The sequence below is a fragment of the Mytilus californianus genome, unplaced genomic scaffold (genome assembly GCF_021869535.1).
Source record: "Mytilus californianus isolate M0D057914Y unplaced genomic scaffold, xbMytCali1.0.p SCAF_6, whole genome shotgun sequence".
Classification (NCBI taxonomy): domain Eukaryota; kingdom Metazoa; phylum Mollusca; class Bivalvia; order Mytilida; family Mytilidae; genus Mytilus; species Mytilus californianus.
In genome coordinates, this window is record NW_026262712.1 from 97,635,896 (window position 1) to 97,924,253 (window position 288,358).

General features: G+C 32.8%; 6 protein-coding genes and 1 long non-coding RNA gene across 8 annotated transcripts; 2 read left to right on the top strand and 5 right to left on the bottom strand.

The window, feature by feature from the left end:
- Positions 1–37,972: 37,972 nt before the first annotated feature.
- On the bottom strand, positions 37,973–48,798 carry LOC127705386 (uncharacterized). The gene is made up of 7 exons (XM_052209693.1): positions 48,651–48,798; positions 47,326–47,448; positions 45,376–45,495; positions 44,998–45,117; positions 42,642–42,761; positions 40,043–40,150; positions 37,973–39,332 (listed from the first exon to the last, which is right to left on the bottom strand). The coding sequence occupies exon 7, from the start codon at positions 39,104–39,106 to the stop codon at positions 38,144–38,146; it is 963 nt and encodes a 320-aa protein (XP_052065653.1). The 5' UTR covers positions 39,107–39,332; positions 40,043–40,150; positions 42,642–42,761; positions 44,998–45,117; positions 45,376–45,495; positions 47,326–47,448; positions 48,651–48,798; the 3' UTR covers positions 37,973–38,143.
- Positions 48,799–77,633: 28,835 nt separating this feature from the next.
- LOC127705387 (IgGFc-binding protein-like) lies at positions 77,634–97,184 on the top strand. The gene is made up of 3 exons (XM_052209694.1): positions 77,634–77,858; positions 80,304–80,423; positions 94,653–97,184. Exon 3 carries the CDS (start codon positions 94,943–94,945, stop codon positions 95,876–95,878), a length of 936 nt encoding a protein of 311 aa, XP_052065654.1. The 5' UTR covers positions 77,634–77,858; positions 80,304–80,423; positions 94,653–94,942; the 3' UTR covers positions 95,879–97,184.
- A 10,842-nt stretch (positions 97,185–108,026) lies between these two features.
- LOC127705381 (uncharacterized) lies at positions 108,027–117,538 on the bottom strand. The gene is made up of 6 exons (XM_052209689.1): positions 117,434–117,538; positions 115,013–115,072; positions 113,142–113,480; positions 111,753–112,208; positions 111,082–111,172; positions 108,027–109,530 (listed from the first exon to the last, which is right to left on the bottom strand). Exons 1-6 carry the CDS (start codon positions 117,516–117,518, stop codon positions 109,038–109,040), a joined length of 1,524 nt encoding a protein of 507 aa, XP_052065649.1. The 5' UTR covers positions 117,519–117,538; the 3' UTR covers positions 108,027–109,037.
- Positions 117,539–127,397: 9,859 nt separating this feature from the next.
- LOC127705395 (uncharacterized) lies at positions 127,398–127,777 on the top strand. Its single transcript, XR_007983864.1, has 3 exons — positions 127,398–127,461; positions 127,571–127,621; positions 127,673–127,777. It is a non-coding gene; the product is annotated as an uncharacterized LOC127705395 (long non-coding RNA).
- Positions 127,778–128,141: 364 nt separating this feature from the next.
- LOC127705375 (peroxidase-like protein) lies at positions 128,142–216,545 on the bottom strand. Of its 2 annotated transcripts, XM_052209678.1 has the most exons (14): positions 216,400–216,545; positions 160,186–160,280; positions 154,833–155,011; positions 151,442–151,607; positions 148,097–148,299; positions 146,350–146,538; positions 141,896–141,947; positions 140,648–140,748; positions 139,037–139,138; positions 137,238–137,324; positions 134,940–135,657; positions 132,718–132,887; positions 131,521–131,623; positions 128,142–128,500 (listed from the first exon to the last, which is right to left on the bottom strand). In XM_052209678.1, the coding sequence occupies exons 2-14, from the start codon at positions 160,203–160,205 to the stop codon at positions 128,419–128,421; spliced, it is 2,172 nt and encodes a 723-aa protein (XP_052065638.1). In that variant the 5' UTR covers positions 160,206–160,280; positions 216,400–216,545; the 3' UTR covers positions 128,142–128,418. The 2 variants fall into 2 exon arrangements, with proteins under 2 accessions (XP_052065638.1, XP_052065639.1); XM_052209679.1 differs by lacking the exon at positions 160,186–160,280 and having other exon boundaries at positions 216,400–216,543.
- Positions 216,546–252,159: 35,614 nt separating this feature from the next.
- On the bottom strand, positions 252,160–256,275 carry LOC127705385 (uncharacterized). Its single transcript, XM_052209692.1, has 2 exons — positions 256,060–256,275; positions 252,160–255,275 (listed from the first exon to the last, which is right to left on the bottom strand). The coding sequence occupies exons 1-2, from the start codon at positions 256,261–256,263 to the stop codon at positions 254,100–254,102; spliced, it is 1,380 nt and encodes a 459-aa protein (XP_052065652.1). The 5' UTR covers positions 256,264–256,275; the 3' UTR covers positions 252,160–254,099.
- A 9,094-nt stretch (positions 256,276–265,369) lies between these two features.
- LOC127706683 (uncharacterized) lies at positions 265,370–267,765 on the bottom strand. The gene is made up of 2 exons (XM_052211342.1): positions 267,580–267,765; positions 265,370–266,542 (listed from the first exon to the last, which is right to left on the bottom strand). The coding sequence occupies exons 1-2, from the start codon at positions 267,763–267,765 to the stop codon at positions 265,370–265,372; spliced, it is 1,359 nt and encodes a 452-aa protein (XP_052067302.1).
- Between the last annotated feature and the right edge of the window lie 20,593 nt (positions 267,766–288,358).

A 288,358-nucleotide genomic window follows, 5' to 3' on the forward strand; every position in this document is an offset into this window, starting at 1 on the left:
TGGGGGGAAGAGAAGGATATCTTAACATCTGATTGGCTATTATTGAGTTGTATGCATTATATGTCAACGCGTCCGTAAGTGGGGTCGGATAAAAATCATGATAGTAGGTCATCGGTAGAAACTATAATGAAGTGTCCAATTGCTATCATAATTTAAGCCAAATTTAGTTCACGAAGCCCTGTCAATTTGAGCAAATAATATCATTCAGTGAGGATGAAATGTATGTTATCTTGAAATTTTGTTGCAATTTTGGTACACAGGTGTATATTTATGGATTATTAATGTTCTTTCGAAAACAAAACAATAATACATCTAATCTTTACTTTATAATGCGTATTGAAACATATTTTGCTATATTTCTTCATAAACTATAATTTTAAATAGTAAATACACAAAACGTGTGCTCTATGAATAAAAATATTATCCTCATATTTTTCATTGCTTGAACATATTGATTAGAAAATATTCAAATCACGGAATTTACCGTATTGATACGAAGATGTCCTTTCGTTTCCCGCGCATTCACCGCTTCATTGATTTCTGATGTAAACAAAACAGACAATTGCCGATAAACAGCTGATTAGAAAAACAGAAAACAAACAAGGTGAGTAATATGGTTGCGTGTGTGCAAGGGAGCAAACACCAATCATCACGATTTAGTTATGGGCAAGGGTTTCAGTGCACTATAGTTTGTTAAATGACCCCTCTAGCTGGACGTCTACGACTATAGATGAAATTATCTGAGACTCAATAAGTTAACACAATTTGAATTAACATGATCGCATCTTATTTCCTGAAAACCCAAGATACTTGCAACACAGCGAGGTCCCAAGCGAGGTCCCAAATGATATTCGCATGTGGGGTAGACAGTTTAATGTACTCGTACATAATGATTTATTCTTTGGAGTCATTGTGCACCACGGGCGGATCATAAGGGGGCTGGGGGCCGCCCCTCCCCTTGGTCGATTATATAGCCACCCCTTTATGAAAAGTTCTGGATCCGCCACTGTACACAGTGGCGCTCAGCAGTCATTGTTAATTGATATATCAACAGCACTGAGAACTGCATTTGATATAGATAAATCCAATTCTAATTTGTTCACATTACAATGTATCAGGTCTTACAATAAGTATATTTCGTCGTGATGATAATTACTACTTGTTTGATTCACATGCTCAAGATAATCAAGGTTTTCCATTTTCAGATGGTGCTGGTATTTTGCTAACATTTTCAAATCTGAATGAGCTAATACTATATGTATAATCATCAATATATAATATAATGGTGCTGAGTTTAATCTGTCGGCTGTATTTGTATAAGTATTTGTAATATGTGATATTGGCAGATGGAACTGACTATGTAAAGGCTCTAGTTTATGACTTGAATGTGTTAACAATGATGGTGGTTGATAAGGAAATCCAGATCCAGGATGTTATTCCCAAACCGAACAGGTATTTTATGTATATATATTAGAATTCATCCTCCTGAACATAGTACCCATATATAATTACCATACACCTAATCGCTTAATGGAATTCTGTCCCAGCTGAGAATCTCTCGCTTCAACCATTGACATGATACAACAATCACTTTTCCATTGTGGCGTCAGATATTTTGTATTATGACATCAACATTTTACGTGAACCTTTGTGATGGCCAGTAATGGCAGACAAATAGCAATAAGTAGGATTCAAAGCACTCTTTGATAAATCAACTCTAATGAAAATTCTTATATATATAGATGATCACATGACATCATGAACATAGACGTCCCTTAACAAGTGCCGAAAATAAATTTTTCAAATGCATCTATTGAAAATAAATTATTGCATGCGTTTCATAAGTTCTGCTTTGGACATAACTGAATAACAATGCCGAATATAATGGAAGCATGCATTAAGTTAAATTTCTTTATTTTTCACATAGCATCTGACAGCATTGAATGATACGATAAAGGGTAGTTTAGCTTATATGAATCAGCAGATTTATCGTTGTTTTAGAAGTTCAACGAGCAGTTATATAATTTACTTAGTTGGGTGGATAACATAACATTTACAAATGTATCTTGTCATTATACATATAAAAAAAATGTGGTATGATTGCTAATGAGACCAAATCTCCAAACAAGACCTAAATGACACAGAAATAAACAACTATAGGGCACCTTACAGCCTTCAACAATGAGCAAAGCCCATACCGCATAGTCAGCTATAAAAGGCCCCGAAAAAACAATACAAAACAATTCCAACGAGAAAACCAACGGCGTTATCTGTTTGCTCAGCATTCATCATTAAAACGATCACATTAAAAATCATTTTATGAAAGCACTGTAAGCAGACATTTCAGGAGGCAACAAGTCTGTCATTGTCTGTAGGCTGACTGTTTATTATCTGAACAAGTTCATTTCTTGTCAACTTCATAATTATTTCAAACATTTTAATAGATGTCACCCAAATTTGGTCTATTTCTATTAGCTTAATATTCTTGCTTCTTCAAAGTCATGTTCATTTATTTTTCAACCGCGCCCAGAAATATGCGGTTACCTTTAATTTCAGAAACGGATTTAAGGAAAGGCGACCTGGGTCCCTCTTTAAAAACCTACATTTAATGTTAATGCAGACATTTTACTTTTTCCACACCAAACCTTGCCCAAACTTGACAAGGTTTGGTGTGGAACAAGTAAAATGTCTGCATTAACATTAAACTTGTTCCACACCAAACTTGACAAGGTTTGGTGTGGAACAAGTTTAATGTTAATGCAGACATTTTACTTGTTCCACACCAAACCTTGTCAAGTTTGGGCACCCCTTCTTTCCATAATTCATCCTACATCTACTTTTGAATGTGTTCCTTATTTGTTCTTTGGTCTATGAATATCTTTCTATATATTGACAATGAAACCACATCTTCATGGTCCAACAAAAATGTTGATAATGTGTACATTTAATTTTTTTCTAGCTCCTCTCATATGATAGCAGTACCTTTTTGGTCACTATTCTGTGTTGCGTCTAAATATTAATTGTAACACTTTATAGTGACTGAACAGGTAAAACAAATACTTCTCAAGAAACAGAAAAAGAAGACTACTTGGAACAGCACCAGACTATGTATGAATAAACACTTAGATCGGAATAGCATGGATGATATATTTATACATCCTTGTGAATAAGCAAGGAAAGCTATTAATAATAGTGCATTTTTTAAACGTTTATTGGGTTTTTCATTTATATTCTGTTCGAAGTTTCACACAATCTGTCGAAAAGGCAAAACTAACTTTACTGAAACTTTCAAACAATATGAAAAGTGTTTCATTCACCAAAACACTCTTGCAATTCTGCAAAAAAAATCATGCATGATTTTGTGAATGCAAGGGAAAAAAAGATCCTAAAACAGCGCACCCTTGCATGTCAATTGCAAACTGACCCAATAATTTATATATTATGACCAGTTAACTGATACTGACATTATCAGAGAGTGTACACATCAAAGGAAAAATGCACAAATTACCGATAAATTGTTATATATGATATTATAGAATTAAATATGTTTTATTACAAAAAATAAGTGTTCTCAATCTTGTCGATAGATATAACAGAATGTCATATCAGTACCAAAGACAACTCTCCATCCAAGTCACAATTTGTCACAGTAAACCATTATAGGACGAAGTACGGTCTTCAACATGAAGCCTTGGTTCACACCAAACAGCAAGCTATAAAGTCCATTTCAATCATGACAATAAACATAAACAAATAAACTAACAACTTTCGCTTACTAATAATCCTGACTATATGTATTACATGAACTGGTTACCATCAGAAATGAAAATATAAATATTCCAACTAACAAAAGCATATGCTTACACATGCAACCAAATATAAAGCACTAAATGCTAATACCAATATGAAGCTCTCATCTATAGAATTTACAAAAAAATGTCAAGATTACAAACCACAACAAAATATTAAAAAATATAAGAAGCCATCAGACAACATGTACATGTTCTAGAAAATTATTTGCAATTAATATTTCATTCCAAATCCATTACCACAAAACATCTTCTTACAGTAATACTACATCTGGAAATTAGAAATGGGGGGGGGGGGGGGGGGGGGGGTCTCAATATACATATCAGTCAACCGGCAAAAATATTTGTACGGCCATTTATAGTAGTCAGAGCCTGATTTAGAGAGTTTTTCAGGGACCCCCCCCCCCCCCTTTTGTGGGAAAACTTTGGTTGATCATATACATAACCCGCAAAAGTAAATAATACTATTTTCTTATCAACTTGATTAGACCCTTGCAAACTATTACATAACTGTCAAGACACAGTATGCATGTTAAAACTACTTGCATTGTCATAAAGAGTAAACAATCATATTCCACAAAACAAAGAAAAAAGTGATTGTATAGTTACTCTAGCTATAACAAACCATATATATATATATATATTATCATATGTGACTATAAAGCCTCCTTTCATAACCCTGGTCCACCAGTACTACTACAAAAATCAAAAACCAGGAGAAAAAAGACACTATATATTCATAGTGCTTGGAGTGCAAGATTCCAATAAAAAAACCTATACCCACAAACCACCGATCTCAATATAAGCAGCTAGAAAAGCTATTACTTGTTTGTATTATACAGTGAAACCTGTCCAAACCGAACACCCTCGGGACTTTGTTATTTGTTCGGTTTTCACAGGTTTTCGAGTTGTAGAGTTAAACGGAAGTTGACAGTTTTAAATCGTTTTGGAACTGACTGACAAGGGACAACAGGTCACACAACAGACGACAATATATATTCATGTTGATTTAGATGTTAATGTTAAAAAAGTTAAAATATCAGTAGATATAGGAAGATGTAGTTACATTTTGTTTTAAATAAAACGGCGTTTCGTCAATCTCGCTCCTCATTGTAAAGATATAAAAATAAAAATCGTTAAATGATGTCTGACGTGGAGCGAGTTTGCTTTTCATAATGATGTTGTCATCCGTAAATTCACAGACCAATTTAGATTCCCAATCACTGTCAGACGATTCCATAGTTGAATCGAGATCAACATCGTCTGTTTCATTTATCTATACACACGAGTTCTCGGACTTTATCGTAGCTAAATGGCTAACGGAACGTCATCACACGGGTCTTCAGAAGCATTTGAATTTGATAGGTCCTCTAAAGGGAATCCGGCATCCGTAAACATAATTCAAAAGTCATTGACTTTGTTTTGTTCCACGACTTCCTATTCCAGTGAATGGCTTTAAAGCGATAATCTATTTAAACAATTAAGTTCCAGAATGGCAGAATTTGTGGCCGTAAATATTTGAGTTACGTGCATTTAATTGATTTAAGGGAAAGTTCCTTTCTTGTCCTTTTCGGCGAAGGGGGCAGCTGATCAATTTTACGTTTCTTTACAGAAATTTTCATTTTATCACTAAATACATGGACACTAGCAAGCTAATTAGTTTGCAATAACAACTCACCAGTAAATTCAACTTCAAATACCCTCGGAGATACTCTGTCATCCTGCGTTTGTTTAATTACTCATGCAAATCATTAAAAATACCTTTTGTTTTGATTGCTATCGATCGATTTTGACAGGTAATTTTCAAATACACATTCACTAACGAGCCTTCAAAAAGCGTTCGGAATTCGGTATTGTCAGGGTTCCTATTTTCAGGTTAGATTAACATTAATTGATAGTGAAATTTTGTGGGACTTTGAAAATTGTTTGGTTTAAACTGAAATTCGGTTTTATCAGGGTTCGGTTTACCCAAGTATCACTGTATAAGATAGTTATAAATAAAATAGCTCTTCTTCTTGTTCAATCCTATATTATTAACAATCAATAATTTATAGCAACGTAACATAGCAACTAGTCAATTGAATGTCTTTTAATCAGATAGCATTGGTAATTATTGAATGACATGTGTTAAAATACATTAACGTAATAATCGTTCAATAAGAATAGTTGAACAAATTATTTCTTTTTAAGATATTGCTTTAATGGAAGTGCTACATTCTTTTCAATTACCTTCCCGATCAAACCTCTTGAAACCACCTACGTTACCATCGACACAAATACGATCGTAAAACAACTTCTATTATCCTATACTGTCTAATGAACATCTAACGATGGTATTTAATCAATTTAGAATACATTTTGAAATTGGAATTCATTGGCTTTTATTCAAATTTCATACTGAAATTTCATATTGTTCATTAGAAAGGGAAACGAATAGTACACTTTAAAGCAAAAAATATATATAAATAGCAAAAGTCGTATACGCCTTCGGTTCTACAATAAAGACTGTTTTGTATTAGTTACATGTAGTAAAACAGATTTAGGAACATTACTATATTTACAATGGACTTTTTGGTGGGTAAGTTTGAAATGTAATGTCGAAAAACGCAATGTTACAAGCATGTTGAAAGCAATTGGAACACTTTTTACGTAAAACAAAACTAGTAACTAAAAATGTTGAAGAAAACATTGATTTGATTGTCGCTAAACTCCGCTAAAGACCGGCCACCACTTGATCGATATCGTTGATTAGTTTATATTTCAAAATTTTTGCAGGGTTAAAAAGTCCTGTTGTTTTGTTTTAATATGCACTTGTTTTCCATTGGCGTTTTTTCATTATTTAAAAAAAAATAATATGGAATATAATAATCAGGAAGACTGGTATGATTCCAAAAGAGACACATATCCATCAATAACCAAAGGCCAAATATGTAAACAATTGTAGGTCACCTTATATACAGCCTCCAACAATGAGCAAATATCATACCATATGGTAGGCTAAAAATGTCTGGGATGATAAAACAAACAAATAAAATATGATTAACAATTACTAAACCAAAAGTTCCAAGTAGTGAAGTAGGAATCATTCCTTCGAAAAGTTTACGAACGCTATCACGAGTTGGTTGACCGATATGGAATATCTGATTCACAGTTGACGATTGATATGTCCCAACTGTCGTACATTGTAACCATATTCCCATTCTCTTTTCTTTAATATAACCTACCAAAAAAGCTCTATCGCCGGATTTGTTCTTACATGAGCAACACGAAGGGTGTCACGTGTGGTGCTGCTCAATCTTTAGTTTTTTTATGTCCCTTTTGGATCTTTCGCCTCTCTTTTAAAAGAGAAACCCAAATGAGAAATAATTGAGTCGACATCACATTTTTAGTTGATCAATGCAGTAAATATAAATCTAATTTTACAAATATTACTGCTTTAATAGAATACAATTTGAACCGTTTTATTTGTTTTTATTTTTATTTTCGTTGAAATGATATCTGATTAACATATTCACTATTTATCTCGGTTTATTCGTACGTGCCGAATTTGTAATATTTCGTATACGCTGAGCAAACAAAAAAAACAAGCAATTAATAAAATTTTACATAATTGTATTGTCCTTTAATAAATTTTGAAGTTATAAGAAACTAAGTTTTTAACTCCCTCAGGCAAATGTGACCTTAGATGGATTTGGCTATTTTTTAAGGACCTATTTGATCATATAGCTCATCAACTGTTTCAGGTCTTATATATCACTGGCTTTTAAATATTCGACTTTGAGCATTCCTTATGAAGGTCAATCCAGAAAAGCGCTTCGCACGCATGAAATTCATAACGTGTTGTTTTCATTTTTTCTTTCTTCAAAAAATGATATAAGTCTAAACGTATACTTAACCTGCTGATATGACATTATATCGGTGGTTGCACTTCAAATTGAAAACTCCTATAGCAATGTCATACCTGGCAACATACATCATTTTTGCGCCTGTCCCAAGTCAGGAGCCTCTGGCCTTTGTTAGTCTTGTATCATTTTTAATTTTAGTTTCTTGTGTATAAATTGGAGTTTAGTATCACGTCCATTATCACTGAACTAGTATACATATTTGTTTAGGGGCCAGCTGAAGGACGCCTCCGGGTGCTGGAGTTTCTCGCTGCATTGAAGACCCATTGGTTGCCTTCGGCTGTTGTCTGCTCTATGGTCGGGTTGTTGTCTCTTTGACACATTCCCCATTTCCATTCTCAATTTTTTCATGTTGCATATGCACAAATTATTTTAAAAAAAATATGATTACACAAATGTATTAATGAGATAATAAAATGCAAGGTACAAAATAAATCTTAAAGATATTACATAAAACATAATATCACTTCTTTCCGTGTTGAAAGATTTTTTGGTAGGATTAACCATTTTTAAACTAGGCATTAAATACAGAAAGGATCTTTCCCTAGATTCAGACAAATAATGTATTCTGTTTATGAAAACATAAATGTAAATGAATATGTTTATCATTGTATTGTTTATCATTTAGTTTGTAAGCCCACATTAAATTCCTTGAAGTAAAAATGTATTTACTCGACTAATGTCTACTAAAAGTTAGGATAGTTATCCTCAATGTTAAATTTTCTATGTAATATTTTGTAGACATATCGTATCCTTTTATTTTTTACATTCTTGTCACTCTGGTTTTGATGAGTAGTTGTCTCATTATCAATCATACAACATCTCCTGAATAACTCACATCGTCATCTAAGGGCAATAACTTCTTATTCTGCCACTCAACGTCTCCTGAATAACTCACATCGTCATCTAAGGGCAATAACTTCTTATTCTGCCACTCAACATCTCCTGAATAACTCACATCGTCATCTAAGGACAATAACTTCTTATTCTTCCACTCAACATCTCCTGCGAGATAATGAATAATGTGCAAGTTTGATAATTGTCTCACCTCTGCTAATTCATGTACCTGCAATTAACATTTAGATTCATTTGTGAGACCACCGACACTATTTATATTTAGTTCTATCAGAGACATATAATACATGTATTATATGTCTCTGGTCCTATAACATATGACTTCACATTCTTTTTCAATTTTTAACGTTTTTATACTGAAATTTTCATTTTTCTTAATTTTTTGGTGGCACATTGCTAGTAAAAAAATAATACCCCGAGGTCATATGTTATAGACTATATTTATATTAACTCAAAGATAGAGGTTCTCCATTACTGGGAACGTTATATCTGATCCGATCAATTTATTGGTTCAATTCCTCTATTACAAGTATCTGTATCTGTATATTTCTTCACCTCCTTTATAGGAGATCATTGATTTCTCACTAAAAGTATAAATCATGTTTTCATCCACCATAAAGTTAAAAAATAATCCATCACCAGCTATATACATGTATAAACATCATGTACATTTGACTAAAAACACATTGTTTATATACAGCAAATAAAAGTGTCTCTTCCTTCTAGTTATTTCATCATAAATCTAAAAACTCATACATGTGATATATATAAATACTGTAAAAAAATGATATGGAGTATTTATTTGTTTTGCCTATTTAAAATTAATCAAATCTTAATTCATTTAGTTTAAATTAAAATGACATTCATTAATAAAATCTAAAATAGGGTATAATTAAAATTTAGCATTAATTAAGTTAAATAGATAGGATTTAGTATATCTAAAAGGGTAAATGCTAACTCAAAAGATTTTTTATTTTCTTAAGAGACCCTATCGTTTCCTGTTTTTCATATCAGACAGCATCCTATATCTTGCTCTATGAATGTTATAACCATATCTGCAATACTGAAATCCCAATGCAGATAACATCTTGATGTTTATTTTTCTGTTGCTATGTCCAACATTTTCCTTAAGGAGATATGAGCAGTCCAGTATAATTTTGATTTTATCATTTTCAGTAAGGTATTCCATTTCTCTACTAGTCAGATTATAATATTCATTCTAAAGATCTTCCATAGAGGCTTTTCTATTTGATTCTAATAATGTACATTTCAATAGAAAATGAGGTAAATCTTCATCTTCTTGTCCACACAGAAGGCAGGTAGCTTCAACATTATTCTGATTAAATTTAGATCTGTTTTCTTGTAGAATGTACGTTCCAGATACTAGTTTTAACTTAATAAGAAGACGGTTTATGTCTCTTGAAGATGATGTATGGATATAAATTAAAGGGTGTTGTTTTCCAGGATGGTATTCTTCAACATTTAAATATTTAATATTTCTATATAGCTTGGAGATATCTGTATAGTAATTTTTACAATATTTATCTATATTATTACATATTAAGTTTTTCCACTGATTTTTTGTATATGGAGTGTCTAAAAGAAGATATATTTCCGGAAGATCATATTTCCAAATAATTTGTTCTTTACTTCTATGAACCAACTATGACTATTTTGGTCTTTGACAGCTAATTGTCTTCTGGCTATTTGTTTTTCAGTTGATTCCTCTGATATTAAACATATACTGTAGAAGTAGCTTAAAATTTTTATATGTATTTGTCCTTCAATTGGTATCATTCCAGAGATAATGTATGGTAAACATCAGGAACATTTTGCGCTAGGGACAATTTTGTTTAAGCAGTTTTTTGAAAAACATTTCCAATTTATCAATATTTAATTTGGTTGGTATCAGTATCTCCATTCCATAAAGTAATGTTGGTAAGACATATGTTTTCATAGTATGAATACAAGTGCTTGGATCTAAACCAGTGTTTCCATGTAAACCTGCAGCCATGAGACTATATGCTGTTCTCCTTGCCTTTTGGATGTTCTTATTGATGGTATAATTTAAAGTTTCCTTTTTGGACTTAGATCTTTGAATTCCAAGGTGTGTTGCTTTTTCTACTACTGGTAGCTTTCAATTTTAGCTCTACATAGTTATGTCTTTTTTTCTTTTTTTTCTCCATCTCAATAACAACACTTGTTTGTGGTTGTAATTTGTAATGTTCATTGCAACTGTATTCGTATGCCATGTTTAAGAGTATTTGTGTTTCATTTGGGTCTGTTGTGTTTAAAGTAACATCATCCGCACAAGCTGTTGCACAACATGGTATATGGCCGATTTTGCTTCCGAATCTTTATTGTTGTAGATGGTGTAACAGTGGGTCTATGTATATTTTGTAAAGTTCCGCACTGAGAATACCGCCCTCACGCACTCCCTGTGAAATGAGAAATTCATTTGATATTTTTCCATTAAGTTTTACTACAGATGAAGCATGTTTATGGAGATTGTCGATGAGATTCCAATGCCTGTCTTGTATTCAAAGATGATATAAATTATGCATTAAATTTTTATGAACCACGACATCAAAGGCCGACGTTGCATCTAATAAAACTATTTTCAGGAGTTGTCCAAAATCTATTGATTCTCTATTAACTTCTTCTAAAATGAATGACGCATTTAATGGAGCAGAGTTCTGTGTGAAACCTCTTTGTAAAGTACATTGAAGTGGTATACTTATTGGACGAGTTCTTAATTTAAGGATAGACTCAATAATCTTGCAAAATACTGGGAGCACTGTCATACCACGATAATTCTTGATTTCCACAATTGAACCCTTGTTTTTAAATACCGGGGAAAGAAGTCCGGTTTTAAGTAAATCTGGAGTTAAACCTTTTTTGAAAATATAGACTAGAATTGATGAATAGAATCTATGAGGTTATCGCCTGCATATATAAAATTTTCAATAGTTAAGTCAAATGAGTTGGAAGCTTTCCCTTTCTTCATTGATTCCAAAGCTTTGTATATTTCACCTTTTGTTGGTTCTTTAATATCTGAGTTGTTTGTTAATTCGGTAATAATGTCCATTTCATGTTTAATGTTATCTCCATTTTTATAATTAAAGTCTTCATCTCTGGTAGGAACTGCTAAATTTGCAAAATGTTTTCTAAAGCCTTCCATAATATTGTCTTCACCAGTCAAGATTTCATCATCAACATGCAGGTCTTGAATACAACCACGTAATGATTTTCTCTGTTTATTTATGAGCATATGAAATATTTTGTTATCCTTAGTTCTAGTATTCATTATTTTCTCTTTAAGTTGTGAATTTTTCATTGCTAATTCTGTTTGATAAACCCTTCGAAAATTTTGCTTATTCTCCTTTTTCTTAGATATTGTATTGTGATTGGATGATGGTTTTCCGGCTTCATACCATTGTAAATTGGCTGTTTTCATTTTTTTATATGCTGTAGATATCTCTTGGTTCCAAATTTATAAATTTCCCATCTTTCTTTTTTTCTGCTTCGTTGGTTGACATTTACATGCACAATTATCTAAGATGTTACTAATTGTGGTAATTGATGTTTCTATATCATTGTTGTTATTCAGCGGACTTATTGTTCGCGTATTCATGTTTTCAAGCTTCTGATCGACTAGGTTCTTATATTCTTCTTTATCTATCTTGTCCCATTTGATTTTTGGTTTAGTTGTACTGATGTTTAGATTTCGTCTTTTTTGTAGATTGGTTTCACAAGACACAGCTATTGAGTAATGATCAGATACATTTGAATGTAGGCTTTTAATAATTGTCTTTTCAGAGAAATTCCTATTTGTTCCATAGCTGTACATGAAGTAATCAATTTCACTGTATTCTTGCCTATTAGGATTTATATATGTAGAACCTTTGAAACAGATTTGTAAATTAAAGTCTTTTATAAATTGCAAAAGATATTCAGTTCTTTGATTTTAGTTGGTTTTAGTCAAGTCTTCATTTGAATCACCTCCAATTAAAATATCATGACTTCTTGTGTATTTTTGCACATTCTCAAAAAGTTGATCAATACATTCTTTAAATTCATCCAAATCATGACAACCTTGTGTCGACATATATAATGAAATAATTAATAATGGCTTTGACATGTTATCTAAAAATTCTACACATCGTATACGATCGCCTCCGTCATCAATTGCTTTTACGAGATGATCACTTTCTTTTTTCCAAACAACTGCAACTCCCCCATATCCCCTGGGTACTTGGGCTGGATGTATGTTATTGTACTTATCAACTGCTTTACCTTCAAAATTTAGATTGGTACTTATTTCATTAATTAAATGTATTTGAAATTGAAACAACCAATGTTCTTGTATGAGGATTATGTCATTGTTCTCTAATAATTTATTAACTGCTGTAGTACTGGTTTTGATGTTCTTCAGTTAAATGCTACTATTTTTAGAGTAGTAGAATTATCTATGTTTGATCTAGTCGGATGTCTCCTGCGTATAAAACATGGTCAGATCTATTTTGCTGTTCTAGTTGTGTTGGTCTATTTGTCATGTTCCCTTTATTATTACTATCACCATTCCAATTTGGATTTTGATTAATGTGTCGGGTGAATGTTCTTTGATAGTTGTTAGAGTTTGTTCTTTGGGATATTGTTGGTGGCAAATTTGAACGATAGTTTCCCGCATTTCTATTGTTAATTGGAGCGTGCACTAAGTTTTGACCTGTTAAATGGTAAGATAAAGTCTCTTTATGAACAGCAACGAATTGTTTCTCAGATGGTGTATAGCTAGGTCTTGAAGTTTGATCTCTGATGTTTGGAGGAGTATTTGGTCTTGCTGGACTGTTAGTACCATAGTGATATTTTGCACTTTCAGTGTTTAAATCGGGTTGTTTATTCTCTAGTTTATTACTGTCACAAGTTGAAGTATTATTTTCCTCCATTGTACAAGATGAAGTAGTCATTGGGTTAACTTTGTCGAGCTGTTCATGTTGATTAATTCTATTTTTGTTTTCGTACTACTCATGATGAACATGGTCAATATTTTTAAACTGCATGTCGACTTGGCGCAAGATATAATTTATAACTTTCTTATGGATGTTGTCAAGTAATTCAGCATTCTCTGGATCGTTGAATGATCTACCCTTGTCGTGTACATTATTGTTGGTTTTGGGATAGGAGTGTGTATCTTCCATATTAGAAATCTTCCTTTTTAGTGTTCTGATTGTGTTCTCATAATCTTCTTTCTCACTTTCTAGTCTTTTAATATATGTTTCTAATCGTATGTATCTATCATTACTGTCAGACAAACTTTTTTCTCTTATTTTCAGGTCTTCTTCCCATTTTCTCATCTTGATTTATTTTTTGGCGAAGTTCACCCATTTTGATGTTGGTTGTTGGTATAGTCTCTTTGAGGGTTGTTTGTTTTTCAGTATCTTTTCAGTCTGTATTATTGGACCAGTTGTTGTTATAATATCCTTGTTTGTAGTGGATTGCTTGTTACTCTGAGTATTAATATCTGTGACAGTTACAAGAGCTTTGGTTTTTTTTTTTTTTTTTACAAAAGTAGGAATGTTCTCTTACGACTCTATCAGACAAATTTTGTCGCATTATGGGTTGTTCTTGTAGTTGCGTAACTGTACTAGTAATACTTGATACTTTGGTTTGTTGACTTTGTTCTTGTTCGTGATCTTCTATCCCTAAACATCTAAAAACAGGTTGGCACCTCGTTTTCATATTGTAAATTTTGTTGGTCATTAACAATATCACATAGACTGCAGGCATCTAGCTCATCTCAGCGATTGACGGTTGCTATATCTTCATCGAGCAAAGCTATAGCTAAATTAGCTAAATTAGTATTGTCAGTAGATATATAATCTCTGATAGTGTCTTGTTCTTTTATACAAACTTTGCACTGGTAATCTGAGCTTGTGTCATTTTCAATCTTTTCAATTTCTGAGGGATTAAGTTTCTCACATTTGTAGTGTATCCAATGTGATCCTGTATCACAGAAGGATGCTCTTTTTCTGCATGGTCTTTTGCATTATAAGCAGTTAATACCTTCTTCGTCTGTAACTGGCAGTTCGACTTTTGTTTCATTTGCATCAGACTAACTTCTTAGTTTTGCTAGTAGATTTACTATTTGTACAGACAGCAGTTCATTTAAGGTTTTAATGTCACTATTCTTATGATTATGTAGTGATTCATTGATATTTTATGTATGAAATTTAGTTCTTCATTGATAAATTTCTGAATGTTTTTGCCATTTACAAGCATTCCAGATGTTGTAGGGTAAAAATTTATAGTATAAGCTTTTTTCCCTGACTGTTCACAAACCCGGATGGTATTTTGTACAATGGATTTACCAGAGTTATCTGTAACATCAGTTATATGAGCTGTTTTTTTGTTTTGTTTTCGACACTCTTTGTTATATTTAATTGCAGCTATTTTTAGAAGTTCGTAGGTTGCTGCATCAGCTTCTGCAACAATACCTCCACCTGTATATTCATATTTCAGATTTTTTATTCTTCTTGCAGCTATGAGCTTTTTTTCTAATGACTTCTCAATGTTTAATTGGTAGCATCTTTTATCTTTAGTTTGTATTTGCTTGGAGTTGTTTGATCTGTGCTGTTTCTCATCTTGATTTCTCCAATATGCTGAGATATTTGGGCATTTTGTTGTATTAATACCATGTTTTCGGAAGTGAACAGGGCTTCCCTTATTCACTGATGTAATATAACAAATTCCAAAATGTACAATATAGTTTCTGTGATGTTATTTAAACAAGTATATGTATGTGATATTAGGTATTTGTTCAATCCTGCAGAGCGACTACGTATACAATGTGAAAATTACTATGATGTTTGTATTTCATGTGAACAGGGCTTCCGTTATTCACCACTATTCTGTTGATAGATTATGATTTATTACTTCTCAATGCTTTGATGCTGTATAATGTGTATATATATGATATCTATTGATAAGAGGATGATGAAGATAAATTGTTGATGATGATGATGTTAACTGGAAAGTATTTCTTTGATAAAGATGTATGAGGATTTATATAATATGTGAAATATACATGCGAATAGGGCTTCCCTTATTCACTGCTATATCAATATTTTTTCCTCTCAATAAAAACAAGACATAGATGATGGATACCTTACTGATGATATGGTATAGTGAGTACTTCTCCACAGTATTTGTAGTATGTGTGTACATAATTAATATGACCAGTTGTTGAAACTAAATAATTTGTATCAATATTGTTGAAAAAAACCACACTTGTGTGAACAGGGCTTCCCTTATTCACAATTTTTCAATTGGCGCACTTGACTTGTATCTTTTAATACCCTATGTTAAGTCAATTTATTCGATCATCAGAAGCTTCTTCTATCGTTTATACATATGAAGTCAATATGTTTATATAGAAGTATTTAACAGTTATTTCTGGACTATAATACTGATAATGAAATAACAGGAAACAAAAGGAAAAAAAATTGATAGATCTGCGTAAACTTCTTTATTTATAATCTGGGAGCAATTTAAAACATAAGGTCAAAACTAAAACTTAAAACAAACAAAAAGAAAAATTTTTCTTTAGTGGTATATAATGTAATATATCTTTCTAAATTACAAAATATGTTTTATAGTGGATACACAAAAAATAAAAATATGTATGCTTTACTTAGAAAACAGATTTATATTTTACTTTAAAAACGAGCAGCAATTCAACCAATCGGGGAATGTTAAGTTGGGACATACCTCTATTTTTGGAAGCGTGATCTTTACATCGAGGCTTGCGTTGCTTTACACCGAGGCCACAGTAGTTCGACCAATCGGGGAATGTTTATTTGGGGCATGTGACCTATTGAACTGCAGGTTTTATAATATTTTAATCGAAATTGTAGAAAAATGAAATGTTGTTAGTACATACAAAACAGAAAATGATGAATACTTTTAGTAAAAGATAAATTGGATCCGGGTTCTGTGTATTCACATCATTTGTACAACTCTCCTTACTGATGCCATTTTTTGGAATTTCTGTGACCTAAATGGTTCGCGAAAATTAATATTTTATTATATATATAGTAATAAAATGTTAGAATTTTATCACATGTGATATGAGTAATAGTTCTGACGAGACAGCTAATTCATGAAAATTTCATTGGAAAATGAAAAGTGAGTGTGAACAGGGCTTTCCTTATTCACTCACTGAACAACAATTTTGCGTATTTCATCAGACGATGAAACCATAGACGAGTAATAGGACGTTTAGGATGAATACCGTCGTACAGCAAATTAAAATTGGCTTTATATTTAGTACGTGTATGTCTCTTTTTCTTTGAAGATATGACTTGATCTTGTGAAATGTGAGGCACTCTAGAATCTCTTTTTATATAATGTAATTGCTGATTATAATAGTCGACAGAAAGTTTTAACTGTATGTCAATCTCCCGGAATCTTTAGTTTTCACTGGTTGTATACTGCTTCCCTTGAAATTGGTTCCAACGGTATATTGAAAAATTTGGACACTTAAGAAATATGATGTTAGCAGTATTATTTGCTTGTTTTGTGTGTTCTTTCACAACCCTATAATCAGCGAGTATGTGTTCTGTTACTTGATAAGGGTGTTCAATAATATTTGAAAATCTGCCAGACTTCTTCGATAGTTCACATGTGCCAAACCATATAAACACAATGGGCTTTTGAACTTGCTTTATCTTTTTGATTGCAGTTTGTACAATGTTGGAGTGAATGTTAGCTCTTTTTGAGAAAAAATATGTACATATGGGATAAGACGTCCTGGTATTATATATATATGGGTTTTATATATCTTCCTTTGCTGTCAGTTATAATATAAATGTCTGGATTCTGAGATGCCGTGTTGAGTTTAGCCTCTTCATTCAATAAATTACTGATTTTTTTTTATGTTGACGAATGACATGGATCAAGTATTTATTATAGGATGGTCCTCTATATACCACTTTTAAAGTTTATAAGTTTGTATATTTGATATAAAAGTTTATATTTGTTAAAATAAAAGCTATATTTAACTATAATTGAGCTAAATTATGAATTGTCACTGTATATATAGAATTTGTGTATAGTCAGAAATTTCTTTTTTCTTTTTTCCAATATGGCGGACTAGGGCGCCTTGCCGGCGAATCAAGAAAATGTGAAAAATTGTGTTTTTTCAGGTGATGATAAGTTGATGAAATATAACTGGATAATAATATTCGGGTGTGTGTCGGACAAATATGAGCACACTAAAATGTCTATGCAACACTAAACCATAGTAAAAGGTAAAATGTTCCGTCTCTGTACAAACGCAAACTTCCACCATTAACCACAACCGGAGGCAAGTCAAAACCAGTGATCCATTTGCAATGAACGGTGACAATCTAAAAGGTATGCAGTTGATTTTGTATGATTCCATATTTGTCGACTCACTTCTCCGGACTCACAGACACTTGTTTCTATCCATGGGAAGGTTGATAGTCGACCTTCCCATGGATAGAAACAAGTGCCTGAGTCCGGACTACTTGCAAACAGACAACAATTTAGTTCACTGATTGAGATTGGGATGAAGGATTTTTGATGGATTGGCCATTTTTTTCAAGAATTATTTTCATGTTTATACATCCTTTTATCCTATCTTATGCAAGGTTATTTATTTTCAGCTCTTACCAGGCCAGGTTATTTCTTTTTAAAATCCTCCCCCTTTTTTTCTACAAAATATCAACTGGTTGCCCATTTACAACTACTTGACCTAAAACATATTCATTTGAAAATGTGGTATCATTGTGTGACAACTCTCCACTAGAGACCAAAGACATAGAACTTAACAACTACATAATACATATAGGTCATCATATAGCCTTCAACAATGAGCTAAAACCCCGTACTGCATAGTGAACTATAAAAGGCCCCACAAAAGATACAGAACATCTGACAAGGGCAGAAATGCTCCGAATGCTGAAATCTACATACTGCCCATTTGCATCAAAACTGTCAGCTGACAAATAGGAATTGTTGCCCTTAAATGAATTTTTTTACTAATTTGAGTTCTTCATATTTGCCTTTTTATCTTGAAAACTAATATATAGAAAGAAACTGATAAATCTTATAGAAGTTCCCTTCAATGATGATTTTTACCCATTAGTTGCATATTTTGCAAAAACTTAGAAACTTTAAATCTTGGGTCTACTTCTTATAGGAGTTAGTGCCCTTCAATTATGTTTTTTGTACTGCCTGCGACAAAAGTTGCAGAATGTGAGACTTATGTATGTTTCATAACTCGTGAGAATTGGATATTGCTTGATATCAACTCGAGTTATTTAATTTCAATATAATAATAAGCGAGCCTGTGGCGAGTTTATTATTACTATTTAAATTAAATAACAAGAGTTGATATCAAGCAATATCCGTGCAGTGTGATACTAGATATATCATTTCATGCAAGAAATAGATAACAGGCCATAACCATAAGAGAAATAGGGATTATAATTGGCGGCGATGGCATAAACAATTTTATAAAGCTTACAAAAAAAATTTGATTGTAAGTAAACTGAATTGTTCATGACCCACAATCAACTTTAGTCGTAAGATTTTTTGTGAAACTGATTACTTGATGCTTTATACCTTTTATCATGTTTATGCAGATACTTGTGTTAAATGAAGTTTCCATCTGTTGTATGTCCATTATCCTTGACCTCATTTTCATGGTTAAGTGACTGCTTGAAAAAAATTAGTTTTTCTGTCAACTGAAATGCGCACTTATAATGAGCAATAGGATATCTATATTTCATACCTGTCAACCTATGAAAATGAAAATGCAGGTCATGACCTGCATTGAAGAAGAAAATCTCAGGTCATCACGTGTACAAACTTTTTTTCCAGCTGAATTTAAGTATTTATAAAGGGACATTTTTTATGCTCACATGGTTATTAACTGAAAATAATTTAAAATGTTGTTTATTATTATTTCATTGCACTTTCATTACATGTAAGCCATTGAAAGATTAATGTATTATACTTTATCATTTCAAGCCAATCCATAACCCCTCTCCTTGTTTCAATCCAATCCATAACCCCTCTCCTTGTTTCAAGCCAATCCATAACCCCTCTCCTTGTTTCAATCCAATCCATAACCCCTCTCCTTGTTTATATCCAATCCATAACCCCTCTCCTTGTTTCAAGCCAATCTATAACCCCTCACCTTGTTTCAAGCCAATCCATAACCCCTCTCCTTGTTTCAAGCCAATCCATAACCCCTCTCCTTGTTTCAAGCCAATCCATAACCCGTCTCCTTGTTTCAAGCCAATCCATAACCCCTCTCCTTGTTTCAAGCCAATCCATAACCCCTCTCCTTGTTTCAAGCCAATCCATAACCCCTCTCCTTGTTTCAATCATTGTTTTTATGCAATTCACAAGCCACATGATACACAGTATGCATCTCTCTGTACAGCTTTATATGTTATTCCATAAAGGTAGTGGATATTAGAGTATAATAATAAAACAAATAAGCATTTAAAAGAAGTAGAGTAATTTTTTTGACTGTTCTAAGGTAGAAATATAATAAAAAGTGTATTTGCATTCAATTTGTTTTAGATTTAATCTTTTTACAAAATAAAACCATAATATAAGGAGTATATTGTGAAAGGTGACAAAAAATTATTATTTGATATATATATGCAACGTCTACATGTCTGTCAGGTAGGGTTCACCTGACCTCAACCTCATTTCATGGATCAGTGATCAAGTTTAAAGTTACGTGTTCAAATCCGTATCTCAGATACTATAAGCAATAGGTCAACTATATGGGGTGTATGGAATTCTTGTAAGGTGTACATGTCACACTGGCAGGTTTCATCTTACCTTGACCTTGACCTTTATTTTATGGTTCATAGGACAATGTTAAGTTTTTGTGGTTTGGTCTATTTCTCGGATACTATAAGCAATAGGGCCACATTATTTGGTGTAAGGAATGATTGTAAGGTGTACATGCCTGACTGGCAGGTTTTATCTCACATTGATCTCATTTTCATGGTTCATTGGTCAATGATAAGTTTTCTTTGTTTGTCATTTTATCAGATACTATAAGCAATAGGTCAACTACATGTACATTTGATGCATGGAATCAAAATTTCAATCATAACTAAAGCAGGAGAGACATTTCAGCATGTGAACTCTTGTTGGTCCGGGGACACAGTTATCGTCCTTTGATTTTCATCTTCTACAAATAGAGTCCCTAGTGTGGACACTCACAGTGTATAACTTCCAAATTTATTTTTTTTTAATATTTTTTATGCATAAAATAGTAAGACGGGGGATGAAACAAATAAAATGGGGCATGACTCAGACTTCTTGTATCATGTCACCTTAGCCTAGAAATTACCAAAGAGAAACACATTTTTATTTCCTTTAGCTTCTGTATGCATTTTTAGATGTAAATTTGTGTTACAGCCTAAATTGACCCTAAATAATTTTCAGTCTCGCATGGCCTAGGACCTTGTTTTACTCATGTGGTATGCTAGTTGTAACTTTTCTTTCCATTTAAAATACAATAACTATATATTGAAAAATTATTTATAGCAAAATTACTTCACATATTTAAATTTGGTGGACAAAAATTACAATTTTATATAAGCCTCCCCCCCCCCCCCCCCCCCCCCTTCAATTAAAATTCTCTATTTTCAGGCACAGGCTCAAATAAATTTGACTTTTGAAGAATTGTAATAAATCTGAGACGGCAAATGAGTGTTCAGCTGCTTTAAATACATGCAAAATTATATATTAAAGCATTTAGAAAGCAATATATTTTATGGATAAAATAGTAAGTAAGGGGATGAAATTACATGGGGAAAAATTTGGGGCCAATTTTTTAGGTAAAGTAGTGATTTGGTATAGTTTGAAAAGGTCAAAAATTAGTATGTCTGAAGTTGTCAAACTGAATTATAGACCCCTAAACATAAAATTGTCCATATTTTGAGTTGTAGCTAATAGACTTTTCTATAGTTTTGATATATGATCTGTCCCAAAAGTAGTACAATACACTGTAAAATTCTTTTTGGGATAGAACCGGTGCAATTTTTTTAATTTGCTTTTTTGGTTTAAAAGAAATGCACAACGTAATAACTGTGTTCTCGGGCCTGTTACCTATTTCTTTGGCAAAAACTGTAATAGGTAAAAAAGGAATTAAACAGCAAAAATGATGAGCAAGACTAGATGTGTTTTAGTTGATTCCAGTCTGTGATGCATGATTTTTTATTATTAATTGTTTTGGCTTTTAACTAGCTGTCAGTAACTGCGAGTACTCTCAAATCGTACTTTCTTTTTAATTTGACCTGTTGATACTATTTGTAATGCTTTTTTTTGTTATTTAATGTTAACATGGATCTTGTGTATATACCAGCTTTGAATATTTGGAATCACTACATATTTTCACTTCTTCGTACTATGAACATCAAAATTATTTCATTTCTCCTTATAAAATACTGTTTTTGCACCTGTACAGGAAGTTTTATCTAGCACTAATTGTATAGTTTTATTGTTGATATTCACCCCATATGTACCAAGTGTTAGATTAGTTTTATTGATATTAAAGAAATTTCTTGGTATTTCCTAAACGGAAGATTTTATACACACAGAAGAAGAAGTATACTTAACAACAAAATTATTTTCATTTACCTGTGTATAATACGACGCAGGTTTTTTCAAAAGGGATGATTTTCTAAATATTGTTTAACATTTCACAGTGTTTATTTACTTTTGACCTTAATTATTTATTCCTTATAATTTTTATTAACTATATATTTGAATTCAGGTATCACAGATCAAATGTATTCGTTCATTGTGTGTTAATTTACGTTTTTTGATTAAGTTAAGCCTTCCGATTGATATTTTATAGTGTGTCTTTCTATGTTGTGATGTTATACTATTGTTTCAGAAAAGGGAGAAGGTTTGGTACCATTAAAACGTTTAATCCCGCTGCAAATGTTTGCACCTGTCCTAAGTCAGGAATCTGATGTACAGTAGTTGTCGTCTGTTTATGTAGTTCATACGTGTTTCTCGTTTCTCGTTTTTATATAGATTAGACCGTTGGTTTTCCCGTTTGAATGGTTTTACACTAGTAATTTTTGGGGTCCTTTATAGCTTGCTGTTCGGTGTGAGCCAATGCTCCGTGTTGAAGGCCGTACCTTGACCTATAATGGTTTACTTTTATAAATTGTTACTTGGATGGAGAGTTGTCTCATTGGCACTCATACCACATCTTCCTATATCTGGATCTATGAATGAGTCAACATTGTCAAAATTGTCAGTTGTCTACTCATAGTAATTATTGTCATTAAATGATAATGTTTACCCTTTTAATGTTTAGGGCAAGAACTATATATAGAAGATAAAGAAAACTATAAACAGTAGAAATAATTGGCAAAACAAGATTTACAGAAGACAACAAGGCCTAAATTGTAAAGCCACTTCTATAAAAGTTATTGCCCTTGTATGATGACTACCGGTATTATGAAATAAGAAGATTGGTATGGTAAATGCGAAAACTATCCATCAGAGTTCAATGAAGTGGATGTAAGCAATTATAGGCCAATGACGGCCTTCAATAATGAGAAAACCCATACCTTATGAGCCAGCCACTAAAGGCCCCAACATGAAAATTTAAACAATCAAAACTATAAAACTAACTGCCTAATTTGTATAAAAAAAACAATTTACAAAAAACAAATATGATAGACATGACCATTTTAATGGTGTCTTTCTATGTTGTGATGTTACACTATTGTTTCAGAAAAAGGGTGAAGGTTTGGTACCATTAAAACGTTTAAACCCGCTGCATTTGTTTGCACCTGTCCTAAGTCAGGAATCTGATGTTCAGTAGTTGTCGTTTGTTGATGTGGTTCATAAGTGTTTCTCGTTTCTCGTTTTTTATATAGATTAGACCGTTGGTTTTCCCGTTTGAATGGTTTTACACTAGTTATTTTTTGGGGCCCTTTATAGCTTACTGTTCGGTGTGAGCCAAGGCTCCGTGTTGAAGACCGTACTGTGACCTATAATGGTTTACTTCTATAAATTTTGACTTGGATGGAGAGTTGTCTCATTGGCACTCATACCACATCTTCTTATATCTATGAACCAACAACAACCACCGAAATTCAGGCTCCTGACTTGGGATAAGAACATTAAGAATATGGTGGGGTTAATATAACAATAAGAAGATGTGGCATGATTGCCAATGAGACAACTATCCACCAGAGACCAAATGACAAAGAAACAACAACTATGGTTCTCTGTACGGCCTTCAATAATGAGCAAATCCCATACCTTATAATTAGCTAAAAAAGGCCACGACATGACAAATGAAAAACAATTCAAAGGAGAAAGCCAACAGCCTGATTTATGAACAAAACAATAATCGAAAAATAAATATGATATACAGCAACAAAGGACAACAACTGAATTACAAGCACATACAAAATGTGGTGGGGTTTAACATGTTTGCTGGTGCCAATTTCCCTCCAACCCCCAACCCCCCCCCCCTCCCCCCCGCCCCTCTTACCTGGGGCAGTTGTATAATAGTACAACATAAGAACAAACTACATTGTATAAAAATCAGTCAAAAAAGGCTGCAAAGCAAAACTACGAGCTAAAAACACCAGACCGGACGTGGCAGGAAATTTATACATGTCCTTTAACAGAAAAAGACACAAAATACAGATCTGTTAGTATTCACAGTCACTGACAGCTAGTTCAAAGCCAATAACAATTAATAAAAAAAATCATGTCTGTGAGCACCCAACCATACCCTAACCTCGGACAGTGGTTTTAACAGCACAGCATAAGAACAAACTGTAAAAACTTGCAAGTGGCTCAATTAAAAATATCACTGCAAAGCACAAAAACAACTAATATTAAACCGTGGACACAAAGCACTGAAATAAGAGTACTCACAAGTATGGCATGTTATTGGTTGCAAAAATTTGATATTTTTCATTTAAATGCAATATTTCTTATTAAATTTGTATATTTCTTCATTTAAATTCAATATTTTTTTATTTGAATGGTATATTTTTTCATTTAAATGCAATATTTTTTATTCAGATGGTATAATTTTTCATTCAGATGGTATAATTTTTCATTCAAATGGTATAATTTTTCATTCAAATGGTATAATTTTCGTTCAAATGCAATATTTTTTATTTAATTGGTATAAAATGTCATTTGAATGCAATATTTTTAATTCAATTGGTATAGTAGTTTTTTATTTATATGCAATAGTTGCATTATGGGAAATTCTTTGACGTCATAAGGTCAAATTTGCAACAACGTTTGTGATTGATCGGAAATTGTTTGGATTTCTCCCCTTTCTTTCTATAAACATGGGTGACCAAGAATTAAAAAACGCGTCAGAGTACTGGCCCTCTAACTAAATCTAACGTTCGTGCAAGTCCTGCACTGGCTGTTAAAATCTTGTGGTCATAACTAGTATTTCTATTGCAAAATTTCGATGGTCAAAACGTTCGGTCCACTTTTCAAAAACCGTTTCATTGTATATGGATTTATATGCAAGTATATCGGTTTTTTTAAATAGATTAGACACCGTTGGTTTTCCCGTTTGAATGGTTTTACACTACTAATTTTTTGGGGCCCTTTATAGCTTGCTGTTCGGTTTGAGCCAAGGCTCCGTGTTGAAGACCGTACGTTGACCTTTAATGGTTTAAATTTACAAATTATGACTTGGATGGAGAGTTGTCTCATCGGCACTCATACCACATCTTCTTATATCTATATACAACGTAAACCAGACGTTTCTCAGACTGTTTTCTTTTTTTAATAAATCCTTTGCCGCGCGTTGTGTACTGATTGATAACTCAGTCTGGGAGAACAAGATTTATTTCAATACCAGTTGTAATTAGGTTTGAGCAAACTTCCAGTAATTGCAAATACTCTTATGTCGGTGCTTTGTGTCTATTGTCTTAGTGTTTGTTTTTTTGTGTGTCTCGTACCGATCTTTTGAGTTAATTTGCTGATTTGTGCAGGTTGTTATTTTATTGTACTGTTACACCACTGTCCCAGCTTCGGAATGGGTTGCTCACAAACATGTTGTTGTACTGTTACACCGCTGTCCCAGATTTAAACGGAGGATTGGGATCCCGCTAACATGATTAACCCCGCCACATTCTGTATGTATGTGCTTGTCCCAAGTCAGGAGCCTGTAATTCAGTGGTTGCCGTTTGTTGCTTTGTTATACATATTTGTGTTTCGTTCATTTTTTTGTACATTAATTCGGCCGTTAGTTTTCTCGATTGAATTGTTTTACATTTTTGATTTCGGGGCCTTTTATAGCTGACTATGCGGTGTAGGCTTTGATTATTGTCGAAGGCCTTACGGTCACTTATAGCTGTCGATTTCTGTGTCATTTGATCTCTTGTGGAGAGTTGTCTCATTTGCAATCATACCACATCTTCGTTTTTATATCCACCCTGCCATATTCTTTATTTGCCTGTCCCAGGGATGGAGCCTGTAGTTTAGTGGTTGTCGTTGGTTCCTGTCTCGACTCATATTTGATATTTTGTAAATTGTTTTGTTATGTATAATTAGGCTGTTAGTTTTTGCGTTTGAATTGTTCACACTTTTCATGTCGGGCCTTTTATAGACGACTTTACAGTATCAGGTTTTTGTCATTGTTGAAAGCCTTACGATTGTCTACAAAAAGCATTTGTCTACATGACGGCAAAAAGCTCTACAGAGCTTATGTTTGTAGTATTTCATGTAACCCGACTTAAAATAAATTTGTCTTATCTTATCTTATCTTATCTATAATTGTTTACATCCACTTCATATTTGAACTCCGGTGGATAGTTGCCTTATTAGCAATCATATTCCATCTCTTCATTTTTATATTATATAAGTGACTTCTAAACTCGTGTTTTCCTGAACAAGCATGAAATAATTTTCACTGGGCGTTAAAATTAGCAACAAACAATCAATCAATTTAAACTTGTGTTAAATAAGAGGAAAACCATTTGATATTTATTTATTTGTTGGGGTGGGGGACAGAAGGATTTCATATATGAATATGGTTGCCTGGTAAGAGCTGAAAAATAGGCATGATTAGCGACAGATTGAAATGAATAATAATGCCCTCTCTTCCCTTCCCCATCCTTCATCTATAAATTTAAACTGACCACCACGGAATAGCCCAATAGTGTTGAAAGTAGCGTTACACACCAATCAATCAAAATCCCTTCCCTAGAATATCAAATAATCGTCTCTTAATTGTTATTGTCCGTGTAGTTCTTATATTTATCCAGCTTATCGTCCTACAGGGATGTCCTACTAAGGCTGTCATACCATAAAAACGTTTATAAAACAGCTCACATTCTAATATATCTGCATTCATAAATTTATTAATTTCATTTAGACTTAACGACGCCATGTTTGTTATGTGCCTCTGCCGTCAACCTATCAAAAAAGAAGAGGTGGAAGAGAGCCAGAAGATCTTCCCAATGCAAAAAAAACAGAAACGGACTTCTTCTGGCTCACTTCCGAAGAACAAAAAAAAAAAAACGCGCCCCATTTATATGTTTTAAAAACGCCTTGCACCTACCCTTTTTTCAAAAAAAAATGGCATTATTAAATATATAAACATATATATAATCATCAAAATTAAAATGCTATTGTATTTTTATAAGACCTACTTCATTACATGACTTGGGACTAATGGCATCTATCTATAAGTCCTAGCATACATTGATTATTATAATATGAATATGTTTCTTGTTTTAATAACCAAATATGATGCTATGCATGAGTCACCATCTATCAGGACATGAATTGTGTTTACATAGAGAGGATAAGGGACGACATCAGAAAATCAATGAAGGATAAAAAACTTAATTCAAATATTGGTCAATCAATTTTTCCCAAATTAAGTTAAGAAGGGGGGGGGGGGGGGGGGGGGGGGGGTAGGGGGTCAGTGAAAAAAACTATATGAATTTAAGTTTTTTTTATCCTACATTGAGCTTTTGATGTCGTGCCTAATGTGCAAAAAAATAGATAAGGGGCGGGACCAAACCTATAGATAACATAATAAAGAAATGATGAAATATACAGAATACGTTGATTGACTTTTGGTTGCCTTATGTCCAGTGGCAAATATGTCACGCATGTTTAGGACAAATATAATAGGGATCAAAGGATAAAGAATAGAGTGAAATGGTAAAAACTAAAAGATATAGAATTATAGAAACGATCTTTGATCTGAAACCCCTACCCTCACACACACATCATAACCATTACTGCCAATACTCGCATATATACATCTCTATACAAATATCTAAATTTGAACCTACTAACCCCCCTCCCCCTCTAGACACCGAGGTTTTGGATCCGCCCCTGTTAAATGTGTCTAATTATATACATGTTGTACGGGTCTAGATAATAGCTAAACGTACAATCATATAATTTGTTGGATACCTAATTATATTATATAATGTGTCACAAAATAAACTTGTATACCCCCCTTCCCAATGCAGTATTGAAAAGTAAATCATTTAAAAGTCCTGAAGATAAAATATGTTTTGAAATATGCCCTGCATACTTATTTATGCAAAGACATATAGTAATTATTGAACTACTGTGGGGCTTGAAAAAAAATGTATTTAAGGGATTCGGAGACGAGAACAGTAAAAAAAAGCTCAACAACGAACCCTAAATGTAAAATGATTTGCAGCATAAGACATGAGAGCACATATTATAGATAGTATTAAATATGAAGTTCACACCTCATATAGTGAAGTCCTCTGTCATAGGACTATTGTTGTAACATGGGTTAGTAACTGGTTCTAATTTATCCTGAATTGTCTTTATTAAAGAATTAGTTCCGGAGTATAACAGCTTCTCTACTTGTGGGTTTCTGGTTCTGCTGTCGTAATTAGGTGATTTTTTTTCTACATGTAGTAAAAAAGAGGGGCTTAGTCCAAATAATTGTAACGTCCTCGATGCTTTTTATTCTTTTTTCATGTGTGCCTTCCTGCAACGTCTCTGAGGATCAAGAAAAGTAAAAAATGATATAGCACTAAGAACGTCCTGATTACATGTATCTGGACTTAAAAGGGGGAGGGGGGCTACCTATGTATTTTTTTTTTATTTCAATGTGTAGACTGTAGGAGAGTTTATTCAGAAAAAGTTTTCATTGGAGGTGTTTTTGCCATGCACTCAGGCATCTGTTTCTATCCATGAACAAGTTGTGTGTCAAATTAATTATTATTACTTGTCACTCGCATTTTTTGCTCGTCCTGGCCATTATTGGCATTAACAGCCAGTGCACGAACTCGCACGAACGCCAAATTTAGTTAGAGGGCGATATTCTGACGCGTTTTTTAATTCTTGGTCACTCATGTTTATAGAAAGAAAGGGGAGAAATCCAAACAATTACCGACCAATCACAAACGTTGTTGCAAATTTGACCTTATGACGTCAAAGAATTTCCCATAATGCAATTATTGCATACAAATAAAAAACTACTATACCAATTGAATAAAAAATATTGCATTCAAATGACATTTTATACCAATTGAATAAAAAATATTGCATTTGAACGAAAATTATACCATTTGAATGAAAAATTACCATTTGAATGAAAAATTATACCATCTGAATAAAAAATATTGCATTTAAATGAAAAAATATACCATTCAAATAAAAAAAATATTGCATTTAAATGAAGAAATATACCAGTTAAATAAGAAATATTGCATTTAAATGAAAAATATCAAAATTTTGCAACCAATACCATGCCATACACAAGTAAAAATATCAATGACAGTTTCTCAAAATGTTCATAAACATGATAAAATAAGCTTTTTTATTGCTGTTTTTTTCTCCATTAAAAATTTTATAACATTTTTTTTATTTTGTGTATTTATAGGTCAGACATCTTGGTTTTCATGATCATCAACAGGTCAACCCTGAAGAGGAAACTTAAAGGGGATATTTTTCTACATTATGCTTATTGGATAAATGTGAAATGGAATGTGTGCTTTCCTGCAAAAAGAAATAGGAAATTTCAACAAAATGGCTATAAACAAAATGGAGTACTATCATAGATGCACAAGAATACAATTGTGAAAATGCAACAACATAAATATTTATTGAAAGAAGGGAGAAATGTAGAACAAAATGGTATTTTGTTGTCGAAATGAACTCCTGCTTTATCCACTCATTTACATCGCTCCCCCATATCAAATATACAGAGGAAGATCTTTGAAGAACAAATTGCAAAAAAGTTTTCTCTAAGAATTGAAGGAAAATGTCTAGTAGATGGAATAATTTATGCACTGCACTCTTATATAGTGGATTGAATAATTGTACACAGCAGCTGAAACAGAAGAAAATTTAAATTAACATGAAAAGTGTTTATTTCATTTAATCTGCAAATATGAACACACTATTAAAAAAACAACAAATGGTATGATATTCAAATTAGTTGCTTATTAATGTATTGCAATGAAACAATAACAAAGAAAACAAAAAAGTTTGCTACAAAGATATTTTATGAATCAAAATTAAAGTCATATAAAGTATGTACAATACCTAGACATAAACAGTCAGACTGTGTTGTTTTTGTATTTCATGTTACTCATCAGTCAAAAATTTATTAAAATTTTAAATATCTTTTGTATCATTTATTCAGTCTAGCAAACATATTCATACTGTTTGTACTGTTCAAAAATTTCCATAGAGGAAAAATAGGGGCAAATAATTCCTTAAGGGAAATTTGATGTACAGAAATTTCCATAGAGGAAATTTGGAGATCAATAATTTCCCTTAGAGGAAATTTGCTCATCAAATTTTCCCTCAAGGAAAAATATTTGTCAAAAATTTCCTCAAAGGAAATGGTAGTCGACAAAATTTCCTCACAGGAAAAAGGATTTCCTCGAAGGAAAATTTGATGCAGCAAATTTCCTCACAGGAAATAGAATTTCCTCAAAGGAAAAATTTATGCAGCAAATTTCCTCAGGGAAATCTTTTTCCTTTGAGGAAGAAAAAATTTCCCTTGAGGAAAAATCTTTTTCTATTAGGGAAATTTGATTTTCCTTGAGGACAACAACTTTTCCTCTGGGGAAATTTGTAGAAAAAGGGGCATTACTTTTTCAACAGTGGTGCTAGAGCAAACTTTTATATAGTAAATTTTTACAAAAACTTCGTTGAAAAGAGGAGTGAAGTTGTACTACAAACCAATCAAATCACTGGAATCATCTCTTATCCCCCCTCCCAAAAAAAACCCAAAAAACTGGGAAATACACTGTGACTTCTGTAAATGCTTGCGCATTAGTACCATCTAAGATGACGACATCCATCAATCTCTTCCAGTCACGTCGCTATATTTGCGAAATACATATTTCCGTTCAAGTGACTTACTCATTACAGTTCATGACGCCACAATAAGATGACGTCTTGGATTCACCACCAACTTCACCGCCATAAATACAATCTGAAAACAACCTCTACACTTCTATGGTGCCTTATGAACATATGAAGATGGTATTCGGTAAATTTAGAATACCTTTTGATTTTCGATTGCAGGGCGAAAAAAATGTCCTTGTCAAACCTACTCCTTTGCAACGGTTTTTACATTAGATATCGGACTGATCTTTTGTCTGTTTACAATGTTATTTATAGATCTTTAATAGTTTATTAAAACGCCATACCGAACGTTGAATAAGTCTTCGGTTCTATGATAGATTTGGTCAAATACTAGTAAGTTTAACAGATTAAGGAACATAACTATTAGTTATGGACATTTTGAATGTGTAATTTTGAAATGTAATGTCGAAAAACGCAATATAACAAGCATGTTGAGAGCGATTGTAACAACAATTACGTGAAAGAAAACTAGAAACTGTAAAGAAAAGATTGATTTAATTGTCGTTAAACTCCACAAAGACCGGCACGACTTTAGAGATACCGTTGTCGCCATTGTTAAGCTTATTTTCTGCACGTTTTTGCACGGTTATCCATACACATAAATTGAAAAAATACAACGTTCTGTTTTTTTTTTCTTTAGTTCAATATGCGCTTATTTTCAATGACGTTATTTCATTATTTTGAAAGAACGTTTACGTATGTACATGTTATATAGAAATAATAATATGTGGTATGATTGCAAATAAGACAACTGTACATTAAGGATCAAAGGACAAATATGTGACCAATTATTATTGTAGGTAAACATACGTACGGCCTTCAACAAAGAACACAAATCCTACCGTACAGCAAGCTAGAAATGCTTGGGTTGACAAAACGAGAAACATTTCAATAGAGAACACCAACGAACTGATCTATACTACAACTATAAACGGAGAAAAAATATTACAAACAAATGACAAACATAAAAATAAGGAGATGAGGTATGATTGCAAATGATACAACTATCCACCGAAGTTCAAATGAAGTGGATGAAAGCAATTATTGGCAACCGTATGACCTTCAAAACCTATACCGTATAGTCGGCTATAAAAGGCTCCGACATGTACAGAAAACAATTCAATTGAGAAAACTAATCAAACCTGTTGTTTATTTGTCTCCATGACATTACTGGTATAGATCTTAATTACACTACTGTCTTGAAATTTTAAGGATGCATTTTCTTAATGATAGTTTGAAACAAGCCTGTAAATATTTATTTATTTCTATCCTGTGTTCCATGTCGTTCATTGTCGATGCTGTATACAATTTATAAATATTTGGGTAAAACTTTCTACAAATGCAATAATTCCCATCACCAACATACATACTAAAACCTCAAGACTTGACATCGTTTTTAAAGAGTCGTAAATACTAATTGCCTATTAACTAAAATATATTTTTTTTAAACTAACGATGTTTCGTGATTTTTAAGCTAAGTTCTATCATGACATACTTAGCAATGGTCCCTTCTCAAAAGTTTCTCTATATAAAAGTCTTGTATTTGCAGGTTGTTCTTTTAAATTTTCACTGCGTTTATATGCTATGGTAGGCATCTTTTTGAATACTGTTTTACAATACTAGTATTCATCTCTTTGCAAAATCTTCCAATGTTTCTTAATAGCTCTGTTAAGATTTATAATCAATGGGTTATATATGTTACCAGTGTAATTGGAATTTACCTTTTTCTAAAATTATCTGACAGAGTACAGCATCTTTTAACCTTGTGTTTCATATCTTGTATGTCTTTCGCAGTTTGTAACTTATCATAAGTTTATTCTCCAAAGTCATAAGATGTTTGTTTAAGATCAGTTTCGTTGATATTATTTCTTATGTGACGAATTGTTTCACTTGATATAATACTTTTTTAAAGTATGTCTAGGGTGAGGATCTAAACATAATTCAACATGAATATCTCCGAAAGGTGATATCTCATGGTCCTAAGTTTAGAAAACCCCAACACGTCAATTGGAATCATAACTTCAAAATAATTATGAATTCCATTGAGGACTACACCAGAGCATGGGCTCAACGAGAAGAAGTTCAAGTGGACACTTTGTCAGAATGGGCAAAACAATCAGGTCTCTGATAAAACGTCGAATTCATAAGTTGAAAAACTGTGAGAATGATCGACATAAGTTCGTTTTCAGAGACAAAGAAGCTGTGAAATGTCTATCATCTCTTCACGATAAGTATGTTGTTCCTGCGGACAAAGCTTCAAATAATATTGTCTTTGTAAATCGTACTACTAACAATGTCTTGTAAAATAATAAGGAATTAAATAGCCAAAAGGTGTTATTTTCACATTTTGTTTTAAACAAAAGATATAAGGTATGGTCACACTATTACCACTGATGTAGTCGATATAAAGCCAACCTCAATTAGCTGCCCTAGGGAAGCACTTCTTTAGGTCAGTTGGTAAAACGGTGGCCTACTGTGCCAGGACTCCTTGAGCGAATCTCGGCTGGTACATGTAAAATGGTAGTTTTTAGAAAGATAATCATACATGTATTACACACGAATGGCCTTAATACGTTGTAAACTCAATAATACGCACGAAGTACTCAAATATACACGATATTAAGAGAAACGCAACGCCTACGTTTCTTTTCCATTAAAAAAAATCCAGACTAACAGATATCTTCTTTAGACCAACGGTTGCTAGATTTTACAGTTTCCTAGAATGCAGATCATTTTCACATTTTAACAAAAATTAAATATCAGCACTGTATATGAACAGCAGCAATATCATAGGATAGTGAAGCAAATTTTACAATCATTCTAAGCATTTGGTCTGGTGAGGATACATTTTAATGCTAACCTGACATTTGTACATTCATTAGGCCGTTAGTTTTCTCGTTTGAATTGTTTTACATTTTTCATTTCGGGGCTTTTTATAGCTGGCTATGCGGTATGTGCTTTGCTAATTGTTGAAGGCCGTACGGTGACCTATAGTTGTTAATTTTTGTGTAATTTGGTCTCATGTGAAGAGTTGTCTCATTGGCAATCAAACCACATATTCTTTTTTGTATGAGTTTGCTTTCACTCCTATGAGACCTTTTTCAAGTTTCTGAAATACAAACTTTGACGTGAAACCAAATTATTTTAGAAGCCAGCAGAAATGTTCACGCAAAGCCTTCATAACTATTTCGTATTTCCATTAAAAAAACCCAAAGTGGCTTGGACTATGATTATGATATGTTGTAATACTATTGTTACTCAGTATTTACCATTCAGAAATCGAGGTTTGATTCTTTCCTTGATTATCCTGCATAAAGATTGTCATCAAACATTTGTGTGCAGGTCCGAGGTCAGCAGCTTAAGAACGGTTATAAGTCTAGCTTTAAAAACTTTTAATTTGTCCTTTTTCTAGTCAATAAAACTCGATTTCCACTTCATTTACCATCTGCTTGATTGGTTTTTGATTTCTAGTTTGATTTACCTGATAAGTTGTTGATTACTAGTCTAGCTTACCTGATTGGTTGTTGATTACTGGTCTAGTTTACCTGATAAGTTGTTGATAACTAGTCTAGCTTACCTGATTGGTTGTTGATTACTAATCTCGTTTATCTGATTGGTTGTTGATTATTAGTCTAGTTTACCTGCTTGGTTGTTGATTTCTAGTCAGGTTTACCTGATTGGTTGTTGATTTCAATTCTAGTTTACCTGATTGTTTGTTGATTACTAGTCTAGTATACCTTATTGGTTGTTGATTTCTAGTCAGGTTTACCTGATTGGTTGTTAATTTCTAGTCTAGTTTACCTGCTTGGTTGTTGATTTCAATTCTAGTTTACCTGATTGTTTGTTGATTACTAGTCTATTATACCTGATTGGTTGTTGATTTCTAGTCTAGTTTACCTGATTGGTTGTTGATTTCTAGTTTGATTTACCTGATTAATTGTTGATTTCTAGTCTAGCTTACCTGATTGGTTGTTGATTCCTAGTCCAGTTTATCTGATTGGTTGTTGATTTCTAGTCTAGTTTACCTGATTGGTCATCGATTACTAGTCTAGTTTACCTGATTAGTTGTTGATTACTAGTCTGGTCTACTTGATTGGTTCTTGTTTTCTAGTCTAGTTGACCTGATTAGATGTTGATTTCTAGTCTAGTTTACCTAATTGGTTGTTGATTACTACTCTAGTTTACCCGACTGGTTGTTGATTACCTGTCTAGTTTACATGATTGGTTGTTGATTACTAGTCTAGTTTACCTGGTTGGTTGTTGATTACTAGTCTGGTCTACTTGATTGGTTGTTGATTACTAGTCTAGTTTACCTGATTGGTTGTTGATTACTAGTCTAGTTTACCTGATTTGTTTGTTGATTTTTGTATAGTTTACCTGATTGGTTGTTCATTTCTAGTCTAGTTTACCTGATTGGTAATTGATTCCTAGTCTAGTTTACCTGATTGGTTGTTGATTACTGGTTTAGTTTACCTGATTAGTTGTTGATTTCTACTCTAGTTCACCTGATTAGTTGTTGATTATTAGTCTAGTTTACCAGATTGGATGTTGATTTCTGGTCTAGTTGACCTATTTGTTTGTTGATTACTAGTCTAGTTAACCTGATTGGATGCTGATTTCTGGTCTAGTTGACATAATTGGTTGTTGATATCTTGTCAATTTTACCTGATTGGTTGTTGATTACTAGTCTAGTTTACTCGATTGGTTGTTGATTACTAATCTAGTTTACCTGACTAGTTGTTGATTACTAGTCTGGTCTACCTTATTGGTTGTTGATTACTAGTCTAGGTTACCTGATTTGTTGTTGATTTCTAGTATAGTTTACCTAATTAGTTGTTGATTACTAGTCTAGTTCACCTGATTGGTCATTGATTCCTAGTTTAGTTTATTTGACTGGTTGTTGATTACAAGTCTAGTTTATCTGATTGGTCATTGATTTCTTTTCTAGTTTACCTGATTGGTTGTTGATTACTAGTCTAGTTTAGCTAATTGGTTGTTGATTGCTAGTCTAGTTAACCTAATTGTTCGTTGATTACAAGTCCAGTTTAACTGATTGGTTGTTGATTATTGGTCCAGTTTACCTGATTGTTTGTTGATTTTTAGTCTAGTTTATCTGATTTGTTGTTGATTACTAGTCTAGCTTACCTGATAAGTTGTTGATTACCAGTCTGGTGTACATGATTGGTTGTTGATTACTAGTCTAGTTTACCTGATTGGGTTGTTGATTTTTGTATAGTTTCCCTGATTGGTTGTTCATTTCTAGTCTAGTTTACCTGATTGGTTATTGATTCCTAGTCTAGTTTACCTGATTGGTTGTTGATTACTGGTATTGTTTATCTGATTGGTTGTTGATTCCTACTCTAGTTTACCTGATTGGTTGTTGATAACTAGTCTAGTTTATGTGATTGGATGTTGATTTCTGGTCTAGTTGACCTAATTGGTTGTTGATTACTAGTCTAGTTAACCTGAATGGATTTTGATTTCTGGTCTAGTTGACCTAATTGGTTGGTTATATCTTGTCAAGTTTACCTGATTGGTTGTTAATTGCTAGTCTATTTTACCTGAGTGGTTGTTGATTACTTGTCTGGTCTACTTGATTAGTTGTTGATTACTAGTCTAGGTTACCTGATTTGTTGTTGATTTCTAGTATAGTTTACCTTATTAGTTGTCGATTACTAGTCTAGTTCACCTGATTGGTCATTAATTCCTAGTCTAGTTTATCTGACGGGTTTTGATTACAGGTCTAGTTTATCTGATAGGTTGTTGATTTCTAGTCTAGTTTACCTGATTGGTCATTGATTCCTATTCTAGTTTACCTGATTGGTTGTTGATTACTAGTCTAGTTTAGCTAATTAGTTGTTTTGAATATACTCTTGTTTGCCCGATTGGTTGTTGATAGCTAGTTTAGTTGACCTGATTGGTTGTTGATTTCTAGTTTAGCTTACCAGATTTGTTGTTGATTACTAGTCTAGTTTACCTGATTGGTTGTTGATTACTATTCTAGTTTACCTGATTGGTTGTTGATTACTATTCTAGTTTACCTGATTGGTCATTGATTTCCAGTCTAGTTTGCCCGATTAGTTGTTGATTACTAGTCTAGTTTACCTGATTGGTTGTTGATTTCTAGTCTTGCTTACTAGATTTGTTGTTGATTACTAGTCTAGTTTATCTGATTGGTTGTTGATTTCTATTCTAGTTTACCTGATTGATTGTTGATTACTAGTTTACCTGATTGGTTGTTGATTACTAGTCTAGTTTACCTGATTGGTTGTTGATTTCTAGTCTAATTTACCTGATTGGTTGTTTTTTAGTCTAGTTTACCTGATTGGTTGTTGATTACTGGTCTAGTTCAACCTGATTGGTCGTTGATTTCTATTATTGTTTACCTGATTGGTTGTTGATTACCGTCTAGTTTACCTGATTGGTTGTTGATTACTGGTCTAGTTTACCTGATTGGTTGTTGATTACTGGTCTAGTTTATCTGATTGGTTGTTGATTACTGGTTTATTTCACCTGACTGTTGTTGTTTTTTAGTCTAGTTTACCCGATTGGTTGTTGATTACTGGTCTAGTTTATCTGATTGGTTGTAGATTACTGGTTTATTTTACCTGATTGTTGTTGTTTTTTAGTATAGTTTACCTGATTGGTTGTTGATTCCTGGTTTAGTTTACCTGATTGGTTGTTGATTACTAGTCTGATTTACCTGATTGGTTGTTGATTACTAGTCTGGTTTACCTGATTGGTTGTTGATTACTTGTCTATTTTACCTGATCGGTTGTTGATTACTGGTTTGGTTTACCTGATTGTTATTGATTTCTAGTCTAGTTCACCTGATTGGTTGTCACTTTCTTATCTATTTTTTTTTATAGATGTGCAATATTTATTAGAATAAGCAAAAATGAATTGTTACAAAGCTCTTTTCAATGAAACTAAATAAGTATTGTTGTAGGTTATAAGAAGTAATTTGTAGTTTACTACATAATATATTTAATATCACTATTTGATCAGATTATGATGGTTTTATTTTCGAAAATATTAAAAGAATTTTTGGAAAACACATAGTCTCTCGCAATAGGTTTCTGTCTTTGTGAATGCGTTTACTGTTAATAAAACGACGTAGTGAAATGTTTATATTGTCTTGAAAGCAATACCAGCGGGGTAACCATATGAATCGTAATTTGTATTTTGTCCATATACCCAGAGACCAAACCGTACCCCTCTCACGTGCTTCATGTTATGATTTCCAGCAGTTACTGGTAAACTAAAGGTACTATAGTATTCTGCTCCGTCATGAATAGTGTAAGCACTTCTGATTGTTATTAGTTCACCGTCCAGAGATAATCCATCCAACGCATCAGAGATTACGGTGACGCTGATATAACTTGTAAAATTATCTGGCACTACAAAGTTATAGTACGATAGGTACTGATTACGTCCTTGTATAGTCATCATAAAAACAGTTCCACCGGCATCAATTTCGTGTGCATAAAGCATGACCAACACATCGTTATTAGCATGCACATGTGAAACTTTTTCATGGATAAATTCAAAGTGTTCTTGTCCATGGATTACTCTATCTGTTACTTGATTTTTATTTATCACTCTCAAAGTAGTAGTTCTTGTGCAAAATATCCTCACAGAACTATTTGGTCTTGTTTCTATTGCTGGTATGATGTATGTTTGATCTAACTGGTTAATAGGTAACACAGTCTCCAATAGTTCATTACAGCCTTTACCTGCTACTATTGATGTACATGCACTGCTACTTAACATAGACACTGGTTTGAAGGTTGATACGATTGTCCCGGATAAGTCAGATGTATGTGACAGCTTAAATGAATAGTGTTTATTGATAAGTACTGTGATAGTATCATTATTTCTGTAGGAGACACCCGTGTACTTAAGTGGTTCTTTTTCCATTTTAGGATTTATCTGAATCTTAGTATTGTCATTAATCGATGAAATTGTGATTGAACTGTCCTTGTTAATCTTGAAAGAAGGAAAAATGTATCGAGTTGATAGATATTTTAACGGGATGGCAATATAACCTTCTGTATATCCCCCACTAGATCCCATCTGAAGACCATACATTACCAATGGTATTGGGCGCCATTTTGTGATATACCATTTGGCATTATAACGCTTTTAGGCACATTAATTGAATAAATATCACGTGATATTGTGTATGACTTGTTTAAGTTATTCGAAAATGTGAACTGATATAGCGATCCCTTGTTTCTAGTGTTCAATAGTAAGTACTGTGCCTTTACGTTACCAGGCTCTGTGAAGGTTATAATGAATGCTGAATCAGAGGAACCTACAAATTAAAAGAATATGAATTGTTTGAAATTTGATATGAAGAAAGCATACAAAGATACAGACAAACATGGAAGTTCAAAACAAGTTGAAATTAGACGATTTATGATTGAAATGATAATACGTGTATGTGCGTCGAAAAGATAGGTCTTTTTTGTTGGTATAATGCAATTTAAATCGGAAGCAATGTTAAACAATGTTTTCAGTAAACAACTTTGGCACACATTTAAGATGTTAGATAAATATTGTCATTATAATTCTTCTGACCTCAAACTATGGAACATATAAAGAAAGATAGTAAACATTTGACAGACACTTATCAATATTGTTCCTCATTTTATAATTCTCAAATACTTGTAATAGTTTGCATTATTATCAACGGTTAACACGCAGTAAATCATAATAAAAAAAAACAGCAACACAACAATAGGAATTCAAGAAGATCTTCATCATTGCATGATTCCATTGACCTGCTATGTACTATTATAAGCTATAACTATCACTTGGAAAAAGTCATCATCAGTCGTCGTCGTCTGTCGTCTTTAGACATTGTTAAAAACTGGGGAAAATGTGTGTTCTATATCTTTAAATATGCCAGCATAGTTTTCGAAATACTGAAACGTCTTGGCATTGAATTTTTGCTATTCATATAATGAAATTTTAAAATTAAAAAAAAAATTTCTTAGGACTTAATACAATATATATATTTACTCATTTCAGTGTATTTGAAGCAGGAAGACAGTTGGCAAAAAGCATGACAACAGTTCATTCCAATTTCGCATTCGATGTGTGAATTGCATTGACTGTATATTTGTTTTTCTGAAGAAAAAAAAGGTAAAAGTTATTACAATAACGACTTTTGTTTTACTATCACTTTAAATAAAAACAAATGAGACAGCAACCCAAATGAAAGAGACGTAAGGCATGCGTATACTTGTTCCTTATCTTTCCACTTTAAGAACAAAAGAAGAATTATGTCTGTCAGCAATTTTCAGTTTAAACTCTCAAATAGTTACCAAGTAATTGTATGGAATAGTGGTTTTATCCTAGATGTAGATAATTGACATAGGTTTTAGTTAGATCATCAAAGAACTACAATACAGTCTTCAAAACGATCAATCGTCTTACATTGGAAGAAATAAACAACAAACTATGGTATATATCGTGGCTTAACAAAATTGATAGTTCAATGTAATCATGGTTAGAAGATTGTTTGTTATTTTAACGGGGTTTAAGCTACGATCTAGACTAAAATATAGAATATGATTTTGTTTTTGTTTCAAACAAACAAGCGGAAGTATTAGGGGACGACCATTTGATATTCTGGGGGGGGGGGGGGGGGGGGGGATTTTGAAAATAAATAACTCAGCCTTGATAATCACAAAAATAAATGGTTTGTTCTGTGGTAGTTTGAAAATAAATTACCTGACTTGCAATGTATTGAAAATAAATAACTCAGCAGGTCTAATCGAAAGTATGAGATGGCACCAGATTCTTCATAAATTCATCTTTTTTCCAAAAAAAAAATCGGGAAACACTTCCCATATCTTTTAATAATAAAAGTATAAATATTATTTAAATATACTTGAAATGTCAGAAAATTGGTTTCATTTAACTTGAGGTTAATTGTCTCAGGAACACTTACCTCACTTTTATTAAATCAGGGCCGTAACTCCATTGAGACAAATGCCTAGCCCTCATGTAGGAAATTTCAAAACCAAACGCTTGTCTCCATATCAAATTGTGTTCACCGTGAGTGCCTTGCAAGAAGCAAGTTTTGTTCTCCCTCAGACGTAGCCCAAGATTTTTCGGGATCAATGTTTCTTATTTATTTGTCTTTTGTTCATTGATTGCCCTTCTGTATTCTGTTAGTGTTGCATTCATTTTGTAATTTAGTAATTTTATTATTAACTTGAACATGAGTTTAAAAAAACACAGCAGCCACAGACTTAACTATGTGAATTACATTTTTGCTTTTAATATCATGCATATTTGTCTTTTGATGTTGTTCCTAGAAACTTAAGTCTTACACTGAATCTATAACGTGATTTTGCTTTGAGACCAAAATATTGTCATAAAATTATTAAAACAGAACTTGCATTTTCAGTTTAAGAAAGGTTCTGGGGAACACCCAGAAGGCATGATTTTGCATCATGTGTTCTATAGCTTCTTGGGCCTTCAGCGGTTCAAAAACCCTTCAAAAATTTTTTGCCTCGCTCCGCTTGGCGAAACATGTTTGCCAATACTTTTAGAAGAGCCTTAGTTTCAACCAAACTTTAATACTGTGTATGTATGCAATACATGTATACAAAATGTATGCATTGGGGGGATATAAAAGATTCATTTCTGCAGAGGATAATAATTAATTCTGATTAAATGGTACATAATGACTTGACTATACATGAATTATTTATAATAAACAAATAATTTAAAAATTGTATGTTTTCGAATATTATAAATATAGTTGTGAAAATAAATAATCAGTCCCTTGCTTAAATGAAAATGAAAAATCTTGCTTCAATAGTGCAGAAAATAGATAATCTGTCCTCTTAGTTTACAAAAATAAATAACCGATCCAAAACAAATCCTCCTGCCCCCCCCCCCCCCCCCCCCCCCCCAGAATATCAAATGGTCGTCCCTTTACTTTCAGTTTGGTTCAATTTTGTCAAAATAAACTCACAATCCTCGCAAATGTATAATTGTCTTGCAAGTAAATACTTTAACTAATTTGAATCCGTATTCAAGCAGACCGTAATTAGATCCCGGATTACGCATGTGCTTACCGTGTTCAGTTATTCAAATTATTCAAAAGAAAAGAATGTCAATACAAAAAATGAATCAAAGGAGCCACCAGGAAAAACATTTCGTTGACTTATTTGTCCCACAAAAATCATTCATATACAGGTAAAACTATAATTTACATAACATGAAATCAAACAGACCTCGACAAATAGTCATAGAACAATTATTGCACATGCATGTCTGTCTGTCTATTTATATCTATATCTATGTTTGTGTCATGTCGTAATACCGTCGGTAGTCTTTGGATATCACCTCGATGGTAAATTAGATGGCGTCTGGTCTAGAATACGTACGAAATGCTGATACATTATAACGAATTTATGTATTGTTTAAAATTGTTTCTTTTTTGAACGTTTTGTTATTCAGATATAAGATTTAGTATGTTATAAATCAAATATGGTAATTTAAGTCAAATCATTGATCATGAATTTGACAGCTAATGCCTCTTTGAGAAATTATTTCATCAGCCAAACTTTGTATCATAATACTAGTATGAGTCTATACGTACTTGTGATACAGAAGGTTCCATTCCAGTAGTCGTTCTTACAACATACACATGTTTTGTTTTTACATTGGAGAGTGTCTCCACATTCATGGATCAATCTACAAGTTTCATTTTGGATTTTTCCTGTACATTGATAGAAAATGAAAATATATAGTTCTTTTATTTGAAAATCACTTCTGATTTTACGAATCGTAACTAAAATAAATAACAACATGGTTTAATTATCGATATGCATAATTAAATAAGCTTCACGGAATATGAATTAAACATGAGATCATACGTCAGACTATATATATATTTCTCTAATTCTTCGTCAATTTATCCTTTTCTGCACCCATTGTATAAAAACAATTTAATCAACGTGTGATTCGTTTGATCTCAGTTCTTCATTGGTTAAAATCCGATTATGACGTCGAATTTTCTTGCTTTCTTCTGAATTTCCTATTGTGACGGCATGAAAAAAAGGCGACCATGCCTGATGACGTCACATAGAAAGAGCACATCTTTTTGCAGATCATTCGAAAAGAAGGAATAAATTTGCCTGCGTATAGTTTGAAAATCATTAGAGAAACAGATTCCACCACCAAATATCGTGTAATACGATATTTATCCACTCTCGACAGTTAAATTTTAAATATTTAAAACGCTCGGCGAGCCTCGCGTATTAAATTTGAAAATTTAACTGTCTCGAGTGGATAAATATCGTATCACACTCGATGCAGTGGTAGAATCTATATATAAACAACGTTCAAACCTATGATTGCGTTGGATAAAAACTGCAATTTTTATACGTGTGCATGCAAAACAAATTTCTTGGTAGAGGGGTCGAAATACAGCACAATCAACATTTTCCAAAAGACCAAAAAAGTGAAAAAGTATATTTAAACAAAACGCATTTAACTAACAGGTCGAACAACGGATGTTCTTAAACTCTGCTGACTGCCATTGGCGATTGCCAAAAAAACGGATCACAAGATGTAACAAAATGGATTTTTATTATTAATTTAATACCAAACAGAAAACAATAAACTTGCGGAAAAGATGGTACACCGCAAACATGAGGTGCAAAAATTTGTACATCATATCCGAATTTCGACAATTAATGTCTCTTCAGTGATGTTAGGAATCGAAACGGTATTTGGAAGGCCATATTATTTACCTCAATTTAGGATAGAGTCTGAGACTCTTGAACTTTGAAGAGTCGAAATAGGATGAACGGATCATATAAACCCGAAGGCAAATATCATACAAGCCCAAACGAAAAATCAGATAAATAAGTCTAAATTGAAAACAACGTTCAAACCTATGATTGCGTTGGATAAAAACCGCAATTTTTATACGTGTGCATGCAAAACAAATTTCTTGGTAGAGGGGTCTAAATACAGCACAAACAACATTTTATATATAAATATATGCTAACTAGTAAATTTTGTACACTTGACTATTTAGACTGAAAATTTCAAAGATCTCATAAATAATAACATCTTTGACCTGGCCATATATATATTCTTTGTGTGTCAAGTCAGGAGGCTGTAAGCCAGTGGTTGCCCTTGTTTGGTAAGGAGGCTGTAGGCCAGTGGTTGCCCTTGTTTGGTTATCTTTTGTTGGATTTACCAATATACAAATATAGATCAGGCCGTTGGTTTTATCTTGTGAATTGTTTTGCATTTTGTTGTGCGGGGTCGTGATTATTTTATTATTTCATATCCGGTATGGGTTTTGATCATGGCCATACAGTGCTCTATAGTTTGTATCTTTGTCTTTCTGTCTTTTTGGTACATGTGTAGTTGTCTCATTGGTAATTCAATCATACCATATTTCCTTATTCATATATACTGTTTTTCACAAGTTGACTGTGTCAAACAACCATACAGAAATTTTCATAATAAAGATGCCAAGTAGATATATATTTCGATATTTTCGTTTTTCAAATTTCTTTTACGATTATTCGTGTATATCATCGGATAATAATTGATTGTTACATATTTCTATCAATTACTAATATTTTTAATATATGTAAGTCAATTACTTTTTCAATTGCGATTTTTATAAAACAGTATTTGCACAAATAGTGTGACAAAGTTGTGTTGATTAATTAGGATGGTGGAACTCATTATCCTATATTACAACGGTTACATGTACCATAGGTTGCATTATGAACACCTAAGTTACATTCGTACAAATAAAACGCAAGTGACATAATCCAATGTTTCGTTTTTAGTCAAATAAACGATCAGCACTTGTATGAACTGAACACATACTGTAAATATCACATATAGAATGGCTTCCGTTTGATGAGAGTCATCATCAAATGTATATTGAAATACCTAAATTTTCGTTAATCTTTTATTGTACATACTCAAAGCACATGATGATCCATTCCAGAAATCCGATGATGGGCATTGGCAGTATCCACGTGCACAACTAAGTGTCGGTTGACATTCAAAGTGTAGAGAGCATTTGTCATTCAACAATTTTCCTTGGAAATGAAAACACATGAAAGGTCAAGTTAGGTATTAGAGGTTAGGTATAAAATAAGCAGTAACTGTTAATTAAAACACCTCATCTTCTTATTTATTTTGAAATAGACTTCTTAGTACGGAAATCGTTTTGTCTTAGTTTTAAACTTATTTCTATTTAAGAAATTTTATCGGGTAAAATTAATTATTTTTTACGTATGTATATGCTAAAAGTAGAAGAAAATATAAAAATATCTGAGATTAAAAGTAATTTTTACTTGCAACACATGTGTCACCGTCCCAGTAGTCTTTCTCTGCACATATACATGAAGTTTCTATACACTGAAGAGATTCAATACATTCTGATGATGAGTTGCAATATTGGTTCTGTCCTTTTCCTGTTACAAAAATATTTATAATATATCACATTTCTAAATGTGAATGTTAAAAGGTAAAACTTATGAATGGTTATATACGTTTCGAATTCCATGGAAAAGAAGGTACATTACATTTTCTAGATCCTAGATAATCTGGTAACAACAATATAAGTACATTTGAATTACTCAAAATTCATGAGTCTTTTATAGACGAACCGCGCGTCTGGCGTATAAAATTTTAATCCTGGTGGAAGCAGTTGCTAGTGGAATTTTTATCCCCCGGGAGTATCACCATCCCAGAAGGCAGTCATTCTAGATCTGTGTTGACATACATTATAATTGATATGTTCATAATTTGAATTAGTTGTTTACCAAACTGAATTTTTCACATTACTAAGGATGTTCTACCCCAGAAAAAGATAACGTTTGCTCTATTTTGTAAAATCTTTCGGAAGTTTTGGTTCTCAATGCTCTGCAACTTCGTAATTTATTTGGCAAAGAATTAAAAAATAATAATAATTAGGTCAAATTTCTGTTAGACCCTCCTTCTAATATAAATTTAAAGCTATCATTCAAAGTTAACAAATATATCATGGTTTAATATTCTTTTTATTGTTTAAACGCATATTTGAAAAATAAAAATGAAAAGGGGCAAAATCTGATGTTTTTTTTCAAATTGAAACTCATTTGACAATCACTATTTCAAGGACCAAAGGATGACAAAACTAAGTTAAACAGTACATATTAGGAAACTATCTACCATAGTACGTAATGTCCATTACCTGAAATGAATTATCCATTGAAAGGGAAATGTTACCATAAGACCTATTGTCAATTATAACCGTATACCTATCATAATTATTGATCTAGTTCATCAATGTATAATGCCTTGCTTCGAGGACATACAATGCAGGAAATCCTAATTTTTCCCCTCACAAAAAAATTTGGGAAGAAAATAACATTTTATAAAATTGAGAATGGAAACGGGGAATGTGTCAAAGAGACAACAGCCCGGCCAAAGATAAAAAAACAGCCCAAAGCCACCAAAGGGTCTTCAACACAGCGAGAAAATCCCGCACCCGTAGGCGGGCTTCAGCTGGCCCCTAAACAAAAATATGTACTAGTTAAGCAAAAATGGACGTCACAGTAAACTCCGAAACATCTAAATGAACCAAAATTTAAAAAAAATATACAAAACTAACAAAGGCCAGAGGCTCCTGACTTTGGACAGGCGCATAAATGCGGCGGGGTTAAACATGTTTTGTGAGATCTCAACCCTCCCTCTATACATCTAGCCAATGTAGAATAAACATAGCAATACGCACAGTAAAACTCAGTTTAAAAGAAGTCCGAGTCCGGTGTTAGAATAGGTAACAGAAAAAACTAAGCAAAATGACAATGATACATAAATTAACAGGACTACTAGCAGTTACTGACATGCCAGCTCCAGACCTCAATAAAAAATGTTTGAAAGATTATGTCTTCATCAGATGAAAATAAAGCACAATCACACCCGTTAGGGGTTTAGTATTATAGCATCATAAAATATACGAGAAGAACATAACCCGTATCATGCCAACAACTGGTTTTAGAATAAATGTTTTTAAATGTGTTTAGTTATGAATTTCTGCTAATGCAACTTTTAAAAATAGAAATACAATGCGTATTTACATGTAGGTGCATGCATTTCTAATATCAGGGTGCGTAAGAGACGAACTTGTTCAGGACACACACGTTCGTTAAAAAAGAGAATCTTGAAGATAACACGATGCCAGAGCTACCTTTTACTGTGCTCTGAGGTACACTTTAAAACCCCACGGCCAATATTTATAAATTATATAATATACTTACTTGTAAGACAGTTTGTTCCGTTCCAGTAAAGTTCTTTGCAACATTGACATTTGAAATCGGTACATATCAACTTTCTTCCACAATCAAACGATGTCTCGCATGCTGCATAGATACCATGTCCTGCTACAAAATATACTTACAACTTACAATACTAATAACATATCACAACATTACTTTGCGGATCAATATATAAAAATAGTATTTAGTTGGGTTTTTTTGTCCTGTCATAATCAATCAAATTCCACGGCAATGATAGAAAAAACCGCGTACTCATTCGTGTTCTAGAGTTAACCCCGATTATGGTCAATCTTTAGATATTTGTGAGGTGTTCTGGGGTTGACTGTTGTTTGTCTATTGGTTCATTTTCTATTGGTTGTGTCGTTGACTGCTTTATTCGAATTAGGTTTTTAGATAATCATTTTGGTATTAGCACCCCATTTATATTAAAACAACCTTATTTGTTTTCTTGGGTAGACGTTTGGTTGAATTATCTTTTTTTACGTTCAGAAATGCTGTGACAGTTGTGATGGCTAGATATATATGATCTGCATATGATTTATCTGTTTACATATTGTGTCAAGTACATGTATAAGTAAAATACTAAAATAAATGTCACGTTAAGCACTATGAGATCGAGTTCATTAAAGTTGGACACACGTACCTTATCTTTACATTTTTATCTTTTAATCTTTCTCTTTTCTTTCTTTCTTGCTTTTTAAACCAGACTTAGTCATGTATGATAATTCTCAAGAAAATAAGTTATAAATGATATTCTTGATATAAGATAAGAAGATGTGGTATGATTTCAATAAAGACAACTCTCCATCAGAGACAAAATGACGGTAGAAGTAAACAACTATAGGTCACCTTTACAAAATCTGTTTGTCCCATAAATAATATTCAATATGAAATAAACATTTCAACCTGCCGGATCAAGCTTTCATTATTAGTCTTATCAATTATGCTGAAATGTTTATTATATTTTCCCCAAAAAATGAATTTCATAGTATTAATTTGATTAAACTGAATAATCCAATGTATTTTCTGCATTGTTAAGATAAAAGGATGACATTTTCTCTTTGAGCAAATTTTTTTTTCTCATGATCGCAAACAGAATGCGAAGTCTGAACGTGCCTCCAAATGCTTAGGGAATGCCGAACACTTTATATAAATCTAAAATTTAGTTTCTAAAATGGGTTTATATTTTAATACAAAATTGTGTTTTAATTCTGATACACACATACATACACTAGTTATATTGATTATAAGAATACAAAACATGCATTAAATATAGTATTTTCAGAAATATGATAGTACTATTTTACCTGTTTCAGTTGGGGTTGATTCATTCCTGTTGTCATCGGAAGAAAACATTGATAACGATGTACTTTCAATGTTCCCTACCATTAACGCTAACGACAATAAAAATAGGAACATCCTTCCTTATCTTTTGTAAGTTTACGTATACTTTAAAATCGATTTACAATGGTATTCATACACATTCACTTGAAGCTCCAATTAGTACTCACCATTTTAGTGCATAACTAGAGTTTATGAAGTATACGAATCCGGTGAAATCGATCAAATGTTCACATCTTGTTTTAAATAAGGAAGTGAGGAACCAATATGTACAATTATCCACCAGAGTCTAAATGACGTGTTTTAGGCAACTATATGGTGCCGCAAGACCTTTAACAATGAGCAAAACCTTTGCCGTATAGTCAGCAAAAAATACCACGACATGACAAAATGAGAAACAATTCAAACGAATAAAACTAACTGCCTGATCTATGACAAAACAATATACGAAAAACAAATATGAGATACAGATCAAACAGTAACCAACGAAAATCACTGGTTACAGTCTTCTCCTAACTTGAGATAAGTACATAAAGAATGTGGCAGGGTTAAGCATGTTTGTGAGCGTTCAACCCTCCATCTAGCCTCTGGGCATTGGTTTAACAACACAACATCAGAACAAACTATAAAAATCAGTTAGACATGGGTAGACTCATCAGATTGGCACGACGCAATTGTGTTTACAAATGGACAAATCGGATAAATTTTGGCATGCTTAACTGTTATCAATGTTTTTCAAAGGAATAGTACCTTTCCAAAATGTTAAAGATTCAAACATTTTATCTTGAACCCTGTCAAACTTCGAAGGAATGTACAATGTAAAACAATAATGACACTTTGAAACGATGCTTCACGAATTACAACGAGTCTGCAGCTGGCTGTAATCAACAACAGGTTTACTTTTACAGTTTTGTCGTTTTAACCAAAAGTTTGCTTTTATTTGATATTTATTTCATGACATAAGTTTCGAAACCCCGTCAAACTGGACATTTGACAGAGAATACTGTTGCACATACACGTTCTTTCTGCAATTAAAGTACAACAAAAAAATAGAAGATGTTGTATTATTGCCAATGATACAACTATTCATCAGTGACAAATTGACGAAGACATACAAACATGTCATTAAAGAAATTTGAAAATTTCCGTAAGCCGATTGAACAGTTTTTTGTTTAATTTTAATGAAAGCAAGAATGCAAAATATTAACATCATCTACGACTCACTCCGTACTTACTGCTCTAAATGGATAAAACGAGAAAAAGCTGACAATAAATCATTAGAATCTTTTTTTAATTCGGTAATGAACATAGTTGATATGCGTATTCAACATTTTAAAGAACATTTTACTCCCAACAACAACCATAATAGCCCTATTTCTCGTATCAAACATAAGCTAAAAGAACTCGCCAAGGATTTTGTTTTTGTCCCTGCTGATAAGGCTGCTAAAAATATCATCATTGTTTCACGTAAATTTTACATTGAGGTTCTGAAAAAGGAAATCACGAATTCACCAACATTCCAACTGACTCCATTTTCGGAAAATGACATCTGTAACAAACATAAACTTTTAGCTACCTCTTTACAAGCAGAAACTAATACAATGAAAGTTCCAACTATGTACTGGCTTCCGAAGCTGCACAAAACTCCTTACAAATATAGATTTATTTCGTCTTCACGCCATTGTTCCACTACTAAACTATCTATTCTACGTACTAGTACCCTTGGTACAACCAAAAACCTGGTAATAAATTGTTCAAATAAGGCCTTTGAAAATAGTGGAATTAATTACTTTTGGAGTGTCAAAAATTCGTTGGAAGTACTTGATAAATTGCATGCTTATATTGGTGATTTCGAATCTGTTCAAAGTTTTGATTTTTCTACCCTATATGCCACTTTGCCTCATAATCTTATTAAGAAAAAATTCACACACCTGATTAAATGGGCATTTAAAAAGTCGGAATGCGAATATATATGTTCAAACTCTTTTAGGTCATTTTTTAGTAACAACAAACAAAAGAACTATGTCAATTGGACCTGCTTTGATACTATAACTGCCCTTGAATTTTTGCTAGATAACATTTTTGTTCTCTATGGAGATTCCGTATATCGTCAGGTTATCGGAATTCCCATGGGGACTAAATGTGCACCACTGATTGCGGACCTGTTTCAGTATTGTTATGAGTTACAATTTATCACTAAAATCACCAAAGACCCATCGAAACAACATCTGATTTAAAAATTTAATAACACTTTTAGATATTTAGATGATATATTGGCTCTCAATAATGACGACTTCAGTATGTACAATAAAGAGATTTATCCTGCCGAACTGACTTTAAATAAAGCTGATACTAACAATGAACACTGCCCTTTCCTGGATCTTGATATCTATATCTTTAACGGGAAGATTAATACCAAAATTTATGATAAAAGAGATGATTTTTCATTTCCTATAGTTAATTATCCATTTTTATATTGTGACGTTCCCTTGTCACCATCATATGGTGTTTATATATCTCAACTTGTTCGATTCGCTCGTGTATGTAACAACGTATTTGATTTCAACGAAAGAACTCTCTGTATTAATGAAAAATTATTACACCAGGGTTTTCGATATCACAAACTAGTCAAAACATTTACTAAATTTTATCATCGGTACAAGGACATCATTCGTAAATATAAATCAACATGCAGACATCCTATACGTTCAGGTATTTCACATCCAATCTTTTATGGTAATATTCTTTACAAAGCACAAAAATGTCGGCATTCACCTCAAAAGCTAACCAAACCTTTAAACAGACTTATTCGGAAGGGATATAGTTACGTTACTGTTGTCAGGTCATTAAGGATTGCATATTTTGGTAATAATATTTATTCACTCATAGGGTCTTTGCATCGGAAATAAACACATTTATTCTAAAACCAATTGTTGGCATGATACGGGTTATGTTCTTCTCATATATTTTATGATGGTATGATACTAAACCCCGGGAGGTATTGTACTTGATTTTTATATGATGAAGACATAATCTTTCAATCAGTGTAATTGAGGTCTGGAGCTGGCATGTCAGTAACTGCTAGTAGTCCTTTGTTAATTTATGTATCATTGTCATTTTGCTTAGTTTCTTTTGTTACCTATTCTGACATCGGACCCTGACTTCTTTTAAATTGAGTTTTACTGTGCATGTTGCTATGTGTTTCTTTATTCTACATTGGCTAGAGGTATAGGGGGAGGGTTGAGATCTCACAAAAAATGTTGAACCCCGCCGCCTTTTTGCGCCTGTCCCAAGTCAGGAGCCTCTGGCCTTTGTTAGTCTTGTATGTTTTTTAATTTTAGTTCATTTATATGTTTTGGAGTTTAGTGTGACGTCCATTTTCACTGAACTAGTACACAATTTTATTTAGGTGCCAGCTGAGGACCACCTCCGGGTGCGGAATTTTCTCGCTGCGTTGAAGACCCATTAGTGACCTTCGGCTGTTATCTGCTCTTTGGTCGGGTTGTTGTCTCTTTGACATATTCCCCGTTTCCATTCTCAATTTTAATATTATATACTTTCTTGCACCAGAGACATAACTAATCGTTTTTTCTTCTCTATAATTTGTTTTTTTGGTGTGGGTTTAGGGGGGGGGGAGGGGGAAGGGGAGAGTCTCATAATCAACAAAATTTATATGTTTCATTTGCCTCCTTTTCTATTCTTGATTTGTAAGATCAAAATAGCTTAAAGTTTAAGCTTCAAAGGTCAATACTAGTTATTTACAGAACCTTTCATAGGGTTAAAAGTGTAAAGAATGAATATTAGTTGCAAACCTTCCGAAATACCGCCGGATTACATTACATTTCAGCAGCCGTGCAAACAAAAAATCATCAAATATACCAGAGGCTTCTAAATAAAACGAATGTCAAATATCCTATAAAAAAACCTATAAATGATCATAATGATAGACTTATTTAAAAATTTGATCTGTGTTTGTCTTTTTTCATAATTATAGTCGAGGTAACACGAAGGAACATAACCAAGTTTTTACCAGGGGTCATATCTGGACAAATTGAGCAATTTTACTGCATTTTTACAGTATCATTAAACTTTCTGTCCTTATCAAAATCGATGGTCTTCATGTTTTTTAGCATCTTCGTTTTACCGTACAACAAATCTTGTAAATATAATTTATCCAATCTCATTTTAATTATCACAATTAAAAACACCTATTGATTTCAATCACAAAAACTATATCTGCAATCATCTTTATGAAAAGTAAAGTATTACTAATCATTTTTTATATAAAATTGATGGTGATGTTTTATTGGAATAAAAACAAAAATCTAATCTTTGTCAAAATATATTTTATATCGTGCTGTTTTCAAAAATGTATTAAAAGATAATGATCACCAAGTTTAATTTCAAGCTACAGGTTGTGAAGAAATTACATGTTCAGGGAAAACGCATTTATTTCTACATGCAAATAGAGAAAGACTAAATGACAGTTTACAAATACATTATAAGAAGACATGTGAAAAGTAAAATCACAAAAATACTGAACTCCGAGGAAAATTCAAAAAGGAAAGTCCCTAATCAAATGGCAAAATCAAAAGCTCAAACACATCAAACGAATGGATAACAACTGTCATATTCCTGACTTGGTACAGGCATTTTCTTATGTAGAAAATGGTGGATTGAACCTGGTGATATGCTGTTTAGGAAATTTATAGATAAATGTGGTCACAATACTTTTGTCTTGCTATAATACAAAGTAGGAACTAAGCTACTGTACATTTATTTACTTTATTAAGTTAGATTATCTTCTTATAATGAACAGTTTTAAAAGTTGGAATCAACAATAGAAAAAATTATGCATTTGGTAAAAAAACAGTGGTTTTTTTCATTTAAAAGAGAAGTCTTACAAATGGTTCGTATTCATCCACCAAAATTTGTATTACCATTAAAAGCCTGTACCAAATGTTTTCTTGTTATTTTTTAGATCCAAGATGGCGAAAGACCCTGATACTGCCTTTTAAGTCTCTCAAATTCCTTGTAGTGACACAACTTTCTTAAATAAATTGGTCATATTTTGCAGTAATTCGAGCAAGTTGATATGCGAAATGTCAAAAACATTTGTCTGGTTTAGGTCAAGGTTAATGTTCTAGATCATCTACAGACATCTCTTGAATATGAAACTCTACAAAGGAAGCAGTGGAAATCTCGAGTTATATAAAGTAGATACAGCTATTTTTAGCATATGATATTAAATTTCGAGAAGTACTTAGTTATAAATGGAAATTGGGGATTATGAAAGTCTAAGTGTATCTTGAAATTCAAGCCCATTTGAAGTTAATAAATATAAAGTGATTTTAAAATTTGTCGTGCATGATTCATGTCCATTTGCATATTCAGTTAATTGATTTAAAACTGAAAATAGTTGTCCAATTGTTCATATAAGTCAAAATATTTCTGCATTATCTTCTGTTCACCAAATTTTATATTTATCTAAAAAAGCAATCAAGATATTCTGACTGTTTATCATATTGTTTGCAATAGTATCGCCAAAGTGTCTGAATTATTTTGAATTATATTGACCTCCTTGTATATCACTACAAACAATTAAAAGTCTGAAATGGCCTATATCTGTACTCGACTGTACTGATTTTTACTCGACCAGTCTGAATTGGTCTGAATTTTACTCGACATTACTCGACCCCAGTCTTAACCATACTCGACTGTACTGATTTGTACTTTACCCTTATCTTTGCCTTTGAAAATAGTCTGAACTATTACTCGACCAGTCTGAAACAGTCTTAACCCATTTTCGACCTGTACTCGACCTATTTTTTTCAGTCTAAACCATACTCGACCAAAGGTCTGAACAATACTCGACCAGTCTGAACCATACTTGACCAAATAACCTCTACTTTTTCTAAATTTTAACTGTTAAAATAAATTTCTTTTCAACTGACATGACAACAGCCACAATAAAATAAAGATTTATTATAAAAACAGATTTTTACATTCTTACCTGATTCTCAGATTTATCGAATAGACAATGATAGAGATAGTTAAATGAAATTATCTTATATAATTATTTTAAAGTTTTAGAGTTTTGTTAAAAAAAGATTTTCTTTTACCTAAAAACCACACCTATACTGAGGGTAATTAAACCTTATTAAGGTGTTTCTTGTTTGGCATGTGTTTTTTTTTAAATTAATTTTCCTAAATTCCTAAATAAAAACTACATAGGTTTCATGGTTACATACAAAAAATGTACAATAGTTATATAATTATCTTTTTAATGAGGTAGCAACAGCCAACAAAATCACTGAAATTGTTTAACCTTATTTTAGAAATATATCTATTATTATAATTTTGGATATATTATATACAATATATATCAAAATGGGATAAAATTAAAGAAATTAATAAAATTGATCTTCTGATTAGTGGTGAAGTATAAAGTAATACCTCCTGCTTGGGGCAAACTCATGAAAAAGATCACACCTGGTCAGAGAGTATTAAATTCTAAAAAACATTCATTCAAAATTGCAACATCCTGTGAAACTTAAATCGCAAGGCCTTTTGAATTCACTAGATAAGTAATACACGAGTTTAAGAAAAATAGGGCTTTCGTTTTACCTGTAAGACACATGTACTGAGGTAATTAAACCTTATTAAAGTGCTTCTTGTATGCCATGTCTTTAATTTTGACAAAAATTATTTATATTTAATTGAAATAAATTTTTACTGTAACTTTGGAACACATTTCCTTTTTTAAAAGTTTATCGCAGGATTACTATGGAAGTTCTATTATCATGATTATATTAAATTCTTGGATTAACAAAACACAGGTGTCATTTTTTAAATTTATTAAGTTGTTTTATATGCTATTTTATATATATTTTAATAAAAAAAATGTTCACTGCATTATTAACTAAACTCAATTGACACCACAAATCTAACGAGGCTTAAGTTAATGGAGAAAATTGTCCAGTAACCATAAAATATATCTGAAACATTCGAAAAATTTTGAATAACATTGAAAATATTAGTCACAATTCAGTTTTGAGATTATTTGATCAGCTTGTTTTATCTTTATTTTAAAGGTGATATATATGTATGTATATAAGTGTTGATGAATATGGTGATGAAATTATATTATGTTTATTGTGAAATTTTGGTTCCAATGCTATATTGAATACATTTTAAATTTCAAATTGTTGTTCAAATTTCTAGCCAGGGGAAATAGCTGTTGTTAAAAACAGTTCCTAAATTGATGAAATACAATAGATAGATACAAAAAAATAGGTCTAGGTTGGTTAAGACTTGGTCGAGTATGGTTCAGACTAAGTCGAGTATGGTTCAGACTAAGTCGAGTATGGTTCAGACTAGGTCGAGCATGGTTCAGACTAGGTCGAGCATGGTTCAGACGCGTATAAAATGGTTAAGTACTGGTCGAGTAAGGATCGAGTACAAGTTCAGACTGTTAAGTATGGTTCAGACTACAGTCGAGTATTATCAAGTAAATTTCAGACCAATTCAGACTGGTCGAGTAAAAATCAGTACAGTCGAGTACAGATATAGGCCATTTCAGACTTTTACTGGTTTGTAGTGTATATAAAAAGAAGATGTGGTATGATTGCCAAGGAGACAACTCTCCATAAGAGACCCAATTACTCAGAAATTAACAATTAATGTCACCGTACGGCCTTCAACAATGAGCAAAGCCCATACCACATAGTCAGCTATAAAAGCCTCGAAATGACAAATGTAAAACAATTCAACCGAGAAAACTAACGGCCTAATTTATGTACAAAATAATGAACGAAAAACAAATATATTACACAGCAACAAACGACAACCACTGAATAACAGGGTCCTGACTGTTTCGGTATAACATTTCGATAGTAACAATGTTATTATGAGAAAAAACCTCTCATAACCAAAAAACTTCAAACTATGGTTTTTTTCTACTATTATTTATTCAACCTTACTTATCTTTGACTCAATGGACATATTCTGACCTATAGATTACTGAAGATGTTTTAATGAATAAACTGACTTGATATATATCTAAAATGCAAATAAATCTAGTTAAACTTAAACTTTATAAGTCCCACAATGTCGGTTTTAAAATAAACACTATTGGTGGCCATAAAACAACACGAGGGAACTTAATGTGAATGAAATATTAAATTTACGACAACTTAAATAGAGGCGAAAGATACCAAAGGAAGATTCAAACTTATAAGTCGAAAATAAACTGACAACGCAATGGCAAAAAAAAACGAAGCAGACCAAACGACAGTATACAAAACACAACATGAACTAACTATTTTGATTTCGATAATAATATGAACAGAGCCAACATTGTTTGAGGTTTCTGATCTGGAACAGACGCAGTTTCATGTGGATAGCTTAAAACAAATTTGTTTCAGTATCACGTAAGTAAAATTCAAATATCGGCAATATTGAATAGAGTTGACTAATTTAGTAAACCAATGGAGCCAATACAAGGGGTTTAATTAACAATACACGACAAGAAAACAAATATATCGAAGACACCAGGCTTATCACATCTGGTTTAAAATGAGTCCAATGTAAGAATTAATTTCAAAGTGAAAATTTCCAAAAAGTTGAATTTTTATTTTTTATGTAGAAATTATAAAGTGTCTAACGTGTCTATAATGAAAATATTCATCTTATATCGGTAAAATTACTCGCCTTGCATATATGTTACGTCTTTACTTGTTGACAAAGATTAAAAGTTTTATTATTCTGTATGCTGAAAAAAAACTCTTTAAAAAGTATTTTAACGGGATGGCCATATAATCTTCTGTTTTCATGTGCCCTCTTGTTTTCATTGAGCATCGATATATATATAAAAATAAGAAGATGTGGTATGATTGCCAATGAGACAACTCTCCACAAGAGACCAAAAGACACAAAAATTAACAACTATAGGTCACTGTCCGGTCTTCATCAATGAGCAAAGCCCATACCGCATAGTCAGCTATAAAAGGCCCCGAAATGACAAATGTAAAATAATTAAAACGAGAAAACTAACGGCCATACTTTACAATATACATGTGTATGTTTCGTCGTTCTAATGTTATTGGGCAAGTGATGCGAATATAACGAGCACGTGATATTGCAATTGACTAATTTAGGTTATTGGTAGAGTGATAGATTTGAATGTCGAACAGCATAATATTAAAATATCATATTTATTAAAACTCAGCAATAAAAGTTTGAATACTGCGTACATTAAAACTTTAGATCTCATTTAAATCATCCTTTATTGAAGTCAAACAGCGTGCTCGCCTCGGCTTTGGGTGGTTGTTCATTCAATCCCCGCGCGGGTCAAACTAAAGATTGGAAAATTTGCAATGACCGCTTATCTGTCACTACTTCCGAACATTTGAACAATGCATACAATGAAAAGATATGTTCACAAATATCCTGAACAAACATGCACCGATTAAAACAAGACAACCAAGGAAACAACCATAACCATGTATGAATAGTGAACTAAAACAAGCCGTATATCGCAAACACATACTGTATACACAATTTACAAAGCATAAAGATTCAAAAGCCGTTTTCTCAAAAAAATGTCTCACTCTTGGAAACAAAAAAATGTTTTATGCGAGAACGACAAAATCATAAATAACACCAAAGATGTTTGAGAACACTTTAATACATTTTTGCAAATAAAAGATCATAATTGCGCAAACACACAATTTGATTTTCAGAAAACAGCAACAGAATAAGTAGCAAAAAAATAAACAAAATTAACATTAAAATTATAAACCTATAATCGATTCATTGTTTACAACATTAATAAATTTATCTGTAGAAACTGGTGTATTTCCTGATAGACTTAAGCAGGCTCAATTAACACCACTGCACAAAAAACACAACTTGACAAAGCCAACTATAGGTCTGTCAGTATTTTCTAAAATTAATGAAAAGGTGTTTGAAATACAACTTTTTGATTTTTTTGAAAATATATTTCATCTTTATCTGTGTGCTTTTATACGTGGTCATGGGTGTCAGACCACACTGTTAAGACTGCTAGAAGATTGGCGTGCAGCATTATATAATAACCAGTATATAGCCGTGGTTCTAATTGACCTTTCAAAGGCTTTTGATTGCCTACTACATGAAATTCTGCTTGATAAATTATCATCATGTGGTGTCTCTTCTCATTCGATTTCACTTCTTCAATCATATTTGTCAAACAGGAAACAGCATATAAAAATGAATAGTATTCTTAGCAGTTGGGCTGACATTCATCAGGGGGTTCCCCAGTGTTCTATCCTGGGCCCTACTGTTCAATGTTTTTATCAATGACATATTCTTATTTATAACAAATGGAACTCTGTATAATAATGCAGATGAAAATACTGTATCTTATTGAAATCCAGATTATGATGTTTTAAATTCTACTTTACAATCTGAATCACTTTAACTTATTGAATGGTTCAAAATTAATAAAATGCAGGCAAACCCCTGACAAATTTCAGGTTTTAGCAATTGGAAAAAAAGACATATAACAAAAATCGATGTATACGTATTCAAAGTGCTGATCTTTCGTGTGAGTCAAATGTTAAACTTCTTGGCATTGGCATTGATTATCAACAAAATTTTGATACTCATATCAGTAAAACATGTAGGGAATGCATTTCTGCAACTTGATATTTTGAAACGTTTGGGAACTTATTTGAACAAGCTAAGTAAGCTTAATATGTAATATTCCATACATTTATTTTGAGCCATTTCATTTTCTGCCCTTTGGCATGGCATTTTTGTACTGAGAAAACTTAAAAAAATTAGAAAAAGGGCAAGAAAGAGCACTAAGATTTGTGTATGAAGATCATACAAGCTCATACCAACAGTTGCTTGAAAAGGCTAAGATGCCTTCACTCCATATTAAAAAACAAAGATCAATGACAATTGAAACTTTTAATATAGTTAATAAATTATCACCTGTCTGTTTACACGACCTTTTAAATGTAAAAGATTGTAAATATACTATCAGATAGAGTAATATACTGGATGTTCCAAATATAAAATCAACACAGTTTGGTAAGAAAAGTTTAAGATTTGCAGCTGCTACTCTGTGGAACAGCCTACCCGACCATTTCAGGACTGAACATAGTTTTTTCACAATTCAAGAGCTTTATACAGTCCTGGAATGGATCGGAATGCTGTTGTTCTGCTTGTAGATAATACTTTCATATTTTATTTTTTAGTTATAGCACTAAATGTTTGCATTATGCCTTAAATTTGCATGTGTGCTTTATTTTTCATTTGTGCTTAAAATACTGTTTTTCTTACTTTTTAGTTGTGCTTCAATTTTAATTATGCTTCACTTTTGGCATGTTTAGATGTGTACTTTAGTAGTGCTTTGCATGTATTTCAATATGCCTGTGCTATATCTATGCATTGAAATATATGCTGCTTAAATATCTTATCTGCATGTTCTGTGTTTTAATGTTATGTAAATGTTATTTATATTCGGTAAAAAACTCTCAAGAGCGTATGTTTGTACTGTTATATGTGAACCGAATCAAAATAAAACTTTAGTATTCGTATTCGTATTCGTATCTACAAAAAAGGTATATAAAAAATTCTGAACTCCAAGGTAACTTCAAAAGGGGAAGCCCATGGAAACTGACCAAAGATCCCTGTTTTAAAAATAAAAAAAAGAAAGGCGAAATATACAAAAAGGACATTCAAACTCATAAGTCGAAAATAAACTGACCACGTCATGGCAAAAACAAAAACAAGACCTAAAGACAAACAACAGTATACAACACAGACAACTAAAGACTGAGCAACACGAACCCCACCAAAAAAGCGGGGGTGATCTCAAGTGCACCAGAACGATAATCAGATCTGTAAGACAATCCATGTTTACTTTATTTCATTTAAGAATGTGATTTTGTTTGAGATAGGTTTTCAATTTAACTTGATGAAAAAGATGAAAACAAATATTCAATGATGATTTATTGGGTTTTTGGATAGTGCTTCCTAAATTTAAGAAATGTTTTATGTTGGCGATTATTTGCTTCAGGAACATTGCAATATAACATCACATCTTAGCAAATTAATACTGAAGTTACTACATTTCACCTTTCAAAACTTTTTTTATATATTTTTAACAAATTATTTATTTAACATGTGACCCGCTAAACAAAAACTGAATGGCGGTCCTTGGCTTAAAGTTTTCCAGTCCACTTAAACTATTAGGTTCAGTTAATTGTACATCTCTTAGAAAATGTTGTGTAAGACATAGTAATACAACAATTTTAATTAAGAACTGTTACCGTCCAGAAAGTTGAAAGTTTAAGACTTTACTATAATATAATAGACAGTTTTAGACTTCTATTCAAGTACTTTTACTGTCACGATAACTGATTATCTGCATTTGTAATTGCATGTAGTTGTGATTTATATAAATTGACGTTATATACGCTTTCTGGGTGTTCGTGCTTACGCTTGATCAAATCCTAAAACCAGCCTTACTATTTTCATTTGAGATTACTATATTTATAACATTCTAGTTCGACACAATTCTCAACTCATGAGATTTACTTGTGTAATCAATTAACACAATACTAATGACTGATTATAAATTACTGAAATAGTCCAGAAAAATATTTGAGACAGCAAAAGGTGAACTAAGACTTACCACTTTTGGTATGTACAGGTAATAAGGGAAATTCTTTCAAAAGAAGTGTAGAAAGTAAAATAACAAAAATACCGAACTCCAATGAAAATCCAAAACGGAAAGTCCCTTTTCAAATGGCAAAATCAAAAGCTCAAACACATCAAACGCATGGAAACAACTGTCATATTTCTGACATGGTACAGGCATTTTCTTATGTAGAAAATGGTGGATTAAACCTGGTTTTATAGCTAGCTAAACCTCTCGAAACCAATATCAAATGATTGAACAAATCTAGCCTTCATTCTTCACAAGGTTTGATATGGCTACGTGATTATCTAGACATTGAAATATCACTCAAAGGCAACATCTCACTCTACGTCTGACATGTCACTTGTGATCTTATTGTGTATAACCATCCTTTCATAATACTAAGAAAAGACCCTAAAGAATTAGTTCAAACTCCTCTTATCAATAATTTCCAATTAATAGAAACCCTTTAAAACACTTTTGTTGCAAATTAATATTTTTGTGTTATGTTATTTCCTTTACTACTTATGAATGGAATTATTGTCACTCACACCCTGGTGTGAATCAGTTTATCACTGAGGACATTACTGTAATCAAACATATTCATAAGACAAACGATCATATCAGATATAAATAAATAACACCGTACATCTGATTCACTTCACCCTGTAAGTAGTACGGTGACAAGTAAGGTAAATTTAAAAATTTAATGGACCGAAATACCTCACGGTTAATTTTGGTCTTATTTTGAAGATAAATATAACACCCTTTTGATTAAGGCATGTCGTAGAGTGCCAAAGTGGTGCAGATTTTTGCAAACTGGTTACTGGTCAAAAGGGGGGATTTAAAAAAAATCACAATTTTTTGACATTTTGGACAGTTTCTCGGTAGTCCCTCGTGAAAACTGAGAAAAATTTTCTATGGAATCATGCTCTGGGAATATTCCACGAATTCAGCTAGTAATATTTATGCCTGATTGCCAGAGATGAGTGATGTATATCCCCGCTTCCAACTTGTAAGAAGATGAAAAAAAATATCTTTATCTACGAAAGTTATCGACAAAAATATTCATATTTATTATTTGGCTGTACAATAATATTTGACAACATATAAAGATATTTTTGGGAAAGTTTTGTTGAAAAAATGATGAAATTCAATATTGATTATTTCAACCAAAAAGAATGTTGGAACTATAAAAAATATTCTTGATGCATAAATCTCAGAATGCACATGATAGTACATGAAGTTTTTTTTCTGTTGATAGGTCAATCAGTACAAGAGCAATAGCATATTGAGAACTTGTGTCCCTTTTTATGAAACAAAACAAACATTGGAATATATAGCAGACTTGATTAATACCCGATATATATGTAAATTACAAACAAACACGATTCGCAGAGATATTACGCTACAAAAGAAGCTGTCTAGGTATATACATGTATTACACTAACACTAGACATCAATATGCACGTCCATTTGACCATTTCGACCGAGTCAAGGTCCGAGACCACTGGTAGGTTTGTTTGTTTGGTTTTGGTTTTGGTTTGTTTTGGTTTTTTTTAGAGAGAGGGAAAGAGAGAACTCCTCACCCACATCAAGTCGGAGGCCACTAACAGCAGAAAACATGAAATATTGGGCATTGAGATTAATAGTTCAATCATCATCCTTATCGTAGCAATCTTCTGAAACAATCTGATGATTAAGGTAGTTCCTACAATCACCAATTCCCTGACAACAACAAATGCTAGTGAACGACAAATTCTGTTCTTAGCATACGCAAGATTTGCTACAAATAGTTTTGCATTTGCATGTAAAAACAAGTTCCTGTATAAAGTCATAGGACATTTAATTCAAAATATAAGAATACTGAAACTATGGAGCTATTCCAAATATTCATATTCCAAAGGTGACCTAGGTGGTGGTTTGGCGATTTAAGCATTCATCCAGACGTACACTTAGAGTTAAAACTCGAAGAATGTGCTGTCTGAATGATTCATCAGAAGGAGGTAGTCTCACTAAGTAAGTACCCTTAGAAAGCGCCGACTTTACACGTGAGTTTATTCAGATCACTATGTACTGATTGAGCATTGCTTCTGGGTCATATATGTAGGACTCTAAAGTGCGATGGTACTCTAAAGTGCGATGGTCACGCTAAAGTGCGATGGTGAATCACGCTAAAGTACGATGGTTGTTTGTTTGCTAAATTACGATGGTATGTCACGCTAAAGTGCGATGGATAAAAAAAAGTAAAATCACAAAAATACTGAACTCCGAGGAAATTTCAAAACGGAAAGTCCCTAATCAAATGGCAAAATAAAATGATAAAACACATCAAACGAATGGACAACAACTGTCATATTCCTGACTTGGTACAGGCATTATCAATAGGATAGGGTTCGAGGGCTTTAAACATTAAAGTGCATGGATGTTAAAAAAAAAGTCTTTTTTTCAAAAGCTAGTATGCTCAGGTATAACATATGTGACAGGCTTTAATTTATAATTTACCGGTAGACTTAATTGATTGTTTCTAAATTTAAAAGTCCGACCACCTAAGGTAATTAAGGTGTCACAAATTCTTTATATAATTTACTTTTCAGTGCAACAGATGTGTCTATGTTAGAACCAGCTAGATTGACATACTTTGATGCATGCATGGGTTTTGTTTCGATGCCTTATTATTGTCTTTTTTGCCAATTCCGATTAAGAAGACGTGTCGCATCCTGTAAGAGCGTGAGCAGCTGATAGTGTGCCAGACATCAGTGGTCCAATTACTCAAACAAAAGTTGGATTTGTCGTGAACAGGCAAAATCCGTCTTGCGTCTTTGGTTGAAAAAACGCTTCCAGTCTGAAACCACAAATCATCATATTTGACATCTGAGGAAAATACCTTATTAGAAATGAAATATAAGTGTCTGGTGATTTTAATATAATGCTACCACTGGAATAACTGTTTAGCATTTGTTCATTAGCTAACAGAGACGGCAGAATAATTGTTATATCTGCCTCTTCAGTCCCTTGCAGATCCGGCACAAAATTGCTTCACAGTCTATAGATTTTGAAAAGATCCCGCTAAGAATATTTCGTCATGGTCTTGCAAATCAAAATCATTGTAGTGCGGGAGTGCTTAAACTACAAATCTTAACAACCCCTGTTTATTTTCGGGTACACAAAGAAATTTCTTACAATCTCTAATTGATCTGCCTTCAATGACTTGAAGAACATTAGATCTACCACCATTTGAAATATAACTCCTTATGCTTTCTGCTTATTTTGTAGAATGTTCCACATCATATCGATCAAACACGTCCACGACATACCAAAGTTTTCAAAACAAGCAATTAGGGTTTTAAAGGCGTCCTAGGCTTAATCTCCAAAACTGATGCACCTTTTTACAAGACTTTGTACAATACCCATACCATCTCTTATCAGGGATGTACTGGTTTTTAATGCAGGGATATCACACACTCAGCTAAAGGTATACATTTCCGTACAGTACCACATGAGAGTGCATTGTAATCATTATCCATATGAAAATAGTTTTCATCTACTAACCAGGTAAAAAAATTATCAGAGAGGTAGGAATAAAATGTAAAGCTGTTGGAATACTAAAGTTGACGGAAATAGATAGTAATAATTTGAAATTTCGAACGATCGTTAACTGTTTTTCACAATTTTGTCCGCATCATGAAGGGTCTTGAAGAAAGGAACAATAAGTATTAGCAAATTATACGACAACAAAAATGCTTTTTTTCACAAAAATATCATCATGTAGACTTTTTGTTAGATTTTGGAAAGCAACATCATGCTCCGACTGATTTAAATCATCAGAAGCAAGTAACTTTTTTTTCATTTCAGTCAGTAGTTAACCGGCAATGCCTGCTGCATGATGCAGCGCCTTGTCCTTGAAGAAATCTGAGAGTAAACTTACCACTGGATAGTCTGCCTGGTAATTTTGCGTCATTTAAAACATAATCGACACGCTCAAATGACTCGACATGCCTTAATTGCTTTTCTCATTGTATGACTTTTGTCTGCAAAATAAACATTTGGACCAGTCTAATGGAAATGCCATGGAGCGTGTTTTAACGAAATTTGATTCATCATCACACGCATTGGTTTTCCCCTAATTCAAATGCATCAAAATGTATTCACCTTGTACATGTAAAGGCTTTATAATAGAGAATTTTAAGTTTCAAACGAAACTTACGAACGTTAACGCAAGTAACTTAGACTTACAATTATAAGACATAATATGTATTGTGGTTGTCTCCCTTCGCCGGTTTCAGCATTTCAGTCGGAAACTTATAACAGCATTTTCATTCAAAAATAGCATTCATGTATCATGCATGGACCATTCAATTTTCGGGGGGAGGTTTTAAGATGAAAATATTTCTGGCCCTGATTTTGACTGAAATAAAATTTCGCCGAAAAAAGTTAGAAATAAAACAAATTTATTGACATTATATTCTAAATTTTCGGAAAAGATTCATTAACAGGAATGTATGTTAATAATTAAATTTCAGTTCTTTTTTGTTTTTGTTTTTAATAGTTCAACCTTATAGCATCTAATTCTTTGCAATATTGTATGATTTTGAAAATTTTACTCATTGTGTTGACCATTGATTCATTTACATTATATATCACCCTGTTCACACGACACACTATCGGTTTACGTTAACACAAATTCCGGATTAAATGGCAATGAATCCGGAGTCAAAACACTTGAGGTAGGTAGTTTGACATCCGAATTCAACTATTAAACATTATATTTGAGCCAATATTAATATATGTGATGATGTAAATGCGTATTCCTATCTAGAGTATCAATGCGTATGCTTTCTATTTACTATTTCTTAGGCAAAAAAAAAACCACGTGCATGCATATCATTAATATTAATTTCACTTGCGAATGTTAATTTTCGCTTTTCTTATCTAAATTCAGGACTCGGCAGTAAGAGCTTGACATGTGACTTTCAAGCATGGTCATCATTGTTCAAGGTATTTTGACCTCTAGCTGTTTCTCTTTACTTTTTTTTTGAGTGACTGTCTTATTATAAACTTTGACATTTTCGAAATGCTAAGGATTTCCTACCCCAGGAATAGATTACCTTAGACGTATTCGGCAAAACCTTTGTTTCGAAATTCTGGGTCATCAATTCTTTTCAGCTTCGTACTTTATTTCGCCTTTTTAACTTTTTATATTCGAGCGTCACTGATGAGTCTTTTGTAGACTGAACTCTCGTATGGCGTACAACATTTCAATCCTGGTATCTTTTTATATCTACATATCTTTCATATAAATTGGTTCTTTTGAGGGTATGTTCAGTTATTCATAAAACTTCTGAAAATAAGATATTCTTCTAAACCAAGTTTTCCTGTAGAATATTTGGATTGATTTAAGTAACTTCAGGAAATCCTTAAAATTTGAGATGTTTTATGCGACCAAAATAATTGCAGGATATAAGAGGTCTCAATGAAGCCCTTGTGTTACTCTTAAGAAACCTTCATACAAGTTGCATGCCAGAGGGTTTCACTTCACATGGAAATCTATACTACTAAAATAACGAGGTCCAATTTGTTAGCGGGCATAACTTAAAAACGAAGAATCAAAGAATTTAACTTTATATATAACTAAAATAGGACAATGGTGTTGATTAAAAATTACACCATTCCAGGCCCTTTTGTTTTCCACATAATTAATATTACCAATACTAAACAAGTTCCGGTTCGAATCCGATACCGATACCAATAGTACCTTTTACCTGTCACCTAAACTGTACGTTCCGCCTCTGTCAGGCGCACCACCAAACGGTGTATTTGAGATTTGCTTTTTAGAGTCGGCATAGTATACAAATAAAGACACAACACATATATACATTTATACACAGGTCATAATCACACCTGAACTTCGTCATTATACAGGGATTTCAATCATTGACAAACAAAAAATATATCTACAAGTAGTTTCCGGTTGTAATAAGAAAACCAGAAAGGATTGATTCAAACAGAACTATTTTGAAAGAAGAGAAAACTGTGCACCTTATAATCAGCATGACTCTATCAAATGACAATACGAATACTAGAAATCCAGGCTGAAAATACGGCATATGTACTTTATGTCAGTCACGGACCAGCGATATCGCGGGTGTGTTCTAGTTGGACTTAAAATTAATCTATACAACATCAACTATGAGTACAGACAGCTTCAATAACGAGTAAAATAATAATTGAAGGCATCCAGGAAACAAAATATGAAGATATGATAGATAAAATACATGTAAATGCATCCAGATTATAAAGCAAACTGAGTGCTTAAATTTATACTGCGATTGCTTTGTGCAATCTGCATTAGACATCCGGTTTGCGGAAACTTGGATTTGCAATAGGATTATGAAAAAATTATGTACACTCCCAAGTAATAAATAAAAGAGTCAAGCCATTAAAATGTAAATTCAAATAGTAACAGTATATATACACTTTTCCATTTACAACTATCCAACATTGCTTTCAATTGACTTGTGCAAGAACCTATACACAATTACATATTTTCAATAAACGTGTTTTAACATCATCATTACCTTATTCTATTCACAGTAATTATTTCAAATCAAAGCAAACAAAAATTCAGAAACAAATTGTTGGTGACCAGTCAGCAATCTCGATTTCACGTATTGCTTTTCTTATTATAGAGAAGGCAACTTGTTTTTTTTATAGTTTATTTATATGTTTCGGAGTTTAGTGTGACGTCCATATTCGCTGAACTAGTTTACAAAATTGTTTAGGGGGCCAGCTGAAGCCCGCCTCCGGTTGCGGGATTTTCTCGCTGTGTTGAAGACCAATTAGTGGCCTTGGACTGTTTCTGCTCTTTGGTCGGTTGTTGTCTCTTTGACGCATTTCCCGTTTCCGTTCTCAATTTCATCTCGTATAGATTTCAATTTCAAACGGTTTTAGAACAGGATTAGTGTCCGCCTCAAAGGAGGTAATCTTATATTCGTGTTCTAGGCGCCTCCGATTTATATCAGTTAGGGACCGACCATATAACTTGAAGGGAGCATGTTTTTTTCGGACTATAAAGGCTGTTTTTGAATTTTTATTTATTTTTTAACCACGACATCTTATTTTTTTAAACATTATTTTATATGGTAAAATTCCGCTCTAATACTTTTTTTTACACCTCCCTTGTCAAAATATATTTTTTCTCAAAACAAAAACAGCATAACATTATTCATTTATGAAAAAAACATGTGACGCCCCTCTTTTTCTACGAAGATAGGAAAAATTGTATATCATTTCAAATATACCTGTGTCCCCTGCGAACAAAGTTTGCCTTTTCGTATTTTCAAATATAAGTGAAAACTCTCTCTATCGTGGAATACGCTATTTTAAAATAGATGTGAACTAAATGGAGAAAGGGAGACAAACACAATTGTACAATGACCAAGTTTAGGTGTATGGCCCACAGTTATTTTTGTAATGCATTTAAGACAATAAATTCAAATTAAAAAAATCGCACCTGCTCTATATTAAAAAGATTTTTACAGTGTAGTGTACTACTATTTGGACAAATAATTATATCAAAATTATAGAAAAGTCTACCAGCTCTAACTCAAAATATGGACAATTCTATGTTAAAGGGGTCTAAAATTCAGTTTAGACATGCTAATTTTTTACCTTTTTTAACTGGACTAAATCACTACTTAACACACAGATTCAACACCAAATTTTTCTAACATGTAATTTCATCCCCTTACTTACATTGTAAAATTTCATGCACAAAGTATAAAGAAATAAATTTGGAAAGTGTATGAAAATAAATTGCAAGTTATGTACGCTGTCCACACTAAGGACGATAACTGTGTCCTTGGACCGTATTTCGTATGTCAAAGTATAAGATTTTTGTTTAATATACAAGTTTGATGACCAAAGGGAGATAACAATAAAGATGAATTTGAAATGTTAAGGTAAATTACGTTAAAGTACGTCAAAAACTTAAAATTCTCTAATACGACCTAAGCTACCTTACTTGTTCTTATTTAATGGAATTAGCACTGACCATCATTTTCCGGACTAATTCGGATGTGTTCCAATATGGTTTAAATTTAGTCTATTCGAAAACTCAACAAGAATAAAGACACATCAAAAGTTATTAAACTTTAACATCTGTACTTATTGAAACATCTAGGCATAAACTTTGATACAAATCTATATTCTTATTTACAAAAAATCAGAAAATGCATATTTAATTCATTGTGAAAAACACAGCAATTCATAAGTTAGGGGAAAATAGGAAAAGGGAGTGCAACATGACTAATTGATGAGAATATTGAATAGTAAAACTGCTATATGATGAGTATTATAAAAAGGCTTGTAAAAGTTGATTTGTATGTTCCATCATTCTTTGATATATTAAAACTTCTTCAGTATTGGTTGTTTCACTATTTTTTGTCAAAATTGACTACAGGTGATGTATTTAAGAAATTTAATATACTTTGACAGACGGTAAGATTGAAAAAAATGTCACATGCAATTGAAATTCTTCAAATTCACTCTATGTGTATTTTCATATGATACTTAATTTTGATATCAAAAGAAAAGCTGATACATTACTCTTTTCATATAATTGCAAATATTTGCTGATATCTCCATCAGGAATTAATTATAAGCGTTCCCGTGTTTGATAATGAAAAAGAAAAAAATCGTAAAATCACGCTTTACCGCGATTTTACAAAAAACTGCCCCGCGGGAAAACTCTACAACAGGGTTAAAATTATATTATAGTATAATGTTTACTTTATCATCATGTGGATTTTCAGCCGTGAGGTATGTTGGTCTATTAAACTCTTAAAATAAGCGACTTTTTCTTGATTTGTCGGTCAACTAAAATACATCAAAAAGAGAATTAAACAGAACTGCACGAGACCAATTCAATTTTAGTCTATACAGTGACGGACACAATCCATATTTGAATCTAGCCGAATTTTGCTCCGTAAAATTGCTTACAAAGACGAAATGCTGGTAGGCTGTTGATAAGCGGTCAGGGTGAGACTTTCCACAGTACAGGTGACACAGTATAACTAGGCTAGTGTGGAATCTTCAACGGTGTTCTAGTTTTCCGTGAGACAACTGTACATAGTCTAACCCTACGTCAAACAATAAACAAAAAGGAGCTAGTAATTAAATCTCTGAGGCTGTTAAATAGACATAGTAAAATTTCACACATTAGTGAGTGTGAGAACAATTTCACTCTAAATGTATTACACATCACTGACGAAACAAACTAGATTCTTCTAAAAGATCAGAAATTGAATATTTAAGAACAAAGGGTGTTGAAAAATGTGTTAAATGCAGAATAAAAGAGGGACGAAAGATACCAGAGGGACAGTCAAACTCATAGATCGAAAACAAACTGACAACGCCATGGCCAAAAATAAAAAGACAAACAGACAAATAATAGTACAGATGACACAACATAGAAAACCAAAAACTAAGCAACACGAACCCTACCAATAACATGCAGTTTTTGTCTGTGGACTGGGGACACCATTTATGTGGTAAATTGTTCAGAAAATGACATACAAAGCATTGATAAACAAGACTATCTCTGTAAAATGTCCTCTAGCTTGACTGCTAAATCGCAATCAAAATGTATAACATTACCATCTAGCACAGACAAAAATGGAAGATTTGCTTGAAGTATGAACAAATGCATTTGCAAAAACGTTAATATCAAAAGAATTACAATGCAATGGTTAAACTGTCAATATAAAAAAAGATTTGTCAAATGTGATGTGATGTGCCATTCCCAAATAAAATGAATGAGCTGCGTACTTTAGAGCAAAATCTAGAAATGAGCAGGAACAATTGAAAGTCAAAGGAGCAATGATAAATGAAGACATGAAAGGGAAAGCAAAGATAATTGAAAGATTGCATAAAGCTGAAACAAAACTTATCCAACAATCAACAAAACAATTTAAAACAAACTCTACAAACCAGGATTTAGCAATTACTGATGCGAACACCAATATCAAAAGTTAACCTAATACATGTTTACTGTGGTAACAATGAAGAAGACTATGTACCGCAAATACACGTATTGAAGAGACTCTTAGTATTTTAGATGCTAACATTAAAAATGTTTTAACCTGTGGACCATTTGGTAAGGAATTATAAGACAGTATTGACATTTTTCGTTTACAAGAACATTGGCTTTTTGATTGTCAATTACCACTAATAATGAAAAAGTGACACATTTACTGGAGTTGGAAAGCCGTTTTACTCATAAGAACCCATCTATCCGATACAAAGGCCCAGAGGGTAGGGTGGCACAGCAAAATTATTGAAAAAAGATTTGGACTCTATAATTTCACCATTATAATGGTAATGACAGAATACAAGGGATTGAAGTTACTGGTGAACTTATTTTATTTATGTATACATGCCATATAAATGAACTTCTAAACATTTAAATGACTTTCAAGACTGTTTTGCTGGGTTACATGAAATAGCGTGTACCTATGAACATACCCACTAATTATAAATAATCATAGGCGGAGACTTTAAAGCAGATATGGTATATGGTCCAACATCACAAAAACAAATCTTGTATTCAATACTAAATATACTGGCAGTACATTTACTCATTCAAATGTCCATGCCAATACTGTTATATATTATTTCATATATCGGAATCTATAAACACAAGCCCTAGTGATAAAAATAATGGATATAGCCTCTAACATATTAGACCATTACTCCCAATTAAACTGGCCTATAAACACCTTAGATTAATTGGGACAAAATAGACTAAACGAAATACGAAAACATCATTGCTTCTAACATTTTAAACGGTTCATCCGAAATAAAGTTAGTAGAAGATATAACTAAGGGTAACTAAGGCATTTATACATCTCAATGAATAATTGTAAAATCTACTGAAGCTGCAGTTCCAACAATTAAAATGGGCAAAAGAAGAAGAAGCTAGCTTTCTATGAAAACATACAAAACATGAACAGCGTAAAGAATTCAGATTAGGGGTAGCTAAAAGGAAAAATATGTTTACTAAAATTTTCAAAATTACATAGATCAATTAAATGTAGATGATTTGAAATATCACAATGAAGACATAATAGAAGGTTGGTGTACACATTTTCATTAACTTGCAAAAAGGAACCCATTCTAAATTATGACACAGCATAGCGAGATTAAATAGAATATAGGCATAAATAAAAGATGACATACAAACAGGTCCTTTCAAACATAGTCCAATAACAGATGATGACATTTAAAAAGCAATATCATGTTAAATGAAAGAACCCGTCCCCACATTGTCATTGGAGAAATAAAATAAGTGTAAGAAAAAAAAATTGTATCAGGAAAAAAATTTGAATCATAATTTCCTGTCAATATGCACATCTACATAGTATGTCCTTATTATCTACACAGTTTCATGAAATTCTGTTGTGTGGTTTGAGAGGAGTTGCGATGACAAAATGTTGCAGTAGTATATTGGGCAAATAAGTTCAAAGGGGCGTAACTCCTGGAAAAAAAATAGAATCGTAATTTCCTGTCGATATGCACATCTACGTAGTATATCCTTATTATCTGAAAAGGTTTCATGAAATTCTGTTGTGTGGTTTGAGAGGAGTTGCGATGACAAAAGGTTGCAGTAGTATATTGGGCAAATAAGTTCAAAGGGGCGTAACTCCTGGAAAAAAAAAATTGAATCGTAATTTCCTGTCGATATGCACATCTACGTAGTATATCCTTATTATCTGAAAAGGTTTCATGAAATACTGTTGTGTGGTTTGAGAGGAGTTGCGATGACAAAAGGTTGCAGTAGTATATTGGGCAAATAAGTTCAAAGGGGCGTAACTCCTGGAAAAAAAATTGAATCGTAATTTCCTGTCGATATGCACATCTACGTAGTATGTCCTTATTATCTGAAAAGGTTTAATGAAATTCTGTTGTGTGGTTTGAGAGGAGTTGCGATGACAAACTGTTGCAGTAGTACATTAAAGTAAATAAGTTCAAAGGGGCATAACTCCTAGAAAAAGAATTGAATCTAAATTCAAAATTGGTACACTATTCCCGATATTTTAAAACAAGATGTGCGAATACTATAGAGGAATAACAGTCACACCTATATATTCAAAAGTAATAGAATAGAATTTAGGAAATTAGGAAAAACACATGTCTTCCTGAAGAGACAGAATCAATTCATAGAAGATTTTATGAGAACACATATGTAATTTACACACAACGTGATGACCAAACTTCGATTCTATTATTTCTCTTTTTTATATCTTTTTGCAAGGGAGGTCACTATAAGATATTCATTTTGTATTTATCTCTTTTAAATCTGTTTCCAATAATTTTGTATATTCAATATTGGTGTCAATTTGATAAAACAAAATCAACAGTCAGTATAAAAGGTATGTTAACAATATATTGCCAAAAATTAATCCTCGGAAGCCCATCGTTGGTCATTTTTAGCAATATTGTTTCGCGAATCAGCGGGGTTTATTGACAAATTGCTTGAGCTAGTGGTATTCCATTTGAGAAACAGGTCGCAAATCTCATGTCCGTATTTAAAAACGTAGATACAGAAATGCATTAAGTGTGTGTACAATCAGTAATTGGACACTATATTTTAAAATGGAATACTTCATAATGTGAATAATGCAAATAGAAATTGTACCATTTGAAGTGCCTCTTTGAAATCATCTTGAGCTTAACATCCTTATGAATATGATTCTACTTAATGATACTTACAACAAGTGTTATCATGTGAAGAGGATAGAATGTCTTTTTAAACATTGCTAATTTCAGATGTCATATTAGGTAGATCATCGCCATCCCAAAATGAAACGCTTGCTTTTTATATCTATGATTTTTCAATTGATAGTATTGTGGTTACCCAGTAGTTTTTCATGTAGTAGAGAATTGATAAGAAGTAGTGGATTCGTAAACGATAATCAACGAGCGACTTTAGTCGCAAGTTGATTATCGTTTCCGAATCCACTACTTCTTATCAATTCTCTAGCTTAACCCATTTCTAGTAAAACGACTGTCTGTTTTACGTTTTGACAATGAATCAACGATATCTCATAAAAATAGTTTCGTATTTTGTCTTTTTTATTCTATAATAGCTGGAAATGATTAAATCCACACGGTTCGCATCTATATTTAGACATTTGACAAGTTAACATAAGTTTAAAATAACTTAAATGGGGTGTTAGCTCCCCTTTTTAACACCAGATTTTATTTTTGTATATGATACATATTCCATATAATGTTTAATCATTACAAATTATTTAAATTGAATAGATTTTGGTATATTTAATTTATTCAAAAAGACGTATATTAATATACAGAATTTATTTATCTTGTTTTGAAAAGTTAAAAAATTTTAATTACCAAAATTTAGAACCTTCAAAATGTATTTATATAATATTTAGCAACTTGAATTGGTATATTGGAGATTAATCACCGTGAAGCCGTTCTTAGTCAGATAAATATTACTAGCGTTGATGCCATAAACCTGCCATTTCATGATAATGCTCAAATTCATGTTGCTTTCCATAAGTATTAAAAGTATGTGCTAACGATTTAAATTGAACAATTATATTTAAATTTTGTTTAAACTGTTTCCGTTTCATTAAGTTAAGATTATTTTAACGTTATTACATTTGGCATATATCGTTCACCGGTCAATAAACTAGTTTTATCTGTGGTACGCATTCTGAATCCCCATCAGAATTGCTCTTGCTACGGACTGGCAATGAATAAGTATGTGGATTTCATTCATTTACCATCAAGCTGTTCATAGCCGTGATCGTCTAGTCGTTGGTAACGAATGTCATAACGGTGATATTAGCAGTGCAAAGTTCGAACCTAGTATCCGGAATGAAATTTTTTCATTGTAATTTTTTTCTGCACCAAAATATTGTTTTAATCCTAGAACATGTAAAAGTATTATATATATTTCATTTTCATATAATGGCGATGATTTTGTTTCTGTTTTTACTGTCAAAGAAGTAGTTTTAACCCATTTCTTAAAAAAAAAAAACATAACACACAAAATAAAAAAAAAATCAATAAACATGAACAAACCAAGATATATATATATTTCATTAGATTACAAAAGTGAATTATCAATGAGACAGACATACAGTTAAATGACATGTATTGACAATTAAGCGCTTTAAGAGTACTATTCATATAATGATTGATGTCAGCCATCGTGGTGTAGTGGTATCATGCATAGACTGAAGAGTATTGATTATAAAGAAAATACGCGCGGGTTCGAATTCTACACATGCCACTCGTTTTTGAGAGGATAAAAGATCGTAAGTTAAAAGGTTAAAGTTATAATTTAAGTTCTCTTAAGTTAATACTGTGGTCAGTGGATTCTTGAAAAATAATCTACAGTAAGAACAATAGACTGACGTCAGATAAATGGGTTAAGTGAAGGAGAACTATGTTCCAAAGTTATAACTATACCGTCACGGCTGGTAATCTACACACGCAGAACAATCGGTTCTGCAATGAAAACCGTGAGAGGATTTTCCGGAAGGTATGTACATTTCTAAATCGCAATTTTCTAATTTAACTGATCAAAATATTGAAAATCGGAGAATGCTATGCTGTGGTGAATACTTTAACGAAGAGACAAATGTATCATTTACTGTTGTGCATGGAGTAAAACTCTTACAAAATCAATCGTCCCACGAGTAATTGCCGAAAAAAGTGACATTTAAATTTTGAGATGGTTCTATTAACAGACCTACAAGTTCAAATTAAGTTTTTTTTTCTGTCAACGGGATTGAATATCGTTTTGGGTGGCGTGTACGCTGTCCGAAGTTGATACACGTCTTAATAAATCTAAAAACTGCCAATTTTCATTATTTCATGCGTGAGGGGATCGGTTCTGATTGAGGACATTGTGAATGCGTGAGGGGAAATGCAATCATATCTTTATATCGAAAAATGCAACAATCACTTCAAAGATGGGCAAGTTACTTGCATAGTTTTATTGAAGTTCATACTAAATATAAATTGACAATGGAAATGGAAATGGCTACAACGTTAAATATAAGTGGTAAACAGATTTATGATTGACATTGACTATGTTTTGTTTCTCGTGTGCATGTATAAAGACTTTAATCTATGTTATTGATGGATAGAACACGCCACCATTGTCTGCAGTGTGATAAGTCATATACTCAACGTCCAAAGCTGAACTTCCAAGTAAAGCTGGTACATGAAAACACACTAGACACAAAGTGCAGCTACTGTGACAAGACATTTTCATCTAAAGATAGTAAAAGAAGGCATGAATCTGTGGTCCACTTGGGAGCCAAGCCTTTTCATGCTGTGTAACACAAATGATTTTCAGGAGGAATTTTCAACTTTGTGCCGTCTCCGAGCGCATATAAGACAGAAGCACGCGGAAAAATTAAAATGTGACATTTGTGGAGGGGAGTTTTCCTATCAGCATACATTGGTGGAACACAAAGAAAGATGCGGCACAAGATCACCTCCAAAATTTATCTGTTGTGGAAATAGAATTTGCTCTGCATCGTTCACAACTAAACATAGATTTTAAGTCTTAATACATGCACACGAGAAAACAAAAACATAGTCAATCCTAAATCTAATCTAAATCCACTTATATTTACGTTGTAGCCATTTCCATTGTCAATTCATATTTAGTATGAACTTCAATAAAACTATGCAAGTAACTTGCCCATCTTTGAAGTGATTGTTGCATTTTTCGATATAAAGATATGATTGCACTTCCCCTCACGCATTCACGATGTCCTCAATCAGAACCGATCCCCTCACGCATGAAATAATGAAAATTGGCAGTTTTTAGATTTATTAAGACGTCTATCAACTTCGGACAGCGTACACGCCACCCAAAACGACATTCAATCCCGTTGACAGAAAAAAAATCTAAATTTGAACTTGTAGGTCTGTTAATAGAACCATCTCAAAATTTAAATGTCACTTTTTTCGGCAATTACTCGTGGGACGATTGATTTTGTAGGAGTTTTACTCCATGCACAACAGTAAATGATATATGTGTCTCTTCGTTAAAGTATTCACCACAGCATAGCATTCTCCGATTTTCAATATTTTGATCAGTTGAATTAAAAAATTGCGATTTAGAAATGTACATACCTTTCGAAGCGTTGACAATTACTCCACTCAAGCATAACCGGAAAATCCTCTCACGGTTTTCATTGCAGAACCGATTGTTCTGCGTGTGTAGATTACCAGCATTGACCGTTGGTGGATAACATGAAAGCATCGCTGAAGGCCGATATTGACGTTTCACAGATTAATAAGTATCTTAAAGCATATATAAAACAGGAGATCAATACAGAAATACGCACTATAATGAAAGATGTTATTGAAGAAATAATAGAAAACAAAACTAGCAGCTTGAAGGAAGAAAATGTATCATTGCAGCAGGGTAAGTTAAATATATATATAATTTACAGTTGTCACTACACAAAGGCAGAAATGTCTCATTATAAATTCAAAGTGATTGTATGCTTCTAAAAATAGATTAGCATCCTGTAATTATACTGAAGAGATGAGTAGATGATAATTCCTGTACAGTTGCATCCCTTGCAAGAAACAAACGATGTCTTGATTGCAAGCAAATACTGAATACCCAGACTTTTAACAGTCACTCCAATGGTACGGAATACACCATATTTTGCAATGTTAATTGCAAGACTACTAATGTTGTGTATCTTCTACAGTGTAAATGTGGTAAACAGTATGTTGGCGAGTCAGAACAGCCATTTCACAAACATATGAATGGCCATCGTAGCAACTTCCTCTCAGTCGACATTTGAGATCCCCTGGCCACACTAAGGCAGATCTCAATCGACTGACCAATACAATCATAGACCACAACACTGCTTGGTCTAGGGAAGATAGACTCACTCGGGAAAGATTTTGGATAAGAAAATAAAACACTTTGGCACCAAATGGGATCAATGAAAAGGTTCCACTTCACGCAGTGCTTTTCATTTGGGTTATATTACAGTTTTAATTACAGGGTGCTATTCATTTGGGATGTATAAATACGCAGCCACGGTGAATTACCTAACCTTTGTCAAAATTAAAAATTTTATTTGGGATGTGTAAATACGCAGCCTCTGTTGTTATTACTTTACTTCGTCAAATTTGAAATTTGAGTATTAAACCAGCTCAAATCGGTCAGTGATATTCATTTGAAATGTTTTTCTACACAGTCTTTGTTGTAATAACTCAACTTTCGTCACCTGTGCAATTTTAGAAATGTACCAGTTCATATCGCACATTACTATCTATGATAGAAGCATATCTATGCAGTCTTTGTTGTAAATACCTAACCTACGTCATATTTGAAATTTTAGAAATGTACAAGCGTTGTTCGATATATCTTTTATCCGAAATATTTATATATACTACATTTAATGTTTCCTTTTTTTAATAATGGTGTTGTTTTGTACACTTTTTAGGCATTTATATATATTATATTATATTTGCCTTCGGGTTTATATGATCCGTTCATCCTATTTCGACTCTTCCATATTCAAGAGTCTATCCTAAATTGATGTAAATTATATTGCCTTCCAAATACAACACAGGGGACAACATGATTTTAGGGGGGTGGGGTTGAACATTTAAATTACAATATTTTACTGGAAGAAATATAAGAATGAGTGTTTAATTGGCAAGGGTTGGTGCATTATATACTTTAGTTAATACTGAAACTTAAAATTTTCCAAAAAGATGGTTGAATAAAAAAATAATTGCTGGTGAAAGATAGAACATGGAAATTATACTTTTTCAGATATTGTCTCATATATTATATATAAAACGTCTAGATATAAGTCAACAATCTTTCTTACGAGGGCGCTGGATAGTCACGAGTAACGATACATGTACACAATAAATAAATTATATTAACGCCTACAGAGTGTACAAACGAACACCAATATTAAAAAAAGGAAACATTAATTGTAATTATATATAAATATTTCGGATAACAGATATCCTTCATCAGTATGATTATGATGTAAAATTTTTATTTATTATATAAATATATTATTATTAAAAAGTAAAATAACCAACAAAAAAAAACCGATCTCCAATGGAAATTCAAAACGGACAGTCCTTTATAAAATGGCAAAATCAAAAGGTCAAACACATCTAACGAATGGAAAACAACTGTCATATTCCTGACTTGGTACAGGCATTTCCTTATGTAGAAATGGTGGATTAAACCTGGTTTTATAGCTAGCTAAACCTCTTACTTTTGTGACAGTCGCATAGAATTCCATTATATTGACAACAATGTGTGAGCAAAACAAACAGACATAATAGGTAAAAACGTAAAAAAATGGGGTACAGCAGTCAACATTGTAATATACTAGTAATCTTAATCGCTACAAAAACAAATAACTGTTTCAGCAAAGAAGCACAAAATGGCATAAAGACAAAGTACATAAGCAAAAATGAAAGACAAGAACTCAAAATTGACCATAGCATAATAACACAATGGCGAAATGTATAAGTACCGATCCACAACATAAGTATATGGATATACAGTAAAGATTAAAAATATACAACGAAAAAAAAGGGGTGGACTTTAACACTTAATTAAGATGATAAACAACGTCAGTACCTAGAATCTATACTTCAAGACCATCGTGTAATATTTGTGAAGTTGATACGGAATATTTATCAACAAGGTCTTGGTATCTTCCAATGAACTTTTTTAGAAATAGGACGAGACGTTCTCTGACATGACCTTGGTTCCTGAACTTTCTGCTCAGACACTGGTTAAACTTATTTTACGGAGTTTTGAGCAATTATTATATTGACCGTAGATTATACACTTCATGATTTAAAATTATAGGAAAAAGGTTCAATGAATCCTGCTCATCAACACGAGAATGTAAAGAAACGTTAACCTGTGAAAATCGTTATTGTCAATGCAGCGGTACAGAACACTGGAATGGAATGCAATGCTTAGGAAGTAAGTAATATAGTAAATCATTTATTTACACGATATTGTAATGTCCTGACCATTAAGTATAACCGACGATTGGGTTCAAGCATGAAAGACTATCAGGTGCTGATACTTTATTCCTAAAACAATCTAACAAATGATAAAAGGCTGAAAATACAAAATGAAATACAATTTTACAATGTGTTGAATTAATGCTATAATGTATGAAATGTCAAATATAAATAATAGCACAGTCCATTGAACGCGAAATTAAGTTGCAATTATAATAGTGAAATTTCTGGTATATCACGGATAAAGAGTTCAAATAGATGATGATCGTTTGAAGGCATCAAATATAAAGTTATAAATGTAACTCACTCTGTGGTTAGCCACTAATTGTGTCCTAGATGACGTTTGTCCTTAAATGTTCTCCAGTTCTGTAATGACCTTGCAGTTCAGTTCGACATATGTGTAAGAAAGGGAACAGATAACGATGGTAACAATATTTTGAAGTTCCTATACGAATTAAAGATGAATAATCCTCCTAAATCAGGAACACATAAACAGATTAAATATTACCACCTTTGTAAAAGTACTTAGTATGACAACAAATTTTCACTTCTGTACTCGTACTGTGAACAACAAATTTATTAATTTTGTAAAAAATGTTTACTTCCGTACTCCTAACAACTAAATTATTATATTTAAATTTACCTGTGTACTTTGGTGGCAGAAACAAGTTATTTTACAATAAATCTTTAGAATTTCATGGATTTATGATTTAATTTTCTTGAAAATCATTCAAGCTTATATACAAATAAAATGTATGGTTTCGAGCAACTAAGATGTGTGCGTGCTTATGTGAATATATAAAAAACCTATAAATTTGGGTGTCTGTCCAGCATGTAGATTTTAAAATTTATAAATGCATTGCAAATACGGCAAAAAATGTGATGCTCTGATACAAGTCTAATCCTCACCTTCAGAATCCTGCTAATAGCAGACAAGAAGTTTAGGCAAAATTCAGGAGATAAATGATATTCAATGAATTAGAGCCTTGTCTGCACCTATCCTTACCATCAAAATCTCAAGATATTATTGTTTACATAAAATTGATTTTTTTCCCAACTTTGATTAGATGCCGTCAAGTGAGGAGACCACAATTTTGACTTCTGATTGGACCCATATGTGAAGGAAATCCCCAACCTGTGTATGTAACTACTTACTTATTGTCTCTAATATTGGAATATTTTTGATGCAAGTCTTGATTTTCACATAATTTACTTACTGAATCTTAGGAGACTTTTCAGTTCATGGTAGGTAGGCTGACTGACAATAGAATAGATATGAATTGTTTTCAATGTCTATGGCTTTTTTATTTGTTTGTCAAGATATATATATATGAATATGTGAAGTGAAGATGACTACTGGTTGTTCTGTTGTACAAAGAAGTAGCTCAAGACTACATCCACCAGAGTCCAAATAATGTGGCTGTTGGCAGTTATAAGTCCCTTTACAGACCTCAACAATGAACAAAACCGGTTCATTGTTTTCAGGCACCATAGGAAAAAGAGGAGTTGTGGCCTGGTGGCTTACAAGAAAATATAAGAAATATAATATTAATAATATAAATATAAAAATAAGAGAGACAAAAAAGACAGGACTGAACCACTGGACTATATATAAAGTGCTCCATTACTAATCCTTAGAGGAGCTGCTGATCTATACTTAGAAAAGAAAGATGTTGAGGACTTAGCCAGGGCAACCAGAATTTTGAGACTTAGGAACAACAGAGTAGATATGGGGACACCACATATATAGGCCAATCTGCCCTATTTGATGCCACCTATTAAAATTAATGCCTAGGATGGTAATTAAACCCATGTGCATTTAATCTGTTGTTCTCTATGTGCATGTACATATATAATATATATTAAATGCAAAAAATGCAGCTGTAATGTAAATATGGTAATTTTACATCATTATAGCCTCATTTTTTATAAGGACATAGCTAGACCTATTTCTTAGGAAAGGTGTTTCAAACAACTCTAAAAACAATACAATCCAGTGTTCTCCCTAGGATTTTTTTATAGCGCTGTGGTAAGCGCGCGATATTAGATTGATTCACCTTAAGTTTCGTGTTTGCGACTTGATGTTACATTTATCTATAACTTGATTTGGTTATATTATACTAAATAGACAAAGACCTGCATTTTTTATACATGTGCCATCTGAATAAACAGAAATGCAAATAAGTGACATTTTTATTATTAAACTTTAAAATTAAAATGCCTAGATAACTTAAATAATTTGATTTCATAACCACCCGTCCCCAAATGTAGCACAGTAGGTATATCTTTTTTTCTCACTTTTAGTTGTTTGACTTATAAACAAGTTATATATCCTTTACAGCTTCATAATTTACTGACATATATTTAAAGACGGTTTTCAATGACAAAATTGGAATGTTTTCATTAACTTTTATTTACATCTATCAAATTACAGTTTTGCAATTAAAATTGGTATATCCTTTAATATCAAAGGAAGAAATGGAATAACTCTTTCCATAAGTTCTGAAATGTTATTAAAGATGTGTTTAAAAAAGGCTAACATAGTTGATCATATTCCAAGATGAACATGATAGAAATCTTTTTTTTAAGAAGTCTTTTTTTATTATTAAAGGTGGATTATCAATAAAGAAATGTTTGCCAATTGAAAAATTACTACCGCCTTTTAAAGTTGTGTTTGGTAATTTTATGAATATTTGAATTATTGCCACCAGAAATATTTTACAAGATTTGACAATTCTGGTTTTAGCACTTTTGTCCACCAAAATTATCTCCCTTATGCAACTTCCTGTTTACACTAATGGCTTTCTTTATGAATCATTAAATGCCATTCCTAATCCAAACCATCCACTGTTAACATTGATTTAAAAATAATATTTATTCAATATTATTGAAAAGTGGATGGCAAATCTCAATATTTTATATTTATTTACAAGAATTTTTTGTTTAGTCTGGGAACAGTATATATGTTCCTAGTTTAGTTATCCACTATTCGATTTTGAAAAAAAGGATGCAAGGACAAGTAATCGAAAAATTCGGACTTGTAATGGACAACGCGAATGCTTTTCTCAAATTAATACAGGTTCAACAGTTTATTTGAAATAGAAAAAGTAATGAAATAATCGTAGATGTTTCAAAAATGGACGAGACCACGTTGTCAGAGAAAGGGTAAAACTTTCCTTAAATACTTTTGGAATGATTTATTGAGCACTGTCTACTCCTTTCATAAAGTTTCTGCATCTTTTAATTCTTTTTAAAGTGAAAAAATGTAGAAAGAAAAAAAGTCTTTTTGGCAGAAAAACTTCTGCAAAAGCCACCATTTTGTTCTTTAATTGAACGATATTTGACCTATGTCTGCAGCTATAACTTTGTAAACAAAATACATACGCACCGCGTGGATAATATTTTTTTTAATAATTTTTAAGTTCAGCTGACAAGAAAGGTTGACATTCTTTCAAGAACTATTATGTCTAGCGATTGGTTATCATTGGTATGTAAAAAGTCCAAAACCATAACAAAACGGAGCTATTTATATTCTGATTTTTTTACGGATTGTAAAGACATGCACATAAAAGCTATCGGAATTCCAATGGGAACTAACTGTGCACAACTTATTGCGGACCTTTTTTGTATTGCTATGATTTACAATTTATGACAAAAATCAGCAAAGACTAATCGAAACAACATCTGATACACAAATTTAATAATACTTTTAGATATTTGGATGATATTTTGGCTCTCAATAATGACGACTTCAGTATGTATACTAAAGAAATTTATCCTGTTGAACTTACTTTAAATAAAGCTAATACTAACAATGACCACTGCCCTTTCCTCGATCTTGATATCTATATCATTAACGGAAAGCTTAATACTAAAATATATGATAAAAGAGATGATTTTTCATTTCCTATCGTTAATTATCCATTTTTAGATGGTGACGTTCCCTTGTCACCATCTTACGGTGTTTATATATCTCAACTTGTACGATTCGCTCGTGTATGTAACAATGTTTTAGATTTTAACGAGAGAAATTTATGTATTACTGAACAATTATTACACCAGGGTTTTCGATATCACAAACTAGTCAAAACATTTACTAAATTTTATCATTGGTATAAGGACATCATTCGTAAATATAGCTCAACATGCAGACTTCTTATACGTTCAGGTATTTCACATCCAATTTTTTATGGAAATATTCTTTATAAAGCACAAAAATGTCAGTATTCACCTCTGAAGCTAACAAAACCTTTAGATAGACTTATTAAGAAGGGATATAGTTACGATTCTGTTGTCAGGTCATTAAAGATTGCATATTTTGGCGTTAATATTGATTCACTTATAGGGTCTTTGCATCGGCACTACACACATTTATTTAAAAACCCCAGTTGTTGGCATGACACGGGTTATGTTCTTCTCATATATGTTATGATGGTATGATACTAAACCCCTAACGGGAAGGATTGTGCCTGATATTCATATGATGAAGACATAATCTTTCAATCAGTTTAATTGAAGTCTGGAGCTGGCATGTCAGTTAACTGCTAGTAGTCTGTTGTTATTTATGTATTATTGTCATTTTGTTTATTTTCTTTGGTTACATCTTCTGACATCAGACTCGGACTTCTCTTGAACTGAATTTTAATGTGCGTATTGTTATGCGTTTACTTTTCTACATTGGCTAGAGGTATAGGGGGAGGGTTGAGATCTCATAAATATGTTTAACCCCGCCGCATTTTTGCGCCTGTCCCAAGTCAGGAGCCTCTAGCCTGTTAGTCTTGTATTATTTTTAATTTTAGTTTCTTGTGTACAATTTGGAGTTTAGTATGGCGTTCATTATCACTGAACTAGTATATATATTTGTTTAGGGGCCAGCTGAAGGACGCCTCCGGGTGCGGGAATTTCTCGCTGCATTGAAGACCTGTTGGTGACCTTCTGCTGTTGTCTGTTCTATGGTCGGGTTGTTGTCTCTTTGACACATTCCCCATTTCCATTCTCAATTTTATCGTATACATATGAAAAATATACCATAGGGATAGCTCAAAATACCATTTAATAACAATAAACATGTGGACAGGTTAAGAATGAAAAACTGTTTAGTACATAAGTATGTAAAATACGGAACCGAGTTCGGAAAGCGGCTTGGAAGCGGTAAATAACTTCTGGTCAACGGTATAGGAAAATTGACTGCGTCATTTTCCAAAAAAAAATGTTTATTTCCGTACTCCTAACAACTAAATTATTATATTTAAATTTACCTGTGTACTTTGATGACAGAAACCAGTTATTTTACAATAAATCTTTAGAATTTCATGGATTTATGATTTAATTTTCTTGAAAAATCATTCATGCTTATATACAAATAAAATGTATGGTTTCGAGTAACTAAGATGTTTGCGTGCTTATGTGAATATATAGAAAACCTATAAATTTGGGTGTCTGTCCAGCATGGAGATTTTGAGATTTATAAATGCATTGTAAATAAGGCAAAAAATGTGATGCTCTGATACAAATCGAATCCTCACCTTCAGAATTCTGCTAATACCAGACAAGAATTTGAGGTAAAATTCAAGAGATAAATGATATTCAATGAATTAGAGCCTTGTCCGCACCTATCCCTACCATCAAAATCTAAAGATATTTTTGTTTACATAAAACTGAATTTTTTCCCCAACTTTGATTGGATGCCGTCAAGTGAGAAGACCACAGTTTTGACTTCTGATTGGACCCATATGTGAAGGAAATCCCCAACCTGTGTATGCAACTACTTACTTATGTAATATAATAGCCTAGAATTTACATTCATTTATTTTGTTAGTCCACATGAGGTAATTATATACCTCATTGCTTAACTATAACAAAATTTCTGAGTGGGACACATGTTCTGGTACACCAAAACTGGTACCTGCCACCTTTGTTTTATTTAACACCATTTTGTCCCAGGTTAGGGTGGTCTCTTTGACAATGTTCCTACATCTTTTTTATTAATATTGTATTTATATTGTGCCATAGATCAAAATTATTCGTTCAGCGTATGTTTACTTGTTTTTGTTTAAATGTCTTTTTGATCGAGTTAAGCCATTTCAATTGATATTTTATAGTGTGTCTTTTTATGTTGTAATGTTACACTACTATCTCAGGTTAGGGTGAAGGTTAGCGCCTGCTAAAACGTTTAAACCAGCTCGCTTATATGCACCTGTCCTAAGTCAGGAGCCTGTTGTTCAGTGGTTGTCGTTTGTTTTGTTGGTGTGGTTCATAAGTGTTTCTCTTTCTCGTTTTTATATAGATTAGACCGTTGGTTTTCCTGTTTGAATTGTTTTACACTAGTCATTTTGGAGCCCTTTATAGCTTTCTGTTCGGTGTGAGCCATGGCTTCGTGTTGAAGGCTACTTCGTACTTTGACCTATAATTGTTAACTTTTTATACATTGTGACTTGGATGGAGATTTGTCTCATTGGCACTCATACCACATCTTCTTATTTACATTATAAGAATATAATCCAACGAACTATATAAATTGAGGAACGAGGTAACAGAATAATATACTAGTAGTTTTCAGTGTAAATACTTTCACAATTGAAATGAAGGCTACAACATCGCACATTATTCTTTCAATATTTTTTTCAATATGCATATCCGCCTCTCTTTTTCTGTTCAACAGTATTCTTGCTGACATCTTTCTTTCTTGTGTGTGCAATCTTTCAGTATTCTTAACAGTTTTCTCCAATTTTTACGAAAATCAAATCTGTTAGCCTTCTACAACTTTTACTGTCAGGATGCGAAACAGCACAATGGTGAACAAATGAAAATACACGCGTACGTAACTTGAACATACAATAGGGGTCGGTTATTGCAAACCAGTGATGTTTTTTTTTCAATACGTCGTCTAAGTTTGAAGTATTATGTCAAAGTTCTAAATTTTACATTAACTGTTTTGCCATTATTAGGTTATTCTATTGCGAAGAAAATTAAAAAGAGCTTGTATATTTTTGTTATCCTGTGTTCCTCAATATTCCCGCTTAAATATAAACTCCAAAGCAAATATGTATACGCAAGCAGACCTATTAATACTATAGCCCGGTTGTTCATAAGTTTCGATAGCATAACGACTGCGTTAAACTGTCGTTAACGTGTCGTTATAATTTAACGAGAATGTTAAGTGTTGTTCAAAAATAATATCGTTACATTTTGTGTTAAAATCTCGCTAAATTTAATCATTTTTTTACCCATGATTAAATACTAACGACTGCGTTAAACATTACTGCCTTTGCAACACACAATGTTCCTTACCAAGGAAGACATTTTCGCAACAAAGATGCGTTATCTTTAGATTTTACTGACGAGGAGCTAAGGGCAAGATACAGATTTGGCAGACGCAGTATTTTGGTGCTCTCAGACCTGGTTAGGGATGATTTACAGAGAGAGGGACACGGAGAAATCATGCTCTCTCTGTAGAGCAGCAAGTCTTGATAACACTGAGATTTAAATCACTGAGATTTTTGGCCAGTGGAAGTTTCCTGCAGGTTATTGGAGACACACTTGGTAAGAATTTAATTGATTATATTTTTATATTTGTATACATTTATTTGTTTTTAATGTCAATATCTATGTTGCCAAATTCTTCAAATGTCATCATGGTTTCAATAACAATTTCTTTTTAAAGGGTTGGACCAAGGCACAGTGTCAAGGGTTATGAAGGAAACCACAGCTGCATTGTGTATGAGGTGAAATTGGAGGGGTTCCCAATGTAATTGGAGCCATTGATGGTACCCATGTTAGAATACAGGCACCTACCACTGACGAAGCCTCATATGTCAACAGGAAAGGGTACCATAGCATCAATGTGCAGGCTGTGTGTGATGCAGATGGTATGTTTACAAAAGTGTGATGTCCCTTATAGCAAAAACAAAAATAATTAAAGGGAAACAAGTCAACTAATACCATTGCAAACTCGTACCTTGTCAACTCGTTCTTAACTTGAACCAATGCATACTCGTACCATTAAAAATATATGATATACGCATATACGAATGTTGGTATATTGGTAATACTTTTCCCAGGTTCAATGGAATTGGGGACAATAAATATATAGCATATTAAGTGTGACTGTCTCAGATACTAAGTAGGAGATGAACTTTTGTGTGTGTGTGTGTGTGTGTGTGTGTGTGTGTGTGTGTGTGTGTGTGGATATCAATTCAATTGGAAGAAAAACATGCCCTACATTTTGTGTTTAACTGGTTTTGCTAGTTGAGAATTCCCTGTGCTCTATTATAAATTCACTATTTTCTTTCACAGGAAAATGTAAAAAACATCAACACATCTTGGCAAGGAAATGCACATGATGCACACATCTTTAGGACTTCGCAGGTATGTTCATACATATGTTAAGTCAAATCTTACTTTTAATACTTTTTTTGTTGTCATTGGCCAATTTATCTAAAGAAATCTCCATAATCTTGATAAAAAATATTTTGGAGTATCCAATTAATTATAATGTAGACAAGAAGAATCCATATCCATGTAACAACATTACTACTCAGAATCGTTACTATAATATCCACTGCAATTTAACGGCTGAAACTGATATGACTTGCAACTCAGTTTTCAGTATGATATGTAATAGTTTGATCAAAATATATCAGCTTTTAAAATATGAGATGTTATAGATACTGTAAAAGCAACCAATACCTCAAAATCCAGTTGTTAACCATCTTTGAATGCTTATCTTATCAGGAGAATTCTTATAACAATTTGAATTACAAAAAAAGTTTCAAACCAATAATTAACAAACTAAGATGCCAAAAACCCCCCAAAAAAATAGAAAGAAGGTCATGTTATGTTATCCAAGGACAGAGCTTTTGTAACTTGGAAACAAAACCTTAGGGAACAGCTATTTAACTTTTAGGGCTGTGGAGGGGGGATGCTAATTTTTTACATTCTCTCTGATTAAAATATTTTATTCTTCAAATATCCATTTTTTACCTTCTCTCTGATTAAAATATTTTATTCTTCAAATATCCATTTTTTACCTTCTCTCTGATTAAAATATTTTATTCTTCAAATATCCATTTTTTACCTTCTCTCTGATTAAAATATTTTATTCTTCAAATATCCATGTTTTACCTTCTCTCTGATTAAAATATTTTATTTTTCAAATATCCATTTTTACCTTCTCTCTGATTAAAATATTTATTCTTCAAATATCCTTTTTATTTTTCATGATAACCCCTTCTCAGTGATTTAGGAGGCAACAATTTTATTTTTGGGGGCGGGAGGTGGGCAGGATGATTTTGAAAATGAATATCCTGTACTGGTAAGACCTGAAAATAAATAACCTTGCATAATACAGTCTAACATGTTGAAAATTAATATTCTGCCTCACAAAATTCAGGAAAGAGTAACGTTTTGTGTACAATATTTTATTATTTTTTTACAGATTTGTATGAAACCTGAAAGGGTATGCAGCATTAACATGGCTTGTGCCATTCTGCACAATATAGCATTTTGGTTGAATGATCTTGAGCCTGAAGATCAAGTAGAAAAGATGCCCAATATTAATGCAGACTGAGTGTATAATGGAGCCAATGATGGAAGAAGAATAAGGGACCACATCACTCAGATGTACTTCACACATTAAATTCTTATAATTTCTTGTATACTTCTTTTTGTCTCTCGTTATTTTTCAGGTAGAAGACCTTTTTGCTTCATAATTTGAATACAGATACCCTATGTTACGAAGTTTCAGTCTGTCTTATGACTATTGTCATTGACCTCAATTTCATGGTTCGGCAAATGCTTAAAAACTGTTTACTTTTTTTGTCATGTGAATTTCTCAATTATTATGAATAATAGGACAATGATATTTGATCTATATAATCCTTGCAAGGTCTTAATGTCGGTAAGACAGGGTGCATCTGACCTCTCCCTCATTTCGTGGATCAGTGATCAAAGTTAAAGTTACTTGCTTAGGTGCATTTCTCAGATACTATAAGCAGTAGTTCAACTATACTATATCTGGTGTATATAATGGTTACAATCCGTCTGGCATGTATCATCTGACATTGACCTCATTTTCATAGTTCATTGGTAAATGTCAAGTACTAGTTTGGTCCTTAGCTCATATAATACATGCAATAGGTCAACTATATTTGGTAGGTTTGAAATAATTGTAAGACGTACGTATAGAAATAAGGAGATGTGATATCATTGCCAATTAGACAACTATCCCCCAGATTTCAAATGTAGAAGATAAAAGTAATTTTAGTCACCGTACGGCCTTCAATAATGAGAATAAAACATATACCGTATAGTCAGCTATAAAGTTGTTGTGTTATTTGTAGTAAAATCTTTATCTAAAAGACTGTGTGATCAGGAAAGCAGGTGAGACATTTCAGTGTGAGCACTCCTGTTTATGTAATGTATTTGCAAGTGGGAAACAAATAAACCAGACAAAGAGTCAACATATAAATATGTTATAGGATAACCAAAACAAGTTTAATGAAATAACATAATGATTAATTCTGAGATTGTTTCATCTATTGTTTTATTAAATGCCCCTTACAGATGACAGAGTAATATGATTCTAAATTTGCATGTTCCCTTCATATTATTTTATTTGTGACAAAGGTTTGTCTAGTTAGAAAAGTCAAATGGAAATATAATACATGTAGCACTGTCAATTTCAGACAACAGAAAACAAATATATATCTTATTACTACACTGAAGTTGAGTACAGCAACGTTTCAAACTTCAATTCTAGAAATTGTAAAGTCTGTTGAATGACTATCAACTAACGGCACTTTCATTATTCTTCCTCATATTTTTGGTACAGCCTTATATACTTCGAAGAAAAGCGTGCACACATACCAGCTGTTATGTGATTTTTTGAATAAGAATATATATATATTTATATAAACAAGTCTAAACTGAAAACAACGTTCAAACCTATGATTGCGTTGGATAAAAATCGCATTTTTTATACGTGTGCATGCAAAACAAATTTCTTGTTAGAGGGGTCTAAATACAGCACAAACAACATTTTCCAAAAGACCAAAAAAGTGAAAAAGTATATTTTAACAAAACGCATTTGACTAACAGGTCGAACAACAAATGTTCTTAAACCCTGCTGACTGCCATTGGCGATTGCCAAATAAACGGATCACCGATGTAATATATGGATCTTAATTAAAAATTTAATACTAAACAGAAAACAATAAACTTGCGGAAAAGATGATATACCGCAAACAAAAGGTGCAAAGGTTTTTGTACACCATATCCGGATTTCGACAATTAATGTCTCTTCAGTGATGTTAGGAATCGAAACGGTATTTGGAAAGCCATACAATTTACCACAATTTAGGATAGACTCTTGAATTTTGAGGAGTCAAAATAGGATGAACGGATCATATAAACCCGAAGGTAAATATAATACAAGTCTAATTTGAAAACAACGTTCAAACCTATGATTGCGTTGGATAAAAATCGCATTTTTTATACGTGTGCATGCAAAACAAATTTCTTGTTAGAGGTGTCTAAATACAGCACAAACAACATTTTCCAAAAGACCAAAAAAGTGAAAAAGTATATTTAAAAATATATATATTTATCAATACATTGAAAAATAACGATGAACTTGTAATCAATGAAGCAGATAAAGGAAGCACCGTAGTAATTATGTAATCTTTGTAGATTATTTAAAAAAAAATCTTATCAATGCTTCAGCTATTTGATTATAATAAAAAACAAAAAAAATATAAACAAAAAAAAAAACAGATAACACAGAATCTTATAGTTTGGACAAATTTATGCCTTAAGGGTCGAATCAGCAAAGAATCTGATTACATTTCAAACGTTATGTGCAAAAAGAGTAATTTCTATGGATTGCCAAAAATTCACGCAAGTAAAGTTTTAAGTGAGGCTTGAAAGGATTCATCATCTCCTTTCATAAATATTATGTGTCCGAATGACTTAAAACTTAGACCTATTGTTGCCGGTCGAGCTTGTGGGACCCATCATTTGAGCAACTTTATTGATATATCATTGAAACCGTATTCAAAACACATAGATAGTTTTATAAGAGATGACCTAGATATGTTGAAACATTTACCAAAGTTTGTACGTGAAGACACTATATTAGTATCATTTGACGTAATTAATCTGTTTACTACTATACCGCATGACTATAGAATAGAAGCTCTTACATTTTAGCTTGATAAATGTCCAAAAGACTTCCAGAACGAATAAACAAAAATTTTATTATTGAAGGACTGAAATGTATTTTTCAGAACAACTACTTTAATTTCGATAACACTATAAACAGACAGAAGTCTATAATTGCTATGGGCACTAAAGTAGCCCCAACATATGCAAATTTAGTGATGGGACATCTAGAACCCAAAATCTATGAACAATCAATTGAAAAACTTTGACATATTTTCTACAACTATTTAATTAAAAATTTGAAAATATTTATGGATGACTGCTTTATATTACGGAATGTAGATGAAGAAAAACTTCTAATTTTCAAGACAATTATTAATAACGTAAACGCAAATATTCAGTAACAATAAATTATCATTCTTAGATATATCATAAATTAAAAACAAATTGCCGCATTGAGACAAACACATATTACAAACCAACAGATTCAAAACAATATTTATTGTTTAATTCATGTCATCCTAAAAATACCAGAACGAATATCCCTTTTAATTTAGCAAAACGAATTTGCACAATAGCATCGGATAATTTTATACAATATATCTGTTTAACCGAATTACGTCAATTACTTAAAGATAGAAATTACCCAATAATTACCCAATTACATTATTAGACAACGGAATAAAAGACCCAAAGTAATTGATATCAGTGAACTACGAACAACCAGCTTTTTATACATTGTGAATTAGATTGCACTCATACCACATCTTTTTATTTATACGAACGACCAGAACTAAAGAAAATACCATACGTTTCAACCAACTCAAGAAATAGTGAGGCATATAATATTATTTGTACAAATTTACCAACGTTAAATCGTAACTCAAGAAATAGAAAAGCCTCGGAAAATAAAAATATTATAAAAAGTAAGCGACAACCGAAATCTTTGAAAATATTATTAACCAATGTTCGTTTGCCAACCGATGATAAGATTAAACCTTCTGTTACAAAATGTAGACAAGCGTGGTCCAAACTGTATTTTTTGTAAATTAAAAGATAAACAAAAATACAATTGCTGCTTAAATATCGTGTTGCTCTATATTATTTGTACGCTTGTACAGGACAAAAAATAAAGATTTTGCATAATTGTCAAATTTTACAGAATTTACTGTCATTTTAAAGAAGTCAAAATCTTGAGTATTTGGGTATTTATTAAAGCACATACATTCAACATTTAATTCTAACAATCCGAGACAGTTTGAAATATATTTGATTTTAGGGCCAATTTGGCCCCAAATCGAACCTTGTCCTTTACCTTCCATAAGCAACATAAAGATTGTGTATTTTTTAATAACAAAATGAAATATATTTGATTTTAGGGCCAATTTGGCCCCAAATCGAACCTTGTCCTTTAACTTCCATAAGCAACATAAAGATTGTGTATTTTTGAATAACAAAATGTTTACACTTTTGGTTGACCCGACGACAACAACTCGATTTTCGAGGGTTTCGTGTTGCTCATGCTTTAGTTTTATGTGTAGCGTTTTTTTTTTTTTTTTTTTCTCTATTAGTATTAGTCTGTTTGTTTTATCACTTGACCTAGGTGTTGTTTTCCGTTCATTTTGAGACATATAGTTTTTGTGCGTTCCTTCGTTTGTACTCTTTGTTTATACAATATTCATTGTGAACCCTAGCGCTACTGTGTTTTTCGAAATGTCGAAAAGAATCAATTTTTTTTATCAATCTACAATGATTACTGTCAACTCAGCTGCTACAATTTCTTGTAAAAATATCAGTACACAAATTTCTTTATCTTGATTTTGCAAAACTTTTGTTTTAGAGACATAAATATTTCTGCAATATCATTTAATTTGATAAATATTCTATACTAAGGCAATCAATGTCTGACTAATACGATTTGCTTTACACGAAATCTAAGTATCTGAGTAAATCAACAAAGTCCAATGTATTCGTACATTTATTGTATCATATTCATTTTTAAAACAAAATCTTTTTTTATTTTCAGATTCTGAAGGTGTCCAATTTACAATTGTGTTTACAGAAAAGGGTCACATTCATGAAACCAAACTATTAGTAGCTTCGAAAAATGGTGGATGGTTATCTCGGTACACATTTTTTGATAATACTAATAAAACAACCAGATTTACCAATACTCAGTACTCATTTGATCTACCTATTGACAACATTATCATTAGCGAGGGCATTGAAAAGGTAGGCATGGAAGTGCAATCGTCCATTCCGATTTCTCTTTATTGAATACAAGATTATGATAACGGCCATGCAACAGAAGCATATATGGCAATTCCGAATAGATACTTGTCGACAAATTATCTTCTTCCGTCCTTTAAAGTATACAGCAGTAGTGCTAACAGCGCTTTGACGATTACTACAACTGAAGACAGAACTACAGTGAAAATAAACTTACGAATGGAGAAAGGACCGTTGCAGTATAAAAATGTAAATTACAACAACAATGATGTGATTTCTTTGGTGTTGAATAGGTTTCATTCGTTTAAGCTTTCCCATTCGTCAGACCTATCGGGAACGACCATACAAGCTACAAAACCAGTAAGTGTGTTGACAAGCAGTATTCACAATCAAGTCACAGGAAACGACAATCTGAATGAACTTTTAGAAATGGTCCTTCCATTGAATCAAATAGATAACTTTTACGTAATACCTGAAATAGTCACACGTCCTTCTAGTACTGTTCGTGTGTATTGCCCAAAGGAAACGACCTTGAGTCTACATGATGGCAATAATCGTCTGACACGGCATGTAGATGAACGAAAGTTTATTGATTTTACTCATAGAAAAATATCGTATATCCATGATAATCGTGATTTTCTGGTAATGATTATACCCCATGAACTTCCAAAAGGTACAGGTACTGTTTTCATGATGACGATTCATGGCGTGAACCAGTACATGTCTAACTATGATTTTGCAGTACCTGCTATCGATGATTTGAAAAGTCATATTACAGTGTGTGTAAAGTCGAGTGCTCTCGATGGATTTACACTCGATGGTCAGCTGACTACAATAGATGGTGCTTATAATATTTCTAACGGGACCGATCATTATAGTACATTTAGTTTACCAATTTCTCCTGGGCAACATTATATGAATCATACAGGTGGCACTCGATTTGGTCTTTGGGTTTACGGTGAAAACACACTACATGATGCTTATGGATACCCGGCTGGCATAGCATTTAAAACAAACAGATAACTATTTTGTATATATCACAAAATTCAAACTCCACTATACAAAAGTGATATAATTTAACCGCCGCCACGAAAAGGGGTGGGGTGCTTATACTGATTGACATACCCATCAAATAAGAAATTAAAGAGGTTAATTATGAAACGATACATATAGATGTCTTTTTTATTTCTATAAACACTTTCATTTTATTAATTATTCGATAAAATGAATTCACACAATAATAAAACATGATTAGCGATTGTAAAACTAAAAATAATCTAGGTAACAGATTTTTCAATCATTTTTGTTGATGTTACCCATTCAATCATTCGAGTGGATAATGATGACATTGCGAATAGTTAATAAGATCCAAGGCTTATTGAAAACAGATGATATTCATTGTATAGTCCACATATCACACAAGGAACTAATTGCCATTCTTCTTTTTCTACACTCTAGTAAATGTGCCGTTGGAAATACCCTTTGTGTATCGATGACACATTGTCGTAAGTTTTGCTGCTGCTGCTGCTGCTGCTGCTGCTGCTGACGATGACGATGACGAAGGATGGCTGTTTAAAGTGCATTGTCAAATTAAATTACATATCCTATACGAGAACATGATGATGATGATGGTGATGATGATGATGACGATGACGATGACGACGACGACGGATGGCTGTTTAAAGTGCAGTGACAAATTAAAATACATATCCTATACGAGAACATGTTTATGTAATGAAATTGGTGCTAAACTGAAATATAAAGGCGGATTTTTTTAACGTGCTAGTAAACAGTGCACAGAAATATCATCCTACACGGGATGTGTAATTCTGACTCTGGTCAAACCAGTCGTTTATTTCTACTCCTATTTTTTACTTTGTATTGACTGCCTCCAATACGCAGGTTATAAATCAAAACCAATCGCATCATTGTTACATAGCTTACATTTTTTTTTAAATCAAGATAAAACAATTTATAGATGATACATTAACTGACTGTAGGTATACGTTGGGACAGTTGCTTGGAACGACTCGTCGGTGTCGCTCATCCCAATGCTCAGTGGAATACTATTTCAGGTTTAAATTGTACGAGGGAAATGACTGTTCACGTATTTATACTTACTCATAAATACATCTTGCTTAGCGACGAAGCAGCAAATACCATTGTGTGTGTGTTTTTTGTTTGATCCGACTGCGGATGGAACGCACGACCTCCAGTATTCGATGCGCAAAAGCTTCCACAAATTCACGTAGGCGGTTTCATGAGGTTTGAAGCACATAATTTAAAACATTTCGATACTGTTGGGTATATATATACGCCTATGTATATATGCCTCAGGCATTTTATATATATGTCTTAGGTATTTATATAATTCAATATTACGGAATACAAATGTGTCGAGTTTTGTGATTGGATATAAACAATACAGAGGTGTCAGTTTATATTAAGGAAACTGCCGGGGTATATACGACGTTTTTTATCGCAATTGGAACTTCAACGACGTCACCATTCACGCCTAGATAGATTGAATGTTGAATGTTGCTATTTTTAGACACTATATATATATATATTAACGCCTAAAAAGTGTACAAAATAACCCCAATATCAAAAAAGGTAACATTAAATGTAAATATCTATTAATATTTCGGATGACAGATATCCTTCATCAGTATGATTATGATGTAAAATGAATTGATATCAATCTATTCTGATTTGACTATAACAATCTTTATGCTTATACAATTAAAACCGAACAACGCTTGTACAATTCTAAAATTAAAAAAATGACGTAGGAAAGGTATTTACAACAGAGACTGCATAGATATGCTTCTAACAAAAATAGTAATATGCGATATGAACTGGTACATTTCTAAAATTTCACAGGTGACGAAAGTTGAGTTATTACAACAAATACTGCGTAGAAATATATTCCCAATGAATAGCACTGACCGATTTGAGCTGGTATAATACTCAAATTTCAAAGTTGACGAAGGTAAAGTAATTACAACAGAGGCTACGTATTTACACATCCCAAATAAATAGCAGTTTGATAATTTAAAAAAAAAATAATTTTGACAAAGGTTAAGTAATTCACCGTGGCTGCGTATTTATACATCCCAAATGAATAGCACCCTGTGATTTAAACTGGTATAATTCTAGAATTTTAGAGTTGACAAAGGTAAAGGAATAGCAACAGAGACTGTGTAGTAATATTTAATATAACCCAAATGAAAAGCACTGCACGAATTGGAACTACACCTTTTCATTGATCCTATTTGGTGCCAAAGTTTTTTATTTTCTTATTCAAAATCTTTCCCGAGTGAGTCTATCCTCCGTTGACCAAACAGTGTTTCGGTCTATGATTGTTATGGTCAGTCGATTGAGATCTGCCTTAGTGTGACCAGGGGATCTCAAATGTCGACTTAGAGGAAGGTCTGGCTTGCATTCGTAGTCGCTACGATGGCCGTTCATTCGTTTGTGAAATGGCTGTTCTGACTCGCCAACATACTTTTTACCACATTTACACTGTAGACGATACACAGCATTTGTAGTCTTGCAATTAACAATATATATTTAGAATTCGTCTTAAATTTAGCCCAACAATGTTAGATCTTCAAATTTGCGTTAGCAAATTTTTGTTCTTTCCTCAACGGGATTTGAACCCTTGAGTCTGTGATATCGTGGCAAAACCGCCTGCACCGTGTCCAGCGCCCTAGCTTTCGGTGGGCGATGTAATGCCTTTCCTCGTCAGCTTTATCTAGGGTTGTAACACAGTGCATGATGTACCTAGCTTTCAGTTCAGCTATTCTGTCTGTCGTAAAGGATGATAATGTTAATTACCATGCAGCCACATCAAATTTTAATTTTATTATACACGTCTAAACATGTGACAACTTTAAGACAGACATTCTCCATCGGATAACACGGGGTTATACAGGGCTAACACCATATATATATAATTCGTCTCAAAAGCCCAACAATGTTAGATCTTCAAATTTGCGACCCCCAGGGTGACTGGGGAATAGAAATATGGTCACCATTGGTCTTCCTCCGACCGGCGGTAAAACCCTCGCTAAAGTGGGGCGTCCGTTTGGTTGTGCGGGATGTACAAGTACCCAGCCACGTCCGGTCAGAATGGGGACGTTAAATCCGATGAGAGAATGCCACGCTCTCTGCACGTTAAGAACCCTTGCAACAACTCTTTGAGGGGTCCGTAGGTGACCTGTTGCAAGGCAAAATTGCTGTCCCTATCCAATTTACCCTCATTTTCCAGTGGCAGTCTAAATTTCCCCGACCTTCTTCCCGGATAGCCTACATTACGGAACCTACCTATTGTATTTTTTTGCAAATTGTTCTCGTCCTGAATATGCATGAAATATTTGCCACTGGACGTTAAGCAACCAACAATCAATCAATCAATCAAATTTGCGTTAGAAAAGTTTTGTTCTTCCCTCAGCGGGATTCGAACCCTTGCGTCTGTTACATCGTCGCAACACTGTCTGCACAGGTTATACATTATAGGTGTACGTTCGAACAGTTGCTTGGAACGACTGGTCGTTGTCGCTTATCCCTATGTTCAATGGAATGCTGTTCCAGATTTTAATTGTACATAATATATTCTTACTCCTAAATACCTCTTTCTTAGTGACGAAGAAGAAAATATCAATTTGAAAGTTTTTGCTTTAACCTTCAGCTGTCCCTGCGATTCCACAAAATCAAGGAGCCGGTTTCACGATTATTGAAGCTCATCATATACATGTATAATCACCAATTTCCATGCAGTTGAGTGTATATATGTAAGCCTCAAATCTGTGTCCATTCCTCAAACATGTGTCCTTTTCTATATTGCGTCAATGACGTCACAAATTCATGTTCTTTCTTTTCTCAAATATGTGTGCTTTTAAACAAGTCACACTCTATCGACTATGTGTTGCCGTCAGAATTATCAAAACGTCAACAAGGAAAGATTTTTGTTGTCAAACATTAATACGACTTTTACATTCGATTTGAATTGTTATCAGTTAACAATGGTTAAGGTCATTAAATAGTTATTTGTGTTGAACTATGTGCATTGTAGCTTACAGTTTGTGAAAAACCTTTTCATCTTTCAGTCAGAAATTAGCCTTATCATCCAGATTTTATTTTTTATTATTTTTAGATAAAAGAAATATTGTATTAGTGAAAGTAGCCATTATATAAAAACTGTTTTCTCTACCAATTTACACACATAAGTCATATTTTATTAAAAGCATTTTGTGAATAAATAAGTAACGATGCCTTGAAGGTCAAATGGATAAATTGATTAGAGTACTCTAAGACCGGTATTTTATGTCTTTTGTCCTTTTGATGTTTGTTGGTTGATTTTTGGTAGTTTGTGCTGATCGTATGAGTCAAGTCCTTTCTAAATGAGTTTTACAGTGTTTTTCTGTTGAGTTGTTACACCATAGTCCAAGGTTAGGGGAGAGTTTTGCACTGTAAACGTGTCACAATATATATGTGCCTGTCCAACTCACTTCATATCACCGAAAGTCTACCTTATAAGAAGGACATGGATTTGAATAAACAAAAGGTCACATATTTGAGTGTCATGACGTCACGAGACACAAATCTGATGAAAGGACACATATTTGAGTTTGGAGAAAGGGTCACAGATCTGAGGCAAGGACACATATTTGAGGCTGGACTGTAATTTGTCACGACAGAATACATAATATATATCACTGTATCTACAAACATCCCAATCATTTTTTAAATTTACCAAAATAATGCAATATCACTCTTCTACTGCAATCATATATTTGCATTCACAGACATAGTATTGACTTAATTTTTTCAATAACTAACTTCCCAAAAATAAGCTTACCGATTCCTTATCTGATTATACATAAAAATTACAACATGAATCAGATGTTTTACGTCAGACCCTCCGCCTCCCCCTCTTTGTTTGCCTCTCTATGTCATATGTGTTAAAACAATTAAAGCACAAAATACGAACACGCTCAGAGCAGCTACCAGCATGATTATCACTTACTCAAACAAGGAAATATAAAACGGCAGATCAAAACGTGATAGCAAATAAGTATTAGATACAATACAAAGGTAACAAAGAAACAGGCCGGTAACAAGCGTTGCCGGATAGTTTTTCTGCACGAGTAGTCAGGTGAAGGTCCGAGGCGATAGCCGAGGACCTTGACCTGACTACGAGTGCAGAAAAACTATTCGGCAGTTTGTTTCCGGCCTGTTTTTTGTTACCTTTGTTTTGTATCTGACTTGTACGACGTTTCAAGAAAGAAGTAGTACATTTTGCATGTAGAAGAGGTAGCAAAATTTAACAGATTCGAAACTTAAATGGCCATATACCAGTTAATGTAAGTTACAGTAAGACAGTTTAAACAAACTTTTTTTTCACTTCCCTTCATCCTATAGTTTTTTCTAAAGAAATTCAAGAATCTAATAATTTCATAAGAAAAGAACCATGTGAAGTAAAAGATGAATGTCGTACACATTTGAGACTTTTAAAAATGCATCTTCGCAAGTAAGTAATGTATGAAAAAGATTTCAGAGGTAAGCAAGCTAACATTTGATTTTTATTTGGGGGAAAACGGAAAGGGGGGCTGGGGGTTAAAATAAATTAAAAATAAACAGGCTTGATTCTTTTTTGTTGAATACATGCCGGATGTGTCATTCCATTCCCCCATTCCGCCTTAAAAAAAATAATAAAAATCGTAAGTTTGCTCCCAAATATATAAATTCAATAACAATATAAAAAGAATGAATTTCCTATTTCATTAGTGAATGAAATGGTACGAAAAAATCGATTTTGTCTTGTTAAAATCACCAATATAGGCATATATTTTGGATTTTTTTTTTTTAAATTATGCTTATAGGTTTTTATATATGTCTCTAATAGTGTTGGTCAGGATCAAACACGTGTCACAATATGATCCAATCGCAGCTTACCGTCCAAAATTGGTGACATAAGTTGAATGATTTTCTTCAAGATTTGCTGCCTATTTGAACATGTATTACACGGACACTTTTTATTTATAGGATCAATCGTGCATTGGTGAGTTGAAAGGGATTTTATCTTTTGATTAGATTTGATTTTTTTATATATATTTCCTGTCTTTTTTATTGAAATATAAACGTCGGTATCAGCATTTCTTTACTTTCAGCATTGTCCAGAATACTATTCATGTCCATATATAGAAAAAAAAAATACATTTACGGACCGACCTTTAGCTACAAAAGGGGGGTATGTTTTTTTTTCTGAGTAAGAAAATGATTTAGTTTATCAACGCTATCACCCAAATAGTTTTTTTTCGAAATTAGCACTTTTATATACGGTATTCGGAAAATCAGGAATCAGAACATTATTTTGTCATCTGATTGACCACAATATATTTTTTTCTCATAAAATTGGGGATCAGAATATTTTTTTAGGAAAAAACATAACTCCCCTTTTGAAGTTAAATGGTCAATCCCTTAGTGTACTGATATGAATAGTAATATACTGGAATTGTTTGAAAAAAATATAGTTATTGAAGCCAACGTAAATATTTTAATGAAAAAGACAAGAAATATGTCGGTGAAACAAAAAGTTCAAATCTAATTGAAATTTATAGTGCCCATGAACTCACTGATCATGCACGAGTGATTCTATTCATAAAAAGTGTCCGTGTAACAACTAAAAAGTGTCCGTGTATCATCTAAAAAGTGTCCGTGTAACACCCGTTAATGTACTGTTTTTCTATAGCTCTGCTGGGGGCAAAGTCGTACAAGTTAGTTAAATCCTAATTATATGAAAACAAGGTGAGGTTTGTAAAATCCGTATTAAACAACACGGGTTTCAAATTAACTTCATCTATTAGGTAATAATGTTAAAACAATGTTTTTAAAACTTTAGCTTAGAATGACAAATCATATCTTACATTTCGACTCATTATGACTAAAAAAGTACTACATGAGGAAGACAATAAACACAGTCCTTCGCACATGGCATCATTTGTATTGATTTAATGTCGGTCCTGTTAAAAAAAACGTTTGCAAAGAAAGTTTATAGAAACCAATTGACAACTACACCATGGTCTGCACTTTCTGTTTTAGATATTTCAAGTGTGAATGAAATATTGCTAAAATATAACTGTTTTCAGTATACAGAATAGACACAGTTTTTTCCTGACATTAAAGGTTTGGTAAATATGTTATGCATGCAGCCGAGGAAATTAGAACCATTGAGCGACCTCTAACTCAGATCTCTACAAAAAACTAGCAAGGACATTCTATTTTTTACCCTTTACAATTTCCATTTTGACATTTCTTGCTTCTAAGTTGACATTTCTCAGGTCTGGCGCAAATACAAAATTTCAATCCTGGTATCTATGATAATTTTATTTTCAAGTTTATATTTTCTGACTTCGGTGTTGACATTTCTCACTTCCATGTTGAAATGTTTTCTCACTACCGACATTTTTTATTTTGAAGTTGACACGTCAACTTGGAACTGAAAAGGTTAAACTTAAAACTGATAAATGTCAAGTTTGAATGTGGCTATTGTGATCTACCAGTGTAGTACTATAAACAGTACTATTCATGATGTAGTTTAACGCACTGTTTAAGAAATATTTCATGGAAGCCATAGATTTGTTGGAAATTTACACATGGCCTGGGCCATGATATTCGAATTTTATCTATGGCTACCATGGATTATTTCGATTCTAACAGGACAAATACGGTAATTTAAAAAAAACTGAAACGAGGATGGGTATGTCGTGTGTATGGCCGTTCTATTTTACCACCTGTTAGATAAAGCTAAAAATTTTCAATACATCTACAGTTTGCATAAATTATTTCTTAGATAGCCGCTAGAAAAACATTGTTTAATTCTTTTAATTCTCAACCTCAACATTTGCCATTTTTAATTTACATGTTTGTTCTCGTAAGCTACCGTCAAGTCCACAGTTGATATTTCGTAACTAAGGAGCCGCCATGTTGACTTGCTGAAATTAGCCGAAATGTGCGAATAATGCAATAGAAAATACAATAAAACAACACATACCTTAAAACTCCAGTTAAATACAATATTATAAAAATTTGGAGGGCTCACGTAACGGAAAAATCTTCAGCTTTAGCGTTTTTATTCGTATGACGTCATGTTTTGAAATGACTTTAATGCGCCAAAAGCATTAATGGAATTTCTGGAATTTTATTTCATTTTGATTTTGTACATTTTTCCGAGCTATAATGCATTTATTCTTTTTGTTATGCATCAGAATAAGAAGTAAGAGTCTGTAGTTTTTTTTGTTTTACATTTGCAATTACAATTGCAATGTTTAACACAGCGAAATCGGCATAGCGTTTGCACATAGGTTACGATACATGTGTATTTACATGTACATCTCTGAGTCTGTGTAAGTATAGATTTATCGAGAATTTTATCACGGTGTTGTTTACAAAGCGTAAGAAGCACGTCATATTAGAATATTCATTAATATACTGTATAAACCAATAATATTAAAAACATGTAAATAAAACTAGACCACGAACGTACAGTATTTAAGACAATGTCAACGTAACACGGTTAAAATCTTTGCACGTCGACGTCCACAACATAACAGATGTCTGTCTGTTAGTTGTGTTGATGGGTTGCACTGTCAATGACGTTTACCTCTTACTTCATGTCCTTTCATTCATGTTGAAGCATATCTGTATATTCCCTTGTTTGACATGGTATAGAAATGTTAGCGTGTCTTCATCTTTTTAAAATATGTACATAAAGTTCATGAAACTGGATGCATATTGGAAAACTATAGGCTCACTGAGCAATGGCGCGTTCGAAAATGTAACAATGTAACAATGCAGGTCAAGGGCATAAGTGTTTATGGCTAAATTACAGACACTACCTTCTGCAACTGAACGACAATGGCCTGATTATACTTAATCTTACGATTGTAATTAATCTTCGTCATGTTTAATAATTATATTCACATTGAAATGATAAAGAGTGTTCATGTTTATGCTATTTTCATAAGTGTAATACTCCTCTTTTGTCTGATATGTTAAATATGGTAAAAACGGTCTTATATAAGGCTTGTAGTCATTTTGAGTTCGAGGTGTGTGTACTGCATAATTCTGTAAACATTTGTTTAAAGTATTTAAAAAATTCCACTTCATCATGTATGATAATTTAGTACGAACCCTTTGGTATTTTCTAGGAATGTCTCATTACCGTGAAGCACGTGTACAGATTTTATTTTTGGTTCAGATTAATGTTTAAATAAAAGAAAACTGTTATGGCTTTTTCAATTGACATTTTTTCATAATTCACAGAAAAAATATTTGTTCAGATCGGTTCCACGTAAGCAATTTATTCTTATTATTAAGTAAGTAAACGCGGACCTTGATAAAGACATCATTTTACATATTTCTTTATTTTTTATCATATTTTACTGGTGCCATAATCCTGTTTACGGCGACAAATATGCTTGCAAAGTTATCCGAAAGTAATGAATTTTATCATCGATGAATATTCCAAAATCCCGCAATCATTGACATATTAGTTAAAATCTTATCAATTGTATAAACCGTAGTCATTGTAGTAGGTTGTAACTTTTGTGTTTTACAATAATTATTGCGTGAACCCTTCACGCATATATATTGGTTGATGTTATAGTCTTTCGGAATACCAGAAGTCTCTACCGTCTTTTCGGAATACATCTATTCTTTTATATGGCCACCTACGTAATAGGTAATTAATTGATCCAATGAATATTCAGTAGCGTTTTACAGTTGCTATAGAGATAAGAATTTATCGAGACTGATTGATACACAACATCAGGCATGGGGTAATGCAAATTTGTAATTGTAATGCATGGTAATGCATTACATTTTTCCAAGTAATTGCATGTAATGTGTAATGCAGCAATTTGTGCATTACATGTAATTGTAATATAATGCATTACTTTAGCAAAAAGTTGTGTAATTTCATGCATTACATGGCATTACATGTCATTACTTTTTTCACATACCACATCTTTAACATATTGTTGGAGTTTTAACTAAACCAAATTTAATATTTCTTGATTAACTAGGAATATGTTAATCATGAGAATATATTCTTTATTTTATCTTATTTCATACATTTTCCTGCATAAAAAGATTGATATTTGAAAAGCATAACTGTATTGTTGTCATTAGATCAAAGAATATCTTGTCTTGCTTAAATAAAAGATAATTAAACTTTGTTATAAAACACTAATTAGTTTGTTTTACAATCAATATTTTCACCATTTAGACAATTGTTCATTAATTAAGGTCTATGTTTATTTTATAATTAGGGAAGTAATTCATAGTAATTAAATATTTCGTTTAAAATAAAAAAAAAACAACAAAGAGTATATTTATAAAAGTAAAGTCAACATTAAATTAAAATTGTAAAAGCTGAATTAAATAGACTTTTTACATGTATACTTATATTCAATTCATGGAACAGTTGCTGCATATGCTAGAATCTTTTGTGACTTCTAGTTGTTTTTCAAGATGTTTAATTTTTCTATTCACTTCATAAAATTTTCAAATGTAATGTGTAATTCAAGGCATTACTTTGCAAAAGTAATTGTAATATAATGCATTACTTTGATAAATGCATGTAATTGTAATTGTAATATAATGCATGGTTTGGTCAAAGTAATTGTAATATAATGCATTACATTGCAATGTTATTCGCCCCATGCCTGCACAACATCAGTAGTTAATTAATTAGAGATGCACATGTGAAGTTTTCTGAAACACAAGCTGATTTCACATAAGAGATAAGACTTCAGTAAGCTAAAAAAAAAGTGACCGGCAATGGATATTTTTTATGATTTTAAAACTTAACCATTTTAGCGAAATTGAAAAAGATCGCAGTCCGTTTAAGCATCTTTTAAAATTCTATGTCCGACATGTTCAGGAAAGATATGTTTAGAAAAAGGTTAATATTTATAGTTAAACTTCCGTGTAAATTAAGATACATAGATGGAATTACTTTTTATTTTACCTAATGAAGTAACCATAATCGTTTCAATATATTGGGGGAAAATATTCTTAACATTCATCAAAGTAGAAACAAAAACAGAATAAAGGACGGCCATGAAGGCCGTTCGTTTGCCTATAATTGCTTACAAGCACTTCTCATCATTTAAACTCTAGTACCACATCTCCTTCTCTTTTTTATTAATCTTATATAAACAATGCCCGTTAACCCTGGAAATTTAAACGAAATTTAAGGCACTTTTTGGGGGTGTAAAATCAGAGACATATAATATGGTGTTATATGTCTCTGGTTAAATGCAAAACAATATGTCATATCGAAACAGTTGATAAATAAATATGCCGCTTTTGAGTCCTTAATTATTCTATAGATATAAAACGATTCACGGGCACTGGGTATTATTCTTTGGCGTGAGGCGATGACTTTCTATGTATTCAAAACTTATGGTCATTGCAATAGAAACAAAATTAGGTTTGATATATAACTTACAAATGGCAAAGTCAATTCTTTTGGTTTTTGGTATGTGAAATCCCTCACCACATAAATCTGATTAAAAGTTAAAGTAGCATGTGTACAACTTCACTTTCCATCGATGGAAAAATCATTGCAAGATTCTGATTATTCCGTCAATTCATTTTCAAGGAATCGAGGCAATCTGTATTCATAAGCCAAGTTATAGGGTCTAGTTGACAGAGCCCTAGAGCGTGTTTGACGACAAAATAGGACGATATGTTAACAAATTAGGCGATACAAAAACTTTGCATTCATTAGCAAAAACAAAACCACAAAAAGAACTCAGCTTAGTACAAATTATTTTTTCTTAAAATCAATACCCGTATTCAACGGACAGGCGATTGCAAAAACAGCATTTTGTAGCTGCGTACTGGACATGAACTATACTGCATTGCTATAAATCCAGGTTCAATCCACCATTTTCTACATAAGAAAATGCCTGTACCAAGTCAGGAATATGACAGTTGTTGTCCATTCGTTTGATGTGTTTGTGCTTTTGATTTTGCCATTCGATTAGAGACTTTCCGTTTTGAATTTTCCTCGGAGTTCAGTATTTTTGTGATTTATCTTTGACCCTGTTATTCCTGCTTCCTTCTGTCTGTCAAACAACCATATAAAAACAACAAATCAACAACTTCATTTTATTTTGACAAATTTACAAGAGGACAAGCTAGAGAGAGATATTTTTTTGAACAAGTATTAAGTTGAGGTTTTAAACTGTTTCACTCCAAAAGCTTTGTTGTCTGTGGTATAAATAAATTGAGATCACACATATCTTGAATATGATGACCAAACAATATAAACCAGTTGGGTTGGTTTTCAAAAACGGTTTTAGTTCGGGATTATCAAATAAGAATACAGCTGAGAATTTTGAACTATTTCCAAACTGCTACAAAAACAAATAATCATGAATATTGTCATTAAATTTCTTCACGTTTGCATTTCGACTTAAGCTAGAAAACACATATAACTGTTATTTCAAAAACAACACCTCAGAATGCAACATCAAGTCGGGGGCTCCTATTTAGCATGTTGTAATGTTATCTTTCGGGAGAGAGAGTGGAGGAAGAGAAATGATTCCTTCACAAGAATATTTTGCTCCACAATGAACAGCAGTTACATTAACAATCCATGTTAGTTTCTAAATCTTATACAAAAAAAATGAGTTAAAACCATACATTACTATCATACTAAGCAGGCATTTAGGTTCACGATTGCATTTCTTTTTTTAAAAGAAAAGCAACTTAATTTTTTCAATGTTTTTTACGATATGAGCAAAAGTATTTAGGCGATTACAGAGAATATGTCAAGATATGTCAAATGATATAAAGCAAATATACGTATTTGCTAGTTACATTTGTACATATATATTTATTAATAAGTATATTATTTACATTTGATACATATTTAAAATATGCACACAGTTCAATATTATAATTGAAACTGATACTGCTCTTACATATGGTCTTTAAAAATGTTTCAGACTCTTTTTTCCATTGCAAAGTGCACTGAGTGATCCCAACTCGAATTGATCCATTTTCCTTTATTCGACGTTGAAAAAGTATATGTCGATGGTTATGATTGGTCATCAGGAAAACTGTACTTCGAATTTAAATGTTATTTTCCTAAACTCAAATTTTACTTTTTAAACATAACCTCGGCGTAATCAACCGAATCTATACTGGTAATATTTGGTTTGTCTGTAATGTTATTTGAAGGTTGATGACTGAATTCTAGTTCAGCATATTGTAATCCATTGTTTGCTGTATCAGGTGCTATTGTCTCTGGTTTTTGTGAAGTTTTAAGGGTCTTCTCTGCAGCAGTATGATCCTTCACACCACCAATAACACTGTCCGTTAATTGTTTCTTTTTTGATTTGTCAACGACGGCATATAAATTTTCAACAGGTTTAATTCTGGGAACATCCGTATGTTTAGCTGCAGATGATTTGTATTCGTCCCTTTCAGTGAATTCAGGTTTGTGTTTTGAAGATGTATCATGAGTCCCGTTTGTATAGTTAATTCCATTCCTTTGAATATTGGCAGAGGTATGGGTAACATTAACTGTGGTATATTCATTATCTTCACCATGTAAGTATGATTTTAGTTCTATGCCTTTACTTGTTAAATGTCTGAAAATAAGATATATCACAGTTTCATATATTAAAGATTGACACGTGAGTATAGATCTAAACATAAGTGTAACGCCATTTCATAACCATGTACCTCGAGGTCATATTGGCACCGATATTTATAACCGCTGAATAAATCCGTTCACCAGCAAATTCTGTATCCCATTTTGGCGAATACTTATCACATCTAACAAAACGTATGCTGTTTTGGTTAAACATTGCAACAAATGTTGTTAAACAAATCAAAGAATTTGAACTGTAATAAATGACGGATTTTATTAACAAATTGACAATTATATTAAAAGTCCAAGAAATTAGGAAAAGATGAAGAAAAGAAATGAAATGACACAATAAAGAACAGAGATGATGATGATGATGATGACGAGGAGGAGGAGGAGGTGGAGGATTGTTAGCATATTTGGATATGAACATGTCAATGAGATATAAGTTTGAACATACTACGTACTAGACCGACACGTTGAATCGGATTTGTATCGTTCTTGTTCACAAGTAACTGTTACAGTCCACATGAAGCCAACCCGTCTTTGCACTTTCTCTTACATGCTGTGTTTATGTAGAGAAGCACCAAATACAAACTTTCAAATCCGATCGATCGAACCACAACTACCAATACTGAAGGTTGGCACACTATTTGAGTTTAATAAAGGATGATTTAAACTGAGATCATTGGTTTTAATTTGCAAAGTATTCAGACTTTACTTTTAATAAAAATGGCATTTTATAATGCTGTTTGATAGAAATATTTTTCATTTTACTATTTTATATTATATTATAAAGGAGTAAAAATTTAATAAATGTTTTCTTGCTAAAATGAGTTAAAAATATGGTTTTAAAATGGGGTATGACGCTTAAACTCCTCTGTTTCGTTTAAATGATCAAACGACGCTCAAATGTCCTAAGCCGAACATTTTTAATTATCTTACAACTTTTGTTAGACAATGGCCTTAGAGCTCGATATATTTTTTAGACGATTGTCTTATGTTTGAAGCTGTTTATTGCACTCTAGATGTCATGTTTGAGTATCATTGTCGCTGGGTTGCTCTCTGATTAACGTGTAAACCGGACTACCTTTTATTTATAATAATTGTTCACCAAACAATATGTACATGTTTATGTCTGTACTGTTTGCTTTTGCTATTAATTTGGTGCGCCTTCTAATTAACTATTATATGTATTTTTACATTGTTGATTGTGTTAATAAGCGGCCGTCATGGCTTGTTTGATCGTTACGAAATGAAGAACATTGTTCGCCAAATGCGAAACAGAAACTATCAACGAAACCCATTAAAAGAGAGGCGAAAGATACCAAAGGGACATTCAAACTCATAAGTAGAAAATAAAAAGACAACGCCATGGCAAAAAAAAGAAAAAGACCAAAAGACAAACAACATTACACAAAACACAACTTAGGAAACTAAAGAGTGAGCAACACGAAGAAGACAACAACGATACAGCGACCAAACAGCCCTAAAACACAGAAAGACGTCTAGGTTTTCTAATTGTGTTAGTGGCTTTTATGTTCAAACTCACTTTTTCCAAATTTTTGCTCCAATAAGAATTATAGTAAAGATGACAAGAGCTCCACAGCCTACTCCTATACCAATATACATGTTCTTGTCATCTGTAAATATAATCATATTTTGTTCTATCACATATCACCATGACTTGACATTATTTATTGATTCAAGACTTTAAACTGGCTCCTACATTCAAGTTGGTAGAATTGGTACATAGTTGATCCTCTTTGATTTAATAAATTTAGTCTTCAAGAGAAATGGTTGTTTACTTTATGTCATAAGGACTCTGGGGGATAGTTGTCTCATTGACAATCATACCACATCTCCTTATTTGTATATAGTTTTGTAGATCAATTTTGTTTATGTAACGTGAAATGACCTGTTATGGACATCTCTGTAAATTATTTTCAAATATAAAATAAAGGACCCATCCATTTAACTTATACCTGGTTATTACACAAAAAGTTAAAATAAGAAATAATAAAAAATACGCTACAATTTTCGTGCCTTTAAAACTGTGTTCATTACACTTATTTTCAGGATATCAATATGTATAACTACACAAAAGGTACCAACCAGCAACAATTAATCATGAAAAACGATTGATATATTTATTGAACATTAAAGTTAAAGGAGAAAACGAATACCTATGTCAATGCAAAAGACACAACTATTTAAACATACCAACTGTTTGCTCATTGACTATGGTAGTGGTTGGTTCAGGAGAAACTGTGGTTTTTATTTTGGTTGTCATCCTGACGGTGGAAGGTGTAGTATCACTGTGGACATCTGTTTGTGTAGTTGATTCTTTAGTTGAGGTGTCAACAGATACGTTTGTTTCAGTGGTTTCAATAACAACTGTCGCATTTTCTGTTAAAAGTTTTTTAGTAGATGTGTGTAGATCCATATGTGATGTTGAAACTGGAGGGGTAATTGTATCCATAAGTATACTATTTGTAACAGTAACATGCTGCGATGTCAACGTTGAACTGGTCTCCTTTAACATATCTACAGTTGTAGTCTCTGCTGAATAACTTGATATCATTGTTGGGGGGTTTGTCGTTGATATACTTGTTTCATACCCTGAAGTTGTTGCTACATAATTTGAAAAGCAGGATATTTTTATTGGTTCGTCGGTGTCTAAAAAATAAAGACATTCTAAAGACATTCTTTATTGACACCAGAAGGAGAGTGATACATGCAGATCTGCATCAATTGAACAAAAAAAAAAAATAGAAAAACAAGTCAAATATACATTGAGTCAAAATGTTATAAAGAAATAAGATGTGGTATGAGTGCCAATGAGACAACTCTCCATCCAAGTCACAATGTGTAAAAAGTAAACAGTTATAGGTCAAAGTACGGCCTTCAACACGGAGCCTTGGCTCACACCAATCAGCAAGCTATAAAGGGCCCCAAAATGATTCAAACAGGAAAACCAACGGTCTAATCTATATAAAAAACGAGAAACGAGAAACACTTGTGAACCACATCAACAAACGACAATCACTGAACAATATGTTCAGTTATATAATTATCAATAAAGAAATGAAAAGATTTTCTTATGCCTTAATGACACTATATCCCTCTGGTCTTAACTTCAGAATAAAATAAATAGTCCTTTGCAGTTTCTATGTAGAGTTATTTAATTAATGCGTAATTTTTAAGATTGATGATAATAATAATAATAAATAATAATAATTCACTTTCAGAATAATGTTTTTAAAGGACTAATAAGTTTACATGGATCGTATCCAAATTTACGGGCTGTAATGACAACATCACCATAAAATAAAGATGTGATAACCTTTTTGTAATAAGGCTTATAGGTACAGCCAAACTTCTAAACCAACTCTTTGTATCAATGAAAAAACTAAATCATTTGTTGTTACTAAATCACGGACTTACTTATTTGGGTGTTTAACATAGATAACATTAATTGAAATCTAATTAAAATATCGCTACAGACACTGATAAAGCTGACGAGTAGGATTTATTAGTTAAATAATACAGAAAAGAAGCGCTTTGATGATTGGGTTATTGTAACTGTGGTTTTTAAATATTTTTGATTACCAAAATATACCAGTGCACAATATCTGGTATCTTCGGGTGCTGATTCCTTTCGTAGGCTTATCTGTATATGATTATTATCCTGGAGATCCAATGATCCTACTACTCTACACGACATATGGTTACTCTGCCCGTTGTCTTGTTTGGCGATAATCTTACTTCCACACCAGCCTCCACTCTGAATAGATGATTGAAGGAAGTTGACATTCGAGAATACAATTTTCTGTGCTTGACCTCTCTGTGCTACACATGAACAAACCTTGTCTGGGATAGTATTAGCAAAGTATCCATCTAAAACTATACGCTCCCCTTCTGCTTCGCTGTTGGTACAGAACGTTGCCACTGAAATATTGAAAAAATTATATATTTTTGTATTTTTTATATTCAAATCAAGAAAGATTTATACGCCATTGTTCGTATTTGTCTATTTGATAAGATACATGGTAGGTTTATGATTATTGTACGATACATAAGGATTAAATGATGAACAAATAATGTTGCTCTTAGAATGTATAATGCATTTCCGAAACTTTCAGCCGCCAGTATTTAAGAAAAAATTATCTAGACTCTTGTTGTCAAATCTGTATAATAATTTCTGTTTTATTATTACTAGACTATGTCTTTGCAAGCGGAAATAAATTTATGTGCGGTATGCGGAATGAATTTGAAAGACTGCGCATTAATTTTATAATGGGGATTTTGTATAAGTTGTATAACTATTGCCGTTAACCGGTTTGGCGGTCAGTATAAAAGGTAATTGCACGGGTTTTTTAGTTATCGAGGACTGGGTAGTGACCACACAATCGCACGTCATATATATAGGTAGAAGTTTGGTTTTTTTTGTATACAAAATATTTGTATTTAAGTTTTATATAGAACAGTATTTAAATGTGTTGTATTTATTTTGTAGATTATTTTGTTGCAGAACATGATATTGTCCAAGATTCTGTCAGGCAGTGTATCTTGTGTTTTTGATGGACTTTATTATTTTAGTTTGATGGACTTAACCAGATCAGATACATATTATATTAGGAAAATAAAATTTAAGGTGGTCACTGCGCCATTCAGTATCCAAACTTGTGTTTGTTCTATTGTATTTAGAAAGTAAAGGCTAATGTTGAAGTGTACATAATTGCATGTGCTCAATTATGTACACATATGTTCAAAATAGATGGAGCATTTTAGCACATAAATACTTTATGTTTGGTTAAACAACGTGCATTAAAACATAATGTAAGTTCCCCGCCATATATAACTCTACTGGGCCTGCTGTCTGCGGACTATAAGTTTCCCATTGTATAGTTTAAACAGCGGACGGTACCGCTGCCGGTGGACTCTTTTTAACATCCAGTTAGTACTGCTGTTGACAGACTGTAAATTCCTCACTATATATTATTACCACCGAGCCGGTTTTGCTGTCGACAGACTTTGAATTTCCCCACTGAATATTACTACAATTGATCAGTAGGTTCTTCTCCGGAGGCGCATTTCGACAATTCATTTTTCTTCAATATTGCTTGAGGTACAAATATTTGAAATACCAAACCTCATATAAAGGTTGATAAAAGCAACAAGAACAACCTTGAAGCTTAACCCAGACAACAAGTAAGAGCGTGAGTGAGTGAGATACATTCCTTAATAAACCCAGACAACGAGTAAGAGCGTGAGTGAGTGAGATACATTCCTTAATAAACCCAGACAACGAGTAAGAGCGTGAGTGAGTGATATACATTCCTTAATAAACCCAGACAACGAGTAAGAGCGTGAAATAGATACATTCCTTAATAAACCCAGTTCTTTAGGGCAACAGATCATATATACTTTTTTTACGATTTTATGAACAAAATAAAATATCCGATCTGTATTTAGCTTACCTGGAAGGTTCTCAGAAACTGATGCATTAGAACACTTGGTATACTCGTCGACAGCTAACACTAAAAAATAAAAAGTAAAACTTAGTCATGGGCCACTTTGTATATTGTACTTGTGGGTAGCTATTACTGGTATGTATATGTATATGTAGTATCTAATAGTATTTTTTTCTTGGAACGGTATTGCTTTGTACAAAAATAAGAAGATGTGGTACTGTATGTTTGATTGAGACAACTGTCAACCAGAGACCCCCCCACCCCACCCCATCTACTTCTTTGAGTATTATGTGCTTTATTACCAGTGTCATTAATTTTTTTTTTATGTTTTATGCATGCATCGAACTAAACCAATGAAGATTCAAAAACACTTAAATATTCGGTATGACAAAATAAAATTAGGTTTCACGTATAAAAAGTATTAAACTCACAGGGAAGTGTGTTTATACGAATAGTTTTATAATTCTTAATAATATCACTTACAAAATTCGATTGTGATATGAAATAGCTGGTGTAATGGATACTTTGAATAACAATAGGGTAACCAATCCTTAAGATTACTTTGACCGATGTCAGATTTAAAGATATATTTAGAAGTTAAAAATGATAACTCGGGGGGGAATGCATTTGAAAATATTAAAAACAACTAGTTGTTTTATATAAACAAACGTATTTTAATCTTTTAATCACTTCATGCTCAAATGGATCTTCTTTCTTTCTCTTTTTAGATGGGCATTTACTCTTAAATCGGTATTACCACAGTGCAGTTCATTTCCGGAAGTTGTGCGTTCTGAAGCGACAAAACGATAAGCTGAGGGGGTCTTTATATTACATTGAAAATATATATTATATTTGTACATACAAAACATACAAAACATGTATCGCACACGTTAAGTCATTAATGTAAATTATGAAATTCCCAAAACTCGAGCTGTAATTACTATTGAAAGGACGCACTAAATTTTACAAACCAAAAAGCACAAAACTGCCATAAAATGCTTCAATTGTAAACAAATAAATTCAAATAACAACTGGTTAACTTGTCTTTCTCCATAATATATTCAATATTCCCTTTTTGTTGAAGTTGTTATGATTGTTTTCTTCAAGAGCCATCTTTATAATTTGTTTACTGTATCGTTCCTAGATTTTTGTGTACGTAAGTTGTGCGCTTTGTTGAAACATTGTTAACGAAGGTTGGCAAAAAACACCGATGAGAATAGAATTTATGCTATCTGTGTTAAAATACCTATCTTTTACTTTTTTAACCTCGCAGGTAGTTAGTTCATCTTGGTTTGCAATTACAACTGATATTTGCACTAATGCAATAACGCTTCAAATCATGACATCCCCAAAAGAATTTGAATGTTTCAAAGTTTTTATATACAATGAAACGGTTATTTAACGAATATTGGTGCATATCGTTCCTCGAATAATTTTAATGGCGCTAAACAAACTCTGGAATAATATCCACTAATATTTGTGAAGTTCTGAATTCAAGAAATATCGTTTAGATATAGAATTTTTTTCTCAAATGCTGCACGTCAAAAATAAGTGAGTTGACAGAGCGGTGTTAATTTTCCTTCCAGTGCACGTTTGTTTACATTCCTTTAATCACGGTTTGTCCCTCGCACTTGCACTGTGCGATTTTCGAAGTTCTTACGAAAGGTCACTTGGTTAAGGTCACTGCATACGGAAAAGCTGTCGTCGAATTAAAGTACGGGGGGGGGGGGGGGGGGGGGAGGGAAGCAATAATTCAATAATAGTATATTTCCAAAGATTTTGATAAGATAAAGGAAAAGGATTTTCTTTTAAAAGAAAGTCCATGTACACATGCTTAATAGTAAAACTTGGCCATTTAAGTATATAAGATATCTTTTTTTTTTTAATTTGAAGTATCATATGATTTAACTAAATATTAGAGACTATTTGTTGTTTAAAATACATAATAGGTGTTCCTGTAATATGAATAATGTGCAATTTTTGTCAAGAACCATGTCAACCTGTGTACAATAAAGGCAATAGTAGTATACCGCTGTTCAAACGTCATAAATGTATAAATAGTCATTATATATCTACTGTTACGGGGATTTGTCTTGGACGGAAAATATGTTGACTTTGTATTTATTAATATCGCTTCGATACGCACAAACGTCCGGAACAGTACGACGGTTATACCACGTGATTTAATGAACCTTTACTGTATAAAACTGAGTTGATTAAGTCAAACAATTATGAAAGGACACGGCATACATGTAATTGCCGTCGATTTAATGGATAACACTCGTTATAATTACCGGTCAGAAAGATACAATTTACATTTAGTTTATCATTTCTTGATCATTTCTTTATACTTTTACAAGATACTACTATCTTATTTCATAAAATAATATCACGTTTTTCTGCAGTTTTTTTGTGTTTCAAACTTACCTTGAATAGGTAAGTAAAGACAAAATAGGATCGATCCTAGAGGAAATTTATCCATTATTTGACAATGGTGAAGAAGGAAGTACATTTCATACAGATGGGTGGACCATTTAATATATGTAATTTTACCCGATAAAGTAAATTGTAATTGAAGAAGACAACAATTTAATTTTGAGAACGGCTTTTCGGTTGAAATAAATAATGGGCTCATTCAGTTCATTGTAGTGAATTAAAGTGATGACCTGAAATTTTCTCTTAATTGGTTATTTGTATGTATACGTACATGTATACATGTTTATTGTTTATATGTTTTAATTGATTTGGAACATTTATTAAAGAATATTTTATCTATGCATTAAAGCTGGGACATAATATATGGACTCAGTATACTATTCCCAAATTAAAGAATATGTTAATGTGTTAAAATACCAGGGGGCATCAACAACCGTAATCAAATAAAACAGACAACACCATGGCAAAAAGAAAGAAAACAAACAGTCCATAAAACATTGATCATAAAACTAACGATTGAACAACAGTTGAAAAAAACTGGTGTAAAAGCAGGTGCTCAGGAAGGGTATACAGTTCCTGTATCATTAGTAGCACCCGTCGTGTTGCTCATTGCAAATTAGGTTAACATTCGGTGCTAAGTGGCAATTGATGGTGGTAGAATCAAGGTAATATAGGACGTGATTGTTGCCAAGCCAAGAGGTTCATGTCCGTGGCCATCTGTGACACATTTATTTTATAATGGTCAACTATTTTTTAATGACACTTTCGAATTTCGAATGAATATTTCGAAAATAGCAATATGTTAAAATAGGACAAATCATATGTCTTTTTTTATATGCATGTACATAGATGTGGAAAATACATTTTATCTTAAATAATTGCTGAAAATATGACAGTATTAGTATTTCAATCCAAGCGCCGACATGGTCACTTGCACTTTTCCAACCCGGCAGTAAACCCATGCTTAAGAGGAGCGCCTTGTATAAATACGCAGCCACTTCCGGTTAGAATGCAGATGATCAATACAATATATCTTATATTGATAGGGTCACGATCTCTCTCCGTAAAAGAATCATTTTAACAGTTCTTTGGGGGATCTAAGTTGCCTGTTGCAAGGCAGAGTATCTGTCCCTTCCTGAATATGCATGAAACATTTGCCACTGGAAGTTTAGCAAACATCAATACGTCTATTGTAAGTAATTGAACTGATTGTTTTATATTGACCACCTATAGATAAAATGTAGATACATACACTAAATATCATGACAACTGATAAAACAGTATGGTCATTTGGGTTCAAAATTTATCGAAAAATATCTTTTGATGCATTTATATCTAATATGTAAATAAGAATAAAAATAAATTTAATGTTGTAATTTTGTTTCACAATATGACAATAAATTAGCACAGAATAGTTATATTTGTGCTAAGAATACTTCTCATTACAACTTATGTTAAGGGAACCAAAATCAGCATTTTTTGAAACAGTGAATTAAATTATAAATGGTCTTTGAAATAAAAGCATGTGCACTATCAGGTTGATGTATACCGAAACAGTTTTAATAAATCGTTTTTTTTTTTTGCAATTTATAAAACTAGACCCAATCTTTTAGCTTCCGCTAAATTTGTGAATTTTTGTACTCAACTCAACAAATATTTTTGTTGTTGTAGTTAACATGTGTCTGTTTCTATTTTTACATATTTTCACATTTATATTCATTCTATCTGTATTGTTTTAACATCAACTAAATCTTTTTCATGTCACACTTGTGCCTTGTCATACTCGCACCTTTTTTTACTATTATCATAATTACATATATACCTACCTCTTACTTGAAATACATTGTCTCTATCAGAGAGCCAACACAAAGGCTACTCTTGGCTTTCACGTGTTGTCATTGAGGTCTTTACACTCGAATATAGAGTCTTTGAGTGAAACAAATTAATGGGAAAGTAGCCATATTCTCTTTCTCTTTTTATTTTTAATTCTATAGTTTGTTGTATTTTCATGCCAATTTCCCTTTCATTTTCGGTTTCATGTTTTATTAGACTTCTATTTGATGATGGTCGCCAATAAGGTGTCGACTTAAATTGAGCAAATATATTTGATTTCGAAGAGGTGAAGGAAAACAGAAGAATGGGCTTGTGACTTATAATAAATGCTAACATCTACGTCATTTGAACTCTGGTTGATAGTATACCATCTACGTCATTTGAACTCTGGTTGATAGTATACAGTTAATTGTCTCATTGGCAATCATACCACATGTACCACATCTCCCTACTTTTATATTGAGGCGTAAGTTCTCTTACATTTCTCTTTTTCCCAGCTTTCATATCTTATTGCAGTGTTTTTTTTTTTTTATCTTTTGCACACTTTTTATGTCTTCTTTTTTATTATAATATTTCTATTATTGTTATAATATACTAGTCAACAAAAGAAACGATACAAGGCAATGTATTTTCCATATATAATGAAATTAGATACACTGTACCAAGGTAAATAATTGTCCAATTGGTCTAATATTTACAGAGTGTTATTTTCTTATCAAAACCATTGATTTAAGGCAAATACGCGAATTTTTTTTTTTTTGCAATTTTTGTTATTTCAAAAATTGTGTTTTCACCCAAAAATTCAAAAATCGATATTAGAACTTAAAACTTTAAACTTAAACATGGTCTGCTTAAAATTTTGAATGCCTTTGCAGATAATTGAATACTTAATTCTCATCTTCGAAATTATGTGCCGACTTTTGTCATCATTTTCCGCAAAAATAAATTTGACCCCCGTGTTCAATAACACGGTATTTTCTCACTTTCCAATTTGGTCAGATTTTTTTAATCATATGCATTTGCTTTGCAAATGAATGTTTTTCATTGGATAACTTAAATGTTTTTCCTATTTATTATATTTTATGATAAATTGGAGTTCACACTTGTGTATCGTTACTTTTGTTGACTAGTATATGTCTCCTAAACCCCGAAAAGATCTGCCTGCGGGATATAATGAGTTAAAACATCGACTGATTCAAACAAAGAAAATAATTAATACAAAAACTTTCTATTGAGATAAAGGGTTATCAAATTTTCAATAATTTCAGATCCAAAAGTACATTTTTGTATATTTTTGTATATCGTTTTTAGTTTTTTTTAAATTTTGTAATCTACATTTCATCTTAAGATGCGTAGTCCTAAAGATTTATCATACCCAACGCGATGGGCTGCGGGGGATAGCGTTCAGATCGGTCATGCCATCAGTCTGTCCGTCATCATTTTGTTGTCGCCAGAATAGCGTCTATATGTTTTCGTCATATCCTCTTCATTACCGTATCACCATGGTGATACGGTCTGATTAGTCAGAGGCTGGACGTCTGGAATGTGGTTAATCTGTTAACGGTATCTCATTGGTTATAAATAACATTGAACGGCTGCATCTCAGCTGCTTCCGGGCTGCTTCTGGGGGAAGTGAAGCATGATATCTTAACGTCTGATTGGCTATTATTGAGTTGTATGCATTATATGTCAACGCGTCCGTAAGTGGGGTCGGATAAAAATCATGATAGTAGGTCATCGGTAGAAACTATAATGAAGTGTTCAATTGCTATCATAATTTAAGCCAAATTTAGTTCACGAAGCCCTGTCAATTTGAGCAAATAATATAATTCTGTGATGATGAAATTTATCTTATCTTGAAATTTTATAGCAATTTTGGTACAAAGGTGTGTATTTATGGATTATTAATGTTCTTTCAAAAACAAAACAATAATACATCCAATCTTCACTTTATAGTGCGTATTGAAACATATTTTGCTATATTTCTTCATGAACTATAATTTTAAATAGTAAATACACAAAACGTGTGCTCTATGATTAAAAATGTTATCCTCATATTTTTCATTGCTTGAACATATTGATTAGAAAATATTCAACTCACGGAATTTACCGTATTGATACGAAGATGTCCTTTCGTTTCCCCGCGCATTCACCGCTTCATTTAGTCCAAATAATTATGACGTCTTGAAAGGCTATTATATTTTTTTCTTTGACGCCTTACATCATCGTCGATGTAAGGCGTCAAAGAAAAAAATATAATAGCCTTTCAAGACGTCATAATTATTTGGATATTATGACGTCTTGAAAGGCTATTATATTTTTTTCTTTGACGCCTTACATCGTCGATGTAAGGCGTCAAAGAAAAAAATATAATAGCCTTCAAGACGTCATAATTATTTGGACTACGCTTCATTGATTTCTGATGTAAACAAAACAGACAATTGCCGATAAACAGCTGATTAGAATAGAAAACAAACAATGTGAGTAATATGGTTGCGTGTGTGCAAGGAAGCAAACACCAAGCATCACGGTTTAGTTATGGGCAAGGGTTTCAGTGCATTATAGTTTGTTTAATGACCCCTGTACTGGACGTCTACGACTATAGATAGATGAAATTAAAAAAGGTATAGATATGTAACCGGAGAGCATGATTCTACTTGCAAAATCGCATGTCTCCACCGGGACCTCTGTGTTACAAGGCAGCGCGTTAACCGACTGAGCTAAAGATATCTACTAAATTTCCAAGGAAGCAATCCCGTCACACTTCCCCCACCTCAAGAGTCATTTTACTCTATAATGATGATATTATCTTCATTTTAATATAATTATATATTTCCCTGGCTAGGTATTTCTTCTAACCGTGGGTTTTTATTGTTGGGCGCCAATGTAACTGGAGGCAATCATGTTTGCTGGTTACATTGGTGCCCAACGTGGGCAATTAAAAAAGGCAGCAATGAGCAATTTGAATTAATATGCCTGAAAACCCAAGATACTTGCAACACAGCAAGGTCCCAAATGATGTTCGCATGTGGGGTAGACAGTTTAATGTACTCGTACATGATGATTTATTCTTTTGAGTCGTTGTACACCCCAGGCGGATCCAAAAGAGGGGGGGGGCTGGGGCCGCCCCTCCCCTTGGTTGATTATATAGGCCCCCCCTTTATGAAAAGTTCTGGATCTGCCACTGTACACAGTGGCGCTCAGCAGTCATTGTTAATTGATATATCAACAGCACTGAGAACTGCATTTGACAAATGTTTGATATAGATAAATCCAATTCTAGTTTCACATTACAATGTACAATGTATCAGGTCTTACCATGCTTACAATAAGTATATTGCGTTGTGATGATAATTACTATTTGCTTTGATTCACATGCTCGAGATAATCAAGGTTTACCATTTTCAGATGGTGCTGCTATTTTGCTAACCTTTTCAAATCTGAATGAGCTGATACTATATGTATAATCATCAATATACAATGGTGCTGAGTTTAATCTATCGGCTGTATTTGTACAAGTATTTGTAATATGTGATATTGGCAGATCGAACTGACTATGTAAAGGCTCTAGTTTATGACTTGGATGCGTTAACAATGATGGTGGTTGATAAGGAAATCCAGATCCAGGATGTTAATCCAAAACCGAACAGGTATTTTAGGTATATACATGTATATTAGAATTCATCCTCCTGAACATAGTACCCATATATAATAACCATACACCTAATCGCTTTATGGAATTCTGTCCCAGCTGACCTGAGAATCTGCAGCTGTCCCGCTTCAACCATTGACATCATACTACAATCACTTTTCCATTGTGGCGTCAGATATTTTGTATTATGACGTCAAAATTTTACGTGAACCTTTGTGATGGCCAGTAATTGCAGACAAATAGCAATAAGTAGGATTCAAAGCAATCTTTAATAATTCAACTCAAATGAAATATTCTTATATATATAGATGATCACATGACATCATGAACATAGACGTCGCTTTACTAGTGCCGAAAATAAATTTTTCAAATGCATCTATTGAAAATAAATTATTGCATGCCTTTTATAAGTTCTGCTTTGGACATAACTGAATAACAATGCCAAATATAATGGAAGCATACATTAAGGTAAATTTCTTTATTTTTCACATAGCATCTGACAGCATTGAATGATACGATATGAATCAGCAGATTTATGGTTGTTTTAGAAGTTCAACGAGAAGTTATATATTTTACTTAGTTGGGTGGGTAACATAACATTTATCTTGTCATTATAATATAAAAAAAAGAAGATGTGGTATGATTGCCAATGAGACAACTCTCCAAAAAAGACCAAAATGACACAGAAATAAACAACTATAGGTCACCTTATGGCCTTCAACAATGAGCAAAGCCCATACTGCATAGTCAGCTATAAAAGGCCCCGAAATAACAATGTAAAACAATTCAAACGAGAAAACCAACGGCATAATCTATGTTTGCTCATCATTCATCATGAAAACAATCACATTACAAATCATTTTAGGAAAGCACTGTGTAAGCAGACATTTCAGGAAGCAACAAGTCTGTAGGCTGACTGTATATTATCTGAACAAGTTCATTTCTTGTCAACTTCATAATTATTTCAAACATTTGAATAGATGTCATCCAAGTATGGTCTATTTCTTTTAGCTTAATATTCTTGCTTTTTCAAAGTCATGTTCATTTATTTTTCAACTGCGCCCAGTTAAACCTTTAATTTCAGAAAGGATTTAGGGAAAGGCGATCTGGGTCCCCCTTTTAAAACCTACATTTAATGTTAATGCAGACATATTACTTGTTCCAAACCAAACCTTGTCAAGTTTCGGGCCCCCGGGTACCCCTTCTTTCTGTAATTCATCCTACATCTATTTTTGAATTTGTTGCTTATTTGTTATTTGGTCTATGAATATCTGTCTATATATTGACAAAAAAATCAATGAAACCACATCTTGATGGTCCCACAAAAATGTTGATAATGTGTACATTTCATTTTTTTTCTAGCTCCTCTCATATGATAGCAGTACCTTTTTGGTCACTATATTGTGTTGCATCTAAATATTAATTGTAACACTTTAAAGTGACTGAACAGGTAAAACAAATACTTCTCAAGAAACAGAAAAAGAAGACTACTTGGAACAGCACCAGACTATGTATAAAAAAAAACTCAGATCGGAATAGCATGGATGATATATTTATACATTTTGTACATCATTGTGAATAAGCAAGGAAAGCTATTAAAAATGGTGCATTTTTTTAAAGTTTATTGGGTTTTTTATTCATATTCTGTTCGAATTTTCACACAATCTGTCAAAAAGGCAAAACTAACTTTACTGAAACTTTCAAACAATATGAGAAGTGTTTCATTCACCAAAACACTCTTGCGATTCTGCAAAAAATAATCATGCAAGATTTTGTGAATGAAAGGTGAAAGAAGATCCTGACACAGCGTACCTGAGCATGTCAATTGCGAACTGACCCAATAATTTATATATCACGACCAGTCAACTGATACTGACATTATCAGATACATGTAGTACACATCAAAGGAAAAATGCACAAATTACCGATAAATTGTTAAATATGATATCATAGAATTAAATATGTTTTATTACAAAAAAATGTGTTCTCAATCTTGTCGATAGATATAACAGAATGTCATATCAGTACCAAAGACAACTCTCCATCCAAGTCACAATTTATAAAAGTAAACCATTATAGGTTGAAGTACAGTCTTCAACATGAAGCCTTGGTTCACACCAAACAGCAAGTTATATAGTCCATATCAATTATGACAATAAACATAAACAAACAAAACAACTTTCGCTTACTAATAATCCTGACTATATGTATTACATGAACTTGTTGCCATCAGAAATGAAAATATAAATATTCCAACAAACAAAAGCATATGCTTACACATGCAACCAAATATAAAGCACTAAATGATAATACCAATATGAAGCTCTCATCTATAGAACTTACAAAAAAAATGTCAAGATTACAAACCGCAACAAAATAATAAAAAATATAAGAAGCCAGCTGACAACATGTTCTAGAAAATTATTTGCAATTAATATTTCATTCCAAATCCATTACCACAAAACATCTTCTTACAGTTATACTACATCTGGAAATTAGTGATAACAACACTTAACCTGTACCTTCAAAACTAATTGCTTCTTCTAAGACAAAAGCCAGATGAGATATTCATCACTTGAAGTGCTCCAGCTAGAAATAGAAAGGGGCAGGGTGCCAGTGAAGGGCAGGGCACTTTTTTATGATAGGAAAAGGCACTTCTCATTTCTTTTGTCTACGTTTCTGTGTGTATCACGAGTTCACTTTTTTTTACTGTATATGTTGTTAATAAAGATGCATAAGTTGTTGTTTTGATTATTTACTCTATAAAATTTGCATTAGAAAAGTCATTCATACTACATGTTCATAAAACATGGCAATACACATTCATACATCAGATCACTATTAACCAAAAGAAGCGAAATAAACTTACTATTCTCCCCCCTTGGAAAAAGGCGTCCGGGAGGGGCGCAATTGAAGGCACCCAGGGCGTGGCTAATGGCACTCAGGGTGCGGCGCCCTTCTAATTTGGGCTAAAGAGACCACTGTCTTCTATACATATAAGATGTAATATTCTCATATTTGAACGGCCAACTATAGTAGTCAGAGGCGGATTGAGAGAGTTTTCAGGGGACCCCCACCCCCCTTTCGTGGGAAAACTTTGGTTGATCATATACATGTAGTGAATCACTGAAGCATGACTGGAGCTGGCCCCCTTATGAAAATTTCTAGATCTGCCACTGGTAGTCCATTTTGTCTAGCAGTAATCCTCAAAAGTAAATAATACGTTTTTCTTATCAACTTGATTATAACCTTGCTAACTATTACATAACTGTCAAGACACAGTATGCATGTTAAAACTACTTGCATTGTCATAAAGTGTAAACAATCATATTCCACAAAACAAACAAAAAGTGTTTGTATCGTTACTTTAGCTATTACAAACCATATATATATATATATATTATCATATGTGACTATCAAGCCTCCTTCAATGATAACCCTGATTCACCAATACTACAACTAAAATCAAAAGCCAGGAGAAAAAAGACACTATATATTCTAATGCTTGGAGTGCAAGATTCCAATAAAAAACCCTATACCCACAAACCACCGACCTCAATACATGTATAAGCAGCTAAAATACGGCAAGCTTTTTAGAAAAGCTATTACTTGTACTTTATAGACTCTTCAGAAAAGATTTATTCGTGCATAACAGTTGATAGAAACATATCTCAGTTGTCTTTCTTTCTATACGTAAAATTAAATAATACTGTTTAATGACACGTGTCAGTGAATGTGGCAGGTGAGATATCATGAGCATTTTCTAATATTCAATTAATAAAATAAAACGATATTAAGATATTAAGATCGGTCTTTAAAATGGTGCAAATGTAAATTAAACGTAGTCAGCGTTGGCAATTGTACATAGTCTTTATGTTTATTCTTGTCAGTATGAATGCTGCACAAAAACCTTTTACTTAAAACTTTCTGTATTGCAACACCGAAAATAATGGCTCGTATGGTTCAACTCTAATTTTAGTGTAAAATCTGTTTGTATCTGCTCAGTTCTTTGACAGTCAATCGTAAATAGTATAAGTAAAGTTTATTTGAAGTGATTGATGTGTTCAGTATATATAAACAATGATGTGTGCTATTGTCAAAGAATTGAGTATATTCGCCATAATGATTCCACAATCTCACTTCATTGTTTTATATCTAAATGAAAACTGTCCTTTATTCAATGGTTAGATTTTCTTTGGTTTAGTGTCATCATTTATTGTGCTCTCTTTGTAATATGAAGAAATTTTCATAATGTCATTTAAATTATAACAGGTCCAGGTATAAACTGATAACACTGGGAACTACGACAACAGGATATAATAGGTCCAGGTATAAACTGTTAACACCGGGAACTACGACAACAGGATATAATAGGTCCAGGTATAAACTGTTAACACTTGGAACTACGACAACAGTATATAATAGGTCCAGGTATAAACTGTTTACACTAAGAACTACATTGTACGACAACAGGATATAATAGGTCCAGGTATAAACTGTTAACACTGGGAACTACGACAACAGGATATAATAGGTCCAGGTATAAACTGTTAACACTTGGAACTACGACAACAGTATATAATAGGTCCAGGTATAAACTGTTTACACTAAGAACTACATTGTACGACAACAGGATATAATAGGTCCAGGTATAAACTGTTAACACTGGGAACTACGACAACAGGATATAATAGGTCCAGGTATAAACTGTTAACACTTGGAACTACGACAACAGTATATAATAGGTCCAGATATAAACTGTTAACACTGGGAACTGCGACAACAGGATATAATAGGTCCAGGTATAAACTGTTAACACTGGGAACTACGAGAACAGGATACAAATCTCGCGGCGCTATTCTTATATTGATTATCCACAAGGTTCTTAACTGGCCAGTCAATAAGCAGTCATATATTTAGAATTTGTCAACGATGTCTTATCTTTGTCTTTTGGTCTTTTTAACAATTGATATAGCGAAAGGTCGATTAAGAACTTATTATCTAAAGTGTGTGTTTTCTTTTTTTGTTGAAGACTGTACTTTGACTCTGGGCATCTATTTATGGGAAAAGAGTTAAGGCCAAATAGTATAAAAAATGTCTCTGGTTTTCTTTGTTTCCTGATGCTGTACCTCCAGTTACGCTATGGTACACTTATAATAGACTGCCTTAATGATTGTAATAATATGAAAGTCAATGAAAATAATAACAAAAATAAGCATTTATTTATGAGTTTAATGATTAGTTATAAACCTCTCCATCAAATTAAATATATTTGTATGAAAAACATATACTTTTAAATTGAAACAATACAACTGTGTTGTGTCTCCCCTTAATAGAAAAGGTAATTCTTTTATACAGATTTATCAAATTCATTATGTTGTCTAATTGTAAAAATTAACTTTCCGTCAGCCTCTAAAAACAAGGATTTAATCATAGAGTATATTACTAGACAGCAGCTGGACTCTCACTTTAACATGAGGTAACGTGAGTATTATTTCTTTTTATGGATAACGATTTCCCGCCAGAAATTCAAATCGAGATTTGGAAACATTTGAGGCCCGTGTCGGTGTGGTCTGAAAATGAAAAAACACGTACAACTATTAATATGTATAAACATAATGTCTGAAGATAATATTTAAAAGATAGCATATGGAATACTTAATAATCATCGTTGATAAATGAAGAAATTATTAGGAAAATAAGGTTCAAACTACCTCGGGTACAAAATAAGGCTATTCTTTTTATATCCCTTTTGATCATATTGCTCGTCTTTGTATTGGATTTGGCCATTCCAATTGTTTTGACTCGAGCGCCACTGAAAAGGTTTATGTAGACGAATCGCACTCCTGGCGTATCAAATTATAAGCCTGGTATCTTTAATGAGTTGGGTTTTTTTTTATATTCAGATTTGAGCATTCCCGTAGAAGGTTAATTTAGAAAAGTTATGAAACGTTTGAATTCTATGTTATCGTTCCCTTGTTATCCACTAGACCTACATTTAAATTCTACATTATCGGTCCCTTGTTATCTACAGGACATATGTTTGAATTTACTATATAGTTTCCTTGTTATCTACTAAACATACGTTTGAATTCTGTTATAATTTCCTCGCTTTCTACTGGATATACGTATGAATTATACGTTATCATTCCCTTTTATAAAAATTGGAGATGTGGTATGATTTCAAATGAGACAACTACAATGTATCCAACAAAGTTCAAATGAAGTGGATGTAAGTAATTATAGGCAACCATACGGCCTTCAACAACGAGAAAACCCCATACCGTATAGTCTGCTATTAAAGGCCCCGACATAAAAAAATATGAAACAATTCAATTGACAAAACTAATAGCTTTAAAAAAAAATATAAAAAAAAAATTACGAAAAACAAATATGATGGACATGAACCAACGACAACCATTGAAATATAGGCTCCTGACTTGGAGCAGGCAAAATATATATAAAGAATGTGGCGGGATTAAACACGTTTCAAGGCGACAACCCTCCCCTAACCTAGGACAGTGGTGTAACGGCACAACATAAGAAAAAACAACAAAACAATAAACGAAAAATAAATATGAGAAACAGTATTAAACGACAACCACTGAAAAACAGGCTCCTGACTTGGAAAAGGCACATATAGAATGTTAAGGGATTAAACATGTTTGCTGGCGCCAAACCATACGTTATCATTTGCTTGTTATCCACCGGACATACGTGTGAATTCCTCGTTATCGTTCCTTTGCTATCTATTATACATACGCTAGAATTCTACGTTTTTATGTCCTTGCTATCTACCGGAGATACGTATGAGTTCTACGTAATCTTCCCCTTGTTATCTACTAGATATACGCTTCAATTCTTCATAATCTTTCCCTTGTGATCTACTAAACATAACTATAACGTTCCCTCGCTACCTGGTAGACATGCGTAGGAGTTCTACGCTATCATTCCCTTGTTATCTACCGGAGATACGTAGGAGTTCTACGTAATCTTCCCCTTGTTATCTACTAGACATACGCTTCAATTCTTCATAATATTTCCCTTGTTATCTACTAAACATAACTATGAGTACTACGTTATCGTTCCCTCGCTACCTGGTAGACATGCGTATGAGTTCTACGTTATCATTCCCTTGCGATCTACCGGAGATACGTAAGATTTCTGCGTTATCGTTACCTTGCTACCCACCGGACATGTGTATGAGTTCTACGTTATCGCTCCCTTGTTCTCTACCAGACCTACGTATAAGTTCTACTTTATATCTACCAGGACATACATATGAGTCCTACCTTATCGTTTCCTTGTTATCTAAAAGAGATGCGCATGAGTTCTACGTTATTGTCCCCTTACTATCTACTAGACATACGCATGTATTCTATGTAATATTTCCTTTGTTATCTACTAGACATAAGTATGATTTCTACGTTATCATTCCCCTTTTATGTACTAGAAATACGAATTAGTTCGGCGTCATCATTCCCTTGATAACTTCTAGACATACGCAGGAATTCTTCGTAATCCTTCCCTTGTAATCTACTAGACATACGGATGAGTACTACGGTATCATTCCCTTGCTATTTTTGAGACAAACGGAGGAATATTACGTTATAATTCCCTTGATATCTTCTAGACACACATATGAATTCTACGCAATATTTCCCTTGTAATCAACTAGAAATGCGTACGAGTTCTACATTATCGTTCCTTTACTATCTGCTAGAAATACGAATGAGTTCTCCGTTGTCGTTCTCTTACTGTCTACCAGATACACTAATGAGTTTCTACGTTATCGTTCCCTTCCTGTCTACCAGACACACTAATGAATTCTCCGTTATCGTTCCCTTTTTATTTACTATTCATACGTATGAGTTCTCTTGTATCATTCCTTTGCTATCCACAAGATCCACGTATTAATGCTACTTAATCTTTCCCTTGTTATCTACTAGACGTATCAGTTATACGTTATCGTTCCCTTGATACATACTAGACATACGTATGAAGTCTACGTAACTTTTCTCTTGTTATCTATCAGATATACGTATCAATTTTACGATATTGATATATTACTATCAACTAGACATCGTTCCCCGTCCCTCTACTAGACATACGTTTGAATTCTACCTTATCGTTCCCTTGTTATCTACAAGACATATGTTTGAATTCTACCTTATCGTTCCCTTGTTATCTACTAGACATACGTTTGAATTCTATTAATGGTTATCTTACTATCTACAAGACAAGTGTCAGAGGCGGATTTAGAGGGTTTTTCAGGCCCCCCCTCCCCTTTGTAGTAAAAATTTGGTTGATTATATAGGGAATCACTGAAACATGACTGGAGCGGGCCCCCTCTTAGGCAGTCAGTGGGCCCCCACTTATGAAAATTTCTGAATCCGCCACTGAGTGTATTATTCCTTGTTATCAACTAGACATAGGTATGCATTCTATTTTATCATTCCCTTGTTTTCTACTCGAAATACGTATGAATTCTACATTATGTTATCTTATTATCGACTAGGCATACACATGAATTTTACGATATTGTTACCTTTCTGGCTACTAGACATACGTATGAATTCTACGTTATTCTTACCCAGATAATGGCGAGACAAAAGCATTGTGCTGCATACGAGACATTTGCATGTTTCTTATAAACAACGATGAGAGTGTCTGTTGTTTAATGGTGTTAAGTTGACCTATAAATGTAAAGATAAGTTGTCAAATTGTGTTATTAATAAGTTAACTTAAGATGTAATAATGAATTGTTAAATTGCGTAAATGTGACCTACAAATGTAATTATAAGTGTCAAATGGTGTTAAGTTGACCTACAAATGTTTATCCTAAATTGTCAAATTGTGTAAAGTTGACCTACAAATATAATTATAAATTGTCAAATTGGGTTACGTTGACCCACAAATGTGATTATAATTTGTCAAATTGTGTCAATGTGACCTACAAAGGCAATGACTAATCGTTTCACACCACGTGTAGGTGTAATACCACCAAATTATAGTACATCACATCCGAAAAAGGGTCGAAAAAAAATATTCCCTTGAATTTGACAGTTGTAGCATATTAATCCCACATTTCATTGCAGTAATAAAATGTCTGAGTCATAAACATATATCTTGGGTGTTTCAAAGCACCATTATTTTTTTATTGGGTGTTTCTATAGAATATTTTGGAAAATTGAGGTTACATGGTTACTAAAGCTTTTACACAGGAAAAAAGGGGTGAAATTTGATTGGTTAACTTCCAGTGATGGTTATTTTCTTATATGCTTTTATATGCAATGAAATGTTATGTGAAATTTTGTCTACAGTACTGGACAGGATAAAACTTTACTCATGCCAAGTATTTCTTTATTTCAAACAAAGATAAATTCTGCACATTTTTTTGAAAAGTGCAAATTTAACAAAGACTAATAGGGGAAAATCATTGGTGGTATTACACCTATTAGTAACATTATATGTTGATTTTTTTATTTATTTTTTTATGTACTGTATTCTTAGCTTTTTTTTTATAATGTTAGTGAAGTCAGCTCAGGGGTAAATCGAATGCCTGAATATATGTCAACCAGATCTTCTACCAATCTAATGTTTTTTTTTCAGAAATACTTTTTTTCTTTTTGTAAGTAAAACCAGTAAAACGTACTGTTTTCTTGACTTTTCATATTAATACTTTGTAATTGTTTTTATTTCAGATCATTTTTTGATTACTTATTATCATTGGGTATTTTGGTTTATATGTATGAATCATTTCAACATTCAAAAACTCTTTAAAGTTTACCTGGTGTAAATCCTGTATGTTTAAAATCATTTTCATAATAAAACCGATCTCCAACTTTGTAATTCAAAAACTGTAGACTGAATAGACACTGAAAGGTAGGTCCTAACAGTGATCCTGGCATTGGTATTTCTGATAAAGCTCCGGGGAAAATGTCAATATCATTCGGATGGCTATAATAAAAAATAAACATATGTTATTTTAAGCAAAGAAGTGCCAATTTCCCCTGTATTCGTTTCATTCAGAGTGCCAAAGTCTAAAATTCATCAAATCTTACTGAAAACGGAATATACTTTAAACATTATTACATATTTCCACAGATGGTCAAATTATGTCAAAATTGATATTTTGAGCTGTCTACATACGTTAATAATTTGGTGATCTGTTTAAAAATAGCCCATACTATTGTTACGACCTAAGAGTCCACACATGAAGCTCTGATACAATGAATTTAAATAAAGATTGAAACACTGTTTGAAGATGACTTGGAAAGACTTCCTGAAGATGACCCTGCTGTGAAAAAATACAGGGAGAATTGGCCCTGCCTCTTTTTTAAATGATCATTAAACTTTATGTAGAACACCAATATAATAATCTGTTATCACAGAGATATGTCTCGCTTTTTTGTAATTTTGATTATGCAAATGTTGAAATTAGAATGGCAATACTTAACAAGTTAGGCTAATATTCAAAGTCAATGAACCATGACTGAGGTACATAGCTAAACCATCTCCACGTTAATGAGATGCGCCAATGCTAATACAACTGCATATCAAATATCATTGACTTATTACAAGTTGTTCCCTTTAAACAAACCTAAACACAAACATTAACTTGTAAACTATGTAAAAGTTTCAAAGTCAATGAACCATGAAGAGGGGGTGGAGCTATATAATCTCCATGGAAACGATATACTTACAAATGCCAATAAATTTGCATACCAAATATCATTGACTTAACATTAGCAGTTCATCTTAAACTGATCTTATCACAAACTAATACATGTAAACTAAGCAAAAGTTTCAAAGTCAATAGGCCATGACTGAGGGGATGGGGCCAAATATTTTCCATTCAAATGAAATGTGCTAATGCTTATACAACTGAATACCAATTAACACTGGCCTACCACTAATGGTTCCCCTTGAACTGACATAATCACAAACTAATACATGCTAACTAAGCAAAATTTTCAAAGTCAATAGACCATGACTAAGGGGGCTGAGCCAAATAATCTCCATGGAAATGAGATATGCCAATGCTTATACAACTGCATACCAAATATCATTGACCTACCACTAATGGTTCCCCATAAACTGACCTAATCACAAATTAATACATGTAAAATAAGCAAAAGTTTCAAAGTCAATAGACCATGACTGAGGGGGCAGGGCCAAATAATCTCCATGGAAATGAGATGTGCCAATGCTAATACAACTGTATACCAAATATGATTGACCTACAATTTGTGGTTCACCACAAGCTAGACCTAATCACAAACTAATACATTGTTGACGCCGCCGCCGTCGTCGTCGCCGATGCCGGAAACAGCATACCTATGTCTCGCTTTTTGACTCCGTCAAGCGAGACAAAAATCAGGAGATGTGGTATGATTGCCAATGAGACGTATGATTGCCAATGAGACAACTATCCACCAAATTTCAAATGAAGTGGCTGTTACTAATTATAGGCCTTCAACAATGAGAAAAACCCATACCGTACTTACTGTATTATCACATTCTTAATACGAAATAATAATGTTGAACAAAATATGGAGATTTCTCTCAGGGTCATTCCGATTCTTATCCAAACTCTAACCTTTGTCTCCATCATTCGTTTTTAATTTGTTGGAATGTGTTATTATTTCTTAAATAAGCACTTTAAAAACCTTTATAAATATGAATATAAAAATATATATTTTTTATTATTGCTATTATTATAATTATTATGTATTTAAAATTAAAAAAAACTAATACAAATAAGTGTACATGTAGTAAATTGTTTAATACTAATACTAATAAATACAAATTATTTAGTAGAAATACACTTGCAGCATGCAGATCAAAAACAAACTCGAACCTCCAAAACCCAACAAGATCACTATTAAGAATGGATATTTCAGGAATTAAACGGAAATTAGAAATAACTTGTCATTCTTCTTGACATAACAAATTTGAAATGTTTACTACCGGTATATTTTTTATATAAATCAAATTAATAAAAATTACCTGTAAGACATTTGAAGTGCTTTAGCTGATCGTGGGTCATGGTCTATCAGACCCATTGGTGCGACCCCGAAATGAAGTGCAGGTTTAAGCCCACAAAATTCTCTCCATTTATTATATGGTGCAATACCGTGATCTCTAGCGCGTTGCATGTTTAATGCTGGTAAATCAAATCCGTTTCCGGGCTCAGTCTCGAAAAGTCTATCCTTAACTGCATGTGTAATGAAACTATCTGGCGCTCCCTGGAACATTGTACACATCCATCGTGCTATGCCATCCACACCATACATGGGATTATTTCGTATTAAACGTGTGTTGAAAAATTCTTCGACAACTGGCGTTTGACCTCCATTTGCATAATCTGGTGTCATAAAACCAACGAATGTTTCAATTTGAGTATGTCCCATTCTAAATACGGCTGCAGCAAATACATTTCTGGTTGATCCATCAACTTTTGGGTCGTAAACATTATTATATCCTTTAGCTGTACTTCTTATTCCATATTTTGTAACTATTTCCTCTCCAAGGATGGCGGGTAAGTATTCGTTGTATATTATATGTTGGTACATACCATCTAATATTTTTTTCGTTTCCTGATATATTTTTTCGTCTCCCCAATGAGGATTTATTTTTTGGAGTTCTCGGGCTATCCTGTTATGTTCTCTCAGAAATAGAACGTGAATAACATTTAATGTTGGTGCATCTGAATGCCTGTGATCTCCTGTAATTAAATATATGCATATGTATATAGCAACATGATTTCGAATTTTCGGAGCTAATTACAATACAGTTTAGACGAGAAAAAGCAAATGAGCCAATTGTTTGAAATAAATATCTTAATGTTGTTTTGAAATGCTTTTATTTTGTTAGATATTTTCTCAACAATTACTTGACAAAAACATAATAAATATTTCAGAAATATCAAATCCCCCATTTACGAATATTCCTGAACATAATATATATTTTAATTCAATCTGTCCAAATATATAATGTCTTCAATCATCGTGCAATCACTGTGAAAACGTTTTCTATGTTGAAGGAAAACCATTTGATTTACACGTAACACAAACTAGACCCCCATTGTAGTAATCAGACAAAAACGACAAAGCTTTACACATGGAAAACATTACAAAAAAATAAAGCGGCAATCTGCCTAAGAATCAGGCAGTGGTGAAAACTTGACAAACAAAAACCCGCTCAAGTTTACATTAATTTAATTTCAAAATGTATAATGGTGCATAGATTTAACATTTGTTTTCTTTTTCTGTTCTGGTATTTCGTGTATTGTGGATGAAATGACTAGTAATTAACAATTAAGGGGAGCTAACTCCGTAATTTGCTATCATTCTAATCACAAATTATCTAGAGATTTCTAGAATTATCAGACACGCAAAAACGAAAGACCTACCATTTCTAACTCAGGATGAGAGTAACTTCAAAATAGGATGGTTAGGTCGGCGGGTTTTTTTCGGCCATGTTTTGATATTCTTCTAAATTGCCTGATTCTTACCAAGACTGGCACTTAAATATGTTCAAAATAGGAAGTGCACATCACTGCGATCAAATGCGATAACTGTGCAAAGATTAAACTTGATAATGTTGAAAACAAACTGTTTGAATCACAGCTGACACAAGTTAGTTATCCTCTATATGTTTCTGGCGGACGCCCGTACGGATCATGGCGGCTATCACACAAACTTTATCCTCTAGCATGTCTAGCGTCGCGGGCAAAAAAAAACAACAAATGTAGGTTTTACTCTAGGTTTGTTTCTAGTTTGCCACCTTGAAATCTATTTTTTATCTACTACAGTATGCAAATTTTGAAAGATATATAAAAGAGATAACTGTTCATGTGTACAATGTATTGAAATTTAATACTTATTGATATCTTTAACAAGGCACATTAGACATGATTGATTTTATAATTTCATGTCAGAACGTTCCTTGTACTTATCAGACGTGTACTCGAGTATGCATGTACCATTGGTCAACATATTTAAAATGTGGAGGAATTTAAATAAGGGCCATTCTTATCAATAAAGTCAAGAATAGTGGTATTGTGTATGAATAAATAGAGTATGTATGGACGTGACAGCAATTAAACAACCCGCACACAAAATTCTAATGCGGTAACTATTTTAAAATGTACGTAGGTACCAACAACTTAGCTCTTTCCGGTCAAAAACAAAGAAGTTTGTGAGTTTAAAACGAGTGAATGAATCTATTAGATATTTCAGTTGAATAAAAGTTTTGATCAGGACTCAGGTGTGTAAAATGTCACGTGACTTCATTAGAGATTACCTGCTCTGAAACAAACTTGACCTTCAACACAATCTTGATCAGGTGGTCCATCAGGTAACAAACCTCCGGCACCTTCCTGCATTTCACCTGCAAAAAGTCCAATTTATCAATATAATCCACTTATTGGCTGGTTATGAGGTTACTAGTATGTGTGTATGTCCCTTAGATATGGACTTTATATTGAACACCATAAAATAAACTACACATATCACATGACCCCCTCCCCCCTATCCAAGGTCATATAGACTATCTTGTATTAAAATTCCATGAATAGTATTACCGATAATTAAAGTGTTTGCAACGATCATACTTGTGTTATGTTGTAGTTCGCAACAATCATACTTGTGTTATGTTGTAGTTCGCAACGATCATAAGTGTGCTATGTTATAGTTCGCAACGATCATACTTGTGTTATGTTGCAGTTCGCAACGATCATACTTGTGTTATGTTGTAGTTCGCAACGATCATACGTGTGCTATGTTATAGTTCGCAACGATCATACTTGTGTTATGTTGTAGTTCGCAACTACCATACGTGTGCTATGTTATAGTTCGCAACGATCATACTTATGTTATGTTGTAGTTCGATGTTTCAGTGTTTTATCTTATCACGCGAAAAAGTTCAAGCAACGCAAAAAGTCAATGCAATATGGAAAAGACCGTCAGATCTACATTATTTATATTTATCTTTCTTTCGAGGCATGTTTGCTTTTTAAAGATACAGACATCCCCCATCTCTCGTGATTGATTGATTAATTGTCTGATTGATTAATTATCGTTGCTGGCTTTAAGTTCATTGCCACGTATTTCTTATTAGCGCTGAGAACAAATAAAACAATAAATTTACAATACATAAAATAAGTAATTACTATAAATATGGGCCAATTAGATGGAAAGCGGGACATTTGGATTTGAAATCAGTCGCTTGTCTTCTGTTCACTGTAAGATTGATAAGCATAATAATAAGGAGTTGTCGTAAAGGACTTATTACTGAAACTTCTATAAATTTTGCTACGATCTTAGTTAGTGATTTCAAGAAGACGTACAAATAATATCTGGTTTTCTCTTCAACATGTTTATTTATGAATAAAAAAAGATCTTCATCTTGTGAAAAAAATAAAAAGGCGTTCATTTCTCTTTCTTTTGAGGAATTATTTCCTTTTCAATTCACGTTTCCATCGCAAAAGAATGCCACATCTAACACGAAAATAAAACGTGTTCTTCCTACTTGATAAGATATAGCAATGTATCAAAAGTGTGGAAAACAAACTTCAGAATCACAAAGGCTGCAGATATACTCATTAAATACGGTGAACAAAATAATATATGAGCTACCGGGCTACCAAGGAAAGGAAATGAGAAGTTACTGAAAGAGCAAACACATTAGGAAAAAAACAGTAATACAACAGCTGTTCCTATGATGTTTGTTAAGTGAGTGATTGGGTTTGATGCAAATAATTATATCACTTCTTTTCCATTTTACATGATAAATGCAGATTTGTAAAACTAAAAAAAAAGATTAGTTATATTCCAAAATATGTGTAATAGTACTAAGTATTTGGCAATCTTAGATACAAAAAAATTAATGTTTTAAAGAAAGATGCAACAAGTATTTATTGATTGATTGATTGATTGGTGTTTTACGCCCAAATCATTGCCACTGAAGGATATCAAATGTTGTATCGCAATTTTTTAACGTCACAACAGATAGCGTCTGCCGGTACAGACCAAACGTGATTGTAATTCAAAATCCTGGAACTCAAAATTTGGTGTATCATGACTAAACAAAAACTGACTCACCGCCGTGCAATGTACGTAGTTCTCTCATGGCCTTGATATTATTACCATACACCTGTGACAAATCTAAGTAAGATGTTCTCTGGTTCATCTGGTGACGAGGACCTGTATATACATATATACATTGTACATTAATACATCTTCTTTGCTGAAGTTTAATCAGAGCTTGTGTTGGATTATTTACTTCATACGGTTGTTCCAATATACATATTATAAATATTCCGAATGTTTTGTATTCAGAATACAATTTTTTATAACCAAAACGTTGTGACAAAACTATCACAACAGCCTAAATAATGATGGATATCATACCAATGGCGGAACGTTATTATACACTAAGCCAAGGGAAATAATTGTTTTATTCCACTACCGATCAAAAGTTTATTATTTATTCTATGGTAAGTTTTTTTTCTGTTTTGTTCTTAAGTCTGAAATAGTTTTGAACACGATAATGACTATACTTTCGTTATCAAAAAATGTTCAAAACGTTATGTTCATTAATAACTGCGAGTAACGTCGCTCGAGGTAGTCGAGGATGTTCAGAGAGGAATATGATACTGATACTCAGAGGGGAGTATGAAGTTTTGTTCAATGTCACTTGTTATAGTCTCAACAAATCAAAATGTTGATATTTACATACAGTGGAATAAAATGATACTACCACATTATCCTTTGAAAGTGAAACGTCATTTACATCATTTTTTTGTGTCTCAGTCTTTAACTTTCTATGTTGTGTTTTGTATACTGTTCAGTTGTTTGTCTTTTGGTCTCTTTTCGTTTTTTGCCATGGCGTTGTTATTTTATTTTCGACTTATGAGTTTTAATGTCCCTTTGTATCTTTCACCCCTCTTCATAAACTTCATAATAGTATTTTATATTACCTGTTTTATCACTGCTTTTTTAAACATCTGATTGGAGATGAATACCATTACATTTTAGTATGTGAAAAATATTTTGATATAAGAAAAAAAACTATAAAACCATTTTATTGGAAAAACCATCTTGTTATAAATTTATACAACTATTGTCTGTTCATAACATTAAAGAGCTTAACAATCTATGCTTAGTAAATACCTTTATTTAGCTGATAAGATTCGTTACTCTTAATATAATGCTCATATTTCATTATTTATATTATTTGTTGTCATTCTCCGCCGATGATTCAAACTTGTTTGTAATTGTAAAACACATGTGTAATTAATCACTGATGCTATTATATTTGTATATGTAAATTCTATAAGCTGTATTGCTTTTGAATAAAAGACTATTATTTAAGTATGTGCTTATGTGCTTATGGCTCTGGACAGCTGGCTGTGGCTTAAGATCATTACCTTAAGTTGAATATATTCATATCTATAAAAGATTGATTTTTAGCTTAGTCGAATTCAGTGCCCCAAAAAAAGTTTGCAAAATGAAAATGAATGGACGTTGATTGTCTGTGCAAGTCATGTTATACATACAAGCTAATTTGCCATGTTTGTAGATCGACAGAGTATTTGGTATTGTGCAAACTGTAAAAGACTTTGCTTTGTTTTGTATATTTCTGTTTGTCCCTATTTGATGCTTGATTATAAGCATAAACACAATGAAAACTTCCATAATGTAAATGTATACCTGGACCACAGCCTGTAGTTGGTGCTGCTTCTGAACGTACAAACTCCATACATGTATGTTTGAATTCTCCAGGAGGGGTAAAGAACGGGAAACATTCGGGTCTAAAATAAATATATAATAGATTATAAATGTTAAAAAATCTTGAGAGAGAGTAAGAGAGAGAGCAGATTTACCAAACTTTCTATTTTGTTTCGTACCACATAAATTTTCACGAGTACATTGTTAAAGATGTTGACACATGAACAAAAACAAACACAAGGAGAAGGATGTGTATATACATGCAACGTATTTTAGGAATGGTTTATTATGGTATCGCTAAGATACATTTAAGGTAGCGTGTTTTTGTTGTTGATGAAGGTGACAGTTCTTTGATAGTCTTTGATAAATTCATTCCACTGTTTTATTCACTCTAAATGTCTATATTTGACTTTCCGTTTGGTTGTTGTCTCGTTGATGTATATTTTATTCATATTAGTAGTGTTGATAATTGCTTCATCACGTTAGTAACTGTCTAATACCCGGTAGTTGACTGTTTTTTACCACTCAATCTATATAGCTTTCGGACACTTATCATGATAGATACAAACACTCTTCATTTCATGTTTTGAAGTTTTAATTGAATGTGTTTCATTTTCGATATTCTATAATCATGAAAGCTATATTGAATTATGGTTTACGGGTGTCACATGCGGGATCTAACTCCTTCCGGGAAACCTGTGATCAGCATCGTTTTTGTGGAGATGGCGTTGCATGCTTAGTCTTTAGTTTTCATGCAGTGTTTGTAGACTGCTGTTTGTCTTTTCGTCGTTTTTCGTTTATTGCCATGATTTTGTCATTCGACTCCTTTTTTAAACTTTCAAATTGCTTTAGTTGTTTTTTTTCTGGTACAATAAAAATATTTCTGCCTTTAATAGAGTTGAAGCTATCACATCTAGAGGGTTATTTCCCTTCAGGCTGATAACTTTTTATATCAACTGATTGTAAATTACTTAATCTGCAAATGTTTCATGAACATTCAAGTCGAGACAACTTTATGATTAGGGTTCCAGTTTGACCCTACAATAGCCCTTTGGGCCATTTATTCTAAGAAGATATGACATGTGTTTATATACTTCGTCGGCTTTCAGTTGTTTTACTTTGATCCAACGGGCTGTTTTCTTGATGGTGGCTAAGCCTCTGAATACATTGATATTGATGGTAAGGAACGTAGTGTTCTGCATGATTCATTTCAAAGAAAGACAATCTTACCTGTTGACAGGTTGATCACCGTTACAACATACCATCTGATCAAGACCCTCATCTGTAATAAGAAATAACTGGTTTTAAGATGCTATATTTGCAAAATTTTCTATACATTTTAATCCAAAAATATAAAATGCACTGCATAGAAATGTCCGACTTCAGAAAAAGCGGTTTCTTTGTTATGATTGATTGACTTTTCTTAATCCTCATAGTCAACTATTCAGGATTAGTTTATTCATATTCAGTATCAGTTGATACATATTCAGGATTAGTTTATACATATTCAGTTTCAGTTGATACATATTCAGGATTAGTTTATACATATTCATTATCAGTTGATACATATTCAGGTTCAGAGGATCAGTTTATTAATATTCAGGGTCAGTTTATACATATTCAGGATCAGTTTTATTCATTTTCAGGATCAGTTGATACATATTCAGGATCAGTTTATACATATTCAGGGTCAGTTTATACATATTCAGGGTCAGTTTATACATATTCAGTATCAGTTTATACATATTCAGGATCAGTTTATACATATTCAGGGTCAGTTTATACATATTCAGCATCAGTTTATACATATTCAGTATCAGTTTATTAATGTTCAAGATCAGTTTACACATATTCAGCATCAGTTTATACATATTCATTATCAGTTTTTTTCATATTCAGAATCAGTTTATATATTTTCAGGATCAGTTTAAACAGAAAAATTGTGAAAAATTGAATTTAAAGGGCAATTACTCCTTATGGGGTCAATTGACAATTTTGATGATGTAAAACTAATTTGTAGATCTTACTTTGCTGAACAATTTTGCTGTTTACAGTTTATCTCTATCTATTATAATAATCAAGATAAAAACCAAAAACTGCAAAATTTCCTTAAAATTACCAATTCAGGGGCAGCAACCCAACAACAGGTTGTCTGATGCGTCTGAAAATTTCAGGGCAGATAGATCTTGACCTGATGAACATTTTTATCTCCGTCAGATTTGCTGTTAATGTTTTAGTTTCAGAGATATAAGCCAAAAACTGCATTTGACCCCTATGTTCTATTTTAAGCCATTGCGGCCATCTTGGATGATGAGCGGGGTCATCGGGTACATTTTATAAACTAGATACCCTAATGATGATTTAGGCCAAGTTTGGTTTTATTTGGCCCAGTAGTTTCAGAGGAGAAGATTTTTATAAAAGATTACAAAAATTTAAGAAAAATAGTGAAAAAATGACTTTAAAGAGCAATAACTCCTTATGGGGTCAATTGACAATTTTGGTGATTTAACTTATTTGTAGATCTTACTTTGCTGAACAATTTTGCTGTTTACAGATTATCTCCATCTATTATAATATTCAAGATAATAACCAAAAAACTGCAAAATTTCCTTAAAATTACCAATTCAGGAGCAGCAACCCAACAACGAATTGTCTGATGCGTCTGAAAATTTCAGGGCAGATAGATCTTGACCTGATGAACATTTTAACTTAATCAGATTTGCTCTTAATGCTTTATTTTCAGAGATATAAGCCAAAAGCTACATTTTACCCCATGTTCTATTTTTAGTCATGGCGGCCATCTTGGTTGATAGGCGGGGTCATCGGATACAGTTTTTATATAAGATACCATAAGGATGATTTAGGCCAAGTTTGGTTTAATTTGGCCAAGTAGTTTCAGAGGAGAAGATTTTTGTAAAAGTTAACGGACGACGACGACGACGGACGACGGACGCCAAGTGATGAGAAAAGCTCACTTGGCCCAGGTGAGCTAAAAAGGCAGGATGAGCAACTTGGCAAAAAAAAAGCAGGATGACAATTTATTTTAAAAAAGTCAGGATAAACTAATAAAAGAAAAGGCAGGACCGAATAGATTGAAAAATAAAAAGGCAGGACAGAGATTACAACTATAAAAAATGTAGGACAAAATTGTTATCCTAGATGAAAGATTAATTGAAGCCATAAAAGTACATTTTTCATGCGTTATGTTATGTCATCAAGAGAAAGGCGTCTTTAATATAAACATGTCTGAAAAAACAACTAATCTGCCAAATACTCCATCTACATGTACCCATACATCACATGACATGTACTGTGTAACAACCTTCATCTACATGCACCCATACATCAATGACATGTACTGTGTAACAACCTAAGATGAAGCTATGAAAAACTTTATTTTTATACAGCCAAGATGGCGGAGTGTTTTTGTAGCAGAAATTGCCACAATGTAACAGAAACATGTGTTCAAATTGATTTTGCCATTTGATAAGGGACTTTCCGTTTTGAATTTTCCTTGGAGTTTGCTATTTTTGTTATCTTACTTTTTTCCCCAAGTCCCAAGGACAAAAATTTACTACCGCAAAATAACGTATTTAACATTGTTGGACTAAATTTCTGACAAAGAAAAAGATATTGATGAAAGTCGTTTTTTTTCGAGACCAATCGACTAGAAGTGAATCTTTGAAATATGAACAATAGTCGATATTATATATATATATATATTTACGATTTATTTATTTGAATTTAAAAGAAACCACTTCAATTAACAAGAAAAACTTAAATAGAAAGTATGTCTTCTTTGAGGATTGGTCATCTGTCAAATACGGCACAAAGTTCAAGTTTTATTTCTTTTCTGATTGATAATGAATAATCGCACTTTCTATTTTTAATGAAAGGACGGTTTGTAATATTTAACAGTTTACATGGTATGTGACCAAAAATAAAATAATACAAATAAAGTGTAACCAGCGTATAAAAAACCCAGACAGCATATTTGTCAAGTAAGACATGTATGATATTGAAAAGTTTGAAGGTATCACAATTTTTCTTAATTCGTAGTTCAGAAAGAAATAAATGATTTTGTTATTTGACCTTACCCGAATATACGAATAATGTTATTATTTGTAGGGTTTTTCTAAAACTAGAAGCCAAAAAGACTAATAATTAAGTTTGAAATAGTTCTATTTTGCTGGAAAAGGAATGGATACTGAGTATGGATTCTCTGACTTCATTTAAGAGCGTCTGGATTGGAGGTCTTTCGATTCTGTATTCCTTAATTTTTAGGGGCATTTTTCTTTATCTTTGAAAATAAATCTTATTCTGTTAAATTCTCATCAAAATTATATTTAACTATTTAATTTATCTGTAATTATATGATTTCTTTATTCTGTACATCGTTCAATTTTGTAATCAATATTGTATTATCTAGAAATTCGTTTTTTCTTTTACAGTCATTCTTTATATTTTTGCACCCCATTTTTCTTGATTCTTATTTTCTCCCCCTCATTTTTCTCTATTCATTAATTTGTTGGCCACTTTTCTCTATTCTGTGAACCTCATCTAAACCCACATATAAAGTTTTTATTAAAATGAATCCTTAATCAAAACAAAAGACTTCCTCGACGGAGTAATTAATTCCTCTTAGAAGTGCAGTTAGAAAAATAAGACAAAAGATTGTACCAAATACTTTATTTGTGTAAAACTTCATTGTTTTTATGCATACAATTAAAAAATTGTGTAATGATTAAACGTGAATGAAAGAACTGGTTAAGCAACAACATATTACATCAAAATAACCATAATATGTCGCTCTAGTTAATTTGCTGAAAAAAAAATCCACAAAGATAGCACAGATTATACGACCGACACGTTTTCTCTACTAAAGATTCATCAATTGTGTCGAATAAAAACAATTGAAAGGCCAAAATCAAGTAAGGACACCTGCCACTTTCGGTCTGTGTTTTTGTTAGATGTTTTTTCTGCTTTGTATCGAACTGATGAGTCAAGCCCTTTTCAACTGATTTTTATAGTTTGTTCTAATTTTGTACTGTTACACCACTGTCCAAGGTTAGGGAGATAGTTGGCGCCTTCAATCATGTCTAACCCCACCACATTCTTTATGTGCCCGTCCCTAGTCAGGAGCCCGTAGTTCAATTGTTGTCGTTGGTCCATGTCTGTCATATTTGTTTTTCGTAAATTGTTTTGTTATAAATTAGGCCGTTTTCTCATTGAATTGTTAAATACTTTTCATGTCGGGGGATTTTATAGCCGACTATACGTATTTTTTTCTCATTATTGAAGGCCATACGGTTGCCTATAATTGCTTACATCCACTTAATTTAAACGTTGGTGGATAGTTGTCATTCGCAATCATACCACATCTCCTTATTTTATAATATTTCCAGCCTTAAATTTGTAACAGTTATTTAGATATCTTACACCTCTACAGTTACTGTATATCGGTATTTCATTTTTCACCCGGAATTGTTTTCCTTTTGAAATGAATCTATAGCACAAGTAATTGTAATTATATTTTGTTATGGTCTAGTTCAGTTCTGATAAAATGAATGTTATGCTTCACATGGAACCTTTCATTAAAATGCCATTTCACATCAGCACTATTTTACCTGTTTTAAAACTATAACGGATTCTATTCCGTAGACTGTTCTTACCGTATAACTCACCTATTAAAATTGGCGTTGATATAACATCATGATCTATGAACTGACCAAAGTGTGTGAGAGCGACAGTGTACTTCTGACTTCTGGGATGATTTACACCCGAACCATGGACGTTATTACTGATAAGTCTGGGGCTCGGTAGGGGGTCACCTGTAACGCTGAGAATTCTTGGTATGTGTCCTAAGTTGTGTGCTGAAAACATAAAACTGTTTTTAACAGAAAGACATTATCACAACATAACAACAACAGGATAAGACATAATAAAATAGAGGAATGACATAGCATAATACAACATAATATAGCCATGACATAGTATAATATCACCATGACATAATATAGCATAACATAAACATAACATAACATAACATAGCTGTGACATAACATAGCATAACCATGACAAAATATAACATAACATAAACATAACATAAACATGACATGACATGACATAACATAACATAACCATGACATAACAGAACATAACTACATAACAGCATAACCATAACATAGCATAATCATGACATAGCATAACCATGACATAACACAATCATGACATAGTATACAATAGCAGTGACAAAGCATAACATAATATAGTATAACATAAACATGACAAAGTATAACATATCATAGTTTAACCTTTGACATTAGATAATATAAAATATACTCATATTTGAAATATATTTACCAAACAATAAATTAAATTTTACAACAGAATGAAATATGACAAGAAAATTAGAATAAATCAGATAGGAGTAAAATCATTTATTGTTATTGTTGACTAATTCAACATAATTAATATTGCATGAATAAATCGAGATTGCATGGTTGTCTTGAACTCGATCTGCAAAAGTCACAAGGACTCAGTTATGAGTTTTTAGTATATGGACATGAAAGTATACTGTATATTGGCAGTTAACATGTAAGTCTTGGTGTTAATGTTGATAAAAATTAATGCAACTAAACAGAAAATACGATCCGTTAACTGAGTCCCTGTGGTACAAGTTTGTTAGTGAGACATATAGATGAGTACCACATCTATCCGCTAACCGAGTCCCTGGGGTACAAGTTTGTTAATATGACATATAGATTAGTATTACATCTATCCGCTAACCGAGTCCCTGGGGTACAAGTTTGTAAAATAGACATCTATCCGCTAACCGAGTCCCTGCGTTACAAATTTGTAAAAGCGACCTATAGATGAGTACCACATCTATCCGCTAACCGAGTCCCTGGGGTACAATTGGGTTTGTAAAAGAGACGTTCATTCTTGAAGACCCTACATCAACTGTCAAGATGAAGAACAGGAATAAAAGCCCTGTTCATTTATAATTTTCTATGTTTTCTATGTATTGTGTGCGATTTTGTCCCATGTACATTTACTCCATATCCTTTCATTTTCTATATAGATGAGTATCACATCTATCCGCTAACCGAGTCCCTGGGGGTACAATTAGGTTTGTAAAAGAGACATACAGATGAGTACCTCATCTATCCGCTAACCGAGTCCCTTAGGTACAATTTTGTAAAAGAGACATCTATCCGCTAACCGAGTCCCTGGGGTACAAGTTTGTACAAGCGACTTATAGATGAGTACCACATCTATCCGCTAACCGAGTACCTGTGGTACAAGTTTGTAAAAGCGACTTATATATGAGTACCACATCTATCCGCTAACCGAGTACCTGTGGTACAAGTTTGTAAAAGCGACCTATAGATAAGTGTACTATACACCTGTTTTATCTGTAAAACTTACAATCTCCATATTTTGGTGGCAGAAATCTTGGTTGTGGTGTGATTGCTGTCCCCCATACTGGATTATGTAAGTTGTTACACGTGCCATCAGCTGTTCTGTATTTTTCTAATGGATTACAAACAATATGTCGTTTGGGACAATACGGTTCAATAAATTTGTGGAATAATGGAAGGATGTCTGTTGATGTTGCTGGTCGCTTAAATCTACAAAAAAAACCTCTTTTTTTTCAAATCATCACTGTCGTCATTATAAATTTAGCTCACTTGCAATATCTGTAAATATATCGCACGGATTTATAATATATTTGTTGCTTAACTTATTGGTCGTTCATGAAAATATATACTTAGGAAAGAAAGCATATGCCTGTTTTTATGCCCCACCTACAATAGTAGAGGGGGCATTATGTTTTCTGGTCTGTTCGTCCGTTCGTTCGTCCGTCCGTTCGTTCGTCCGTCCGTTCGTCCGTCCGTCCGTCTGTCCCGCTTCTGGTTAAAGTTTTTGGTCAAGGTAGTTTTTGATGAAGTTGAAGTCCAATCAACTTGAAAATTAGTACACATGTTACCTATGATATGATCTTTCTAATTTTAATGCCAATTTAGAGTTTTGACCCAAATTTCACGGTCCACTGAACATAGAAAATGATAATGCGAGTGGGGCATCGACACATTCTTGTTTTATATATATTCTACCTTTACTTCAATTCCTCTAAATATCGAACGTTTTAAACGAAACATAAATGACTTCATAATAAGTTTACATTCTGGCCAACATTAAAAAAGAATTCTTTTTTGTCTCCTTTCGCAAAAATGATGCCATCGATACCACTTCTTTGCATGGACAAATACAACAGGAAAGTAACCAACTTTCAATTTTTATACTTTATTTGATTTTTTTAAGTGTTTTAAAATTAGGGAGAAAAAACACCCGATTTGTTGGAATGCTGCTAAAATATTTTTGCTATCAATACTGAGAAGTTATCCAAATGTTTGTACATGTATGTAATGTAATAAAAATTGCAATGAAAATGCTCTTACTATGGAATGTATAACAGGAAAAGGACACGAATGCCACCACCAATAGTATCGAACCAAAATAGCAATAAATCGAACTTTTAAGAGTTTGCAGCACACATAAGAGCACATCAAAAACCTGGTAATTAATTACTTTTGGAGTGTCAAAAATTCGTTGGAAGTACTTGATAAATTGTAGCTTATATTGGTGATTTTGAATCTGTTCAAAGTTTAGATTTTTCTACCCTATATACCACTTTGCCTCATGCCTTATTAAGAAAAAATTCACACACCTGATTAAATGGGCATTTAAAAGTCGGAATGCGAATATATATGTTCGAACTCTTTTAGGTCATTTTTTAGTAACAACAAACAAAAGAACTATGTCAATTGGACTTGCTTTGATACTATAACTGCCCTTGAATGTTTACTAGATAACATTTTTGTTCGCTATGGAGATTCCGTATATCGTCAGGTTATCGGAATTCCCATGGGAACTAACTGTGCACCACTTTTTGCGGACCTGTTTCTGTATTATAATGAGTTACAATTTATGACTAAAATCAGCAAAGACCCATCGAAACAACATCTGATTCAAAAATTTAATAACACTTTTAGATATTTAGATGATATATTGGCTCTCAATAATGACGACTTCAGTATGTACAATAAAGAGATTTATCCTGCCGAACTGACTTTAAATAAAGCTGATACTAACAATGAACACTGCCCTTTCCTGGATCTTGATATCTATATCTTTAACGGGGAGCTTAATACCAAAATTTATGATAAAAGAGATGTTTTTTCTTTCCTATTGTTAAGTATCCATTTTTAGATGGTGACGTTCCCTTGTCACATTCTTATGGTGTTTATATATCTCAACTTGTTCGATTCGCTCGTGTATGTAACAACGTATTTGATTTCAACGAAAGAAATCTCTGTATTACTGAAAAATTATTACACCAGGGTTTTCGATATCACAAACTAGTCAAAACATTTACTAAATTTTATCATCGGTACAAGGACATCATTCGTAAATATAAATCAACATGCAGACATCTTATACGTTCAGGTATTTCACATCCAATATTTTATGGTAATACTCTTAAGCACAAAAATGTCGGCATTCACCTCAAAAGCTAACCAAACCTTTAAACAGAATTATTCGGAAGGGATATAGTTACGATACTGTTGTCAGGTCATTAAGGATTGCATATTTTGGTATTAATATTGATTCACTCATAGGGTCTTTGCATCGGAAATAAACACATTTAATCTAAAACCAGTTATAGGCATGATACGGGTTATGTTCTTCTCATACTAGTATATTTTATGATAACCCCTAACGGGAGAGATTGTACCTGATTTTCATATGATGAAGACATAATCTTTCAATCAGTTTAATTGAGGTCTGGAGCTGGCATGTCAGTAACTGCTAGTAGTCCTTTGTTAATTAATGTATCATTGTCATTTTGCTTAGTTTCTTTTGTTACCTATTCTGACATCGGAATCGGACTTCTTTTTAATTGAGTTTGACTGTGCGTATCGCTATGTGTTTCTTTATTCTACATTGGCTAGAGGTATAGGGGGAGGGTTGAGATCTCACAAAACATGTTTAACCCCGCCGCATTTTTGCGCCTGTCCCAAGTCAGGAGCCTCTGGCCTTTGTTAGTCTTGTTTGTTTTTTAATTTTAGTTCCTTTATATGTTTAGTGTGACGTCCATTTTTACTGAACCAGTACACAATTTTATTTAGGGGCCAGCTGAGGACCACCTCCGGGTGCGGGATTTTCTCGCTGCGTTGACGACCCATTGGTGGCCTTCGGCTGTTATCTGCTCTTTGGTCGGGTTGTTGTCTCTTTGACATATTCCCCATTTCCATTCACAATTTTATTAAGACAGTTAGTGATAAGATCCTGTTTGACAGCTACAACTTGTTTTTAATTAGTAAAACAAATCTGATTAATGCGCTTGCTGATTGTACCCAGAGATATACAAAAAGATAACTGATATCTGAAAATTGTATTGTTCCTCTTTTACAATGGTTCTAACTACATTTATGTTTATTGATAATAATATCATTGGAACATAATGGTCGAAAATATCACATTTCCTCCAGTGAGGCTTCTGGCAAGTAATTTGGTAATAATTGACAAAAATTTAATAACTTTTTGTAAGAGTAGGAATACATGGATATATTGATTTAAGTCAATGAGACAGCAACCCTAATGTACAAATACAAATTTTGTACAAATAACCAAAAACATCTAGATGTCAACATATACCTTATTGCACCTTGTGACTGAATACTTCATGTAGTACTATTTATCTCTCACCTTTCTTCAATTTTAGAGGTAGCTGTAATTGCAATTTCTGCAGCTTTACCGAATGCACCTTCAATCATCATATCTTCGCTTCTTCTGAGAAAAGTATACATCATATTACTTGGCGTGGATTGGTGGGTTTCTTGTCGCATAGCTTGAGGGCTCATTTTCATTTGATCTGAACAAGAAAATTTTCAGAATATCAAAGCAAAGATTTAATTTATTGTAGATGATAAAGATTTAGCACTTGATAAACTGTTAAATGTGTAATTATTTTAGTGAAGACATCATCACTACAAGTTTGGTAGATTTTGTTACATTTAGCATTTGATGAACTGTTAAATGTGTAATTATTTTAGTGAAGACATCATCACTACAAGTTTGGTAGATTTTGTTACATTTAGCACTTGATGAACTGTTAAATGTGTAATTATTTTAGTGAAGACATCATCACTACAAGTTTGGTAGATTTTGTTACATTTAGCACTTGATGAACTGTTAAATGTGTAATTATTTTAGTGAAGACATCATCACTACAAGTTTGGTAGATTTTGTTACATTTAGCACTTGATGAACTGTTAAATGTGTAATTATTTTAGTGAAGACATCATCACTACAAGTTTGGTAGATTTTGTTACATTTAAAACAAAATGAAAGAGAAGGACATTCCAAATAGAAACAAAATTATATTGGAAGAAGAAATATACTGGTCTTTAAGTAAAACTTAATTCATCTTGGATCCCAATGTTCTCTTACAAAATGCAGTTTTGTATCTAAATTGTCTTTAAACAGCAATGTTCAGTTATTAATAAAATTTAGATTTTTTAATAAATGTGAAAGTGTGCATTTTGAATTATATATTCTAGGTATATTATATAGATTATTCCGGTCCACCGACCAAGTACAATACATTGGCATAGTTGATCACTTTATAGTATAAACATGAAACTTTGAACAGTGTTTGTTATGATGCTAATGAACAATTTTAGATATGGATCCATCTAAAACAAAATCCATTATGGCCGCCAAATTCAAAATACCGCCAAGCTGTTGTTTGTTTTATTTTAAGATTTTAGTCACGTGAATGAAAACAACACAGGGACCATAGTTTGATGTCTCGATGGCTGAACATTTGCAAATTTAAAAAAGAGAGGTGAAAGATATGAAAGGGACATTTAAACTCATAAGTCGAAAATAAACTGAAAACGCCACGGCAAAAAAAAGAAAAAGACCAGCAGACAAACAACAGTACATAAAACACAACATAGAAAACTAAAGACTGAGCAACACGAACCCAACCAAAAACTGGGGATGATCTCATGTGCTCCGGAAGGATAAACAGATCATACTTATCATACCATCGGGTACTTATATATTTATTAGTATACATGAATATTATTTCTTCTGTTATGTAGAACAATGGGAAATCTAGTGACTTAAATATATTGCCCTTACAAACGCTGACAAATGGAACTCTTCAATGTTATTAATGTTGTAATAAGATATTTGAGTATTGTTTTCATTGGCACTAACATCGATTTTGTCATCAACAAATTAAAACATAACTAAATTTGTATTCTTTTCGAATGTTTTTTTTGGAATGTATATATACACATCCACGTTTATTTTCTATTTAGAAATTGTTTTATCTATATTTAACATCATACATATTTATTATAAGGTTAAATCCTAACTATCCTACTGCTGTCGTTACTTTTATTTTGGCATTGCACAAGTCATGTCTTCTTTGACTGTCCATGGCGTTAAAAGACTAAATCCCTGCCTGGGATGTGTTTTAATTGATTTTAGTCTCTGATGCATGATTTTTTATTATTAATTGTTTTTGACTTTTAACTAGCTTTCAGTAACTGCGAGTACTCTCAAATCGTACTTTCGTGTTAATTTGACCTGTTTAGCACAATTTTAAATGCATTTCTGTTATTCAATGTTTACTTATTTTCTGTTATATCTCGTATTACTATTTTTAATATGTACCACCTTTGATAAGTATTTAGTATGACGACAAATTTTAACTTCTGTACTCGTACTATAAACAACAAATTTATTTTGTAAATATGTTTCTGTACTCGTAACAACAAAATTATTATATTTAAATTTTCCTGTGTACGTTACTTTATTTAACGCCATTTTGTCCTAGGTTAAAATTGTCTTTTTGACATTGACACATCTTTTTTTATTTATATTGTGTCATAGATCAAACTCATTCGTTCAGTGTATATTTACTTGTTTTTGTGTCTTTTGATCGAGTTAAGTCATTTCAATTGATAATTTATTGTGTGTCTTTTTATGTTGTATGTTAGACCACTGTTTCAGGTTAGAGTGAAGGTTGGCGCCTGTTAAAACGTTTAAACCCGCTGAATTTTAATGTACCTGTCCTAAGTCAGGAGTCTGTTGTTCAGTGGTTGTCGTTTGTTGGTGTGGATCATAAGTGTTTCTCGTTTCTCGTTTTTTATATAGATTAGACCGTTGGTTTTCTTGTTTGAATTGTTTTACACTAGTCATTTTGGGGTTCTTTATAGCTTGCTGTTCGGTGTGATCCAAGGTTCCGTATTGAAGGCCGTACTTTGACCTTTAATTGTTTACTTTTTACACATTGTGACTTGGATGGATAATTGTCTCATTGGCACTTATACCACATCTTCCTATTTATATTGACACTTTTTCCGAAATGACGCTAATCATGTTTATGTTCGGAAGGTATCGTTCTAGTAAAACGTAATAATGAAAGCAAATTAAGATAAAGACAAAATTAGCATAAATGATGTTGTTACCATTTCCCTATTAACATGACAAATATAGCAAACGACGAGAACAGAATGTAAAACGAGTTGTCTGTAAAATCATTTTAAAACGTTGTAATTTCGTAAATTTCTAAAAACTGTTCAAGGAATGGTTAAATCTTATAACGGATAACTATTTTTGTTCCTAATAGTTCCTTTTCTTTTCTTTTTTAACATGAACAGACATAACTTTTAAATCGTTATATTCACACAGGCCGTATTTTTATATGGTAAGTTCCTTTGACAATGAGCAGACAGGTGTGCTCGAAAACTTAGTTGAGGGAAATAGAAAGTGCTAGATTAAATTCAAATTTTTCAATTTGAATTGCTTGGTTTTAAGGGAATACCTGTAACTTGTATTCAGTGTGTCTTATTTCGAGTCTTCTTGTATGGGCATTTTGTGTCTATTATAGAACACCTCGACCAAATAAACATCCTACTTTTTCAAATCGGTTATATCAAGTAAAGCAAAACTATACATATGATGATGAATGATGCTGAGACAATTAATCATTTATATATTTTCTTATGAGATTCATGAGATTCAAATATCGTCAAGTTACCCTTCAATAAATTTTGTTTACATTCTTTTTTGAACTTACTTTCCATCATTTGTCTATTTCTCTGCATATTGACCTCGGTAGCAGCCTCGTTGATGAGTTCCCTGATTGTATCTGCCAGATTGTGCACGGTTAAGACAACTGGTACATTGTTGAGTCCTGCTACATGTTGACAGTAACACATACATGTTATGACCCAAATGAGTTTCTGTAAGGTCATCCTGAAATATGTACATTATACAAATGAGTTTCTGTAAGGTCATTCTGAAATATATGTACATTATACTAATGAGTTTCTGTAAGGTCGTCCAGAAATATGTACATTATAAAAATGAGTTTCTGTAAGGTCATCCTGAAATATGTACATTATAAAAATGAGTTTCTGTAAGGTCATCCTGAAATATGTACATTATAAAAATGAGTTTCTATAAGGTCATCCTGAAATATGTACATTATAAAAATGAGTTTCTGTAAGGTTGTCCTGAAATATGTACATTATTCAAATGAGTTTCTGTAAGGTCGTCCTGAAATATGTACATTATACAAATGAGTTTCTGTAAGGTCGTCCCGAAATAAGTCAATTATACACATGTGTTTCTGTAAAGACATCCTGAAATGTGTACATTTGTACAAATGTGTTTCTAAGAAGTCATCTTTAATGTGTACATGTGTACAAAAAAAGTAAAATAACTAAAATACCGAACTCCAAGGAAAATTCAAATCGGAAAGTCCCTTATCAATTTGCAAAATCAAAAGCTCAAACACATCAAACGAATGGAAAACAACTGTCATATTCCTGACTTGGTACAGGCATTTCCTTATGTAGAAAATGGTGGATTAAACCTGGTTTTATAGCTAGCTAAACCTTTCACTTGTATGACAGTCGCTTAAAATTCCATTATATTGACAACCATGTGTGAACAAAACAAACAGACAAAAAAGATAAAAATGTCAAAAATAGGGGTACAGCAGTCAACATTGTGTTATAATCTTAACCTATAAAAACAAACAAATATGTCAACAAAGAAAAACAAAATGGCATATAGACAAAGCACATAAGCAAAAAAGAATATGTTTCAATGATCAATATAACGATATATGAAGATTGACATGGTTGCCAATGGTAACAATCCTAGTCAACAATACTTCGGTCCTGACATGCGTAATAACATACCTTCATTAAATTCTCCGTTGATGAATTGTGAAATTGGCAAATTTTTGAGTATTTATCCCAAACATGGATCAGAAAATTATTGTAGAAGTAAAGTTATATATTGTCTCTAGGGTTTAAATTAATTCATTTTGGTAAGAGATGTCCTTTTAGACGAAAAGCGCGTTTGCCGTATACATTTTTAATCCTATTATCTATGATGCTTTTATTTTCAATTTTGTATCAAATTGTCTTCAAAAGCAACATGTATCGCTAAATATGAGATGGTTTTATTAAATTTATTGGGGAATGTCTGAAGTTTACGACACTTTCAGATTCAAATTCAAGGCGAATTTCACAACTTTTAGATTTTGACCCTGTCAGTGACACAAATACAGTTTGAAATAAGTTTGTAAATAAACAGAGATCAACATAAACTTATGAATCTATAATTTCAACATTAAAAGACATTTTAATTCTAATTTTCTCTTGACAAATTACAATCTTTATTTGGCTACATTTCTAATCATTTAAAGCAATATTTAAAAAAAAAACAGAAAACGTCTTATCACTACAAAAGTCCAAAAGTCTGAAGAGATCAATTTTTGTCTTATTTTGCATGACCAATTACTCGACATTCTCCAAATGTCTGACTTGTGTCTTAATTTTTCTTGACAAATTCTGATTTATATTAAATTTGTATGAAATTTACTCGACAAATTTTCGACATTCTGAATATGGTCTTAAAATTTCTTGACATTTAAATACTTTCTAGAAATTTCTCGACAGATTCTCCACATTCTTATTTTTTCTCAGTATGGCTTGACATATTCTGAACATTTTGAATTGTGTCTTAAATTTACTTGACAATTCTGAGTTGTACAAATCATGACCAATTTACATGATATAACTTTATCTTTATTTCTCCTCATATAATATACTGTTGTTTGAAGTTACACTTATTACAACAAAAACCAAAGTTGGGCATGTAAATATAGTATAATTAAAAATTTGGGTATATAAATATTTCTATAAATACAAATATGGCTATGAAATTTAAAGTATTAATAATACAAATGTGGGTATGTTGATATAAACCAATTCAAATGTGATTTGTAAATAATTACAACTGTTGATTCCTAAATCTTACAAATAATTGCTAAATGATTAAAACCAACCATACTGTATTATACATATTTCATTCTACATGCATAATATTCAATGTTAATATGGTAAATAAACAATTTGGTTTTTGTAAATAGCAAAGTATTATTGAATCCTAATTCTTCCAAGGATTTGTATAGTCTTTCTAGACAAATCCTTTATCTAACAGAAGAAAATTTGTGTAATGTCATCCGTTGCAATATATATTAAGTATTACATGTGGACAAGATGTTCCCCAGAAAATTAAGGTATTCCAAATAAGTTATACACACCCCAGGGTACACGAGACTGTCGTATTGAAAATTACTGCTTTACCTGTAATCAGCCATGCAACTTATCAGTTAAATGACCATGCCACTACAATTTAAAAAGTTTGTCATTAGATCAAAATGAAATTTTTATTTTAATTAAAATTTTTAGAACTTAAATGGATTTTCTTCATAAAAATTATGAAGTGAAATAATTCAGAGACATATAATACAATTGTATTTTATGTCTCTGAATAATTTAACATAACAACAAATCGGATAATTTCCCAAAGATTAAAAGAAAATTATTATATACTCCGGGAATAATAGAAAACTGTATTTATAAAGGGTCCCTTCAATGATTTCTATAGAAATCATTGGTCTTCTGAAATAGATCTCACACAGACATGCATAATTAAGATTTAAACATTTTTTTTTGTTCTATGATTTCTTGAGAAAAAAATCAGGAGGGAAGTATAACAAATATTTAGTTTTGATATAAAATTAGGAAATACAACACTCAATTTTGAATAAAAAAGTGTCTGGTTGTTCTAAAAAAAATAATAAGTTTTTGAATCAAGATGGAAACAAGTTTTGTGTCCCAAACGAAAAAAATCAAGATCCCCCCTTTTTAGCCACAAAACACGCACAAGAGGAATGGTGGGGTTTAAAAGAGACACACGGTCACATTTTAAAAATGCCTCAGTGTACCCAATTTAGTAAAGCAAATTTGACTGGCAGTTTTCGACCGGCAAAAATCTCAAATGCTGTTTGTCAGTAACTTCGACATATACTCAAAGTAATAACAATTTAATTAAACGTTTAATAAAAAATAAATCAAAATTAAACTACATGGGGTCATTCGGGGTTCTCCCACTCAGGGGCACCCAAAGGGTATCTTACTATACAAATCCTTGATTCCTCTAAGTTTAGTTTAGCGATAATAAAAATGAGTATATAACAGCAAAAGAAAGTGTTTAAACAGTGCAGAATGTGTCTATACAAGATTCAGGCGAAATTTATACTGTTGAGATAGTGTCAAGACACCTTTAAGACCGTCAAGAATGTGTCGAGATATATTCAGACAGCTTTAAGACTGTCAAGACATATTCAGACATTATTAAGAATATCAAGAATATGTCAAGACTAATCGAGACAAATTTAAGACAATCAAGAATTGGTCGAGATTAATCAAGACTCTTATCAGATGATGCAGAAAGGGTTGAGAAATTTTTAGACAATGTTAATACTGTCAAGACACTTGTCAAGAAAAAGTTGATCCGTTGATAAAAATGTCAAATTCTGAATTATCAACACCTTTGGGTGTAAATCAAACTGCAAAACACATATGGTGCCGCAGCTTTTTTGATAGAAAAATGTCATTTTTTATGGGCACTCAACGGTTCCGGAATTTTCGAAATAGTATAGATGAAGAACACCCCTTGCTTAATTTGGCACAGAAAATGTTGCTCGTCACAGAGAGTATTCTCCAAATTTCTCGCTATTTCTACACCAATGGCCAACACTCATTTCTCACTATTTTAATTTTGATTTGTAATTACCAGGGCAGAAGAAAATAAATTTACTACTGCTTATTATCTTGGGTGTGAAATCTAGGTAGCGCCAGTCATCTTTAATTACTTCCTTTTAACCTATTGTTCTGAACAGATAGATTTTGTCTAGATACAAAAATCTAACTGTAACTGGTATCTTATTGATCTAATTAGAGAGATCTTGTTTAGACATCATAACCTGCACTTTACCGAAACGTATTGGTCTGTGTAGATAAATATTGTCTTAATACCATAATTTGTACCAAATCTGCCCATGAAGATATTGCCTCTGAACAAAAACTATAGTAACCTGCACATTTGAAAAGGTTTTTCATTAATATAGGTAAATGCTGTATTTCTACCTGACCTTGTACCACGACCTTGTCATTAATGAGTAAATGTTGCCTTTCCAACTAAACCTGTACCACGACCTTATCATTTATATGGGTGAATGCTGTCTTTTCACCTAAACTCCTACCACGATCTTGTCTTTTATATGGATAAATGCCGTCTTTCCAACTAAACATGTACCACGACCTTGTCATTTATATGGGTAAATGCTGTTTTTTCACCTAAATCCCTACCACGATCTTGTCATTAATATGGGTAAATTTTGCCTTTCCAGCTAAATATTTACCACGACATTGTCATTATTATGGGTAAATGCTGTCTTTTAACCTAACCCTAAACCTGTACCTCGATCTTGTCATTTATATGAGTAAATGCTGTCTTTCAACTGAAACCTTTACCACGACCTTGTCATTATATGAGTAAATTCTGCCTTTCCAACTAAACATGTAACACCAACTTGTCATTATTATGGGTAAATGCTGTCTTTTAACCTAACCCTAAACCTGTACCTCGACCTTGTCATTTATATGAGTAAATGCTGTCTTTCAACCGAAACCTTTACCACGACCTTGTCATTATATGAGTAAATGCTGCCTTTCCAACTAAACATGTAACACCAACTTGTCATTAATATGAGTAAATGCTGCCTTTCCATCTAAAGCTGTACCAAGACCTTGTCATAAATATAGGTAAGTGACGCCTTTCCACCTAAACCTTTAACCACGACCTTGTAATTATTATGGGTAAATGCTGCCTTTTAACCTGAACCTGTACCACGACTTTGTCATTATAAAGAGTAAATGCTGCCTTTCCACTTCAACCTGTACCACGACTTTGTCATTATAAGTAAATGATGCATTTCCACTTCAATCTGTACTACGACCTTGCAATGATATTAGTTAAACACAGCCTGGAAACTCAACATTTACCATGTACTTTGTCTTGTCATTATAAGGGTAAATGCAGGTCTTCTTTTTATCAAAATTCCTTCTTACTGTCTGTTATTCGTAAGTAGAATAACCATCTACAACATATAAGATGTTATGCTAAAAGAATTACACTTAAACATTATTTAGAAAGTCCATTTATATTTTAATACATGTTGTAGAAAAGACCTGATGCTTCATGCCAGACACCGATTAAACTGCATTGGCTAAAATGAACATATTTCCCAGAAAAAAATATTGTTCCTTCCAACCCAGTATATGTGGTTAGGTTGAAAATAACAAGCACTTCCTGCTAGAATGCTAAACTTTTAAAATTAAGTAGGGGACAAACCATTTACACTCTACCAGGAAATGTTAATATGAAACTTTATTATTAGGTAAAGAGCTCAAATTTGATTAGGAAAAAAGAAACTGTTTTTGAAGTTGTACAAAATTATATTTTGATATCTATTCTTATTTTTTTTTAAATGCATGCGCCCGATGCTCTTTTCTGGATTGACCTTCACCAGGAACGTTGAAAGTAGAATATTTGCAAGCCAGGGATGTATAAGAACCGAAACAGCTGAAGCGCTATATGACCAAAAGAGCCAAAATAATAACCAGATCCATCTAAGGTCAACTTGCCGGAGGGAGTTGAAACCTTAGTTCCTTAATAATTTCTAAATTTAAAACTTTGTATTTGAACTTTATTTTGTGGAACATGGTCATGAATATTTGTATTCACTGCTAAGAACACAATTTGTAATGAGTTGATCATATATTTTACAGTATAAATTACAGTTGTTGCGTGTTTCTTTACATCTTGTTAAGGGAGACGAAGTTTTTCTTGTTTCCGAAACCTATATTTCGGTTTCATATGTGTCATTTTAGCACTTTGGCGAAATAAGATAGTATGTAAACTAAAGGATAAACATTGCCTTGTTATAAACATGGTATATGTTGGCTGGCTATCTAAACCCGGTATCCAACCATGTCATCATGAAAGATACATTTATGTAAAGGTTGTTTGCTATCTAAACCTGTTCTCCTACCATGTCATTATAAAGGGTATATATTGGCTTCCGCTCTAAACCTGTCCCCCGCCAATGTCATTATTAAGAGTAAATGTTGGTTTGCTATCTCAAAAGTAAAATAACAAAAATACCGAACTCAAAGGAAAATTCAAAACGGAAAGTCCCTTCTCAAATGGCAAATTAAAAGCTCAAACACATCAAACGAATGGAAAACAACTGTCATATTCCTGACTTGGTACAGGGATTTCCTTATGTAGTTCCCCGACCATGTCATTATGAAGGATATATGTTGGCTTGCTATCTAAACCCGGTATCCGACTATGTCATTATCAAAGCGTAAATGTTGGCTTGCTATCTAAACCTGTTCCTCGACTATGCCATTATGAGGGTAAATGTTGGTTTGCTATCGAAACCCGGTATCCGACCATGTCATTATGAAGGGTATATGTTGGCTTGCTATCTATAACTGGTATTCGACCATGACATTATGAAAGGTATATGTTGGCTTGCTATCTAAACCTGTTCCCCTACCTTTTCATTCTAAAGGATAAATGTTGGCTTGCTATCTAAACCCGGTATCCGACCATGTCATTATAAAGGGTATATGTTGGCTTGCTATCTAAACCAGACTGTTCCCCGACCATGTCATTATAAAGGGTAAAGTTCGGCTTGCTATCTAGACCCGGTATCCGACCATGTCATAATAAACGGTATATGTTGGCTTGCTATCTAAACCTGCACCAGACCATGTCATTATCAATGGTAAATGTTGGTTTGCTATCTAAACCTGTTCCTGACCATGTCATTATGAAGGATATATGTTAGCTTGCTATCTTAACCCGGTATCCGACTTTGTCATTATAAAGCTTAACTGTTGGCTTGCTATCTAAACTTGTTCCCCGACCATGTCATTATAAAGGGTAAATGTTGGCTTGCTATCTAAACCCGGTATCCCACCATATCATTATAAAGGGTTTATTTTGGCTTGATATTTAAAACTGGTATTCGAACAGCGGTATACAACTGTTGCCTTTATTCGACCATGACATTATGAAGGGTTTATGTTGGCTTGCTATCTAAACCTGTTCCCCGACCATGTCATCATGAGGGTAAATGTTGGCTTGAGATCTAAATCCGTTATTTGACCTTGTCATTATGAAGGGTATATGTTGGCTTGCTATCTAAACCCGGTATCCCACCATATCATTATGAAGGGTATATGTCGGCTTGATATTTCTCAACCTGGTATCCAACCATGTCATTATGAAGGGTTTATGTTGGATTGATATCTAAACCCGGTATCCCACCATATCATTATGAAGGGTATATGTCGGCTTGATATTTCTCAACAGGGTATCCGACCATGTCATTATGAAAGGTATATGTCGGCTTGATATCTCTCAACCCGGTATCCGACCATGTCATTATGAAGGGTTTATGTTGGATTGATATCTAAACCCGGTATCCGACCATGTCATTATGAAGGGTATATGTCGGCTTGATATCTAAACCCGGTATCCGACCATGTCATTATGAAGGGTATATGTCGGCTTAATATGTAAACCCGGTATCCGACCATTTCATTATAAAGGGTATAATTATGTTGGCTTGCTATCTATAACCGGTATCCGACCTTGACATTATAAAAGGTAAATGTTGGCTTGCTATCTAAATCCCGTATCCGACCATGTCATTATAAAGGGTATAATTATGTTGGCTTGATATCTATAACCGGTCTTCGAGCTTGTCATTATGAAGGGTACATGTTGGCTTGCTATCTAAACCCGGTATCCCACCATATCATTATGAAGGGTTTATGTTGGCTTCCAATCTTTTTGATATGAAAACCCGGTAACCAACCATGTCATTATAAAAGGTATATGTTGGCTTGAGATCTAAACGGTATCCGACCTTGTCATTACATAAAGCGTCAATGTTTGCTTAATTTCTATCTCTACCTGTACCACTACCAATGTCATTATACAAGGTTAATATTGACTAGCTAATTAAACTAATTCTATACCAAGACTCTTATGTCATCTCTGAAATGTTTATCCATCTACACAAATACATTGTACTAAACCTGTCTTAAATTATAAAGAATGATACTATGCATCACTTAAAGAATACAACTGTTTTTCCATTCATTCCATTTTTCAAAGGATAGGAAATTAAAGTATACTTTGAATCAATAAAGACAAAATAACAAAAGTTCATGTGGTTTATCATTAATTGTTAGGTTTAATGTTTTTTGACGGAAAGGTGTTTAATGTCACATACAAGTTGATATTTTAAGTAAGATATAATAAACTAATCTATGTTTGTCATCAGGTACAATTATCACATATGTCAAGAAGACAACAACTATATGCAACGACATACACTGATTCTAATATCCAAATACAAGAAGACAACAACTATATGCTACGGCATACACTGATTTTAATATCCAAATACAAGAAGACAACAACTATATGCAACGTCATACACTGATTCTCATATCCAAATACAAGAAGACAACAACTATATGCTACGTCATACACTGATTTTAATATCCAAATACAAGAAGACAACAACTATATGCGACGTCATACACTGATTTTAATATCCAAATACAAGAAGACAACAACTATATGCTACGCCATACACTGATTCTCATATCCAAATAGTGTTTGATGTACTTACATATTATTTTTATTTTAGAAAGATAATTTGCCTTACCTATCGTATTTAAATAGTCATGATACAGAAAAACAAATAAGCAACATGTAATACAACTAAATAAATAAACGGAGATATTACCGTAACCTAAATAAAAAAATAATGGGGCTCGGCAGTCAACAAATAAAAAATGTACTATAAACGTAAATTGAACAGTCATATTTTGTTGTCTCGAGGTTAAAATAAATGTTACTGCTCTGTAACTCTTGTAAAACTATTTAATGTATTTTGCTATCAAGCCATTCATCTCAAACGCATCTGTTACTATGTGTTGTGTGTACAAAAATTAGTATTATACAATGATTCATGATGGTAATATCCTTATTATACGCCTGCGAATTGAAACGACGGTAGGAATATAAAAAGGAATTTCTGTTTTTTTGTCCGTCCACAAGACACTAAATATCAAGGAACTTCCACAGCATATAACCTATCTTGTTTAAGTTACAGATCGTTTTATCAATAGAAAAGGTAGACTTCTATATAAACTCATCATAGATATTTTATTTCAATGAAAATCTTAAATATTGTTGTTGGGCATCTTTCATCCGAGTAATTTGGAAAGGGGGTTACGCATAAAAACAAGGACTTTTCTGTATCTATACAAATAAGCGGGCGGGTGTATGAAATTGTGAACTGTATTTTGCTTGCTTAGTCTACATATCTTAATATGCTCGTATATACGGTATTGTTTAGGTTTTAATGGAAAAAATCATCCATATATCAATAAACAACTGCAACAGATAAGTAGTTATTATTAGGTATACAAGTTAGATATTAAACCTTAATTGTACTTTCGTTAACCAGATTTTACTCCGTGTATATACTCTATCCAGTAGAAGACAGATCATGATTTGTAAGGGACAGCAATGACTCGAAAGAATACTAATTTGCTGCAATCAAAATGTCATGGAAAAGAATTTATATTAAAATATTAGTTCCGAATGAAAGAACTATTCTGGAACATTATTTTCACGAGGATAAATATAACAACAATATTTGTTCTTAACAGGGTAGACAATATTTGTTCAAACATATATTGTGGCATTAATTATAACAAAGTTTCTAAAAACACCATATGTTAGGCAAGTCAAAAGTGTATATATTTATATGTGGCGTTTTATTACATTATTGTGAGCTAAATCTAGGATAAACCTTGCCATATGTATTTGTTTCAAATAGGCATTTAATAACTTATCATGTAAGGCTATGAACGCAGTCCATCATGTATAACCACGTGATAAATAGTATATGTAAAAGTCAAGTGCCATCGTTAGATATAACATTAAATCTTAAAAAATTGACAAACAACATTAACGGTACCAAATTTATTGCACCAGATGTTCATTTTGACAATAATTTTCCCTTCAACGATGCTCGAGGCCAAATAATTTAATAGTTTAAAATCTTATGCAAACGTTGAAAAGCTTATAAAACCAAAAAAAAGGCAAAAATTACAGCCAAATTCAGACAAGGAAATAGAGCTATGTATGGGGAAGATTTGTTCCTTTATTCAAAATTAATTCGAAAATTTATGACAGCAAATTTTAATAGAAAAATATCCGTATTTTTATGACAGCAAATTTTAATAAAAAAATATCCGTATTTGCATGCCAGTACCGAACGAAGTACTGGCTACTGGGCTGATGGCACTCTCAGAAAATAACAGTTCATCAGCAGAGTTATCGACCCATTGGTAGTAATAACATTGACGGTACTAACTGTGGTGCATCAGATGCGAACTTAAACTAGTATCTAAACAATATGTCATACGCTTTATTTTTTGTTAGCTGTCGAAAAACTTCGTAATTCATAAATGCTGTGTATCATGCTCCGCTACTCTAATTATACAATTGTATATCGATCTTATTCGCTATCTATTACTGTTTTACATGTATGTGCGTATAGTGAAATTTGGTGTATATATTGTTATATGCCTATAAGCTGTATTACTTTTGGAAATAAAGTATTATTATTATTATTATTATTAGAGTCCATAAAAATTGTGAATAAATATTAAAGAAACTACGAAAATTCTAGCATCTTCAACAAATTATCTAAGAGACAAAAACTTAAGCATGAAAGTAAAGACATCTATTATCGGTGTTGATTACTTCAGACTGAAGCATCAAAAGGTATCAGGTATTATTTAGACAGTTAGTATAGCACTTAAACTGTCAGTTACTGAAACCTCGAAAAATCGAATAACCAAATTTAACATGAAATGATTTACAAAAACTGTTCTGACTTAACTCTGTAATGATGTAGTATAACTGATAACTAAAACACAGATAAATAAAGGCAGCAGTAGTATACCGCTATTTGAAATTCATAAATCGATTGAGAAAAAAATCACAAAATACATATGTAATAATAAATCACAGAATTCCCGCGGTTACTGACAACAAGTTTCAAATACTAACAATGAGGTAACACTAAAAATGTTTAAAAAATTAAAACTGTATCAAAAATGATTAGAATAAAGCACATTGGAATAATGTTCCAGTACAACGATAATGTTACTGATTTAGCCTGCTGATCAATTGAAACTCATTATAATTTTAAAATATGTTAATAGTGCATTGACAGACTAAAAAGTCATGAAAATAAGAAAACAAAATGTAGTAATGTAATTAACAAATACAAACACATAATTATCTATTCCTCTTGCAAAACTGTCTGTAATATCACACGAGACAACAAGAAAACGCCAAATGACAAAACCGAGAATCGAACTTTGTCTACAAGTTATATTCCCGACGCTAACTCTGTACCTCAGAAACATCTAGTGTTTGTTTTTTAGAGAACTTGTTGAAGATGACAGGTCGTTGGTAGTTTCCTTTAGCTGTATTAGCACAACTTTTATGGACTCTACAATTTGATATATTGTATAGACACTTGTCTTTCTCTGAAAATCGTATTTAAGAAATAATTCATGACAGTCGTAGATTTGTTTTCATTTAACCATGGGTTGGGCCTTTATATTCGATTATTTTATTCAGAGCGATAGCCAGGGGTAAATTACGAATATAAATGCCCAACCCATGTTTAAAAGTTAGCAAATCTACGGCTTCTATGGATTATTTCCAATCTAATAGGACAAATACGACAATTTTGTCAACCGTGAAAGCCCTATACACACGATACTGTTTTTTGGCTATTCCGTTTAACCCCCATATAGTAATATTAATAATATTATATTATTCAATAATGATTAAAAATACTCACATGTTTCCTTAAAATTGTTCTTTCTATCTATTTTTATGACATTCTGAGGCGTACAAGTAGCCTGAAAACGCCCAGTGTTTATATTTGACGCCGGAAGCATACATATGACGTCATCTTGTTTAGTTGCAAAATACGATCACATCATTTCGCGGGATTTTCGTTTTATGAAATTTTACACCGCAATAATAAGTGAAATGGACTGATTTGTTTATTTTGCATTAGAATAGAGATAACCGTATTATATTAGAAGCTTGGCCTACGTAAAACGTGGGTTAAACTTTCGAAAAATGAATTTACCTAGTCGAATTAATAAGGTGGGCGTTACACGGAACAGCCAATTTTGTGTAAGAACGCGCTTGCGATAAACGTAGATATACTGGTTGACGATATATAGGTCGTCATATTAGAATTAACATTTAATAATTTCAAACACGTTCTATTTCAAACTCATTTGTTTCCAAAATATGTTAATTTTATTGATAAATGAATATAGTGATATTTTTTTGTCACTCAAGATGCAAAATGTCATTTGTGATGTCAATGGGATGTCATAAACATTGACAGATAAGGACCAATTTATTCATCGGTTATTATAGATTTAAATATAAAAGACAATCTTACCCAAAGTTATTTTTTTTTCACGTTAACATCCTTGTATAGGAAATTTTGTAGAAAAACATCCTTTTTAATTTGTAAGATTTTTCTCTCTCTAAAAAACCAAGACGTTTGCAGGCTTAAAAGCATATATTTGATACGATATTTAAAAAAAATACTCATGTTCGACAGAGATATGTCTCGGTAACATCTGAAGAATGTCTTTTTTATAAATTTATAATACTTAGTGATTTTCAAATTCAAATGGGGCCAAACAAACCTTATCATACTTCCTCCTTTAAAGATTCAATGGTTAGAATTGAACATCTGGCGTTTTCAACATCTAACCTACCGAAGTTGCAAAATATGTCATCCTTATTTGTTTCATTAAAAGCTGTGTGTTAGTTGTAAATATTTGGAGGGGAAAAAACAGTTCTGAATGTATGGAAAAAGGGCTCTTTCAAAATTTACAAACTGAAGTACTTTACAAATGTTGTTGCAAATTGTAATTCAAAGTCTATATTTTTGAAATAGTTAGGAGGCTTACATTAGCATACTCTTGACAATGATTAAGAGCCATAAATCCTCTATTATATGGTTTGTAATCACATTTGGGCTTGGCACTTATTTATCTACTAGTATCATATTAACTTAAATGACGAAAAAACTTAATGACGTAGACATAGAATATAAAACTGTAATTGAGAACTTCCACAAACTTCCATTCAATTTAAGTTTGATTTAAGCTTGTATAAAGTACCTGATGTGTCTAAAATGCTTATAATGGATAACCAATACATTATTTCTAAATGGTTCAGAATAACAGATTCGGAAGTACAACATATACAAAGGTCATTTCAATTTTAAAGTACCATTAAAGAAGAAATTATAAAATGACCGATCACAATCCATTTTTACTACCATGTAATAAAAGGTATTTCTATGAATATTTTCAAACTCAGAACATAATAGAAGTATTGTAGCTCAAAACAGAAACATTTTAACAATCTGTTATTCTACAAGAGGATGAATTAAAAATAAAGCCACCCGTATGTTTATTGTTAAAGAGTGAATATTGATATATAGATGTTTTTCTAATTTGTGTTGGGATGCTGTCTTATTAACGTTTATTCGTCATCTCCTCCCATTTCTAAATAAAAAAATTACTAACAAAAACACCGAAATCCAAGGTAAATACAAAAAGATGAAGTTCATAAAACATGACAAAATCAAACGCCCGACTATATCAACCAATGAAACGAATGGAAAACAACTGTCAACTGACTTGGACCAGGCATTTTCTGAAGAGCATTTGTGGTTTTATGGGTATATAAACCTCTTAATTGTAACACAGTTGTTTATAGTTCCGTTTTATTGACAAAATTGGGTGAGCAATCCAAAATGACAAAATTGGTTAACGTGTTAATAATTGGGATCCAGCAGCCAAATCTTTTTAAACATACATCACAGACATACAAACACAATTGACTTAAAATGCAATCAAACATACAAATAAATCTGACAATGATGGCAACACAAATAATTTTTGTACTTGATAATGAACATAATTTCATATTCACTTTCCCAACAATTGGGATTCAGCATACAAAACTGTGTAAAATTATTGAAATCTATACAAGAAGCATCACATTCTCTCTTTACCCATTAATAGTCAAGTAACATAAAAAGTAAAATAACAAAAATACCGACCTCCAAGGAAAATTCAAACGGAAAGTCCCTTATCAAATGGCAAAATCAAAAGCTCAAACACATCAAAAAAATGGAAAACAACTATCATATTCCTGACTTGGTACAAGCATTTCTTTATGTAAAAAATGGTGGATTAAACCTGGTTTTATAGCTAGCTAAACAGCTCACTTTTACGACAGTCGCATAAAATTCCATTATATTGACAACCATGTGTGAACAAAACAAACAGACATAATAGGTAAAAATGTCAAAAATAGGGGTACATCAGTCAACATTGTGTTATAATCTTAATCACTATAAAACAAACAAATATGTCAACAAAGAAAACCAAATGGCATATAGACAAAGCACATAAGCAAAAATGAAAGACAAGAATACAAAAAATGACCATAGCACAATAACACAATGACGGGATGTATAAGAACCGAGCCACGTCAAAAGGATATTACCAAAAATGGACTAAACAGTAAAGGTTAATAATTTACAAAGACAAATAAAAGAGCACTACAACACGTAATTTAGATGATAAACAACGTCAGAACCTAGAATCTTTACTTCAAGACCATTATGTATTATTTGTGAAGTTGATACGGAATATCTACCAACAGGGTCTTGGTATCTTCCAATGAACTTGTTTAGAAAAAGGTCGAGACGTTCTTTGACATAGCCCTGGTTCATCAACTTTCTGCTCAGACACTGGTGACGTTTTATAAAGTCTGAGTAGCAGCTGCAAGCTCTTGAATACCAAATCATACCATTGCTTATATATAACTGTTTTTAGGATGATGGAATGGTCATTAAACTATGATATGTTATGCAAATGACTTTGATAACTTACGCATTAAAACATTTGGGTACACAAAGAAGTCATTGGGTATTTATTGTCATTTCGTCATCTTTGCCATTCAAAGAATTTTGTACGGATATCACTTTTTGCTAGTTTATATGAAAATATTTACACCATTTTATAAACTCATTAAGACCCAGATCTTTTACCGATATTGTCGTATTCCCGATTGTGACATTTTAACTGAGTTTGAAGTAGTATGACGGGTGATGCATGCATAGTAGGAGACGCTTACCCGATCGACGCGCCTTTGGAGTTCATGTGATTCCCTTGGTTTTTGTTTACCTCCTTGATTTGTCTCTTCCAAATTGATTTACGAGATTGTAACATTGGTTAATTACTGTCACCTTAATTTATGAAGATTTTCCACATACCTCTGTCACCTTGATTTACGTTATAATGATCTAGACAAAGAGGGATAGACACAAATGGTAGATATTTGTTTTGGGAATACAACTGAAACGAATATAAGAATACATAAACAGTTATGGATGATATAGTAATATATTTGAAAACCAGCAAGAGACAAACGCTTTAAGATGATAGAATTAATAATTTATGATATAAAAAAAAAAAAATTTTAGTTGTAGAAACAGTTAAGTATGCGTATGTAATATATTCGAAAAGGATTCCAGGAGACACAATGATCTGGGTGACCTAGATTTGTCTTTGCTTTATGATTCTTTTGCCTGATGTTGACAGAGATATATCAATTAATACTTTATCCTAGTGCATATTCACATTATACGGAATTCATTAATAGGATAGTGCTCCTGACAGAAAACCTTCGCCAACAGAATTTTGAGGACCAATGAGAGAAATCGACACTAGATAAATTTTACGGTCACCCTCACGATTTGGTTGACCAATACAATGTTTAACAACATACAAGCGACATCTTTTCGCGGTCTTGGGTCTTTTGTTACGGCCATGGTCGTCTGATCTGTAAATTTACCGAAATTGACATTTTAACTGAGTGTGGATTCGCAAGACGGCTGATGCATAAATAGCATTATGTATTACATTGCAATTCTTTTGTTAGTTTCTTTATAAATTTTGTTTTGGGGGGCCGCATTGATTTATATTCCTAATGCATTTAAATATCGGTAAACTACTGTTACTTCTTATTCATAGCTCCTAATTTATAGATCTCTCTAATGTCACCTTAAAAGGGAAGGAGTCCATGAATCCCCGCAAAACAGTGTTTTAATTTCAGTTCCGGTTCAAAGTAAAATATTAATTTATATACCTGTGTTTTCTTAGCAGGTTAATAAATCACATAGCACAGAACATGCACAAACAATTTAAAACCAAAGTAAAGCGTAAGTATTTTATATTTAAATAGCATCTCATGAACCACGAGTGAGCTAACACTTGAAGAATGTAAGGGCTTTTTTAGCCAAATAGAAATATATTCCTGCCCATCTAAGGTAAACTTTTCCTGAATAAGACATAACCTTTGCTTTTGTAAAACATAATTATAAAGATTATCAATTCTGTGATAAAAAAGCTTCTATGTTGAAAAATGCATGGAAAAATTTAAAATTAAAACTGTATGATAGTACAAGTAATACTTACAGTATAGTTTAGGAATTGTAAGTCATCGAGAATGATGACTCAGGGAGAACTGTTGGATTTACTGTAGAAAGTTGATAGAGCGAAATGAATTTGACTCGAAAGGTAAGAAAATAAAGAAATGCCTGTGCCGGTTTGGGAGTGTGCTAGTTGTTTTACCATTCGTTTAATGTGTTCGGGTTTTTGATTTTGACATTTGATAAAGCATTTTCCGTTAAGAATTTTCCTTGGAGTTTGGTAATTTTGTTATTTTACTTTTTATTGCATTGAACTCGAATTCGATATAATCTTTAAGACGTGCATTCAGTTTGTCTTGAATATAATACATGAAATATTTGCTACATTTTTTGTACTAGGCGTTTACGCAAAAATCAATCGACAAATTCTTCAATGTAAATTTGACTAAACATGACCAAACATTTTCCCTTGTTTTGTTTTTCTCAAAAGAGTCTACAAGAGCAATTTAAATCATTGAAATTTTAACGTTATGCGCATATCGACATATGGGATATTAATGTTAAATTCCTTTAGCAATATTCCATTGGGTTCAATAACTTTCGGGATTAATCCCGCGACTGAGTGGACCAAATTCAGGGGAATAAGCATGCACCGTTTAATAATAAAACTTCTTGCCGAAAAATAAAATCGACATAAAATTAAATTTTTTACTTAGTTTACTTAACAGAAATGTGATAATCAATTCTTGTTAGTACGGCGGTCAAGCTGGCGGGGTATATAAGCATTTTCATTCATAATAGATTGCGAACCGTTCAAACACTGGTTTTTAAAATCAATATCAGACGAAATGGATTTGCGATGTCTTAACTTGATTTATTAGGGTTAGCAGTCTTTTGTTTTGAAATAGCGGCGATGATACCAAAGTGATATTCAAACTCATAAGTCGAAAACAAACTGCCGATGTCACGGCAAAATACAAAAAAAACCCGACTAAAAGACAAACAACAGCACACAAAGCACAACATAGAAGAATTGGAAGAATTAAAAGAATCGATAAAAAGAAGTTATCATAATAATAAGTCTTTGCTGCTGTTCGTAAATTGCAGAAAAATTAAAAGAAAATGCATGTTTTCAAACGTTTGTATTTATGAAAAATAATGTATAATTTTGGAACTAATAACTTCCCGTACTGTAACCTCCGAAAAATGTAAGTTATGTACCTTTAATGTTCCATGGAGATCTGGTATGATTATGACAACTATACACCAGAACCTTGCTCTGACATTAAATGCATGGTTTAAGAATGACTAATAGTCCATGATAATTAATTGGGCATTTACACAACAATTAGAAATGAGACAACATTCATTTATCGACCCATTTTCTAGGGGACACAAGCATTTCTATGTAATGATCATACAAATGCAGTTCAGCATAGTACATTTTGTATTAAACAATGATAAAGGAATAAATGGAGTATATGATTTAAACAGAACAAGAGGTTAAGTGTGGAATAATCTGGAATTGAAAGAAAAGAAAAGAAATGGTTCAAAGGGAGACAAACTGTCTCTTTCAAATATATATGTTCATTGCATCGATCCTGTAAAGAAATTCGAGGGGGAAAAAACTGTTCAGGGTAACAGACTGTTTAATTGGTGACACGGAAATAAAGGACTCGAAGAAAAATTTAACGAAATATATTACGTCATATTGCGCGGCTGAGGTTTTAATACTGTCTCCCGTTTTCACATTTGTTCAATAATACTAAATTTCAACATCATTAGGACTCTAGAACAGGTACGTATCCGGTTCGAAAGGACTTTTCGTTGAACCAATGAGACAATGTAACAGCAACCTAACAATACGATAAAACTATACAGACGTTTAAAGATCAACATATGGTTTTCATACCCACACTAACTACTTTTGATTGAAACTTAAGACTCAACCTCTCATATTGAACAATTTATTATAAGTGTAGTCCTTTATATTTATTCATCATAGTTAAATTTATTAGATATATATAAATCATCAATACAACTGACACAAACGATTCTATGGATATCAATAAATCATAAGTAAAACAGACGCAAATGAACTCTATAGATATATATAAATCAAAAGATATTTAAAATCGTCTCGTATCGTAACATATGGTTTTTAAAGATAAGCAACCCCAAGGGACGGCTGGGCTATAGAAATATGGTCGTCCTTGGTCTTCTATCGACCGGCAATAAAACAGTTGCTAAAGCGGGACGTTCGTTTGGCTGTGCTGAATGCAAAAATTCGCAGCCACTCCGGTTAGAAAGGGGACGTTATATCCTATGCCTCTTGAAGAAGGAGTACAATGCTCTCTGTACGTAAAAAACCCTTCCAACAACACTTTGAGGGGTCCGTATGTGGCCTGTTGCATTGCTTTATTTCTGTCCCTATCCAATTTACCCGCATTTTCTAGTGGCATTCCAAATTTCCCACCCTCCTTCCCAGTAGATCAATCCCCTATTACATGACCTACCTATTGTATACTGTTTATTTGTTCTCTTCCTGAAAATGCGTTAAGCAAACAGTAATCAATCAATGATATGCAAGTGTTATTCCTATATGCTAACTTCAAACTGATAAAACTGTAGGAAATTTTAAAAGATCATGATCGACAAACTTCTAAGTGGTCAAAATATACACAGTAAAAAAGATAACAACGAAAGAGGTGAATTAATACTGAATATTCATATCCAAGAATTCTTGCAGAGACATTTTGTCAATTATACGTTACATGCAATCCATTATTATAACTGCCGAACAGATGCTTGTTTTTTCAGGTGTTTTTTTTTCAAGTGTTCATTGTAACGCGATTTCCCGCAAATTGCGTAACACCTCATTTGGGCACAAAATGTCACGGCGGGTCACATATAATAAAAAAGATTATCATTAGGGACAAATACATGGGATCGAGTTTAAGAAATATAAGAAACTGCAAATATGAATTAATTGTATGAGTTGTTTTTTTTTAATATCTGGCTGAAATACATTTGAAATCAACAGATGGACATCATTCTAGTATATTATTTTAAAAAAGAAACTTTTTTTACAATGGAAAATAACAAAAAGTGAGATGTGTATTTTATGTAACCTAGAAAAAACTAAACAAATTGTCTAATCGTTCATATTTGATGTCATTTTGTCATCAAGTCTACGATCTCTTAAAAAGAGTTTAAATAATTTACAACACCTCATATTTGGACATAAAATCCCGCAGCAAGTAATACTTTTTGATTTGTCTATTTAGAATTTAAATTTTTTCTGATCTTTTTGCTTCGCCGATATACACGCCATCTTGAAATAATTACATAAAGATTTTGATTTGCTTTATGATTTGGCTGAGATACAGCAACAGCTATTGGCTTAAATTCGATAAAGAATTACAGACTTTTCTCGTCTCAGGATAAGACATCAAATGCCGGAAAATTAGCTATGTGTATTTCAGTTCCGATCAAGTGTTATTAATTCGTGTTCGTTTTATTATGCAAATATTGCACACTGAAATTAAATACTGAAATATCAATTTTTTAATACCTGTTTTTTGCTTTGTTAATCTGTAATATGCACGATTTGTTTAGCTAAACAATGTTCCTATACAATGTTTACAAACATGCATTATCTGTATTTTATAACTTCTGCCAATCTTGGCACACCTCGAGTTTTAAATTTCAACAAGTAAATCGAATTTTTTTTAAAAGCTTTGGTGTATAACGTACAACACTGAACCGCCAGTTTAAAATTTTAGAAAAGTTCATCTTAATATATATACAAAAATTGATATTCCAAGTCTAAGACATCCATATTACATCAATCAATATCTAAAAATACCACATTTCCAATACTAAATCAACAACCACATGCACACGTAGTACCTTAAATTAGGATAGAGCGAAGCAGTCCACGGCTTTTTAAACGGCTCAAACTTGTCTATATTCAAGTCATATCATATATATCTGAGCAGAAAACAAAAAATGTTGATGTCTACGAAAGTTGTGTAATATGATAATAGAGTAGGCACAGGGTATATAAGCCAATAATAAGTCAAGTATTATTATCAATCAAAAAGGACATTTGCAATGGCTTATTTCAATGTGTTATCATTACTTTAAAAGATGTATCTGTCAGTTTCAATCAGCTAATTATTTTTTTGTTGTAAAGAAAAATCCAACTATAAATGCAAGTTATTTCAAAAGAAACGTAAATAACAGAGACCAATTTGTACAGTGGTCTCACCATGTTCATGACGAGAACAAATTAACAATAAATACAATAGCTAGATCCTGTAATAGGGGTCGGTCGAGATCAAGGGCGAGACATTTTGACTATCTGTCAAAAGTATGGGTAAATTGGATAGAGACAGAAGATTAGCCTTGCAACAGGCCACTTACGGACCCTCAATGAGTTGTTACAAGGATTTTTAACGTGCAAAGAGCGTGGCACTCTCTCTACAACATGCATCGGATTAAAAGTATCCATTCTGATCGGACGTGACTGCAAATTTATAAATCCCGTACAACTAAAACGGACGCCCCAATTTAGAAAGGGTTTTAACTGCCGGTCGGAAGAAGACCAAGAGTAACCATATTTCTATTCTCCAGTCACATTTGGGTTAACCGTTTATGATAATAAAAGGTCTACTAGTATATGAGGATCTTTATCGACCCTGTGCCAATAAAATAAATCCACAAATCAAACGATCAGAAAATAATCAATCAAGCAAATAAAACTTTAACAAAAATACACATCTAGTGCAATCATGATTGATATAACTGTACTGAGTTAAGTTTTTATATGTCATCAATAATCATAATGTTCATGAGTAATCAGACTCTTATTAACTTTAATCATACCTTCGCTTTATAAAGTTGTCAACTGAAATTCGTAAACAAGCACTATCATTATCAGCTAAACTAGATTTATACAGTTGATTTCGCATGTGTTTGATCAAGTATGAATGAGCAGTGTAAAGATAAGATGCCAGGAAAATAAAAGTGTGCAAACAGTGTTTTGCTTTTGCGCCAATTGGCATTTCATTTGCGCCAAAAAAAATCTTTCATTTGCGCCACAAACCCTATTTCATTTGCGCTAAAATAAAATACAGGTATATAGTATAAAAGATATTTTTATTCACAAGAGACTTTTAATGATAACTTTAGAATACAGTTTTTGATTGCATAATAAAACATATTCCTCCGAAATCAGTCATCGTAACTGGCGTGTTACGTTTGCGCGAATTCATCCTACGTTTGCGCGGAAAAAATCCACGTTTCCGCGACATAACGCATTACGTTTGCGCGAAATTTACCTGTTGAAAAGTTACTACATTTGCGCGGATTTATACAAAAAGATATGAAAGATAAATCCATAACTTTTTGTAAAAAAACACAAGACTTGTAAGCAAAGGCTTGGATGTACTCGTGTACACTGGATAACATGTATACCTTCATACTGGAATTTCTTAGGAAGAAAGATAAGAAGTTAGCAATATCCTTTAACTTTACCTTCCGCTATATAGATGATATTCTCTCACTAAATCATACAAAATTTGGTGACTATGTTGAACGAATCTATCCCATCGAACTAGAGATATAGGATACTACAGATACAGTTAATTCTGCCTCATATCTTGACTTACATCTAGAAATTGACAATGAGGGTCGGTTGAAAACAAAAGTTTACGACAAAAGAGATGATCTCAGCTTCCCAATTGTGAACTTTCCATTTCTATGTAGCAACATTCCAGCAGCGCTTGTATTTCCTATCATGATTTCCTTGATAGAGGATTGCTGCTCACAAGGAAGCTATTAAACCAAGAGTTCCAAATGGTGAAGTTGAAATCATCCCTTCGTAAATTTTACGGAAGCCATCACGAGTTGGTTGACCGTTACGGAATAACCGTTTCACAGATGATATCGGATATGTTCCTTATGTCGTAACTACAATACCCTTCCCTTTTCACGAATGTGACCTACCGAATTAGACTATTTACCGGATTTGTAATAATGTAAGCAACACGACGGGTGCCACATGTGGAGCAGGATCTGCTTACCCTTCCGGAGCACATGAGATCACCCCCAGTTTTTAGTGGGGTTCGTGTTGCTTATTTTTTAGTTTTCTATGTTGTGTCATCTGTACTATAATTTGTCTGTTTGTCTTTTTATTTTTGGCCATGGCGTTGTCAGTTTGTTTTCGATCTATGAGTTTGACTGTCCCTCTGGTATCTTTCGTCCCTCTTCTATATGTGTGGTCATAAAAATTTACAGACTTATTTCCTCTATATAAAAATAAAGAGATTTGGTATGATTGCCAATGAGACAACTATCCTCCAAAATTCAAATGGAGTGGATGATAGCAATAATAGGCAACCGTTCGTCCTTCAAAAATGAGAAAAACCCATATCGGATAGTCGGCTATAAACAGCCCCGACATGAAAAATATGAAACAATCCAATTCTGAGAAAATTAACGGCCTATTTGTCTCAAAATTGACAATGTCCATCTTGACACCTCAAACATGTAAACACTATATAATTTTAAACCTAAGTGACTCTCAGTTTTATATTAGAAATGAGTATGAACTTACTTAGTTACTTAAGGGAATACTTTAAAAAAAATCTTATTCACGATGTAGCAATGAATATTTTCTGTTACATGTGACCTGTAAAATTTCGCAAATATAGTTTTTATTTTTTTGGCGCAACTGAAATATTACCTTGTGGCGCAATTGAAAGATTGGATTTTGTCAAAATTGGCGCAAATGCAATGCGCCCTGTGCAAAACCTAGAGAATAAGCCCGAAATCATAATTTAACTACAATAACAAACGTAAATAGAAAGAGTACATGTAAGCCATTTAGGTAATACACCGTTTCGTGATTATTTTTTATTATACTACAGCTACATTTTCGGACAAAACTAGAGAATTTAGATATTATTAATATAAAAATTATATATATATATGTGTATATAATGTTAATATATATATATGTATAATGTAAAATTATATCAAATAAAATACTGCAGACAATATCTCAAAACGTACTGAAAAAAATAGTGTAAACAATGTGAAACTTTTAAAAGAAAATTAACAAATTGCATTTCATAATGGTGTATATCGAGGGGAAAAAAACCGAAAAAACATCACAGAATAAAGAATAATAGCTATAATAGACCGAGGTCATGTGTCTCTCAATGTTTCTTAAAGATGGATTATACGGATTCATATTAACAACACCCATGGCTTATTCTCGATCTCATCATTGTTAATATCTTACTTAATATATTTAGAATAGAAGATGAAAACAAATTAGTTAACTATTATCTCCATTATCTGACTCTACTCAAGCTACAGTAAATGGGTCATGTCACAGATTTTCTTATCATTTTGCTTACATTTGCGGTATAATAAAATAAACAAGTAAATAATGCATTTTTCTCTTTTATTTTCAGAAATATTATTGAATGAATTCTTACAAAATAGATGTACATTTGTATAGAAAGCGTGTGAAATCGGTGAAATGTTTTCTTAAAATAGAAATCTCCAAAACCAATCTATATATTTTCTTAAAAACTGATAAGGTGTTGCTGCATATATTTCCGTTTGATTGATATGAAACTATCATTGGGTCAACGACTTCGTTGTTTTTTGTGTATTAAACAATCTGTTACCGTGTTGGTAATGAGAAGTCTAACAACAGCGTTTTATGGCTTTGATAAACATGACGACGAGAGAAGCTTACTTCGACATTGTGCTGATATTTTTCATCAAGAGCACCCCTTTGAATGATTGATACAATTTTGACAAATTTTTTGGTAGATTTTACGTACATTCTATACAAATGCTGAACTATTTAAATTTTTCATTCAATAATATTCAAACAGTTAAATGAAATATCTTTTCGATTACAGTTAAATGTGGCTATACAGGTGCCAAATTAAAAAAACCGTAACATGGCGCATTTCCTTTGATCTTAAAACATATGAAAAAATATATCATGTTGTTTCTCACAGTATATTTTGTCTCCATGCTACTTATCTGGACGCGTCAATGGCTATAATGGTCGATATTATACATTTTCTAATAATGTTTTTTGCTTAAGGTGACATAATAATTGATTAACATCAAAGAGAATAAAAAGGTATTTTGTCGTGTTGTTGGTTCAGTCAGACATATAATATAACTGTATTGTTATCCTCTCAATCACTTTGTTTTCTAAATTGCGCAGTTCTTGAATATTTGGATAGAATTGTTTTGTTTTTTAATGTAGGATTTTTTAAATTGATTTTAAACTTTTTAACTGTTAATGACAATTATTGAAATAAATATTGACACTTTGTGCATCATACAACATGTCCATCAGAATAAACAATTTCGTAAGGGGTTTTACGGAACCCTGTTGACTTAAAAAGTGAGTCCATTTATCAATAAAATACAGAATTTAAAAAACAAATTCAGAATTATTCTTTAGATGCTATTTCTTGGTCTTGAAGATTAATTTTTGTCCAAGTTTCATAACAATCCATGAAGGTTTACAAATTTACCATGTCATAAATGTTTGATTCCAGACTATCTGTAAATCTACTCTATAAAAAAAAACTAAGCCCATCTACCAGAAAATATGGAAAATAAAAAAAAAATATTTTCAAAAGTTTGCTTCATACAATATCTCTTAATCATAAAAACTGCCGAGGTTTTTTAAAATTCTACATGTATGAAGGTTTGAAAAAGTAATTGATGTGTAACATACTTTAACCTCTGACTGTATCTACTTGCTAACTGTAAAAGATCTAAGTCCATTTATCAGTAAATAACAGATAAATAAAAAAACAAATTCAAAACTTTCCTCTGGATACTGTATTTTGGTCATTAACAAGCTTCTGTCATAAAATTTCGTGAAGTTTTGACAAAATTATTGATAAATGAAAAACTTTAACCTCAGACTAAATCTGAATGTTAGCTGTAAAAATATATTAATTAAATTGAGAATGGAAACGGGGAATGTGTCAAAGAGAAAACAACCCGACCAAAGAGCAGAAAACAGCCCAAGGCCACCAATGGGTCTTCAACACAGCGAGAAAATCCCGCACCCGGAGGCAGTTCGCAGGTGGCCCCCAAGTCCATTTATTGATAAAATACGGGAAAATGAAAATAAAAATTTTCAAAATTTTGCTGTATTTTGTTCATAAATAAGCTTCTATCCAAATTTCATAAAATTCCATGAAGGTTTGACGCCGCCGACACCAATGACGGAATCTAGGATCGCTATGTCTTGCTTTCGCGACACAAATATCGCAGGCTCGACAATAAGCCACATTTAACTCGTAAATTATTTTTTTAGTATGATGAACAAAATATTCAACAAGACTTTCACATAGAAATTCTAAATGTGCCACAAGACCTACACATAGAAATCTTAAATGTGCCACAAGACCTACATATAAAAATCCTACATATGCCACAAGACCTACTCATAGAATTGATAAATATCTTATGCTACCAAATTTACACATACAAATCCTAAATATGCCACAGGGCCTACACATAGATGTCCGAAGTAGCTACAAGACCTACTGACAATGAAATCCTAAATATGCCGCAAGACTTACAAATAAAAAATCACTAATATGACTTATATAACAAGACTTACACAGGATGTCCTAAATATGCCACAGGACCTACACACTGAATCGTAAATAGGCCACAAGACCTACACAAAGATTTCTAGATAGGCCATAAGACCTACAAATAGAAGGCAAAAATGTGCTACTAAACCTGCGCATAGAATTCCTAAATATGCCACAAGACCAACTTATAGAATTCCTAAATATGCCTAAAGACCTACACATAGAATTCCTAAATATGCCACAATACCTACACATAGAATTCATAAATATGCCACAAGACCTACACATAGAATTCCTAAATATGCCACAAGACCTACACATAGAATTCCTAAATATGCAATAAGACCTACACATAGAAATCCTAAAGATGCCACAAGACGTACACATAGAACTCCTAAATATGCCATAAGACCTACACATAGAATTCCTACATATGCCACAAGACTTACACTACACATTGAATTTCTAAATATGCCACAAGACCTACACATAGAATTCCTAAATATGCAACAAGACCTACACATAGAATTCCCAAATATTCCACAAGACCTACACATAGAATTCCTAAATATGCAACAAGACCTACACATAGAATTCTCAATATGCAATAAGACCTACACATAGAATTCCTACATATGCCACAAGACCTACTCATAGAATTCCTAAGTATGCCACAAGACTTACACATAGAATTCCTAAATATGACACAAGACCTACTACACATAGAATTCCTAAACATGCCACAAGACCTACTACACATATAATTCTTAAATATGCCACAAGACCTACTACACATAGAATTCCTAAATATGCAACTAGACCTAGTTATAGAAATTTTAATATGCCACAAGACCTTCACATAGATTTCCTAAATATGCCACAAGACCTACACATAGAATTCCTAAATATGCCGCAAGACCTACACATAGAATTCCTAAATATGCCACAAGACCTACACATAGAATTCCTAAATATGCCACAAGACCTACACATAGAATTCATAAATATGCCACAAGACCTACACATAAAATTCCCAAATATGCCACAAGACCTACACATAGAATTCCCCAAGAAGCCATAAGACCTGCACATAGAATTCTAAATATGCCACAAGACCTACTCATAGAATTCATAAATATGCCACAAGACCTACACATAAAATTCCCAAATATGCCACAAGACCTACACATAGAATTCCCCAAGAAGCCATAAGACCTGCACATAGAATTCTAAATATGCCACAAGACCTACTCATAGAATTCCTAAATATGCCACAAGACCTACAACACATAGAATTCCTTAATATGCCACAAGACCTACTTATAGAAGTCTCAATAAGCTACAGGACCTACATAGAAATTATAAACGATTTTTGTAATAGAATAAAGATTAACACAAACTGACGGCGTTTACGCAAAAATCAATCGACAAATTCTTCAATGTAAATTTGACTAAACATGACCAAACATTTTCCCTTGTTTTTTTTTTCTCAAAATAGTCTACAAGAGCAATTTTAATCATTGAAATTTTAACGTTATGCGCATATCGACATATAGGATATTAGTGTTAAATTCCTTAAGCAAGATTCTACTGGGTTCAATAACTTTCGAGATTAATCCCGTGACTGAGTGGACCAAATTCAGGGTGATAAGCATGCACCGTTTAATAATAAAACTTCTTGTCGAAAAATTAAATCGACATAAAATTAATTTTTTTACTTAGTTTACTTTACAAAAACGCGGTAATCAATTCTTGTTAGTACGGCGGTCAGGCTGACGGGGAATCGGTCGGCACAAGCTTTTTCATTCATAATAGATTGCGAACCGTTCAAACACTGGTTTTTAAAATCAATATTGGACAAAATGGCGGCGATGATACCAAAGTGATATTCAAACTCAAAAGTCGAAAACAAACTGACGATGCCATGGCAAAAAACAAACAAAAAAACGACTAAAAGACAACAGCACACAAAGCACAACATAGAAGAATTGGAAGAATTAAAAAAATCGATAAAAGATGTAATCATAATAATTAGTCTTTGCTTTGTTCGTAAATTGCAGAAAAATTAAGAGAAAATGCATGTTTTCAAACGTTTGAATTTATGAAAAATAATGTTTAATTTTGGAACTTATAACTTCCCGTACTGTAATCTCCGAAAAATGTAAGTTATTGTACGGTATGAAATAATCACTGAGTGGAAGTTGTAGTACAGGCTGCCTCCTCCCCTAAACATCTTTACTATTTGTAGAACGAAAAATGTTCACAGGCAAACACATGAAACCATGCCTGAGTAGACCACACAAGCCACCAACACACCACTCCTACCACCGAAACGTATGGACTAACTGCTTTACAACATGATTCAGTTTGGTCGTTCGTTGTATTGATCCCATTTTGTAAACTTTTTAAAAAAAAAGACACTTATTGGATTAGGTTACAATGAGAATATCACCTTTGCACAGAGTATATATATAGCTATAGACATTGTACCTCATTAAAATGATAGGACTCGGTAAATATTCAAGTTCATTATTTATAAGAATACATTTGGCTTTTCTCTAGGCCTTTTACGGTTTGATCTGATCTTCAATGTTTGTATAAGAATATGGATTTTTATATATTTTGGTCAGGAGCATCACCGAAGAGAATTATTTGTGGAAATGCGCATACCAATGCAGTTCAGCATAGTACACCTTGTATTAAACAATGATAAAGGAATAAATGGAGTATATGATTTAAACAGAACAAGAGGTTAAGTGTGGAATAATCTGGAATTGAAAGAAAAGAAAAGAAATGGTTCAAAGGGAGACAAACTGTCTCTTTCAAATATATATGTTCATTGCATCGATCCTGTAAAGAAATTCGAGGGAAAAAAACATTTAAGGGTAACAGACTGTTTAATTGATGACACGGAAATAAAGGACTCGAAGAAAAATTTAACGAAATATATTACGTCATATTGCGCGGCTGAGGTTTTAATACTGTCTCCCGTTTTCACATTTGTTCAATAATACTAAATTTCAACATCATTAGGACTCTAGAACAGGTACGTATCCGGTTCGAAAGGACTTTTCGTTGAACCAATGAGACAATGTAACAGCAACCTAACAATACGATAAAACTATACAGACGTTTAAAGATCAACATATGGTTTTCATACCCACACTAACTACTTTTGATTGAAACTTAAGACTCAACCTCTCATATTGAATAATTTATTATAAGTGTAGTCCTTTATATTTATTCATAATAGTTAAATTTATTAGATATATATAAATCATCAATACAACTGACACAAACGATTCTATGGATATAAATAAATCATAAGTAAAACAGACGCAAATGAACTCTATAGATATATATAAATCAAAAGATATTTAAAATCGTCTCGTATCGTAACATATGGTTTTCAAAGATAAGCAACCCCAAGGGACGGCTGGGCTATAGAAATATGGTCGTCCTTGGTCTTCTATCGACCGGCAGTAAAACAGTTGCTAAAGCGGGACGTTCGTTTGGTTGTTCTGAATGCAAAAATTCGCAGCCACTCCGGTCAGAAAGGGGACGTTATATCCTATGCCTCTTGAAGAAGGAGTACAATGCTCTCTGTACGTAAAAAACCCTTCCAACAACACTTTGAGGGGTCCGTATGTGGCCTGTTGCATTGATTTATTTCTGTCCCTATCCAATTTATCCGCATTTTCTAGTGGCATTCCAAATTTCCCACCCTCCTTCCCAGTAGATCAATCCCCTATTACATGACCTACCTATTGTATACTGTTTATTTGTCCTCTTCCTGAAAATGCGTTTAGCAAACAGTAATCAATCAATGATATGCAAGTGTTATTCCTATATGCTAACTTCAAACTGATAAAAATGTAGGAAATTTTAAAAGATCATGATCGACAAACTTCTAAGTGGTCAAAATATACACAGTAAAAACGATAACAACGAAAGAGGTGAATTAATACTGAATATTCATATCCAAGAATTCTTGCAGAGACATTTTGTCAATTATACGTTACATGCAATCCATTATTATAACTGCCGAACAGATGCTTGTTTTTTCAGGTGTTTTTTTTCAAGTGTTCATTGTAACGCGATTTCCCACAAATTGCGTAACACCTCATTTGGGCACAAAATGTCACGGCGGGTCACGTATAATAAAAAAGATTATCATTAGGGACAAATACATGGGATCGAGTTTAAGAAATATAAGAAACTGCAAATATGAATTAATTGTATGAGTTTTTTTTTTTTTAATATCTGGCTGAAATACATTTGAAATCAACAGATGGACATCATTCTAGTATATTATTTTAAAACAGAAACTTTTTTTACAATGGAAAATAACAAAATGTAAGATGTGTATTTTATGTAACCTAGAAAAAACTAAACAAATTGTTTAATCGTTCATATTTGATGTCATTTTGTCATCAAGTCTACGATCTCTTAAAAAGAGTTTAAATAATTTACAACACCTTATATTTGGACATAAAGTCCCGCAGCAAGTAATACTTTTTGATTTGTCTATTTAGAATTTCAATTTTTTCTGATCTTTTTGCTTCGCCGATATACACGCCATCTTGAAATAATTACATAAAGATTTTGATTTGCTTTATGATTTGGCTGAGATACAGCAACAGCTATTGGCTTAAATGAGGTAAAGAATTACAGACTTTTCTCGTCTCAGGATAAGACATCAAATGCCGGAAAATTAGCTATGTGTATTTCAGTTCCGATCAAGTGTTATCAATTCGTGTTCGTTTTATTATGCAAATATTGCACACTGAAATTAAATACTGAAATATCAATTATTTAATACCTGTTTTTTGCTTTGTTAATCTGTAATATGCACGATTTGTTTAGCTAAACAATGTTCCTATACAATTTTACGAAATTTACCTGTTGAAAAGTTACTACATTTGCGCGGATTTATACAAAAAGATATGAAAGATAAATCCATAACTTTTTGTAAAAAACACAAGACTTGTAAGCAACGGCTTGGATGTACTCGTGTACACTGGATAACATATATACCTTCATACTGGAATTTCTTAGGAAGAAAGATAAGAAGTTAGCAATATCCTTAAACTTTACGTTCCGCTATATAGATGATATTCTCTCACTAAATCATACAAAATTTGGTGACTATGTTGAACGAATCTATCCCATCGAACTAGAGATATAGGATACTACAGATACAGTTAATTCTGCCTCATATCTTGACTTACATCTAGAAATTGACAATGAGGGTCGGTTGAAAACAAAAGTTTACGACAAAAGAGATGATCTCAGCTTCCCAATTGTGAACTTTCCATTTCTATGTAGCAACATTCCAGCAGCGCTTGTATTTCCTATCATGATTTCCTTGATAGAGGATTGCTGCTCACAAGGAAGCTATTAAACCAAGAGTTCCAAATGGTGAAGTTGAAATCATCCCTTCGTAAATTTTACGGAAGCCATCACGAGTTGGTTGACCGTTACGGAATAACCGTTTCACAGATGATATCGGATATGTTCCTTATGTCGTAACTACAATACCCTTCCCTTTTCACGAATGTGACCTACCGAATTAGACTATTTACCGGATTTGTAGTAATGTAAGCAACACGACGGGTGCCACATGTGGAGCAGGATCTGCTTACTGTTCCGGAGGACATGAGATCACCCCAGGTTTTTAGTGGGGTTCGTGTTGCTTATTTTTTAGTTTTCTATGTTGTGTCATCTGTACTATAATTTGTCTGTTTGTCTTTTTATTTTTGGCCATGGCGTTGTCAGTTTGTTTTCGATCTATGAGTTTGACTGTCCCTCTGGTATCTTTCGTCCCTCTTCTATATGTGTGGTCATAAAAATTTACAGACTTATTTCCTCTATATAAAAATAAGGAGATTTGGTATGATTGCCAATGAGACAACTATCCTCCAAAGTTCAAATGGAGTGGATGATAGCAATAATAGGCAACCGTGCGTCCTTCAAAAATGAGAAAAACCCATATCGTATAGTTGGCTATAAACAGCCCCGACATGAAAAATATGAAACAATCCAATTCTGAGAAAATTAACGGCCTATTTGTCTCAAAATTGACAATGTCCATCTTGACACCTCAAACATGTAAACACTATATAATTTTAAACCTAAGTGACTCTCAGTTTTATATTAGAAATGAGTATGAACTTACTTAGTTACTTAAGGGAATACTCTAAAAAAAAATCTTATTCACGATGTAGCAATGAATATTTTCTGTTACATGTGACCTGTAAAATTTCGCAAATATAGTTTTTATTTTTTTGGCGCAACTGAAATATTACCTTGTGGCGCAATTGAAAGATTGGATTTTGTCAAAATTGGCGCAAATGCAATGCGCCCTGTGCAAAACCTAGAAAATAAGCCCGAAATCATAATTTAACTACAATAACAAACGTAAATAGAAAGAGTACATGTAAGCCATTTAGGTAATACACCGTTTCGTGATTATTTTTTATTATACTTCAGCTACATTTTCGGACAAAACTAGAGAATTTAGATATTATTAATATAAAAATTATATATATATATGTATATATAATGTAAATATATATATATATGTATAAGGTAAAATTATATCAAATAAAATACTGCAGACAATATGTCAAAACGTACTGAAAAAATTGTGTAAACAATGTGAAACTTTTAAAAGAAAATTAACAAACTGCATATCATAATGGTGTATATCGAGGGAAAAAAAACCGAAAAAACATCACAGAATAAAGAATAATAGCTATAATAGACCGAGGTCATGTGTCTCTCAATGTTTCTTAAAGATGGATTATACGGATTCATATTAACAACACCCATGGCTTATTCTCGATCTCATCATTGTTAATATCTTACTTAATATATTTAGAATAGAAGATGAAAACAAATTAGTTAACTATTATCTCCATTATCTGACTCTACTCAAGCTACAGTAAATGGGTCATGTCACAGATTTTCTTATCATTTTGCTTACATTTGCGGTATAATAAAATAAACAAGAAAATAATCCATTTTTCTCTTTTATTTTCAGAAATATTATTGAATGAATTCTTACAAAATAGATGTACATTTGTATAGAAAGCGTGTGAAATCGGTGAAATGTTTTCTTAAAATAGAAATCTCCAAAACCAATCCATATATTTTCTTAAAAACTGATAAGGAGTTGCTGCATAAATTTCCGTTTGATTGATATGAAACAATCATTGGGTCAACGACTTCGTTGTTTTTTGTGTATTAAACAATCTGTTACCGTGTTGGTAATGAGAAGTCTAACAACAGCGTTTTATGGCTTTGATAAACATGACGACGAGAGAAGCTTACTTCGACATTGTGCTGATATTTTTCATCAAGAGCACCCCTTTGAATGATTGATCCAATTTTGACAAATTTTTTGGTAGATTTAAAGTACATTCTATACAAATGCTGAACTATTTAAATTTTTCATTCAATAATATTCAAACAGTTAAATGAAATATCTTTTCGATTACAGTTAAATGTGGCTATACAGGTGCCAAATTAAAAAAACCGTAACATGGCGCATTTCCTTTGATCTTAAAACATATGAAAAAATATATCATGTTGTTTCTCACAGTATATTTTGTCTCCATGCTACTTATCTGGACGCGTCAATGGCTATAATGGTCGATATTATACATTTTCTAATAATGTTTTTTGCTTAAGGTGACATAATAATTGATTAACATCAAAGAGAATAAAAAGGTATTTTGTCGTGTTGTTGGTTCAGTCAGACATATAATATAACTGTATTGTTATCCTCTCAATCACTTTGTTTTCTAAATTGCGCAGTTCTTGAATATTTGGATAGAATTGTTTTGTTTTTTAATGTAGGATTTTTAAAATTTATTTTAAACTTTTTAACTGTTAATGACAATTATTGAAATAAATATTGACACTTTTTGCATCATACAACATGTCCATCAGAATAAACAATTTCGTAAGGGGTTTTACGGAACCCTGTTGACTTAAAAAGTGAGTCCATTTATCAGTAAAATACAGAATTTAAAAAACAAATTCAGAATTAGTCTTTAGATGCTATTTCTTGGTCTTGAAGATTAATTTTTTTTCCAAGTTTCATAACAATCCATGGAGGTTTACAAATTTACCATGTCATAAATGTTTGATCCCAGACTATCTGTAAATCTAAACAATAAAAAAAAAACTAAGCCCATCTACCAGAAAATATGGAAAATAAAAAAAAAATATTTTCAAAAGTTTGCTTCATACAATATCTCTTAATCATAAAAACTGCCGAGGTTTTTTAAAATTCTACATGTATGAAGGTTTGAAAAAGTAATTGATGTGTAACATACTTTAACCTCTGACTGTATCTACTTGCTAACTGTAAAAGATCTAAGTCCATTTATCAGTAAATAACAGATAAATAAAAAAACAAATTCAAAACTTTCCTCTGGATACTGTATTTTGGTCATTAACAAGCTTCTGTCCAAATTTCATAAAATTTCGTGAAGTTTTGACAAAATTATTGATGACTGAAAAACTTTAACCTCAGACTAAATCTGAATGTTAGCTGTAAAAAAATATTAATTAAATTGAGAATGGAAACGGGGAATGTGTCAAAGAGAAAACAACCCGACCAAAGAGCAGAAAACAGCCCAAGGCCACCAATGGGTCTTCAACACAGCGAGAAAATCCCGCACCCGGAGGCAGTTCTCAGCTGGCCCCCAAGTCCATTTATTGATAAAATACGGAAAAATGAAAATAAAAATTTTCAAAATTTTGCTGTATTTTGTTCATAAATAAGCTTCTATCCAAATTTCATAAAATTCCATGAAGGTTTGACGCCGCCGACACCAATGACGGAATCTAGGATCGCTATGTCTTGCTTTCGCGACACAAATATCGCAGGCTCGACAATAAGCCACTTTTTACTCGTAAATTATTTTTTTAGTATGATGAACAAAATATTCGACAAGACTTTCACATAGAAATTCTAAATGTGCCACAAGACATACACATAGAAATCTTAAATGTGCCACAAGACCTACATATAAAAATCCTACATATGCCACAAGACCTACTCATAGAAATGATAAATATCTTATGCTACCAAATTTACACGCACAAATCCTAAATATGCCACAGGGCCTACACATAGATGTCCGAAGTAGCTACAAGACCTACTGACAATGAAATCCTAAATATGCCGCAAGACTTACAAATAAAAAATCACTAATATGACTTATATAACAAGACTTACACAGGATGTCCTAAATATGCCATTTACACTGAATCGTAAATAGGCCACAAGACCTACACAAAGATTTCTAGATAGGCCATAAGACCTACAAATAGAAGGCAAAAATGTGCTACACAACCTGCGCATAGAATTCCTAAATATTCCACAAGACCAACTTATAGAATTCCTAAATATGCCTAAAGACCTACACATAGAATTCCTAAGTATGCCACAATACCTACACATAGAATTCACAAATATGCCACAGGACCTACACATAGAATTCCAAAATATGCCACAAGACCTACACATAGAATTCCTAAATATGCAATAAGACCTACACATAGAAATCCTAAAGATGCCATAAGACGTACACATAGAACTCCTAAATATGCCATAAGACCTACACATAGAATTCCGAAATATGCCACAAGACTTACACTACACATTGAATTTCTAAATATGCCACAAGACCTACACATAGAATTCCTAAATATGCAACAAGACCTACACATAGAATTCCTAAATATTCCACCAGACCTACACATAGAATTCCTAACTATGCCACAAGACCTACACATAGAATTCTCAATATGCAATAAGACCTACACATAGAATTCCTTCATATGCCACAAGACCTACTCATAGAATTCCTAAGTATGCCACAAGACTTACACATAGAATTCCTAAATATGACACAAGACCTACTACACATAGAATTCCTAAATATGCCACAAGACCTACTACACATATAATTCCTAAATATGCCACAAGACCTACTACACATAGAATTCCTAAATATGCAACAAGACCTACTTATAGAAGTTTTAATATGCCACAAGACCTTCACATAGATTTCTTAAATATGCCACAAGACCTACACATAGAATTCCGAAATATGCCACAAGACCTACACATAGAATTCCTAAATATGCCACAAGACCTACACATAGAATTCTTAAATATGCCACAAGACCTACACATAGAATTCATAAATATGCCACAAGACCTACACATAAAATTCCCAAATATGCCACAAGACCTACACATAGAATTCCCCAAGAAGCCATAAGACCTGCACATAGAATTCTAAATATGCCACAAGACCTACTCATAGAATTCCTAAATATGTCACAAGACCTACACATAGAATTCCTAAATATGCGACAAGACATACTACATATATAATTCCTAAATATGCCACAAGACCTACAACACATAGAATTCCTTAATATGCCACAAGACCTACTTATAGAAGTCTTAATAAGCTACAGGACCTACGTAGAAATTATAAACGATTTTTGTAATAGAATAAAGATTAACACAAACTGACGGCGTTTACGCAAAAATCAATCGACAAATTCTTCAATGTAAATTTGACTAAACATGACCAAACATTTTCCCTTGTTTTTTTTTTTCTCAAAATAGTCTACAAGAGCAATTTTAATCATTGAAATTTTAACGTTATGCGCATATCGACATATGGGATATTAGTGTTAAATTCCTAAAGCAAGATTCTACTGGGTTCAATAACTTTCGGGATTAATCCCGTGACTGAGTGGACCAAATTCAGGGTGATAAGCATGCACCGTTTAATAATAAAACTTCTTGTCGAAAAATTAAATCGACATAAAATTAATTTTTTTACTTAGTTTACTTTACAAAAACGCGGTAATCAATTCTTGTTAGTACGGCGGTCAGGCTGACGGGGTATCGGTCGGCACAAGCTTTTTCATTCATAATAGATTGCGAACCGTTCAAACACTGGTTTTTAAAATCAATATTGGACAAAATGGATTTGCGATGTCTAACTTGATTTATCAGGGTTTGCTGTAGTTTAGCAGTCTTTTGTTTTAAAATAGCGGCGATGATACCAAAGTGATATTCAAACTCAAAAGTCGAAAACAAACTGACGATGTCATGGAAAAAAACAAACAAAAAAAACGACTAAAAGACAACAGCACACAAAGCACAACATAGAAGAATTGGAAGAATTAAAAAAATCGATAAAAGATGTAATCATAATAATTAGTCTTTGCTTATGTTCGTAAATTGCAGAAAAATTAAGAGAAAATGCATGTTTTCAAACGTTTGAATTTATGAAAAATAATGTTTAATTTTGGAACTTATAACTTCCCGTACTGTAATCTCCGAAAAATGTAAGTTATTGTACGGTATGAAATAATCACTGAGTGGAAGTTGTAGTACAGGCTGCCTCCTCCCCTAAACATCTTTACTATTTATAGAACGAAAAATGTTCACAGGCAAACACATGAAACCATGCCTGAGTAGACCACACAAGCCACCAACACACCACTCCTACCACCGAAACGTATGGACTAACTGCTTTACAACATGATTCAGTTTGGTCGTTCGTTGTATTGATCCCATTTTGTAAACTTTTAAAAAAAAAAAAGACACTTATTGGATTAGGTTACAATGAGAATATCACCTTTGCACAGAGTATATATATAGCTATAGACATTGCACCTCATTAAAATGTCAGGACTCGGTAAATATTCAAGTTCATTATTTATAAGAATATATTTGGCTTTTCTCTAGGCCTTTTACGGTTTGATCTGATCTTCAATGTTTGTATAAGAATATGGATTTTTATATATTTTGGTCAGGAGCATCACCGAAGAGAATTATTTGTGGAAATGCGCATACCAATGCAGTTCAGCATAGTACACTTTGTATTAAACAATGATAAAGGAATAAATGGAGTATATGATTTAAACAGAACAAGAGGTTAAGTGTGGAATAATCTGGAATTGAAAGAAAAGAAAAGAAATGGTTCAAAGGGAGACAAACTGTCTCTTTCAAATATATATGTTCATTGCATCGATCCTGTAAAGAAATTCGAGGGAAAAAAACTGTTAAGGGTAACAGACTATTTAATTGATAACACGGAACCAATTAGACAATGAAACAGCAACCTAACAATACGATAAAACTATACAGACGTTTAAAGATCAACATATGGTTTTCATACCCACACTAACTACTTTTGATTGAAACTTAAGAATCAACCTCTTATATTGAACAATTTATTATAAGTGTAGTCCTTTATATTTATTCATCATAGTTAAATTTATTAGATATATATAAATCATCAATACAACTGACACAAACGTCTCTATGGATATAAATAAATCATAAGTAAAACAGACGCAAATGAACTCTATAGATATATATAAATCAAAAGATATTTAAAATCGTCTCGTATCGTAACATATGGTTTTCAAAGATAAGCAACCCCAAGGGACGGCTGGGCTATAGAAATATGGTCGTCCTTGGTCTTCTATCGACCGGCAGTAAAACAGTTGCTAAAGCGGGACGTTCGTTTGGCTGTGCTGAATGTAAAAATTCGTAGCCATTCCGGTCAGAAAGGGGACGTTATATCCTATGCCTCTTGAAGAGGGAGTACAATGCTCTCTGTACGTAAAAAACCCTTGCAACAACACTTTGAGGGGTCCGTATGTGGCCTGTTGCATTGCTTAATTTCTGTCCCTATACAATATACCCGCTTTTTCTAGTGGCATTCCAAATTTTCCACCCTCCTTTCCAGTTGATCAATCCCCTATAACATGACCTACCTATTGTATAATGTTTATTTGTTCTCTTCCTGAAAATGCGTTTAGCAAACAGCAAGCAATCAATGATATGCAAGAGTTATTCCTATATGCTAACTTTAAACTGATAAAAATGTAGGCAATTTTAGAAGATCATCATCGACAAACTTCTAAGTGGTCAAAATATACATAGTAAAACGATAACAACGAAACATGTGAATTAATACTGAATATTCATATCCAAGAATTCTTGCAGAGACATTTTGTCAAGTAATACGTTACATGCAATTCATTATTATAACTGCCGAACAGTATTTATATTCAAATTTTGTATATCAAGTGATTGAAGGACATATCTCATAGATGAATACCAACAATTAATGTTTCCTGCATCTAAATTTTTTTTACAAACATAAGCATCATAAAGTAACCCATCGTCTAGATTGTTGAGCCTGTGTACAAATTTTACCATATATATAATGACAGAAAAATAAAGAGGAAATCTTGCAACCTCTGATAACACTTCCAAATTTCAGGCTTTTTTATTTACACCAAGAATATATTTTAGATATCTGAAATGTGATTTTTCCAAATAATAATCATTTATGTAAATTAATTCAAATAGTTAATCACTTTTTTTCTTGCAAGCAGCAAAATATGAAACAATCCAATTCTGAGATAAATAATTGGCCTGTTTGTCTCAAAACTGACAATGTCCATCTTGACACCTGAAACATGTGAACACTATATAATTTTAAACATAAGTAACTCTCAGTTTTGTATTAGAAATGAGTATGAACTTACTTAGTTACTTAGGGAATACTCTTATAAAATCTTATTCACGATGTAGCAATGAAGATTTTAAACTTTTCTGTTATATGTGACCTGTAAAATTTCGCAAATGTAGTTTTTTTTTTTTTTGGCGCAACTGAAATAACCTTGTGGCGCAATTAAAAGATTGGTTTTTGACAAAATTGGCGCAAATGCAATGCGCCCTGTGCAAAGCCTAGAAAATAAGCCCGAAATCATAATTTAACTACAATAACAAACGTAAATAGAAAGAGTGCATGTAAGCCATTTAGGTAATACACCGTTTCGTAATTATTTTTTAATATACTTCAGCAACATTTTCGGACAAAACTAGAGAATTTAGATATTTAAAATATATATATATATAAGTGCTTAAGAATGTAACTTTAACACAGTAATGAGTGTTATAAAATTAGTTGTTATATTTTATATTATTCACGCAATATTTCAATAAACAAATTAGCTTTATCAGGCGTGTGCATCTCTCAAGGTGAAATCGGATGTATGACAAAAAATATTTTTGTAGCTTGAACTACACAAAATTTTAGTAAAAAGTTAACAAAATTTATTGATGTTCTATAAAGAATATGTTTGTAAATTGTCTAGAAAAATATTTTTGCCGCTTATTGTACATAGCAATTCTTAAATCAAAACAAAACAAATAGTTGTTTAAGCTAAATAGAATGAAGTTCAACAATGTAAAACTTTTAAAAGAAAATTAACAAACTGCTTTTCATAATGATGAAAATCGAGGGGAAAAAAACGAAAAAAACATCACAGAATAAAGAATAATAGCTATACTAGACAGAGGTCGCGTGTCTCTCAATGTTTCTTAAAGATGGATTATACAGATTCATATTAACAACATCCATGGCTTATTCTCGATCTCATCATTGTTAATATTTTACTTAATATATTTAGAATAGAAGATGAAAACAAATTAGTTAACTATTATCTCCATTATCTGACTCTACTCAAGCTACAGTAAATGGGTCATGTCACAGATTTTCTTATCATTTTGCTTATATCTGCGGTATAATAAAAAAAACATGTAAATAATGCATTTTTCTCTTTTATTTTCAGAAATATCATTGAATGAATTCTTACAAAATAGATGTACATTTGTATAGAAAGCGTGTGAAATCGGTGAAAAACTTTCTTAAAATAGAAATCTCCAAAACCAATCCATATATATTCTTCAAAAAATGATAAGGTGTTGCTACATAAATTTCCGTTTGATTGATATGAAATAATCATTTGGGTCAACGACTTCGTTTTTTTTTTTTTATGTATTAAACAATCTGTTACTGTGTTGGTAGTGAAAAAGTCGAACAACAGCGTTTTATGGCTTTGATGAACACGACGACGAGAGAAGCTTACTTCGACATTTTGTCGATATTTTTCATCAAGAACACCCGTTTGAATGATTGATACAATTTTGACAAAGTTTTTGGTAGATTTTACGTACATTCTATACAAATGCTGAACTATTTAAATTTTTCTTTCAATAATATTCAAACAGTTAAATGAAATATCTTTTCGATTACAGTTAAATGTGGCTATACAGGTGCCAAATTAAAAAAACCGTAACATGGCGCATTTCCTTTGATCTTAAAACATATGAAAAAATATATCATGTTGTTTCTCACAGTATATTTTGTCTCCATGCTACTTATCTGGACGCGTCAATGGCTATAATGGTCGATATTATACATTTTCTAATAATGTTTTTTGCTTAAGGTGACATAATAATTGATTAACATCAAAGAGAATAAAAAGGTATTTTGTCGTGTTGTTGGTTCAGTCAGACATATAATATAACTGTATTGTTATCCTCTCAATCACTTTGTTTTCTAAATTGCGCAGTTCTTGAATATTTGGATAGAATTGTTTTGTTTTTTAATGTAGGATTCTTAAAATTTATTTTAAACTTTTTAACTGTTAATGACAATTATTGAAATAAATATTGACACTTTGTGCATCATACAACATGTCCATCAGAATAAACAATTTCGTAAGGGGTTTTACGGAACCCTGTTGACTTAAAAAGTGAGTCCATTTATCAGTAAAATACAGAATTTAAAAAACAAATTCAGAATTATTCTTTAGATGCTATTTCTTGGTCTTGAAGATTAATTTTTGTCCAAGTTTCATAACAATCCATGAAGGTTTACAAATTTACCATGTCATAAATGTTTGATCCCAGACTATCTGTAAATCTAAACTATAAAAAAAAACTAAGCCCATCTACCAGAAAATATGGAAAATAAAAAAAAAATATTTTCAAAAGTTTGCTTCATACAATATCTCTTAATCATAAAAACTGCCGAGGTTTTTTAAAATTCTACATGTATGAAGGTTTGAAAAAGTAATTGATGTGTAACATACTTTAACCCCTGACTGTATCTACTTGCTTACTGTAAAAGATCTAAGTCCATTTATCAGTAAATAACAGATAAATAAAAAAACAAATTCAAAACTTTCCTCTGGATACTGTATTTTGGTCATTAACAAGCTTCTGTCATAAAATTTCGTGAAGTTTTGACAAAATTATTGATAAATGAAAAACTTTAACCTCAGACTAAATCTGAATGTTAGCTGTAAAAAATATATTAATTAAATTGAGAATGGAAACGGGGAATGTGTCAAAGAGAAAACAACCCGACCAAAGAGCAGAAAACAGCCCAAGGCCACCAATGGGTCTTCAACACAGCGAGAAAATCCCGCACCCGGAGGCAGTTCTCAGCTGGCCCCCAAGTCCATTTATTGATAAAATACGGGAAAATGAAAATAAAAATTTTCAAAATTTTGCTGTATTTTGTTCATAAATAAGCTTCTATCCAAATTTCATAAAATTCCATGAAGGTTTGACGCCGCCGACACCAATGACGGAATCTAGGATCGCTATGTCTTGCTTTCGCGACACAAATATCGCAGGCTCGACAATAAGCCACATTTAACTCGTAAATTATTTTTTTAAGTATGATGAACAAAATATTCAACAAGACTTTCACATAGAAATTCTAAATGTGCCACAAGACCTACACATAGAAATCTTAAATGTGCCACAAGACCTACATATAAAAATCCTACATATACCACAAGACCTACTCATAGAAATGATAAATATCTTATGCTACCAAATTTACACATACAAATCCTAAATATGCCACAGGGCCTACACATAGATGTCCGAAGTAGCTACAAGACCTACTGACAATGAAATCCTAAATATGCCGCAAGACTTACAAATAAAAAATCACTAATATGACTTATATAACAAGACTTACACAGGATGTCCTAAATATGCCACAGGACCTACACACTGAATCGTAAATAGGCCACAAGACCTACACAAAGATTTCTAGATAGGCCATAAGACCTACAAATAGAAGGCAAAAATGTGCTACTAAACCTGCGCATAGAATTCCTAAATATGCCACAAGACCAACTCATAGAATTCCTAAATATGCCTAAAGACCTACACATAGAATTCCTAAGTATGCCACAATACCTACACATAGAATTCATAAATATGCCACAAGACCTACACATAGAATTCCTAAATATGCCACAAGACCAACACATAGAATTCCTAAATATGCAATAAGACCTACACATAGAAATCCTAAAGATGCCACAAGACGTACACATAGAACTCCTAAATATGCCATAAGACCTACACATAGAATTCCTACATATGCCACAAGACTTACACTACACATTGAATTTCTAAATATGCCACAAGACCTACACATATTATTCCTAAATATGCAACAAGACCTACACATAGAATTCCTAAATATTCCACCAGACCTACACATAGAATTCCTAACTATGCCACAAGACCTACACATAGAATTCTCAATATGCAATAAGACCTACACATAGAATTCCTTCATATGCCACAAGACCTACTCATAGAATTCCTAAGTATGCCACAAGACTTACACATAGAATTCCTAAATATGACACAAGACCTACTACACATAGAATTCCTAAATATGCCACAAGACCTACTACACATATAATTCCTAAATATGCCACAAGACCTACTACACATAGAATTCCTAAATATGCAACAAGACCTACTTATAGAAGTTTTAATATGCCACAAGACCTTCACATAGATTTCTTAAATATGCCACAAGACCTACACATAGAATTCCGAAATATGCCACAAGACCTACACATAGAATTCCTAAATATGCCACAAGACCTATACATAGAATTCTTAAATATGCCACAAGACCTACACATAGAATTCATAAATATGCCACAAGACCTACACATAAAATTCCCAAATATGCCACAAGACCTACACATAGAATTCCCCAAGAAGCCATAAGACCTGCACATAGAATTCTAAATATGCCACAAGACCTACTCATAGAATTCCTAAATATGTCACAAGACCTACACATAGAATTCCTAAATATGCGACAAGACATACTACATATATAATTCCTAAATATGCCACAAGACCTACAACACATAGAATTCCTTAATATGCCACAAGACCTACTTATAGAAGTCTTAATAAGCTACAGGACCTACGTAGAAATTATAAACGATTTTTGTAATAGAATAAAGATTAACACAAACTGACGGCGTTTACGCAAAAATCAATCGACAAATTCTTCAATGTAAATTTGACTAAACATGACCAAACATTTTCCCTTGTTTTTTTTTTTCTCAAAATAGTCTACAAGAGCAATTTTAATCATTGAAATTTTAACGTTATGCGCATATCGACATATGGGATATTAGTGTTAAATTCCTAAAGCAAGATTCTACTGGGTTCAATAACTTTCGGGATTAATCCCGTGACTGAGTGGACCAAATTCAGGGTGATAAGCATGCACCGTTTAATAATAAAACTTCTTGTCGAAAAATTAAATCGACATAAAATTAATTTTTTTACTTAGTTTACTTTACAAAAACGCGGTAATCAATTCTTGTTAGTACGGCGGTCAGGCTGACGGGGTATCGGTCGGCACAAGCTTTTTCATTCATAATAGATTGCGAACCGTTCAAACACTGGTTTTTAAAATCAATATTGGACAAAATGGATTTGCGATGTCTAACTTGATTTATCAGGGTTTGCTGTAGTTTAGCAGTCTTTTGTTTTAAAATAGCGGCGATGATACCAAAGTGATATTCAAACTCAAAAGTCGAAAACAAACTGACGATGTCATGGAAAAAAACAAACAAAAAAACGACTAAAAGACAACAGCACACAAAGCACAACATAGAAGAATTGGAAGAATTAAAAAAATCGATAAAAGATGTAATCATAATAATTAGTCTTTGCTTATGTTCGTAAATTGCAGAAAAATTAAGAGAAAATGCATGTTTTCAAACGTTTGAATTTATGAAAAATAATGTTTAATTTTGGAACTTATAACTTCCCGTACTGTAATCTCCGAAAAATGTAAGTTATTGTACGGTATGAAATAATCACTGAGTGGAAGTTGTAGTACAGGCTGCCTCCTCCCCTAAACATCTTTACTATTTATAGAACGAAAAATGTTCACAGGCAAACACATGAAACCATGCCTGAGTAGACCACACAAGCCACCAACACACCACTCCTACCACCGAAACGTATGGACTAACTGCTTTACAACATGATTCAGTTTGGTCGTTCGTTGTATTGATCCCATTTTGTAAACTTTAAAAAAAAAAAAGACACTTATTGGATTAGGTTACAATGAGAATATCACCTTTGCACAGAGTATATATATAGCTATAGACATTGCACCTCATTAAAATGTCAGGACTCGGTAAATATTCAAGTTCATTATTTATAAGAATATATTTGGCTTTTCTCTAGGCCTTTTACGGTTTGATCTGATCTTCAATGTTTGTATAAGAATATGGATTTTTATATATTTTGGTCAGGAGCATCACCGAAGAGAATTATTTGTGGAAATGCGCATACCAATGCAGTTCAGCATAGTACACTTTGTATTAAACAATGATAAAGGAATAAATGGAGTATATGATTTAAACAGAACAAGAGGTTAAGTGTGGAATAATCTGGAATTGAAAGAAAAGAAAAGAAATGGTTCAAAGGGAGACAAACTGTCTCTTTCAAATATATATGTTCATTGCATCGATCCTGTAAAGAAATTCGAGGGAAAAAAACTGTTAAGGGTAACAGACTGTTTAATTGATAACACGGAACCAATTAGACAATGAAACAGCAACCTAACAATACGATAAAACTATACAGACGTTTAAAAATCAACATATGGTTTTCATACCCACACTAACTACTTTTGATTGAAACTTAAGAATCAACCTCTTATATTGAACAATTTATTATAAGTGTAGTCCTTTATATTTATTCATCATAGTTAAATTTATTAGATATATATAAATCATCAATACAACTGACACAAACGTCTCTATGGATATAAATAAATCATAAGTAAAACAGACGCAAATGAACTCTATAGATATATATAAATCAAAAGATATTTAAAATCGTCTCGTATCGTAACATATGGTTTTCAAAGATAAGCAACCCCAAGGGACGGCTGGGCTATAGAAATATGGTCGTCCTTGGTCTTCTATCGACCGGCAGTAAAACAGTTGCTAAAGCGGGACGTTCGTTTGGCTGTGCTGAATGTAAAAATTCGTAGCCATTCCGGTCAGAAAGGGGACGTTATATCCTATGCCTCTTGAAGAGGGAGTACAATGCTCTCTGTACGTAAAAAACCCTTGCAACAACACTTTGAGGGGTCCGTATGTGGCCTGTTGCATTGCTTAATTTCTGTCCCTATACAATATACCCGCTTTTTCTAGTGGCATTCCAAATTTTCCACCCTCCTTTCCAGTTGATCAATCCCCTATAACATGACCTACCTATTGTATAATGTTTATTTGTTCTCTTCCTGAAAATGCGTTTAGCAAACAGCAAGCAATCAATGATATGCAAGAGTTATTCCTATATGCTAACTTTAAACTGATAAAAATGTAGGCAATTTTAGAAGATCATCATCGACAAACTTCTAAGTGGTCAAAATATACATAGTAAAACGATAACAACGAAACATGTGAATTAATACTGAATATTCATATCCAAGAATTCTTGCAGAGACATTTTGTCAAGTAATACGTTACATGCAATTCATTATTATAACTGCCGAACAGTATTTATATTCAAATTTTGTATATCAAGTGATTGAAGGACATATCTCATAGATGAATACCAACAATTAATGTTTCCTGCATCTAAATTTTTTTTACAAACATAAGCATCATAAAGTAACCCATCGTCTAGATTGTTGAGCCTGTGTACAAATTTTACCATATATATAATGACAGAAAAATAAAGAGGAAATCTTGCAACCTCTGATAACACTTCCAAATTTCAGGCTTTTTTATTTACACCAAGAATATATTTTAGATATCTGAAATGTGATTTTTCCAAATAATAATCATTTATGTAAATTAATTCAAATAGTTAATCACTTTTTTTCTTGCAAGCAGCAAAATATGAAACAATCCAATTCTGAGATAAATAATTGGCCTGTTTGTCTCAAAACTGACAATGTCCATCTTGACACCTGAAACATGTGAACACTATATAATTTTAAACATAAGTAACTCTCAGTTTTGTATTAGAAATGAGTATGAACTTACTTAGTTACTTAGGGAATACTCTTATAAAATCTTATTCACGATGTAGCAATGAAGATTTTAAACTTTTCTGTTATATGTGACCTGTAAAATTTCGCAAATGTAGTTTTTTTTTTTTTGGCGCAACTGAAATAACCTTGTGGCGCAATTAAAAGATTGGTTTTTGACAAAATTGGCGCAAATGCAATGCGCCCTGTGCAAAGCCTAGAAAATAAGCCCGAAATCATAATTTAACTACAATAACAAACGTAAATAGAAAGAGTGCATGTAAGCCATTTAGGTAATACACCGTTTCGTAATTATTTTTTAATATACTTCAGCAACATTTTCGGACAAAACTAGAGAATTTAGATATTTAAAATATATATATATATAAGTGCTTAAGAATGTAACTTTAACACAGTAATGAGTGTTATAAAATTAGTTGTTATATTTTATATTATTCACGCAATATTTCACTAAACAAATTAGCTTTATCAGGCGTGTGCATCTCTCAAGGTGAAATCGGATGTATGACAAAAAATATTTTTGTAGCTTGAACTACACAAAATTTTAGTAAAAAGTTAACAAAATTTATTGATGTTCTATAAAGAATATGTTTGTAAATTGTCTAGAAAAATATTTTTGCCGCTTATTGTACATAGCAATTCTTAAATCAAAACAAAACAAATAGTTGTTTAAGCTAAATAGAATGAAGTTCAACAATGTAAAACTTTTAAAAGAAAATTAACAAACTGCTTTTCATAATGATGAAAATCGAGGGGAAAAAAACGAAAAAAACATCACAGAATAAAGAATAATAGCTATACTAGACAGAGGTCGCGTGTCTCTCAATGTTTCTTAAAGATGGATTATACAGATTCATATTAACAACATCCATGGCTTATTCTCGATCTCATCATTGTTAATATTTTACTTAATATATTTAGAATAGAAGATGAAAACAAATTAGTTAACTATTATCTCCATTATCTGACTCTACTCAAGCTACAGTAAATGGGTCATGTCACAGATTTTCTTATCATTTTGCTTATATCTGCGGTATAATAAAAAAAACATGTAAATAATGCATTTTTCTCTTTTATTTTCAGAAATATCATTGAATGAATTCTTACAAAATAGATGTACATTTGTATAGAAAGCGTGTGAAATCGGTGAAAAACTTTCTTAAAATAGAAATCTCCAAAACCAATCCATATATATTCTTCAAAAAATGATAAGGTGTTGCTACATAAATTTCCGTTTGATTGATATGAAATAATCATTTGGGTCAACGACTTCGTTTTTTTTTTTTTTATGTATTAAACAATCTGTTACTGTGTTGGTAGTGAAAAAGTCGAACAACAGCGTTTTATGGCTTTGATGAACACGACGACGAGAGAAGCTTACTTCGACATTTTGTCGATATTTTTCATCAAGAACACCCGTTTGAATGATTGATACAATTTTGACAAAGTTTTTGGTAGATTTTACGTACATTCTATACAAATGCTGAACTATTTAAATTTTTCTTTCAATAATATTCAAACAGTTAAATGAAATATCTTTTCGATTACAGTTAAATGTGGCTATACAGGTGCCAAATTAAAAAAACCGTAACATGGCGCATTTCCTTTGATCTTAAAACATATGAAAAAATATATCATGTTGTTTCTCACAGTATATTTTGTCTCCATGCTACTTATCTGGACGCGTCAATGGCTATAATGGTCGATATTATACATTTTCTAATAATGTTTTTTGCTTAAGGTGACATAATAATTGATTAACATCAAAGAGAATAAAAAGGTATTTTGTCGTGTTGTTGGTTCAGTCAGACATATAATATAACTGTATTGTTATCCTCTCAATCACTTTGTTTTCTAAATTGCGCAGTTCTTGAATATTTGGATAGAATTGTTTTGTTTTTTAATGTAGGATTCTTAAAATTTATTTTAAACTTTTTAACTGTTAATGACAATTATTGAAATAAATATTGACACTTTGTGCATCATACAACATGTCCATCAGAATAAACAATTTCGTAAGGGGTTTTACGGAACCCTGTTGACTTAAAAAGTGAGTCCATTTATCAGTAAAATACAGAATTTAAAAAACAAATTCAGAATTATTCTTTAGATGCTATTTCTTGGTCTTGAAGATTAATTTTTGTCCAAGTTTCATAACAATCCATGAAGGTTTACAAATTTACCATGTCATAAATGTTTGATCCCAGACTATCTGTAAATCTAAACTATAAAAAAAAACTAAGCCCATCTACCAGAAAATATGGAAAATAAAAAAAAAATATTTTCAAAAGTTTGCTTCATACAATATCTCTTAATCATAAAAACTGCCGAGGTTTTTTAAAATTCTACATGTATGAAGGTTTGAAAAAGTAATTGATGGGTAACATACTTTAACCCCTGACTGTATCTACTTGCTTACTGTAAAAGATCTAAGTCCATTTATCAGTAAATAACAGATAAATAAAAAAACAAATTCAAAACTTTCCTCTGGATACTGTATTTTGGTCATTAACAAGCTTCTGTCATAAAATTTCGTGAAGTTTTGACAAAATTATTGATAAATGAAAAACTTTAACCTCAGACTAAATCTGAATGTTAGCTGTAAAAAATATATTAATTAAATTGAGAATGGAAACGGGGAATGTGTCAAAGAGAAAACAACCCGACCAAAGAGCAGAAAACAGCCCAAGGCCACCAATGGGTCTTCAACACAGCGAGAAAATCCCGCACCCGGAGGCAGTTCTCAGCTGGCCCCCAAGTCCATTTATTGATAAAATACGGGAAAATGAAAATAAAAATTTTCAAAATTTTGCTGTATTTTGTTCATAAATAAGCTTCTATCCAAATTTCATAAAATTCCATGAAGGTTTGACGCCGCCGACACCAATGACGGAATCTAGGATCGCTATGTCTTGCTTTCGCGACACAAATATCGCAGGCTCGACAATAAGCCACATTTAACTCGTAAATTATTTTTTTAAGTATGATGAACAAAATATTCAACAAGACTTTCACATAGAAATTCTAAATGTGCCACAAGACCTACACATAGAAATCTTAAATGTGCCACAAGACCTACATATAAAAATCCTACATATACCACAAGACCTACTCATAGAAATGATAAATATCTTATGCTACCAAATTTACACATACAAATCCTAAATATGCCACAGGGCCTACACATAGATGTCCGAAGTAGCTACAAGACCTACTGACAATGAAATCCTAAATATGCCGCAAGACTTACAAATAAAAAATCACTAATATGACTTATATAACAAGACTTACACAGGATGTCCTAAATATGCCACAGGACCTACACACTGAATCGTAAATAGGCCACAAGACCTACACAAAGATTTCTAGATAGGCCATAAGACCTACAAATAGAAGGCAAAAATGTGCTACTAAACCTGCGCATAGAATTCCTAAATATGCCACAAGACCAACTCATAGAATTCCTAAATATGCCTAAAGACCTACACATAGAATTCCTAAGTATGCCACAATACCTACACATAGAATTCATAAATATGCCACAAGACCTACACATAGAATTCCTAAATATGCCACAAGACCAACACATAGAATTCCTAAATATGCAATAAGACCTACACATAGAAATCCTAAAGATGCCACAAGACGTACACATAGAACTCCTAAATATGCCATAAGACCTACACATAGAATTCCTACATATGCCACAAGACTTACACTACACATTGAATTTCTAAATATGCCACAAGACCTACACATATAATTCCTAAATATGCAACAAGACCTACACATAGAATTCCTAAATATTCCACAAGACCTACACATAGAATTCCTAAATATGCCACAAGACCTACACATAGAATTCTCAATATGCAATAAGACCTACACATAGAATTCCTACATATGCCACAAGACCTACTCATAGAATTCCTAAGTATGCCACAAGACTTACACATAGAATTCCTAAATATGACACAAGACCTACTACACATAGAATTCCTAAATATGCCACAAGACCTACTACACATATAATTCCTAAATATGCCACAAGACCTACTACACATAGAATTCCTAAATATGCAACAAGACCTACTTATAGAAATTTTAATATGCCACAAGACCTTCACATAGATTTCCTAAATATGCCACAAGACCTACACATAGAATTCCTAAATATGCCACAAGACCTACACATAGAATTCCTAAAAATGCCACAAGACCTACACATAGAATTCCTAAATATGCCACAAGACCTACACATAGAATTCATAAATATGCCACAAGACCTACACATAAAATTCCCAAATATGCCACAAGACCTACACATAGAATTCCCCAAGAAGCCATAAGACCTGCACATAGAATTCTAAATATGCCACAAGACCTACTCATAGAATTCCTAAATATGTCACAAGACCTACACATAGAATTCCTAAATATGCGACAAGACATACTACATATATAATTCCTAAATATGCCACAAGACCTACAACACATAGAGTTCCTTAATATGCCACAAGACCTACTTATAGAAGTCTCAATAAGCTACAGGACCTACATAGAAATTATAAACGATTTTTGTAATAGAATAAAGATTAACACAAACTGACGGCGTTTACGCAAAAATCAATCGACAAATTCTTCAATGTAAATTTGACTAAACATGACCAAACATTTTCCCTTGTTTTTTTTTTTTCCTCAAAATAGTCTACAAGAGCAATTTTAATCATTGAAATTTTAACGTTATGCACATATCGACATATGGGATATTAGTGTTAAATTCCTTAAGCAAGATTCTACTGGGTTCAATAACTTTCGGGATTAATCCCGTGACTGAGTGGACCAAATTCAGGGTGATAAGCATGCACCGTTTAATAATAAAACTTCTTGTCGAAAAATTAAATCGACATAAAATTAATTTTTTTACTTAGTTTACTTTACAAAAACGCGGTAATCAATTCTTGTTAGTACGGCGGTCAGGCTGACGGGGTATCGGTCGGCACAAGCTTTTTCATTCATAATAGATTGCGAACCGTTCAAACACTGGTTTTTAAAATCAATATTGGACAAAATGGATTTGCGATGTCTAACTTGATTTATCAGGGTTTGCTGTAGTTTAGCAGTCTTTTGTTTTAAAATAGCGGCGATGATACCAAAGTGATATTCAAACTCAAAAGTCGAAAACAAACTGACGATGCCATGGCAAAAAACAAACAAAAAAACGACTAAAAGACAACAGCACACAAAGCACAACATAGAAGAATTGGAAGAATTAAAAAAATCGATAAAAGATGTAATCATAATAATTAGTCTTTGCTTATGTTCGTAAATTGCAGAAAAATTAAGAGAAAATGCATGTTTTCAAACGTTTGAATTTATGAAAAATAATGTTTAATTTTGGAACTTATAACTTCCCGTACTGTAATCTCCGAAAAATGTAAGTTATTGTACGGTATGAAATAATCACTGAGTGGAAGTTGTAGTACAGGCTGCCTCCTCCCCTAAACATCTTTACTATTTGTAGAACGAAAAATGTTCACAGGCAAACACATGAAACCATGCCTGAGTAGACCACACAAGCCACCAACACACCACTCCTACCACCGAAACGTATGGACTAACTGCTTTACAACATGATTCAGTTTGGTCGTTCGTTGTATTGATCCCATTTTGTAAACTTTTTAAAAAAAAAGACACTTATTGGATTAGGTTACAATGAGAATATCACCTTTGCACAGAGTATATATATAGCTATAGACATTGTACCTCATTAAAATGTTAGGACTCGGTAAATATTCAAGTTCATTATTTATAAGAATACATTTGGCTTTTCTCTAGGCCTTTTACGGTTTGATCTGATCTTCAATGTTTGTATAAGAATATGGATTTTTATATATTTTGGTCAGGAGCATCACCGAAGAGAATTATTTGTGGAAATGCGCATACCAATGCAGTTCAGCATAATACACCTTGTATTAAACAATGATAAAGGAATAAATGGAGTATATGATTTAAACAGAACAAGAGGTTAAGTGTGGAATAATCTGGAATTGAAAGAAAAGAAAAGAAATGGTTCAAAGGGAGACAAACTGTCTCTTTCAAATATATATGTTCATTGCATCGATCCTGTAAAGAAATTCGAGGGGAAAAAACTGTTAAGGGTAACAGACTGTTTAATTGATAACACGGAACCAATGAGACAATGTAACAGCAACCTAACAATACGATAAAACTATACAGACGTTTAAAGATCAACATATGGTTTTCATACCCACACTAACTACTTTTGATTGAAACTTAAGACTCAACCTCTTATATTGAACAATTTATTATAAGTGTAGTCCTTTATATTTATTCATCATAGTTAAATTTATTAGATATATATAAATCATCAATACAATTAACACAAACGACTCTATGGATATAAATAAATCATAAGTAAAACAGACGCAAATGAACTCTATAGTTATATATAAATCAAAAGATGGACTTTATAGATGCAGGTCGCATTCAATTTAAAATCGTCTTGTATCGTAACATATGGTTTTCAAAGATAAGCAACCCCAAGGGACAGCTGGGCTATAGAAATATGGTCGTCCTTGGTCTTCTATCGACCGGCAGTAAAACAGTTGCTAAAGCGGGACGTTCGTTTGGCTGTGCTGAATGTAAAAATTCGTAGCCATTCCGGTCAGAAAGGGGACGTTATATCCTATGCCTCTTGAAGAGGGAGTACAATGCTCTCTGTACGTAAAAAACCCTTGCAACAACACTTTGAGGGGTCCGTATGTGGCCTGTTGCATTGCTTAATTTCTGTCCCTATACAATATACCCGCTTTTTCTAGTGGCATTCCAAATTTTCTACCCTCCTTTCCAGTTGATCAATCCCCTATAACATGACCTACCTATTGTATAATGTTTATTTGTTCTCTTCCTGAAAATGCGTTTAGCAAACAGCAATCAATCAATGATATGCAAGAGTTATTCCTATATGCTAACTTTAAACTGATAAAAATGTAGGCAATTTTAGAAGATCATCATCGACAAACTTCTAAGTGGTCAAAATATACATAGTAAAACGATAACAACGAAACATGTGAATTAATACTGAATATTCATATCCAAGAATTCTTGCAGAGACATTTTGTCAAGTAATACGTTACATGCAATTCATTATTATAACTGCCGAACAGTATTTATATTCAAATTTTGTATATCAAGTGATTGAAGGACATATCTCATAGATGAATACCAACAATTAATGTTTCCTGCATCTAAATTTTTTTTACAAACATAAGCTTCATAAAGTAACCCATCGTCTAGATTGTTGAGCCTGTGTACAAATTTTACCATATATATAATGACAGAAAAATAAAGAGGAAATCTTGCAACCTCTGATAACACTTCCAAATTTCAGGTTTTTTTTATTTACACCAAGAATATATTTTAGATACCTGAAATGTGATTTTTCCAAATAATAATCATTTATGTAAATTAATTCAAATAGTTAATCACTTTTTTTCTTGCAAGCAGCAAAATATGAAACAATCCAATTCTGAGATAAATAATTGGCCTGTTTGTCTCAAAACTGACAATGTCCATCTTGACACCTGAAACATGTGAACACTATATAATTTTAAACATAAGTGACTCTCAGTTTTGTATTAGAAATGAGTATGAACTTACTTAGTTACTTAGGGGAATACTCTTATAAAATCTTATTCACGATGTAGCAATGAATATTTTAAACTTTTCTGTTATATGTGACCTGTAAAATTTCGCAAATGTAGTTTTTATTTTTTTGGCGCAACTGAAATATAACCTTGTGGCGCAATTAAAAGATTGGATTTTGACAAAATTGGCGCAAATGCAATGCGCCCTGTGCAAAGCCTAGAAAATAAGCCCGAAATCATAATTTAACTACAATAACAAACGTAAATAGAAAGAGTACATGTAAGCCATTTAGGAAATACACCGTTTCGTGATTATTTTTTAATATACTTCAGCAACATTTTCGGACAAAACTAGAGAATTTAGATATTTAAAATATATATATATATATATATAAGTGCTTAAGAATGTAACTTTAACACAGTAATGAGTGTTATAAAATTAGTTGTTATATTTTATATTATTCACGCAATATTTCACTAAACAAATTAGCTTCATCAGGCGTGTGCATCTCTCAAGGTGAAATCGGATGTATGACAAAAAATATTTTTGTAGCTTGAACTACACAAAATTTTAGTAAAAAGTTAACAAAATTTATTGATGTTCTATAAAAAATATGTTTGTAAATTGTCTAGAAAAATATTTTTGCCGCTTATTGTACATAGCAATTCTTAAATCAAAACAAAACAAATAGTTGTTTAAGTTAAATAGAATGAAGTTCAGGATTTATTCCTTTGGTTTTGGGTAGAACTGTTTTTTCATCTCTCTCATTAAGTCCATCAGGTTCAATATATATATATATATATGTGTATAACGTAAAATTATATCAAATAAAATACAACAGACAATATCTCAAAACGTATTGAAAAAAAAAATGTCAACAATGTGAAACTTTTAAAAGAAAATTAACAAACTGCATTTCATAATGATGAAAATCGAGGGGAAAAAAACGAAAAAAACCACAGAAAGAATAATAGCTATACTAGACAGAGGTCGCGTGTCTCTCAATGTTTCTTAAAGATGGATTATACAGATTCATATTAACAACATCCATGGCTTATTCTCGATCTCATCATTGTTAATATTTTACTTAATATATTTAGAATAGAAGATGAAAACAAATTAGTTAACTATTATCTCCATTATCTGACTCTACTCAAGCTACAGTAAATGGGTCATGTCACAGATTTTCTTATCATTTTGCTTATATCTGCGGTATAATAAAATAAACAAGTAAATAATGCATTTTTCTCTTTTATTTTCAGAAATATCATTGAATGAATTCTTACAAAATAGATGTACATTTGTATAGAAAGCGTGTGAAATCGGCGAAAAACTTTCTTAAAATAGAAATCTCCAAAACCAATCCATATATATTCTTCAAAAAATGATAAGGTGTTGCTACATAAATTTCCGTTTGATTGATATAAAATAATCATTTGGGTCAACGACGTCGTTTTTTTTTTTTTTATGTATTAAACAATCTGTTACCGTGTTGGTAATGAGAAGTCGAACAACAGCGTTTTATGGCTTTGATGAACACGACGACGAGAGAAGCTTACTTCGACATTTTGTCGATATTTTTCATCAAGAACACCCCTTTGAATGATTGATACAATTTTGACAAAGTTTTTGGTAGATTTTACGTACATTCTATACAAATGCTGAACTATTTAAATTTGTCATTCAATAATATGCAAACAGTTAAACGTAATATCTATTCAATTACAGTTAAATGTGGCTATACTGGTGCAAAAAAAAAACCGTAACATGGCGCATTTCCTTTGATCTTAAAACATATGAAAAATATATCATGTTGTTTCTCACAGTATATTTTGTCTCCATGCTACTTATCTGGACGCGTCAATGGCTATAATGGTCGATATTATACATTTTCTAATAATGTGTTTTGCTTAAAGTGACATAATAATTGATTAACATCAAAAAGAATAAAAAGATATGTTGTCGTGTTGTCAGTTCAGTCAGACATATAATATAACTGTATTGTTATCCTCTCAATCACTTTGTTTTCTAAATTGCGCAGTTCTTGAATATTTGGATAGAATTGTTTTGTTTTTTAATGTAGGATTTTTTAAATTTATTTTAAACTTTTAAACGGTTAACGAATATTATTGAAATAAATATTGACACTTTGTGCATCATACAACATGTCCTTCAGAATAAAAAAAATCGTAAGGGGTTCTACGGAACCCTGGTTCTCGCTTGCGATTACTGCTGTTAATGTAAAAGTGTAATGTTGACTTAAAAATTTATCAGTAAAAACAGAATTTAAAAAACAAATTCAGACTTTTTCTTTAGATGCTATTTCTTGGTCTTGAAGATTAAATTTTGTCCAAGTTTCATAGCTTTCCATGAAGGTATACAAATTTATCATTTCATAAATATTTAATCCCAGACTATCTGTAAATGTTAACTATAAAAAATTAAGCCCATCTACCAGAAAATACAGAAAATGAAAAAAATATATTTTCAAAAGTTTGCTTCATACAATATCTCTTAATCATAAGAAAGCTTCTGCCGAAATTTTTTAAAACAAACTTTAACCCATGACTGTATCTACTTGCTAACTGTAAAAGATCTAAGTCCATTTATCAGTAAATTACAGATAAATGATTTTTTTTTTTCAAATTTTCCTCTGGATACTGTATTTTGGTCATTAACAAGCTTCTGTCCAAATTTCATAAAATTTCATGAAGGTTGGACAGAATTATTGATGACTGAAAAACTTTAACCTCAGACTAAATCTTAATGTTAACTGTAAAAAAAATATTAATAAAATTGAGAATGGAAACGGGGAATGTGTCAAAGAGACAACAACCCGACGAAAGAGCAGAAAACAGCCCAAGGCCACAATGGGTCTTCAACACAACAAAAAAATCCCGCACCCGTCCATTTATTAATAAGATACGGAAAAATGAAAATAAATATTTTCAAAATTATGCTCTGGATACTATATTTTGTTCATAAACAAGCTTCTGTCCAAATTTCATAAAATTCCATGAAGGTTTGACAAAGTTATTCATGCTCATAATTGTTGACGCCGCTGAAGCCGACGTCGATGACGGAATCTAGGATCGGTATGTCTGGTTTTCGCGACACAAATATCGCAGGCTCAACAATAAGTCACATTAAACTCCTAAATGATTTTTTTTAGTAAGATGAACAAAATATTCGACAAGACCTTCACATAGAAATTCTAAATGTGCCATACGACCTACACAAAGAAATCCTTAAAATGCAACAAGACCTACACATAGAAATCTTAAATGTGCCACAAGACCTACATATACAATTCCTAAATATGCCACAAGACCTACACGTAGAAATCCTAAATATCTTATGCTACCAAATTTACACATTAAATTATAAATATGCCACAGAACCTACTTAAAGATGTTCTAAATAGGCCATTAGACCTACACATGAATGTCAAAAATGTGCTTCTGGACCTGCACATAGAATTCCTCCTAAATATGTCACAAGACCTACACAAAGATGTTCTAAATAGGCCATAAGACTTACACATAAAAGTAAAAAATGTGCTTCTTGACCTGTCCATAGAATTCCTAAATATGCCATAAGACCTATACAAAGATGTTCTAAAAAGGCCATAAGACCTACACATAAAAGTCAAAAATGTGCTTCTGGACCTGTCCATAGAATTCCTAAATATGCCATAAGACCTACACAAAGATGTTCTTAATAGGCCATAAGGCCTACACATAGATGTTCTAATAATGACACAAGACCTACACAAAGATATCCTAAATAGGCCATAAGACCTACACATAGATGTTTTGAATATGCCACAAGACCTACACAAAGATGTTCTAAATAGGCCATAAAACCTACACATAGATTTTCTAAATATGCCACAAGACCTACACAAAGACGTTCTAAATAGGTCATAAGACCTACACATAGATTTTCTAAATATGCCAAAAGACCTACACAAAGATATTCTAAATAGGCAATAAGACCTACACATAGATGTTCTAATTATGCCACAAGACCTACACAAAGATGTTCTAAATAGGCCATAAGACCTACACATAGATGTTCTAAATATTCCACAAGACCTACACAAAGATGTCCTAAATAGGCCATAAGACCTACACATAGATGTTCTAAATATGCCACAAGACCAACTTATAGAATCTTAATAAGCTACAGCCCCTACACATAGAAATTATCAGCGATTTTTGAGATCACATAAGACAGGATATAAACAGATAACTCATAAATGATTTAGCTAGGAGTAAGTCAGTTGTCCCCACGGTTTTTGTGTACAAATATTTGTATTAATTCAAGATGCCAGGGAGGAGTTAAAAATAACGGTCAAAGAAAGACAATCAACATGACAAAAAGAAGAAAGACGAAAATATAAACAACTCTGCCCAACTAAAACGAAATAAGCAACATGACCCCCCCCCCTTCTCCCCCCCCCCCCCCCCCCCCCCCCCCCAGCATGTCCTTCATGAACAGTGAGGAGCCTCGGTCGCCGAGTGGTCTAAGTAGTTCAACTATACAGCGACAAATTTACAGTGAACACTAAGAGTGTGAGTTCATAAGCCATTGATACATTTCCATTTTCTTTATAAATGACAGAATGAGTGAATAAAACAAAACATGTCATAAAGTATGACGATGATAAATTTTACATTAGTCTCCAAAAAAAAAATAGCTATCACGTCTAAACTTTTCACGTGATTAATTCTTCCGTATTCTGGGACGGTACTCTATCAAACATAACCTGCGTGTAGAATTTGATGGAAAAGAACTATGAAATATTTGTTTAAATATGTCATATTATCATGTTAAAATTGTACAAATAATTATATTCACCTTTTTTCTTCAATTTTGAACTTTAAACATAATGGTCATGAATTTGTGACACACTAATACATATTATATATTGAAACTGTAAAAGACTGTTACCGTTGCAAGTTTGTACGGAGTCAATACGGTTATTCGACAGAAAAGTCACCGATTTTCGGAGTTCTTTTAAACCAGTGTACTTATTTTGAATACCTCTAAGTTTAACATATTTGATATTCGCTTTATTTTATCCAAGAGATATTTGTAGTCTATTCTCAAGTTAATTAAATAATGAAGAATAATTTAGGTTAACGAAAGCGGAAAAATTATCAAAATACAAATGCAAGTCGTTTCGTCCTTTTTTACTATTTCAATGAAGCTGCGACGTGAACAAAGTCGGTATACTTGAGGTAATACTATCATTTAGTGGTTTTCGTAAAATGAAAACACAAATTAGGAATTATAGCAAAGGGTCATATGCATATTATCAACGTTTGTATTAGGTTTGATACTTTCAAATATTTTGACCTTGATCATCACCCAATAGACATTAGTTGTCGAAATCCCCATCTGGTGCGATAAAATTTGTAACGTTAATGTTATTATTCAAATTTGGTTGTCCACATATATTACATATAAAAATAATCAGTAATATGCGTGAATTCTTACGGAATAAAGTCATATACATTATATTAAACATGATTACAGTTGCTGCGCTCAAGTTTTGTTGAATGTATTTGTATTTTTGCTACATCTGTTGTATGTAATTTTCACTACTAATGACATGTTTTCAAAATGTCAAATTCAGACTCAAATTTAACAATCATATACATATATATATCCGGTCTTCACAATATTTACCACTTTTCATTTACGAAAGCGGAAAAATAGTCAAACGCATCGCACGTGCTTTAAACGATTATTGGAACTGCTTGATTAATCAATTAATCTTCGACATGGAAATACAAACGCCTGCTCAATCATTATGTTCTTTTTAACAAATTCTGTTTTGTTTAAATGTTTGTATATTTTGATAAGTTTTAATTATTATTATTATTTTTCAAATATAAAAGAACTCTCTCCGTATATATATATCTATGGTCTTACCTGGCACCCTTGTCTAAGTCCTACTACTAATGAGGCACCAATGGTCAACGGACCGTGAGATGAACACGTCAAAGACCGTATCACAAACTTAAACATTCACTGATTTTCACATCAATCTCAATTTTTCTATATATTTTTCAAAGTTAAAATTAACAAGATTCTCTCATGCGAATAAGGTTTTGTTTGTAACATTTCTTATTAAAAAATCTTGTGTAAATTGTTAAAAAGAAATTTCCAAATATATTGCGCAATGTTATAGTTTGCAGGATCTTTGACCTTTCAGAATAATTTATACATTTGATCACTATTTATTCAGAATAATACTAACAGATAGGTGATAAATGTCATAATTTGGTTAACATATTTTTTTTATGATTGTTGTTTTTGTTCAACATGTAATATTGCAACAATCTACTGATTTTATATCAATTTCAACGTTTTAGGGCACTAACTGATATAAAGAAATGACTAACGATTTCATTGACTGATTTATAGATCCTGTCAAACTGATCAGTTTTTCTGTTTAAAGTGTCCATCTATCTTATATAGTTTGCAAGATATTAGCCAAAAGTGCACAAAATTGATAAAAATTGTCATTAAAGGACAACAACTCCAATAAAATGTCGACTAACGATTTCAACCATGTTGCATTATTTGTGCAGTAAATCCTGTCTTGCTGATCATTTCTGATATATAACTTTTCTCTTTATCTATTTTAATTTTCAAGATGATATGCAAAAATGAAAAACAAATTGGTAAAATACCTCATTTAAGGGCAATAAATTATATATGAAACAAGGTAGATCTCAACATTCTGGACATTTTGACCATGTCAGATTTTCTCTATCTGTAGTAGTTTTCATGATAATAGACACTCGAAAACTTGCATTTTACCCCTATGTCATATTTTTAACTATTTCGGCCATGTTGGTTGGCAGGCGCGGGGTTATTGGACTTATTTTTTAAACAAAATACCCTATTGATGATTAAGGCCAAGTTTGGTTAAATTTGACCCAGTAGTTTCGGAGAAGATGATCTTTGTAAAAGTTAACGGACGACGGACGCCAAATGATGACAAAAGCTCAAACTGGCCCTTTGGGCTAGGTGAGCTAAAAGGGGATGAAAACAATAAAGATGACGACTTCGTTTTATTTAGTGATCTCAAAAAAGGGATTGTAATTGTTGATTTGGGAGCTTATTTGAAATTGCTCTTTAAGTTATGAAGGGAATAAGTGATAATTTTTATTCCACTACATGTAAATATTGATAGCTAAACGAACATGTCATTGGTCGAGACTGTCCCACGTGATATATTATTGATTTGACTCTGTGATGTGTTTAAAATTGAGGTTTGTTTTGGAATGCAATGTTTCAAACTAGCCGTTGTCGGTGTCCTAGGCTACAATTTCTAGTGTTAGTGTCAACGGGCTTTCTGATTTCGCATGTATTTGCTGACAATACATGCAAGTGTTGTCCTAAGTATTTCCAACAATTTCATGATATCAACTACTTGAATTAATTGAAACATTTATCGTGAATTTAATTTATTAAAATAGATATAAGAAGATGTGGTATGAGTGCCAATGAGACAACTCTCCATCCAAGTCACAATTTAAAAAAGTAAACCATTATATTAGGAAGCTATAAAATGTATTGTTAACTATAAGCAGGAACATATACATGTATATTGACATATTAGATATACTGTTCCCAGCTATAAGCCCTTCTGCGCTTCATGCAAAATGTTTAAATTGCATTCCGAATATATTTTTTTTAACAGCATTCGATTCAAGATTGAAAATTAAAATTTAATTCTGTCTAAGAACTTAAGCAATCGTATACTAATTTTTTGGCGCAAATTATTAATACTGGGTTTTTTTCAGACTATAGGTGAAAATGTTTTATTGGCGTTTAGTGATCATTGCACGCAAGAACCCGGTGATATATGTTGCGTTCGGTGACTGTTACTGAGCACAGAAGTACGGGATTTGTGTGTGTGTGGGGGGGATGTCTGTGTGTGTGTGTGAGGGTGTGTGTGTGTGTGTGTGTGTGTGTGTGTGTTTGGAAATCAATCTGATCAAAATACAGATCATGTATCTACGCTTTGCTTACAAGGTAATCGTAGCGGGGACACAGGATTGGTATGTCAATAAGACTGTTTGGACATGTTACTTCCGTATAAATACAGAATTATACGAAGAATTATGTGGAATATGCAATAATCAAGCAACGATACAAAAAGACACTTAACCCAAAATCTATGAAATAAAACACAGGTCGTGAATGAATTCCGTCTTTTTCACAATTACCTTTCCAGAGTTAGACTAGGACGAGTGAAGGCATTCAGTGATTTGACATTTTGAATTTTAACTTTTTATTATTTGATGTGAATATGTAATGTACTATATCATTTTGTATTAATTAAGTTGTATTGTGGTGATATTGTATTGGTCTTGGTACATGTATGATATATGTATTAAAATAAGGAGATGTGGTATTACTGCAAATGAAACAAATATCCACCGGAGTCAAATGACTTGGATGTAAGCAACTATAGGTCACAATACGGCCTTCGACAATGAGACAAACTCATACATTATTGTCAGTTATAACAGGCCCAAACATGAAAATGTGAAGCAATTGAAATGAGAAAAATGAAGGCTTCATTTAAAACAATTCAATTTACAAAAAAAATATGACAGACATGTAGCAACAACCACTGAAATACATGCAGGCTCTTAACTTGGGAAATGCACATAAAGAATGTTGCAGGTGAGAGAGCTCAACCCTCCCCTAACCTGAAACAGCCCTCCCCTAACCTGAAACAACCCTCCCCTAACCTGAAACAGCCCTCCCCTAACCTGAAACAACCCTCCCCTAACCTGAAACAGTAGTGTATCAACAAAACATCAGTAGCAATATGTAACAATCAGTTGTAGATGGTTTAATATAATAGATCGATACAAAGCACACAAAACCTAACGTTAAATGAATAGACAGAAAGCACAGAGAACTCACAATGACTGAAAGCTAGTTCAAAGCCAATTACAACTGATAAATAAATCACGTTCTGCCAGATTGAAGTAAGAATCAGTATACATCAAACTGATTTAGTGTAAAGACGTCAACAGTTTGAGAAACGCATGACCTTATGCAATGCCAAAATATAAGTAAACAGTATCGACATTGTGTAGTATCATGAGAACTAATAACTGTTCATATGAATTAAGTTTTGTTTAATTTTTTTTCATAAACAAAATCAATGTTAGTACCTATAAAACAATAAAGATTTCACTACGGTGTTAAATTCATACCCTTTAAGAATAAGTTTATTCAAAAGATCAATGAGTTTTCGTGGATTGTATCTAAATGTACGGGCTCTAGAAACAACATCACTGTAAAAGTTAGGGTATGATATCTCGTTTTTAATAAGATTTCTAGAGGTGCAGCCAATATCTAAACCAAATATTTGTATCTATGAAAGAATTTATTAAAAGTTTAATTAATTTGTGGTAACGACATTCCTGACTTGTTAACTTACCAGCTATACACGAGTTACGTTCTGTGAGCTCTAAAACGTCACAGAAGACACAGGCATAGCGAACAAGCTGTGAAATGTGCACACTATTAGAAGGGACCAAAGGAAAATTACCGCCCAAAAAAGAGAAAAATAACTATAGGGAACGAAAAATCGTCTCTTTTGTCGTACATTCTTGAATATAATTTCCCGTGTGAAACTGAAAGACCAAATATAGAAAAGTACAATTATTGCTGTTTGTGTTAGATTTATTGAAAGTAAGTTCCCCTGTTTAAATTCCGGCATTAAATGTCAATTCTTGATTATTTAAAGAAAAAATATCATCCAGGTAACGTAAGGGTTTTATTTTATAACTCAAATGTAAATTATACAGATCTTTACTGAGTTTGGTCATAAACTTTGATTCCTTACAATACAGGAACAAGTCTGCTATTAAAGGGGCACAGTAGGACCCCATAGGAATACCAAAAAAATTGTCGAGAAAATGTACGGCTGTAAAGATCTCATCACAGTTCCAGTAAGTATATCTAGCATATTTAATCTCTTTTTTTTCGTTACTGAAGAAGGCTTTATATGAGTTTTAGCGAATAAATCAGCAATCAGATTTCTCAAAGGATCATTTAATTAAATAAGAGAACTTCTGTTTGATAAGAAATTGTGGAAGTGTAGTGTACACAGTCGAAAAGTTTTAACTGTCAACAGAATTGAACGGACCACCAAAAGCACGTAATGTATCCAAAACATCCTGAAAGAGTTTTTGACAATCAAAAAATAATCAATTCCGATATTTTAATATGCTTTATTACAAAATTTACTAACAAGTTCTTAAAGACCAAACAGCCTATTCAGTTCTACCAGTGATTTTTCCATAAAATTTTGTGTGAAGGTATTTCAGGATTTGAGGAACAAAATATGATGAAAAAAATTGGGGGTCACCGACTTAGTTTTTTGTCACTATAGCAACCTTAGTTTCGTGTTTTCCCGAATATTACCATGATATTTGGTTGTTATTTAAACTCTCAAAAAATCCCATTATATCAAACCTACAAGCATAATTCTTGTTTCACCTTAAACAGTAGATTTGTGTCTATCAAATACAGGTTCAAGATTTTAAGACTCTTATTGTTTTGATCTTAAAAAATATGATTTATTTCATTCCCGCCAAAAATAAAACGTAAGAATGAAAAACGTTTTCAGTATTAAAAAATATCTACCAGTGATTTCTTCATTAAAATTTCTAGAAGGAAAGTGCCATCTGTACTCTTCAAAATAAAGCCAAAAAAAGTATATTTCACCGACCTTTCAAAAAAGTTATGAGTAATTTTCATGTTTTTTTCCCGTTCGTTTTGAAGAAAAGAGTTGTCTTTCTTCAGAACACCGAATCTGACGTCATAGTACAAGTTTTCCTTGCTGGCGCTCTTTTTAAAAAAAATCGCAAATTGGACGTTTGAAACCCACATTTAAATTTTCAAGAATCAAGAATAACAACTATATTCACCTACTTTATTTTCCGGTAATACAAGAGATCACATGTATGTATCAGTATCAGATCTCATGATGTTGTTGCCGCACAAAATTAACTTTCAGAAACACCATCCGTCGAAATAACCTTTTATGCCGCTTTAGAAAGGAAAGTCTATTTTTGTCCTCTCCCTCTCATTAGCAAAATAATTGAAAATAAAAAGAGAAATAAAAGATGACACTGGCTATCTTACAGACTATGTGACTATATTAGACAATGAACCTTTATAACTTCATTGCAAGATCAGACATTATTTTACGAAAATCATCCAGAAATAAGTTAATCTCAACATGCATTCGTTGCCAGTATATCGAAACTTCTAGAAAGTATTGTTTATCGGCCTAACCTTCTGAAAGCTATATACTATATTTGCTATACGAGTAAATACATGTACATGTAGTAAACCTAGAATGTATATTGGTAATATATGGATATAAACAGTGTTCCCTTATGTTTAAGATATATTGTTCGAGAACTTCGTTTTGACACAAGAAAGAAAAGATGGACTTCGTTGTTGGCAAGTACAAGTATAGAAAAGATGAAATGACAAGAAAGAAATATATCAGATGTGGAGCATATAAATACTCGGCAGGGGACAGCATTTATATACATGTTATAATTGAAAATTCATAACATATGTACAACTGACTAACGGAATAGGTTTATATGATAAAAAAAATCACCTATAATTAACCTGTTCACAATCGGCGCAAATAAAAAACATTATCGGCGCAAGTGAAAGAATAAAAAGTGAAATGTAGATCGGCGCAAATGCAAAAAGCCAAGTTCACAATTTGTATTTTGTTTTTTTTATTAGAACGGAGGTTGCATACAGTGTAGTATCTTTTGTGTCCATTTGTGTTTAATTTTAACTAGATATCAACGCGACGCTTAATTCCACTTTTCTTGGAAGACGTATTTTAAAGCGTACACCATGTTGGAATCCGTGAAAAACGCGAAATAGGATGTTATAATTTGACGGTTTTTTCAAGGCTAGAAATCACGTCATAGAGTTTTTACGTCACTACCAAGCTGCAGTAGTTGATGCGCATAAACAATAGGCTGTTTGGTCTTCAAACAAATAGAAGTAAGGAAACTATTCAAATGTTCAGAGGAGGCCGCTGCGGTAGTCAGCACTGAGCGATTTGAACAGCACCTTCTAATTGATCTCCTTTGGTGCCAAAGTTTTTAATTTTCTTATCCAAAATATTTCCCGAAAGATTCTCTCCTCCCTAGACCAATCAGTGCTATGGTCAATTATGGTAATAGTCAGTCGATTGGGATATACTTTAGTGTGGCCAGGGGATCTCAAGTGTCGGCTGAGAGGAAGTTCTAGCTTCATTCATATTCGCTCCGATGGCCATTTATACGTTTGTGAAATGGCTGTTCTGACTCACCAACATACTGTTTACCATATTTATATTGTCGAATATAGTTATATACACAGTATCCGTAGTCTTGCAAGTAACATTGCAAAATATGGTGTATTTCTTACCGGTTGAGTGACTGTTAAAAGCCTGGGTATTCAGTATTTGTTTGCAAGTCAGGCATCGTTTGTTCTCACAACTCTTACAAAAGCCTGCTGACGGAGGATAAATAAGCTCTCACCAGCAAATCTTTAAGCCTATTTGGCCAACGGAAACCCAGCATGGGTAGCTTGGGGAAGATCTTAGATAGTTTAAAATGTTTTTCAATTTCTTTCCAATTCTCAGGGATAAGGTGTAATAATTTTATCAAATTCAGGAACGTGAGTCGGCGCAAACGGAACTTTTTTGTTGACTTTTTCTCTTTATATTGTAAAAGTTCATCTCGGCTGATGAAGTTAGCACTAGAGAAACCTTTATCAATGTCTTTTCTTTTGTAACCCCGATTTTTTAGGTGACCGCCAAGTTTCACAGTATAATTGGTAGATAATCTCAGCTTTATTCTGGTAGCCTGGCTGTAGGGAATGCTCTTACTAAAGTGTTTTGGATGACAACTCCTGGGAGAAAGATATTTATGTTTGTCCGTGGACTTGCAATACAGATCTGTAAATATGATTCAATTCTTCCCTTGTGTAGCAGTGTAAAGAAATGTTATCTTAGAGGCAGATATTTCATTAGGGAATTTTATTGAATGATGGGCGTCGTTTGCATGTTGAATTAACACATTAATTTCTTGTTCAGTATAAACCCACTTCATGTCATTATCGGTCATGAGCTAGGTTGATAAAGAGAATTATTGAAAATTTGCTGTTCTATTTTGCCGATGAAAACAGTGGCATAGGTCGGGGCCATCTTTGTTCCCATTGCTGTTCTATTAAGCTGGAGATAGTGTTTGTCATTGAATGGGAAGTTAAATGCATTTCAATACCAAAGTTGATGCTAGACTAAACATTCAGTGGTTTGTCGTAAGCTGCTCCCAGAGTTCCAGACTTCCCTACAGGCTTCGAGACCATCTTCATGATAGATGTAAGTATAGAGAGAGGTAACGCCAAGCGAGACAATATCCTGCCGAATGTAGGTGGTCTCTTCGGGCACTCAGGCTTCCTCTACCAATAAAAACTGGTCGCCACGATAAACATCAGTGCTGAAAGTGGCGTGAAACACCAATCAATAAATTTATCACTCAAGCGAGACAAGGATTGTTTCATGCTGGAGAGTGTTCTAGGATTCCATTCTCTCAAGATAGTGGGTTGTATCTTTTGTGTGTTATTTATTACATACTGTTCTATATTAAGTTGTGTTTTGGTGATATTGTACTTGTCTGAGTATGCTACATGTATATGTATTTGTTATTTGTAATATACAATTAATTTATTAAACTTGAATGGCCTGTTATGTAGTACATTAAGTGTAGTGCATGATTTATCTGAATTGACTTAATTCTTGTGATGTAGTGCTATTGTATAAGTTATTGTTTGTGTGTATCTTTATTTCATTATTACATCTTTAATTCAGAATAAGAATTTTTATTCTTCATTATAAAGCGAATAATTAATCAATTGATTCTAATTTTATGTTTATACAACTAAAGCAAAATCAAAACATTTTCCTGTTGTCAAACATTTTAATTCTTGATTGCCCAACAGCATAAAATTGAGAATGGAAATGGGGAATATGTCAAAGAGAAAACAACCCGACCAAAGTGCAGACAACAGCCGAAGGCCACCAAAGGGTCTTCAACGCAGCGAGAAAATCCCGCACCCGGAGGTGGTCCTCAGCTGGCCCCTAATTAAATTGTGTACTAGTTCAGTGAAAATGGACGTCACACTAAACACCAAAACATATAAATGAACTAAAATTAAAAAAACATACCAGACTAACAAAGGCCAGAGGCTCCTGACTTGGGACAGGCGCAAAAATGCGGCGGGGCTAAACATGTTTTGTGAGATCTCAACCCTCCCCCTATACCTCTAGCCAATGTAGAATAAAGAAACACATAGCAATACGCACAGTAAAACTCAGTTTAAAAGAAGTCCGAGTCCGATGTCAGAATAGGTAACAAAAGAAACTAAGCAAAATGACAATGATACATAAATGAACAAAGGACTAATAGCAGTTACTGACATGCCAGCTCCAGACCTCAATTAAACTGAGTGAAAGATTATGTCATGCACTTTCCTGATTTTCACATTTAATTTCTTGGTTTTTTTTTACAAGTGATTATCAAAAGTAGGAAAACCAGGATAAAACACTTCCAGAGTTTCGGCTCTTGATTTAAAAAAAAAAAGTCTTTTTGTAGATGTAAATAGAGAACACATCCGTGTCGTATTAATTACTTTAAAGAGCATGGAACACATCTATAACAATATATATACATGCATCATGTATCGTATACATCTATAATAATATATATACATGCATCATTTACAAGTCTAAATTGAAAACAACGTTCAAACCTATGATTACGTTGGATATATAAACCGCAATTTTTATACGTGTGCATGCAAAACAAATTTCTTTGTAGAGGGGTCTGAATACAGCACAAACAACATTTTCCAAAATACCAAAAAAGTGCAAAAGTATATTTTAACAAAACGCATTTGACTAGCAGGTCGAACAACGGATGTTCTTAAACCCTGCTGAATGCCAATAGCAATTGCCAAATAAACGGATCACCAGATGTAACAAAATGGATCTTAACTATTAATTTAATACCAAACAGAGAACAGTAAACTTGAGGAAAAGATGGTATACCGCAAACAAAAGGTGCAAAAATTAGTACACCATATCCGGATTTCGACAATTAATGTCTCTTCAGTGATGTTAGGAATCGAAACGGTATTTGGAAGGCCATATAATTTACCTCAATTTAGGATAAACTCTTGAATTTTGAAGAGTCGAAATAGGATGAACGGATCATATAAACCCGAAGGCAAATATAATACAAGCCCAAACGAAAAAATATGAACAAGTCTAAATTGAAAACAACGTTCAAACCTGTGATTGCGTTGGATAAAAACCGCAATTTTTATACGTGTGCATGCAAAACAAATTTCTTGGTAGAGGATCATTTACTATATACATCTATAACAATATTATATGTGTTATTCAGGTCTCAGACAGGGTATATAATGTGACATTCCCGTCTTAGAGTTTATATCCCCTGAGCCGTAGGCGTAATATATGTGTTATTTAGGTCTCAAATAGGGTATATAATGTGCCATTCCCGGCTTAGAGTTTATATTTCCTGAGCCGTAGGCGTAATATATGTGTTATGCAGGTCTCAGACAGGGTATATAATGTGACATTCCCGGCTTAGAGTTTATATTCCCTGAGCCGACATTCACGGCTTAGAGTTTATATTTCCTGAGCCGTAGGCGTAATATATGTGTTATTCAGGTCTCAGATAGGGTATATAATGTGCCATTCCCGGCTTAGAGTTTATATTTCCTGAGCCGTAGGCGTAATATATGTGTTATGCAGGTCTCAGACAGGGTATATAATGTGACATTCCCGGCTTAGAGTTTATATTCCCTGAGCCGACATTCACGGCTTAGAGTTTATATTCCCTGAGCCGTAGGATCAGGAAATACAAACTCTTAGCCGGGAATGTCACATCAGATACCCTGTCTGAGACCTGAATAACGCATTTATTACGGATTACCCCTGCCTGAACGTTTTTCTCAGTACCAGGTATTTGTTAAACATTCACCACGCAGTATATATAGTTATTCATTACATGTTTTTTTTTGTTTCATAATGTTTTGAGTAATTCATATAAATGCACTTTTTTCATCTTGACAAACATTTTTTTTTCTCGGTAAGAATATTTTTTTAACAAATTTTTTAGATTTCATGTTTACTGTTTGTATGTTTGTTTTACTATTTAGTGAATAAACATAGTGAAAAACCCAACCTGATATTTTCCGCATGTAACGTGAGGGTACCCAAATTGCACCTATTTTGACAGTGTCAAGTACCAGATAACAGGTATCCATTTTCAAATAAAACAGTTTAATTGCCAATTTTAACAGAACAGATAACAAACAGTGGGTTGAAAACAATTAACAGTTTATATATATTTCAAATAATAGTGAACAGCACCTTGAAATAGCCCAAAAACAGGTATTTAGAAAAAGGTATTTACTCCCCCCCCCCCCCCCTTTTTCGTTTACATCTATAAAAATATATATACATGCATCATGTACCGTATACATCTATAACAATAAATATACATGTATTATGTACCGTATACATATATGATAATATATAATAATAGGTTTGAATGTTGTTTTCAATTTAGACATGCATATATAATAATATATATACATGCATAATCATGTACCGTATACATCTATAACAATATATATACATGTATCATGTACCATATACATCTTTCTATCTAGTGTAATTATCAGCTGTCTAAGTTTTTCGTGTTTATGTTTGATGTAATACAGAATACAGGGCAATGGGAATAAGAATGAATTGTGTTCAAACAGCAACCGAACAACACAATCAGATCAAAATGATAGCAAATATTTAGTTTTTGCTGTAAGATTGTTTAGCGACAAAAAGTGTGATCGACAATGTTTTATGTTAGATTAGATTCATTCATTCATTTCATTAGAAAAACGCGTGCAATTTTTGTTTGTTTTTTATGAAAAATGATTAAGCATGTGTCAACAATCACATTCAAATAATTTTTTTACCTTAAGCATGTCAAGGGGGTAAAATAAGTAGTACTACATTATCATTGGGGGAAGTTATGGACAAATGGTGTTCAAATTAAAGCAAACTTTAAAAAAATCAATCATAAAAATGAGTTAAGAAATATGTATGTATGACCATATATAAGTGAACAATTGCCTTCCTAATAAAATACTAACCAATCAATGTGACAGTTTATCGATGTTTAAATATCGTAAATCGGTTAGGAAGACAATATTAAGACTGAGGGAATCGCATTAATTTCGAAAGGAGCGAGACCAAATGAGTCCACATGGAGGATAAACGTCTTCTGCTATGACTGCGTTACCCGACATGCGAATTAAAAATGTCACAAAAAGATATAAGAAGATGTGGTATGAGTGCCAATGAGACAACTCTCCATCCAAGTCAAAATTTATAAAAGTAAACCTTTATAGGTCAAAGAACGGTCTTCAACACGGAGCCTTGGCTAACATCGAACAGCAAGCTATAAAGGGCCCCAAAATTACTAGTGTAAAGCCATTCAAACGGGAAAAACAGTTCATATTGCAAATGAATAATTGTTTAATTATTAAAACTAACAAGGTAATTTGTCATAAAGAAAATATTTAGGCGGGTTATTTTTGTAGGTTGTTATATCCAATATCAGAAAAAACATGTGTTTATAAACAGTTAAATTTTTATTAATCCATCTAATTAAACAAAATACCACTTTTGTGTTAACGACTAACATGACTAAAGCAAGGACAGGAAACAGGAAATTCAACTCATATAATTTTTTGCCAAATCTTACTTTACACAAACAACAAAGGAGATAAACTGATGACACAGATATATGTCTAGCCTTTTTGTAATTTTAATAGTTGAAAATAAATGGCAAATTAATATCTAAACATTGAACCTGACTGAAGGTGCAAGGCAAAATGACCTCCAAGAAAATGGGAAATGCCAATGCTTATAAAACTGGATACCAAAAACGAATGACTTTTTAAAAGTGGTTCACTTTAAACAAACATAAACACAAACTTTCACTTGTAAACTATGCAAACATTTCAAATTCAATGAACCATGATGAGGATACAGAGCCATATCTAAATGAAAACAAGACTTGCAAATCCTAATACAACTGTACACTAAATATCAATTGCTCAACATTTGTGATTCATCTTTAACTGATCTAATATCGCAAACTTTAACATGTTAACTATCCAAAACATTCAAAGCGAATAGACCATGACTGAGGAGGTGGAGTCAAATAATCTCGTATGAAATGAGATGTGCCAATGCTAATACATCTGCATACCGATTATCGCTGACCTTTCACTAGTTGTTCCCTTTTAACTGACCTAATCACAAACCAATACATGCTAACTAAGCCGGAAACAGGACGCCTAAATCTCGCTTTCCGACTTCGTCGAGGCAGGATAAATGGTTCATCGTAAAAAGATCTTTCAATAAGTATAAAGATGAAAAAACTCGAATACAGCTTTTATCTCGATATTTTCGTTTTTTCTTAATATTTCATGATACGTTTTGTCTCGTGTTCATCCAACCTCATATTCTCCACTAAATTATAATTTAGAATATGAGTAGTATCTTTTTTATAAATAAGCGGGAGTGATGACTGACATCCAATCTACAGTAGTATACCTATCTATTCAAGTAGTCAAGGAAACTCAAAAAGAGCGGGAGTGCTGCCTAACATCCATCCTACAGTCATATACATATCTATTCAAGTAGTCATGGAAACTCAAAAAGAGCGGGAGTGCTGCCTAACATCCATCCCACAGTCGTATACCTATCTATTCAATAAATCATAGAAACTCAAAAAGAGCGGGGGTGCTGCCTAACATCTAATCTACAGTCGCATACCTCTCTATTCAAGTAGTCATGGAAACTCAAAAAGAGCGGGAGTGCTGCCTAACATCCATCCTACAGTCGTATACATATCTATTCAATTAGTGATAGAAACTCAAAAAGAGCGGGGGTGGTGCCTAACATCCATCCTACAGTCGTATACCTATCTATTTAAGTAGTCAAAGAAACTCAAAAAGAGCTGGAATGCTGCCTAACATCCATCCTTCAGTCGTATACCTATCTAAGCAAGTAGTCATGGAAACTCAAAAAGAGCGGGGGTGCTGCTTAACATCTAATCTTCAATCGTATACCTATCTATTCAAGTAGTCATGGAAACTCAGAAAGAGTGGAAGTATTGCCTAACATCCATCCTACAGTCGTTTATCTATCTATTCAAGTAGTCATGGAAACTCAAAAAGAGCTGGAGAGCTGCCTAACATCCACCCTTCAGTCGTATACCTATCTATTCGAGTAGTCATGGAAACGCAGATAGAGTGGAAGTGTTGCCTAACATCTAATCTACAGTCGTAAACCTATCCATTCACGTAGTCATGGAAACTCAGAAAGAGTGGAAGTGTTGCCTAACATCCAATCTACAGTCGTATACCTATCTATTCAAGTAGTCATGGAAACTCAGAAAGAGTGGAAGTATTGCCAAACATCTAATCTACAGTCGTATACCTATCTATTCAAGTAGTCATGGAAACTCAAAAAGAGCTGGAGAGCTGCCTAACATCCACCCTTCAGTCGTATACCTATCTATTCGATTAGTCATGGAAACGCAGATAGAGTGGAAGTGTTGCCTAACATCTAATCTACAGTCGTAAACATATCCATTCACGTAGTCATGGAAACTCAGAAAGAGTGGAAGTGTTGCCTAACATCCAATCTACAGTCGTATACCTATCTATTCAAGTAGTCATGGAAACTCAGAAAGAGTGGAAGTGTTGCCTAACATCTAATCTACAGTCGTATACCTATCTATTCAAGTAGTCATGGAAACTCAAAAAGAGTGGAAGTGTTGCCTAACATCTAATCTACAGTCGTCTACCTATCTATTCAAGTAGTCATGGAAACTCAGAAAGAGCTGGAGTGCTGTCTAACATCTAATCTACAGTCGTATACCTATCTATTCACGTAGTCATGGAAACTCAGAAAGAGTGGAAGTGTTGCCTAACATCTAATCTACAGTCGTTTACCTATCTATTCAAGTAGTCATGGAAACTCAAAAAGAGCGAGGTGGTGCCTAACATCTAATCTAATCTACGGTCATATACCTATGTATTCACGTAGTCATGGAAACTCAGAAAGAGTGGAAGTGTTGCCTAACATCTAATCTACAGTCGTTTACCTATCTATTCAAGTACCGGTAGTCATGGAAACTCAGAAAGAGTGGAAGTGTTGCCTTATCTACAGTCTTATACCCATCTATTCAAGTAGTCATGGAAACTCAAAAAGAGCGGGAGTGCTGCCTAATATCCAACTTACAGTCGTATGCCTATCTATTCAAAAAGTCATGGAAACTCAGACATAGTGGGAGTGTTGCCTTACATCTAATCTACCTTCATATACCTATCATAGCAGTCATGGAACCTCAAAAAGAAAGAAAAAAACATACATCAATGTGTACTCCAATTCTTTGAGTGTTTTGTCCAAATTATGCGGTTTATAATATTATATCCTACACATCGTTTTGCCATAATTTCTATGGTACTTGTGTTCGTTTTTCTCAATTCATTTTTCTCTACTTCATGCAATAAATTTTTATTTTTTTTTAATTTAGGCACGAATACTAGAAAATCTGTAAAACTGTGATCATATTGTGTTCAAATACAAAATCTTGTGGTTAGACAAAGAAAAACTAGTGTTGTCGTGATTTGAGTAATTTATGTAATTGTGGTAATGTCATTGAACCCTGAAAAGTGATGAATTTAACTTGTTTAACCTTATCAAACATTTACCGTTTATCTGATATATACTTTACTTACCCTTATGGAACTGAATTGTTTGCCGCAAACTTGCAGCAGACTTGCTGCAAGCTTGCGGCAAACAAAAAGTTTGCAGGAACACAGAAAATAGTGTTTGCAGATGTTTGCCGCTAGCTGCAAACTTCCGGCAAACATTGCAGCTTTTTGCTGCAAGCTTGCGGCAAGTTTGCAGAAACATCAATGTTTGCCGTAAGATTGCCAGAAAGTTAAGATAATAAATAATGTTTGCTGCAAGATTGCAGAAAACTTTGACCATTCTATATGTTTGCCAGAACATTGCAAGAATTACACAATATTGACTGGGCATGCCTAGTTGGCACTTCCTGGAAGCTAACAATTTGAAATTGTGTCTAGGTCATGTTGATTGTGTTTGGAAGATGCATTTCACATATAAGAGATCAAGGAGGCATTTTGGTTCAATAATATAGGATATTCAATAGGTAGTTTTGTAAGTACAAATAATTCATAGAACTGCATGTTTTAATAAAATAATTAATGTCACCATCATACATAATTAAGTAAGCAACTATATATATATATATATATATATGTGTGTGTGTTTGAAAAACTTGAGCTATTATAAGTTTGAATTTTGTAACTGATGTACTGTATCATGTTTATTAAAATTAAGTTCAATTCTGTAATGCAATTATCACCTAGCTTTATACCCAATACACATTGGAGATTTTTCCTTTTTCATTTCTTAATACAGGTATATGATGTCATTTGAGAATAACCCCTGCCCCCTTTTTCAAAACTCAAATGCATGTATGTATTTCCTTAAATCTTTAAGTTTGCAAGAATTCTTTCAATGACTGTTTGTATACAGGCAGGAATTCTTTTAAAAATGTTGCTGTGTAATTTGAAAGAGATAAATTGAATGTGTCTACACACATGACATTGGTATATGTGTAGTTCCTGCAAGTTTGCCGCAAGTTTGCAACAAACAATTGCCGCAAGCTTGCAGCAAACAATTGCCGAAAGCTTGCGGCAAATCTTATTTGCATAACTATGTTTGCAGCAAGCTTGCCGCAACCTTCATTTGCATGGTAATATGATTGCGGCAAGTTTGCAGCAATGTTTGCTGCAAGCTTGCGGCAATGTTTGCTGCAAACTTGCGGCAAATGTTTCCCGCAGGGCTTATTTTTCGGTAAGGGTATCTAACCCGTATCAAACATTTACCGTTATCTGATATATACTTTACTTATCTAACACGTATCAAACATTTACCGTTATCTGATATAATTTACAATTACTAACAATAGTCTTAGTAATACTTATTTAAAAACTAACATAGAAAACATAAGCTGTAAAAGAGAGGCAAAGTATACCAAAGGGACATTCAAACTCATAAGTCGAAAATAAACTGACAACGCCATGGCTAAGAATGAAAAAGTCAAACAGACAAACAACAGTATACAAAACACAACATAGAAAGACTGAGCAACACGAACCCCATCAAAAACCGGGGGTGATCTCAGGTGTTCCGGAATGGTAAGCAGATCCTGCTCCGCATGTGGCACCCGTCGTGTTGCTCATGTTAGTACAAACCCGGTGATAAGTCTAATTCGGTAGGTCTCATTCGGGGAAAAGGTATACAAGTATATCTGTCTGTAAAACTGTGTATGGCTATTTGACCCTTCCAAAATTGTAATTTTAAAAGAATTTTCATTTTTGTAATATCTAGATTTGTATGATTTGCAGTATCAGAGATTTCAGTATTCCTTCACACATGGCGCCATCTAAAACTAACTTTATTAGCCTTAATGCTCCTACAGAGGATTCAAAGCGCTCTCAGCACAGAAAAATTCACTTCAACTAGCTTTTATAAGTTATTTAGCACTATCAATTATGGACTGTTAATTCAAATGGTATCACTTGATCAGTTGATATTACTGGTGGATAGTCAAAATAAAGGGTTTCGTCCGCTCAATAAGGTTTTCTTTGTCACTGACTTTGATTTATTACATTTATTTTCAAATTTCTTTTACGAATTAGCAAATTAGTATTCGTTTGCTTTCATTAGTTAGAAGTGCTTCCAGAAGTGATAATTGTGAAAATTATTTTAACAATGTTTATTGAATATATTTATTCAATATCTCGTGTATAGAGATTGTCGTACATGTATATGACAATTTACGGAGCCCGTGGAGACGTAAAGTCAAGCGCTGTGGATATATATTCCACCGCTGCAAATGTAAAGTCTTGCACCGTAGACATATAAAAAGTCTAGAGCGCTGGAGATGTAATGTTGAGCGCTGTAGAGAAAAGGTCTAGCGCTGTATATTTAAAATCAAGCACAGAAGACGCAAAGTCCAGCGCTGTAGATCTTAAGTTCAGCCCTGTAAATGCAAAGTCTAGCGCTGTAGATATAAATAAATTTTCTTTGCATGTCCAGCGCTGAACTTCGCATCTTCAGCGCTGTACTCTATATCTACAGCGCTAGACTTTAGATTTACCGCGCTGGACTTTAAATCTCCAGCGCTTGACTTTATACCTACAGCGCAGTACCTTACACCTCTAGCTCTGGACTTCATATTTCCAACGCTGGACTTAAAACTTCAGTGATAGACTTTACATTCACAGCTTTGGAGTTAATATCTTTAGCGCTGGACTTTAAATCTACAGCGCTTGACGTTTAATCCCCAGCGCTGTACTTTAGATCTACAACGCTGGACTTTACATCTCCAGCGCTGGACTTTGCATATTCAGCTCTTGACTTTAAGTCTTCAGCGCTAGACTTTATATCTACAGCGTTTGACTTTAAAAACAATAATTCTTTATCTGTATGAGACCAACAGGGCCCCGTAGACAATTATATAGAGACCAACATGGCCCCGTAGACAATTATATAGAGACCAACAGGGCCCCGTAGACAATTATATAGAGACCAACAGGGCTCCGTAGACAATTATATAGAGACCAACAGGGCCCCGTAGACAATTATATAGAGACCAACAGGGTCCCGTAGACAATTATATAGAGACCAACAGGGCCCCGTAGACAATTATATAGAGACCAACAGGGCTCCGTAGACAATTATATAGAGACCAACAGGGCCCTGTAGACAATTATAAAGAGACCAACAGGGCTCCGTAGACAATTATATAGAGACCAACAGGGCCACGTAGACAATTATATACATGTAATCATAAGTTAACATTATTCATTGATAATTTATGTCTATGGCAACTGTAGAAGGAAAAAATAAAAAGAATTTTCTTCAGAGAAATCATACGAGCAGTGTCCCAAAAGATCTTGGCGCAAATGTTCAGATTCCATATCTGGGTATTTGTCTATGAGAAGATTGTTTGTCCCATTAGAAGGTATAGCAGTATACACGTGAATGACGAGAACAGATTGCCAAGAAGAAAATCTCTTTGAATTCCAAATATGTTAAGTACCGAGTCTAAAATTTGTCTAGAACGTCTTCAGTTGCTGTACAATATAGAGCCGATTGTGCAATTATGTACATATATTAGGAGTATGACACTTTCTGCGAATTTTTATATCAGTTTGAGGAATTCCTTTTACCAGTTTTGTAAGAAAAAAAACGAAGTAAAACGCTCTATATTCGTTTTCGCATCTATCCATTGCCTGAAAGTTCCACGAGCATGTAGATATATAAAGCGAGCATAGTCACTGTCATGCTTCTTACGAAAACCTCACTCTTGCTAGCACTGTGGCATCTTATACACCAGTTTTATGGGAAATGTCTTTGTTTCGACATATTATATAAGGCAGTGTTCGCGTCTATACTTTTTAAACAATTTAACAACATTAGGTATAAATTCACGCATACCACATGTAAACAGATGAAGTCTATGTAGAAAACAGGCGTCGCTGTACAGGACGTAATTAGGGACGCTTAGACCCCGTTCACACTAGCATTTTTCTTTAATCGATCTAATTTGAATCGATCTAAATAAAACCAGTTAGCGTTCACATTATCTTTAATCATAACGATCTCTATCGGTCTAATCTGAACCAGTGCGTTCACACTACAATTAATAGTGCAATTGATCTGACCTTATTACCCGTAAAACTGTAAACTTTGTGTATAAATAGAACTAATTTATCAAATTGATGTGTTGATACACTGATACACACACTTGGAAAAAAAATGGATGAAGTTATTGTTTCTCTTGAATCACAAGTTCAAATTTTGATACTGGTGTTCTTGCAGTTTTCTTTGATTTTGAAAAAAAAACTGTAGCAACGATTACAACACGACGAAATACTGCGGTTCCTGAAAAGAAAAAATCAACTAGAAAAAGTTGACACGGATTTCGCAAATTTATGCTACGGCGAAGACAACATGTTTTCAGTTTGTTTTTACGTGCATATACACATTCTACACAAAGGTCTGTTAACAGAGAAATATGGCTTAAACAACGAACCATTGATATAGTTGTGCCGCTATACATGCGCATACATTATTTTCGATTCAATCGTACTAGTTTAAACCGATCTCTGCATTCACATTTAAAGTAAGATCGGTTCACTTTAGATCGATTCAAACTAAACTACCTCTTTTGGTGTTTTAGTTTAGACCGATTGAAGATCGATTCAACGCGTTCACATTGGCCCTTAAATCGATCTAAAGTGAACCGATCTAGTTTAAATCGATCGTGAACGGGGTCTTATTCCTGAAAAAAAACATTAATGTCTTTCCTTCGATAAAAAAAGTAATTTATTCCCACCAAACTCTCCACTTTATCAGATCTTGCCAGTCACTGCAAGTTTTGGATGTGTTTCAAGGAGTAATTTTGCATTTTACGTAAGGAATTCATATAGCTCAGTGTCATGTTAGTCCATACCTGGCTGCCGGTAACAAGAAGTTTTGTTTTTGATGGATAGTCAATTCGAGGGGTTTCGTAAGTTTTTCTTTGTATCTGACTTTAATTTATTACATCCTTTTTTCTCAAGTTTTCTTATAATTAGAAAATAAGAAACCTTTGACAATGATTAGTTAAAGGCATTTCCAGTAGTGATTTTGTGAAAATTATTTTAACAAAGTTTATTGTAGCTAGCCTGTCTTGTTTCTTCTGTGTGATTTACTTATTTTCTAACAGGCAAATGGTATAGTAGGCAAATGGAGATGCGGACGTAAAACTGGTTTTGACAATTGTGTCTGGACTAAATCAGGCTATCTGAGCTATGTGTTTTTTTATTGTTGCCATTGTTTTTACGTCTATTTTCTATTTTTATATTGTTAATTTTTGGTCATATAGCTCTTTAACTGTTTCGGCTCTTATACATCCTTGGCTTTCAAATATTCAAATTTGAGAGTTCCTGAGAAAGGTGAATCCAGAAAAGCATGAAATTTATAAATGTTGTTTTTTTATTTTTTTCTCGGAGGGTCGGGCAATGTTGGTTGATGTGGTCTGTTCTACTGTCTGTTAAGTTTTGTAACTTCTGGTTTCCTTCTTATGTAGTAAGATTGACCATGTTTACCAGACTATTTTTATAACCAACAACCTAATGTCCTTTAAAGAGAGGCGTAAGATAACAAAGGGACATATAAACTCATGTCGAAAATAAACTGACAACGCCATGGCAAAAAAAGAAAAAGACCAAAAAAAAAAAAAACAATAATATAAAGAACACAACATAGAAAACTAAAGACTGAGCAACACAAACCTCATCAAAAACCGAGTTTTTTTAATTCTACATATTTTTTACATGATGGGGCATTCGACATTTGACAATTTACGAATTTCAGCCTAGCTGTGCTATGTTGTTAGCGAGATCTAGGTAAGATACCTTTATTGTATATTCCATTAAACTCCACTAAGCCACCAATTAATGTTTCTCCGAGGTAAGTTGGTCCGACAAAATTGTTACTCGTACAATTGTCGAATGTACCATATATGTAGAAATGTAAATAATTCACGTTACACATATACATCTTGTAAAAACAAAGTATTTAACAAATTATTAGGATTACCTTTATTTTTCATTGATGTGTAAAATAGACCAATCACTCGTAAACGAATACAAAAGTCCGAAGAACTACATCCTTTATATTTTCGTAAAAATGCTCACTGGGACACGCTTATCTTATAATTATAAATTTCTTTATAAAGTGGGGAAATTGTAAAAACTATAATAAGACATATAATAAAAATATTATAAATAAAACATTACAGAGGATTATTTCATACTTAACTTATACATTCTTGAATTTTGTGGAAAGAAACAAGTTCTTTTATTTAGTACTATAATAGTCAACATCATTATCAATTCAAGTACATATTCCACTTAAACATTTCTGATCGGACGTGCAACAAGTATATGAGGTACTGCTGTATTGACAACATGGCTGATCTTTTGGACATGGGTAATCTTTACAAGTCATTGGCTGTGGTTTCGGATAATTTGGACTGAAATTACAGTATTCCCCGGTACAATTAGTTCCCGGTTTGATTGCTGCAATGAATAAATCTAAAACAGCCGTTTGCTGCATGGGTGCACCAACTGTAAATGGTCCGTTCCAGTTCGGAGAAAATAAGGGACCAGAAACGTTATAAAATGGCGGACCATCTTTAAATGTGATATTACATTCATGTATCGGTACTTTATCGCACATATTATACAGCAGGTTCGTCTGTATATTTAAGTTCAAATATTCCTGATATTCTTGTTTCTGTTTTGGATCTTTAAGTACGTCCATTAGATACCGTAGATTTCGGACAAATATTCCTTTGAACATTTTCTCATCATCATTACAATTAGGTTCGCACCATTCAGTAAGTGCACCGGTATAAATATTCGTGGAATTACGAATTTCAGCCTGTGCTATTTTGTTTGCGAGATCTAAGTAAGATTCCTTTTTGTATATTTTATAAAACTCCACTAAACCACCAATTAATGTTCCTCCGAGGTAAGTTGGTCCGAAAAAATTGTTTCCCGTACAATTGTTTAATGCCCCATCATGTACTAAATACGTGGTGTTGTCAATTATTCCATTGTGTATGACCCAGTTCCATATTTTTTTCATGTGTAGAAGATATTTTACATTCTTTGTAAATCTAAAGAGTTTCCCGGCAACTTGAATGCACTCTAGATTTGTGATTGATACTTTTTGCCTAAAGTCATAGTCAAACCACATTCCCCCGCTGCAGTTACTAGTCTTATCCCATGCTGTTTTCCACAACCAATCATCCACTTCTATGCTACTTTTGAGAAATTCGTCCCATCCGAACACTTCGTAAATCCGCGCATAACTTAGTGCGTACCACGCCATGTCGTCAAACGATGGATACGGTCCATATGCCTCTAAAAGAGAATAGAGTTCACGCACGGAAGATTTTATTACATCTTGGTATCGTGTGTTGTTTCCTACGAATGCAATGAAATTTGTAAATGTTTCTAGAGCGATTCCATCTTCCCAGAAGCCATCATAACCATTCCATACCTGAAATAGTACGAAATAGGAATAATAAAAGTAAAATACGTTTTCTGTTTGAATTGGTCCAGGAAAATAAACTTGAAATAGAAGACGGACCTTCCTTTCATTTCTAACAAGAAAAAAGAACATGCAAACTCCACAACGAGGAAATAGACACTAACGCTAAACTTTTTGAGAAGGGGTTATCTCAAGGTTAACAAGGAGCACAGGCATTTATAAAATATGTATGTAATTTTTCCATTTTAAATACTTGTAAAAAAATTATTTCCAATGATTTGTTAATTTTATTGGCTCTATTTAGAAGCTGAGAATTGACCGATCTTCATACTTTAGTTTGTAAAAAAGGGGGAGGCTTTGTGTAAATTAGTAGAACTTTTCACAGGAAATCAGGATTCTACTTCGTCAAAATTATCTCCCCATTACGCCGACTCTTAGGCTGTGTTTGGATATACGCCAGAGGTGGCCTATGGTTATCCATGGGTACCTTTGGTTTGATATTCTATATATAAAAATATCAAACCATTGGTACCCAAAGATACCTATGGGTAACCATATGCTGCCTTAGGCGTATATCCAAACACAGCCATAATTGTAATCGTGAATGGAAGCCATTGTAGGGATGACGCGCTGTCAATTTAGCTCTCGAAAACCGACAAATCTATCTACATGGCATAATAACGATCCTTACAAGACTGTTCCAAGTCAGGAGCCTCTAGCCTTTGTTAGTCTTGTATTATTTTTAATTTTAGTTTCTTGTGTACAATTTGGAGTTTAGTATGGCGTTCATTATCACTGATCTAGTATATATATTTGTTTAGGGGCCAGCTGAAGGACGCCTCCGGGTGCGGGAATTTCTCGCTGCATTGAAGACCTGTTGGTGGCCTTCTGCTGTTGTCTGTTCTGTGGTCGGGTTGTTGTCTCTTTGACACATTCCCCATTTCCATTCTCAATTTTATGTTGTATTTTAAAAGACAAATGTATCTACTAGCTATAAAGCATCATTTTAAGTACTTTTAGACCTTTTTGTCAACTAAAAACTACAGTCTTATTGGTTGTCAGGGGAATTTTCGAAAGTTTAAAAAAAAAAAAAACGCTAAAAAATTCTATTTAAGTATTTTGTGGAAGGACAGACTAAATATTTGGAGAGGTTGAAGAGTAATCACCCTAGATAACACACACAAAAATGCATTTTTAAGATCCTTTTTTTACTAATAGTAAAAAAAAATCAAAGGGGTGTTAGTAAACGGTGTGTCCGACGTTTTTTATTACACATTTTATGAACAAGATAACTTATATGCCTCAATTTTTCTCTGAAAAAATAAATGAACGAAAGTAAAAAAGAATGTAAGTAAGAAATACACATCCAGTTTAATCATTTCAGGCAGAAACCGAGTTGAAATTAAACAAAGGAAATGGAACTCTTTGTTAGAGAAGGTAAAAAGGGCCAAGTTGGTAAATTTGAATTGTTTACATCTGTTTCTATGGGCTTTAAAAGTTTAATGAATGTGCCTAATTTATGATTTTATGCGTCTTATGTATTTGTATTTACTTAAATTATGGTATGGAGCTTCGAGATATTTGTAAACTTATAAATTATAGACAAATGTTTACAAAACAGTCGATTGTGGTAGGTGCAAATACATGTGGATCTTTTTTGTGCATAAGCATAAATTCCGCCGAGAAAGATAACAGATTGATGTATATAATGCATTAATTAGCATTTCTGCCCCCGGCGACAGTTTTTTGGGGAAAAAAAACCAAAATGGGCAATAATTTCATCGAAAAGAGAAAGTCGAGTACACCTTTTTATCTTCAGGCGTGTTTGAGGTGACTATTCTGGCTGTGTTTGGATATACGCCTAAGGCAGCATATGGTTACCCATAGGTATCTTTGGGTACCAATGGTTTGATATTTTTATATATAGAATATCAAACCAAAGGTACCCATGGATAACCATAGGCCACCTCTGGCGTATATCCAAACACAGCCTAAGTCTTAAAAATGTATTAAAGAAAAATATTTGATACATCATCTCGCTTCAGATTCTATTATGTTTATATATTTAGGCTCTAGGTTGATATGTAACACTCCCAAACGTGTCCATCCCCCCAAACGTGTCCGATTCCCCCAAACGTGTCTATTCCGCCCAAATGTGTCCTTATTATCCTTAAAATTATAAATCGCTCAAACGTGTCCGATTTCACATCCCCCAAACGTGTCCGATAATTGTTATTCGCCAAAACTTGTCCAGTTAAAACACCAAAACGTCTCCAACTCTTAGCTCGGATATATCCTCAATGAAGTCAATAACGTTAACGGCTTTCAATGATGGAGGACACGGTAGAAGACGTCGGGTTTCGGTTTAAAACAATCGAAGCAGCTATCCAAGGACATCTGGAGGAAAAGTGAAGTAATCCTAGGCAAATGTCCAACTTGCAAGATATGGTACACCGTGCACAGTGACTTCTGCTTTCAAATAAACAGACACCATTAAAGAAAAAGAATGGCACAATAAAAAGTTATGTTTTATTAATTTTTTATCAATATAATTATCATTGTTTTTTTAATTTTAGATGGAGGTACTTCACAATTAAGAAATCTAATACATTTTATCTTTCAAGTTTTCTCAGTGCTTCACTGTTAATAAAGTGATCATTTACAAGACGTTAGACGTGTTAGATAAGTTTTCTCAGTGCTTCACTGTTAATAAAGTGATCATTTACAAGACGTTAGACGTGTTAGATAAATGATTACTTTTGACAAACAACAAACGAGAGTCGAAACGATAAACATTTTAAAGAGGTCGTCTCAAAAGACGTATTGATATTTTCTATCGTTAACATAATGCATTATGTAAAGTCAAATGAAACATGATAAAGTAAGGATTTTATCATTTTCAGTCAATTAAATTGTGCCCTTTTTCTACCAAACCAGTGCAAAGTTTAACAATCTGATTTATTTTCCAGCGCGGATGAAGTACTTTATAACATCTAACTTTGCGAATGGCATGTTCGACATTTAATAACTCTGCACTCTCCATTATTCTCCAATGCGACGATTTAGCTTCTTGCATTAAATTTAGAAAGGTCTCTTCTTGTTTTATGACTTAATTGCTGTCTTTTTAACGGTTAGCATATATTATATCCGCTAATATAGAAAGATTCTCTGTGAAATCAAGTTGAAGGCCGTGTCCTATTTCTGGCATCGAGTTGAATTGTCGTGCATCATTTTGGTGGCCGAGGAAACCGCTGCGTACAAGTCGTATCAATCAAAACCTGGGTGTGAATACAGTGCATATGTCTGTGTCCGGAATAAAACTGTTCCTGTGGCACAGTTTTCGGGCGATACATTGCATGAGATGTACTGCGTTTGGCAGTCCTAGCCATCAGCCTTGCAAGGACAACCACTCGTTATGCGACGACCAATCCAATGGAAAAATATCTCTCATAACAACGGTACTATACAATTGTATGTAACACAGTGAATGCATAAACATCAAACAACAAAGACAAAATCGAATAACACGTATATGGTCTTAGCCACAAGATTACCATCAAACGGGGATTCCTGGGAGACCAGTTGCATAAGACCGATTCATAAGCAAGCAATGCTAAAAATTTTAAAGGCTTTTGTCATTGACTCAGAATCTGATTCTGATTCTAATTAGAATAAACAGGATATCCTAGTAGATGTTTCGTTTACTTTTCTTAATATATCGCTATGTCATAAAAAAACTATAAATATAATACAGACGTTCTAATTCACATGTATTTTAATTCTTTTCTCTGAACTGCAAAACATTATCGTCGAGTGAGGTAGCATTGGCAGGTCCAGGGGGTATTCCGGGGGTTGGAACTCCCCCTTGTCTTCTGGAACCCCCCTTTTCAAAATGGCTTGATCCGCGCCTTGGTTGCAATGTTAATCAAAGTAGTGAAGTACTGAACATCGGATTACCGCAAGTTCTTGTGGATGGTCACAAGCACTTGTCTCAGAAAAAAAATCACATCTCTGTACCTGAAAGTGAGGTTAATGTACAGAGATATATTTTTTTCTGAGACAAGTTCGTGCGTGGATGATGAATAAATGACAGGGAATTCAACCTCACCGTAATAACTATTATATTGTAGTGATACAAATCAGTATACTCTGGTTTGTTGTTATATATAATATTAATATTTGTATATAACAGTTACATGTATACTCTGTATATCATTTTCATCCATTTGTATATCATTCTCTTCTACTATTCTAATAATAGTGCAGTACAAGTGCATGGTGGACACTTTTCTGTAATAATTCGATTTTTCTAATAGATTGGATTTGAGTAGGCATTCATATTTACCCGCAAAACGTTCTTGAGATATTCTTCCGCATGCGTTAACAAAATTTTTCTGTACGTGTGCATAGATATTAATGATTTTTTACTTATATATATATTTCTAACGACAAAACATTTTTATATTATTAATTTATAATCTGAAAAGATATTTCTATGAGTATTCATTGAAGAAATGAATTTATAACAAGCGATAAGGAATGTTATTTTGCACTCGATAATGTCCGCGTATTTATACGATCGGTTACCAGTCAAAAACGAAAGTCAAATCTCTGTGGCAACAATACATCGGAATGCCCTCACGGTCATCGCGATGTAAAAAGTAATCATTGTACCGAGTAAATAAAAATAAATTTGATTCTTTTGAGATGGCTCCTTATTTAAATGTCTCAACAATAGTTATTTATCTTACATGTTTACTAGCATTAGTTGGTTCAACGCCGGTTGTTTATATTTAACGTAATTGCAAGTACAGAATTAACTATTGACTACTTACTGTCTAGTGGCAAATATTTCATGCATATTTAGAGCAAGCATAAAAATTGCCATTAAGGTAGATTCGACGAGGGTGGTTTTTAACGACTTTTTTTAAAGACCTTGACTACCGATGAGGGTCTTGCACGGTCGGTATTAACTGTATACCGCCAACCTGGATTTAAAATAGTAGTTCTCTATAATAGTCTAGTTCTTTGCTTAAATCTGCAAATTTTGAGACAGATTTGCAAGTAATGGGTTAGACTGTTTATTGGAGTAAAGAAACATAAGTTATTTATTGCATTATTCAGACTGATTTATCAAATACCAAATGTTTGTGTTTGTTGGAATCAAATTGTTTACTAAGCCATTTGAGGGGAAATAACTCAAAGACTAACATTTTGTTAAGGAATGATAGAGAAATTTTCAAATTTTACTTGTAGCAAGAAAACAAGGTCGGTGACATCATTTTTTATTTTTATTTTCTTAAAGCATATTTTAATAATGTTTGAGGGTATTGCACGACCGGCTTCCTGCAGAAGTGTTTCAGACCTTTTAGTTTCAAATGGACTGGTCATGTTTGGGGAATTGGACACGTTTGGGCGTTTAAAACAAATGGACACGATAAGTGCATTCATTGAATGGTTTGGCAAATCTTGCATGCATAGAAGACGAGAAATGACAATTATCGGTATAGAAATGTTCTTGTATATAAACTCTCTTCACGAAAAATACCATGCAGAGGAAGTTTCACAATTTGGTCAAGAGTAATAAGTTCCAACCCTTTTCACTGGGTCTTGCTGGTGTTCAGTTGAATATGGAATATATTTGGGGAGGGGTAATTAAACAATAATGCACTGATCAACCTTAAGTTAAAACATGTATTTAAATTAAAGTAATCTCGTGATGGACCAAGAACAATCCGGTTTCAGTATAATCATAAAATAACAAATAAAATGTAATATGTCAATGACTAAAGGAGTATTCCCAGTGACCATAGGTCTTCAGTTGCGGCAAAATTGGCGATGAACCTGGACAAAGGTTTTTCACTGACCAATGAAAGCAGCTTCTCGTAAATAAGGTGTTGCAAAATATGATATAAATGTGTTTATTTGCTTTGCATTTTCAGTCCTCATTTGTATTTCGGTTATAAACAAATGAGTTTGTTTCTGTGTTTACAAATCCAAAAAGCCTTTTTATTTTGTTACTTATGAATCACTTATGCCCTTCAAGGAAATGCTTGTTGGGATAGCTGCATTTAAATTGGGGAAAATTTAAAATTTACAACTGATGGAAAAGATCAATTAATTGATAATTTATTTGCTTAACGTCCAGTGACACTTCTTTAAGCAGGCACATATACAACGTATCAAATGAACGAATATGCTGATATCCAGGAGTCAGTTTCACAAAAAAACTTACGACTAATACTGATCGTAAGTATACTCAATTGTTCATGACTTACGATAAATCTTTGTCATTATCATTTTTGTGAAACCGACTTTTGTTGCATATTTTTTGCCAGGTCGCTAGGAAAAGAGAGGACATGGTATCCTTTAAATAAGATTTTGAAGTCAAGTGGGACCTTTTTATGTTATTTCCAGATTTTGTTATTTAGATAGATATATAAGAATATTTGTTAATCAAAAACATTCATTGGATATCTCCCTTTTGTGAGTCCATCTTCGTATATTGATGTTTTGTTAATTTGTTGTGCTTGCATTTTTTTTTTTAATTTGTAGGAAAATTAGTCATTGCTGTTATGTTTTGTATTGTCAAGTTATATTCATGCTAGTCCGATGAATAGGAGCCATGAGGGATTTATCAACTTCTGAGATCCAAGTTAATACGCTAGTACAAGCTCCTCCCATCATTTGTTTCATGAAGGGAGGGATTGATTATATATTAACTATATTATAGTACGCATAGTAATGTTCATATTGTAGAGTTCTCTTTTGGATTAAGTATACAGTCTTTCTATCTCCTCCTGTTTGATATTTTATTAGAACGTGTGTTTTTTTTATCGTTTTATTGTTTCTGAGAACAAAAAACCCATTCACATCGGCTTGATCATTTAGTTGTCAGTGTTCTGTGTTGAAGTGCGTGGATTTTGAAAGGGTCGGGTGTTTATTGTGTGAATTCCAGAAGAGAAGAAAAGAAATGGGCATGGGTCATAAGCTGCAAATGCGTTCTTCTGTATGAATTGGTCGATTTTCACAGATCTGCCTAAAATTACTGCAATTTTGTTTTATCTCAAAACATTCCGATCTGTAAACGAACATATAAATCAAGACCAGAAGAAATCATTTTTTTATTTTTGAGAATTTGTATGGTTTACATGTTTTGCAGTCCATTGACGTCATATTGACACGTTTGGGGGAATCGGACACGTTTGGGGGCATGGACACGTTTCTGATTGCTACAGATATAATAACATTGAGAATTTACACTACTAAAAAATGAAATATATGGGTCAAGTGAAATACCTTTCTAATGAGTCATAACAACAGAGTAGGTGTGTTCGAATAACAAATTTTTACTAAAAGTACTTGACGACAGACTTTTCAAGTGGATCTTAAAAATGCAGAACTTCAAAAACACTTCATTTTTTGTGTGTGTTATCTAGGGTTATTAGTCTTCAACCTCTGAAATTTTTTAGTCTGCCCTTCCACGAAATATTTAATTAGAATTTTTTTAAATATTTTTGAACTTTCAACAATTCCCCCTGACAACCGATCAGACAATAGTTTTAAGTTGACCAAATGCATAAACGTACATTGAATGATGCTCAATAGCTAGTAGATACATTTGTCTTTTAAAATACAACAGGCATATACGGATCGTAATGATACTAAGTGGATAAATGTATCGGTTTTCAAGAGCTAAATTGACAGCGCGTCATCTAAAAATTAGGTGGCGTGATGGGGAGATAATTTTGACGAAGTAGAATCCTGACTGATTTGAAGTAGCACAAAGCTTTTTTTTTATTCAAACACACAAACTCTGGTGTTATGACACATTAGAAAGGTATTTCATTTTACCCATATATTTCATGTTTTGGTACTGTGAATTTGCAATGTTATATCAAATGCAGCCTAAATATATAAAAATAATGGATCTGAAGCAAAATGATGTATCAAATATTTTTGCCTATACGTTTTCAGGACAAAACAGTCAAGTATGCTTGATCGTATAAAAAAGGTGTACACGATTTTCTCTTTTGATACGATTATTGCCTATTTTTGTTATTTATTCCCAAAAAAACTTACATGAGATGCAAATTACTGCTTTAAAAAGACCAATCAGTATGATTTAACAATTAGAAGAAAACAGTTGGACTATCACACATTCACCACTTAAAGAAATTCAAAACTAACGACAGCACTTGGTGTTTCTCAGATTTCATATAATGAAATATATAAAACTAACTACAGGATAATGGATTTTTATTTTGTTTTGTCTCTGCTGATTCCAAGCAAGTTTTACTAGGTTATCCATTCAGAATGATTTGACATTTTGATACGGTCCCTCTATTTTTTAGTCAGCAGTGGCGGATCCAGAACTTTTCATAAAGGGGGGTGGGGGGTGGGGCTTCAGTCATGATTCAGTGATTCCCTATATAATCAATTAATTTTTTTACATCTGGTGATCCGTTTATTTTGGCAATCGCCATGGCAGTCAGCAGGGTTTAGAAACATCTGTTGTTCAACCTGCTAGTCAAATGCGTTTTGTTAAAATATACTTTTTCACTCATTTGGTCTTTTGGAAAATGTTGTTTGTGTTGTATTTAGACCCCTCTACCAAGAAATTTGTTTTGCATGCACACGTATAAAAATTGGGGTTTTTATCCAACGCGATCATAGGTTTGAACGTTGTTTTCAATTTAGACTTGTTTATATTTTTTCGTTTGGGCTTGTATTATATTTGCCTTTGGGTTTATATAATCCGTTCATCCTATTTCGACTCTTCAAAATTTAAGAGTCAACCCTAAATTGAGGTAAATTATATGGCCTTCCAAATACCGTTTCGATTCCTAAAATCACCGAAGAGACATTAATTGTCGAACTCCGGATATGGTGTACACATTTTTGCACCTTATGTTTGCAGTATACCATCTTTTCCGCAAGTTTTTGTTTTCTGTTTGGTATTAAATTAATAATTAAGATCCATTTTGTTACATCTGGTGATCCGTTTATTTTGGGAATCGCCATGGCAGTCAGCAGGGTTTAGGAACATCTGTTGTTCAACCTGCTAGTGAAATGCGTTTTGTTAAAATATACTTTTTCACTTTTTTGGTCTTTTGGAAAATGTTGTTTGTGATGTATTTAGACCCCTCTACCAAGAAATTTGTTTTGCATGCACACGTATAAAAATTGGGGTTTTTATCCAACGCAATCAAAGGTTTGAACGTTGTTTTCAATTTAGACTTGTTTATATTTTTTCGTTTGGGCTTGTATTATATTTGCCTTCGGGTTTATATAATCCGTTCATCCTATTTCGACTCTTCAAAATTTAAGAGTCAACCCTAAATTGAGGTAAATTATATGGCCTTCCAAATACCGTTTCGATTCCTAAAATCACTGAAGAGACATTAATTGTCCAAATCCGGATATGTTATAGACATTTTTGCACCTTATGTTTGCGGTATACCATCTTTTCCGCAAGTTTATTGTTTTCTGTTTGGTATTAAATTAATAATTAAGATCCATTTTGTTACATCTGGTGATCCGTTTATTTTGGGAATCGCCATGGCAGTCAGCAGGGTTTAGGAACATCTGTTGTTCAACCTGCTAATCAAATGCGTTTTGTTAAAATAAACTTTTTCACTTTTTTGGCCTTTTGGAAAATGTTGTTTGTGCTGTATTTAGACCCCTCTACCAAGAAATTTGGTTTGCATGCATACGTATAAAAATTGGGGTTTTTATCCAACCCAATCATAGGTTTTTAAACGTTGTTTTCAATTTAGACTTGTTTATATTTTTTCGTTTGGGCTTGTATTATATTTGCCTTCGGGTTTATATGATCCGTTCATCCTATTTTGACTCTTTCAAAATATAAGAGTCTATCCTAAATTGAGGTAAATTATATGGCCTTCCAAATACCGTTTCGATTCCTAACATCACTGAAGAGACATTTATTGTAGAAATCCGGATATGCTGTACAAATTTTTGTACCTCACGTTTGCGGTATACCATCTTTTCCGCAAGTTTATTGTTTTCTGTTTGGTATTAAATTAATAATAAGATCTGTTTTGTTACATCTTGTGATCCGTTTATTTGGCAATCGCCAATGGCAGTCAGCAGGGTTTAAGAACATCAGTTGTTCGACCTGCTAGTCAAATCCGTTTTGTTAAAATATACTTTTTCACTCATTTGGTCTTTTGGAAAATGTTGTTTGTGCTGTATTTAGACCCCTCTACCAAGAAATTTGGTTTGCATGCACACGTATAAAAATTGGGGTTTTTATCCAACGCGATCATAGGTTTGAACGTTGTTTTCAATTTAGACTTGTTTATATTTTTTCGTTTGGGCTTGTATTATATTTGCCTTCGGGTTTATATGATCCGTTCATCCTATTTTGACTCTTTCAAAATATAAGAGTCTATCCTAAATTGAGGTAAATTATATGGCCTTCCAAATACCGTTTCGATTCCTAACATCACTGAAGAGACATTTATTGTAGAAATCCGGATATGCTGTACAAATTTTTGTACCTCACGTTTGCGGTATACCATCTTTTCCGCAAGTTTATTGTTTTCTGTTTGGTATTAAATTAATAATAAGATCTGTTTTGTTACATCTTGTGATCCGTTTATTTGGCAATCGCCAATGGCAGTCAGCAGGGTTTAAGAACATCAGTTGTTCGACCTGCTAGTCAAATCCGTTTTGTTAAAATATACTTTTTCACTCATTTGGTCTTTTGGAAAATGTTGTTTGTGCTGTATTTAGACCCCTCTACCAAGAAATTTGGTTTGCATGCACACGTATAAAAATTGGGGTTTTTATCCAACGCGATCATAGGTTTGAACGTTGTTTTCAATTTAGACTTGTTTATATTTTTTCGTTTGGGCTTGTATTATATTTGCCTTCGGGTTTATATAATCCGTTCATCCTATTTCGACTCTTCAAAATTTAAGAGTCAACCCTAAATTGAGGTAAATTATATGGCCTTCCAAATACCGTTTCGATTCCTAAAATCACTGAAGAGACATCAATTGTCGAACTCCGGATATGGTGTACACATTTTTGCACCTTATGTTTGCGGTATACCATCTTTTCCGCAAGTTTTTGTTTTCTGTTTGGTATTAAATTAATAATAAAGATTAATTTTGTTACATCTGGTGATCCGTTTATTTTGGCAATCGCCATGGCATTCAGCAGGGTTTAGAAACATCTGTTGTTCAACCTGCCAGTCAAATGCGTTTTGTTAAAATATACTTTTTCACTTTTTTGGTCTTTTGGAAAATGTTCTTTGTGATGTATTTAGACCCCTCTACCAAGAAATTTGTTTTGCATGCACACGTATAAAAATTGGGGTTTTTATCCAACGCAATCATAGGTTTGAACGTTGTTTTCAATTAAGACTTGTTTTAATTTTTTTGTTTGGGCTTGTATTATATTTGCCTTCGGGTTTATATAATCCGTTCATCCTATTTCGACTCTTCAAAATTTAAGAGTCAACCCTAAATTGAGGTAAATTATATGGCCTTCCAAATACCGTTTCGATTCGTAAAATCACTGAAGAGACATTAATTGTCGAAATCCGGATATGTTATACACATTTTTGCACCTTATGTTTGCGGTATACCATCTTTTCCGCAAGTTTATTGTTTTCTGTTTGGTATTTAATTAATAATTAAGATCCATTTTGTTACATCTGGTGATCCGTTTATTTTGGGAATCGCCATGGCAGTCAGCAGGGTTTAGGAACATCTGTTGTTCAACCTACTAGTCAAATGCGTTTTGTTAAAATAAACTTTTTCACTTTTTTGGTCTTTTGGAAAATGTTGTTTGTGATGTATTTAGACCCCTCTACCAAGAAATTTGGTTTGCATGCACACGTATAAAAATTGGGGTTTTTATCCAACCCAATCATAGGTTTTTAAACGTTGTTTTCAATTTAGACTTGTTTATATTTTTTCGTTTGGGCTTGTATTATATTTGCCTTCGGGTTTATATGATCCGTTCATCCTATTTTGACTCTTTCAAAATATAAGAGTCTATCCTAAATTGAGGTAAATTATATGGCCTTCCAAATACCGTTTCGATTCCTAACATCACTGAAGAGACATTAATTGTCGAAATCCGGATATGCTGTACAAATTTTTGCACCTCATGTTTGCGGTATACCATCTTTTTCCGCAAGTTTATTGTTTTCTGTTTGGTAATAATTTAATAATAAGATCTGTTTTGTTACATCTTGTGATCCGTTTATTTGGCAATCGCCAATGGCAGTCAGCAGGGTTTAAGAACATCAGTTGTCCGACCTGCTAGTCAAATGCGTTTTGTTAAAATATACTTTTTCACTCATTTGGTCTTTTGGAAAATATTGTTTGTGCTGTATTTAGACCCCTCTACCAAGAAATTTGTTTTGCATGCACACGTATAAAAATTGCGGTTTTTATCCAACGCAATCATAGGTTTGAACGTTGTTTTCAATTTGGACTTGTTTATATATATATATATATACAACTCGTCTAAACATCAGCCCAACAATGTTAGATCTGTAAATTTGCTTTCGCAAATTGTTTGTTATTAAACTTTAAGTTGAATGATAAATCGATACTCCGCAATGTTTAACTTTATTTGTTTTTTTTTTCAAAATATTAATCATGATAATAGCAGACCCAGGACAATCCAGAGAAAACGTTTCCGTGGCAACAAAATAATATCTGATTAATATTTCATACAAAAAAGAAATAAGGATTTAAATCGGCACTAATTGTGTTCTCCGTCCCCGTTGTAATAAAGCCCATAGAGATTCTACAACGTACCAATATATACAATTACAGATAAAGCAGAAAGTTAGTGGTGCACAGCTCGTTACCATATGGACTTTTGACGATTTTTTTTTTAGTTTGGTTGAGGATTGTTTTAATATTTAAAACAATTTTAAATATGTGTAACTGCTTCTGATTTCTTACCTGGTAACTGAATAATCCAGCTATAGGGGAAGGCCACCAATTTGACTGCAGAGCAAACTGAGCTTTACATGCCATATATGCATTAAAATCGTCACCAAACATTTCCATAGTACACGTTGTGTTGGCGGTATGGCTGCCGGCAACGCCCAACCCAATACTGATCAATGTTAACAATACTGAGTAAATGTACATCTTTTTTTCATTTAACAATTTGGTTAAACAATTGTATTAGCCTAATCTTTCAATCTTTATTATCAAAAAATCACGTGCTGATTATCAAAATGTCCTTTATACAAGACTGTAAACAAATAAAACACTTTTATCAATTAGCACAAATCTATATGACATTATAATTTTATTTCACACATTTAATGTTGATACATATTTTAATTTTTACATAACCATAGTAATTCACTTTATCTCTTGGAACAAATACAATAGTTATAAACTTTTGATATATTTTCTAAGTACTAGATACTTTTTTTTTATTATTTTGTACAAAACCATGTCAACATTAAAAGTTTCAATACAATCTTTGTCAAAAGAATAATATGTTTTTGTGTTTGTGGAATAAGCATTGTTTATCTATTCCTATGGGAACCGACTGTTTTCCCTTTCTTGTTGCGTTCATTTTTTTTCCGTAAAAGGCAACAACCACCCATTACTTAACCGTTAACGTTCGGCTAATTTTTTTCCAGTAACCGATCAATTTTGTACTAGGATATTCCAATGGTAGTTAAATAAATGGCACCCTTCACTTCCGATTTAGGTCTATTTTATTTTCTGTTTAAAGAATTAATTTCAAATAAATCGTTCATCAAACAATCTCATTGTTTCAAAGAAATAATATTTAGTTTGCATGTAAAATAACTGGACGTTAACCAATCAAACATGTTAGCCAATTCTACCATACATACTTGCAATTGCTATTTGTTTGTAACATGTTTTCTAGGTATCATTATTTATTGGTTTTAGAGAATATATATTATTTGTAATGTTTTTAAAAGTTGATCCCTACATTTGTCCATACGATTAAATTTGTGTTACATTAAAACTAAAACTTATGAATAAGATGTGGTATAATTGCCAATGAAATAACTATCCCAAAAGACTAAATAACAAAGATGTGAAGAATTATGGGTCAACGTACGACCTTCAATGATGAGTAAAACTCATATCGCGAACATAGCTATGAAAGAGGACAAAATGTGAAAAAAAAAGAAAAAAGAAAAAAACCCCGATTGATTTATACTACAACAATAAACGAAACACTATTATGGCATACAGCAATCAACAACAACCATTGGATTTCAAGCTCCTGGGACAGACACATAAAGATGTCGGCGGGGTTAGTTATCATATTCAGGGGCGGATTCAGGATTTTAGAAAGGAATGAGGCATAATTGCAAAAAATACTATACTATTTTTGGACGATTTTATGTTAAAAAAAATATTTCGAGATAGAAACTAGCCAAGTCTGGGTCGGCAAACTGCGCGTTCCAATGCCTGAACCAAGTCCTAAAATAAGGCCGTCAGACGTCAGAGCAATCCGACTATTTAAATATATAAATGATCAGTCACGCCAGATCAATCCGACTATTTAAATATATAAATGATCAGTCACACCAGATCAATCCGACTATTTAAATATATAAATGATCAGTCACGCCAGATCGGTATATGCCTTATGGGTACGTTATCTCCGAGATTTCTATATAGACGGAGTGCTAAGCATTTTTGCACGTTCGTTGTTTACAGCTTTTAACAGCAAAACGACCAAAAAGAAAAACAAAATATTCCGTTAATATGTCTTTCATATGTTCGAATGTCATTTTTATTCTGTTATGTTTCGTTCGTGGCCTAAAATATGTTGGCGAGTCTTATCAGCCATCTAACAAACACTTACTAGCTAATAGTACTATATAACTCTTTTGAAGTGTTATGTACCTTTAAGTACATAGGCCTTAGTATTTAAATTTGAATGCCATACAAATTGTAAATTGCCTGGTTTAAAATTAAATTTTCCATTTTCTATTCTGCCAAGTAGCCAATGTGATATAAATGATACATGTTGTCTCTTTCTTTTCAGTTACAAAACTATGTCGTTTTACATAACGACACTTTTCATGCAAATCGGACCTTAAACGGTTTTGGCTTTTCTACTAATATCCTTTTGGTGTTGATGTTTTCATCTATTTTTGGTCTCATAAGTTCATGATAAACACGTTTTGTTGGAACTTAAATGAATGTCAAACGTTAGTATTCATCAAAACTTTATACTTATTCATAATAAAAAACTATGTACAAATTCCACTGACACATTTCTGGTTTGAACCACAACATGTATACGATTGAGAAGGAGTATATTTACAGCATGGTTGATCCGGAGGACAGGGTTTGTCATTGCAGGTCAATGGTTGAGGGGGAGGGTAGTACGGATTGAAGTCACAAAATTCCCCTTTACATGTTGTTCCTGGTTGTATGGCAGAAATAAACAAGTCTAAAGCTGCGACCTGCTGCATTGGCCAACCAAGTGTGAAGGGTCCATTCCAGTTTGGGGCAAACACAGGACCTGATTCATTATAATATGGAGGTCCATATTTGAATACAATATTACAGTTTTGAATCGGATGTTTATCACATATACTATACTGCACAATTCCTATCACGTTATGGTATAAATATCTCTGATATTCCTCTTTCTGTTTCCCATCATTCATTACGCCAATTAAATATCGTAAATTTCGGACGAATATCCCCTTGAATACTTTCTGGTCGTCATTACAGTGAGGTTCGCAATATTCAGTAAGAATTCCTGATGACCTGTTCGTAGAATTTCGGAGTTCAGCTTGTGCTATTTTGTTTGCAAGATCTAAATAAGTTTCGTTTTTGTATATTTTGTAGAACTCTACTAATCCTCCAATTACCGTTCCGCTCAAATAGGTAGGTCCAATAAAATCATTTCCGGTACAGTTAGACGTAGGACCATCATGTATTAGATATGTTGAATTGTCAACTATACCATTTCGTAGAAGATAATTCCATATTTCATGCATTTGATGTAGGTATTTAGTGTCGTTCGTAAAACGATAAAGTTTTCCTGCTGCCTGAAGACTTATTGTATTTGTTATTGTCACCTTTTGTCGATATCCATTATTCCACCACATTCCACCACTGCATGTTCCATTGGAGTCCCAGGCTGTCTTCCAAAGCCAGTCAAAGACATCCACACTATTAATAAGAAAATCATTCCACCCAAAAATTTCGTAAATTCTGGCAAAACTAAGCGCATACCATGCCATATCATCAAAGGATGGGATAGGCCCGTAAGCCTGCTTTAAAGAGAGTAAATTACGATTTGATGATTTTATTATGCCTCTATATCTGGTATTGTTTCCAACAAATGCCACAAAATTTGCATACGTTTCTAGAATAATTCCATTCTCCCAAAATGCACTAATACTATTCCATGCCTAAAAAATACAATCTAGATCAGCAATGAAGCAAAATAAAAAGAATATTCGAAGTTCATACGAAAGCAAACTATTTAATGTATTAATGATATAAATATTCAAACTTCTGGTGTAACATGAGAGTGGTAGAAGAGCCATTTTTAAAATATAAAAAAAGTTCCCAAGACAAAGGAATTATTTTAGCAACTCAGTCATTTAGGTGAAAGCAATATTTTAACGAACAATTTAAAATGATATGTATTTGTTTTTCGTAAATTGCTTTGTTACAAATTATGTCGTTGGTTTTATCGTTTGAATTGTTTAACATTTTTCATGTCTGTGTCTTTCATATCCGACTATAAGATAGCGTTTTTCTCATTGTTGAAGGCCGTACGGTTGCCTATAATTGCTTAGATCCACTTCATTTGAAATCTGGTGGATATTTGTCTCATTGGCAATCATACCATATCTCCTTATTTATATATTATTATAATCTCGAATTATTGATTTATTGACATATCAAATGTTTATGCCATTTTGGCCTTTAATTGGAATCAAATAGTTTTCTTCTTCTTTATTTGAAAACTGAATTTATTTAACATTATTATTTTACTTAAATATTATATAAGATCATATAACCATCTCTCCGTCTAGTCGTCGGTAATCAATGACGTCATAAAAGTGACAGGAAACTACACAATGTACAGAAGAGAAAAGGATTGATTTTATCTCACCAATATACTGTAGTCAATAAATTACTGCGTTCTCTTATTACTGTGTATAGAGCTAATCTATATCAATATACCTGGAAACTGAGTAAACCTGCTATAGGTGACGGCCACCAGTTAGACTGCAGAGCAAACTGCGTTTTACATGCCATATATGCACTAAAATCTCCATCAAACATTTCCATGCTGCATGTACTTTTGGCACTGTCACCTTTCGCCATTATTATTAGACAGAACACTGGGACACACAGACATACAGTTAATCTTAATGCCAACCTCATTAATACTATTAAAATCCTGCTGTAATAAAACAAAAAGAAATGTTTTGATCACGTTATTACTGAGCAACTAAACACACTCAATCTATAATCGAAACAGACAATCTAAATGCCATTTGATATTATCATGACTCTTATATAATGAATTGACACCAAATGACATTAAAGTTGTATATAGATGCGAAACTGTTCCATGTCATACGAATTGAAAAAAAAAAATACGTTGATTGAAGTCCGTGATGCGAAAAACCCACGGCTTCCAGTCTTGCCAAACGCAATCTTACGTTAAAGACAAATACGGCATTACTCCAGCTAATAACGGATCCTATCAATATCACATTCATATGTAAAAAAAAGTCGCTTGATAAAAAGATTAGAAATTGATGGTACTCTTGGAATCCATACATGAGGGTCGTAATGGGGGTACCTTCATGATGAATAACGGTAAAAATTCTTGCCAAATGACGTTAACGGTAAATTTTGGTGCATGACGATAAAATGTACACTTTCTTTTAGACGATAAAAAAATCGACTGATTTTGACGAATCACGTTAAATTTTTTCCAAAAATAACAGTAACGATAATTATTTGAGACCTCTGACGATTCACGTTAATTTTTTTCCAAAAATAACAGTAACGATAATTATTTGAGATCTCTGACGAATCACGTTAATTTTTTCCCAAAAATAACAGTAACGATAATTATTTGAGACCTCTGACGAATCACGTTAAATTTTTTTCCAAAAATAACAGTAACGATAATTATTTGAGACCTCTGACGAATAACGATAAGGATATTTTGACGAATCACGGTAAAATTTTAACCAATTTGATGCTAACGGTAGCCGAAAATGACCGTGCCGTTTGGCGCCTGACGGTAAAGGGCATTTCTACTCTCATACATTTCTCTATCAGTCCTTGAATGGTGTAAACTTCCCACTTCCACCATACATCATAACACGTTTTATTTTGGAAGTTTAAACACCATTAAATCACTGTAACAAATATAACTAAGACGGATATACCTGTAAAAACAATGGGAAATACACAAAAAAGGAAGTGTTGTATTATTTTACGACACAAAATAACCACGTATTTAACAAAACCTTTGAAATTTCAATCAATGATTAAAATAATTACGTGCAGAAATCTCATTACAAACAATCTTATATTATCACCTTTTCAAAGCTCTTAACATCTATCATAACAGCTTTTGATGATCGAAGGGCACGTAGAATACAGTGAAAAGATGTACTTCAATAAAGGTTTTATATGTTGATTATAGCTTGTCTGTTTCGATTATGTTTAGTTCCTCAAATTGTTTTACACTTGTCATGCCGCGGCCTTTTATAGCTTGCTATGCAGCATGGGTTCTACGCATTGTTTGGGCTATACGGTGACCTATGGTTGCTAACTGTTTCGTCATTAGGTCTACGGTGAAAATTTATCTCATTGGCAATCATATCACATCTTATTTTGAAAAGATTTAATCGAGAAAACACCATAGCCACACGAAAAAAGACACTTATAAAACAGGTCCATCGAAACTTATTTACACGACACCTCTCAACACCAGTGTTGCTTATGTGAACTCAGGTGCAGTGGAAAGGTCGGCACTTCAAAATACCATCAGTTTGAATTAGTATTGTAACTACGTGTTCCTAGACTTCATAGGTCACTCCACCAACACAAACTAGTATCTTTTGTTTTTAAATAATATTGGGAAATCACATCTACATATCTTTTTTTGGGAAAATAAAAAATAAACTAGTCATTTATCAGGTTATCACACAAATGCAGGCAATAAGTAAGCAGAAAAATATATTCAAGAAAGCTAATGATTCTTTCAAAGATTAAATATTATCGTTGAAATATGTGCACATATTTTCAGGTTTGACGATTAAGTGCCATCTAAATGAGCATCGATTGTACATCGATCCTTACTGGCGTATTCATAAACTAAAAAGAAGTTATTCAAAGTTTAGTGATGTACGATCAAACGTTCAAAGACGAAGCAGACCTTCAAAACGCAGCCTTTTGGTAACCGGGGATTTGTAGACATCCTGAAATGACAATTAACTTATTATTCTAGCAGATGAAGCTCTCGCAATTTCGTTTTACGGAAACATCACTATTTCGAATGATACGTTTTAGAACTAAAAACTAACGACAATGTAATCATCAATACTTTACGTCTACATCCCACACTCATCTATAGCTTTCTTATGAGCAGTAATTCTCTATAAAGAAAACCATGATAATTTATGCCCTGGATTTTCAAATCAACTGGGAGATATTTATTTCATATGTATGTGCTGATTTTATGTTGCTACATATGAATGGAAAGTTCACATCGAAATATTGAAATCATCTCAAATTTCATATAGTTTAATTCATGTATTTCAAGATATCTATAGCAGGCCTTACTGTATCTGTGACACCCTTTATTTCTATTTCAATGATAGGGCTAAGGCTATAAGTGCTTCTGAAGCAATGGGACATGCCGGCATCCATCCTTGTGTTTTCAAGAAATTGTAATCAGATCTAAAGTTATGCGATATACTTGCAAATCACTAACTATAGAACGATCACTAACTTATACATGTATACATAATATGATCTCATGCAACATTTCGAAGACCAAACAAAAACATCATGCCTTCGGAAAAGACCATAGCGGGAAGACGCAATTAGTGTCATAGACGACATGCACAAGGAACACCAAATTTATTCAAATCTACAGACTTCATACTAAAACAGATTATTGAAATCACCAACAGACTCAGTCAGACAGCACACGTAGTAATGTCTTTACGGGAAGTATCACCATTCTAAATCAAAATCTAACGTGAACATGTCATTGTGTACTATTCTATCTATTCTCAAGCTATATATAGTCAGAATCCTAGGCTACGTCTATGAACCCGCATTTCTAGTGCAGTTAGACAAGAGCAGTGCATTCGTCGACTAGATTCTAAAGCAAGAAGCTCTGCCAGTGTGACGCTTAACATTGGTATATTTGGGTACATTTGAACCCATATTAAATCTTTGGCATGGAATATTTATTTCGGTGAAATACTTGCACAAAATGTTGTAGAAGTAGCTTATCAATAACATTATGAATTCAGGTCGGTGCGGCAAAAAAACCTACTATCGGACTTTGGCATGAAACGGGGACGGATTTGGGTCAACACCAAATTACATGGTTTACGGGGAACTAGGTCGCCATCCGGTCGACATAGATATAATACTAATAGCTAGTTCGAGCAGTCTTATTTTGGGCAAATTATATATCCGGTAAACAAGCAAAGTTGTCCCTTATATTTATATATCAACTTCCTCGCCATATGAACGCTCACCATAACGCAGATTAAATGGATTATGTTTGTTCAAAAAATATTTCAAAATTGTGGTTTCTCATACATATGGGAAACGCAAATTTTCATTAATAAAGATTGATTTACTGTTATAAAGCAAAGAGTGTTAGACCAGTTTCTTCAGAATTGGAATTCGCTAATCCAAAATTCGTCAAAAGGTATTAACTACAAAATTTTGATAAAAACTGGGATTTGAGGAATATTTTAACATTTTTGACTTTGAAGATGCTATTGTCTCTGTCGATTTCGAACGACTAATAAAAAAAATTGCCGATTGAAACAGGAAGGTGGCAAAACGTATCAAGAGAAAACCGTTTTTGCCTCCAATGTAACAATCGACAAATTGGAGACGAATATCATTATATATTCGAATGTACTTAATAAATCATTATTAGATTGAACCAGACTCATGACAAGCTAGCGAACAATTAGCCAGCGAACAATGAGGTGTATCAAGCTAGCGAACAATAAGAAATACGCGCCAAACTGATCACGCCTAAAAACCGAAGACTTGTATTAACATGAAACGTCCTTTGAAATCTGATGACAATCATTTCCAGTAGGAAGACGAAATGCTAGACATTTTCACAAAGACAAAATTGATTTTTTTATTTATATATAAATTTATATATAAAATTTTCAAAATTAATTTTAACTACTCTTCTCCCTTTTGATTACCCTTGATTACAAACGGCTTGTCTTTATAATAATAAAAAAATAAATAAAAAAGACCATACTTATCTAGTGTAAAAATGACATTAAATCCACATGCTGACACATACCGTTTTTGGAACGTCAAGTACAGAATTTTGCATCCAGAATTATAAGTTGAAGTAAAAGCTAATAAATATCCACAGTTTTCGTTTTGGTACGATTGCAAATTTATTAATTACATTTCAATAGGAAATGTGTCTTATGTGACAGTGACACACAAGAAGCACGAATTATGAATTGATATGAAGATTTCAGCTAATTTAACCTACAAAATATTCAAATCCTAGATTATTACAGCTTTTCAAAAAGTCAAGTCCCTTGCACTGATTCGAATGAATAAAAAAGGGTGGAATCACAACAATACGAACTATTTAAGTTTAACATTAGAACGATAATCGGGGAACGGTTCAAAGGTGGGGTATAGTGACCCTACCCCCTCCCTACTTTAATTCATAAAAAAAGTCCCTACGGCAAAGCTTTTTTCCACTCTATGTACAAATGATAGGCAATGGTCTAAGGTTGCCTGGACCCAAAGACCCAGGTAGGTAAAATTACGGAACGGCTACAACTGAGGTCCAAAGTTGGGGTATGGTGACCCTACCCCCTCCCTACTTTAATTCATAAAAAAAGTCCCTACGGCAAAGCTTTTGTCCACACTAGGTACAAATGATAGGCAATGGCCTAGGGTTGCCTGGACCCAAAGACCCAGGTGGGTAAAGTTACGGATCGTCTACAACTGAGGTCCAAAGTGGGGGTATGGTGACCTTACCCCCTCCACACTTTAATTCATAAAAAAAGTCCCTACGGCAAAGCTTTTGTCCACACTAGGTACAAATGATAAGCAATTGTCATCTCAAATCAGAGAACACTAAAAAGAGAAAGGACTAGCTAAAAGGAATTATAGATGCCCGGCTTTAAAAAAAAAAGTTGTATGAAATAAACAAATAACTAATCAATTTTGCATTTGTGAAAATGAATTGCATTCGTCTTCCTACTGGAAATGATTGTCATCAGATTTCAAAGGACGTTCCATGTTATTGCAAGTCTTCGGTTTTTAAGCATGATCAGTTTGGAGAGTTTTCTTATTGTTCGCTAGCTTGGTGCATCTTATTGTTCGCTGGCTTATTGTTCGCTAGCTTGAGTCTGCTGGTTTAGATTGATCCTTGACGAAGAAATTAATGGTATGCTAGTACAAATACATTCATATTCAAAGGTCGAGTTATCAGACAGCATTATGTCTTTATTGGTGTACCAACTATATTAAGATAATCGATACACAGTGTGTGCTTGTGATCTAAATACGATATACGGGGTCAGTAAATTCCATATGCGGCTCGAGCTTCGCATCGTATCAGGTCTTGACAAACTGGCATCGTGGGAAACTATGTGGAAAATGGCATTCCACCCAGATAAGTGTAATGTAATTTCAATCACGAGAAATAAAAAAACAATCAAATTTAACTACACATTACAAAATCACTCATTAGAACATGTAACAACAGCAAAATATCTGGGGGTTACCATTAGTTCCAACCTTAAATGGGATGTGCACATAAATAACATATGCAAGAAAGTAATAGCACCCTAGGCTTTCTAAGGAGGAACCTGAACATAAGCTCAACATCAATTAAAGAGCAAACATATAAGTCCCTAGTAAGACCATCACTAGAGTATGCTTGCTCTGTTTGGGATCCATACTTACAACAAGACATAGATAGCATTGAAAAAGTTCAAAGGAGGGCTGCGCGTCTTGTTACCAACAAATACAGAAACACCTCAAGCGTTGGTAACATGTTACAACATCTTGAATGGCGCAGCCTCTCTGACAGAAGAAAAGACTCAAGATTGGTAATGCTTTATAAAATTGAACACGAAAAGGTTGCAATACCTAAAAATAATAAATTAATCCCACAAAAAAGACAAACAAGACATTCAAATTCGAACAGCTTCCAAATTCCATCCTGCAAAACACAGTACAGAAAAGAATCCTACTTTCCAAGAACTATTACCGACTGGAACAAACTACCTGACAACATTGTAAATTGCACTTCAGTAGACTCTTTCAAATCTTCAATTTCAAAGCATCAATATTAACTCAACTATTACATCATACTTAATTATACAAAGCCTTTTTTTTTTAATTTTTTCGTATTTTTTTAAAGATTGTATATATATCAATCTATGGCTGTGTTTGGATATACGCCTAAGGCAGCCTATGGTTACCCATAGGTATCTTTGGGTACCCATGGTTTGATATTTTGATATATAGAATATCAAACCAAAGGTACCTATGGATAACCATAGGCCACCTCTGGCGTATATCCAAACACAGCCTTTGTCTTGTTGTAAGTTTCCTCCTGTGACAATGGCTGTGTTTGGATATACGCCAGAGGAGGCCTATGGTTATCAATAGGTACCTTTGGTTTGATATTCTATATATTAAAATATCAAACCATTGGTACCCAAAGATACCTATGGGTAACCATAGGCTGCCTTAGGCGTATATCCAAACACAGCCATAATCTTCAATTTGTTGAAGGCGGTCACTATATGGTAGAAGTAGAAGAAGGTCACTAGCACAATTTTCGGGGCAATGAAAAAAACAGGGTTTCATGTTATTCGGTCAGATATTAAAAAGTCATTAAGGTTTTCATGAATACACGAGGAATTTAAAAACGACGAATTTAAGGTTCATCATAACAAATGGACAAATATGGCCGTATTTTCACCTCAAAAACTACTCTGTGTACAGACTTACCTGTTTGGTTTGAAAAGTTTTAAGGCCTGGCATCCACTAGATATATAAAAGTTAAATGTATTTTGCATCTCAGAAAGATAAAAAAAATTTGGGATTTTAATGGACATTTTTTTTCGTTCCTGCAGAAGGTGTAAAAATAAACTAAGTTGGGATACAACTTTGAGATGCTCCCTCTCAGGTAACAACTGGATTGTATTGTATTGATTGTCCTTGATTGGCATAGACAATAGACAGACAATAGATATTTACACATCTATAGATGAGTTAAAGGTAGTAACTGAGTGGACAGTATCAAATGCAATTCAGGTGTTTGTTTATTTTTACACCTTCTGCAGGAAGGAAAAAAAATGCCCATCAAAATCCAAAAACGATTTTATATTTCTGAAACACAAAATGCATTTAACTTTTATATATCTAGTGGATGCCAGGCCTTAAAACTTTTCAAACTGCACAGGTAAGTCTGTACACAGAGTAGTTTTTGGGGTGAAAATACGGCCATATTTGTCCATTTGTTATGATGAACCTTAAATGAACTTACATTATAAATAGTTGATATCTAGGACGATATTATAAATCATACAGAATACGGGTGAGTTGTTCAGACATATTTCCGGAAATGAAAATCTTATGTACAACTTTTTATGATCTTTTAGTTGCGTACTTTTGATTCATCGACCATGTCTACCAATCCACAAAGTTCTTTATAATTTGCATCAAATCTTTAAAATACTTAAAAAAATTAAATAAAGGTGAGTAAAGCGATACGCAAAAAAATGTTAAAGCATTTAGCCTTTGGTATATTAAAATGCTAAAAATCAAACTACTGTACGGCTCATTATTTCATTGTTTTTGATTTTACAATTATGGTCCATGTATTATTTTGTCTGTTTTATTACTACTACCTAGAGGAAAAACACTGCTATGGCTCGATATTTGGGAATCTGCAGCAATCAACTTGACCGGATTATTTTTGCAACGTGCTGAACACGCATGCCGAAATATTTGCCACTGGACGTAAATCAAACAACCAAACATTAATGTTATTGGGGTGTTAAAGCGTTGATAGAAGCACATTTTGCATGAAGCGCTTTTAAATCCCTACACAATAACAAAAAAGAAGCTTTCAGTTCTTATAAATTACATTTTTATGCTACGAGTTATATCAAGCTTTCAGTTTGTTTTCCTAAGCATTGGTGTGTGACATTGTCATGTGCAGTCATGAATATTGTATTTTCATTACAAAATAATTTCTAGTTTTGGAATGACTTGCGATTGTTGTCAGTCAATACAAATGACGGATTCTAAGGAAACATACATGTCAAACATACATTTTTGGGGCCCTTTATAGCTTGCTGTTCGGTGTGAGCCAAGGCTCCGTGCTGAAGACCGTACTTTGACCTATAATGGTTTACTTTTATAAATTTTGACTTGGATGGAGAGTTGTCTCATTGGCACTCATACCACATCTTCTTATATCTATGAAATGTTATTCAATCGTGCAACGTGTTAGCAGTTTTTATTTCACGTATTTTGCTTGGAGCTCATTATTCGCCATGCTTCGTGCAACTTTTGAATTGGTAAAAAAAAAGCAACGTGCAAGATATCCTTTTCTTTTTTGTTCATCGTGAAATGTCCATTTTATTTCCCACTCGTCCGTGTCCATACCTTTCCATTTACGGTACTGTTTGTCTATTGACGCCAGTCATATTTATCACAATCACTTTTGAACTGTAGCGTCAGACATTTTCACTTGTGACGTATGTGATATCAAGTATTTTATTACACCGTCATGTTCTTTAGTATAAAATAACACTTCTTCAAGTTTCTCTTTTTTTTTTGCATAGAGTTTGATTTATTTCTTAATATGATAATTTGCTTTAGAAAAATAGTAAAAAATACTTTTGTTTTAATTCAAAACGTAAAGAAATGATCTAAAAAAAATCTAATGTTATTGAAAAAAAAAAACTGAACTTTCGGTGTAATAAAAATAAGTTTAAATATGCTCCATCTCAAAAGAAGTATTTGATTTTTCAAAACATAAGAAAACTAATTCTTTCAAAAATAACTGACCATTCCCACATAAAAATGTATTTGAGTTTTGCTGCCGGTTGTTGAAGGCCGTACAGTGACGTATAGTTGATAACTTCTATGTCATTTGGTCTCTGGTTGAAAATTGTCTCATTTGCAATCATACCACATCTTCTTTTTTAAATATACCTTGTTTGTTATAAATACAGAATGAACTTTGAAAAAATACATGTTATACACATATACCCTGTTTGTTACATGTTTGATCAGGAGTACAACAAGTATACGATGTATAGGGACTATATTCACAGCACTCCTCATTTGACGGACATGGATGACTACCACAGGTCAAAGTTTGTGGTGGAGGATATGAAGGGTCATACGAGCAGAAGGTGCCTTTACACGTTGTGCCTGGCTTAATGCTTGCAACAAAAAGGTCAAAAGCAGCTGTTTGAGGTTCCGGAGCACCATAAGTAAACGGACCATTCCAGTCAGGTGAAAATACTGGACCTGTCACATTGAAATATGGCGGCCCGTCTTGAAATGTTATGTTGCAGTTAGATATTGGGTCCTTATCGCACATGTTAAATTGTATTATTGCCTTCACATTAAAATCTAGCCAATCCTGATAGTGCTTTCTTTCGTCTGTATTATCCAGTTCGTCCATTAAATATCGTAAATTCCGTACAAATATTCCTTTGAATAAGATTTCATCTCTGTTACAATGTGGGTCACAATATTCTGTGAAGACGCCAGTTATATTTGTACTATTCAGTATAGCAGCGTTGGCAAGTTTAATAGCTAGATCGATGTGGGACTTATTTTTAGAAATTTTATACATCTCTACCAGACTTCCAATCATGGTACCGGGTAAATATGTAGGTCCATATGACTGATTAGGCTTACATTTACTTGTGGCACCGTCATTTATCAAGTAAGTTGTCTCATTTATAAGTTTATTTCTTAATATATAATAATAAATCTGATCCATCTTCACAAGAAAATCATTATTCTTGGTCAACCGATAAAGTTTTGCAGCAAGCTGTAGAAATTCAGTATTTGTTATTGTTTCTTTATTAGCAAAATTGTTATCAAACCAAAAACCGCCACCACATCTGTATGTATGATCCCAGCCTGTTTTCCAAGCCCAGTTAAAAATGTCAATTGCTGTTTGTAAAAACTCCTGTTCCCCTATGACTTCGTAAATTCTTGAATAGCTCAAACCATACCATCCCATATCGTCAAAGGAAGGATATGGTCCATATGCCTCTAACAAGGAGTATAGTTCACGTTGAGATGCCTTGACAACATTAATGTATCTGGTGTTGTTGGCATATTCTATAAAATTGACCATTGGTTCCAGAACACATCCATTCTCCCAAAACCCATCATATCCATTCCATATCTAAATCAACATATCTGAGATAATTACATTTTTAACATGATCAAATTAATATAACTTACCGCTAAAAGTGGTACCTTTTCACCTTTTAACCTTACTTTCTTTTTATTGTTTTCATTAGAATACGCTAGATATTTTCGCCTTTATTTGTAATCACGAAAAGCGTAGCAATTATAAAGTAGACGTGTTTTATAAGAAGCCCTGGAAATCAATCATATATTGTGTATCGATTCCTAATTATCGACCCTATAATCTGATAACATTGTGATAAGGGACTTTCCGTATTGTATTTTCCTTGGAGTTCGGTATTTTTGTATTTTACTTTTTCCTCTATTAATATATTTCTGTTCGAATTTAAAATTGAGAATGGAAATGGGGAATGTGTCAAAGAGACAACAACCCGACCAAAGAGCATAAAACAGCCCAAGGCCACAAATGGGTCTTCATTTGAGCTGCGTCGGATAGAAATCGACCTTATGCAAGTGCACGTAAACATACATGTATAAGACTTTGATTGCTTTTGAAACATTCAAATACGAAATACAATATAAATTTTGGTCTGTTTTGTAGGCTTAGGGTTACTTATACCATCTCAATTTTCAAACAGTTACAGACTTTCCGTAGAGATGTTTTCAACCCAAAATAGGAAAACAGATGTATTGATATTCATTTGCATATGGTCGATTTCTATCCGACGAAGCTCATTTTTTTGGAAATACTTTAGCCGAGAGCAGAGATTAAGTAATGATTTTCAGTATACTCTTTTCCCTCAATTTTCGAAAATATTTTCAAATGGAATTTATATGAAAATGCATCACAAGACCTCTGTTCTTTTCTTTTTGTTTTTTTTAAGTGTTATTTGAGTTCTTTTCCAATTGATTGATCGTTACATGATTAACGCCCAGTGGCAATTATTTCATTTGTCAAATCGAAGAATATCCAACACCTCTGTTTTCTTTATATCAGTTAATCGTTTCCTGGAACGGTTGTCAATGAGCTAAACATAATATCAGAAAATAGATAAAGAAAATCAAACTTACCAAATAACTGAATAATCCTGCTATTGGCGAAGGAAACCAATTAGATTGATGTGCAAATTGTGTTCTACATGCCATGTAAGCATTAAAATCACCACCAAACATTTCAGTACTACATGTACTATTTTCATTGCCACAAATTTGTCCTACTAAAATGCTAAGCACATAGAATAAGCAGATGTTTTTCATTTTAAAACAAATGTGTTATATAAACTCCTGGTGTGACCTCTGAATAAACCACTACAATGTTTACAAACTTTATCTGACCATGTAGATTGCAGTGTACCTTAAACAATCATATTTTATTTTTATACATTCTAATCTAACAGTAGGGTCCAGATATTGTTAATTTGTTGTTGATGTTTAAGAGGTTCTACTTTCATAGTCTTAGAACTATTATTATATATATGGACATGCGTGGGTATAACCATAATATCAAAGCATGATATTTGAATTGCGTCGTGTGTCGCACGCGCAGCCAAAAATGCTTCCGAAGCATTTTAATTATCTTGATTTTATTGTAGATTGTCTCGTTCGAGAGTTTATACGACAATCTCCATTACGCAAGATTTATTTAGGGTATTTCATTATGTGCTACATATGTTTTAAGGCAAATCGTATTGTCCAAGATTTGTGTTAATGGTAGTTCGTATTGTCTAGTGAGATGTTTTAATACGAACTCTGCTACCCAAGATTTATTTTATGCCTATTCAATTACCCAAAATTTATTTTATGCCAATTCAATTACCCAAAATTTATTTTGTGCCTATTCAATTACCCAAGATTATGCCCGATATAATTCCAAAGATGTGATATTACCAAAGCCGTGTGTCAATGACATTTATATTACCAAAGGCGTTTGTCTATATGACAGGTTAATAACCAAAGACGTGTGATTTGCCAGTTCTGTTACCCAAAACGGTGTTTGTGGAAGTTGTATTATCAAATGTGTGTATGTGTTAATGGACAATAATATTATATTAGTTTTATGAAGGGTTTTGAAATTGGTGCAAAAGACACACCAAACGTAATAGTTTCAAAAATTAGGCCCTGTTGACAATTTTATTTGCATAATAAAAAATCATGAACGTAATTTGGAATCATTTATACGAAAACAAATTATTTCAAGGAAGATTGCAAACGTTCGAGGATGAACAATGTACGCCTATATGTGGAACAGACGTGACAGTATTGTCTAGTCCTATAACATAACATAGGTTCTCTTATGGCAATTTAAGCGTTTCTAGTACTTCCATTAATTATCTCTTAAATTCATCATTTTCTTTTTTTTATCCAGCTGCCTCTCATAAATAAATCCTAGAACCTTGAAACGTTTGATATATAATAGTATCGGATGACTGAGACTTCTGATTTTACACAGGCGCAGTACGGAATCTTAATTTTACATATATAAGTATATCTAATTTCGGTTCGACAATTAATTTATGGGTCGTACCTTTAAGTTCTTGTAAATAAACTGTTAACATAGAAATATGTCTCGCGTTTTGTAATTTTGATAATATAATGCAAATATTGAAATTGAAATGGCAATACTTAAACATGTAAACTATGCAAATCATTCAAAATCAATGATCGAATCATGACTGAAGGTGCAGGGGCAAATAACCTCCATGGAAATGTGAAATGCTAACGCATATAAAACTGCATACAAAGTACCGTTCACTTGTCATTAGTGGTTCCCATTACACTAACCGGAACACAAACTTTAACTTGTAAACTATGTTAAATTTTCAAAGTCAATGAATCATGATGAGGGGTGGGGCCGTGCATATAATCTACATCGAAATTGGACTTGCAAATGCCAATATCATTGACTTAACATGAGTCGTTCATCTTAAACTGATCTAATGACAAACATTTACATTCAAAGTCAACGAACCACGACTGAAAGGGGGATCCAATTTCCATACCACATATCAATGACCTAACACTAATAGTTCCCCTTAAACTGACGTAATCACAAACTAACACATGTAAACTAAGCAAAAGTTTCAAAGTCAAAAGACCATGAATGAGGGGTGGGGTAAAATAATCTCCATAGAAATGAGATGTGTTCATGCTTATACAACTGCATACTAAAGATAATTGACCTACCACTAATGGTTCCCCTTAAACTGACGTAATTACAAACTAACACATGTAAACTAAGCAAAGGTTTCAAAGTCAATAGACCATGCATGAGGGGGTGGGGTAAAAATATCTCCATGGAAATGAGATGTGCACAATGCTAATACAACTGCATACCAAATATCATTGACCTACCACTAGTTGTTCCCGATAAACTTGACCTTATCACAAAATAATACATTGTTGACGCCGTCGAAAACAGCACGCCTTACTCTCGCTTTTTCGCCTTTGTCGTCGCGAGACAAAATATATCGTCTTTATCACGAACGGTATTCTGTGAAAAAGCTATCAAAATCTTTGAATAATCAAACAAGACGCTCCTTGCTGTAAGTGTCACGCACTAGTGACTCTTTTTAACTGATCTACATTTTTGGATCTACATCAATTTACTCGTTTGAAAATTGGAAGCAAGGTTTATATGAAATAAAGCTTGCACTTTACTCTGACATAGGTGGGGTAATTATTAACCGATGATTAAAAAAGCGTGTTTAAGTATTAATAAATAGGCTGATTATTTAATATTAAAAAAATCAACATGAATTCATAATACAACTGCAAACTAAATACCATTGACCTACCGCTAGTGGTTCTCCATACACTGACCCAATCACAAACTAATACATGTTAACTAAGCAAAAGTTTCTAAGTCAATAGACCATGACTGAGGTGGCGGGGCCAACCATGAGATGTGTCAATGTTAATACAACTGCAAACATTGTTGACGCCACTGACGCCGGAAACAGCATACTTATGTCTCGCTATTTGACTCCGTCAAGGCGAGAAAAAAAATTAATTTTAAATTATAAAAAATAAAACATATTTATCTATATTATAAAATAGCTATTTATTAATTTCAAAAAGTAATTTTCATTATTAAAAATTCGATTTATTAATATAAGAAAATAATTTTTTATATTAATAAATGATTTTTTGATATTAACAAAAATAGGGAATAAATTCCACAACGGGTTGTCATAAACTGATCTACCAAAGACATGTGCATGGAAGTTCTAATGCCTGCGATTATAATTTTTTATTGAAAATCTATTCCCATTAGATTAACTTTTATGGGAAACATTCTGTTGCCGAATGTTTTTTTTTAAATTTTTATACAAATTCAATTGCCTTTTACAAAATTGTTTATGGGAGTTCTATTGCCTGTGTTATATATGATAAAGGGACATGTAAATGAAACATTTTAAAACCCAACGACAAAAAAAAACAGCACAAAACACAAATACATATTTATATAAATGATGGTTTGTTTATTCAATTTCCCCTGTATTTGTCTACCTCATAGTTCAAATTCAAAATTTTGTCAATCCTGATGAAATTTTACTTTTTCAACAATTGCGACTCAGTGTACAATGTGAAACAAAGGAAGTGATGTAGTCTAAAGGTAAAACGAGACAGCAAAATAACAACTAACAGAAGTTGGAATAACGTTAACCGTACCAATGTAATTGCCGCAGATGCGCATTTTGACAATTAAAATCTCTTTAGTGATACTCGAGGCCAAAATGGAAACTGTAGTGGTGTATTTTCTTCATTTGTGCTTTTGGTATCTGCATTTCTTCATCTAGTGCATCTTCAAACTGACGCCAGACCTTTCCGTGTCTCCGTCGGTATCTATCCTGTCTTGATGCTACTTTTCATCCTGTCAAGATGAGGGTAAGGATTTACACTAATATTATGTTTTCTTTATAGTTCAGCTTATTCTACATGTAAACCCAATCCACAACCTCCAAGATATGTGCCAGTGTTCTTCGTTTTCCACAAAATTTACAGGCTGATGTATCTTCTCGTCCCCATTTCAATAGACTAGTAGGAGATTGTAAGACTTTAAACATTGACTTTAACAGAATAAAATAAGGTTAGGTTCCAGTCTCTACCATGATTTCTAGATTTTTCGAGTTACCCCCCGCACTTGCAAATTTTTTTGGTTCCATGCTCCCTAGATCTTCTGGTCACTTCTCTCTTTCAAATTTTGTTTTTGTCATGTCATCTTGCTTTTCTTCCACTATTCGTATCTCGTATTGCCTGAACCTTTGCATCATAATTATGTATTTCCAATGATGTCTCCGATTTGAAGCAGGTATTCCGCATCAATAACTGTTGTACAGGCTGACTTTTGGCAGTACAGTTCTTTTCACTTTACTCGCTCCCTAATCTTTTCGTCTTTGGATTCTAGCAGTACCATGACTAGACGGCATTTGATGCCTTGCATTCTTCTCCTAGTGATGACAAAGGTAGATGCAGCTCCTCTGAACGACTGTATAACCCAATGAAGGTGAATCTTTGTTGCCCTCTTAATAATCTTCGCACGAAGCTGTTGATTCTTCTTTCCATTGCTCTCCGCGATAAAGCCTTTTTATGCTGATGCGACGTAAAGTAAACACCAATTAATCAATGTTCCCATTACTTTTACTGTTGGTAAATGGAACTCATTCTGCAATAGTGGCCATATTAACCTTGTCAACAAAGCATGCAGGTATATCCATAATTTCTACTTGACATGGAGTCCTACCCTGTTGATCTTCTTTAGCTAATCTGTTAACTTTGCATCTACGTTTTCGGTGTATCCTAGCGTTGGATCATCCCATTTAATCCGGCTCTCAACAGGGTTGTTTACAATCTATAGAATCTTATCACCTTGCACCTTGCAGTTACTTTCCTTTTTCAAAAAGTCATGCATTGATACTTCTTTGGCTTGAAAGCCAATCTGACCCATGTTACTGTGTCCTCTAACGTTGGTAGAATCTATCATTTTATGATATATGCCGTCGTTGTTACAGCGAATTCATAAACGCAGCCTCTGCTTGCTGGTATGTATAATTCTAATTGCATTTTCGGTCTTCTTGTCCATCTCTGAGTTGCATTTATGGTAAGATGCATTCCCATTACAGATAGACCTGGAGAGATTGTACATCATGTTTCTATTTCTCTTTCTGGATCTTACTATTATGTCGTCACTGTTCCATTACTGAATTTTATCTTGATTCCACATAGGTAGTCGGTAAGTAATGTGTTGATGGTGTCAAAATAAACATTTATATAACTTTACAAGATATCTGAAACTACTGAATACATCAAAATCGACCATACCATAAAAAAAATTCTAATTCGACTGCGTATCTGCAAAATTCGAATCGCAAACGTCAACAGATATAATTGTTGTTTTCAAATTGATGTATTTTATATTACATCCTTGTAATCAATCTGGGCCCAGTTTGCCAACAACCATAAACGGATATGTAAAGTAAAAATATAACGATGGTGAAGAGTTCGACTGAAAAATTCGTTATAAGTGAGAAACAAATTGTTATCTCCTTGATTGGAACCTAAAATATTGTCTATGCTGTATAATCAAATGGGTTAATAAGTTAAGTCTCGACATATTCTTTACTTTTGGGTTGTGTTCTTATTCTGTGTAATTATTAAATCATCATTAATTTTTCATTCCTAGTTGTGACACATTTCCTGCGAATACATCATCATCTATTAATGCTAAGATTCTTGCTCTATATACATGTTCATAAATTATGGCACAATTAATCTTATATTTTAACAGGAAAATAGGAGCAATTAAAGTATCACTATTGAATTTGTATTATTTAAATTCCTTGCACATATGTTACATAGCTGATATATGATGCTTCTACTTAAAAGTCTTGTACAGTGATGATTTACTGGTGTAGTTTGCTTTAGCTAATCAATCTGTTGACATTTTTGAAAAGTTGTAAAAGGTTGTTGCACAACGACAAGGAATGTGCTAGTTGTCCTAGTTTTGTTCGTAAAAATTGTCACTTGACTTAGAAAATTGTTTTTTACTCAATGTTCAGCTCTATTTTGTAATGTAATTTCAGAATAATGAGTTGCACTTTATTTGGCCTTTTAAACTTTTTTGATTCGAGCATCACTGATGAGTCTTCTGTAGACGAAACGCGCATATGGCGCAAATACAAAATTTCAATCCTGGTATCTATGATGAGTTTATTTGCAAAGTGTTTCTTTCCAGAATACCTTTTTTTAACCAAATTACACCAATTGGAATTATAATTTATGTTCACAATTTTTGCTGCTATTTATCTGGGTAGCAGGTAGTTGAGAAATGATGAGCTCCTGGGTAGCAGGTAGTTGAGAAATGATGAGCTCCTGGGTACCTGGTAGTTGAGAAATGATGAGCTCCTGGGTACCAGGTAGTTGAGAAATGATGAGCTCCTGGGTACCAGGTAGTTGAGAAATGATGAGCTCCTGGGTAGCAGGTAGTTGAGAAATGATGAGCTCCTGGGTACCAGTTAGTTGAGAAATAATGAGCTCCTGGGTAGCAGGTATTTGAGAAATGATGAGCTCCTGGGTAGCAGGTAGTTGAGAAATGATGAGCTCCTGGGTAGCAGGTAGTTGAGAAATTATGAGCTCCTGGGTACAAGGTACCAGAGAAATGATGAGCTCCTGGGTACCAGGTAGTTGAGAAATAATGAGCCACTGGGTAGCAGGTAGTTGAGAAATGATGAGCTCCTGGGTAGCAGGTAGTTGAGAAATGATGAGCTCCTGGGTAGCAGGTAGTTGAGAAATGATGAGCTCCTGAGTACAAGGTAGTTGAGAAATGATGAGCTCCTGGGTAGCAGGTAGTTGAGAAATGATGAGCTCCTGGGTAGCAGGTAGTTGAGAAATGATGAGCTCCTGGTACAAGGTACCAGAGAAATGATGAGCTCCTTGGTACCAGAGAAATGATGAGCTCCAGATCAAGTTTGTAGTATCATGTTTACTTGCTGCATAACATGTTACAACATACCTGTAATTAATATGGTTAAAGCTGGTTTAGCTACTTATAAAACCAGGTTTAATCCTTCATTTTCTACATAAGGAAATGCCTGTTTTAAGTCAGGAATATGACAGTTGTTTTCCATTCGTTTGATGTGTTTTAGTTTTTGATTTTGCAATTTGATAAGAGACTTTCAAGGGACATAAAGGCAATGAAATCTTTGCTGATTTTAAACGCAAAATAATTTTAACATATGACCTTCTTACAATCTTGTAATGTTATACAGGATAAAAATATTTAAATATCCTCAAATAATCATGTTGTTATGCTGCAACAAAGTCAAAAATAAAATAAATAAAAATTCGAAAAATAAACATTTATTTCTATATCTGTATAAAATAAATTACTAAAATTCTACTTACAATATGTTACATATATATGATAATTATTGCACATCACAAGTATTATATTCAACACTACATGAACAATTATCAGCCTTTCAAACACATATCCCTAATCAAAAGAATAATTCTTTTTAGGAAATAAAGTCATATCAAAATTAACATCTAATCAAACCTTGGGATTTTTTTTATATATACTACTTCACCATACTGAATAAAAGAGGGACGAAAGACACCAGAGGGACAGTCAAACTCACAGATCGAAAACAAGGGAATCATTAATTGTCATTTCCAAAACATTACGTAAAATATTCCTGATAATATTTTTAATGATTTTAAAATATTTTTTGTTATTCATATGACAATTTTATGTTCTATTTGTGGTATTAATGGGCATGTAGTTTAACCCCCACAGTGGCCCATACCATGAAATATATTTCCAAAACTAGACAACCTAATAATAGTTGTAGTAGGTTTGGTCCAAATGGGTCCAATGCTTAAGAGAAGATTTTTTAATAAGTTTAAATGATACACCTGAAGAGAAAAGAATTGGTTACATGTACATAAATACATATGTTAAGGATGTTTCCTACTCTGGTTTTTGACTTTTTGTCAGATATTCTGAATCCTGTAGTTTAATCCTTGTGGCGCCTATAAAAATTTTGCCCACTAATCCCTACTTTTCTTTTCACAATTGTATTTCATATAGTTTAAAAAGCTATTTTTGAAAATCTTATAAAATCCTTGTTATTTTTTCATAGTTTTGTAAAGAAAAAAGGTGCCAATGTTAAGTGCATGAAGAATCTAGATGTGAATGAAGAATCTAGAGAGAATCATTTCCCGCCAAATTTTCAATTGATTATATCTCAAAAACAAGGACACCGACCTGTCATTATTTTCTACTTTTTAAGTTCCGCTATTTATATATTATCAATTTATAACAGTCTTTTAAGAATCTTGTTATTCTGAAACAGAGGAGTTAAAATGGTAAAATTGTTTTAAAAAAAAACCAGTGATGAATTACGTTCATTAATATCTTTGATATATTATATTTCATCAAACATCTCTGACATTCTTTCAAGTTACTTTCATGTGTGACTTTATATAATAAAGAAAAATACAACCTCAGTACAAATATTAAGAACATCAAAATATGTCTTGAATATATTATACTATAAATGTTACAGAGCTTCTATAAACTGATTCAACTGAATTAAACACTTATAAATATGGCCATTAATTAATCATATTTCATTATTAAAATGATATAGGATATAAATAAATGTCAATTAAAATACTGTTAATATATTATGCTAAATCATCATTAAAGCTGTTTAATACAGTACATTTTGTTGATAACGAAATGCGTACCAGTAATTAGACCTGTCTGTTATAGATCAAATCAAAGTGTCCTACAAAAGTACAATTCTTGACATACTATTTAAAATTTTGAGAAACACCAAAATACAGAAAAAACTCAACCTTTATAGCACTTGTAATTTTTAACCAATTAATAACAGATATATATGAAATCATATTCAGATTCAGACAAATGTTGATACAAATATTCATATGGGCACTACATTTTTCTAGAAAATCAGTTCAAGAAAAGTAAAATTATCTGTCAATACCCATAAGTTTTTGGCAAGAAATCTGTGAATGTTACTTTTAAAATCAGTATTGGAAACTTTGGTAAGGTTCAAATCAATTGTTAAATATAATATCATAAAGATTCTGTCAGATGTTGTATACTGAGTCAAAGACCCTCATTTCTCCAACTTGACCTTAACTTATAATAATTATACTGGTCCTTACTCCAATATTTTAAAGGTAATTTATAATCTACTCTATTAGTCAATGAAATATAAATGTTACATGTGGCATATTCATAAATAAGGCAATCTGTATTGTAACCTATAGCTGTAATCAAATGTTAAAACAATTTGGCCTGATTTATGATAAAACAATAATCGTAAGTAAACAAATTAGTGCATATGTCTTTTAAAAAATGTCCTTTACAAGAATTAAAATATTATTAAACAGCACTTACAGTTATTGGAACTGAAACAGATTTTTAAACTAAAAAATTTTACTTATTGGATAAAAGTTTCTCCTTCAGTCTCCGTTCCCTTCCCCTCCTCTCCTTCCGTTATTCCCTTTGTGCCAATTAACTGACCATAACTGCTTTGAAATAATGTGTGTCTTCTCTTACCACATGCAGTCTCCAAATAATATAAGCTGAAATTGCTGATTCCATGTTTTGATATAGGAAACGTAAAACCCACTTAGATCTAAATTTAAAATAGTAGGTACATGTCATGTAGAAGAATCAGTGGAAATCTGGTGAAATTATATAAATTTGTTGTTTTCGAGGAGATGCTGTTTAACAAATTGAAATAAGCAAAAAAAAAAGTCAATGTTTGGGTATGGCACACACCCCAAAATCACTCTGTGAAATAGCAGGTACACAACTTAATGTCCTGTAAACGATTCTGTTAGTTCTATCAAACATTTTTTAAGTGATTGCGGATTAAGAAAGTATGACAAAGGGGATGAGGATTATGATGCAAAACGACAGAAGTGATCCCTGTGTGTCTCTTGTGATAGCTGGACACTGTCAGGCAACACAATAACTATTGCAAGATTAGCAGCACTACACGTCGGAGAATTAGTTCTGACAGCATAATTTTAAGAATTCCCCCTCCCCCTTTTTGTATAGTCTAAGAACCTACAGCATTTGTCTAGTTTACTTATTTTGATTCTTTACAAAAGTATAATATGTTTAATCTGCAATTGAGAAAGTTAAAATGTTTTATAATTATTAGACAATAGGTTTTACATTTTAGATTGATTCTTAAGATTATATTTCCCTTGCAAATAATAATTTTATGGCATAAAAATATACCGATATCCTATTAAATATCAGTCTGAGCAAATATGAGGCACATTTAAAAAAGAAAAACAACAGGTCTTGTTTCAACTTAAACTCCATAGTGAAAATGTTTTTGCAGCATTGAGTACTACAATCTCTTCTGTAATTCTTAGTCTGCAGAAAGTCAATTAACAGTATACTAGGATAACATAAGGGTCAGTCAGACCAAGTATGGTAAACAAAATTGCCAATGGTTTAAGTGAAAAGGAAATTTCACTGTTTTCTTTGTGTTTTTTATTTATTTATTTTTTAAACTACTCAATTTCCCCCAATAAATAAGCAGTATTACTATCAATTCTGGTTCCTGTGAACTGATGCATTGGCAGTTATTCCTGTTTTAAATTATTCAGATACATGTACATAAATGGGTAACATTTTGTTCCCCAACAGAAGTTGGAGTAAAATCAGGTGTAATCAAGTTAATAAACAAAATAGAACTGTAAATATATAATTTGATTTCATACTAATATGAGAAATTATATTAGGGTGTAGGGATGCAGGCTTTCTTATTTAAATAATATTAGATGAAAATGAGACAAGTTTAAGTTATATCTTCCTTTTCTTGAATGTTTGACCATAATGCCATTACATTTCAAACTTAATATCTAAAGTTATCACAATATAAAAAAGCTACTGGCCAATATTAAAAATAAAATTCAAAGAGACTAAAAATTTACATTCGATAAAATCTATTCAATAAAATATCAAAATATCTTCCTTAAAAAGTAAATGTTATAAATTCATACTTACTTTGTTTAATCTTCATTTTAAAATACTTACTAAAGAAATTCATTCGTTTTGAAGATATAAGATACTGACAAAGATATAAGACCTGTTGTTTGCAAAAACATTTCCAATGTCTTGTAAAATCTCAGGAAAAGTGTTACATCTAGTATGTTTTGTGTTTGCACTTTAAATAATCCAGTGTGCACATTTATATTTCCATTATACAATATAGTACTGTATTTTATTGTGTACTAAAATCCAACTATAACATGACATCATATTCCTACAATGTTGAATACATATTGTAACACTTGTTACTTCATCTTCCTTTAAACATTAAAAATACAATAAAAACAATAATGTAGATAATGTGTCCATATCATTAGGAGTATAGTATAATCTTTCATGTGTCTAATATAACTAATTTTCGACTGTACCTTTTTTTACTTCATAGCTTATAAAATTCAGTTCAAAACTGGCCTCCCTTAGTACTTTGAATGCACCATTTCTTTATATCTGAGTATAAAATAAATAAAACATTGTATGCCATATACCAACTTAAAAAAAAAAAAACAAAAAAAAAACAGAAATTATTGGATGTCTTTACAACCTTCTTTAATTATTTATGAAGACATTTTAACCAACAATTTCCAAGTTTGTACATTTACAAATCTGAACACGGAAATTTTTTGGAGTAAATAACCCTACTTGTCATCTGACCCCAAGTTTGCAGGTACAAGGAAGTTGAGGTAAAATAATTATTTTTGTCCTACATGTTAATACTACTGTATAGAACAGTTCTGTTTTGTTTCACTAATTCTAGTCTGAACATTGTTAATGGCACTGTGACATGTCTTAGTGAATCCTCTTCCTGTATTTAACAACCTGAAAAGTAAAGTAATTATATGTAATTTTCAATGAAATAAACATAGTTACTTATATAGAGGACATGATCATGGAAATAGACCGCCATTGGGACATAAGAAGTCAGTTGAATAGTGATAATGCCCTAGCATACAGCCAAACATAATTAATCTACGTTTAGAAACAAAATAAGTGGCTCTTAAAGGAGACGTGACACAATTTGTTTTTTTTTTTTTTTTTTTTTTAATTAATTAATTTATATTGGTCAAAAAACATATTTTAATAAATGTTTCTTGTCAAAACCTCATTAAACGGCCTTTTTATGGTCAAACAATCCAGCGCTTGTCGTAATCTTTGATTTTTAATTAGATATCGGTCACGTGATCGTGATGACGTCAGTGGATCCAAGCTGAGAAAATGTCTCAATAGGGACGAAATCGATCACATTTCTGCATAATTAAACAATGGACGGTGTTGACAGCAGTTTTCAAGAAAACTCTCAAACTTTAGATATTCGACCGTATCAGTTTGAGCCGTTACTTGTTGAAAATAATCAAGTAGAAGATATAAATTCGTTATCCGAAGAGTCCGACATTGACGATCTTTCAAGCAATGCCGATCGCCTTGTAAACACAAATTGGTTCGTATGATAAATATATTTGAAACCCAACACTTTCAGTGTTTTATTAATGGCAGATGCATTTATAACAATTAAGAAAATATAAATTTCTGATTTTTTACGATTAATATATCCATCGAAAATAGTTTGGTTCACTCTGCCCACAGGGGTACCCCTGTGCTCTGCCCTGGAACAACGCACAGGCACTATATATACATCGACGTTTTTATTCTTCTGAAATACAGTTGCAGCTTCACTTATATACGACATTACGAACTGTCAAAAATAATAAATGGGCAGTGGGAAGAAAATATTATCCATGTTATATTGTATAAACAAAACACCTGAAGAAGTTTTGGGGTAAACCAGTCACTAGACGTTCTGTCAATAGTAATAAAATTTTGGCAATGGGAAGAAAATAGTGTCCATATATACTCTTTTATATATATATATATATATATATTATTAGATTTGATGAGCATAAAATACCAATGTATATATGCATTAGACATTACCACATTTATATGATATATTGTTTTTTTTTTTATAGAGTTTAATTCAAGATAAATATACCTCCACAATCAATTCATTTGAATGGGGACACATAGTTCCCCCCCCCCCCCCCCCCCCTTTATCCTGGGTTAGGATCCGCACCTGCTTATGATCAACCTTGGCCAAAAGTATATTTGTGAAACATACTCTTGCGTTTTAACATTTTCTATATTGTGTTATGTGTACTGCTAGTTTCATATAAATAAGTTTTTGTCTTTCCATGTTATAGGTGTGATTGTGGAAACTGCCATTCCATGACAACAGCAGATGAATGTGTATGCTGTTCAGACATATCAGCTGTAAGCTATTTAATGCAACCAGATGACTTAAACTGCATCACAGAGCATGAGATCTTTATTGCAAACTGCTTAAACCGTCATGTGTTGCAAGTCAGCATGTATGATACATGGAGCATGTTGGTCCCTTTGACGACAATGAACCCATCAATGAGTAAGTTTTGAAATAAGTCATGATAGTAGTAGGCTAGGTTCTTGTTCATGATGTACCAATTTCAAATTAGTTATTGTTTTATTGATCCATGTTCATGATGATCATTCACTGTTTTCAAGACAATACTAGTGACTTCAACATTTTTAATTGTACATAGAGTAAGTACAATCATTGACCATTTAATAAAGAAAATAACATGAATTAAATAATAATTTAATATCACAGATAAATTCATAATTCAAATATCACAGATACAATTTGTTTATACATAATATATTTCAAAGCATATTGAACATGTAGAAAGGCCCAAGTTCTTTCGTGTCATTATAATAATATACATAGGTAGAAAATATATACATGGCAGTACACCTTAGGTAATATTTATCAATCCTAAATATTTCTTTTTAACCTTAATACAGTACAAAATGACAGGTACAACGGAATTGAAATGTTTCGGTCTTTCGAAAATGAAAAAAAAAATAATGTTAATAAGAAATTTTTTCTTTCTAACTTACATTGTATGCTTGATGAATATATTAACATATCAGTTTAGAGTAAGGTATTGAAAGTTGTATATGAATATAATTGATGTTTTGTTTTGTAGGAAATATAGGTTTATGGCATATAGAAGATTTGTGCAGTGGATATGGCATCGCCTTGGACGTCACAACAGAAAGATCTTGCCTGCATGTGTTGTGAAAAAAATTAGGGACAGTTTCCCATCTGAAGAATACTGTGGCTTCAAATATGCAGTTGTATAAATTAAGTTTGGACTGATTACTTTTTGTAACTATTTATTCTGAATGAAACACTTTTATTAATAAAACATTGACTTTTTGTTTTTGCACAGTAGATCCTGTTTTAAAGAATAAATAAAATAATAAAGGTGTACCTTATAACAAGTTTTTGTTTTTCAATGCTAAACAAAAAATCAAGGTTGACATTCCTTCACAATAATCAACATGAAAAAAGCCTGCAAAACTCATCAATATAATTCACATGTAAAAGTTTACAGTGAACATCCACTGCATATCATACAAAATCATTACACTTGTTCTGACATTCTTCCCGTAGAACAATCTAACTGCTGGTCAAATGGATTTTTTTTTGGATTTATCATAAGACTAGGAAAACAAATTGATGTTAACACCCGCCCCTCGAAGATTATAGATTTCCTTAATAATTTCCAATGTGCATACAACATCTAACTGTTCTCAATAATTTTCTTCTATCGCTGAAATCTGGACCTGTGTCTCTCAATGAGGTCTGCCTTTTGGAATGGCTCGAATGTCTGCGTTAAACTGACTGGAAAGTGGTTTTGAAGAATCTGTACATCCCCTGCAGCATTTGAATATGAAGAGCAGTCATGTTCCCTTCTGGAAACAACAGCTTGCTTGATCAGCAAAACATAATCTACAAAAAAATAGTCAATATTATTTTCAAATTTTGTGCACTGCAAGTATTACATTGTTATTCTTAATTTTTACTCAATAAAAATGAATTGATGTATTGAGTGTTTTACTGACATCCTTTAGCAAAGCCTGTACAAGCTGTGATCACTTGGTTAAAAAATATGTTAGCTCTTTGTTGCATACCATACAATATGTCTGTTAAATTGTTTTATGTGAATGATGTTGTTTAAAATTAGGCCAATAGTTTCTCAATTTAATTGATTCATATTTTTGATGTCAGGGCTTTTTTAAGCTGATCATACAGTATTGTTTCCTCATTGTTGAAGGCTGTAAGGTTGTCTGTAGTGCTTACATACCAGTGGCGGATCCAGAAATTTTCATAAGCGGGGGCCCACTGACTGCCTTAGAGGGGGCCCGTTCAAGTCATGCTTCAGTGATTCCCTATATAATCAATCAAATTTTTCCCAAAAAAGGGGGGCCTGGGCCCCTGCCCCCCCCCCCTCCCCTAAATCTGCCTCTGTATACACTTCATATTAATTTCGATGGATAGCTGTCTCATTTGCAATCATACATCTTCTTATCTTTTTTAATAACCACAACTTGGATTTTAATACATACCATATGTAGCTGGTGAAGGTCTGGATTTAACTACAGCTTCTTTGCCTTTCTTTGCTTTGGGAAAAACCATGCTGAAGCATTGCACACCATCTTTTGTATAAGCTCTATCTCTGTTGCAGTTCTCATTGTAGTGCAATGCTGCAACACACAATCTGAAAGTGATTTACAACATTTATTAGTCGAGATGTTCAAAATAAAAATAAGTTTTGTTAGGTTTAAAATTAATAAAATTTAAATTTCAAACAACAAATAAAATTAGATATTTACCATGCAAGCATAGATGAGTAGAAAAAGTGGGTGCTCTTTGGTGCAAAGTTGTTCACCACAGAATGGAAAACCTCCAAGGCATAGGTCTGGTATACTGGGGATAACTTTGGCACATCTGTCATAAGGTATTTGCTCTCAACAACAGCTTTCATTCTCTTATATGGCACAGAACCTAAAATAACAATTTTAGATAACCTTTAAAAAAATGTATATTTAGTAGCTCAAAAATAATTGCAGAATAATGTATCATAAATATATCAATTGGAACAAGAAAGACAAATCTTGTTAGAAATGATAAGGGAAATAACTCTGTTACTAGTCTACTTATAACAAAGGCACCTGTGTCCAACTAACTTTATAATTTTTGCTGACGGAAATAAAGGTATAAGTACACTGTTTTAGTGTTTTCAATATCTTTCATTAAATGTTTCAAGTGTTGTTTCTGTAAAAAATATTAAGTCCAAAAACTGACATGGATATTGTGCTTGTCTACCTAAATTCATCATTTACATGTCTTTCTTTTTAAACAAATAATATATACCAGGTACATTTAATTTAATATAAATACCTTCTACAAGCCATTGACGGTCTTGCGATAATTCGCCATGGTCACACTTTGGATAGATGCTGGAATGCCCTTCATGCTTGTTGCACATGTGGTTCATGATGGACAACCACTTGGCTGCTTTCAAATCCCCATCCATTCCACAAGAAGAGCAAATCCAGTATATATGGTTTACAATGGATTTAATCCATGGGCGGATGTCTTTGCCTCCACTCTTTTTTGCTGCAGCTTCTAACTTCTTTGAAACACCTGTAATTTGAAATAAGAAAGAAAATATTAAAAACTATGTCTAAAATGATAACATAAACATTAACAATTAGGGTAAACGGCTCACAATAATAAATGAATTATTTTTTTGTGACAAAACAAGGCTTTGTATTCATCACATATGCTTTTGATAACTATGGACCCTCTGTTGAAACTGACTATACAGGTATGGGCTTTGCTTATTGTTGAAGGCTATCCATTACTGGGAACTATAGTTGTTAATTTTATAGTCCGTTAGTCTCTTGTGGAGAGTTGTATTCTTGGCAATCATAACACATCCTCTTTTTTATAATTATGCATGCTGAAGTGAAATTTTCAAAATAGAACATAGGTACCATTAAAACATTTAATCCCGCTGCAAATGTTTGCACCTGTCCTAAGTCAGGAATCTGATGTACAGTAGTTGTCGTTTGTTTATGTAATTTATACGTGTTTCTCGTTTCTCTTATTTTTATATAGATTAGACCGTTGGTTTTCCCGTTTGAATGGTTTTACACTAGTAATATTGGGGCCCTTTATAGTTTATATACTACTCCCAGGTCTGTATCAATTGGATTTTTTTCCATTATCTAAGTTAAAACTATATTATTCAGCTTCATGTCTTATGCAATATAAAGGCTTGCATACATAGACTAGCCAAAATATTTGTTTTTCATTCAAGTCACCTTTTGCATATTTCACCTCAATAACCTTGCATCAATGGTCTATCATTTTGATAGTATGACTTGGCATCTCTTCACATTTTTTTTTATAAAGAAATAAAATGATTTTCCATAACTAAATAAAATAATAAGGGTAAATAATAAAAACTTAATTGCAATACACCTTTTATACATGCCTAATTTTTATTAGAATCTATGTACATGCACCTACTGCAGGTTATGTTTTAGTTATGGAGACTGACAGGCATTTAAATTTTTAATTTTCCAGGGTTTTTTTTAATTCTTTTCTTACTTTAAAAACATTTCTTCTTTATTGTCTATTCATTTTGCTTATTATACACCATTCTTTACAAAGTAAATTCAGCAACCCATTATTTCCTATCCCCCCCTTTTTAAGCTGCACTGTCAGTCCTTTTTTCTCTATTCTGTAAAACCCCATAACCGACAGTCGGGTATTGTTTATTCCAACAGGTAAAACAGATATGCATTACGTAACTTATGTCTGTAACATTTGCTCTAGTCTATTTTCCAACCTCACCTGTGCACCCAGCAGGTGATCATGGATGTACACAGATTCGACGCATATTACGCAATATTGCGTATTACCTATATCTTATCTATCATCACCTGGGGGCATGACACCTGTAGCTTTCAATTTCAAAAGGTAACCCAGCATTGCGGATAAAGTGTGCCGCATACCTGTAACTTCTGATCGATGTTTATGGATGTATGTCCAATTTCAGTGTACAAACCTGCACACGTGAACAGGTAGTGAGGTACACTAAGGAGGTACACGATACCAAATTTTAAACACTGAGATATATTGGGCAATACACAAATATGACGAAACTATAAAAAATAATATTATTAAAAAGGGACGCAAAAAAATATTTGCGAAGATAAAAAAATAAATATTTACCTCAGCCTTTCTCCGCTTCTCATAAGCTCCCCGCTTAGGTATAGGTGACCTTGGCTCAGCTGTTGTTGGTTGTGTCAATGGAATGTCAGGTACCGCATTTGGACGGAGTTTTGGCTTCATGGTAGGACAGCCCTCGAGATTCTTCAAAATTTCTGGGTCACGATCGTAACATGCATTTGTAAAGTGGGCGGAACAAAGTCTATGACCAGTGCTTGGTAGGAAGTCCCATCTCTTACAATAGTGTGTCCACGCCTTCCTGGTTTGAGGGTTACTCGGAAAACGGAAAAAAACTAATTAAACTGTCCTTCTTATGCCTATTGTTGTATCCACTGGCAGCACACTGAACCATTTTTAATCACTGTCATGGGTTTTGTTTGAAGATATTCGAAAATGAAATTGCGCTAATTATGCCTATACACCCGTCAGTCAAATATGATTGATGAACCCACTGACGTCACACCCTCGTTCTGAGTGACTTCCGGGATTGAAATATGCATAATTAGTATGTCGACAGATCGATACATTTAAATTCATATATTATCCTTTTAAACGATAATTATATTGCTTTCGATGTTTTTTTGGGGGTAATTATGTATAAATAAATATTTATTTCAAAAAAAAAAAAAAAAAAAAAAAATCATGTCACATCTCCTTTAAGAGCCTGTGTTTCTCACCTAGGTCTATGTGCATCTTCATCAATGGACACTCTCCAACATTGTAGACTAGAGTATAATTCATGACTAATATCTCTTTTTTTTTTGTTGAACTTGTTTTGCTGATCATTTTTCTGTTCACACTTTCTCTCTATCTTCTATAGCTTTACCCAAAACACAAAAAACGGGTAAAAAAAAGTCGGCATTTAAAGGCAATAACTCATGTTCTTATACTTTATGTCAAAATGCCTGATTTTGATTGGTTAATACGAGGGAGACAATTTACTCTATCCCATGGCAAACACTCTATTACCCTTCAAGGAGACGCTTGATCAAGTGTGCGCTTAATCAAATACGGATGATTGTTATGTATAAGACGTCATAGTTTATTACTTTGAAAATGAAATTTAATAGACAGTACTAACAGAACATTCAGTATAATAAATTAAATAACACATAGCTGAGAGGGTGATAGAGCAGATTGTTACCCCTCGAAAAGACATTGTCAACCTTGGCTTTGCCTCAGTTGACAATGTTTTCACGGGGTAACAATCTGCTCTATCACCCTCTCAGCTATGTGTTATTTATATACTGACCTTTTTGTAGATCTTCTCTTGCTGATCATTTTTTTTTTGTTTTTTATAGTTTCTATCTGTCTATTATAGTTTTCAGATAAGAGGCAAAGGTGCAAAAATTGGTAAAAATTGTCATTTAATGACACTAACTCATATAAAGAGTTGACAAACGATTTCAGCAATACCAACTAAATTGTAGATCTTGCCTTGTGGATCATTTGTGCTCTCCAAAATTCTCTATCTATTACAGTTTCAAAATAAAAGGCAAAAAATCAAAATATCATAAAACAAGAATGTGTCCATAGTACACGGATGCCCCACATGCACCATCATTTTCTATGTTCAGTAGACCGTGAAATTGAGGTCAAAACTCTAATTTGGCATTAAAATTAGAAAGATCATATCATAGGGAATATGTGTACTAAGTTCCCTTCAACGTTGGACTTCAACTTCATCAAAAACTACCTTGACCAAAAACTTTAATCTGAAGCAGGACAGACGGACGGACGGACCGAAAAACATAATGCCCCTCTACTATCGAAGGTGGGGCATAAAAATCGTCATTTGAGGGCAATAACTCCAATAAGGAGTCAACTGAAATATCCGAATTATGATTGTGGTTTAATTTGGCCCAGTAGTTTCAGAGAAGATTATCTTTGTAAAATGTAACTGAAGACGGCCGATGACAACAACAGATGCCAAGTAATGGCAAAAGATTTGAGGCCAGGAGAGCTAAAAATTATGACCTAGACAAGTATGAGAAAGGAATACTAAATAGAATTCAGTGATAAACGATGAGGTTTCCTTCCATGAAGTTAGTAAAATGTAGCCTTGTAGACAACAACTTTGTGTTGACATGAAATATCATTGATATGTTAATTTTTCCATAAATTTACTAGTCTGAAAAATGGAAAACAAGGCAAAGTAAGTGACTGAATTTTGAATATAAAAGTAAGAACATGTGATTTGATTGCCAATGAGACAACTTTCCATCAGGGTCCAAATTAGGAAGAAGTTAGCAATTATAGGTCACCTTGCGTCCTTTATATCCTAAACATGAAAGCTTTTACAATTGTCTAATGTGAAGCCTGGTTTTGAACGTACCTTGTAGGTTGCACTTTGTAAATACAGCTGTTTCTCAAACCACACCTCTTTTGGGGAGATATTTAATATTCATAGGTATGTTAATTTGTTAACGTACTGGTTCCCATTGATGATCTCTGTGTTTCATCTCATAGAGACATCACTTGGGAATGTAACCAGTATAGAAAAACATGGTAGCGGCTAAATTTTAATTCTTAGGAGGTCCAAAAATGGAGGTAAGGGTAGTATAGAATTTTATTATAAGTTTAAACTCTTAGAAGTTCAGGGCATATAAATGTTGAAA

Coding starts and splice junctions, on each gene's coding strand:
- LOC127705387 (XM_052209694.1), top strand. CDS start 94,943: ATGGCAATTCCGAATAGATACTTGTCGACAAATTATCTTCTTCCGTCC.
- LOC127705381 (XM_052209689.1), bottom strand. CDS start 117,518: ATGTACTTCCTTCTTCACCATTGTCAAATAATGGATAAATTTCCTCTA. Junction 115,073..117,433: donor TCTTTACTTACCTATTCAAG/GTAAGTTTGAAA, acceptor TTTATTTTTTAG/TGTTAGCTGTCGACGAGTAT. Junction 112,209..113,141: donor TTGTGCACTGGTATATTTTG/GTAATCAAAAAT, acceptor TTTATTTTTTAG/ACACCGACGAACCAATAAAA.
- LOC127705375 (XM_052209678.1), bottom strand. CDS start 160,205: ATGACAAGACAAAGTACATG. Junction 141,948..146,349: donor ATCAACGCCAATTTTAATAG/GTGAGTTATACG, acceptor TTCTTATTACAG/ATGAGGGTCTTGATCAGATG. Junction 137,325..139,036: donor ACTACGTACATTGCACGGCG/GTGAGTCAGTTT, acceptor GACTTTTTGCAG/GTGAAATGCAGGAAGGTGCC.
- LOC127705385 (XM_052209692.1), bottom strand. CDS start 256,263: ATGAGGTTGGCATTAAGATTAACTGTATGTCTGTGTGTCCCAGTGTTC. Junction 255,276..256,059: donor CAGGTTTACTCAGTTTCCAG/GTATATTGATAT, acceptor TGTATTTTTTAG/GCATGGAATAGTATTAGTGC.
- LOC127706683 (XM_052211342.1), bottom strand. CDS start 267,765: ATGAAAAACATCTGCTTATTCTATGTGCTTAGCATTTTAGTAGGACAA. Junction 266,543..267,579: donor CAGGATTATTCAGTTATTTG/GTAAGTTTGATT, acceptor ATGTTGATTTAG/ATATGGAATGGATATGATGG.
- LOC127705386 (XM_052209693.1), bottom strand. CDS start 39,106: ATGTATGGTCTTCAGATGGGATCTAGTGGGGGATATACAGAAGGTTAT.